The sequence below is a fragment of the Macrotis lagotis genome, chromosome 7 (assembly GCF_037893015.1).
Source record: "Macrotis lagotis isolate mMagLag1 chromosome 7, bilby.v1.9.chrom.fasta, whole genome shotgun sequence".
NCBI classification, from domain to species: domain Eukaryota; kingdom Metazoa; phylum Chordata; class Mammalia; order Peramelemorphia; family Peramelidae; genus Macrotis; species Macrotis lagotis.
The window spans coordinates 73,519,886-73,764,885 of record NC_133664.1 but is presented as its reverse complement, the minus strand read 5'-3'; the positions used below and the strand labels follow the sequence as shown (position 1 = coordinate 73,764,885).

At 35.5% G+C, this 245,000-nt stretch overlaps 1 protein-coding gene across 4 annotated transcripts; it reads left to right on the top strand.

Moving 5' to 3' along the window:
- Positions 1–6,784: 6,784 nt before the first annotated feature.
- CUL2 (cullin 2) lies at positions 6,785–197,197 on the top strand. Of its 4 annotated transcripts, none has more exons than XM_074193162.1 (21): positions 6,785–6,861; positions 106,827–106,967; positions 121,866–121,968; positions 124,789–124,883; positions 132,162–132,267; positions 133,695–133,777; positions 156,484–156,580; positions 156,684–156,794; positions 160,163–160,325; positions 160,582–160,706; positions 166,625–166,732; positions 168,266–168,325; positions 168,732–168,860; positions 168,969–169,055; positions 170,399–170,551; positions 171,636–171,713; positions 184,754–184,820; positions 190,063–190,265; positions 192,730–192,831; positions 195,430–195,546; positions 196,430–197,197. In XM_074193162.1, the coding sequence occupies exons 2-21, from the start codon at positions 106,849–106,851 to the stop codon at positions 196,559–196,561; spliced, it is 2,238 nt and encodes a 745-aa protein (XP_074049263.1). In that variant the 5' UTR covers positions 6,785–6,861; positions 106,827–106,848; the 3' UTR covers positions 196,562–197,197. The 4 variants fall into 4 exon arrangements, with proteins under 4 accessions (XP_074049263.1, XP_074049262.1, XP_074049265.1 ...); XM_074193161.1 differs by lacking the exon at positions 6,785–6,861 and adding an exon at positions 78,480–78,619; XM_074193164.1 differs by lacking the exon at positions 6,785–6,861 and adding an exon at positions 78,635–78,722.
- Positions 197,198–245,000: the final 47,803 nt, after the last annotated feature.

Below are 245,000 nucleotides of genomic sequence, written 5' to 3'. Positions count from 1 at the left end.
AAAGAAGAGTCTATAATGTGAACTTTAGAAACTTTGTGTAAAAAAGTCAGATGATCATAAGGATCATGAATCAGAAAATGAAGAGAGTAAATAGAGAAGATGGATAATGAAATGAAAGAAATCATTTTGGGAAAGAGTACAAAAGGATGAAATAAAAAAACTAATGAACAGGATTAGCAAAAAAAAAGAGGAGGAAGGGGAATCTACTTGATCCTAAAAGAGAAAAAAGAGGATGAAGAATTATATAACCAGATAAAGACAGGAGAAAGGAACAAACAAAACTCCAAAGGAAATACAGCAACAAATGAGAAGAGATGATGGGGGTGGGGGAGGGGGAAGGAGACATTGGGAACAGAGCAACCTTAAAAAAAGATGAAAGTAAAATAATTGAAGGAATATAATCCCATGTTTTCAGCAGGAGAAAAATAAAACTTTTTAAAAAAAAAGTTTCAGGAAACAGAGGAAAATATAAATCTAACTCTAATAACTTTAAATATGATTGTATTAAAAAATCCCACAAAATGAAAAAAGTGACAGATTGAATAAGAAAACAAATCTTATAAAATGTTGTTTTCAGGAAACACATTTGAAAAACAAAAACACAAAATAAAACTGAGAGGATAAAAAAAACTTGTCTCACAAGAATCCCTCCCCAAAATTAGGAGTTGTCTTTCATCATGCCATCAGAGAAAGCAAAAAGCAAATATTCAGAAAATTAAGAAGAGACAAACAAGGAAACTAAAGTATGCTAAAAGGAATGTTATCCAAGTTTTTACTCATCTGTTCCTAATCTGAGCATGCCAAAGTAAACCAGATTTAGAGTGCCAATAGCCAGGTAACATTTTATTAATCACTTAAATAGTAAGGAACCACTATGCACAGTGTGGAATTATTCCATTTCTTGGAACTTGATCTTGCTGTTGTGAAATCAGATATTTTATACCTCTTTATAAATGGGGAAATGGAACATAGAGCAGTCAGATCTGGTGCTTGAGTGATCTTCCCAGGATGAGTCCCACTATTCAGGAAAATTCAACATTGACATTATTTGTGACCATCCCTGTAAGAGTCCTCTGGAAACAGCTGGGTTGATTGCATAGCTTTTGGGGGTTATATTACAGTATTCTATTATATATATATATATAATAAAATATATGACTATATAATTATATTATGCTATTTCAATATTATATTACAAATAATACTTCACTTTACACAGACAAGCACAGTTCAGGGCAGGACCTATCATGATTGACAGTTGACTTCTGCTACTTCCTTTTCACTGTTTTCCCAGATCCAGAATCTCCCTATGAAAAGGATCTCTAGAAACTAAATTATTATTATTAAATTCATTACACATATATTGCTTAATTTTAAAATCATAAATCAATATCAGAAATAAACTTGTATGCTCCAATGCCTTAGTTCATAAAGGAGCTATTTTCAAGAAGACAAATAATACAACACAATAGTGACAGAAGACAATAATAGTGACGGGAAACAATAATGATGTAAAGAAAATGATAATGATGAAACAATGTTTTGTTGCTGTTCTTGAGTTGTGTCCAATTATTCATGACCCCATCTGGGATTTTCTTGGCAAAGATACTGGAGAGATTTGTCATTTCTTACTCCAGCTCATTTTTAAGCAGGAAGAAACTGAGACAAATAGGATTAAAAGACTTGCCCAGAATTGTATAGTTAATAAGTATATAATGTTGAATTTGAACTCAGGTCTCTTCCTGTTTCCAGGTCTGGCAATCTGTGCCAATTTCTAAGATGCAGCTAAAATGGTCCTAGAGTAAAATCATATCTTAATAATCATATTTTAACAAAGTAGAAAAACCAAAAATTATTGAGCTGAATATGTATTTTAAAAAATTAGAAAATTAACAAATAAACCTAAAATAAGCACAAAGGAGGATATATTAAAAATTAGAGGGAAAATAGATAAATTGGGAAAAAAGCCCATAGGAGTAATAAATATGAGCTTTTTTTAAAGACAGTTGATATCTTATTAAAAGAAAATCAAATTAATAAAATAGATAATGATTAAAGTGAATTAATTCACGAGAAAGCCAGAATAAATAAAAAGAATACTAAGAACATATTATGTGGTTATATCAAAACTAAAAATATAAAAGAAAAAAAAGAGAAATACCTTCAAAAATACAAAGTACCTGAACTATCAGATCAAATAGAGATCTTATATAATCTAATCTCAGGAAAGAAAATCTATCCATAAAGGAACTACCATAGGGTGAAAAAACCTCCTGGACCTTTTGGATTCTTAGGAGAATTCTATCAAACTCTTAAAGAATAATCAGTACCCATACTTCACAAATTATTCTAAAAATTTGAGAAAGAAAGGATTCTACCAGAGTCTTCTATGAGTCAAATAAAGTCCTAATACCTAAACCAGGAAAAGATAAAACACAGAAAGAAAATTATAGGCCAGTTACTGTAGATTTAAAATTTTTAAACAAAATCCTATCAAACAATGATTTAATCATTATGATCAAGTGGGAAATAAAAAACATGAAAAACCCCAACAAGCAATATATGCAATGTGGATACACTAGAACTTCTCCTACTCATTATTATTTAACATAATTACAAAAATGCTAATAGCAATAAAACAAGAGGAAATAAAGCAATACTGATAGTTAAAGAGGAACTAAAGCTATCCCTGTTTGCTGATGATATGTTAATTTGCTTAAAACACCATGGAAAATCAGCAATGACATCACCTGACACAATTATTGCTTCAGGATACAAAATAAAATCTCAAAAGTCAACAGTATTTCTATATAATACCAAAAACACAAACAATAATAGAAAAGGAAATCCAAATAATTATAAAATGTGCAAAATATCTGGAAATCAACTTTCTAAAGTACATAAGGGATTTATAGAGATTATTACAAATCACTCATTAAAGAAATAAATGGCTGGAGGAATATTCAGTGCTCATAGCAAGGCTATGTCAATAGAATAAAAATGACAATAGTATAAAAAGTAATTTCATTTTTAATATACTAATCAAATTACTAAGAGGATACTTTGTAGAGTTTGATAAAATAGTAACACAATCCATTTGGCAAAACAAAAGATCTAAAATGTCAAGGGATATAAATAAAAGGGATAAGAGTAAAAGGGTAGTAGCACTTTCAGAACCCAAATTTTATAATAAAGGTGCAGTTATCAAAACCAGATGAATGGAACAAATTAGACAAGGGAGATTTTAGAAATAATAGAACTTAGTAATCTGGTATTTGATAAAATGAAAAACAAGTTATCTAGGAAAAAATTCCCTATTTGATAAAAAAATTTCTAGAAAACTTAAAAGCAATCTGTCAGAAATTAAGCTTATACCAACACCTTTCACTACACATCACAATACATTCTAAATCACTATCCAACCTTTATATTGAAGATCAATAAAATGGAAGAGAAATCATACAAGTCTCATATTTATGGATGTTATGTATTTTTAACTAAACAAAAAATAAACATAATTATGAAACATAAAATAGATCACTTTGACAACTTGAAACCTAAAGGCTTCTGTGCAGACAGCATTAATGCTTCAAGGAGAATGGAAAATGGGGAAAAAATCTTTATATCAAATTTCTCTGATAAAAATTTGGTATTCAAGATATATAAACAATTATACATATGTATGCATGCATGTATGTATGGATACACAGACTAATAGACATATCCTAAAAAGATAAATGGTCAAAAAATATGAACAAGCAATTCTCAAAAGAACTGGAAAATATCCGTCATATGAAAAGATGCTCCAAATCATAATTAATACAAATGCAAATCAAAACCACCCCACAATATTATTTTATAGCTGAATATTGGCCAAAAGACCAAAAAAAGGCAACTGTCAATATTGGAAGGGTCAGAGGAAAATATGTACACTGTTGGTGAAGCTATGAAGTGGTATAACCATTTTGGAAAGCAATTTGGAGTTTTGCAAATAAAGTAGCTAAAATGTCCATATTCTTTGAACCAAAGACTCCATTACTGAACTTAGACCCCAAAAAGTGATCAGTAAGAAAAAAAGTGCCCTTATATTTCAAAATATTTATAGAAATTCTTTTTGTGGGGAATAACTAAACAGATTGTAGTCCATGAATGCAATATTGCAAAAATATTATATTCTTGCAAGAATATAAGAAATGTGCTGTAAGAAATGATGATTGTGAGTAATACAGAGAAGCATGGTGAGATTCATATGAACTGATGCAAAATAAAGTAAGCTAAGTCAAGAAAATAGTATACACAGTAACAACAATGTAAATGGAAAGAACACACCAAAAAAAAAAATCAAAAGTAAATAAATTACAAAGATGAAATTGGACTTGAATAAAGGGTATGAAACAACATCCCCAACCTACCCCTTCTTGGAGGTGAGAGGTCCACAGATTGCACATGTTTTTGAATCTTTTCAATGTATCAATCAGTTGCACTGACTTTTTTTTTTCCTCTCCAAAAAACCCCCAAACCATTTGACATATGTAATAGCTCTCAGGGAAGGAAATGGGGAGATTTATGTGGGACACAATGGTGATGCAATAAGCAGAAAATAACAATAAAGACTTATTTTTTTTTTTAAAAAAAGTTGAGGTTGAGAGAAGTTAAGTAATTTTCCAAGTGTTCAAGGTAAAATCTGAACCAAATTTTTCCTTACTCTAAGATCAGGCAGAAGGTCCACAATACCATATTGGCTTTGGTAGATACAAGAGTATGGTTGCACCTGTAAAAACATTATTTCAGCTAAAGTTCAGTATGAACTGACTCTTGCAATAAATCCTAAACTCATTAAAAGTCTCCTTTTAAAAAGTTGATGATGAGGGACGGCTAGGTGGCACAGTGGATAGAGCACAGGCCCTGGAGTCAGGAGGACCTGAGTTCAAATCCAACTTCAGATACTTAATAATTACTTAGCTGTGTGGCCTTGGGCAAGCCACTTAACCCCATTGCCTTGCAAAAAAACCTAAAAAAAAAGTTGATAACGAGATAAATCAAGAAAAGGGAAGTATACCTTCTTAGTATAAATGGGAAAATAATTACTCACGTTTCATAGCATTTAAAATTTGCACACATGCAAAACTGCCAAGCATGTCTTATAAGTATCATTATTCTCATTTTACAGAAGAGAAAATGGATCTATGAAAGGTGAAATGACTTACAGGTATATATATATGGTGCATCCAAAGGACATATTTGCATACTGCATTTTAAGAGTGAGATTAGGAAACTAAAGCATGTTCAGAAGAGAGTGAACAGGATGACAAGATGGTTAGAGATGAAATTATTAAACGATCATTTTTTAGGATTAGATAAATTTTGTTCTGGAGCAAAGAAGTCAAATCATATCCAAAATCATTTATCAAGTACCTGCTCTGTTCCAAGTACTGTTTTAATCAGTGGTGTTATGAAAACAAAAACAATCCCTGCTCTCAAGGGGAGAAGACATAGGTGAGAAATGAGATTTACCTTTAATATAATGATTCTCTGAAGTTATATTTCTAGAGTAAGAAAGATAACATCTTCCTAAGCATTTAGGGCTGGGGTACCCTCGGAGGATTTCTTTCTCAAACTTTATTGGCTTTAAGCTTCCATTCCACAGGTTTACTCTCACTTCTCAGTGACTAGAGCCCCAATTCTATGCAATCAATTAACATAATTAGCTTGAATAAAGGTGTATTTACTTTTAAAATATAGCAACAATAGAGTTATAAACATTTCTCTCTAACACCTGGGGGCATACTTTGGCCTATACAACCTTAGTTTCTGGGGGAAATGGGCAAAAACAGTCTAATTTCTCCATAGCATACACTCCACCAAGGTCACTTCCAAATGTGGCATAGCTCCATAGCTCTGCTACTACAGGCAGGACAAAACAGGTTCTTTGGGGTTTTACTCATCATTGTTTGATTTAAAACTAATATCAGTTGGGACTCTGACTCACTCTCATGACTATCCCAATATACCATAAAGTAGTATACATCTCCAATCAATTTTGTATAAAAGTAGAAAAGAATGGACATAACAGAAACAGAAGCAGTCATAGGTTCAAGTGACCTCATCAGATGAGAAAGGGCTTAGGTTCTGTCTATGCCCAATTTATCCTTCCCCAATTTCAGACAGTCTAGACAGAGTCCACTCTGAGATAGTGGCCCTGAATGACTAATGCCTTTTAAAATATATTTTAGTTCCAGTTACACAGTCAATCAACAAAACCATAATATGGTTAACAGCCCAGAACCAACTACAGAATATTTACACCTATTCCAAAGTCAGTAAGGGAACTGCATCCTCTGAACATTCAGAGCATACTCTTAAAGACTAAAGTTTGAACTCTTGTCTACTATATAAGAATTTGAAGGGTTATATTCAGTTTTGGACTTGTTCTGCTTGGCCCCAAAGTGTAAAACTAGGAGTAGTGACTAAAAGTTGTAGAGAGATAGATTTCAACTAAAGATAAGGGAAAATTTTCCATAAGTGGAACAGACTACCTCCAGTGAAAGAGTTCCCTAGAGGTCAGATGCTGTAGAGCTGATTCCAATTTGTGCCAGGGTTAGTCTAGACGGCTTTTAAATTCTTTTCCAAATCTGAGATTCTGTAAAGTTTGGGAGTTGGAGTTTGAAACTAGATCATCTAATTCTGAGATTACTAATTGTTCTATGACACAATGGATGATGATGATGATGATGATGATATCATTATGATACTCTCACTCTGTTGTCAGACAAGTCTCGTATTCCCCTAATCAATCTCCAGTAATCCTCTTCACTAGGACATATGAAACATTTTGAGAAATACAAACTTCAGATGAGCTGGGTAAGACAAAATCTGATCTTTAGTTTTTTATCACTGTTCTTTTCCACTAGTATTTCATAGCATAAGGAGGCATTAGGGCTTATGTAATTGCTCCCCTTCCCCTTCCCCAATCTCTCTCAATTTAGGGTTCAGTGCATTATCCTATAAGTATATTGTTTTCTTATCAACATCAGTCCAAAAAGCATTCTTGTTGACTTCTCTAAGTATTCAATGAATATGAATACCAGCTCTTTGGTCAGAGACACAATCTCACCACGATTTTACTTTCTCATTTATTCATCTTAATGCAGTACTCAATAAGAATTACTCTTCTATGATCAGAATTTTAGAATTGGATTGGACAGTGTTACTAGTCCAACCCCAAATTGAAAATCTCTACTATAACACATTTGTTAAGGGGACATCCAACCTCTGCTTGAAAATATGCAGTCAGAGGGATCCTACTTATCTCCCTAGACAGCCCAATTCCATTTTTGGACATCTCTAATTGTTACAGAGGTTTTCCTAACACAAAACCTAAATTTGTCTCCTGATTTTTCCATGTGACAACCATTTAAATACTTGAACCCAACTTTCTCTTCTCCAGAATAAACTTGATCTCCACTGATCCAAATGGACACCTATGTAGCACAGAGGATAGATTGCCAGACCTAAAATCACAAATACTCATTTTCTGTGTTCAAATGTGACCTTGAGCAAGACACATAACTGTTTGCCTCAGTTTCCCCACTTATAAAATAAGCTGTAGGAGGAAATGGCAAATTGCTTTCAGTATCTCCACCAAGAAAATTCCCCAAATCCCAAATCCCAAATGTAGACATGAAGAATTGGATGGAACAGCAAAATTCATCCAACAAGTATTTATCTATGACAGGCAATGGCATGACATTGATACATATGGAAAAAGCTTCCAACCTTAAAAAGTTTGCATCCTCTTGAAAAGAAATTATATGTGTAAAGACTATCTGTTGGGGGGAGGGGAGGGAAGGGAGGGAGGGGAAAAATTGTAAAATTCAAAACCTTGCAAAAAAGATTGGTAGAAAAGAAATTACATGAATATAGAAAAGTAAAAATAGCAATATTCAAAAAGTAATTTCCAGGGGGAGGGCATTAGTAATCAGAAAAGACTTCATGCAGATATAATTCTTGTACTGAACTTCAAAAAAGAGTTGAAATTCTTCGAGGCAAAAATGATACAGAGGCTATAGGAGACAATTTGTACAAGGGTGTAGAGATAGCAAAGAGAATATTGTTTTGGGGAATTAAGAAGGTCAGATCCTCACATAATATGACCTTAAGACTTTTTGCAATCATGGTTATTCTACTTTGAACATTTTCAGGCTTATCAATATCATTTCTAAAATACATCATTTCTAAACTCCATCAATGAGATAGTCAATAAATGTTTATTAATTTAACATTTGTAAATTTAAGTCAATACAGTTCTCCATATGCAGTTTGACCAGGCAGAATACTGATCATTGCCTTCATTTTCCTGGAAGCAATGCCTTTGAATCTAAGATGATATCCTTAAATGATAGATTTAGAACTGAAAGAGTCAGTTTTTATACTGAAACATTCAACAAATGTTTCAACAACTGTGGTCTATTATTATTATGTTTTTGGTATATTTTTTCTGAACTCTTCATCAATTTCTTCTTTTATTCTATGTGGTCAAACTGCTCTGGGAAATCAAATTAAAATGCTATTGGGAAACATTTTACAAATTGAATAAAAATTTAGGAGAACATAGGTATAGTTAATATATGATTTTCTAAGCCATTATGTAATCCTCAGGATTCCTTATATACTTAGGAGTCTTGTTTCAATTTGAGGATTACTCCATTGATCAACAGAATAAGAAAAATAAAACAAAATTATTTAATAGAGAATTAAAACCAAGATACATAGAAGACTGTAAAAATATGACAAAATGTACCCAATGAGTTAAAATCCCAAAGTCTATCTAGAGAACTAAATCTAGAATAACAAAAGATTATTGAACTGTTATCTATGATCTTTGAAAAATCTTGGCAAATGGGAAAGATGTAAAAATTGGTGAGATGGGCAAAGAAACTGATTTTCAAAAAGGAGAAGAATATAAATGTTTCATTGAAATTTATTTTATCTTGACATTCAGGGAATTATTTCTGAATTATCTATATAGACTACCACTTTATTAGAATAAAGTTCAGAAGTGATACCACATTATGAAAAAGAATAAAAATGAGATGTGGAATAAAATTGAGATAATTCCAAACTATTTTATTTAAGCAAGTTGCTAAGAGAGAGACATTGACACTAATAATCACCATGTCCCATAGAAAGCTCATCTATGACCAGTGGACACTTGATATGATTGCCAAGGGCATCAGAAGATTAAAATACAAAATTTAACTGTAAACTCTTATAAAGGAGGATTGTGGAAGATTACAAGTGGTATCACTTCATAAAAACACTGAGGAAAGGTAGAAAAACTATTTACAAGTGTAGAATGACCCACATGTGGTAAGGGATCGTATCCTCCCATACATAGCAGGGGATATCTGTGGTGACACCCTTGAAGGGAAGCAGAATGAACTTTTCTAGATTCTTCTCTTGCTACCATTTTCTAAGGGAGATTTTAACATTTACCTTTGGGGGTAGAAGGGGGAGAAGCAGCAGGAAGTAGGGGACAGAGGCCACCCTCCTGCTTTCTTTATAGAAAGGAATGCCAGACTAGAATTGTATTGCTCTAATTCCTTAAATATTATTAGATGCTAGGGGATATGAGCAATTCAATTTCACATCTGATCTCTGCATCATTATTGGAGGGGGAAGGAGGATTCCAAAATCCAAGGCTTTATCTCTTTCCTATCAAATACCAGATCTACAATGAACGTACATAATAAATCTGAAAGAAATTCATTTATCCAAATTAAAACAAAATGGAAACCAAAGATATATATAGAAAAAATATATACCAGACAATAAAAGAGTAAAGGAGCTTTCTGAGTGAGGAAACTAAGCTCACCCTAGAGACTCACCCTCACCCAAGTGGAAATTCTCTTTAGTTTCTACTGAAACAAGTTAGAAATAGGGACATGATGAAGACTGTCAGTTCCTTGTATGTCTTCCCACTTCCTTGAAGTGGGGTTGGCCTCTTCCATTTTTTTTTAAAATTTGTTTTTATAAGGCAGTGGAGTTAAATGACTTGCCCAAGGTCACACAGCTAGATCATTATTAAGTGTCTGAGGCCACATTTGAACTCAGGGGCTGGTGTTCTATCCATTGTGCCACCTAGTTGCCTCCTCTTCCATTTTCTCTCTTGAAACTGGGCTTGAAATTCGAAGACTGGACAAGAACTGAACTCCTTTCCCTCTTGGCCACCCCTTCATACAGGGCAAGAAGACATCTGCACCAAGAAGACGACCCCAAAACAATGGGCTTTGGGTCAGAGTTTACAGAAGAAATTTGATAAGGCACCTTAGTAAAACAAATCATTGGAGATTATTTTAGGAAATTAGATAAAAGGTAAAAACTGTAAATCCAGACTTCTATATTTTCTCTATCAATGATAGTAATGCTAACACAATTGGACTATAAATCTACCTTCCCCAATGTGATTTATAGTAATTTTTAAATGGCAGGAAAGGAAAAAAATATTGAGAAGAGCAATTCTACTGGGCCAAGTAGACTCAAAGAACTGCTAAGTAAACATAATTTTTAGGACTCTGAAGAAAAAGATCTCAAGCTATCTAAAGGAAGGATGATATCAGACACCTAGAAACATCAAGTTCCTTTTTATTTCTGAAAGGAACAATCAAGAAAATATCAATATATTTCTCCATTTCTATAAAATATTTATTAGGTTAATCTACACACAAATTAAGGATATCTTGGTGAAGTAACAGAATTTAGACAACTAGGGGCACATTTTTTCAAGTCATATGCATTGGGCAGGTGGTATATTGTTGTTCATCATATAGGGTTTTCTTGGCATAGATGTTGTAGTGGTTTGCCATTTCCTTCTCCATCCCACTTTTACAGATGAGGAAACTGAGGCAAATGGGCAAAGAGGCTTGCCCAAGATCACGCAGCTAGTGAGATTGCATTTGAACTCAGGTCTTCCTGATTCTAGATTCAATTTTCTATCCACTGCATCATCTAAAGTTGAGTCCAAAACTGAATAAGAAGAGAGCAAACTGAAATTTATATGACACATTGTACTGTGTTTTTAATCATCTCAAGTTGTTCTGGAACAAAAGCTCATCTTTTTTAAAAATCACTATTATTTCATTGGTGCTAAGTTTTTGAATCCTTGAATACTACAATTGCTCCCAAAATCAAAATCATATTGCCAAAAGGGCAATGAAGAGAGATGCATTGTGGATATAAATAGGCTTCAGCCTATTACCATTGACAAATCTCTCACAAAACTTAAAAGATATAACTGGAGGCAGTTAGGTGGCACAGTGGATAGAGCACAGGCCCTGGAGTCAGGAGGACCTGAGTTCAAATCTGACCTCAGACACTTAATAATTACCTAGCTGTGTGGCCTTGGGCAAATCACTTAATCTCAGTACCTTGCCAAAAAAAAAAAAAAAAAGACACGAGCAGAAAAGAGGTAGAGCCTAAGGTAGAATATTTTATAGTTAGAAGTGAAAAAGATTTACAGAGGCTGAGAAGATGAGGAAAGACTGCCATCTGCACTGGTTGATCTACATAGATGAGCTTTCTGTGGACATGGTGATGGTTAGTATTAATGTCTCTCTTAGCAACTTGTTTAAACAGGATAATTTAGAATCATCTCAATTTTATTCCACATCTCATTTTTAATCTTTCACATAATATGGTATCACTTCTGACCTTTGTTCTAATGATCATTGAAAATATGACTTCAAATATTGGAGAATTGTTACTAGCAGTTTTTATCACATTGTGGCATTAATATATCTTTATTTTCTAGGTTGTAGTGCCACCATGTGGTTATTTGACATTTCACAATTATGTCTGCTATGTAATCTAGGGTCACAAAAAGCACATTTTACAGGGTAAAAGAAGAAACTTTCCCTCTACATCAGAAAGGATGAAGACTTAAGGAATCTCTGAGGCGAATCTATTTTCTTCCCAACTATCAGATGAGCAGAAAAGTATTCAAATTTTTGATAAGAGCAGAATGAAAAATACTCTTCATAGGAGCACATTAATATCAAGGTCAACAGAAATCATTTCATCTTGCTAAGAGAGCAGAATTCCAAAACACAAGCAATCCCAGAGTCTGATAGTTGTATTGAGAATGTAAACTAATTGACATTGCTTGGGATTATATATAAATCTAACTATGACTTTCTCTGGTTAACAAATAATCATTTATAACAAATATTTGTAGGTAAAGCAAGTTTCCTCATTGTTCATGTATAAAAATATATCTCATTCTACATTTTGAGACTATCACCTCTGTCAGGAGATAGGTAATATGCTTCATCTTTGATTCTCTGAATTTTGGCTTGTCATTCAAGAGTTTTAAACTCAGGGCAGCTAGGTGGTGCAGTGGATAAAGCACTGACCCTGGAGTCCAAGAGTACCTGGTTTCAAATCTGGTCTCAGACACTTAATAATTACCTAGCTGTGTGGCCTTGGGCATGCTACTTTACCCAGTTTGCCTTGCAAAAATTTTTAAAAAAAGAGTTTTAAACTCTTTTAGTTTTTTCTTTCTTTTTGTTCTGCTTACTTTATTCTATATCAGTTCATATAAGTTTTTTACTTTCCTCAGAAACTGTCTATTTAGTGATTTCTTTGTGTTACAATATTCCATTTCATTTATATGTCAAAATTTCTTGAGGCATTTCCATACTTCTTTTGTTTTTGTTTCAAAAAGTCTATGCTACAACAAAAAGATCTGGTATAAATATTTTTGTATATGTCTGTCTTTTTCTCTTTACTCTCTTTGGAATATAGGAAACCTTTTAATTCATCTGTAAAATGAGAGAGGTGGCCCCTAAGTTCCTTCCTTCTCTAAATCTATGATCCTTTGATCCCATATATACCTAAAAAGGAATTAATTGAGAAATGTTGGGACTATATTCCAATCCTGTAGAGTATGTGGTAGTGATAGTGGACTTCAGTTATCTAGAACTGGAGTTCCCAACTGAAAACAGCTGTGTTTGACATCATCAAATCCTTTAAATGAGCCAAATAAAGAGTAATTCTACTGATTCTCAACTCCAAGGAGTATCTGGCTGCTGATTTGAAAATAATAGGAATTTTGTGGGAAAGCGATCCTTCCATCTTCGAATTTGTAATAGAGTAAAGAAAAATTGACCATGGTTTGTCATATACTTCATCAGTCAATCAACAAGAATTTATTTAATACCTCTTAGGTGCTAGGCTCTGGGGATATAAAGACAAAACCAAATTAGGTGCTGCCCTCAATGATAAACAAAGGTTGCAACATCTATTCATATAAGTAAATATTAAATCTATGCAAAAAAAGGCATCGGGGTGGAAAGTAAGTTGAGCTTGGAAAGGAGCAAGATCCCCTAAAAGAAGAGAAGAGAATACAACTTAACAAAGTCTAAGCAAAGGCAGAGACATAAGGTAGCATGTTATGTAGGAAGAACAGCACATGCACCAGGCTAGACTGTAGATTGTCTGAAATGGAGTAGATGCAATAAATATGGATAGCTAATGGCTTTATATGTCAAATTTAGACGTTTCTATTTTATTCTAGAGGCACCTGTAACTTTTTTATAAGGGAAGTGTTGTGGTCAGTTCCATACTTAAGATTTAAAAAAAAACAAACACAACCTTTTGCTACTAAGTAGAAGAAAGGATCAAAAAGAGGCAGGGAATGGGAAAGCTAGGTGGCACAATGGATAGAGCACCAGCTGTGGAGTCAGGAGTACCTGAGTTCAAATCTGACCTCAGACACTTAATGATTACCTAGCTGTGTGGCCCTGGGCAAGCCACTTAACTCCATTTGCCTTGCAAAAACCTAAAAAAAAATAATAATAATAAAAAGAGGCAGGGAGACCAGGTGAAAGTTTTTCAAGAGACCAGGTGAAAATGACAAAGACCTAAACTAATTCCGGAGACAGGGATGTTTGGTAAATGTTTGACCACTAGCTTCAAAACAAAGGTACAATAACACTTTTAAATTTAATCTGCAATATTAATATTTTCCCTCTCACTTTCTTAAGTCTGGATAATGAACAAAACAATATATCCAGTCCTGACTTGTGAATTTTCAAAGTATAAATGCTGAGCAGACAAAAGCAGGACTTGAAGAAAAAACTGCTGATATTATGAGAATGATAATTGGTGAGATCTCTTCCCCCCATCCCTTTGCACCTGTTCTATTAATTGCCTGCAGCCTTCTCCCATTCCTCTAGGGTTTCATTTTCCTTATCATCTATTCTATGAGGGAAGATGCCTAAATCAAGAAAAGTCACTTTCTGCTCTAGTTAGCATCACTCAGTACTGGTTTTGTATATTTAAGAACTATATTCCAACTTCCTTGTTCTGTTCTTTCATTATAACTTTTATATAAAGAAAATTTGTGACCACAAATCCTTGTTTCATTTTAACAACCCTCTTAAAATAATTACTTTGTTTTAAGCCTGGGTGATGATATAACAGTCCTTATGATCCATGTGGCTTCCTCTCCACCAGTTTTAGAGAGTTATTTTAGACAAAAAAAATATGAACTCAGGCACAATCACTCCAAGGACTTAATTAGAAAAATTTCTAACATTTAGGCAGAGGTTGGGCACTTTGCCTAAATTAACTTTTATATCTCTCACTAGTTAAAGCCTAGCCTTTGAGATTCTAGAAGAAGAAAATTAGAAATGTTTAGATAACAATAGAATATACTATACTGTCTGTTAATAGGCATCAGGAGAAGTTGGGCGAAAAGACAATATTTCTCTGAATTTCCATCAAAGGCCAGATTTTCTTCAGTGAAATGTCTGGCTAGCTGACAACCTTCTCCAATATTCCCTTCTCTGCTGCAGAGGTAAATAGGGACTCTGATAGTTTCAACTTCTGCTTCCAGACTCTCGGAACCTCTAACTAGTGTTGAGATTGTGCCTTCCTTATATATAAATTCCCCAGGGAATGATCAAGCCTCTCACACAATGATTTTAAATGGGTAAAATAAGCAATGGGTAATACATAGTTCAAAGTTAGCAGTGGAGCTATAAGTTTGGAGGAAGTGGGAATCTGTGCATTGTCATCTTATTTATTTAACTTATATACAGAGTTCATCATGAGAAATGCCAGACTGGACAAATCAGCAGTCAGAATTAAGGTTGCTGGGAGAAATGAAAACAATCTAAAATATGCAGATGATACTATTCTGAGAAGAGAAAGTGAAGAGGATTAAGAAGCTTCTTAATGAGGCTTCTTAAAAAGGAGAGTGTACTGTATGACCTTGGGCAAGCCACTTCACCCCATTGCCTTGCAAAAAACCTTAAAAAATTGTAAAAACTGTCTTGAGGCTTAACATTTAAAAAAAAAAAACCAGCCTAAATCTTGGCACCTGGCCCCATCACTTCCTGGCAAATAAAAGGAGAAAAAAAATAGAAGCTCTGTCAGATTTTATCACTGTGGACAGCAGTTGCAGCCATGAAATTAAAAGATGCTTGTCCCTTGGGAGGAAAGCTATGGCAAATCTGAACAGCTTACTAAAAAGCAGACACTGCCTTGCCAAAAAACTGAAAACTATGTTTTTTAACAGCAGCAATGTATGACTGTGACTTGAACTATAAGAAAAAGTAAGTGTCACAGAATCAATGCTTTCAAATTGTGGTGTTGGAGGAGAAGACTTTTGAGAGTTCCCTCAGCAGCAAGGAGATCAAATTAGTTAATACTTAAAAGAAATTAATTCAGACTATTCACTGGAAGGTCAAATACTGAAACTTAATTACTCTGACCACACATAATGAGAAGATAGGACTCTGGTGGAGGGAAAGATTGAAGGCAAAAGGAGAAGAGGACAGTAGAGGATGAAATGGATAGAAGGTGTCATGGAAACAAACATAAACTTGGACAGACTTTAGGAGATAGTAGAGATTAAAAGGACCTGACATGTCATAGTCCATGGGATCATGAAGGGTCAAATATAACTGAATGAACAACTAGAACTGGATACCATATGTGTGTGTATGTGTGTGTGTGTGTGTCCATATGTATCTAGATATGTAAGCATAGCCCCTGTCCCAAAGCCAAATGGTATGAATGCAGAGGAGTGTCTTGTGGTTACCAAGACCTATCATATGACTCAAGGGAAATCAAGATAGACATCTTTAGTCTCTGCTTCCCGGAGACTTTCATTCCTGCTAGGAGGACAGGCAGAAGGTTGGGGTCAGAGGCCACTATACTTCTCTCTTCAGAGGGAGAAGACATATAAGAGTAGAATTATATCTATTTGTCTCTTTAAATATCGGTCTAGGGAGTATGATCAGATTTATTCTAATTTCTGATTACTTTGTCATTCTTACTATTAGAAGAAAGAAAGATACCAAGCTCTTTTTTTCCCAAGACTTGACCCCTTTCCCACCAAATGTCAATTCTAAAAAGAATAACAAAGATACTCATCTATCCAAATCAGTAGCAAAACAGAAAATCAGAGATTGTTATACATAGATTATATTTTTGTTGAATTTTGTCAGTAGTATTTTTTTTGTGACTCTATTTTGGAGATATCTTGACAAAGACCTGGCCGTAGTTTACCATTTCTTTCTACTGGAGAACATATATGTTGATAAAGTGTGAAGAATCTATCCCATTGGGAATAAAATAACTCAGCTCAACCCTGATAGAGAGTGACAGATCTACCCAAGGGAGAGCATCCTGAATTCTCTTGTGTAGCAAGCTAGAAAGAGGGATATAATGAAGATTGTCAGCTCCTCTAATGTCTTCCCAGAGTCTTTTTGGGGGGAGGGCACTTTATTTTTTTTAATTACATGCAAAGGTAATTTTCAACATTCATCTATTTGCAAGTTTATGAATTTCACATTTTTCTACCACCTTCCCTTCCCCTTCCCCATGGCAATGAATAATCTGGTAAAAGTTGTACATGTACAATCATGTTTAATATATTTCCATGTAAGTCATATTGTGAAAGAGGAATTAGAACTAAGGGGGTAAAATATCATGATGAATAAGGAAAAATATAAAAGAAAATTTAAAAAGTGACAGTATTATGCTTTCCTCTGCATTCAGTTTCCATACTGGTTTTTGTTTTTTTATAGATATGGGTGTCATTTTCCATAACAGGTCTCTCAGAATTGTCTTAGATCACTGAATTGCTGAGAACTGCATTCATCTTAGTAGATCCACCTCACAATATTGCCAATAATCTGTATAATGTCTGTGGGGGTCCAGCCTCCATGGGGTCCTTGGAACCTGACAGGAGGGATAGAGCCGGCGAAATGAGTTGAGTCAACAAGTGGCTAAAGGCAGGAGCAGGTTGACTGACTGTCAGCTGCTTGGATTTATTTTTATAGTTTCAGAATCATGTATATTTCAAGCAAGCAAGCTGAGATCATTTCCTTGGATACAAGAGTATACAATTTTCATCATCAATCATATAGTTCATATAGTTACAAGTTTTAATCATGTGATTACAAGTTTAAGTAATAATCATATAGTTAATTGATTTCTTATCCCTACTCAGACCATGATGACCTTAACCTGTCTGTTACCTTATTTATTACTACACTGTATAATTGTTAATTCATTTAAAGTTATTAATTAAATAATTCTTTTAATGGAAAGTTTTTTATATTTTTTGTGTAAGTAATGTTTTTAGATACACTTCCTTAACAATCTATAGTGAGGGTCTTTATGCTTGTCCACCCATCCGTTAACTCTTACAATAACCAGTTTTTCTTTCGGGCCTTATTGGTAGAAGCCACAGTTTCTGTGACTTTTTTATTCTTTCCCATGAAACTAAGACTGCTGGAGTTCACATATTGGTCACCTGTACTAACTATTTTTTCACCATCTTTTTCATATATTCCTGTGTATGGTAAGGGGGCAAAACTATTAATTTCCCTGGAATTCTATCTGACCCATCTTGTATCTGTTTTCCCTGTATATATATTCTGGCATCTCCTTGGAATTCCAAGTGTTGGGTTTTCCAGAGATTTTATAATGGTGAAGCCTTTTGTATGCCTCAGGGAGAGGCAGTCCTGTTAAATTTGGACAGAGTTTACAATCTTGTTTTATTCAAGGAATTTTTCTGAAATCCTTTCTTATAGTCATTCCAGTATTAGGATGAGTAAATATTGTAATCAATAATAAACCTATAAATATTGGTATGCATGAAATCCCTATATATATATTGAAGAAGGAAATGTTCCATCAGGCAGTGTGATTGCCTTGAGTCTTCTTGCTGCGACTGTGTCAAACAGCTTAGAGACCCTGGCTCCCAACAAATGTCCAGAAACTTTTTCTTCAGCAACCTAAAATAGAGGGTGGCCTTTTCCATCTTTTCTCTTGAAACTATAAGCCAGAAATGCTTATATACATAATATACATAAGCCATTGATCAAAATGGAAGCTAACTCCCTTCTCTAAGCATTCCATACTAAATCTGTTGACTTTTTTAAAGTAGTTTCTCTTCACCAATTTTCAACATTTGAAACTGAGAAGTGGGTTGGTCAGAACATATATATATATAATAGCAAATCATTTAGCACCGATTAAATGTCTTTTCCAATGCAACATGATAATAAAGAATTGTTCCAAGTTCTGTAAGTTTTCATATTTTAAAATTTTATTTATGAACTTGCTCTTTCAGTATATAATTCATAAATGGAGAAGTTTGATGAAAGTATGATTTTTAACAAACTCACTGTGTGTGTGTATGTGTGTGTGTGTGTTGTGTGTGTGTATACACACACATAAAGCACCATCTCTCTGTAAAAAGGAGCCCTCATCTATACTGATCCTTGGGTCAATTCCTTATCATTAGTTACCTCATCATTAGTTACTATTTGGATGAGCAGTCACCAGATAGAATTCTTCTGGGAAGATGGAGAACCACCAGGCCTTACCAACCATTCTCTTCCTCTTCCTCTACTCTCCTCTAGACATTGGCATCTGACTTACCAATATACTTGAAGGACTTCAACATGTGAGCTCTTTGAGAACAGAGACTGGCTCATTTTCTATTTCTGTTCCCATTACTTAGCAGAGAAATGCTTTTCCATTCATTTGTTCACACTCTATATCCATATCTACACTGATATAGATATATATTTTTAAAATATGGAGGAAAAACGATCACAAATTCAAACTCATCCACTCTCCTTTTTTTTGGTTCCATTTCAGAAGTGTTTTTTTGAGTACTTACTATGAAAAATGTTGTCAGAGGAACACATGGGTTACAGAACTGGAAATTGGAGGGAATACCCATCAATTGGGGAATGGACAAATTCTGGAATATGAATGTGATGGAGCTAATATAATTACTGTTCTGTAAGAAATCATTTCCCACAATGTAAAGACTAACAGATTGCCTTCTGTGGGGGGTGGGGGAAGGGAAGTAAGTTCAGGGGGGAAATTGTAAAACTCAAAATAAATAAAATCTTTATAAAAAAAATAAATCATTTCCAGAATAGCCTGGAAAGACTTGCAAGAACTGATGCTGAATGAAATGAGCAGAACCAGAAGAACATTCCCCAATTGATGGGTATTCCCTCCAATTTCCAGTTCTTTGCCACCACAAAAAGAACTACTATGAATATTTTTGTACATGTGATATATTTACTCTTTTTAGTGTTCTCTTTGTGATATAGACCTAAAAGTGGCAAATATTTGTACATTGATCTAAGATGAATGTGATGAGAGAGAAATCATGTCCTTAAGGAAGAAAAATAAAGTATACAAGGTATCAAAATTACATTAAGATTTTTTTTTTCTAAATTGAAGGTAATAGTCTTTGGTCTTTATTCTCCACAATTATTTCTCTGGATACAGATTGTATTCTCCATTTCAGATACCCCAAAATTGTCCCTGATTGTTGCACTGATGGAATGAGCAAGTTCATTAAGATTGCTCATCACTCCCATGTTGCTGTTAGGGTGTACAATGTTTTTCTGGTTCTGCTCTTCTTGCTCAGCATCAGTTCATGCAAATCCTTCCATGCTTCCCTGAATTCCCATACCTCCTGGTTTCTAATAGAACAATAGTGTTCCATGACATACACATACCATAGTTTGTTAAACCATTCCCTAACTGTAGGACATTCATTTAATTTCCAATTCTTTGCTACCACAAACAGGACTGCTATGAATATTTTTGTACAAGTGATATTTTTACCCTTTTTCATAATCTCTTCAGGATATAGACCCAGTAGTGGTATTGCTGGATCAAAGGGTATGCACATTTTTATTGCCCTTTGGGCATATATAATATTGTTTCTGATGTTTAAATCCTGTAACCATTTTGATCTTATTCTTGGTATAGGGTGTGAGGTGTTGGTCTAATCCAAGTTTCTTTCATACTAACTTCCGATTTTCCCAACAGTTTTTATCGAAGAGAGAGTTTTTATCCCAACAACTGGACTCTTTGGGTTTATCAAACAGCAGATTACTATAATCATTTACTGCTATTGCACCTAGTCTATTCCACTGATCCACCACTCTATTTCTTAGCCAATACCAGACAGTTTTGATGACTGATGCTTTACAGTATAATTTTAGATTGGTAAGTCCCCTTCTTTCGCATTTTTTTCATTAAATCCCTGGAAATTCTCATCTTTTTTTTTCTCCATATGAATATTTACTTACAATTTTTCTAACTCATTAAAGTGATTTTTTGGAATTTTGATTGGTAGGGCACTAAACAAGTAGTTTAATTTTGGTAGAATTGTCATTTTTATTATATTAGCTTGACCTATCCATGAGCAGTTTTTTGATATTTGCCCAGTTATTTAAATCTGGTTATATATATATATATATATATATATATATATATATGTAAAATTACCTAGCTGTGTGTGACATTGGGCAAGTCATTTTACCCCACTGCCTTGCAAAAAGAAAAAAAGAAAAAGAAAGAAAGAAACAGGAATGATGGACTTTTGTTTAGGGAAAGAGTATATCTAATGAAGATCAAGACACTCTTCGAGGAGTGTGAGCAAGATAGTAAGGACAACTTGAAATGGGGATCAATTGAAGGGATTAGGGAAAACTTCCTATAGAAGGTGGGATATGGAAGGAGGAGAGCATTCCAGACATGGGGGGGGGGGACAGAGCAGTTATAGAGTTGCACAACTTTTCATGACCCTATTTGGATTTTCTTAGAAGAGATAATGGAATGGTTTGCCATTTCCTTCTTATTTTGCAGAAGAGGAACCTGAGAAGTGTTTTGTAATTGTTTTCAAAAAGTTTCTGAATCTGCCTTGGCAGATAGACTCCCAGGCATTTTATTTTGTCTGAAGCTACTTTGAATGGGATTTCTCTTTCTAGCTCTTTCTGCTACATCTTGCTAGTCATATATAGAAATGTTGAGGATTTATGAAGGGTTCATTTTATATCCTGCAACTTTGCTAAAGTTGCTAATTATTTCTAGTAATTTTTTAAGGTGATTTTTTGGGATTCTCTAGGTATACCATCAGGTCATCTGTAAAGAGTGAGAGTTTTGTCTCTTCCTTCCCAATTCTAATTCCTTCAATTTCTTTTTCTTCTTTTATTGCTGAAGCTAGCATTTTCTTTTAGGTTTTTGCAAGGCAATGGGGTTAAGTGGCTTGCTCAAGGCCACACAGCTAGGTAATTAAGTGTCTGAGGCTGGCTTTGAACTCAGGTACTCCTGACCCCAGGGCTGGTGCTCTATCCGCTGTGCCACCTAGCTGCCCTTGAAGCTAACATTTCTAATACTATATTGAATAGTAGTGAGTGGTGATAATGGGCATCCTGATCTTACTGGGAATGCCTCTAGCCTATCCCCATTGCATATAATGCTTGTTGATGGTTTCAGATAGATACTGCTTATTATTCTAAGGAACAATCCATTTATTCCTCCACTCTCTAGTGTACTAAAAACACTACTAAACACTTCTAAAAAAGAATGGATGCTGTATTTTGTCAAAAACTTTTTCAGCATCTTTTGATATAATCATATGATTTCTGACAGGTTTGTTATTGATATAATTAATTATACTAATAGTTTTCCTAATATTGAACCAACCCTGAATTCCTGGAATAAACCCTACTTGGTCATAATGTATTATCCTAGTGATAACTTGTAATCATTTTGCTAAGATTTTATTTAAGATTTTTTGCATCTATATCCATCAGGGAAATAGGTCTATAATTTTCTTTCTCTGTTTTAACTCTTCCTGATTTAGGTATTGGCACCATATTGGTGTCATAGAAAGAGTTAGGCTGAGTTGCATCTTCACCTATTTTTCCAAAGAGTTTATTTAAAATTGGAATTAATTGTTCCTTAAATGTTTGATAGAATTCATTTGTGAATCCATCTGGCCCTGGAGATTTTTCCTTAGGGAGTTCAATAATGGCTTGTTGAATTTCTTTTTCTGAGATAGAGTTATTTAGGTTTTTAATTTCCTTTTCATTTAACCTGGGCAACTTATATTTTTGTAAATATTCATCTATTTCACTTAGATTATCAAATTTATTGGCATAGAGTTGGGCAAAATAATTCAATAAAATTGAATTTTTTAAAAAAAGAAGAATAGCTGTGGCTGTAAGCAATTATATGCTGCGAGGCAAGGAAATGTATGTTCTTTGGGGGCATTTATTCAAGATGTATTCCTGACACTATTTGGATTTTCTTGGAAGAGATAATGGAATGGTTTGCCATTTTCTTCTTATTTTGCAGAAGAGGAACCTGAGGCAAATAACTTTCCCAGTATCACATAGTTAATAAGTGTCTGAGACCAGATTAGAACTCAGGACGATGAATCTTCCTGACTCTAGGCCCAATAGGTTACATACTGTCCAATCAGAGAAAAACTCTATGGGAAATAAAATGAATATGGTGCATGATAAGTGTCTTGAAATATTGAAAGGACTGTTATGTGGAAAAGGATTGAACTAATTTTGTTCAGACCCAGATGGCAAAAGTAAGACTAATTAATAGAATGTAGATTTCAGCTCAAGATAAGCCCTGAAAAGAAAGCCAAAAAAAGTCCTTGGCAACTTAATCTTAAAGATTTGCCTGAGATATTAATAAGACCCTTGACTTGTCTAGGGTCAAGCAACCAGTGTATATTAAAGGTAGGGACTTGAACCCAGATCATTCTGACTCACAAGTTGGTTCTCTAAGGTCTCAGCCATGCCACCTCTCACACAAAGAATATAATGCAAGGTAATTTGAGGAGGAAGAAAATAACCATTGGAAGAATCAGGGAAGATTTAATGAAGGAGGTGGCAACTGAGATGGCCCTTGAAGGAAGAGAACTATGAAAAGTTGATATGAGAAGGCTGTGTATTCCTGACCCAGTAGTTCACTTCTATAAATTCGCAGAGGTAGTCTAGGGAAACAGAATGCCAAATTTAGGATATTACTCAGTTTATTGTTACATGGAGTCTGTGAAGTCATGTGAAATAAGACTGGAGAGATGAAAGACCCTAAGAGCTAGTTTGAGAAATTTGTGTTTTATATTAGAAATAAGAGGGAACCACTGAAGATTATTGAGCAGGAGAATGACCCTATCAAATATGAAGATAATTTTTTTGTCATTATTTTGCAGAGAGAGGAATGGTTTGGCAGGGAGAGAGACTAGGGAAAGGAGATAAATTAGGAAGATATTATAATAATACAAGAGAAATCTAATGAGAGCTTAAATTGAATTGGTGTGAACATCAAGAAGTAAACAGAAGCAAGAGAAACCGTTAACATATTTCTGTAATTTGGCAACTGCTTGCAAATGGACAATGAAGGGGGAAAAAAAAAATCTGAGTAGACTCCAAAGTTCTGAGTGATAAGAAACATGGTGGTGCAATCAGTAGAAATAGACTTTTTTTTTTAGGTTTTTGCAAGACAAATGGGGTTAAGTGGCTTGCCCACAGCTAGGTAATTATTAAGTGTCATGAGACCAGATTTGAACCCAGGTACTCCTGACTCCAGGGCGGGTGCTTTATCCACTATGCCATCTAGCAGCCTGAAATAGAAATAGAGAAGTCTTGAGGAATAGAAGATTTGGGGTGTGATATGAGTTCCATTTTGTAAATTCCTTAGCATGTTAACAATCATTGAATTACTATGATCAGTCTTCCCGATCTCTTTTAGTCCTATGTTTTTTCCAATAGTATGGGTAATGAAATGATGTTTTTATTTTGAATTTCTGTCCATTTTTCATAGTCTATGATTCTCTTTTTTTTTTGCTACAGAAAGTTATTATATTAGCTTCCTATTATTTGTCACCTCTAGATTTTTTTGCATTTAAAAATTGTTTCTCACATAAATAATATTCTTTCCTCTTATTCCTTTTTCTCCCAAAACTTTTAATTCCTACTTATTTTTATCCTGTGACCTATACTTTCTTAAAGATTTTTTTGGTTTGCTATTTTCTTCTCTTCTATGCCTGTTGCTATAAACAAATCATAAGTTTACAGAAAACCTTGGTGAGGGATTAGGTAAGCTAAATCATCCAGGGGGAAGTTAAATATGAAATTGGAAGGAAAATAGGAAAATATGTGTTGAGTTTTTGATGATAGAATGTTTTCTCTATCATTGATGGGGGAATCTCTTACATTTGGGTTATAATTCAGACCATGGCTCCTGATATGCTCCAGCAAGAAGTCAAAATGATACTAAAGGAAACAAAAGTGAGAAGTTCAACTAGACTTGACCAAGCATATAAGAAGATTTGTTGAGAAATCACACCTCAAGACATTTCAAAAAAGATAAAATACCAAATACTTGGGGAAAACATGAATCTTTTTACTAATTAAAAAAAAAAAGAAAAAATTATTCACAATCAACTCATATCTATTTTCTCACTTCTTAATTGTCTCTTACACATCAAGGTCCTCTTTGATCAAAATATGAGAAAAGAATAGACAGGCTTTTATAAGCAATATTATACAGCAAAACATCTTTACTGTCACAATTGATAGAAAAAAGATGTACAGGTGGTGTATGGATAGTGAGATAATAGAATGGCATTATATATGTGATTTGTCAGTAAGATTTTCTTAAGATCGCTAAATATTGCTGAATTTATTTAAATGTGTAATTTATCCACCTGAAGACTTTTCTTTCCCAAATCCTTTGTTAATAGGACTTAGTTGATTGAGTTGTATGTATTAGTTTCATTATTTGCTCACCTAAAATTGTGGTTTTTATTTTCTTTCTTTCTTTTTTTTTTTTTAAGGTTTTTGCAAGGCAAACGGGGTTAAGTGGCTTGCCCAAGGCCACACAGCTAGGTAATTATTAAGTGTCTGAGACCGGATTTGAACCCAGGTACTCCTGACTCCAAGGCTGGTGCTTTATCCACTACGCCACCTAGCCGCCCTGGTTTTTATTTTCATATATAGTTTTTTAGTCATTTGTCTTATCTTGGATATTTCTATTTGTTTTTGATATGTATAAGGGGTCCTAATAATTAGAACTATTCAAAAATAGAATGAGGGGCGGCTAGGTGGAGTAGTGGATAAAGCACAGGCCCTGGAGTCAGGAGTAGCTGAGTTCAAATCCGGTCTCAGACACTTAATAATTACCTAGCTGTGTGGCCTTGGGCAAGCCACTTAACCCCGTTTGCCTTGCAAAAAACAAAACACAAAAAAACAAATCAAAAATAGAATGAATAACCACCACCCCGTTTGGGGGGGTGGGGTGGGGCTGTCTTTAAGCAGAGGTTGAATGATCATTTGCAAGGCAATTTGGAGTGGGTATATTCATTTTTAGGAATGAGGTGTACTAGATGGGTAATTCCACAATTCTGTGATTTTATTAATTAAAAAGGTGAATTTATCTGCTAAAATAAGGTAAAAGGAGAAGGAAAATAGTCCCAAGTCCTTGATAAGGGAATTATGGTAATTTTGGGAGTGTATGATAATCAATCAGGAAAAAAATTTAAAAAATTTCTGTATAACTGTAAAAATCCTGTAGAAGTTAAATATAGTAGACCATGTGGCAAAGTCAGATGTGTCTTCTTCAACAGCTTTCCATTAGAATTAAAAGAGGGTGAAAACTTCCTTAATAAACTAGAGTAGAATAGGAAACTCTCCATAATTTTTACATGCCTCTCCACCATACAAATACAAATACAAATTTGCACTTAGTGAATACATTAATTATTTGTGGAAGAAATAAAATAATGAAATCTTATAGATAAATAGATTTCTGTACTCTATAACTGCTGGAAATCACAGAAAATGTAGCAGTATGTTAGTATTTTTAGCTATTTCTATTAGAGAATGCCTGTTTACCCTGCTGTTGACTGTACTTGGTGGTAGACCAGCTTTCATCTACTTTTTGTATGAACGATCAGTAATTGAGAGATTCTTGCTAATACTTTTATTGCCTAAATGCATCTCCTCCCATTGACTTTTTTCTTCTTTGCCCTTTCCTTCTTTCAAACATTTGTTTTAGTTTATGAAAAGAAAATAGATTTGAAATACCATAAAATTGACAATTACTTGTGGTATTAAGTGCCTGGATCAGCCATTAAAAAACTATATATTTCATGTATTCAACTATTCCTAGACACCATCTGTGACACTATTTCTTTAGGAAAATGCATTCCATATTCTTTAGAAAATTTTGAACAAATTCCCTCCAATAGTGACATTGGTAATATTGGTCAGGAGTTCTAGGGGGTAAACTGGGGGTGGGGGGGGGAGTGAGGGGGAGAGAAAAGGTTCTACCCTGAATAATTCAGTCAAAGAAGGCCCAATAAGTTAAACTGATTAACTCAAATTCTTTTAATTTGAGAGGCATACTTAGAAGCTGCTAGGTAGTAAACAGATAGAATACCGTGTCTAGAAGTAGGAAGACATCTTCCTTAATTCATATCTGACCTTAGACATTATGTATCTTAACCCTGTTTGCCTCATGTTCCTCATCTATAAAATAAATTGGAGAAGGAAATGGAAAACCATTTGAATTATGCTAAGAAAACCGCAAATGGGCTCAACAATTGAAAAACATCTGGACAACAGCAGTGCTTGCTTAGGTCATTGGAAACAAAGTTCCCCTCAAAGAAACATTTTGTATCTGGCTAAAAGAATAACATACATCTATAAGAAATCACAGAGCAGCTGGACTTTAGAAAAGCCTAGAAGTACTTGCATGACCTGATGCAGAGTGAAATGAGCAGAACCAGAACATTGTACATATCAAGGGCAACATTGTTAGAGGGATCAATACCATGAACCTAACTCCTCCCAACAGTGCAGTGATCAAAGAGAATCCTAAGGGTACTGTTAAGGAAAGTGAATTTGTTTCTAGAAGAAAAATTAACAAACCAAAGCCAACCCCCCCCCAAAAAAAACTATGGAGTCTGAATGTATAACAAAGCATACTATGTTCACTTCTAAAACTTTCTTTTATGCTTTTTCTTTCTCAAGGTCTCCCCCCCCTTAGTTCCAATTCCTCTTTCACAATATGATTAAAGTGGAACTATGTTAAACCCAATTGTAAATTGCAATTTTTATCAAACTGTTCACTGCTGTGGAAAGGGGACAAGAAAGGAAGGGTGGTAGAAAAATGTGGAACTCATAAACTTGCAAAATGAATGAATGAATGTTGAAAACTACCTTTGCATGTAATTGGGAAAAAATTTAAAAAAAAGAATAACATTTATCTCTGGGCCTATGTATAATATGGTAAGTCATTTCAGAATTGTACAGCCCAGCACAAAACTGACAAGATTCAGATATTTGTGTCTAAAACTATCTTGTAGAAGAAATCCTTTTTTCTTGTACCAGAGGTAGGGAGGAGGAAGAGGAAAGAGAGTCCAGAGGGAATGTTATACTCTTCTCCTCCCTCACTGACTGAGGAACCCACTTTGTGAAGTTTGAAACCCTGGAAGAGCTAGGAGCTCCCCCAGGCATTCTCTAGAGTCCTTAACAGTATCTGTCAGTCCCATCTTAGTCATAAGTGTTACCCTTGCCAGTATTAATAGCTCCCATAAGCATCTGGGTGGGAATTGATTGATGTTTGTCCTTTATTCTGGAAGAAGACCATGACAATGATGGAGGTGATGTCATGACAAGCACATGAATTGGATTTGAGTGAGGGAGTGCTGTGCTAAGTCACCAGCCTCACTTCCTCCAGAGCCATCTGGGTCTAGTGACCAGACATGAATCGGGATGACTAGAGATGGTCCTGGATGCAATGGGAGACCCTGGTCTTTTAAAGCTACATCTTTCCTAGGGTACAATTTGACCTTCATGGAGAGAGGAACACTCAGGATGAATTAGACACATTAAGAAAAGGCAGTTTCAGGACCAGAAAAGAGCTATTTCTAAGTGTAATGATTCCATAAAAATATCACCCACCTCTCAAGATTGTCATGAAGATTAAAGGAAATATTTGTAAAAAGCACTTAGCCCACACAGTATGGGCTCTATACATCCTTATTGGTCTTTTCCTCCCTCCTGCTCCACAAAGAGAAAGACTTCCAGTAACTGAGCTGAGACCTTATCCTTTGGTAAAATGTACTCTCAGAGTTTGAGACACTATCCCCAAAGATCTTTGTGTGCAAGTTATGAATTTACCCCTGGTTGAGGGGGTTGGTTTTGTAGCAACTATTTTTGCTTAACAGACACTCTTTTTAAAGAAAAAACTAATTATGACTAATCAATAGGAAAGACAAGGATGGGAGATCATAAGCACAGTATTAGAAATCTCAACCTTTTAGGATTGCCTCTAGGGGAGAAATAGTCTGTTGCGCTCTGGGGACATGAGTTGTCAATATGAGAAGGAATTCGGAAGTAGCTCCAGAAGATGTAGAGGTGAATGTGTCGTGTGTGTGTGTGTGTGTGTGTGTGTGTGTGTGTGTAAGAATAGCTGAAGGTATGTAGGCAAACTCCCCTGATCTTTAAGAGTATAACAAAATACAATTTCCTTTTCATCTGAACCTTAACCTGATCTCTTCTTAGAAGGCCCTTCTTAGAACCTTGGATGATCCCTTCTAAGAAAATGGTCTCTTAGATGGTCCCTTTCTAAGAAAACTCTTGGCTAACTTTTCATTATTATTTCCTCCTTTATCATAAGGAATTCCAACTAGCTCTTTTTAAGGCAATAGATGTTGTGATACACTATTTTTGTAGAACCCAGTTCTTCTCCTCGGTTGTTTTGTTGGCTTTTAGATGATCCAATCTTGAAACAACTTGGTATAGGATGACTTCTTCAACAATCCCCTGTCCTGTGTTTCAGAGTTCTTGATAGAACTCTTGAGTTTCCATAGTAAACTCAAGCATTATTCTATCTTTTTATGAGCCTTTTTGAGTTTTGGCCATAGTTAGGTAATAGTCTTTCTTCAAAGCATCATTCAATTCAAAGACATATGAGTTTTGAGTGTCCATATCTTCTCCATCTTCTGAAATTCCAGAGAACATATCAATAGGCATACATGGTTCACTTCTAAACATTGGAGATATGTAGTAAAAGATGCAACATCTTTCTCAGTAGTATTTTATGCATTATATAGCATATAAATGCTATATATTGTCACCATTGAGTCATCTGTCTAGCACCCCAGGGTCATTGTAACTGTTGAAAAGTGAGTGATTAAAATATTCTGGCTTCAAGTCTCTCTGGTGATTGTAAGGCATAATTTACTGCCTGACCTCTACCAAAGCCAATATCTCCTTGGAAAGTTTTGACAATTTAAGCATATGTCTTCTTAATTTAATACCTAAATATTTGGTAAATTTTGTCACTATTGAAAATGATAATGTTCTTTGTATGAGATTCTCTTGAGTTTTGTTAATATTCTGGATAGAAGAGAAGGGATATATATATATAAACATACATTTATAAACACTCATATGTTGTGTATGTATGTGTGTGCATGGTGTGTATACATACAGAAAATCACTTCTCAACTTTTGCCAGGGTAATGTTCCTAGAAAATGATCTGAACATGAATGTTGATACATTGAACTTATAGTAAAAAATGGTTAGGCTCCCATGACCACTCAAATTATAACCTTTTACTAGAGAAAATATACTTTTCTTCATATAATTCTTTATAATAAAATATTGATTCTGACAATGTGCATTTTCCCAACATAGTAACCATGAAATAATCCATAGAATGCAATAAAAATAAAATTGGTAAGATGCTAAACATTTTTCTCTGTAGTAATTCCCTAAAATTCTGTGAACTTTTGTAAAGAACAAAAACAAAAGCAAAAACCAAAACAGAAAATTGATTTTAGACAATATTCATTTTTCAAGTGGTGGAATTAATTCTTTTTTTTTTTTTAGGGTTTTTTTTTTTTGCAAGGCAAATGGAGTTAAATGGCTTGCCCAAGGCCACACAACTAGGTAATTATTAAGTGTCTTGAGGCCAGATTTGAACTCAGGTACTCCTGACTCCAGGGCCAGTGCTCTATCCACTGCACCACCTAGCCACCCCGGAATTAATTCTTGATCCCATATTTTATATTTGATTTTACTGTATGACTTTATTCACTAACCATATTCCATATTCTATTTAATAAACCTAGTCTTCTTCTCTGATTCTGAGAGAAGTTTAAAGTTCAGAAATAAAGACAAGGATCAAGCTTTACCAAAATGACTTCCAGTTAAAGGAAAAACTCAGTTCTCAATACTCTCATAAAGCATTATCTTAACATTTCCTGCAATATTTGTAGGGTATCCTTAAGAAGCTAGGAATTCCTGACCATGTCCCAATTTTAACAATTAACATGATTTCATCTAGTTTCCCATTTGCCAGTATGTTTGCCATAATCAGTAACTTTCAGGATGTAGCTAGAATCCATAAAATTCACCAAAGCATTTTTTTTTCAAAGCATTTCTTAGATGCAGAGAGAGAGAGAGAGAGAGGTTGTTATGGGGACTATGCCCACTTTCTTTGATGTAACCTATCAAAATCTCTCACCTCTGAATGCTAGACAATTAAATGTCTTCTGTTCTTTTTTATGTTATTAAAATGTATTACACCTTAATTTGGGGTCTTTTGGACAGAAGCAGTATCATTTTACCTATCCTTTATCATCAGGCTGTTAAGTCCTGTTAATAAATGCGATCTTGCTTGGAGAATTGCCACCATTTACCCTTCTGTTCATTTCATTCATGAGATCTACTATGCATAAATACTGTATGACAAATAAAATACTTAAAATTAAAACATCTTTTACACTTCTGTAAATCTTTCTACCTTGGCTGCCTTCTGAAAATGAAGAGAGAGGCTCTTGGGATATTAGGTGCTGCTGTCAGAAGGGGTCTAGTGAGTCTTTGAACCATTAATACCAAATTCCCAACCAACAATTGAAGATATTCTGGCATGAAATTTATTTGCACATTTGGGTTTGGAGTCAAAGGTCTTGCAATATGCATTGTGGGCTTAATTACAACATAAAACTTGAATTTTAAAGGAAAACAATGAAAATATGTATTGCATGCATAAGGAGAAGGTAAGCAAGACCAGTGAAGCACCTAGTAGCATACAAACCACTCCACAAATTTGCTTCCATTGCACCTCTCATTTATTTCTCTCCCGCAAATATAGCTACAGATATGATAGGTTGCCAACACAAAAGTGAAAATGAGATTACTAATAAAATGATGTGAATGCTTGAAGCCACCAAAGTATAAAACACATGAATGCTGAGGACTGAATACATATATATTAAGGAAAATGTAAACATCTAAATAGTTACTTATCTTCCTTCCTATTGCCATACAGTTAAGTGTCATTATCTGTGATATTTTTCTTGATTTATTTTACCCTCATTTTATTTATCCCTTTCTACTTTTGGTGACTTGGGTTAATCTTGGGGAAAAAACCAGACTTGCTAATTTTAACATTCAGTGTGTTGGTCTTCAAAGGCAAGTTTTAGTTTTATTATTTTACTTCTAATAATTTTATTTATTTATTAGCTTAGTCAATTTCTCTTTTTCCCACTCATACCTCTTTTTTTTTTTAAGGTTTTTGCAAGGCAAATGGAGTTAAGTGGCTTGCCCAAGGCCACACAGCTAGGTAATTATTAAGTGTCTGAGGCTGGATTTGAACTCAGGTACTCCTGACTCCAGGGCTGGTGCTCTATCCACTGTGCCAACTAACCCCCCCTTTTCCCATATACTTTTGTTTTATTACTTTGTTCCTTTTAGTCCCTTTTGTTCTCTAAGATTTGTTTGTTTTCTGTAGGACAATTGTAACCCAATAATTGTTTCTTTCTTTTTATACAGAGCTATAAAATTGACCTGATACTCCTTTAGCTGTATCTCAGAACTTTTGCTATTAGGCATCTATATAATTATTATCTATGATGTCATTGAAAATACAATTTCCTTTTCACCCAGGAGTTATTAACTATTGTTTTTTAGTCACATTCATCATCTGCTACTCATTTCATTTCTTCTTTGACTACAAATTTGATTGAAAGCTGATCTGTACATGTAGTATATAAAACTTTTTACCTTCCTATATTTATATCTTTAAGATCTAGCATATGATTATTTTTATGTGGATTTTACATATGCTTGAAAAAAATATGCTTTGCTTTGCTCTTGAGTTCTTATTTATCTCTCAGTGTTTTAGTTTTAATCCCCCAAATGGTCACTGGACCTCTTTAATTCTTCAGACAAACATGTATACTAAATGACAGACAGACTGGAGGTTCCTTGATACCATTCAGGATTTCTATGGCAACAGCTGTGTCAGGGTCTGACTCAGTAGGTCACAGTGGGGCGGCCTCTCTGTTCTGAATGAAATTCCAATGCAAGCATACAGCTGTCTACATGTGATATAGTACCAGGGTCTTCAGGAATGTGTAATGAGTTAGAAGGACCCTGGGAAGGGAAGCTCTCTTTTTTTAACTTGTTTTGAGAAGCATCAGCTTCTGCTCCAGCAGATACAAGAGAAGCAAGGCAAAAGAATGGGATTCAAAAGCTAGACTAGGATCAGTGAAGACTCTCTTTCCAGTGGGGCTTCCTTGTGATCAGGAAAAAAACTCACATTAAGGATTCCACAAAATTCTTTTGGTGATGCCTTATGGTGGTGTGGTAGTGTCCTTTGGCTACTCGAAAGCTACATCAGTAGATGGAAAGAAATCTCTGGCAATATGATCTCAGGGATGCTATCCTAGCTAAGTCCTCAGAGGCAAATCATCAGGATGTCTACTTGGTGATGAGCCACACAACAAAGTAAATATTTTGAAAGACCCTCTGTCCTTATTTGGTCACCTGTTTCTTCAGTAATGGAAAGAGGGGCAGAGGTGCTCTCATTATACAGTTTTGGAGACTGTCTATATACAATGTTTTTTTTTAAGGCAACTAACTGATGAACAGTGGGGTCAAAATAAAAAACAAATGAGACCACTAATCCATATATGAGGATCCATGTAGGCTGCATATTGACTAGTTTTGAAATGTCACATTAGCAGCTTTATTAATTTTTATTTTTCCCAATATAATTGAATCTTGCTTATTGCAGGTCTTATGCAGTCCAAGGCACTATGTGTTTGAAATCTTTGGTTCAGTGGATAGAGTGCTGGACTTGGAGTCATAGAATTTTGTATGATTTCTGCCTCAGTAATCTTCTGGTTCTGTGACCCTAAGCATGTAACCTCTCTCTGCCTCAGTTTACTCATCTGTAAAATAGGGTTAATAATAGTACGTACCACTCAAAGTCATTGTAAGGATCAAATGTGATAATACACATAAAGCTATTTTTGAACTTATGATTCTATATTAATGCTAGCTATTGTCATTTTAAAATTTTAATTATAAATATCCGTCAATAAAAATAAATAAGCAGATAAATATAAAGATAGGCAGTAGAATCATACAAAAATGCTTAATATCTAACAGGGTGGATGAAAATGAATTTACAAACAACAAATAAGCAAACAAATACCTACTCTAAATGTAAATTTAACTTGTTAAAAAGGCAATATAGTATAATTCATTAATTCTAAAATTTTTTATGGGTAGGGTAAAGGTGTGGGCCCACAGCATAATATTAATCATTGCCATGAGAAACCTCCACGCATTGTGGGAGAATGTGGAAGCTCATTCATTCACATACATTTGCACGAGTAAGTTCCATATTATTCCTGGCTCTTGGACAAAACTCCCCACACATTAGCATGCCACGGTATATTCTTTGAGAAACAACGATGTAGTGGAGATAGTGCCAGCCTTCAAGTTTGAGGAACCTGGGCTCAAACCCAGCCTCTCACATGTACCCTGGCATGTCACCTATGAAAAATTGAACATTTTCTAATTCTTATCAAAGCTCTTTTGATCTGAATACAGAGCTAGATTGTACATCTCCTTCAATCAACTTCTTACCAGAGAATTCATTCAGAAGATAAACATGATTTTCTCTCAAACATTATTGGGTATAGGTAACTATATATACATGCACTGGAATCACCATATGCTGAATCCAATAAACCTTCTACTCAGGTCTGACTTTAGGTCATCCTAAGTGTGGACAGGCAGAGGTATCATATTGGTTACATGAGACTCACAATACTCCCAAGTCACATCTAATGTAGGCACAATATGTGACAAAATAAATAAAAAAGCAATAAAGCGTAGATAATATTTATTATATCTAAGACAAAGTCAATATGTCATCTGCATGATCCTTTATGTATATCTTAGTGGCACCTGCTGAAATTTGTGGTGTACTATTCTACTTGCTCATTCCTGTTGAAACGAACTCTTTTTTTTAACAGATTGCTCTCAGAACGTCAACCCTGGACATAATGGATCTTGGCAGAGATTTTTTCTAATATTTTTAATGTGTAAAGTTGGATTTGATATTTACTCAATCATGTCACCTCCACTGCACTTGAAAGGGTGATAAAATGCTCCTCCAGTTAAAATACCTTAAATAAAATGTTAAAAGCCTTTAAAAGCTATTGGATAAAGTAAATGGTGACAGAAAGGAAACCTATTCCAATAGACTGAGTAACTTAGTCGTGCCTTTAGGGATCATCTACACATCATCAAAGGAGTTGAGAAAGGATCGCCTTGTGCTAGGTTTCTTTCTCAGAAGATCCTTCAGGCATTGGAAAATCACCAAAGTTAAACTATTCTGGAGCCAAATTCAAGGTGATGACTTCAGCCCTTCTTTGATGCTTTCTGACTTCAAAAGTCTCTGTTTTCTTCCAAGCTCTGCTACATGTGGCATAATTTGTCAGAGTGTGCTGGTATTAATCATCAGTTCACTTTCTGTAATAAGCTGCCAATACTTTGAATATTCTGGACTTGGTCCCAAGCCACACTGATACTCCAGAATGTTTGCTGGGCTTGTACATAGCAGGGCCATGGTGTCCTCTTTCTTACTGAGGCCAGAATCTTCCCCAGGGGAGCACCAAGCTCACTCCAATATAACCCAAATAAGGGTAGTCCTCATATAGTCCACAGAAGCCTAGCCCCTAAATAGCCTGTAGAGTCATATGCTACAGGTATCCTTCATCAAATGGCATGAATATCATTGTTGCCTAGGATCTACTGCTCAGCAGAATGTGACCCAACACCTCTTGGGTCCACACTCTCACTGCTGTGTGAGGTCTGATGAGTACAAACAGGAAAGGTTGATGGGTCAGGGATTAGGTTTTTTAGGAACTGGGATGGCCCTCGTCCCAGCTCTTGGCTTCATTTCCCACTGTCGGTGCCTTGAAATTTAGTATTTGGCATGCCAATTCCACATTCCTCTCCAAGCGCATTCATTACTCAAGTGTCCACAGTTGCAGCAAAATACAACTCAACCTCTTTTGCTATTCTCTGTTGTTTCTGTTCCCAAGGCAGCCTGCCTTAGACTCTGAATCAGAACTTGAATTTGAAAAAAACAAACAAACCAAAAAACTGAGTATTCTGTTGAACACCAAGAACCTGACCAGAACTCTGAGTTTTTAAACTTGGCCTTTACTTAAGTTTCTATTGAGTTATCACCTGGAATCATTTTTGTTGTCCTGTCCGTATAGTTTTGTTCCATCTGTTGAATCAATTGTATCACTTCTAAGTAACCAGAGCAGGGAAGAGGTGGGGATATGGGGAGAATGTTCCCTATGCTCATCCCCTCAGCAGTCATCTAGTTCAACCTGTTCCTGAAAGGAATTGTCTTTGCATGACAACCTTCAAAGGGAGCAACTAGAACATCTCAAGGTCTCTCATTGCATTTTTAGAGAATTCTACTAGTCAGGAAGTTTATTTTCTGACATCAAACCTAAATATACCACTTTACAGCTTCCATCCATTGCTCCTGGCTGGCCTCTGGCGCCAAGTAGAACATGTTTAATCCCTCTTCTGCACAACAGGTCTTCAAATACTTGAAGCTAGCTATCATGTTCCCCCTTAGCATTCTCTTCTCTAACTAAGCCCTTCCAAATCCTTCAACTGATACTTATATAGTATGGAATTAAGGTTCTTTACCATCTTGGTTGCCCTTCTTTGGAAATTCACCAGTTTATGAACTAAATATAACATTCTACTCTGGTTTACCCAGAATAGAATAGATAGGGAACATTTCCTTATTCCTAAAAAAAAAAAAAAAAAACCCATGCTTTTTTAAAAATTAAAATTTCATTTTCTTTTCAAATGAAAAACTTTTTATCTCCTATACATCTGTCCTTCTTGTCTCTTCCCTCCACTTTTGCCATTTAGAAAGAAGAAACAAAAAACCCTGTTACAAATATGAAGAAGAAAAAAAAATAACTCACATTGTCTGTGTCAAAAAAAAGCCTCAATTTGCGTTTTTCTCCTTTAACAGGAGGTGAGCAGACAGTTTCATCATGAATCTTTTGGAATCATGGTTGGTCATTATGATGATCAAATTTTCCAAGTCTTGCAAAATTCTATCTTTTTTTATTTTATTTTTTTCCAATTACATGTAAAGCTAGTTTTCAACATTCATTTTTTGTAAGATTTTGAGTTTCACATTTTCATCCCTCCCTCCCTTTCCTACCCCCTCCCCAAGAGAGTGAGTAATATGAAATAGATTATATGTGTACATTCATGTACATATTAGTCATGTTATGAAAGAAAAATCAGAACAAAAGGGAAAATATGAGAAGGAAAAAACAAAACAAAATTTAAAAAATTTATTTATTGTTCTAACTATATGCAAAGATCATTTTCAACAATTTTGAGTTCCTTTCTCCCTTCTTTCCTTCCCTCTCCCCTGATCTGATATAAATTATACATGTATAGTTATATAAAACAAATTTTAAAAAGTGAAAATCATAGGCTTTGGTCTGCATTCAGACTTCATACTTTTTTCTCTGAATGAGGATGACATGTCTTATTGAACTGTTGAGAGTGGTCTCTCATAGTTGATCATTACTCAATGTTGTTGTTAACATGTGTACAATGTTCTCCTGGTTCTGCTTGATTCACTCAGCATCAGTTCATACAAGTCTTTCCAGGCTTTTCTGAAGTCTGTTTGCTCAACTTGTTCAGCCATTCCCCAATTGATGGGTATTTTCTCAATTTCCAATTCTTCACCACTATAAAAAGAGAAGCAGCTATAAATATATTTTATACATGTGCGTCTTTCCCCCTTTTTTATAATCTGTTTGGAATACCGACCTAGTAGTTTTATTTCTGGATCAAAGGTTATGCACAGCCCTTTTGCCCTTCCAAATTGCTCTCCAGAATGGCTGGATCTGTTCACAACTCCAACATTAATGTTCCAGTTTTCCCACATCTCCTCCAACCTTCATCATTTTCATTTTTTTACTATTAGCCAATCTGATAGGTGTGTTTAAGGTGTATTTAAATTTGTTTTAATTTGTATTTCTTTAATCAATAATGATTTAGAGCATTTTTCATATAACCCTAGATAATTTTAATTTCTTCATCTGCAAATTGCCTGTTCATATCCTTTGACCATTTATCAAATGAGGAAGGGCTTATATTCTTATAAATTTGACATAGTTCTTGATATAGTTGAAAAATGATGCCTTTATCAGAAACATGGGCTATAAAAATTGTTTCCCAGCTTTCTGTATTCCTTATACTCTTGATTGAATTGATTTTATTTGTGAAAAAACTTTTAATTTAATGTAATCAAAATGATTTATTTTGCATTTTAAAATATTTTCTATATCTTGCTTGGTCAAAAACTTCTCCCCTCTTCCTTAGATATGATAGACAAACTATTCCTTGTTCTCCTAATTGGCTTATGGTATCACCCTTTATATCTAATTCATGTACTCATTATGACCTTCTCTTGATGTAAGGTGTAAGATGTTGGCCTATGCCTAGTTTCTGCCATACTATTTTCCAGTTTTTCCAGCAGTTTTTGTCAAAAAGTGAGTTCTAATCCCAGTAGCTGGAATCTTTGGGTTTATCAAACAGTAGATTATTATAATCATTTGTTTCCTTTGTGCCTAATCTATTCCACTGATTCATCACTCTGTTTCCTAGTCAATACCAAACAGTTTTAATGACTATTGCTTTATAATATAGTTTTAAATCCAATGCACCTAGGTCATCTTTGCATTTTTCATTACTGCTCTTGATATTCTTGACCTTTTGTTCCTCCTGATGAATTTTAATTCTATTATTTCTAGTTCTATAAAATAATTTTTGTTAGTTTGATTGATGGCATTGAATAAGTAATTTAATTTAGGTAGAATTGTCATTTTTACTATATTAACTGAGCCTACCCATGAACAAATGACATTTTTCCTTTTGTTCAGTTCTGATTTTATCTATATGAAAAGTGTTCTGTAATTGTGTTCAGATAGTTTTTGAGTAGACAGACTCCCAGGTATTTTATGTTGTCTACAGTTACTTTAAATGAAATTTCTCTATCACTTGCTACTGGGCTTTGTTATATATATCATGTTTGCTAAAGTTGTTAATTGCTTCAAGTAATATTTTAGTTCATTTTCAAGGATTCTTTAAGTATATCATTTCATCTACAAAGAGTGAGAGTTTTGTTTCCTCATTACTTATTCTAATCCCTTCAATTTCTTTTTCTTTCTCTTTTTACTAAAGTCAACAATTCTAATACAATATTGAATAATAGTGGAGATAATGGGCATTCCTGTTTCACCCAAAAGTCTTTTGTCTTTATAATTTTATTGGTGTTCTATGAATTCATTTCTGGTTCTACTCTCTTCACTCTGCAAAAATTTCTATAATTTTCTAGCTTTCTCATAAACCAACCCTTTCATCATTTCTGAAAGTACAATTGTATTCCTTCTCACTCATATTACATAAGTTTTTAGTCATTCTTCAACTGATTAAATACCCCTTTAATTTTCAATTCTTTGCAAAAAAAAGTTACTATAAATATTTTTTAATTTGAATCATTTTTCGCTTTCTCTTTGATCTCTTTAGCATTTTGGGCATGATTCCTAATTGTTTTCCAGAATGGCTGTACCAAAATTCACAGTTCTTCCAACAGTGCATATTTTATCTTGTTTTCCCACACCTATTCCAGCAATTGGGGATTTTCCATTTTTGTCAACTTTGACAATCTGAAGTGTATAAGATAGAACTTCAGGATTTTTCTAATTCCCATTTCCACAATAACTACTGATTTTTAGTATTTTCCATATAAATTACATTTTATTATTTTATATAAATATGAATTTTAAATTATATTATTTTAGAAATAACACCTTTTTTCAAAGAAATTTTCTGCAAATATGTTTTCCTTGTTCTTTTGCTTTCTTCTAATTTATCTGTATTGGTTTTATTTGTGCAAAAATGTTTAATTTTATATAATTACAATTGCCCATTTTACCTGCTGGAATCCTGTTTTTCTTTTGTTTGGTCACAGACTCTTCCCCTATACATTGTTCTAAACTTGTAATTTCTTCCTTTCTCCTTCATGTATATCTCATATCCCTTTGCAACTTATCTTGGTATATAATGTAAAATGTTGATCTATGCCTGCATTTAGTCCTGTGCTTTTCAGTTTTCCCAACAGTTTTTGTTGATTAGTGAGTTCCTGATCAATAGTTGAGATCTTTGTTTTTTAATCAACACAACTACTTCTGAAGCTAAACTTTTCTTAATGCAGCCAAAGTCTAAATTATTGTTTTTGACTGACATATCATATTGGCATCTCATAGTGAATATTTGACACATCGCAAATCTCCATTCCCCCACCCCAAACCAACTGCTGTTGAAACCATACCTCCCCCCATCCCATAGCTATGAGGTAGATTTTTGAACCAGTGTAAAACTTTTATCTATATTGCATTTAATCCAATTAGATTTGGCTCAGTACTTTAACTTGTCAAGATCTTTCTAAACACTTGAATCATCCTATCATACTTTTGTCATTTTATTGGTTCTAGATCCTTGATTAAAACCCCAGCATGCAACAGTGCCTCTAGTATAAGCAGATCAGAGACTTTCTTTCCCACCTGTCAGGAAGTAGTAATCTACCATAAGTATCATCAGTGTTCCCAGAAATAGCTGTCCAACAGGGTTGATCAGAAGACCTCCCTATCAATTTGCTATATTTCTTCCACCCCAAATAAATTAGTGAGAGTTTACTTCAGATATATTAGGAGCATCTCCCACTGACATCGATTGATCAGATGTCAAGGATTTGGGCTGTCTCCTGATGACTCTTTGGTTGAGACTCAGTTGGGTAGATTCTTGTTGAAAGAACTGCTCCCTCTGTAATCTATAAAAGAGAGACCTCTGGGCATTGAGAACTCCCAAGTAATGAAATAGGGTGAGAAATGAAGAGATGGCTGGACTTGAAACTCCTCTTAAATGGAGGTTCTAGGAGAACCTCTTGTCTTTCCACCCTCTACTCTCCAATTAGAAAGAGGGAAGGGCCCTAGGGGCAGAAATTACAGGTGATTGTTAATCCTAAAACTAATAGAAGAAGTTCCTGAGGTGTATGAAAAAATCCAGAACATCCAGTCTACTCTGTGTGAGCTCACAGTGAAGGGGGTTGAGGGTGGGTATGGAAGTCAGGAACAAATACACTGACTATTCAGCATCTACAAATATTTAGATACTCTAACTTGAATGTTATGGTTTCCAAGTAGGTACAATGTTAACAGCAAGGCTCCTGAGAAACTTTTCAAATAATTGATCCCATCTGTATGAATCATGTGTCTTACCTGTGGTATGGGATTAACAGAACAATATCAAAATTTCCCTAAATGGTGGGCAACAATGCTTTCCCGAGAATGATCATAATTTTCTATGAGTTCCAAATTTCAGTACTGTTCCACTGCATTAGCTCACCCTCTGTAAATCATTGTTGCTATAAGTTCTCTGGTTGCTGAGCAAGTTGTAAATATAGGTCCATTGACTGATGAGATCAGGGCTGCTCCCCTTGGACGATAAGCTGTTAAAATCAGGGCTGCCACATAGTCATTGATCCCTAAAGCATTGGTGGACACCATGTCACTGACTTTTGGGAATGGAGTTGCTTAGATGGGTGTCCAATCCCTACTCCACCTCAGATCCAGTTGACCTATTATATAATCCTCATGTAATCTTTTCACCAAGAAGTATGTAAACTTTTTCAGTTTCCCTTGGTTAACAATGAGGAATTTCATAACTAATCTTCAAACATTCCCATTAAAAGTTATTCTTTAGGGAGGGTGGAAGTCACACTGTTTCAGGCAGTTAATCCAACCAGTACCTCTTCTTCATGCTTCACATTCCTCTCAATGTTTTCACAATAATATGTAAAACTTTCACAGTATCATTAAAATCTTGGATATCTTTACAATCTGTAGTCTTTGATAAGGATCAAGTTCTATTGTTGTGCATTATACCAATTTCCCTTTATTTGTATAACCATAATGCTTATTCAGCCCCAAACTCAAGTATGCAATGTATAATAGTAGTTCAGCAAAACCACTTCAGCAATAAATTACAAACACTTTGGGCAAATTTGACACACAAGAGTTTCTCAGTCAACTGAATTGAGTTGATTACAATAGAGTTGGCATTGAGGTACTAGTCAAATGCCAACCTTGGTAAAAATTTACAGAACAGAAACAGCACGAAAAATACTAATGTACATGAGGAGGGGGTTAGGCTATTGGTATAAGTGCCATATGACTGGAAGTATTAATACCTTGACCTCTTTGCCCAAACTCATTCTATGGATCCCTACATTTTAAAACAATTAGTCTTACTTTGACTCTATTAATCTACAGTAACCATATTTCAAACCATAAACTTGATTCTGGATGAACCCTCCAAAAATATAGCCTGGTCTCTCCCAAAGTATGTGTATCCCTCAGACTTAATTACTTATACAAATCTGTAGAAAGCATGACATGAGTTCCAATTAGATCAAATCATTGCAAAAGACTTTATGGATAAAAATGAGAGAACGAACAAATGAAAAATGAAACAAATGTTCCAAGAAGGTATAAAAAGGGGTGATGTATTGCTTATAAAAAGTGCTTACTTTGTCATGAAGAATGCCTATGGAGATTACAAAGAGAAGATGCACCTGTTGGCAGATATCACTGTGATGTCATTTACCTTAAATCTTAGAATTCTACAAGTTCCCATCCACAAATTTCATGATTCCTAGAAATAGATCAGCATAAAAAAAATCCACAGAAAAAGAACTCCTGGGATAAAGAATGCTTATTATTCAAACTGCCAGAAAATTGGATGAGTACTAAGGTTAGTCCATGAGTATATCTTGGACAAACCTTTCACATTGACAATGAATTGATCTCGGAAATGAAAAGGAGGAAAAGAATAATCTAGACTGCATTTGGAAAATCATGCTGTGATACTAAGGTCAGAAGGAAAGTAAAAAAATGTGTGTGTGTGTGTGTGTGTGTGTGTGTGTGTGTGTGTATGTGCACGTGTGGTGGGGTGGGGGAGATTTACAGAGAATTTCTCAGGTAAAGATCTTTTTATTTCAATTATATAAAGAATATAACAAATCTATAAGAATATGAGTCATTCACCAATGGACAAATCATCAAAGAATATGAGCAGGAAGATTTCTAAGTAAGAAATCAAAACAATTTATAATCAAGTGAAAAAATTATCTAAATCATTATTGGTTAGAGAAATTCAAATTAAAACAACTTTGAGACACCATTTTATATCTATCAGATTGGCTAAAATGATAGAAGGTGAAAGTGACAAATGTTAAGAGGATGTGGAAAAATTGGAGCACTAGTTCACTATTAATAGAACTTTGAACAGATTCAACTATTTTGGAGAGCAATGTGGAATTAGTCACAAAGAACTATTGAATTTCCTTATATTCTTTGACCCAGCAATACCATTATTAGGTCTGTTTCCCAAGATGATTGGGGAAAAAGGAAAAGGACCTACATGTTCTAAATGTTTTTAGCAACTCTCTTTATGGAGACAACTGGAAATTGTGGAAATGTGTGTGTCAATTAGAATTATGGCTAAACAAGTTGTCATATGTGATTGTAATAGATTACTACTATTTTGTAAGAAATGAACTTATTGATTTTAGAAAAACATAGACTAATGAAATAATGGAATGAAATGAGTAAGAATATTGTTTTAAGAACAACTTTGAATAACTAAGTTATTTTGGCTATTATAAATACTTAGATAAATTACCAAGTACTTCTGAAGAAAGATGCTATCTACCTCCAAGGAAAGCACTTATAAATCAAAGTATGAATTTACATTCAAATACATGTACTCGCATGTCTAATGGCAGTCATCTTTAGGGAGGTGGAAGAGGGAGGGAAAAAATATAAAAAGTTCATAGCAAAGAATAAAAGAATATCCAAAAGGAAGCATGGAAAGCAGAGTAGTTTCTAAAATAAATAGTACTTATTATATAGTTTTTCAAAAAAGGAAAAGTATAAAATGTAAATTCATGGTTTTGAAGTGAATCCTCTTTTCAGGTTGTGCTATATACATGGAAATATTCTTTTTTTGTCTTTATGTATTAAAGTTCAAAATGAATAACAAATTTAAAAAAGAAATTGCATAATAAGAAAAAGACAGGTTGGTCATATGGGAAAATAAAGGACAAAAGGGGGCAAGAGTTGAACACTGGCAGTCATAGACAGGTTGTATGATCTGTATCTTTGGTGGGAACTAATTAATTGATGAGATCAGATTCATTTGAACATTTGAGTAATGCCCTATTATATTAATGTTTTCTAGTTTGAATTTATTTTATTTAATATCATCAGTTACTTTTATTTTTTCATGAATTTATAACAAATAACCTGTTAAAACATAGAGGAATGTTTTATTTTGCATCTATTCAAATCTTTTTTGTGTAAGTAGGTTTCCTGTAAGTAACATATTGCTAAATTTTTCTTTTTCTTTTTTCTTTTTTTTTTTAGATTTTTTTTTCAAGGCAATGGGGTTAAGTGGCTCGCCCAAGGCTACATGGCTAGACAATTATTAAGTGTCTGAGGTCAAATTTGAACCCAGGTACTCCTGACTCCAAGGCCGGTGCTCTATTCACTGCACCACCTAGCTGCCTCCTAGACATTTCTTTCTAAATAAAGAACTTTTTTCTTTTTATTGGCAAAAGTAACATTACAATTTTTAATATTTTCTTATATCATTTTGATAACTTTCTTTTGAGTTGTTGGAAGGAAAAAAACTACATTTCTCATGCTTCTAACCCTTATCAACCCAAACTAACAAAATTAAACAAAATTTGTCTGCTACAGATATTAATTGTATAAGTTTAACTCTTGTAATTTCCCCTGTTTAAGAGATAGGAGCTTCCTTTTGGAACTACTTTTCCCTAGTGAACCTTTTACCTGTTTTTAATCTTCTTTATTCTTCTTATCTTTATTTTTGTGAAACATCTTTTGCAAATTTTTTTCAGTTTAGCAATTTAAAAACTCTTGAGGTTTTTATATTTAGCTAGTAACTGGTTTTTATTTATTTGAAAATATGAATTGTTTTAAAAAGACCAAATCTTTTGGTCTTGAGGACTTGATTTTAAGCAAGTTTGAAATTCACATATGCCTTTTCCAATTTATCAGAGTTTAAATGTTTTGGAAATGCCAACTTATTGTCTTCATACAAAATACCATTTTCTGGGGGCAGATGATTCAGGGCTCATTGCCTATGCCTATTAATGTTGCATATCTCTTATTCCAAATTCTCATTCACTGTCTTGTTTGCAAAGTTTGCTATGATCCTTATAAATGTTCAATGGCATTTTTTTCTTTTTTCTTACATAGAACAGCATTTTTGTAATTTTAGTATTCAACTATACTTTTATTCGATATGTTGAATTGAATTTCATTTTCCTTGTCATTGTTATGTTGGAGGTTATAACCATAGTTTATCAAATGGAATTGAATGTAGACTTTTTTTTCTCCAATCTTTTAAAAAATTTAAAATTAATTCTATTAATGATATTTGACTTATTTTCCAAGTATGTCACCTGTATCTACATATTTTCAATCTCTGTAAGAGTTTTTTGTTCTCTTTCATCATCCATAATATATTTGATTTTATTTTCTCCCTCAGTAAATGTTATACTGTAATGTTTTGTTTGTTTTCAGGATTTCTATTATATTCTCCTTAATGATAACTTTTCCCCTATTATTTCTTCCTGGTATTTATAGGATTCAATTCAGATAAATAAATATTTATTAAGCACCTTCTATTTGCCAGGCGTATGCCAAGTCTTGGGGGGGGGGGGATACAAAATAGACAAAAGACAGTTCCTGTCCTCAAGGAGCTTATGATTTAATGCATAAAATAGATTTAAAATTAGGAGGAATTTTAAAGGTTATCTACTCCACTTAATTTTGAAGACTGAGAAACTAAAGTCTAGGTAAATTAAATGAATGATCCAAGGTCACTTAGTAAATAGCAGGTAGAATATTTGAACTCTTTTTAATGTCTCAATTCATCTCAAGACCTTGCCTTTCCAATCATTCTACTGTTTTTTTCTATTTCTATTATGTTAACATTTTAAATTCATTTTTTATTTTACTAAATTCTTATTATCTTGTATAAAGTTTTTTAAAAAGTATTTTTATTCTCTATTTTTTTTTGCTTTGTTTTTAGGGTACATGATGAGGCTAACTCCTCTTGACTATGAATTTCTTTAATGCCCTTATAAAGAAATATTGTGCTTTCTAGGTACAGTGCCCACTGCCACAAAAGCCTTTCTCTGATGCATTATCGTGTGTGGCAGTAGTCTCACTTGATGCTGGATCCCTAGTTGTTCTAGGCAGTCACAATTATGCATATGTTACTGCCTTATCATCTTCCTCTTAGAATCTTTAGTTTCTTTTCTTTCTTTTTTTTTTTCTTTTTGCAAGGCAATGGGGTTAAGTGGCTTGCCCAAGGCCACACAGCTAGGTAATTATTAAGTGTCTGAGTTCAGACTTGAACTCAGGTATTCCTGACTCCAAGGCCAGTGCTCTCTCCACTGTGCCACCTAGCTGCCCCGAATCTTTAGTTTCCTTCAAAACTCAGCTTAAACATTATTTCCTAAATAAAACTTTTCCTGATCTCCCAAGTTAGTGCTTCTCACCTTAAATTACCTTGTATTAATATATTTATATTTATATATGTATGTGTTGTCTCCCTCCCTCTTTTCCTCCCTCCTTCCCTCCTACAGGAGGCAGGAATTATTTCATTTTAACTTTGTTTTCCAACACCTAGCACAAGGCTACTACAAAGTAGAAACTTAAATACTATTGATTGATGGGATTAATTGTTTGAAGTCCCTATCCAGGATTTTTTCTAGTAAGAGACCAGTCAGATACTATTAATAAATAGCAAGGCATTTCATTAGAACAGAACAGCAAAATGAATAATAAAAGAAAAACTTAGTCTTTCAACTTTTACCAGTCATTTTATTTTTATACCAGGATCACCACAGTAACCTTCAAGGTTTGATAGAATTACAGCTTTAAAGCTGGAAGGGACTTCAGAGGCCATGTTGTGATAACATCTTAATTAACAGAAGAGGAAACTGAGCTCCAAGGTGGCTGAGTGACTTACCCAATATCAAACAGTAAACAAAATCATTCCTGATTACTCCTCCTATGGGGAAGTAGAATCTCAAGTCAGTAAACACCTCTTATGACTCTGGCTCCCAGTAGCCTCTCCTGTCTCACTTCTTGTGTCTTAATTGCTGCATTATTCTGCCTCTACATATTAATAGCTAGCATTTATATTTCACTTTCTATATCCTAGGTCCTATACCAATTGCTTTATAATTATCTTTTTTAATTCTATCACCCTGGGAGAAAAGTACTATTATTGAAAGATCAAATGATGGGTCAGAAAGTCCTTATTTTAAGGAGGATAACAATAGAAGCAAATGGAATATAAAGTAGTTTATTGAAGGAATGAATGGTGGACTGAGTCAAAACAGACTCCAGCAGTGGGTAGTGGGGAGAGCATGCCTTTTATAAATTATGGAATATAGGAAGCGGTTTGGTATAGTTTCCATAGGGATTGAGAGTCATTTGGGATCTCCACTGAAGATGTGATTTGTTTGGAGTTGCCAAAATGAGTTGTTTGGAGTTTCTATGAAGGTTAGGATTTGTTTTCTCAGGAACCAGTAACTCAACCAGGCTCAACTGGACAAGAGTGAAACCCAGGCCTGGGATCTAACATTCCAGGTTTTTGTTTTAATTTTTTGGGATTAGGGTCAATTAAGGATTAGGGTTGTTTGGGTGGGAAAGCAGCTAAACTTGTACTGGTTCAAGAGGAAGTTCCTTGCAGGCAAAGATTATAGACTGATTAGACTTTCATCTCTAGACAATGATAGGACAGTGTTGCTAATCACACATCATGCTTGGAAGGTTTCTAGCTACTGTTCTAACAATCCATCATGATGGGGGGGGGGGGCGGGTTCCAACTGCAAAAGAGATAGAGGAGTCATAAAGGATAGGGGTGGAGGGATTGCTTCAGGGGAATTGGGCAGATGGTCCAGTCTTCAGTGGCTGCTTTCTGCTTAAGAAGGTTGATGTAGATGCACAGGAAGGTTAGGGTGGTTTATGAATTAGAAGCTGCAACTTGATCTACAGGAACAGGGTGTGGGATAGCAGTTAGAATTTTGATATGAGATGGTCATTTTGGGGAATATTGTGTGGAATGGTATAGAGAACCTTTGGATAGTAAGGAGTAACTAAGAGGATATGACCAAGGGATAGCCACATGTATCAATAGTTTTGCAGAACAAAGTAGATGACAAACAAGAGGACGAGCAAAACCAGAAGCACCAGGGGGATCTTAGTGGAGGTTATCAATAACGGGCATTTTCTTTTTGAGCAGAAAGCAAAGATCTTCAAATTGTAGTTTTTTCCATGATACACTCAGTCCAAAGTCCAACCTACTGGAAGTTGATAACATGTATACAGCAATAGCAAAAAGGAAGAACAACAATATCAATACAGAGAAATGTGGATTAACAAAATAATATTTCATAACTTTGGTAGTTTGATTCAAAGTATCTAGCATATATCATGTGTTATTTACCCAATCCAGGTAGTATTGTTCTTTTTTTATTAAATAAATATTTTATTTGTTTTCCAATTATATACAATAGTAGTTTCTACCTATCATTTTTTGTAGTTTTGAATTTTACAATTTTCCCCCCACCCTCCCTTCCCTCTTTCCTTCCCCCCACAGAAGGCTATCTGATAATCTTTACATTGTTTCCATGCTATGAATTGATAAAAACTGATTTTGTTGAGAGAAAAAACATATCCTTGAGGAGAAATAAAATATTAGAGATAGAAAAATTATGTAGTACATAAGACAATTTTGTTTTACAAAAAGTGAGGGTAATAATATTTGGTCTTTGTTTAAACATCACAGTTCTTTCTCTGGATACAGATGGTATTCTCCATCACAGATACCCTAAAATTGTCCCTGATTATTGCACAAATGGAATGAACAAGTTCATTAAGGTTGATCATCACCCCATGTTGCTGTCAGGGAGTATAATATTCTTCTGGGTCTGCTCATCTCACTCAGCATCAATTCCTGCAAGTCTTTCCAGGTTTCTCTGAAATCCCTTCCCTCCTGATTTCTAATAGAACTCCATCACATACTATTTCCAATTCTTTGCTACCACAAACAGGGCTGCTATGAACATTTTTGTACAAGTGATATTTTTACCCTTTTTCATGATTTCTTCAGTAGTGTCAGTGCTGGATCAAAAGAAATGCACATTTTTATTGCCCTTTGGGCATAATTCCAAATTGCTCTCCAGAATGGTTGAATCAGTTCACAACTCCACCAACAATGCATTAGTGTCTCAGATTTCCCACATCCCTTCCATTATTTATCATTATCTTTTCTGGTCAAATTGGCCAATCTGAGAAGTGTGAGGTAATACCTCAGAGATGCTTTAATTTGCATTTCTCTAATCAGTATAGATTTAGAGCAATTTTTCATATGAATATAGATAGCTTTGATTTCCTCATCTGAAAATTGCCTTTGCATATTTGTTGACCATTTGTCAATTGGGAAATGAATTTCTTTTTTTATAAATTTGACTTAGTTCTCTATATATTTTAGAAATGAGTCCTTTATCAGAAACGCTAATTGTAAAAATTGTTACCTAATTTACTACATTTCTTTTGATCTTGGTTACAGTGGTTTTATTTGTGCAAAAGCTTTTTAATTTAATGCAATCAAAATTATTTAGTTTGTTTTTTTATGATGTTCTCTATCTCTTCCTTGGTCATAAATTGCTCCCCTTCCATAGATCTGACAAGTAAACAATGCCTTGTTCTCCTGGTTTGTTTATAATATTGTCATTCTGTCTAAATCTTGTACCCATTTTGATTTTATCTTGGTGTAAGGTGTGAGATGTTAGTCTAATCCGTGTTTCTGCCATACTATCTTCTTGTTTTCCCAGAAGTTTCTATCAGAGTGAGTTTCCATCCCAGAAATTGGACTTTCAGGTTTATCAAACAGCAGATTACTATAATTATTTCCTGCTGTCTCTTTTGCACCTAATCTATTCCACTGATCCACCACTCTATTTTTTAGCCAATACCAGGCAGTTTTGATGATTGATGCTTTATAATACAATTTTAGATATGGTAAAGCTAAACCACTTTCTTTTGGACTTTTTTTTATTAAATCCCTTGATATTCTTGACTTTTTTGTTTCTTCATAAGAATTTAGCTATAATTTTTTCTAGCTCATTAAAGTGATTTTTTTGGAAGTTTGATTGATATAGCACTAAAAAAAATAATTTACAGCATTGTTCTTACTAATATGTAGGGAAACACTGTGGGGTCCCAGGGCATATTGTGAGTGAACTAATGTCCTTCATTGACTACTTGCTCTGACTGTGGAAATCTACTAAAGAGAGAAAAAGCTGAGATATTATTAAAACAAAATCAAATTAGTCCTGGATAACTCAACACACAGACCACAGGATCAAACATCCTTAGCTCTGTTTGACTTCAGGTAGGTGTCACAGTTGGACATGCAGTCATGTTCAGGAATAACCAGGTGGAAAATGCTCCTTTTCAAGGAACACAATGGGGAAAGAGTCAGAAGGAATTTGCCTGAGACCAAAGTTTGTCATTTGAGCCTGTTTCCAGATACCTCCACCAGTTTAAGTTCATATGTCCTATGAGCATGCTTGTGACCTTAGCTTGTAGAAGTTCTTCCAAATAGAAGATAACTGACTTACTGATCTATCAGACAATACCTAAAGTCAGACTTAGAATAAATTTTATCATAGTCCCAAAATCCTTTACCCCCAAATAACAAACTCTATCAGTTACAGCCTAAGGTTAGATATAGTTGTTTTCTCCCATGGTTGCTATAAGCAAAAAAAACTTTACCAGTTCAAACATACATAAGAAATTGCACTTAAAATCCATCACTTGTTTTTATTTTCTCCTTCTTGAGTTTTAATTTGTCCTGGAGTAAAAACAAAATTATTAAAAATCATTTCTGCATTAGACAGGAACTTGCAGATCTGCAACAAGCCAGGTTCACTGTTTAGAAATTGCATGACTAAAGACAATTCATTTCCCAGGGCTAATTCAGATAGTTATAAAACAGAGGCTGATAAATAACATGACTGATTTAAAAACACTTCACTGATTTTTCTTTCTTTTTTTTCAGTGACTTTAAACAACAATAAAAACAGCTAACATGGGGCAGCTAGGTGGTGCAATAGTCAGGAGTACCTGAGTTCAAATCCCATCTCCGACACTTAATAATTACCTAGCTGTGTGGCCTTGGGCAATTCACTTAACCCCATTTGCCTTGCAAAAAACTAAAAAAAAAACCCAGCTAACAAGTAAACAAATTTCAAATCCATTTGCCTTACCTGTATCACTATGCCAAATTAGATCTCCAAATTGAAAACTTTTGATGTTCTGTGACTAGATGTTTTTAAAAATTCATTTTTCCTTTCAAGATTTCCTTTGTAATTCAATTAACAATCTTATGATAAATTTTTAAGTTTCTTAGCTTAGGTATTCCTCTTGTTTTCAACAAGATTCTAATTTCCCAATGATCTAGTTTATGAAAAAATTTGTTCTTATCTGTAATCATAACTGTTAAAAACTTTACTTTTTCTAACTATACAGTATGACTATATAGTATATACTATATGGTATAACTATATAGTGACCATATTGTTATACATGACTTTACTCTTAAGGGATTTCTGTTGGCATAATTCCCAGAATGGGGTGGGTCTTATATTTTACAGGAGTTGAGTTGTATTTGATAGCAATTTTTCTCTGAGAAGAACCTTAAGGAAGGATTGAGTATAGAAAAATTCCCCAAATGGCATCTAAACTAGAGTAAGGAATGGAGGATATACTATCCCCTTTCAAGGTGGCAATTTCCAGGTAAACATTACTGTTTGAACCAAGCTACTTTGGTCAAGGATGAGTGATCCTCCTGTTCCCTAATTGTAGAGTCGTGGAAAGGAGGCAGTAAGAAGAAAACTAAAATCCGGGAATTCTCAGAGAGGGGAGATTTTTTCAGAGGGAGGAAGTTTTTGTTTAATTGAAGAATGGCATTTTTGATTTACTTACCTGTTCAAGGTTCATTTCTCCTGATTTTTTTAATTGAATTGGGGCCAGGAGGTATAAAAAGAGGACCATATGTTTCTTCCTCAAATCCTTTCCACAAATTTTTCCCAGTTCTTTAGGAGAAAACCTAGGGAGTTCAGAATGGTGTGGTTCAGCAAAGAATGAGCCAGAGCAAGAGTGCAGTTCAGGTACTGGAAGGTCAGGAGGTGTTGGACTGGTGGGGCAGAGTTGGAAGTAGGAAGATCTGACATAGTTTGGGAATTTAGACTTGAGAGGGTCAGGTTGATGAGGAGGAGAATTTGAAAAATAGAGGAGTCACAATGGGAGGGGATGACACCTTAGTTCAAAAAAACAGTTAGACATATGGGATTTCGTTCTACTTTATTTGCTTCAGATATAAATTATTCATGTCAGTGAAGGTGTTGGGGAATTTTTGGAATTCCAGATCTCCATGAAGAGGAGTATTCTGAGAAGTGAGAATCCACAGGGTAGCACAGTAGCTATGACAAAATCCACTTGAGGGGCATTCCCACCCCCTGTGTCATTTAGTTCAGGTTTAAACAGAGAAATAAAGAAGTATCCCAACAGCTGGGTGGATAGAGCCTTAAAGTCAGAAGTTCAAATCTGACCTCAGACACTTGACTTGCTAGTTTTGTGATTTTGGGCAAGGCACTTAACCCTGATTTCCTCCTCCAGGACCATCTTCAGTGGTCCTGATTCAAATCTGGCCACTGGACCCAGATGACTCTAGAGGAGAAAGTGAGACTGGTGATTTAGCACAGCACGCCCCTCACTCAAATCCATTTTATGTGCTTGTCATGACATCACCTCCCCTGATGGATAAAGCACTGGCCTTGGAGTCAGGAGTACCTGGGTTCAAATCTGGGCTCAGACACTTAATAATTACCTAGCTGTGTGGCCTTGAGCAAGCCACTTAACCCAATTTGCCTTGCAAAAAAACTAAAAAAAAATGAAAGACAAAAACCACCACCAACAACAAAAACAAACAAACCAGGAGCCTGAAAGGTTCAGGTGAGGGTTGCAAGTATTCCTTCTGAAAAGATCAGGGAGTTAGCTGGTGCATACTGCCACAGCTCACTGCTACCCTGGCTATGGGCCTTCAGGAAGCCTTGCTACTCCTCTCCCAGGTTTTGGCACCAAATGAAAGATCAAAAGGTGGGGCCAGAAAACCCATGGATTAAGTATAACAATGGAGGGAAATAGAATGTAGAGCTGTTTATTGAACATCTGGCTGGATCAGAACAGACTCCTGAAGTGAGTAGTGGGGAGACCAAGCCTTTTATGGGGTATGGGATATAGGAAGCAGGGTGGTTGGTATGGTTTCCATAGGAATTGAGAGTCTTTGGGACCTCCATGGAGGATGTGATTTGTTTGAGAGGTATCCCTGGAGATTAAGAGTTATCTTGGTCAATGTACCTGATGGTTAATGAACAATTTTTTTAGCAAGCTAAGCAGAACCCAAGTAAGCGTACCTTGCTCAGTCGTATCTTTTTTTGATTTCACTCACACCCACAACTTCTACTCCCCCAAAAGTTCCCAAGACCCCTGTTTTAGCTAGATTAAGGATGAGTGAATTGATTTCAAATATCATCATACTTTCTCCAGGTAACACTTGAGACATACTAATTGCCTTGAATATAATAAATCTCAAGGAGCACTTAATATTAAAATGGGCAAGTAGATTGTGGAACCATTGATTTAGAACTGGAAGGGACATCAGGGGCAATCTACTCCAACCTAGATGATGAGATCAATGAACTTCATTGAAGTAACTTGCCCCCTGACAATCCCTACCCTAGCCTGAAAAGATTAAGTCTTTGAACTACAGTACCTATTCACATCCCATTGTCTACTTTACAGAAACCACATGAAGACACTAAACTGACCCTTCAGGACATGTGCAATCTGTGTTTCCATAATTTCTCCCCCTAGAATTTACCCTATATAACCCTGGCTTTATCCTTTGCTGGTTGCCTATTCAACCTGGTTTCCCTGCTGGTTGCTACTATTTTCAACTTAGTTGCAAAGCCCTCACAACTGTCCTTAATTTTTCTCTTAACTTTGCTACTTCCTTATGGAACTCTTAAGATTTCCTAATGAAACATAACCCATGTTACTGTTCAATTTCCTTGTTGCTTTAAAAGCTACAGTTATAGTAAATATGTTTCTTTATATTCTTCTAGGTCAAGTCAAACTTTTAAGTGAATTCTTTCACATTTTGTATGAATCTCTGAAACCTTTATCCGAACATATTTTCTGGCAATATGAAGAGGTTAGGTGAATTATCCAAGATCATACTAAAATTGAAGGGAAAATGGGTTTTGGGAAAGGGGACTTAGAGAGATCCATGTGGGGTCATACTTATGAAGAGCTCACCGATCTCTGACTCAGAGAGGTAAAAAAGGCTTAGATTTTAATTCATAGGCTGCATGAAAGTTTACAAGTCACAACAAAGTTCACAGATTACTACAAAATGTTCATAGGTTAAATTCTTTGGAGAAGCAACAAGGTAGTGAATTTCATAGCGGAAAGGTTGATTATTAGAAGTTGAAGTTAAGAAAGGCTTAAGTGCATAAAAAGGAAAGAAAAGAAGCTTAGATCAACATAGATGCAGCCAATCTGAGCTGGGGACATATTGAACCAGTCAAGTTAAAAAGAAAAAGGAAAAAGAAAAGAAACTTAGATCAACATGGATCCAACCTCATGGAACTGGGTGCCATATTGTTCCAACAGCATGGAGCTGTAACATGTGGATCGAGTTTAGAGAAGAGACAAAGGAGTCAAGGAGAAAAAGACTTCCACCTGGACAGATTTTTGCTTAAATGCATTTCTGAGGTGGTTAGGACAAGGGTGGTGCTTAAGAAGTGGTTTAGCACCTGGCTTCAAGTATTCTTCAATGGCATGCCCCCAAGGAGTGGCTAAGACAGCACTCACTACACCAGGAGTAGCTTCTCCTCATTGCAAACTCCCCTGACCCAAAGGGCATGACCAAAAAGCTAGGAAGTTTAGGAAATGCAGATCTTAAAGAACCAACACAGAATGGAGAACAAAAATATTACAGCATCTCTTTGGGTCCAGAGTTCCCCTGCTATAATGCCAATGATTGGCATCAAAGGAGAAAATTGAACCCTGGTACCCAAACCCCACAACTAAGTCTCTGTCTGCTGTACCATGCTTAGCTTTCAACAGTAAAGCTAACCTGTCACTCCATGGTCTAAGTGAGAACTCACTAGACACCACCAGAACTGTGACACTTTCAAGGCTCAGGCTGCTCTCTCACTGAGATAAAGTGACTGACTATGGTTTATCATCAAGAGATGATACCATATTACCAAAAAACCTCAGTGTTATGGGAAAGAGCTGACAAGATCTTTCACTGATCACCAGTGGTTCTGATGTAACTACATTAAAGTCACTAGACCTACATAGTGAAAATGGCCTCTTTGCCACAGCCCCTCACTTTAATCAGTATCATGTGCAAGTCATTGCATCATTTTCCTGATGTTGCAGTCTTCTTCATACGAAAGGACTGCTTCTAGCTAGAGGGTTTGAGTCCCCCGGGAATTGGAGTATGGCACAAGGAAACTAAAATTGAGGAGCAAGGAGGGAAGGAAGGGAAGAGCATGGGAAATAGGAATTTTACCTTGTTCGTCATTTTATATCTGATTTTACAAAAGATCTAGTTGTGTTGTTATTTTTAAAAAAATTTAATCCATTGGGTATTATTGCATATTTGTGCTTTAGTTGTCGGTTCATACATTTGTTTCACATCAAAACTGAGTTTAATATGTCATTAAAATCACTCACATTAAAATATTTGTGCTGCCTTTGATTTTTAAAAATTCCTGCAGAGGGAGCTGCTAGGTGGGGTAGTGGATAGAGCACTGGCCCTGGAGTCAGGAGTACCTGAGTTCAAATTTGACCTCAGATACTTAATAATTACCTAGCTGTGGGGCCTTGGGCAAGCCACTTAACTCCATTTGCCTTGCAAAAACCTAAAAAAAAGTGACTGCAGAGGTTAGTGTATAGTATGTATTGCATTAATGAATGCTATTTTATGTATTTAATATAGAAATGTAAGTTTCTGCACTAAGAAATTTACCTATGCTTTTTTCTCTTTTACTGGATTTGTGCTCAGATATTGCCAAGTAGCTTTCATAATCTAATTTACTTGAAGTAAAGCTCAACAAGTTGCATTAAATAAAAGCATATATTATACCACTAAAGCATGTTTTCTTTCTTCCTTCTTGCATGCAAAAGAAATGGAATAAAATACATAAGCAAGTAAATATATGTTCAGAAGAGAAAGATATTTAAGAGGTGGAAGTAAGGAGAGTGAATTCAATTTAGCCCGGGGGGTGGGGCGGGGGAAGGCATGGCTTGGGGATGGGGAATGTGAAACAAAGTTATATGCAATAAGTCTAGGAAGGCAGTTGTGAAGGACTTTGAATGTTAAGTTGAGAAGTATATATATATTTTTTACCTAGAAACAATAGGGAGTCAATGAAAATTTTTGAGCAGGAGAGTGAAATGATCAGATTGGTTCCTCAGGAAATTTGTTTTGGTAGCTGAAAGGATAATGGGTAGGGGAAAGACTGAAAGCAGAAATAAAATTGGAAGACTGTTTTAATAGTTCAACAGTGCCTAAATTTAATTTGTGACTTGTAGAAATTATTTGGGAAAACTCTCCCAAAGTAGGGAGGTTTTGGCCTTAAGGAAGAGCAAAAGTGGAATTAAGTTAATAACACATTTATTGATAGTTTGCTAAGTCATGATCTCCATATAGCCTGCAAGATAGTTCATAGATAGCTACCCTTTTATTATATAAATATTTTATTTGTTTTCCAATTATATACAATAGTATTTTCCACCAATCAAGTTTTTGCAAGATTTTGAATTTTATAATTTTTCCATTCTCTCTCCTAACAGAAGGCAATCTGCTATAGTTTTTACATTGGTTTCCCTGGTATGCATAGATCAAAATTGAATATGTTGAGAGAAAAAAACATATCTATAAGAAAGAAAGAAAATATTATTGAAAGCAAATTATATAATACATAAGACAACTTTTAAAAATTGAAGATAATAATCTTTGGTCTTCATTTAAACTCCATAGTTCCTTCTCTAGATGGTATTCTCTATCATGAATATCCTAAAATTGTCTTTGATCATTGCACTGATGGAGTGAGCAAATCCATCAAGGTTGGTCATCACTCCATGTTGTTGCAGAATGTTCAGTCATTCCTTAATTGATGGGCATTCCCTCAATTTCCAATTCTCTGACACCACTAATAGGGCTGCTAAGAATATTTTTGTACATGTGGGGTTTTTACCAAAGAGTATGCACATGTTTATTGCCCTTCGGGCATAATTCCAAATTGTTCTTCAGAAAATCAAGAATATCAAGGGATTTAATGAAGAAAATGCAAAAGAAGGTGGTTTAGCCTTACCAGATTTAAAATTATATTATAAAGCATCAGTCATCAAAACTGTCTGGTACTGACTAAGAAATAGAGTGGTCGATCAGTGGAATACATAAGGTGCAAAAGAGACAGCAGGAAATGATTATAGTAATCTTCTGTTTGATAAACCCAGAGTCCAGCTTCTGGCATAAGAACCCACTCTTTGATAAAAACTGCTGGGAAAACTGGAAGATAATATGGCAGAAACTAGGGTTATATCAACATCTCACACCCTATACCAAATAAGATCAAAATGGATGCAGGATTTAGACATAAAAGATAATATTATAAGTGTTGGGTCTCTAAGCTGCTTGACACAGTCATGGCAAGAAGACTCAAGGTGGCCACACTGCCTGATGGAACAACATTTCCTTCTTCAATATACATAGGGATTCCATGTATACCAATATTTATAGGTCTAATATTAATTGCAAAACTTACTCATCCTAATAGTGGAATGACTATAAAGGAAGGATTCCAGAGAAATTCCTTGAATAAAACAGATTGTGAACTCTGTCCAAATTTAACAGGACTGCCTCTCCTTGAGGCATACAAAAGGCTTCAACATTATGAAATCTCTGGAAAACCCAACACTGGGAATTCCAAGGAGACGTCAGAATATATACAGGGAAAACAGATACAAGATGGGTTAGGTAGAATTCCAGCGAAATTAACAGTTTTGCCCCCCTTTCCATAACACAGGAATATATGATAAAGATGGTGAAAGAATAGTTAGCATAGGTGACTGATATGTGAACTTTAACAGCCTTAGTTTATTGGGAAAGAATAAAAAAGTCACAGAAATTGTGGTTTCTACCAACAAGGGCTGAAAGGAAAATTGGTTATTGTAGGAGTTAACGGATGGTTGGACAAACATAACGACCCTCACTATAGGTTGTCAAGGGAGCGTATTGAAAAACATTACATATACAGAAACATAAAAAACATTCCATTAAATGAATTGCTTAATTAATAACTTTAAATGAATTAATAATTTTACAATGCAGCAATAAACTAGGTAGCAGACAGGTTGAGGTCATCACTGTCTAAGCAGGGATAAAAATTAATTAATTACATGATCAAACTTGTAACCACTACATGATCAAACTTGTAACCACTACATGATCAAACTGGTAACCACATGAATTATATGATTGATAATGAAAATTATAAACTTTTGGAACCAAGGAAATGATCTTAGCTTGCTTGTTTGATATGATTCTGAGACTATAAAAATAAATCCGAGCAGCTGACAGTCAGTCAACCTGCTCCTGTCTTTAACCCCTGTGTTGACTCAACTCATTTCGCCAACTCTATCCTTCCTGTCAGGTTCCAAGGACCCCACAGAGGCTGGACCCCGGCAGATAAGCAAATGAGGAGAACAAGGAATAGTTTACCTGTCAGATCTATGGAAAGGGCAACAGTTTATGACCAAGGAAGAGAAAGAGAATACTATAAAAAGCAAAATGGATAATTTTGATTACATTAAATTAAAAAGCTTTTGCACAAACAAAACCACTATAACCACGATAAAAAAAATGTAGTAAATTGGGAAATAATTTTTACAACTAATTTTTCTGACAAAGGATTCTTTTTAAAATATATAGAGAACTGAGTCAATTTTATTAAAAAAAGCTATTCCCCAATTGATAGTCAAATGATATGCAAAGGTAATTTTCAGACAAAGAGATCAAAGTTATCTATAGTCATATGAAAAATTGCTCTAAATCATTACTGATTAAAGAAATGCAAATTAAAGCTTCTCTGAGGCACCACCTCACACCTCCCAGATTGGCCAATATGACCAGAAAAGATAATGATCAATATTGGAAGGGGTGTGGGGAAATCTAGGACACTAATACATTGTTGGTGGAGTTGTGAAATTCTTAACTTAAATGCCCCTATAGCATCACCTGGGCTCATCTAACCATAGAACAATTTGGTCCTTCAGTGTAGGATGGGACTGAGGAAGAGATGGAGGGAAGCCAGGAAGAGGTGATGGAGAGGGAGAAGGGGGTGTGGAGGGAGATTTACCAATAAAAGGGTAAGGACTCACCTCAAATTATCCCTCTAGGCATTACAAACTGAATGTTTGTTTTATTTTTCTCTTTAGGAAGTTGTCTTTAAGTACCTTTTCCAAATCTTATTGAACCTTGCCCCTATGAAATTTGTTTATATGTTTAAAACTTACTATATTTCCCCATGTATAAGATGCACCTTAATTTGGGGGCCTGTAATATGAAATATATATATATATATATATATATTACATAAAGTTATTGAACTTAAGTTTTATTCATCAGAAAATTCATACAATTCATCTCTGTCAAAACTCCCATCCCTTAACTCATCCTCATTTGTGTTTGATGATGAATCCCTAAATTAGGAGAGACTCTTACCACTCTCCTGCTTGTGCTCTGATCTGGGGTTGATCACCAGCACTTCCTGGGCAAGTCTGGGGCAGGGATGCATGCTTAGTCCATTCTGTTTCATGAACCCAAAGCACTCATTGTGTCCTCCTTTGAAATAAGTCATTTTTTTTTATCAGTAATTCTTCTGGCCTCATGCTGAACCATCTTTGTGGACAGAGGAATTCCAATGGCCCTTTGCTCTTCCATCCATGTCTTCAATTCCCTCTCTAGATCAGGCCATCTGGCTGCCTTGCTTCTCATGGCTGCCTTCTGCCAGAGTGTTTTCAAGAGGATTTCTTCTTCCCTGGGCAGAACTTGGCAAAACATAACCTAATATACCTGTAACAGAGGTGATACAATGAGCACAAAGACAAGTGCAAAAAAAAAAAATGGGAAATGCAAGTAAAAGAATTTACAACCACTGCATGACACTCCCAGTCTTTAGACCCCAAATTTTTCAAAAAAAGGGTGCATCCTCAAAAAAGGGTGCATGAGGAAATACAGTATATAAAATCTTTGACAGACCTAATTACTGGAGAGAAGACAGATATGAATGATATAAAAAGCAGGATCAACAAAATTTGCCAAGTCATTGGATATGGGAACAGGTGGTCAGGGAGCGGAAAGAGTCAATGTGACTGTACAGATAGCTCCTGCCCTAAATAGACAGAAGGAAGATATGAGTGGATTTTGAGGTGAATATAATGAGTTTTGATTTTGGCATATTGAGTTTGGGATGTGTTTGGGACATCCAGGTAGAAATGTACAATAGGCAATTAAATGATGATGTAGGCCTGGAGATCAGAATTTGGCTTGTGAGTCTGCCACAGAGAAATGATCGTTGGACCTATGGGAGCCAAAGAGATTGCCAAGAGAGCAAGAGAGGATATATATATATATATATATATATATATATATATATATATATATATATATATATATATGAAATGGTGTAGGATAGAGCCTTGGGGACACATCCATGCATAAGGGGTAGGATATGGCCTTACACTGTTGTTGTTTGTCCTTTGTTCTCAAAGAAAATGTCCAGGCTATTTAATTTGGCATCCTCAGATAGGCTGAAAGTAAATATCCTTGGTTCATAATTCTTTTTTTAAAATTTTATTTATTTAAAACAATGAGATTAAGTGACTTGCCCAAGGTCATGTACCTTGACCCTGAGTTGATAGTCTAACAAAGGAGAACAGAACAAAGGAGATAGAATGCCTATTTTTCTTGCCTATTGGATTCAATCAAGTTTTCTACTTCTTGAAAATGATATGTCCAAGGATGCTTAACTTGGCATCTTCTGTTGGTTTATGTTAAACACCCTTACTTTATAAATCTTATATTCTTTTTTTTTTTTTAGTTTTTGCAGGGCAATGGGGTTAAGTGGCTTGCCCAAGGCCACACAGCTAGACAATTATTAAGTGTCTGAGGCTGAGTTTGAACTCAGGTACTCCTGACTCCAGGGCCAGTGCTCTATCCACTGTGCCACCTAGCCGCCCCATATTCTTTATTTTGAACATTGACTCTAAGTATGCCCTGACAGTCCAGTGCCTGAATATGTAGATAATTTAAAAAATACCAATTAATATTTATTCTAGTAACCAGAAAGTAATTAGACAGAAAGGAGGACCTTGAGAATAGGGCTAAGAAACCTCAGAGAGAAGATAGTGTCCAGCAAGAGAGGTTGTCCATAAATGTCAAATTTTGCAGAAGAGTTAAGAGGTCAGTCTATAATTTTCTTTCCAATTCTGAGAAATCAGAAATATGGAGTAGGAGGAGTTTGATTCAAATGATTATGACCTCAACTTATGGGTCCTGAATATTATCCATTTGCAATAACTAACTTTTGATACATGATATAGGGCAAAGAGTGTTATGCTTGCAGTGAGAGGACTAATATTCCCTTAAGCAACTTAACTTTTCTTTTCTTGACCTTAGTTTCTTCATCCATAAAATAAAGAGGTTACATTAGATGACTTTTGGGGTCCCTTACAAATCTAAGTCCTATTTTCTATGGCCTTACAATGTTGTTGTTTGTCCTTTGTTCTCAAAGAAAATGATGCTATGGGGAGGTGATGCCATGACAAGCACATGAATTGGATATGAGTGTGGGGGGGTGTTGTGTTGAGTCAAAAAACCTTACTTTCTCCTCCAGAGTAATGGCTCTGAATGAGAGTTACTCAGGGTTAAATGACTTGCCCAAAGTCACACAGCTAGTAAGAGTCAAGTGTCTGAGATCTGATTTGAACTCCCATCCTCTGGACTCTAAGATCAGTGCTCTATCCACTGCACCACCTAGTTGCCCTGGTTTTTAGAATATACTTATCATGTATGATTTTCTTTTGTATTGATTTGAAATATATGCTGTATTTCCAAATTAGTTGTAAGTTTTATGAGAATAGGGATATTGTCTTACTTTTAAGCAAGGTCTCTAGTTACTTCTCAATAATCAAATAATCAAATAATAAGGCAAAAATGTTTTCTTTTTCTTATCTATTTGGCTCTTTTTTTTTTTAAGTTCTTGGAAATGATATTGGATTCTATCCAGGCTACTTAACTTGGCATCCTCAGATAGGCTGAAAGTAAATATCCTTGGTTCACAATTCTTTTTTTTTTAAATTTTATTTATTTAAGACAATGAGTTTAAGTGAGTTGCCCAAGGTCACACAGCTAGGCAATTAATTATTACGTATCTGAGGCTGGATTTGAGGTCCTCCTGACTCCAGGGCCAGTGCTTTATCCCCTGTAGCAACCAGCTGCCTAGTTTATAATTCTTATATTCCTTATTTTGCACCTTGCCATTGAGTTGATAGTCTAATGCTTAATTGAGGAGGAAAAATGTTTTGCTGCCTTGTGTATTGATGACTTGTGTAAATAAGATCAAATCCCAACTGATATTTATTCTCAATTGGTCCTGAGACCACATGTATTTGCCCTTTCTGTTGAACAGCTCCTTCAGAGCTTAGGGTGATCAAATTTTATTAGCCCTACCTTCTTACCCCTTTCCACTTTCTTCATTTGAGGATCTTAGAGCTGATATTGGGAAATTAGTTGCCTTGACTTCCTAAACAAAAGTTGCTTGGGCAACAAAAAATTGTAATCTCTTCCTTACTGCATAGATTCTTTTCCTATTAATTAAGAGAAACAGAATCTCCCCTAGGTTACTTTTTTTTTAAATTACATAACCCAAATCCCTTCCAAATTGAATATCCTTTGGCAGAGAAAATTTGTTGAACACATCACACTCTTCAGCTGAATTTTTTTGTATAGTTCTTAAAAACTGATTATTCTTTGACCAACTTTGACCTTATTGAGTTACTTTTACTAACACAACCACAAAAAAAAAACAACATAAAAGACTCATGTGGGTAGATAATCCAGTTTGATTTACAAGTAAATTTTCTGACAACATGGACAAGATTTAGATCAGTTTTAACTAAAAACTTTCTTTCTGGCAGGAAAAGAACAGCATAGTCTATTAATCTGGTTCCAACTTCCTGAACTAAAACTTTGGAGCCCCACCCTCACTTTTCTGAGTCAGCTACACCTCTGACCTTAACTTTTGTTTTTAAAGTGAAACAGCATGTTTTACAAGTACAAATCATGCAGTTCTCAAAGTCCTGCCTTCCTTCCTGGACATGTTGAATAGCATGGTGTCAGAAATAAAGGTAGAGAGGTATTTAATAAGGGAACTAGCTGAGAAATATAAATTTACAGTAAAGATTAAAGAAATGATCTAGAGGAATAAATGCTACAAAGACAGGAACAGATAATATTAGTTTTGGAAAAGTTAGTCCTTGGAAATTACATACATATATATGTCTTATGTGTGTGTGTGTGTGTGTGTATGATTTACATATATAAGTATGCACAGTGAAACTTCTGACAATAGATGAGTAATTAGACAATAAGACAATTAATCTGGCACAGTAGGTAGCATCTGATCTCTAAACCAGTAAGACCTGAATTAAAGTCCTAAGCACTGATGCATATTATCTAGGTGATTCTATGCATGTCTATAAACCTCTTGGCACTTTAAACAACTTTCTGAAACTGCAGGAAGGTGCCAACTTGTATTGGTAGAGTCCTCACTGAGAGTTCCTTCTTGTAGGTTCAGTCCCTTTATCTCTGGTATATATATTTAATGGTTTCTCTAGTGAAATCATGAAATATTTTATTTTATTTTTGTTTTGTTTTTTTAGGTTTTTTGCAAGGCAAATGGGGTTAAGTGACTTGCCCAAGGCCACACAGCTAGGTAATTATTAAGTGTCTGAGACCGGATTTGAACCCAGGTACTCCTGACTCCAAGGCCGGTGCTTTATCTACTACGCCACCTAGCAGCCCCGAAATATTTTAACTGAAACTGATTTTCATTTTTTTTCTGCTAGCTGAATTTTTATAATAAGGCTAATTAACTCAAGGAAGTTTAAAAAAGATTATTGATACTATTAAGAAATATAAATTGTGAGGTGGCTAGGTGGCACAGTGGATAGAGCACCGGCCCTGGAGTCTGGAGTATCTGAGTTCAAATCCGGTCCCAGACACTTAATAATTACCTAGCTGTGTGACCTTGGGCAAGCCACTTAACCCCATTTGTCTTGCAAAAACCTAATATATATATATATATATATATATATATATATATATATATATACACACACATACACATATACCATATATACATATATATATCATGTATGCCATATATACATATATATAGTATGTGTGGTCCAGTAAAGTAGAGAAGGCAGGGTCTCCCCTGACATTATGAAAAGTTAAATAAATAAATGCTAAAATGTTAAATATAATTCTAAAACAAAATAAATATGAACACTTGATCACTAATCTGTGTTACATATGTAGTTTCTGTATGTCTTCAATCATTTTCATTGACAAAAACAGCTGAATTGACATATTTTTAACCTCAAATATGGGGAAAGATGCAAGGTGAGGCAGTGGCAAGTTGTGCCTCACATCAGATTGCATTATCCCTCACACATTTGAGTTGAGTGTGTACAATTAGCATGTGCACATTGCTGTGTATGTCACCAGTGCACCAGTGTAATGTTTGTAGACCCGTTTTATTATATATATGCTCATTTTCCATAGTCTAAATGATGCATTTCATGTATGTGTAAAAAATATTTAGTATTATTGATCTTAATTTTTTTTCCAGGGAGGTAAGAAAGTCATTTTAATTCGAAGATTGCACAAATAGTTTATAAGTTTATCGCAATTTATAGCTCACAGGTTACTACATAAAGTTCACAAGTTAGATTCTTAGGAGAAGCAGCAAGATGATGAGTTTCTTTTTTTTTTTTGAGTAGTATCTTTATTTTTTTTTATCCATTTGCAAATGCATATTTTTAAGTTACAAAATTTCCTTCCACCCTCCCTTCTCACTCCCTTCTCCTCAGCAGCAATCAGGTTAGCATTGGACATACATATTTTTGATAACCATGTTTACAGATTAGTCATTTTTGGTATGAGGAATTAGGATTAAGGGAAAGAGATACCTAGAGATCATTTTTATAAAGTGTTCATCAGATTCTGAAGGGTTGATTTTTTTTTTTGTATTTTTTTTTCTTCCTCTGGATAGAGAGATAACAGTCTACAGCTGGTTTAATTCTCTTAGCTTTCTGAACTGCTGAGAGGAGCTGCTTCCATCAAGGTTGTTCATCTCACAATGTTGTTGTTGATGTGTACATTGTTCTCTTGGTTCTACTCCCTTCACTCAACATCAGATCCTGTATATCATTCCATGTTTCTCTAGAGTTCGACCATTTCTGGTATCTAATAGAACAATAATATTCCATAGTATTCATGTACCATAACTTGTTTGGCCATTCCCCAATTGATGGACATACCCTCAATTTCCAATTCTTTGTCACCACAAAAAGAGCTGTTATGAATATTTTGGCACACGTGGAACTTTGCCCATTTTTATGATTTCTTCTGGATATAGGTCTAGAATTGGAATTGCTGGGTCAAAGAGAATGAACATTTTTATTGCTCTTGGGGCATAATTCCATATTGCTTTCTAAAATGGTTGGATCTGTTCACAATGCATTAATGTCCTAATCCTCCCACAGTCTCTCCCACATTGATCATCTTCCCTTTTTCTCATCTTGGCTAATCTGATAGGTGTGAGGTGGTACTTTATATTTAATTTACGTATCTCTAATCAGTAATGATTTGGAGCATTTTTCATGACGATAATATTAATTTTTTTCATTTGAAAACTGTCTATTCATTTCCTTTGACCATTTATCAAATGGGGAATTATTTATAACCTTATAAATTTGATGCAATTCTCTCTATATATATTTTAGAAATGAGACATGAGACCTTTATCAGAACTTCTAGTTGTGAAGATTGTTTCCTAGCTTTCTGCTTTTCTTCTAATTTTGGCAGCATTGATTTTATTACTGCAAAACTTTTAAATTTCATATAGTCAAAATCATTCATCTTGTAGTTTATAATGTACTCTAATTCTTTTTTGGTCACAAATTTATCCCCTTTCTATAGATCTGATAGATTATGCCTAAATTCTGCACCCAGTTTGACCTCATTTTGGTATAGGGTGTGAGATGTGGGTCTATGCCTAGTTTTTGCCATATTGTTTTCAAGTTTTCCCCAACAATTTTTGTCAAATAGTGAGTTATCATCCCAGAAGCTGATGTCTGGGTTTGTCAAACAGTAGATTTCTGTAGTTATTTACTGTGGGTTTTTTAGAACCTCTCCTAATCCACTGATTCATTACTCTTTTTCTTAACCAGTACCAGGCAGTTTTGATGACTGCCACTTTCTTGTATAGTTTTAGATCTGGTAGAGCTAGGTCATTTTCCTTTACATTTTTTTCACCACTTCCCTTGCTATTCTTGACTTTTTGTTGCACCAGATGAATTTTGCTATTTTTTTCTAGCTCAGTAAAATAGTTATTTGGTAGTTTGATTTGTATGGCATTCAATAAGTAATTTGATTTGGGTAGAATTATCACTCTTGACAAAGAGCTTGATTTTAACCACATGAAAAATCACCAGATGAGGTAATCAGTACATCTGTCTCATTAAGGGGATGTGTGTGTACTACCTCTCTTAGGCTCATGTAGTACAAATCTTGACTGATTCTGTTCATGCTTCCCCAGTCATAGACCCCAACATACATTACTGCTAACTCTGTGACCCTGGCCAAGTCACTTAACCCTGATTGCCTTGGGAAAAAAGAGTTAAAGGACTATTTCTTTCTTTCTTTCTTTCTTTCTTTCTTTCTTTCTTTCTTTCTTTCTTTCTTTCTTTCTTTCTTTCTTTCTTTCTTTCTCTTTCTTTCTTTTTTCTTCCTTCCTTCCTTTCTTCTTCCTTCCTTTCTTCCTTCCTTTCTTTCTTTTTTTGTCCATCCAGTCATCATGGTGGAAGCTTGGCTGTCATTTCTTAATCATATATCTTCCCATAAGATTCTCAGAATGAAGAGGTTCCTTAGCAAGTAGATATAAAATTCCTCATTTGATTCAAATGAAAATAAGATGTTGTTGTTATTGTTCATCTTTCATTTCTAAAATTGTATTTCAGTGAGGCAGAGTGGCACAAAGTTGTCAGCCTCACTCTCTCTTCCAGAGTCAAGAAATTCAGAGGTAAGGCAAAAGTCAAGATAGCTCATGATGTCTCAGGATGCAGTGGATGACTGTGGCATCTTCCAGGTCTGACCAACCTCTAAGTACTCCACAGCACCTTCTTCAGTCACCTTCATGGTCAATGGAACACATTATTCTCATCCACTCATTCTAAGGGCGGAGGTCTTCACATGTTTGGAGTTGATGCCTCACTAACTCACTGAAGGGTTGGTGACCTGGTCAGTTACCCTTAACCTGGTTTAGCATGTCTGCCAAGATGGTTTACTAGGGGGTGACCACTGCACATGCTATAGCTTCTTGGAGACACAGGTGAAAGATAAGTGTTAGGTGGACACCAAAGATGGATGGGCAGCCCTCACACCAGAGGAGCTAGTCCTCTTTGAACATCCATACACTCCCACAAGATAATATACAACTTAAAGAGGAGATACTAGAGAAGAACTGGATTTATAGAAAATGTTTGGGGCAGCTAGGTGGCACAGTGGATAGAGCACCAGCCCTGGAGTCAGGAGGACCTGAGTTCAAATGTGACCTCAGACATTTAAATAATTACCAATTACTTAACTGCATAACCTTGGGCAAGTCACTTAACCCATTACCTTTCAAAAAAACCCAAAACAAAATAAAAAAAGAAAATGAGATACATTCATCCCCTAATAAGAAAAAAATTCTATTATTCTCCCATATTGGAAGCTTTCTGCTAAGGTGCAGATGTATTTTTTTAAAAAAATATTCTTTAAGAGTTTTCATAGATTGAATTACTGAGTTTAGGAATAAATATGTTTGATATTTTAAAAATTATAGCCATCTGTATCCCTTGTTTATGTAGAAACAACTTGCTTGACAATGCCACTGTAAGAGGCTGTGAAACAAGTTATAGTCCTTAAATCAAGAAGAAATGTATTCATATCCTGTCTCAAAAAGGATAGTCACTTATCCTTCCTGAGTTCACTTCCTCCTGTATAAAAATGGAGTTGAAGAGAATGCTTACTTCATAGGGTTGTTGTGGGAATCAAATAAGATATTGCATAACACAATTTGCAAACCTTCAGTGTAAGCCTTCAATGTTACATGATTGGTAGCTTTCTCAGCCAGATTATGTGTGACTGACACTGTGCAAAGAAAGAAACTGTCAGAAGTAACCAATTTACCCATTGCTTGTTGGGAGGTTGTGATTCTTAAATGTTGGCAACTTTAAAGTCGTATGTTCAGGAAAACTAATCTTTGTAGGAAGTAGACTTAGTAAAGGCAAATTCGTTCACAAACTGTTGAAGATGCAATTCTAATAATAAAATTCTTCCTTATTAAAAAAAGGAGTGAAATGAAAAAATTGTGAGCAACTAAGAAAATGCTGGAGAAAGTATATATATATATATATATATATATACGTATATATATATATATATATGTATATCAAACACTGAATAAGTTTATTGACTATTATGTCCATGGCATTGTGCCAAGTCTCTTTGGTTGGTTTCAATAATTTTATAGCATGAGCACACCCATCAAGTAGTTTCCTGTATTAGAGGGAGGCAAGGCAAGACACATGAAACAATTAGAAAGCATGACAAGGCAAGAACTGATTTACATGCCAAATTGAAAATAACTATTTGGCAATGTGGTTTTTAAACAATCAGTACTGTGGAATCAGGAAGAATTCCTGGTGATTATAATGATGATAGCACAGTTTTTGGAGGAGGCAGGACTTAAGAGGGATTCTGAAGATTGTTAAAATTTTGATAAAGATAAAATAGGAAATTTGCCTCTTGGGTCTCATTTGTTAAACACTCATGCATAAACTTTATAGGTACTGTACCAAATTTTATAGATGAAACAGTGATGTACTGTGGGGTCCATAACTGGGGAGGCACAAACAATATCAGAGTCAGAATTTACACTGTGTGGGCCTAACAGAAGTGGTACACACACAGCTTCCCCTCACCTCCTTTCAGGGATTGCTTCACCTTGTGGTTTTTTGGGTGGTTAAAATCAAGATCAGCAATACTAAATATCTTCATACACATATGTGAAATGCATCATCTAGACTATAGAAAATGAGCACATATAATAAAAGAATCTATAAATATCATGCTGTTGACATACAGAGAAATAGCAACAGGCATGTACTTATTTTACATACTCAACCCAGTGATTATATAATCTGAGGTGAGGCTTAACTTGCTACTGCCTTATTCCACATCTTTCTTATATTTAAGGCTCAAATATTCAAATTCAGCTATTTTTGTCTATGAAAATGACCGAATCATATACAAATTACATATGTGGCATTGATCAGTGAGCAAGTATTAATATTTATTTTATTTTATCCTTATTATTTTTACTTTTCATGATATAAGAGTAAGCTCTGCCTCCTCTGCCTCCCCTGACCTCACATTTCTGAAAAAAAAAAGAGGAAAAACATGGTCTTTGACCTCACAGAGATCAAATTCTAATAGAAAGATAAAATTCAAATAAATATAAATATAAAATATATTAAAATAACAGAAGATAATCTCAGAGGAAAGGCACTAGTGGTAAAGGGACCCTGAGAAAGCCTTTTTGTAGGAAGTGAGATTTGAGCTGAATCTTGAAGGAAACCAAGAGTCACAAATGAAGAGGGAGAACATTTTTTTTAAGTTGTGAGGGACACTGAGTAAAAAGTCACAGATTTGAGAAATGTCTTGTTCTAGGAATAGCAAGTATAGTTGGATCATAGACTGTGTGAGAGAGAATAAGGTATAAGAAGATTTGAAAGATAGGAAGGGTCCAGAATCTGATGGACTTTACCATAGCAAGCTGAGAATTTTATCTTTTACCTGGAGATAATAGGGAACCACTCAAGTTTACTTAGTATGAGGGAGGAGTATATTTGACATGGCCAGAGCAGAATTTTAGGTAAATCTCTTTAGCAACTGAATGGAGAAGGCAGGGATTGAAGTGGTTTTAGGCACAAAGATCTATTAGAAAGGTATGGCACTAGTACATGATGAATTAGAATGGTAGTTGTGTGAAGAAAGAAAGGGGGGATATGTGAAAGAGACTTTCTGAAGGTAGAACAAATAAGACTTAAACACAAATTGTGGGGGCGGCTAGGTGGCATAGTGGATAAAGCACCGGCCCTAGAGTCAGGAGTACCTGGGTTCAAATCTAGTCTCAGACACTTAATAACTACCTAGCCGTGTGGCCTTGGGAAAGCCACTTAACCCCATTTGCCTTGCAAAAACCTAAAAAAACCCCAAACAAACAACAAACCCCTCCCCCCAAATTGTGAATATAGGGTAAGGGTAAATAAGGAATAGAGACACACTGATTTTGTGAGACTGGGTAACTGGGAGAATAACAGTATTCTCAACAGTAATAAAAAAAGTTGATAAGATTGGGATACTACTGACTTCTCTTTAGGACATGTTGAGTTTAAAGAGCTTATAGGACACTAATTTCAAGATGTACAAAAAGACAATTAGTGTTGATAGATTGTAGTTTAGGAGAGAGTTTAAGGGCTAGATATGTAGATCTTAGAATCATCTGTATGGAAATGATAATTGAACTTACTTTAGCTGATGAGACCATTAAACAAGACAGACAGAGGGAGACGAGAAGAGGGGTCCAAGAAATAACCTTATGGGAATACTCAGGGTTTATGAACATACCTTGGATGAATATCCAGCAAAAGAGATTGAAAAGAAGCAGTCAGATAGGTAGGAGAAGAACCAGGAGAGAACAGTCATGAAAAATTCAGGAGAGAGGATCTAAGACAAAGGGAAACTGACAATATCAAATCTTGCTACTCATTGGCTTCAGAATTCATTAAATCTGGTACTTGTTGCATTTTGAGGAGAAAAAAAATGGTGCAGCTCTCAGTGCTTGATTGGGACTTGCCACCCTTGCTCAAACTTGTATAAGTCACAATATTGCTTGGCAAGAGAAAATGCTTCATCACTCTTTGTTCTTCACTTGGCACTTCTCTCACTTGGTGCTTCTCTCATGTGATGATACAGAGGTTTGCATGTCAGGCTTGAGAACATAGTAGAATCCTCATCATTGTCTTGGACTTTTGTACATTTTAAGTGCTAACCATGGGTCCCAAAACAATTAAGAGTGATAGCACTAAGCTTAAAAGACAGTTAAAAAGAACCATGATTGAAAAGGAAAAAAGATCATAGTATGCCAGTGGTGTAGGTATGACTGAACACTCTGAGTTCACTTGAACACTTAGTTCAAGATGCCAAGAATGAAGATCTTGATTAAAGCAGCAAATGTTCTAAAAGTATAAAGTCTGTGAGTCAGCATTGTTCACAGACATTGGGAGAAGTTGAGAAATTGTTTTACCATGTGGATTAAAGAAAAACAGGGAGTGATAGCATTTCTGAGGAAATTATTTGTGAAAAAAGCTTAGGCAATTTCACGTTAATCTGTTAAAAGACAAGCATGAAACAAGGGGTGAGAACACTGCAGTGTTAAAAGGACATATTCTCCTTGGGTGTTTCCCCATGGTTATTTCTTATACCCTCTTCTCTTCTCCTTCTATACTACCTTGCTTAGTGATCTCATCAATGCCAGTAAGTTCAATTGACAAAAAAAAAAAAAAGGCCAGCTTTATGTGAAAGAGGGGTCAAAGAGGAAGTAGTTGGGGAAGATTTCTAAGTGATGTGAAGTTAGGAGGAGGAGAGAACAAAGAAGACTCAGTGAATGACCTTGATTTTTTTCAGTTAAGTTTTAGGCAAGGTTGAAAGGGTAAACAGGGGAAGGGAATGTGTAGGGAGATTAAAGAGAGCTGCTTAGACTTTGTGGTAAGTGGGATAGAAATTGTATAAAGATTGCCTTGTTGAAGTGAGGATCCTATGTAACTCAAATTTGTAGTAGACCCAGACAATATGATATTGTAATTTTTCTTAATTCCTTCCAGCTGCATGTGAACAGGAACAAAGGAGTCAGATGGCAAGAGTAATAGTCTAAGGCTGGGGTTTGGCAAGACAAATTTGGTGGTGGGACAAGGAAGCAAGGAGTTCAGTTCTAGAGAACAATGTAGGGTTAAGTTGATTTGTCAAGGATCAAAATAGGGAAAGGAGGACAATATAACCAGTATAGGGATGATGATCTGTGGAAGACATGAAAGGTAAAGAGCTATATTGTGAGAAAGGGGTACACCTCCTATCTTACACCTTTCCTTCAGCTTGAGATGGAGAGAAGGGGAAATGGGATGAGTGGGGGTAGGGAGGGATGGTGGAAATACTTGCCCAGAAGAGAAGTCCAAGGGCCATGGGATTCTGTGAATCAATAGGGGATCAGAGCAATTTGGATTAGAAAATATTAGTCAAACTAGTGTTGCTTCATGAAGCACAAACTATAACACTATGCTAGTTATAGCTCTAGTTATAGCTTTTGAGGTTAAACAAAGTCATGAATTTGAAGACTAAATAAATTATAAATAACTAGCTATGATAATATATTTAGGGGAAATAGAATAAAAAAACCTATAAGCATAATTGTTCTCTTAGGGGCACTAGCAGGAGTCAAGATTAGCGGCAACATTGTACGGTGAAAAGAATATTGACCTTGAAAACAGGAAAGACCTGTATTTGTCTTGACTTTGTTACTTACTAGCTGTGAGACCAGGAGTTGGTTAGTTAGTTAGTTAACCTTATCTCTTACTCAGTGTAGTATCCTTTTGGAGTCTCAGTTTCCATGTCTTTAATGGGGACAATCTGTAGCACCAATATTAGGAAGTTGAAAAGCTGTAGGAAGGGAAAGATATCCTTTGTACAGAGCCACAGTGGATAAAGAAGTGCAGATATGGGGGCAGCTAGGTGGCAAAGTGGATAGAGCATCGGCCCTGGAGTCAGGAGGACCTGAGTTCAAATGCAGCCTCAGATACTTAATCATTACCTAGCTGTGTGACCTTGAGCAAGTCACTTAAACCTATTGCCTTGCAAAAACCCAAAAGAACCACTTTTCATAAAAAAAAGAAGTTCAGATAGGATCAGAGCAAAGAAAAGAAAAATATTATGGACATGGCTGGCTTGGACTCTTCCTCAAAAGGCAGGTTCAGAAATCTGGGGGTTTGTTAAGGGATTAACTCCTTAAAATTAATTCAATTATTCTGGACATTCTTTTTTTATAGGTGGTGAAATATATAGATCATAGGTAAATATGCAACATATAACCTCACTTAGTATGGTTTGTATTGTACTTATTCCTTCCACATCTTGACTTTTCCTATCTCAGTTTAGATATGCTGTGAATTGGCATAAGAAATTAAACTGGAATTTTCTGGGAGTTTTACAAAAACTGCAGATGTGTCAGAAAACCAGCAGATGATACAAAAAAGTTTAGAAACTCAGAAATTCCTAAAATATATGTATAGTATTGTATAATGTCAACTTATTTTAATACTATAATAATTTAGACTTCTTCTCTGATGAAAAGGGAGGGCCAAAATATTTTATGCAGATTTTCCAGATCATGAAATTTATATGTATTGCCTCAGACAACTGCAAAGAAGAAGTTAAGAAAAAAAGATGCTTCCCTGAATTCATGATATGTATTGCTTTTGTTTTTATTCTTTGTTGATTTTGAATGGTTGTGTATCCAGGGACTGTGAGCTTCAAAAGGTTTGAAAAACTTTCAAAAGTCCAGGAATTAAAACTAGAATCTCCTGATAACTGTAGAGCTAAGTTTTTTTTTTTTAAGATATTGGGGTTAAGTGACTTGTCCAGGATCACACAGCTAGTAAGTTTCTGAAGCTGAATTTGGATTCAGGTCCTCCTGACTTTAGTGTCAGTGGTCTATCCATTGTCCATCTAGCTGCCCCAGAACAAAGATCTTTAGGCACCATCCCTGAATAATGACATGAATGAGTCATTCTAGTAGTTAATCAATCCAGTACAGGAGGAGAATCATGTCCTGTAAGCAAGTGACCACCTCCTCCATTTTTATGCAGCACTTAGCTGTGAATTTCATAGGGTCCCCAAATGGAAGAAAAGAACTCTAAGTGCCAGAAACTATCCCTCCTCAGTAAGGTAGTGAGCAAATGTTTTAAATCAACCACTTTAAGTTTCAACTCACTCTTCCCAAGGGTTGTATAGGAGAAAGAGAAGAGAATAAACATTTCTATAACCCTGTAATAAACACATTACAAATATTGTCTCTTTTGATCCTCACACCAACCTTGTGAGATGGAATGTGACTAGCAAGTGTTTGAAACTGGATTTGAATTCAGGTCTTACTGATTCCAGGTTCTAAAAAGCTATCCAATTCACTACAACTGCCTTTAAAAGGTCCAGTGGAGATAGGGAGAGTGTGCTTCCCAGTTCAGGGGAATATTTTTGTATTTTTACCCTTACCTTAGTTTCTTAGTAAAATCCATTTGTAAAAGCTAATTACTTTTAGCTGGTTAAATGAAACTAATGCTTTGTCAACTATTAACTACTTTTGAGAAAGCTGAATAGGGGCTTATGAATGATAGTATAGAATAAACAATTCCTCAAGGGTATCACCCAAATCCCAAGGACAGCAAGAGATTCAACCTTCTACTGTAACTTGGGAGAACCAACTGAGATAGGAACCAAAAATTATAAAAAAAAACAGACCCAGGGAGGCTAGGTAGTTCAGTGGAGAGAGTACTGGCCCTGGAGTCAGGAGTACCTGAGTTCAAATCTCTGCCTCAGACACTAAATAATTGCCTAGCTGTGTGGCCTTGAGCAATCCACTTAACCCCATTGCTTTGCCAAAAAAACCCAACCCCAAAACAGGGGGTGAAGTACACTAGGTGAAGTTCCTAAAAGAATTTTAGTACCATTTATCTCTGAGTTCTTTTGAACTCAATTGTCCCTAAAAAAGGCACTGAGAAAGTATGCTATAAGCACTATAAAGTTTAAAGCCAGTTTTCTTTCAACCTGAGAACTGGCTCTCTGGGCAGTGCAGACAAGCTCAGTCCATGCTGTACTACACAGGATGTTGCATTTCCCTTTTAGGGGTCAAGTCTCATTTTCTCCCCATCAGAGATGAAGTCAAGAATTAGCCCTTCAGAGACGTTTCACCTCTTTTTTAACTGTAGATGGCAATAGAGAGCAAGAACTAAAACTACAGTCAAGTTCAGCTCTCCTCCAATCAGAAGATCCTAGTCTTTATCTTCTGTCAATCTGCAAAGCAGGTTCTTATATGAATCCTAAGAAACTGATTCCCCAAGTGATGTGTATCTCAATATAAATTAAACACAAGAACTAAAAATGTCTAAAAATGAGTATTTTGGTAATAAAGTACAGCAAGAATGGTAGTTACAAAACATTCTTCCACCTCAGTTCCCAAACCTAGGGATATAGTTTCTCATGCACATTCTCTATTGAGAAAGTAAGCTCAAGGGAAATGAGACACAATAGTAATAATGATGATGATGATGATGATGATATTAACAACTTATTCTTAGATAGCACTTACTTTGTTCCAGTTACTGTGAAAAGGCATTGTTATTATTCTCTCCTTTGATCCTCAACAACCTGGGAAGTTGGAGCTATTATAAAGATAAAGAAACTGAGGCAGGTAGAGATGAAATGACTTGCCCGTGGTCACACAGTTCATACAAGTCCTGTAAGCCAGATTTTAACTCGAGTTGTCTTGATTTCAGATTCTGTGCTCTATCCACTGTGCCACCTAGCTGCCAAAATAAATGTAGAGAATATGTAGAGAAATGTGGAGTCTCCTGCCTCCGGAAGTAGTTTTATTTCTTCAGGGGAGTCCTCATGAAGTTACCTTTAGTTAATAGTTTTCTTCTGGGCTCAGTGCATCAATATCTTTCTAAAATGCATAGCCAACATTTCCCTTTGTCATAAGTGGTCATGATCTTTGATGTCACATCCTTGGGGAAAACTCTTTTTCCACCCCTCTGACAGATTCTGCTGTTGACTCCAGTTGCCAATGAGACCCCTCTAATGGTTCTGATGGACATCTCCAATGCATCAGTGACCTGAGGATTCCAATCTCAGAAGATTCATTCAACAAAAATTTAGAAACAGAAATTTATTGTTCTTAGAGGGGTGATAGCCAGTTGTCTTTGTCTTGGTTTTTCCCTACTACCAGTCAGCTCAAAGAAATCCTTAATTAAAAGTTATTAGAGAAAAAAGAAAGATCTACTGCATGCTTCTAGCATACTCACTCAGTTCTGGCTCCTGATTCCTTGTGAGTCTTCCATTCCTTTGTTTTTTCACCCACTGAGACTCTTTGTCATCCTATAGGACTTGCCACCCATGCCTGGAAATAGTTTCTATAAGTTCCCTTTGTTAGAACGGAGTCAGGCAAGTAATGTCTATACATGTTCTACATAATCCACTAGGAAGGGAAAATACAAACCAAGATTTAAGAAAAAGCCCTTATTTTCCAGTTATGTAATACAAATGATTTAGTTATACATACATATACACACATATATATGTAGTTATTTATTAGGTATTTTTTTTTTGCAAGGCAAATGGGGTTAAGTGGCTTGCCCAAGGCCACACAGCTAGGTAGTGTCTGACCCCAGATTTGAACCCAGGTATTCCTGACGCCAGGGCTGGTGCTCTATCTACTATGCCACCTAGCTGCCCTAGTTTAAAGCTAGGTCCACCATATTTTTGACTTGTGGTTTGTGGGGGGTAAATTTGGCATTTTAAATTAAAGTATTCCTGCTAGCCCTGTCTCTCCTGACTGCTTTTCCACCCCTTTCCCAGTGACCTCGTTTTAGAGACTCATTCATCCCTATGACCTCTTCCTTTTATGGATTCTCTTGGGATCCTCCAGTGGGGGGGTGCCTACCCCTGTCAGCAAGGGTTGTCTTTCCCCACTAGAGAACACATTTTATTCATTCATTTAAGTTTGTCTATTGATTTTTTTTTTTTTATTGTATTTGTATTCTCAGGGTTCAGCATAGTTCCTGGTATGGAACAATGCTTTATTTCAATAAGGTACATTTGGACCTTGTTTAAGCAGCAAGTTTTTACAGTCGGATCCACCTGGATCTGTGGATTAGGAAAGATTGAGCGAAAAAGGGGAAAGCAAGAAGAGTCAAACCAGGAGAAGAATTTATATGGTTTGGGGCTCTGTAAAGAAGGGATTATAAAATTTAGATCCAGAAGGCATCTTAACAGACTTCCGAGTCCCTTCATTTTCACAGAGGGGAAAACATGTGAGAACTAAACGACACGCTCAGATTCCTTTGAAGAGAAATTGTATTTTAAGGGTTATAGTCATTAGGTACGTTCTATCACGCATATCGATTATTTTGATTGTTCTTAGAGGGGTGAAGAACTAGTAGTACAGCTGGGGGCATCTGGCTCTACCCGTGTGCCGTTTTCTGGTTAGGCCGGAGCTTGAGGTGATTGTATTGTATTAGGAATGGAGGAAAACACGCAATGATGGCGAGATACTCGGATTTGCGCCGTTTGCAGCTTGGCCTGACGGCAATCCTTCGCGTCCGGCTTCGGACGAGGTCCCCGGGGGGCTGTGTGGGTCCCGGCAGGGTGGCGATCCCCAGCTCCCCGGCCTGGCACGGTGCCCCTCCAGGGAGGCCCCGGATGCTCGGGTTGGCCCGATTGCGCCCAGTTATAAGAACTGCTGTCGGAGTGCTTTTCCAACGCCTTCGGAGACGCCTGTGGGGCGGCGGTGGGCGAGGAGGCCTCCTCGCCGCGGCCCTTTCCCGCCTTATCAGGGAAAATGGCGCCGAGCTCGGCCTCCACCCGCGGCAGGGTCGGCCCGGCCGGGGGACGGCTGGCGCTGGGGTCGGCGGGCACCGGGTCACCGCCTCCCCGACTTCCGGAAGGCGGCGGGCCGGAGTCACGGGCGCGTGGGGGGGGCGCGGGCCGGGGCGCGGCAGGCCCCCCCCCTTCCGGTTCGCCATCGCGCCAAGTTGCGCCCTCGCGGCTCGCCGTAGTCGGGCCGTACCACCGCGCCGGCCGCCGGGGAGGGCGCTCGGAGTCGGGAGAGGCGACGGGGGCGGGGGGGCGAGAGAGGAGGAGGAGGAGGAGGAGGAGGCGGAGGACGAGGACAGCGAGCGGCCGACCCAGCCCGCGCCGCGGCCTCCCCTGCCCCTCCCCCTCTCCGCGCCGGGGCGCCCGCGGACGGCGGAGACCCGCGTCTAGTGCCCGTGCCCGCGCGGGAGGCCTGGTGAGTGGCGGGCGCGCGGGGGGCGCCCGGGCCGCGGAGGCCCCTCCCCTCCCCCGCCGCGCCCGGGCCGGGGCCCGCCGGGAGACGGGGCCCGAGCTGACAGGTAACCCGGGCCGGGCCGGGCCTCCGCGGCCGCCCCGGGCCTCCGGGCCCAGGCCCCGGCCCCGCTTCTCCGGGGTGGGGGGCGGGGAGGCGCGTCTGTGTGCGGGCGTGCACGCGTGTGACATACATGTGCGCGGCGCCCCGCGGCTCGGCCGGACGCCCCCCTGGGGGGACCTTCTCACTTGGCTCCCCGGGGCGCCCCGGCCCCGGAGCCGCCCCCCCTCACCTTGGCATTCACGTGTGCGACCTCGGGCACCCCCACAGCAGACTCACAGGGAGTCACCGGCGTGGATTCCCCGGGGGGACCCCAAGAAAGGCGCTGACGGGAAGCCCGGGCTGATGAATGGGGGACCCCCGGAGTGGGGGGTCGGGGCTGGGCTACCACCCGCCCGTGTCCAGCCCGGCCCCTGGAAGATGAGGCCGGGCGGACTTGCGGGCGTGATGGACAGCTCTTGGCCTGGCCTCCGGCCTGGAGCCGGCCTGTCCGCCGGAGGTCCAGCGCAGCCTGGACCCTGCAAATGCGAGTTAGCGCTCTTACGGAGCCCAGAAGCAGAATGACTTAGGGAGAAAGGACGCTCTGAGTTGTGGTTAGGTGTGTGTGCCACCCCATCACCTGGGGCAGTACTTGGGGTACTTTGTGGCCGCTTTAGAAACTGTTTAATGTCAAATGACCAGAGTCCCCAAATTTTGAAAGAGTAAACCTTTGACTCCCAATAGAATACCTCTGCTAAAGAATGAAGTATAGGTAAAATATCAATAGAATGCTCTATTCCTAAGATAGTAATAGTTCCTTGAGGAATTTATCTTTTTGCAGTATAGGTTTGTGAAAGAACATTTCTACGGTATACAGTCTTTTTGAAAAAAAAATCTTTCACATTTTTAATTTCCATATAGTCTCTGACCCTTCTGATACTTTGAAATGAACTATCTTGCATCTGTACATTATTTGTTTCCAGTCATCAACACATCTTGTATATCTTTATTTCCTTCAGTGTCTTTTACTTGATGCCTATTTGACTACTTAAACTATTATATTTACTAATGCTTTTACCCAGTATTCAACCTTTTTCGTTTTTTTTTTCTGGTGTCTATTTTTTAATACGTGAGTGTAGTCTAGAAGGAAGACCAGGTGGATAAAATAACTTTTAAACTGTATATACTTTTGGTTCAAGGTTAAAGTGTTTTTCAGAGGTTAAAAACATATGGATTTTGAAATATCTATACCAAGACTAAAAAATAACTTTAATGATTTTTAAAGAAATTAACCATTTTTAACAGGTTATTTGGAAGAAATATTTTTTATTATTTCAGATGACTTATTGGTCTCAAGATTAGCCTTCTAAATCTTAAAATAGGCATACTTCTGACTATTGTTAACTCTGAGACAGCAGACATCTAAAATATTTTCAGTAAATCAGCACCATTGTATTTTTTTGAGGCATCAGGGTTAAGTGATTTTCTCAAGGTCACTTAGGTAGTAGTAAAGTATCAAAGTGCCTGAAGCCAGATTTGAATTTAGGTCTTCCTGACTCCAGGGCTACTGCTCCCTGCCCACTTCACCAAAAGCTGTCCTTTCATTAGCACCATTGTTGATTAACAAAAATCAGTATTTGAAATGGATGATTGATATCTTTAACCACAATTAATGATTCACATTTCTGTTTAGAATTTTCTTGCTACATTAGAGAAGAACATTTGTAATTTAACTTAAATACATAAGTTGTTTTTAAAGGTTAGTTTAGGGGCAGCTAGGTGGCACAGTAGCTAGAGCACCAGCCTTGGAGTCAGGAGTACCTGAGTTCAAATCCAGCCTCAGACACTTAATTACCTAGCTGTGTGGCTTTGGGCAAGCCACTTAACTCCATTTGCCTTGCAAAAAACCCTAAAAACCTAAAAAACAAAAACAAAACTAAAGGTTAGTTTAATGCTCACAGTGTTGCTATCTTTCAGAGCTTATTGATTCCTGCTTTTATTACTACTTTAAACTTTTTATAATATTGGAGATATCTATTGTAGAATATTGGACATCATAGATCCTCAGTTTATTAAGTTATAACACACTGACATGGATACCGTAATTATCAACATTTGAAATTTTTTTGGACTGATTGTAAATTAAACCTGTTTCTTAAAAGCTCCTCTTTTGTTCTTTACACAGGGAGGTCCTCAAGCTGAAATAAAATTGAGAATTCAGAGTCATTATTTGTCATATCTGATATAACTTAGATGGAGCTGTTAGTAGTTGTTTGATGCTCTTAATTTTCTATCAGCTGTATAAGATGTGATAGGTTTTTCCAGATCAGTTAACTGTCAGATTTGTAATTTATTTATCAGTGACTTAGTGCAACTATTTGGTTTTTTCAGCTTAATTAGCTGTTAATTTTTCTTGCTTATATTGACTGACTATTCTGTACAACTTGTATCCTTTTTATAGAAATATTGGTCTTTGATAGAAAATAAGTGCTTTTTGAGCTGTAATTTTTGGCATCTTTGCTTACAATGGAGACCCACTATTTAGCAAATTTAGAATAGGCTGAAAGGAATAGATAATGTTCTGTCTTATTCTTCTTACTATTCATTTTATGTATTTTAATATAAAAGATAATGAAGTTCAATGTGGCACAGTAGAAAGTGTAGTTGATTTGGAAAATGAGAATCTGGTTTCAAATCCTTTCTCTGCTCACCCTGTCACCATGGGCAAGTCTTTTGGCCTCAGTTACCTCATCTGCAAAATGAAAGAGGCTACATCGGTAGTTTTCAAACTTTTTACTTTTTTCCCAATAGATATTTTCTTTCATTTTTCCAATTATAAGTTACAAAAGTTTTTCAAAATTCATCCACTTGTGTATTTATGTTTGTTTTCTTCCACTCTTCTTTCCCATTCCCTTCCCCTCAGCAAGTGAAATGTCTAATGAACATTGTACCTGTTCATTTGGGTTTAACATGTTTACATATTAAATCATTTTGTGTATGAGGAATTAGGACAAGTGGAAAAGAAAGAAAACCATGGGATAGGAAGGAAAAACATAAAAGAAATAGTTAAAAAGTGAACAGTCTTCATTCAGATTCCATAGTGTTTTTTTTTTTTCTTGCTTGGATGTGGATGACTTGATCTCCCAGGGTTGTCCCGATCTCTGAACTGCTGAGAAGAGCTGCATCCATCATAGTTGATCAACTCACAGTTAATGTATAAAATGTTCTTTTGATTCTGGTCCCTTCACTGAACATCAGTTCCTGTAATTCTTTCCATTCTTCTCTAGTCAGTATAGGAATAAATGAAGTTTCCCTTAAAATAAAACTAAAAATAAATAAATAAACAAATAAATAAAAGATACATATTTATTAAAAAATATAAATAAAATAAAAAATAAAATCTATCTAAAACCATCAACAAATATTATATGTAATGGGGATAAACTAGGAGCATTTTCAATAAGATTAGAGATGAAGCAAGGATGCCCATTATCACCATTACTATTCTATATAGTATTAGAAATGTTAACTTTAATAATAAGAGAAAAAAAGAAATTGAAGGAATTAGCACTGGCAAAGAGGAAGCAAAACTTGCAGATGACATACATGATGGTGTACTTACAGACCCCTAGATCAAATTATTAAAAAAGCAAAATTCAAGGATGTGAGTTGAATAACATTTAGTTTAGATTGTCTCTGAGGTCTCTACTATCCTTAATTTTATGATCTTTTCTTCCTGATATTATTCAGTTATATTACTGGTTGAACTTCTATGCTTATTACATAACCAACAACAAATGTTCTCCTTCTTTGTAAGTGGAATCTGTATTCTATTTCTTCCTTAGATCTATTTAATTCTCTGAAACAGAAGTAAAACATTTACATTTCTAATAGTAGTCTCTAAAAGTAGTTTTGGAGAAAGTTAGGAATGTTGAATTGGACAACTGAATAGAGGGAAATCGTCTTGTAAATAGATATGTTAGCTAAACATTAGCTTTTAAAAAAAAAAGCATGTTAGACAACCTAGTTCCCTCAAATTTCTTTGTTTCATTTTGCAAGAATATGCCTCTGAGCTTTGGAGCAAGAAAAACTAGGATTCAAGTCCCGATTTTGACACTTGCTGACCCATTTGATTCTTGGGCAAGTCATTTAAATTCTCAAGAGTCTGGGCAACTCTGTATGACTGTACTATAAATTACAGAGAAAAGTGCTGATTTGATTTGGTATACTTGTCTTCCTCTATCTCAATGAAATTTCAGGCCCAGTCTCTATTCCTAAGAAATGATCATAAAAATTAAGAGAAATTGGAAAGATTTGAATGAATTAATTCAGACAAAATAGTCAGATACAAGATGGCAATTAAATGGTTACCACAACAATATAAAGGAAAAACAAGTCTGAAAAACTTCCAAACTGATCAATTCAGAAATGAATCATGATTGGAAAGGACAGTCCTCTAGTTTCTCAGCAGAATGGAGCGTTGACTAGAATTGTGGAATAAGGTATGGATTTTCAGAACCTATGAGAGCTTTTATTTGTTTTGCTAGACTTTATTCATTATGACAGAGCTCTGTTTGGGAAATGATAACCATTTAAGAAATGGAAAAAGTATAAATAAAATATTTTTAAAAGAAAAATATGCTTATGTCAAAGTGACATGAAATTTTCTTATTTTGACTAGTGTTACCATTTAAAAAACATTTCTAGAAAAAGCCAGCACAGAAATTTTAATACCCTTTATATTAGGAAGTGTGTTACTTTCCTTTAGAGGGTAAAACCCCTTGAGGTCAGGAACTGGCTCTCCTTTTGTATTTGCAATGTACAATCTACAATGTACAATATTTAATAAATACTTATTTTTTTCATTCTCATTCTCTGGGACCTAAATTATAAGCACAATTACAACGCACTTTTTACCTGAACTATTACTGAGTTATTTTATTTTGTTTATATTCGTTGTTATCTTGCATATGCATACTTAAAAAAACTTCATTGGATCTGTTTTTGTATATATGGATGTTAGGGGACAAATATCAACCCATCCATCTATGCCTTCTACTCCTATGTTTCTTATGTACATTCTACATATCTTCTTTTTTTTGGTGAGGCAATTGGGGCTTAGTGACCTGCTGAAGGTCAGTTCAGTTATCTAGTAAGTATCAAGTGTCTAAAGCTGAATTTGAACTCAGGTCCTCCTGACTTTAGGGCTGGCGCTGTATCCATTGAGCCACCTAGTTGCTCTCTCACATATCTTCTATAGTGCTTTAGCTACCCACCGAACTAAAGACCTTTTAAAGATATATTTTAGCATTTTTACACACTAGTTTAGAAACAAGCGTTTTCTATAAGCAGACCACATCTTTCCAGTTACACTCTTGGCTGAAAAGTTTAGCAAATACAGAGTACTGTTGTCTTTGTTTATGGAAGAAAGCATTGTAAAGGGTGGGTGTAAGCCTGAGTTAAAGTAATATGATTCTCTCTAAAAGCTAGTAAGAACTCTCTCTTGATTGTTCAGTAGGTGTAAGCCCATTGAGGTGCCACAGTTTATTGAAAATTTATTGAGCTTTGTTGAGAGTTGTTGCCCTCTGGGACCTTTGTAAAACCTTTGAGCTAGTTGGAATCTGCTTGTGGAGAGGAGTGTTCCAGCTGTAGTCCTGAGAAGGAATCACTTGGGGGGAGGAGGGGAAAGTGGGTTAATTCCTTTCTCCCTCCTATGTGTCCTTTGTTTGGAGGATGACCTTGTGATATTTAAAGGGTCTGAAGAATTTTGGATTTACCATCAGTATCCTTGTTAAGGTCTGTGGAATAGCTGGTGGGAATAGCTGCATCATGAGCCAAAGAAAATGGACATTGATTCAAGGACCTACAAAGAGCCCAGCAGAAAAACTACCTCATACCTAAGGGGATTATCCTGAGGCCTAGCAAAAGAATTCCAGGAGTTGTGTCACCCCTTTGTCACATGTGTTTTTTAAACTTTTTTCTTGGCCTCTAGGTAGTGGTGGGAGAGTATGTCATTATTTGTGAAGAGTTTATATGTACCAGCTGATGTTTGTCCTCCATTCTTGAAAAAGACCATAATGTCAGGGAGGTGATGCCATGACAAGCATGTGAAGTGGATTTGAGTGAGAGGGCCTCACTTTCTTCTTCAGAGTCATTTGGATCCAGTAGCCAGATATGAATCAGGAGGACTGGAGATGGTTCTGGATGGGAGGCAATCAGGGTTAAGTGACTTGCCCTAGGTCACCCAACTAAGTAAGTGACAAGTATGTGAGGCTGGATTTGAACTCCCATTCTTCTGACTCCAAGGCCAGGGTAAAGTGCTGGACCTGAAGTTAGGAAGACTCAAATCTCTGAGTTCAAATATGGGCTCAGACACTTCTAGTGTGACCTTGAGCAAGTCACTCAATCCTTTTTGCCTACGTTTCCTTTTCTATAAAATGAGGTGAATACGGAAATGGCAAATCACTGCAGTATCTTTGTGAAGAAAACCCTAGATGGGGTTACCAAGAGTTGGACAGGACTGAACTGACTCTGCAGCAACAAAACCTAATGAAATCTGACTAACTGATTTAACTAATAATCATTAGTAGGAAACCTTGTGAGCTAGAGATTTAGAAAGCCCATCCTCCCCAAGGCTAACCCTAGAACTTTGAAGAGTGGTAAAAAAAATACCCTGAAGATCCAATTCCTCCTAATGAGTTGGGGTGGGAGACCCTAGAGCTCTGGGCCCAGTTTTCCACAAACTCCTGTCACTGGGTTCCTCCTAGTGGCTCTCTCTTCCAAACTTTTGAAACTCAAAGTCACAGCCTAGTTCCTTAGGAATCCAGTACTTCTTCACTTATCACAGGAAGAATTGACTCTAATTACACCCAGGCCATTTGCTTGTGACTTCATGGTGATTTGGGTGCGGAGAATAGGACCCTGGACTGTCTGTTTGGAAGCTTTCAAAGAATCTTGGCTTCCATAGTTGAACATAACCTCCTGGAAAACTGATCTCAGTTGAGTTGTTGGAGTCTTGCATTCCCAGTTCCAGTTCAGATGCCAATTTGAAAAGCCTTTCATCCCATGGCAAGTTGACCCCAGTCATGGCAAACCAGCCCCTGCTCTGAATTTCACATGAAAGAGAGCATCACACCTCCCACCCTGTGCATGCTCAGAAACCTGGGCTTTCACTGGTCATTTTCTTCCATCTAAATTAGACAGGAGGCAAACAGATGAGGAGATTTGCCCTGAGGACTTAATAGGAACTTGGACCAATAGTAAGAATGGATAGAGACTGGACAAAGTCCCATTAGCCTCTGGGCTTGGGTTCCACTTCTGAAAAATTCTACTTTCCCACAGGTTAAGTTTATTACTAGATAGCTCCTCATCATGGAGACTGCTTTAATTTTGAAGTTCCACTTGCCTGGGCTCCTCTCCCCTCTGCCTGGAGAAAGAAGCTCATCAAAGCCTGCCTTTAAGGAATACTCAGAATTAGTGTCTCAGCTGCTCCTTTACTTGATTGTGACTCCCTCCATTCACTGCTCTAGGGCTGGGTGGGATGGGATTTGGAGTCCTTACTCTTCTGTTTGTCTTCCCTCTTTAGACTGCAAACTCCTCCAGGGCAAGGACTTTCTTTTTTTTTTTTTAAATTTGTACCCTAAATTGTGCTTGGCATTATGTAGCATTTAATGTTTATTGACTATGAATGAAGGCATTTTCTAAATGCTTGGCATGCCCAGAGACCCCATTGTTAGAAATAGAGCCCCCCCCCCACTCCCTCTGCAAGTTTGGGAAGTTTCCTGCCTCTGCCTTGCTGTTAATATGAATAAAGTAAGTCTAGAGTAAAAGTTGTTCCTCAGAGTATCCACACCTTTACATAAGCAGGAGCAGATTTATATACTGTTAGTTCAGCTTTACTCCTCCCATCAGAGTCAGGATTGGTCCAGGCTCCTTTAGGTTATGTTCCCCACCCTGATCATGCTTATACATACCCCATGTTATTATAATGAACCTTGGATGGAGAAGTTAATATGTATGAAACTAATCAAGCATGCATATTAGCAAAAAGCCAGTGGTTGATTCTTGAAAACTTAGCCAGTCTAGGCTGGACTAGGCCTGTGTTCCCTTCAAGAGGAGCTTCAAGATTTCTATTAGCCTTTTGATTCTGCCCTTCCTCTGCTTCATCCTGTTCCCATATTCCTACGTGTATTGTGTACTATATGGATCTCTTCAAACACTATTTTTATAGTGTTTTGTTCAAATACAGCTTCTGGAAACCTAACCATCAGCATCTTCTCCTATCAGTAAGGGTTGTGATGGTGTAAAACCATGGGAAATCTTAAGGGCGTGTTTACTTGATTAGAGTTTTCAGTTCAAGAAGTGAAAAGGTAAGTTGACTATACTCAGAAACCTTGGAAATCTCTTCATCTCTAAATTTATAGTGCTATAAAAGAGCTTGATCTGGTTTGGGGACTGCTATAGGTCCGGTGAGGCCTCACTAGCCCAGATAGTTGGTAGGACTTTCAAAGTTCAAGGGATAGAGGCTCTCTCAATTTGAGATCTGTGAACTTGTTTTTTAAAAAAGTGTATTTTAATAGTGTTTCAATATGATTGTTTTCCTTTGTAATCCTATGTATTTTATGCATTTTAAAACATTCTGAGAAGAAATCCTATAGGCTTCATCACATTGTCAAAGTGGTTTGTGACTCAAAAAAGGGAATCTGTACTCCCAGGGCATAGGTCCCTGGAGTTCTGGTGGGAGAAGGAAGCAGATCTGGTGGCAAGTCAGAAAATGGAGAATAACGAGCAGTTCTGAGAATGTTAAAAATTAGCAAAACTATAAAATCTGTCTTTTGAAAAAGGTAAAGTTGTATACAATGTAACAACTAATGCTAAGGTTTCCAAAGCCCCATAAATACATTATCTTATTTGAGATAGCAGCTCAGCGAATGCAAGGCAATTAACAGACAAATTACCAGTTTTCAAGCTATTTATGTACTTTCTCATCAGTTATAATGAATGAATGAAAAGAAAGAGCATCTGTCAAGTGTTTACTAGGTACCAAACCCTGGGCTCCCAATGAGGATAGAAATACAACTAGATCTTGATTGGTACTGAAAACAAACTTTTTTTTTTTTTTTAGATTTTTGCAAAGCAAATAGGGTTAAGTGGCTTGCCCAAGGCCACACAGCTAGGTAATTATTAAGTGTTGTGAGACCAGATTTGAACCCAGGTACTCTTGACTCCAGGGCCGGTGCTTTATCCACTGTGCCACCTAGCTGCCCCTGAAAACAAACTTCTTGAAGGAGTTGCATATATTTGAATTTGCACTGCATATTTTCATTGGGTTTCATAATTACAACTTTAAAGAGTATAAATTAAAATACATGTGACCACTTTGTGGCATTCATTTACACTTATCTTTATATTAGTTGTATACTAGTTTTAAAAGCAAAAACAGCCTCTGCCCTCAAGGATCTTCTCTTCTAATGACAGGGACAATATATGTAGGGGAATGGTGATAACCATTTCATCTGGATGGGTAAGTGGAGCTTCTGGGTTAGATTGAGGTGTCATTTCCAGAAGCAGTGAAACAAAGCATTGATTTGATCATGATTCTAGAATTGAAAGGGTGAAAGAGTGCTAGTCAGGGCAGCTCTTGCAAAGATGGCCAAGGGTCAGGGGTGAAGTGCGGCCTGGCTGAGGATAGTCTGGAAGGTGTCATAGTGGAGCCCAGGGACAGGCGTTCCAGAGATTAAAGGGTTAAAATATATTAGGAAACTTAAGTTTCAGAGTTTTTAAAAGACTTCTGGTTCAGAGAGGTATTAAGTATTGGAGACATTAATTGAACCACTTTAGTCACCATGATATGCTTATGTCATTAAATTTCTTATGTTATTTGGCATTTAGGGACTTAATAAATGCTGAATTTAAATTTAACAGAAAAAAAAAACCAGATTTTTTCTGATTTTTTTTTTCATTCCTATAGAGAAGCACAAACCAGCAAGTTTCAATGAACATTCAATAAACATATACTATATTTAATGTGAGATGTGGGCATTTAGAGAGTCTACTCTGGGTATTTACATGGACTGTTTGTGCCCAACCTGTAACAGAGCTTCCTGAGCTCACATTGTTCTGATCAGCTATAATCAGACACATTGCAACTTGACTCTAATATAATGATGTCATTTTGGTCCTCTTTGAAAAGAAAGGACAGCCACCAGTCAACCAAGAAGGTTTAAGGGACTATATGAGGCACTGTGGATACAAACAAGAAAACAACTTTAATTTAGATCTTCAAGGAACTTAGAGTCAGTTTGAGGAGAGTGTCAGATATAGTATACAAAATAACTGATATGTAGAATGTGATCAGGGGTCAAGGCTAGATCCATACCTTGTAAAGAGATTTGAAGAGGGAAACATTCTTTGAATATAGAAGATGGGGAAAACTCTGGAGGAGTTAGTGCCTGAACTGACACTTAAAAGAATTTTTAGTAGGTAGAGATGCTCTAGAAATGGATTCTACTCTTGGGGGAAAAACCTGCCTAGATGTCAAACTATAACTCATGCAGTAAGTACAGAAAGCTAACTTGGAATCACATAGTGAAGAGTTTTAAATGTCAGGATAGTTCACAGTTATTTTTCAAATTGTGTTCTCTTGTGACCCCATTTGGGGTTTTCTTAGCAAAGATACTGGAGCAGTTTTGTCTTTTTGTTTTTGCAAGGCAGTGGGATTAAGTGACTTGCCCAAGGTCACACAGGAATTATTAAATGTCTGAGGTCACTTTTGAACTGAGGTCCTCCTGACTCCAGGGTCAGTGTTCTGTGCATTGTGCTACCTAAATGCCCCAGTTTTGCCATTTTTAAAGATGAGGAAACTGAGGCAAACGAGGTCAAGTTCCCAGGATCACAGAGCTAGTCAAATCTGAATTTGACTCAGGGAGAGATAGTTTTCCTGACCCCAGGTCTAGTACTCAATCTACTGTATCACCTAGCTGTCCAGTCAAAGCAGATTATATTTTACATTTTAGATCATGTGGAATCATTTAAGGTTTTGAGCAAGGAAATGACATGGTCAGACCTGTGAGATTTTTTTTTTAGCAGTTTTATAAACATTGAAATTGGAAAGGACAAAGACTAAAAGGCAAAGAAATCAGGATATTAATTGAATCTGAGTTGGAAGGGATTTTGTAGGGTCTTCCAGTTCAAACCATCCCTAAATGGGGAATCCTTCTTCTGCATGGTTTCTGGAAATTTCTACTAGGTCATAATGCACTACTTTTTTTTTATTTTGAGCTTTGTAAAACTTTCCACTCTTTCATATTTTCTTCAAGCACCTTGTGGCATTTCTTCCTAATTCTTATTACATTTGATGTTGATTACTTCTCTTAGATTGTAAGATCTTTAAAGATAGTGGTTGTTCTTTATCTTCAGTAACTAACAGAATACCTTAGACTCATTCAGAAATTTAAGACAACTTTATGTCCTGTCAAATCTTTTCAATGCTAACTATCCCTGGTTTACTTTAACTGAATATGACATGCTTTTCTTTCCCCCTCAGCAAAACTCAATTCATCAATGTTAATTCCATTTTGTCATGCTTTGGCTTCTCTGGGTCTGTAAAATGTTCATTGAATTAAATAAAGTTCAGATCTGAAATGTCTAGGAAAGAGTATAGGAGTCATTCTAACCACTAAGCAAGCCTCTCAGGTCCTACCTAAAATTACATTAGCTTTTTTCACTCCTGCATTACACTACTGACTTATGTTAAACTTGCCATCCACCAAAAGCTACCGATTTTTTTCATAATCTCTCTTGTGTTTTTAAACTCAAATATAGGAGTCTATATTTATTTAAAAGTCAGGTTGAGGTGAAATCAGATGAGTTGGGAGGAGAAGGCATATTTGAGAGAGGAAAGGAAAGATGGATAAGACAAGATGTCTGTCTTTGTTCTTTTTTTTTCTTTTTTTTGTTTTTTTTGCAAGGCAATGGGGTTAAGTGGCTTGTCCAAGGCCACACAGATAGGTAATTATTAAGTGTCTGAGGCTGGATTTGAACTCAGGTACTCCTGACTCCAGGGCCGGTGCTCTATCCACTGCGCTACCTAGCTGTCCTAGTTATCCTGCATTCTTGAAGACCATGACATCAGGGAGATGATGCCAATACAAACCAAGTGTAATGGATTTGAGTGAGGGGATTTTTGTGCTAGGTAATCAGCCTCTTTCTCCTCCAGTCAGTGACCAGCTGTGAATTGGATAAGTGGACATGGCCCTGGATATGAAGCAGTCAGAGGAAAGTTACTTGCCCAAAGCCACACAGCTAGTATGTGTCAAATGTCTAAGACTAGATTCGAATTACTGTGTGGAGAGTGATTCAATGTAGAAAGGGAAGGAAAAGGAAGAATGAAAAGTGAAGCTTGGTTGCCTGGGGATGGTGGTCCTATCAGCAGGACCACCCAACATGACAGACCCTCATCACAGAGGGTGCTGCCCTCTGTGAGCAAGGTAGAATTGAAGTAACTCGAAGAAATCATAGGATTCATAATTTTGGAGAATCAACCTCAGGTGTTCCCATGGACTTATTTGTGCCTGAGCTGTGGAAGAGCATTCTGAGCTTGCATTGGTCTTATCAACTACAGTGGAACACTCTGTAACTTGTCTCTAACATAGTGATGTGATGTTGTTTTGGTTTTCTTTGATAAGGAAGGATGAGAACCAGCCAACCAGCCAGTATTATTGTGAGCAGATCTAGAGAAAGACATCCCCTACCCACCTCCCCTGGCATACTGCGTAGACCTTTAGGAGAGAATTTTATAAGAAGTTTTATTTTTACATTACACATGTATACAGGTTATTCTCACTTAATTAAAGCTCTCTTGCAACAAAGTGAAACAGTTGAGTTAAACTAGTAATAAAGTGGCCTTATCTGAAAGTTCATGCAGCATTTTGTTCTATAGTATCTCTACCTCTTTAGTTTTATTAAATTGGCAAAAATCTATTTTCTTTCTTGTCTCATTAGGTAAAAAAGGAAAAGAACACATTTCTTCTAAAATGTAACTTGTTAAGCAAAATTTGTTTTATGTCCTTAATGATTGTACAAAAACATTTGTATATATGTGTATATACATAATTCTATCATGTTTCTCCTAATGGATAACATGTTTCATCAATAGATCTCTGAAATTGTGATTAACTACTTCAGCTTCTAAAGTTTTTGGGCTTTTTTTTTTAGTATTATTAAATTCTTCTGGATCTAACTATTTCATTCTTTGTAAGTTTATAAGTCCCCTCAAATTATTTATTTTATAACATAAAGTATCCCAAAAGTCTTAGTGAAGTTCTTAGCTTTATATTAAGAATTTCGGAACATCTTCTTCAGTCTTTCTTCAATTGTTGGATATTCTCTTAGTTTCCAGTTTTTTGCCACCATAAAAAGGATTGCTATAAATATTTTTGTTCACAAAGGACCTTTTCCTCTTTATTATCTTTTGGCTATATGCCTAACAGTGGTATAACTGGGTAAAAGGGCAGGTTCTGTTTTGTAAATTTTTTTTGTCTAAAATTCTAATTCCAAAATGTTTTTTTTTTCTGTACACAGGTCCACACCAAAACATCATTGTGCCTACTTTCCCACAGCCCTGAAAATATTTATCATTTTCCTTTCTTGTCATTTTGCCATTTTGATGTGTATGAGGTGGAATCTCAGAATTGCTTTAATTTTCATTTTTCTAATTGATTAGGAACATTTTAAATAGGCTATAAATAGATTTAATAGGCTATAAATTTCCTTTGAAAATTCCTTAGCTCATTTATCAATTGATGAATGGATCTTTTTCTAATATATTTGAGGTTATATGTTCCTTATATTTTTATTTATCATTTCATTATATTTTGCAAATAAGACCTTTATTAGAGAAACTTGCTGCAAAGATTTTTGTAGTTATTTCCTCTTTAGTCTTAGCTTCACTTGTTTCTGTAAAAAATCTTTTCAATTTTATGTAATCAATACTGTCCATTTTATGTTATCAATACTATCCATTTTATCTTATATGATTTTCTGTTTCTTTTTTGTTCATTATTTTCTCTCCATAGATCCGATAGGTAATTTTTCCCATATTTCTCCAATTTGTTTATGATACGGCCTTTTCTGTCTAGACCATGTACCCCTGTTAAAGCTTATTTTTATACAAGGTGTGAGACATTGATCTAAATCCAATTTTTCATACTGCTATCTAATATTTGTAACAATTTTTGTCAAAATATTAAGTCTTTTATTCCAATGGCTAGGGGTTGCTTCTGTATGTTGTGTACCTAATCTGTTCCACTGATCAATCTGTTTTTTAACCAGTCTTGAATTGTTTTAGCAATGATTCCTTATAATTTGAGCCCTGGCACTGCTCGGCCCCCTTCATTACCATTTCTTTAATTTATTTCTCTTGAGGTTCTTGACCTTTTTAAAAATAGGAGAATTTTATTATTTTTTTTTTCTAGGACTATAAAGTAATATTTTGGTAGTTTAATGTAGCCCTGAATACGTAAAGTAGTATTGTTACATTTATTATATTGGATCTTTTTACCCATAAGCAATTATGTTTTTCCAGTTATTTAGATCTGACTTTATTAATGTAAATAGTGATTTGTTGATGCTTTTGTATAGTTCTCATGTGTTTCTTAGAAAGTAGAATCCCAAGTATTTTATATTTTCTGTAGTAATTTACAGTGGAATCTATTTTTTCTTGCTAGGTTTTCTTGGAATTATATAAAAATTCTGATGATTTTGTGGATTTAATTACCTTGCAAGTTTGATAATGTTATTGTTTCAATTTTTTCATTGACTCTTTAGGATGACAGTGCTAGAAATGCTTGCTATATAATAAAAGAAAAATAAATTAAGCAAATAACTTTTTCAGATGATGGTGTATACTTGTGAAGGTTTTATGGATATGGACAATAGTTTAACAATTGAGGTAAGCATGGATGGGTTGGTTTGCACTATTAAATACTTGAGTGGAACGCCTGCATGGAGGAGATGCATAAAATATCTAAATATTGAGAAATTGTGATGCTGAGATGGGAAGGGACAAGATTTTTTAAAATTTAATTTTAAAGGAACAAAACTTTCCTTGCTGCATCTCCCCCCCCCCCCTTTTTTTAAGTTTTTGCAAGGCAGTGGGGTTAAGTGGCTTGCCTAAGACCACACAGATAATTTAGTGTCTGAGGGCAGATTTGAACTCAGGTACTCCTGACTCCAGGGCCACTGCTCTATCCACTGTGCCACCTAACTGCCCCCATCCTCCCCTTTTAAAAAACAAACAAAAACCCACTAGCAACAAAGACAACAGCAGACCCAAAACAAAACAATGTTTTGCTTCTCTAATTGATCAAGTCTCCAAAAGTAGTCTCATTTTGTACCTCTCTTTGAGGAGTTGGTAATACTTTTCATCTTTGGTTCTGGGAACTCCAGTTGGTTTGTTTTATTGATCAAAGTTCTTAAGTGTTTTTTTTTTTTAGATTTTTGCAAGGCAATGGGGTTAAGTGGCTTGCCCAAGGCCACATGACTAGGTAATTATTAAGTGTCTGAAGTCTTATTTGAACCCAGGTACTCCTGACTCCAAGGCTGGTGCTCTATCCACTGCACCACCTAGCCACCCTTAAGTCTTTCAAAGTTGTTTTTCTTTATAGTGTTATTATACAGCTTGTTCTCCTAGCTCTTCTCTCTTCACTCTGTATTAGTTCATACAAGTCTTCCCAGGTTTCTCTAAAATCTATCTATTTTATCATTTCTCATATCACAGTAGTATTCTCTCACTATCATAAACTGTAATTTGTTCAGCCATTCCCTAATTGGAAAATATCTGTTGCCATATATTTGCCATTTGAAAAAGAACTGCTACAAATATTTTTGTACATATGCAGTCTTTTCCCTCTTTCCGGGGGGGGGGGGGGGACTATTTTTCTTTGAAATTTAGTAGTGAAATAGAGATACAGAACCTAGAGATATAATGGATCTTAAAGGTTCTTCTAGCCAAATCCCCTCATTTATTGATGAAGGAATATCTTGAAAGAGACAGCAGGGTCAAGAGAAGTTTTTTGAGGCTATAAGGGGGCTTGAGTATGTCTGAAAGCAAAAGGGACAGAATTATCAAAGAGGGAAAAGAGAAGATTAGAAGGATTGGGATGAATAGTAGAACATAATCTTATAAGAAAAAGAAGAGGCCTTAATGTTAGTGATAAGCCTTGGCAAGAGCAAACACCACTTTTTCCTTTGAATTGGGAAGATAGAAAAGATAATGAAGAAACAGATAATTCTTTTATGAATGAATAGAAATGAGGGAGTTCAGGTCAGGTGGACACAGGATTGATGTGATTATAACCTATTGTTGATTTTAGGAATGCTAAGTTGCCCTCCAAAAGTGAATTTGAATTCTAATCTTCAAATGTTGAATAAATGATTCATTTAAAGTAAAAATATTTCTTGAATGGCAGATCTTTTTGTTTTATTATTAAATTGTAGATTATACTCAAATGGATGGGTAATCTTATTGATTTGAGAATTCCTTTCCATGAAGGAGATAACATTCTGTCCATGCTCCATCTTGCATTACTCTTATGTCTTAAAAACATGTCAAAAGGATTCACCACCACATTCTCGAGGCCTTCTTCATTTTATCCTGATGTTAGGGTACCATTGGACCATTTTTAATATCTATTTGTCATTCCTGATTCATGTCATATGACCAATGTATCTTTTCCTAGAGTATGCTTTCTTTTTTTATAGCTATTCAGATTTCCTTGTTGGTTATGTTATAGCTTATTTACACTACCATGTATATCCTCTTTGCTCTCATTGTGATAACAATTTTTAGTTTTTCCAAGATAGTTGTATTCCATGTCTCACTGTCATATAAATGCTAATGAAATCTTGGATTTGAAAAGGTAGACTTTTACTTTCTAAAGAAATTGGGGTCAGTAAAGCAGTCTTGAAATTTCCTGAAGGCAGTTAAACCAACTTTCTTCTTCCTTTTCAACTCTGGGGACAACTCATTATCCATTAATACTCTATCCCAGATAATAAAATTAATACTTCTGTAGGATGTTTAAGTCCTTTCAATTAAAATGAATAATCATTAAAAGTTTTTACTATTAAAGTAATATAGAAATCAATTAAAATCTAGATTGTTTTGGGTTTTATTTTTAAAATTGAGGAGTTGTCTTTATAAATTTATAAAATAAATCTACAAAAAAAATCATTTGTTTCTTTGCATCATAACTGCATTAACTGCTTGTTTTGTGAATTAGCTTTCTATAAATAGAATGTCAAAATATAGAGCACTACCATTCCAATTTAAAATCAATCTTTGGAACTGGATAACATTTTATCTTTTACTTCTTAATTTACTAACCTTAAGATGATCATCTAGAGTTTTAACATTTTAATATTGCATTAAGGGGCAGCTAGGTGGCACAGTGGATAGAGCACCGGCCCTGGAGTCAGGAGGACCTGAGTTCAAATCCAGCCTCAGATGTTTAATTGCCTAGCTGTGTGACCTTGGGCAAGTCACATAATCCCATTGCTTTAAATAAATAAATTTAGAAATATTATTGCATTAACAACATACATGTACTTCTACGAAAGTGATTGTCATGCTGAAGAAATTGTTCAGTTTCAGAAGAATAGGAATAAGGAGGCAGATTATGACTGTTTTTTGTCTTTGTGGATGATGTGATGTTTACATCAAAAATCACTTGGAAGAGATCTGGGCTTGTCTGTACACACTAAAAAAGACAGCTTGTTCTAGGAATGCATCCTTTCATTTCCATAGAAATGATAATTGATTTCATGGTTGAATTTCCTATGGAAGAAAAGAGAATCATGATTGGTACCTGGGTTATCCTATCCTCTAAGAGAAGTAGAAGGAAAAAAGATTGATTACATTGATCAACAGTGTCAAAAGCTAACATTTGCAAACCATTTGTAAATAATTTTACTCCAGAAAAGGTTTCTTTCATTGAAGAATATAAAATGGTTTTGTTTTCTTTTTAATTCAGAAAATTTTTTTATTCATTGAATTCAGTGTTTTTAAAAATCTTTGGAGATTTTTTTCTCCATTTAAACTGGGGAAGGGATTAAGAAGGATTGGATTTCTCTCTTTTTTTAAAAAATTATTGATTAATTTATTTTTGAATTTTACAGTCTTTCCCCTAATCTTGCTTCTCTCATCCCCCCCACCCCCACCCCAGGCAGTCTGTTAGTCTTTACATTGTTTCCATGCTATATATTGATCTAAGTTGAATGTGTTGAGAGAGATATCCTTAAGGAAAAATAAAATAAAATTATAAAAGATAGCAAAATTGCATAATAAGATAATGCTTATAAAATTTTTTTTGTGAATTGCTTGATGAATTTAGAGTTTCTAATTATTATTTTTTTTGAAATGTTCAACAATATCAAGTGGCAACTGGAGTTATGGATAAAAATTGAGCACTATTGTGCTTCTTACCTCAGATTTAATCTTTTTTTTTTTTAAGGTTTTTTTTTTTTGTTTTTTGCTTTTGTTTTGCAAGGCAAATGGGTTTAAGTGGCTTGCCCAAGGCCACACAGCTAGGTAATTATTTAGTGTCTGAGGCCCCATTTGAACTCAGGTACTTCTGATTCCAGGACCAGTGCTCTATCTACTGTGCAGATTTAATCATTTTTGTTAGAAAACAGCCAAACTTAAGATATAGGCATCTAAAAAGGAATTTAAATGATTATTTTTACCATCACACAAAGTAATAATTAAAAAAGTTATATGAGTTATCTAGTAGAGTGAATATTACTTTTCGATTTGACTGTTAATTAAAATATAAATGCAAGTAATTCATCTCTTTACAGTTTGCCACTTAGTCAGTGGGAGACAATACTTGAGTGACATGCTTGATTATGTAAGCTGAGTATTTTCACTTTTTCACCATTTTATAGCTTATTTTCCCAGTCATTAAACACACTTTGAAATTTGACCCAATAAGACAACTGTTTACTGTAGGAACTGACAACAGATGCTTCTCAACTTTAGATAGATTTTTTAAAAACTTTTAATTTATTTTTGAATTTTACAATTTTCCTCCTAATCTCACTTCCTTCCCCCTACCCCCCCCCCCAGAGAAGGAAGTCTGTTAGTTTTTACATTGTTTCCATGCTATACATTGATCTAAGTTGAATGTGTTGAGAAATCATACATAAACCACAGTTTGCTAAGCCATTCCCCAATTGAAGGATATTCACTTAATTTCCAGTTCTTTGCCACCAAAACAGGTCTGCTATGAATATTTTTGTACAAGTGATGTTTTTACCCTTTTTCATAATCTCTTCAGAGTATAGACCCAGTAGTGGTATTGCTGAATCAAAGGGTATGCACATTTTTGTTACCCTTTGGGTAACAAGGTGGTACCTCAGAGATGCTTTAATTTGCATTTCTCTAATGGGCAATTATTTAGAGCAATAGAAAAATAATAATTTTTACTTTTATTTTTTAATACTATTTTACTTTATTTTTCAATTACATGCAAAGATAGTTTTCAACATTCTTTTTTATAAGCTTTTGAGTTCCACATTTTCCTCTTTCCTTCTTTCTCTTCCTCCCTGCAATATCAAGTCACCTGATTATTTAATTTTATTTTTACTCAGATTGTCTTGAATTGGGTTTTTAGTTCTGGTTAAAAGTGTAGGAGTTTAGTCAAATGAACGTTTTTACCAGTGAAGAGTATGTGATATTCATGCTTATTGAAAAGAATGCTTTATCAATCATTAAAGATTTTTTAAAAATTGTTACTTTATTGTGACTAGAATGATAAGAGAAATGTGTATTGGTTGGAATACTGCTTTTATGCCCACCTCCCCCACTTTGTTTTTTTCTGGGTGGTACATGACAGTAGCATATCCTAGTAGTTAAAGAGGCTGGCAGTTTGTGGCAGATGAGTCATTTTAGCCTCTTTGTGAACCCATTTGAAGTTCTTTTGACAGAGATATTGAAGTGATTTGCCATTTTCTTCTCCAGCTTATTGTTTAGATGGGAAAGCAGCAACAAACAGGATAAAGTGACTTGCCCAGGTTGACACTGCTAGTAGTGTCTGAGGCCAGAACTCAGGAAGATTGGTATCTTCCTGACTCTAGGCTAGTGTTCTATTTCCCTGGGCCATCTAGTGTCCAAGAGTCTGTCTAGGAAAGAGGAATTACCTGGATTCAAGTCCTATTTCTGACGCTTATTGGCTCTGTGAGCCTGGGGAAAGTCCCTCTGACTCATCGCTCCTAGGAAGCTCATTTTGGTTGAAGTTTTTTTACTTGGAATTCCCAGTGTCAGTGATTATCGCTTCTAAACCAAAAGCAAAAGAAAAAAAAACTTGAAACCATAGGCTGCTTAATTATTGCTTTTTTAATTTTCTATAATTTTTCCCCTAATCTTGCTTCCTTCCCCCCCACCCCCCCACCAAAGGCAATCTGCTAGTCCCCACATTATTTTCATAATATACATTGATCCAAGTTGAATGTGATGAGAGAGAAATCATATCCTTAAGGAAGAAAAATAAAGTATTGTGCCTGATTGTTGCATTAATGGAATGAGCAAGTCCATCAAGGTTGGTCATCACCCCCATGCTGCTGCTAGGGTGCACAATGTACCTCTGGTTCTGCTCATCTCGCTCAGCATCAGTCCATGCAAATCTTTCCAGGCCTCCCTGAATTCCCATCCCTCCTGACTTCTAATAGAACAATAGTGTTCCATGGCATACATACACCACATTTTGTTAAGTCATGCCCCAATTGAAGGACATTTATTTAATTTCCAATTCTTTGCCACCATAAGCAGCACTGCTATGAATATTTTTGTACAAGTTGATATTTTTATTTATTCATTATTAAATTTTTTTTTTTTTAGGTTTTTGCGAGGTAAATGGGTTTAAGTGGCTTGCCCAAGGCCACATAGCTAGGTAATTTATTAAGTGTCTGAGGCTGGATTTGAACTGAGGTCTCCTGACTCCAGGGCTGGTGCTCTATCCACTGTGTCACCTAGCTGCCCCCTAAAATATTCTTGTTTAAGAGTAAACATAATACTCCCTCTCCCCCCCAAAAATATAGACCCTCATGAGAAATAAAGGAAAGAGAAAAAAATGTGTTTCAGTCTGTGTTCTGATACCATCAGAACCAAGAGCTCTATCTTGGGTGGGACAAGTCCATCATAAAAGTTACTTCCATATTTTTCCATTGTTGCTGTTGCTGATTGTAATTCCCTCTATCCAGTCCTCTGCTTCACCATATATTATATTTTCACTTTCCTTTCACTCTGTCCCTTTTCTAAAATGTGCTGTAGAGTAGCTGAGTGGCACAGTGGACTGATAACACAGGGCCCCGGACAGGCCACCCAATCCCAGCTCCTTGCAAAAGAAAATGTGTTATATCTGACTATTCTTTCCTGTGATCTACCCTCTCATCTATCATTGACACCCCTCTCCTTCCCCCTTTCCCCCTTCTCTCCTTTTTACTCTAGATGTCTATACCCTATTGAGTGTACATGCTGTTTCCTTTCTAAGCCATTTCAGATGAGAGTGAAGGTTCTCTCATTCCCCCTCTTCTTCCCTCCTTCCATATCATTGAAAAAACTCATTTTTTTTTTTTTAGGTTTTTGCAAGGCAATGGGGTTAAGTGGCTTGCCCAAGCCCACACAGCTAGGTAATTATTAAGTGTCTGAGGCTGGATTTGAACTCAGTTCCTCCTGACTCCAGGGCCGGTGCTCTATCTACTGTGTAACCTAGCCGCCCAACAAAAGCTCATTGTCAAAAAAAAAATCTTTTATATGAAATACCTTAGCCTATTCTACCTCTCTTTTCTCTTACTCCCAGTGCATTTCCCTTTTAGCCATTGACTCCATTGTTACAATATTTTATATCTTTAAATTCAGCTCTGTCCTGTGCTTTATCTATAAAAGCTCCTTCTACCCGCTCTATTAAATGAGAAGTTTCATATGAGTATTATCAGTATCATTTTTCCATGCAGGAATACATGCAGTTCATCATCATTAAGTCCCTCATATTTTACCCTTCTCCTCTGCTCTCTATGCTTCACCTGAGTCCTGTATTTGAAGATCAAACCTTCTGCTCAGCTCTGGTTGTTTCAACAGGAACATTTGAAATTCATTGAAAGTCCATCTTTCCCCTGGAAGAGGATGTTCCGTTTTGCTGGGTAGTTGATTCTTGGTGGCATTCTAAGCTCTTTTGTCTTCCGGAATATTATATTTCCAAGCTCTGTGAGCCTTTAATGTGGTTTTTGCTAAGTCCTGTGTAATCCTGATTGCAGCACCACAATATTTGAATTGTGTCCTTCTAGCTGCTTATAATATTTTCTCTTTGACTTGGGAGTTCTGGAAGACACTATAATATTCCTGGGGGTTGTTTCTTTTGGATCTCTTCCAGGGGGAGATCGGTGGATTCTCTCAATTTCTATTTTGTCCTCTGCTTCTAGGATATCAGGGCAGTTTTCCTGTAGGATTCCTTTAAAAATGAGTTCAAGTCTCCTTTTCCTGATCATGACTTTCAGGTATCCCAATAATTTTAAATTATTTTTCTGAATCTGTTTTCCCAGATCAGTTTTTTTTAAGATTTTATTTATTTTGAGTTTTACAATTTTTCCCTTAATCTTGCTCCCCCCCCCACAAAAGGCAGTCTGTTAGTCTTTACATTGTTTCCATAGTGTACATGGATCTAAGTAGAATGTGATGAGAGAGAAATCATATCCTTAAGGAGGAAAAATAAAGTATAAGAGAAAGCAAAATTACACAATAAGATAGTGGTTTTTTTAAATTTCTAAATTAAAGGTAATAATAGTCTTTGCTCTTTGTTTAAACTCCATAATTCTTTCTCTGGATACAACCCTAAATTGTCCCTGATTGTTGCACTGATGGAATGAGCAAGTCCATCAAGGTTGATCATCACCCCCATGCCACCATCAGGGTGTACAACGTTTCTCTGATTCTGCTCATCTCGCTCAGCATCAGTTCATGCAAATCCTTCCATGTTTCCTTAAATTCCCATCTCTCCTGGTTTCTAATAGAACAGTAGTGTTCCATGGTATACATATACCACAGTTTGTTAAGCCATTCCCACTAGTAGAGTTTTACAGTCTATGTCTTCCTGTAGCTCTTTCAATTTCTCCTGTAAGATTTTGGATGCTATACCATTAGGTGCATACATATTTAGTATTGAAATCACTTTATTGTCTATGGTACTTTTTAGGACAATCTAGAGTCCTTCCTTATCTCTTTTAACACTATATATTTGTTTGGGTTTTTTTGTAAGGCAAATGGGGTTAAGTGGCTTGCCCAAGGCCACACGGCTAGGTAATTACCAAGTGTCTGAGGCCAGATTTGAACCCAGGTACTCCTGACTCCAGGGCTGGTGCTCTATTCACTGCGCCACCTAGCTGCCCCAATGCTATTTATTTTTGCAGCAGCTTTGAGATAAGGATTGCAACCCCAGCTTTTTTCGGTTCAGCTAAAGCAAAATATATTTTGCTCCAACCTTTTACTTTTATTCTATATGTATCTCTCTGCTTCAAATGAGTTTCTTGTAAGTAGCATATTGTAGGATTCTGATTTTTAATACACTCTGCTACACTCTTATGCTAAGGGAGAGTTCATCCCATTCACATTCATATTTATAATTACTAACTCTTTATTGCCCTCCATGGTATCTTCCCTCTGTATTTTTCCCCCTTTTTCCCCTTTATCCATATTCCCTAGTATTTTGTTTCTGAATACTTCAGTGTGTTTGCCCTCATATCAACCTCCTCCCCTTTTCCCTTTTCCTCTTCCTCCTTCCCTTCCTGCTGTTAGTTCCCCCTTTTCTCCCCTTCCCATCCCCCCTCCCCTTTTAATACTTGAAAGGTAAGATAAGTTTCTTAACTTATGTTAACTTTAAGCGAAGTCTGATGAGATGAAGATTCTTCAGGTGGGTTTCACCCCCCTCCACTTCCCCTCTATTACAGTGGGTCTTTTGTACCTCTTGATGTAATGAGATTTACTCCATTCAATCTCCTCCATCCTCCCATCTCCTTATTGTCCCCTCTTTTAAGGTGGTATTGTTTTTATTTTATTTTTTAAATAGTTGATGTAGATTTATTATGCTTTAATTGATGTAAAAAAAGCAGGGGGTAGTAATCATAATATCAGACAAAGTGAAAGCTAAAAATAGATTTAATTAAAAGAGATAAGATAAACAAGGAAACTACATTATAATAAAAGATTCCATAGATGGTGAAACAATACCAGTATTAAACCTATATGGATCAAATGTAATTGCATGTAAATTTTTAAAGGAAAACTTAAATGAATTACAGGTTGAAACAGATAGCAATACTATGAGAGGGAGACTTTAAACTTTCACTCACAGAATTAGATTAATTTATCCAAAAAATAAAGAAATCAAGGCGGTGAATAAGATCTTAAATAAACTAGATAGGATTGCTATCTGCAGAGAACTGAATGGACATAAAAAAAGAATACACTTTTCCTCAGGGGATTCTCTTTTATCTGATAGTTCTGGAATTTGGCCACAACATTTCTTGGTGTTTTTATTTTAGGATCTCTTTCCAAAGGGGATCAGTGTATTTTTTCAATAACTATTTTTGCCCTCTGGTTCCATGATATCAGGGCAGTTTTCCATCACTGAATCTTGTAATATTAAGTCCAGGCTCTTTTTCCTCTTCAGTGTTTTCAGGAAGTCCTATAATTCTCAGGTTGTCCCTTATTGATCCCTTCTTGGGTCAGTGGTTTTGCTAATGAGGTGTTTTACATTTTCCTTTATTTTTTCGATGTTTTGGTTTTGTTTAACAGAATCTTGTTGTCTCATGAAGTCATTAGTTTCCACAGATTCCATTCTTTTTTTTTTAGAGAAGAATTTCCTTCATTTATCTTTTGCAACTTCTTTTCCAATTGGTCAATTCTATTTTTGAAGTAGTTTTGCATTTGCCCAATTGATGGTTTGAGTTATTTTTTTTCTGCATTTGCCCAATTGAGGATTTGAATTATTTTCTTTTGTATTTTTCCACTTGTATTTTCCAATGTTTTGTTTTCTTGTTGCAATGTCTAGAGTTTCTTTTCCCAACTTTTCCAATTGATTTTTAAATTCCTTCCTGATTTCTTCAAGGAAGTCTTTCTGGGCTGGAGATCAGTCCATATTCTCAGCAGTGCTAGATCTCTCTGGGTTAGAATCTATTTCTTCTAAGTATTTCTCTCCCCCTCTTTGTTGGTTTTTCTTCATTTTTCTAGATTATTGTGTTGGGAGGACTGGTTCTCAGAGGTTTGCTTTTTTTTTTTTTTTTTTGCTTGGCAGTGGGGGTTAAGTGGCTTGCCCAAGGCCACACAGCTAGGTAATTATTAAGTGTCTGAGGCCAGATTTGAACTCAGGTACTCCTGACTCCAAGGTGGGTGCTCTATCCACTGCACCACTGCCCCTCAGAGGTTTGTTTTTGAAGATCCTAGAGACTTTGTTCACTTGGTTTAGTAATTCCAAGGGTGGACTAGTCGGGGTCACTGGTTGCTTTATCTGGATTGATTGAAGCCCTCTTCCAATCCTGGAGGGAGGGAGGAGGCAATAGGGTGTGAGTTGACCTTGAACAATGGGCTGGAAGCCAATCTCCCTTTTGAGCTGAGTGGACTCCTTAGTTGACAACCTGTGCTTGAGGGGTTGGGATGAGGGGCCAGCTACCATTTGTTCCTGGAAGAATGCTCCAAAAGTATGGAGTTCAGGTCCTGCACTGAACTGGATTTCCAGGCTGTAGACCTCCTTTCCTCTGACTAAAAAGTTGGTCCTCAACCTGTCTCTCACCATAGTCTCTGAGACTAATGCCTCTCTCCAAGGTCTCTGAGGCTGATGCTGGTCCTCTGGCTTACCCCACCCTTGCTGTCCCTGCACTGATTCTCTGGTCTTCTCTCTCAGTTCATCCACAAGTCCCCTGAGACAGACCTTGTTAGTAGGTGTTCTCCTAGCTTCTTTTTTCTGGGTTTTGTTGATCGAGTTTCTATTTAGAGATTTTTTTCATGTTTTTTTTTGAGGAGACACAGGGAGCACTTAACACACTGCCTGTCTTCTCTCCACCATCTTGGCCTGAGATTTTTCTTGGGGATAGGGCGTGCTCCAACCCCCCCCCCCCCCCAGTTGTTTTTTCAATGAGATGTTTTACATTTTCTTCTAATTTTTCATTCTTTTGGTGTTGAAGTATTTTTTCTTACTTCTCATAAAGTCATCAGCTTCCTCCATTCTATATCTGAAGGATTTGTTTTCTTCAGATAGCTTTCTTATCTCCTTTTCCATCTGGCCAATTGTGCTTTTTAAAGCATTCTTCTCAATAACTTTTTGGACTGTTTTAGCCATTTGACTTATGCTGGTTTTTAACATGTTATTTTCTTCAGCATTTTTTTGGATCTCCTTGTCTAAGCTGCTGACTTCTTTTACATATTTTTCCTGCATCTCATTTCTTTTCCCAATTTTTCTTCTATCTTCCTTACTTGATTTTTTTTTTTTTTGTTTTTGCAAGGCAAATGGGGTTAAGTGGCTTGCCCAAGGCCACACAGCTAGGTAATTAGTAAGTGTCTGAGACCGTATTTGAACCCAGGTACTCCTGACTCCAGGGCCCGTGCTTTATCCACTACGCCACCTAGCCGCCCCCTTACTTGATTTTCAAAATCATTTTTGAGCTCTGTCATAGCCTGAGCCCAACTTCTGTTTTTTTTTTTTTTTTTGGAGTCTTTAGATGCAGGAGCTTGTACTTCCTCATCTTCATATCGAGTATTTTGATCCTTCTTGGGATCATAGACAAAGAATTTCTCAATGGTGTTCCTCTTTTTTCTCTGTTTACTTATTTCTCCAGCCTGTGCCTAGTTTTGGGGTGCTTCCTGAGCTTTTGAGTATTATTGGGACACCTGCTTTGGGTTGTTTTTTTTGGGACATCCCACTGGGACGTTTATTCCTCCAAGGTCTTAGGCTCTCTTGCCTGTGCTTTAATATGTCATGCTGTTTAGTTATTGTTTTTTAATCTAGCACAATTTCTTTTTGGATAATTGAAATGAAAAATATTGTTAAGGCATAAAGTTACTATTCTCTCATAACATTTAAGCACTTCTTTTTTTTTTTAGTTTTTATTTATTTAATTTATAGAGTAAAACAAGCATTTCTGTACCGGTACAACAAAAAAGTTTCTTATGAAACTTCAAAGCTACCATGTATAAGTCTTTTCTAATATTCTTTTCAAATATACTACAAAATTATCTTGTAAATTTCTTTTCCCTTCCCCCCTCCTGCCCTAGATATGATTGATTGAACAGGTTTAGTGTGCTTGTGAGGGAATGCTACTATGTTGTGGAAAGTGGTGGGCTTGCGGGGCATGGAGAGACTTCTATGGAATGGTGAAGGATGAAGTGAACAAAGGCAAGAGAATATTGTATGCAGAAACGGCAATATTGTTTTAAGAGGGACTTTGAATAAATTATTTTATCTGTTATAAATACCGCAATTACCTGTAAAGTATATATGAAGAAAGACTCTCTATGCAGAGAAAGAAATGATAGAAATATTTACAGAATAATTTTACATATATATATATATGCCTATGAACTTTTTTTTTTGGAGAGGAAATAAATTTGTTTTCCCCTTTGATATAATTTGTCCTCTGTTGAGCTTTGTGTTTTCTGGAACCTCCCTTAAAATTTTAAAAAATTGTAGATAACAACGAATTTGATAAAATTGGTATGTAAAATATCACTTTCAAAACTGATTATCATTGCCACAGGGAATTCCTATTGAGAAAATTTCTTTAACCAATATATTATACTCTTCATAGTAAATATTTGTACCGAAAGCATAACATTATAAAGGCTCATATTTAAGGAGTGTGAACTTTATGAACTTTATATAGGAAATTCCTTGACCTGAAAATACTTACCAGAAGATAAGTCATTTGAATTGAAGGTGTGAAGTTTAAAATGAAGCTTAAATGACAAGGTGTCCTGAAGGCTAAAAAAATTCATTTAGAAGGATTTGCACAACTACAAAGTTGACTGAGTTTTTTTTTAATACCAAAGCAATGAGGTAGATTCTAACAATGTTATTTATTCTTTTAACAGATTTTAACATTCAGCTCCCACAATGTCCCTGAAACCAAGAGTAGTGGATTTTGATGAAACATGGAACAAACTCTTAACGACAATCAAAGCTGTTGTCATGTTGGATTACGTTGAAAGAGCAACATGGAATGATCGCTTTTCGTATCCTTTAATGAGAAGTTTGACTCCATTCAGAGTATTAAGTGGGCATATGTTATTTAGAGTAGGATCTGAATTTTTTTTTTAAAAGCTCAAATCTGTTTGCTTACTGTTGAGGAAATAACCTTTCTTCATAAGTTTTGTTTTCACTTTATAAATGCCTTTTAGTACGTTTACTTACTCCTTCATCGATTTCCTAAATTTGACACCTGAATGAATGAGTAGGAATTATATTGAGTGCTTACAGTTTGCCAGACTCTCCTAACTACCAGAGACAAATACTTTTGCATTTGCTCTGCTCCTTCTTTCCAAGAGCTGATAATGGCTCCCTGGTGCTTTGGAAGTAATACTTGGGCTGTAAAATTAAACAATACATACATGCATATGTATGTTATCACTTATGGTGAGGTATTTGAATATTTTCATCTGGGAGCAATGATGTCGATTTGATCATAGTTCATGGTTCCAGATTTTTTGGGATGTGTAGAAGGGGTGGTGAAACAGTTAGAAATGATGTCTGGAGAGTGCTTCATAGTTCATTACCATTGATAGAATTGTTGGATTTCTTTCCATCCTCTTGAAATTTTCAAATAGATGTCAGTTTAGAAATTATTGATCATATTAATTATTAATGGATTGAAAAACTCTTATCCTAAAATACATTCCCTTTTCTTAGTAGTTTTTCCCATATATTCAAATAATGAGAAAAATTTAAATGAAAAATTAAAATGTAGTAGCAGTATCCATAACTTTTTTCAGAGCAGTTGAAGACAGTTGAAACTTTCCACCATGAAATTATCCCCACCCCACCCCCCTTTTTAAGAAGACTAATTAATTAAGGTCAAGAGAATGTTGTAGATAGTCTACCAAAACATTTGACAATCTGTTATTCTGATCTGATTGACAAGATAAATACCTGTGGAACAGATGATGGTACAGTTAATTGTATAATGAATGATTGGATGGTCAGCCTAAAAGAGTATTCATTAATAATTTTATGCTGTCTTGGGAAGTTTCTGTTTAACAGATTACCCCAGGGATCTGTTTTTGATCTGGTACTATTTAACATTTTGATGAACTATTTGGTTAAAAGTAGAATGCTTATCAAATTTATAGATAATAAAAAATAAGAGAATAACTAATATGTTTGATAACAGACTAGGGATCCAAAAAGATTTTGACAGAACATTGAGCCATATCTTTGAGAAATGAAATTTAACAAGGATACATAAGCTTGAAGTTTAAAAAAAAATCAGCCATAAAAGTTATCAGATTGTGGAGATTTAATTACATAGCCATACATTTAAAAAGGATTTGAGTGTTTTAGTGAGTTCAGTGAGTCAATTGTGTTTTTGGGAAATTTAAAAACCTTGTGAAATTTTAGGTTGTAGGATGTGGCTAGCACTTCCAGTTCTAGGATAATCCTGAGTATCACATTTTAGCAAGAATGCTGATGTACTGAAAGTGTTTAGAAGAGGGCAACTGGTATATTGAAGGACCTTATAATTATACTTTTTAAGGAGTTACTGGAGGATATTTAAATGGGAGAAGAGAAGACTTGATTGCTATTTTAAAGTGTCTGAAAGACTATCAGGAGAGAATTTAGACTTGTTCTCCTTGATCTCAAAGTGCAGGACTTATATCAAAGTTAGAAATTGCCAAAAAGGCAATTTTGCATGTGATATAAAGGAAAATCTAATAATAGGTAGGGCTATTCCAAGTAGAATAGATTTCTTTGGTAAGTAGTAGATTCCTCCCTCACTTAAGGCCTTTAATAAAAACTGAGTGTTCACTTTTTAGGAATACTATAAAGGCGTATTCTTTGTTAGATGTTGGATGGATCAGCCTTTCAGGCTCCTTTTAGCTGAAATTCTTTGATCTCATTTGAAATAAAGGAAAACAAAAATAAAAGTATATGCAATTATAGTGTGAAGTAAACTGAACATGATTTCAGAAGATCTGACTTTATTAATTCTTGCCCAATAAGTTATTTTACCAATCTGCCTTAATTTCCCTCTTCAGAAAATAAAGATGATGATGATGATGATGATGATGATGATGATGATGATGATGATGATGATGATGATGATGATTCCTGCACTTCCTAACAGTTGTTTGGAGGATCCAACATAATAAAAAAAAACACTTAACAATGATAATAATAGCTCATATCTATGTAGCATTTTAAGGTTTGCAAAGTATTTTACACACCTTATCTCATTTGTTCCTCACCTTGGTGAAGTTAGTGCTTTGATCATCCTCATTTTATAAATGATGAAGTCTTTGAGAGGTTAGGAGACTACACAGAGTCACATAGTTTATATTTATTTGAGGTGACTTTTACACTCAAGTTTTACTAACCCCAAATCAGTGTTCTTTCCTCTATGCCTTACTACCTCTCCTAACTTAAAGTGGTATTGAGAGTTATTTTTCTAGTTTCTAATTGCTTTCACATTTCCTTTCCATTTCCAGGATAATATTTTAGAATCCTTATACTTGTTTTTCTAGAGTATTTAGTCCCCTTCCATAACAGTCTGAGTTCCTCAAGGACAGAGTCTATTTACCTACTCTGTACTTGCCTTTAATATCTAATATAATGACTGCCACAATAAGTGTTTAATTTTAAGTACAATATTTATATTATAGATATATAATAAACCAATCTACTGTGTCACCAACTGCCTCTTAAATAAATATTAATAAATGTTTCCTACTTGTCTCGATTAAGCCCTCAACTCAAAATAATAAAATGACTTTGACCCTAAGAACATTTGATCTTAGTTTCATAAGTCAAATCTGTTCTAAAGGGGCGGCTAGGTGGCACAGTGGATAAAACACCGGCCATGGAGTCAGGAGTACCTGGGTTCAAATCCGGTCTCAAACACTTAATAATTACCTAGCTTGTGGTCTTGGGCAAGCCACTTAACCCCATCTGCCTTGCAAAAACCTAAAAAAAAAGAAATCTGTTCTGAACATTTAGGTTGAATAAAATATATTTACTAAAAATGAAAACTCATCTTTTTACATATAGAACATTTTAAAAGTAAGGGAATCATAATGTCATCAAAACAAATAGAACTAGAGTAAAAAAATAAAAAAAGAAAAGAGAAAGAATGTTACGAAATTAAAATCAATGCAAGATAATTGTACAACAATTAAACTTCAAGAAATTTTTGAAAATAATTTCCCTTAAACTCAGATTTTATTTTATTTATTTTTATTTTTTTCACATCTACTTAAAGATTTTATTTATTTTGAGTTTTACAATTTTTTCCCCTAATCTTACTTCTCTCCTGCCACCCCCCTCACACACAGAAGGCAGTTTGCCAATCTTTATATTGCTTCCATGGTATACATTGATCCAAATTGAATGTGATGAGAGAGAAATCATATCCTTAAGGAAGAAACATGAAGTATAGAAAGATTAGGCTTTTCTTCTAAATTAAAGGTAATAGTCCTTGGTCTTTGTTCAAACTCCTCCACAGTTCTTTCTCTGGATACAGATGTTATTCTCCATTGCAGACAGCCCCAAATTGTCTGATTGTTGCACCGATGGAATGGGCAAGTCCATCAAAGTTGATCATTGCCCCCATGTCGCTGTTAGGGTGTACAGTGTTTTTCTGGTTCTGCTCATCTCACTCAGCATCATTTCATGCAAATCCCTCTAGGCTTTCCTGAATTCCCATCCCTCCTGGTTTCTAATAGAACAATAGTGTTCCTTGACATCATATATCACAGTTTGCTAAGCCATTCCCCAATTGAAGGACATTTACTTGATTTCCAATTCTTTGCCACCACAAACAGGGCTGCTATGAATTTTTTTTTTTTTTTTTTTTTTTAACGTTTTTGCAAGGCAAATGGGGTTAAGTGGCTTGCCCACAGCTAGGTAATTGTTAAGTGTCTGAGGCTGGATTTGAGCTCAGGTACTCCTGGCTCCAGTGCTGGTGCTTTATCCACTGCGCCACCTAGCAGCCCCCGCTATGAATATTTTTGTACAAGTGATGTTAAACTTAGATTTTAAATCAATGGTATTGCAGAAATATCTCTTTAATTCTGTGACTACTTATCTGTGGTTTAGGAAGATTAATTTTGACAACAGAGAGATTGAGGTGTCAAGATAGACCCTCATTGTGAGTCTGGGGACCTTTGGTAGTAATTGGGAAATTTGGACAGGGAAATTATTTTGTATGAAATATGAGTTTAGTTTTGGATATGTTGAGTTAAAGTTGTTTACAGGATATTTTGTTTGAAATCTATATCTAGAGCTCAGGAAAGTATTTAGGTTGGTGTCAGTAGAGCTGAGAATCGTCAGGATAGACATTGTCAAAACTGGGAATGAAATTATATATAGAGGGTGACCTGGATAAAGTTCCAAATGATGAACCTGAGGAGGGGCCTTTAGAGGAGAGGGAAGATAGAGTAGAAGAGAAAAAAAGGTTATCAAGGGGAAGAGGGTGATGTTGGAGGTTGTAGAAGTAAAAAGAAGTAAAAAGGTTGGAAAAACAAGAGTTTAGTAGTTAGGAATTCTCAACCAAACTATGAGGTGTTGCACCTAAATATCCATTTTGCCTAGTGGTTGGTATAAGATTAGGTTGTTGACTTCTTACTCCTCTAGCCAAAACTTCAGAGAGAATGGTTTTTATCCTTTTTTGTAAGTCTGTTCTTAGTAGAAAGCAAAACAAACCTAGAGAGGTGATTAAATTAAAAAAAAGAGTGATCACAGGATGACCTCTAGACAGAGAGAAGATGAGGGTAGATTGAGATCTATACAAACACACGGATATGTATTTTGAACATGACTAATGTAGGAATTTATTTTGCTTTGTATGTAGCCCATTTGGATTTTCTTGATACCTCAATGATAAAGACTAGAAAATAAAATTGAATAAGAAAGGAATAGTCTTTTTTTGCTACTTGATACTATGTGAAGTTGAGGGAAGAAGAAATCATTCCTTTCCCTCTTCAGATGGTTCTATAATTTCTTTTAATTGACCTGGAGCTGCAAAAGGAAGGTTGTTGAATCTCTCCTGTATCTTTGTTAGTCAGTGCCCTTAAGTCTTAGACTTGAAACTGAAAGTAAATGTCTAAAAATGAAAGATCTGCTCTGCATATTGACTGTCTCCTTGACTCTGGCATGTGTACAATCTTTGCCCCAAATGATACTTTTCTGGACACTTCATAAGTTCAAGAATCTAGTGAAGAGAAAAATTTCTAATCTCAGTATACCAGTTCAAATTGAATTTGTCTTAGTTGCTGGGTTACTAGGTGAATCCTTGTCCTTAGTCAAGAGGGGTAAAAAATTCCCAGTATGAATGATTTGCCAAGTATTGTAACCAAGGTACTCTTCTGATTCTTCCCCTACCTGATGTAGAAAATATTCTATGTGAGAGAGAAATTACATGATTAAATACACTACTTCAATGTACTATATGTAAAATAAGTGTGCTTTTTTGACTTATTTTTAATATGCAAATTAGTTATCCTATACTTAATAGTAGTGAGTAGTCTTTTAAATTTTCATTACATTTCATAGTTTACTTTTAGCTTTATTTCTTTTAGGATACCTGCTTATTTTTTGGACTCTGGAACTATAGGTCTAAAATAATTATTATTAGTATATGAGGACATAGAACAAATATAGTTTTTAATTGCTTAAAATGGGAAAAAATGAGCACAATACAATAATCTGTTTCATAGCAAATATGCATATGTGTATAATCTATTTTTATTATTTAATCAAACTATTATTATTTGTGATTGATGCTTGTTCCAATGATATAGTTAATTTTGAATTTGTTATTGCATGTCTGCCAGTTTTTTTCCTACTCGTGTTATTTAATTAGATTGCTCAAAGTGTAATTGACAACCTTCCATCTAGTTGCCTTTTTTTTTTTTGCAAGGCAATGGTGTGACTTGCCCGAGGTCACACAGCTAGGTAATTTTTAGGTCATATTTGAACTCAGGTTGGTCCTGATTCCAGGGCTGGTTCTCTATCCACTGTACCATCTAGCTGCCCCTCATCTAGTTGCTTTTTAAAAGTTTGTCTTAAAGGTACTATTTATGTATTTCAGTATTACTCATTTTTACCATTTGATCAGCCCAGTGTAACTGAGCACAATGAATCTGCCTTTGATGACCTTGAGGGTATCACCATAAACATTCTTGTTAGGGACTTTGGCCTTTTATTGGATGTTAAGGTTGAGAAATTATGAAGACTTTCCTAGTCAAATACTTACAAAGGCACAGTGGCTAAGAATGGGTTTTCTCTTAGCTTTTTGTTCTAGATTTATTTCCTTATGTTGAAGACTATGATCTTTATTTTTGTGGCTCTTCAGTGCTTATACTAGAAATTTAATGAATAGTTGTTGAATGAATGTTTTTCTTTGAATAGATTTTTTTTTTTATTTGGATGAACAGTATTCTTCATTTAAAGAAATCTTTATATAAAGAAATGTCTCTCTAAAAATGGGTGACCATTTGTTTTCCTATAATTTAAAGAAAGTGGTGCAATGGTTATAGTCCTGTACCTGGAGTTTGGAAGACCTGAATTCAAATCTAACCTTAAATATTTACTAGTTGTGTGACCCTGAGAAAAATCACTTAACTATTCATTGTCTGCTAGTTTTCTCGACTGTAAAGTGGTTAGTAATAGTACCAACCTTCCAAAATTGTTTCAAGGATGAAATGAGATGTTAGCCTAGCTGGCTCATAGTAAGTGCTTCATAAATGACTCACAAAATTCATGGTTTTCTATATTAAAATGTGCTATTCATATAGCCTGGATTGAGCCAGGTTGTCCCATGTTTATTACACTGGTCACAGGCTTACCCAACTTTGACTTGTTGAACTCTTTTATAGCAAATTGGGAGGTGGTATAATATAGGAGAAAGAAGGTTGAACTAGGAGCTAAGAGAGGTCTGGAGTGCAATCGTGTATGACTCTGGGCTAACAGCCAGTTTCCTCATCAGTTTCGTCATCTTTAAGATGATAATAATGCTCCTCTAGTGACAAGCTTGCAGGGCTGGAAGTATTACATAAGATAATGTATATGAAATGGGCTGTAGAACTGCATTGCCTTTAAATGAGGAAACTAAGACATAAAATAAAGATTTCCCCTTTTTTTTTGGAAAAAGGCATTAATTTAATCTTGCAAATAACCATTAATATTTAGTGTTTGTTTTCCTATTGGCTTGTTTTTGTAAACATGATAGCCATTTTTGAGGAGACATGTAGATAGAAAATGTAATAGTAATTTTGTATGCACTCAATATCAGTTCATCTTCACCAGAGTTGTGCTCCAGTATTTAATCATGGTGTGGAGGTGACATTTGCTTCTCAAAGATTTGCTAGTAGAGTATAATTGCTGGCATGTCTTCTTAAGCGGGAATGGTCCTAAATCATGAGTAGAAAATTCTTTTTTAAGAATATTTTTAAAAAGAAAAGAAAGCAGAAATAAAAGACTCAGGTAGGGGCCTGGTGCTGTGTCTGTAGGTAGAGGATAAGGCTTCCCACCTTGGCAGAGACATAGCCCTGTTCACTGCTCAAAAAGAGACAATGGGGGGTAGCTAGGTGGCACAGTGAATTCGAACACTAGTTCTGGAGTCAGGAGGTCAGGAGTTCAAATATGGCCTCAGGCACTTACTAATTACGTAACTATGTGACCTTGGGCAAATCACTTAACCCCATTGCCTTGCAAAAAAAAAACTTTAGAAAAAGAGAGACAATGACTCCTTCCCAGTTGTACTGTATTGTTTTTTCAGGCTGGCTTGTTGTGAACAGCCACCCCTGTGAACTACTTTCTTGTCAGTGACTTGTTTGCTCTTTTCCCTTCAGTGATATATCATCTCCTGTCACTGTGCCTTTGCACATTCCTAGCCTGGAATGCCCTTGCTTTCCATTCTTTCACCTGTAAAAATCTCTAGCTTCCTTCAAAGCTTAATTGAAGGGGGGGGGCAGCTAGGTGGCTCAGTGGATAGAGCACGGGCCCTGGAATCAGGAGTACCTGAGTTCAAATTCAGCCTCAGACACTTAATAATTACCTAACCGTGTGGCCTTGGGCAAGCCACTTAACCCCATTTGCCTCACAAAAAACTTAAAAAAAAAAAGCTTAATTGAAGGGACAGGACTTGGAGGAAGCCTGTCCTGAATCTCTCAGGTGATAATGCACTTACATCTTTGTTCTCACATGCACATGCATCAATGGATATTTATCTTATATATCTTTTGTATTTATTTTTCTATGTATAAATTGTTTCTCCCTAAGTTCAAAGTAATGTTTCACTTTTGTCTTTGTGTCCCCTTAGACCAGCATAGAATTCATTATATTAAACTTAGTCAAAACTTGCTGAATGAATGCTGAATTGAAGACTTTATATTAAATTTTAGAAGAGTTGAAATCTTCATAGGTACAGGAAGTCCTTGAATGATAAATATTTGGGGTTATTTATAAGGGTGTTTAATTTAATAGATGCATATCTACTTTAAGAAAATTTGAGATTAAGAACAATTTGATAAATTTGAGATATGAATTTTAAGGTTTTGTAGGAGAGGATAATGAGAATTAGATGTTGCTCTGTTTAAAGCATGAACCAGTTAAAATAAGTTTTTTTTATCTCGAGAACAGCAAGAAATCTAATTTGGTTGAACTAGAAATTATCTGAGGGATTAATGTATAATTGAGAGGGTATGGGGTCGGGAATTGATGTGTAATGAACCTGGAATCTAAATTGTAAAAGGCTTTAAAGACCAAAAGAGGAGTTTGAATATCCGATTGGCAGTAGTTATTGTTAGTTTTTTAGTTTCCTTATTTCTGTTAACTAGTTTTCTTTATGTGTGTTGTGCTAAAGAGAATTGGTTTTGTTGGGGGGGGGTTTGTTTATTTGGCATGGTCATTGGTCACTTTAAGATTTAATGACAATTTCATAGAACAGTGATTATTGGTGGTAACCTGGCTCCCCATTCTACTTCCCTCTGCCAAACCTTGAATGAATAGGAGCTTACTTTTTATATTTATTTTATTGGGTGTGCAGTTCCTTTTTAGCTAAGGTCAGGTAGAAGAGAAATATAAATCTAGATTATTTAGATTTTTTTTTAAAGATTGTAATCCTCTTGCAATTTTTTCTTCTACATAGTCTTCACCAACACAATAGTTTGAATTAGAAGCAGTATGAATATATGAGTGAATTAATGAAAAACAAAAGGATTTAAGCCAGAGAAGCAAGGAAAAAGAGAAGAGAAAAGGTTTAAGGGACAGCCAGTGAAAATGAAGAGTCCAGAGAGATGTTTTGTGAGGATGAGCATTGAGAAAAGGGCAATAGATTTGTAGTTGGAGATCATTGGAAACTGCATAGAATTCAGAACAAGGAAGCTAGTACTGTTAAGTCATAGATAATGTCTTGAGAGAATAAAAGAGAAGACTGAATATGTAGAAAGGACTAGGTAGAAAATCAACCAGAAGATTTTATATTTGATTTTGGAGGTGATTGAAAACCACTATTTATTGAATAGGAGAGTAAGATGGTCAAATTTTAGGAAGTACTTTAGAAAGATCAGTCTGACAGCTGAATGGAGGATGGGCTATAATGGACAGACTTGAAGCAGGGAGGCCAAACAGTAGGGTATTGTAGTAGGAGAGGAGGAAGAGGAAAAGTGCCTGCTTTAAGGTGGTGGCAGAGAGAGAATGGGACACATAAAGGAGGTAATGAAGGCAGCATTTACAGGCCTTTAGAATAGATGAGATATTGTGGGTAGTGGAGAATGAGGAAAATACCTAGGTTATAGAGGATGTTAATTGGGAAATGACATCAGTAGGAAAATTTAGAAGGACTGGGGGTGGGGAAGAGATAAATGAGTTCATTTTTGGACATACTGAATTTAAGATTTCTTTGAGACATCCAGTTCAGGGTGTCCAGTTGCAGATACAAGCCTAGAACTTAATAGAGAAATTAAGGCTAGATAAGTAGATCTGAGAATTATTAGCATAGAGTTGATAAATAAATCCATGATAACTAATGAGATCACCAACAAAATAGAATATAGAGGGAAGAAGGCCAAACACAGAATCCTGAAAAACATTCATGATTAGTGAGTGAGATGTAGATGTAGATTGATAGTCTAAAGGAGACCAAGAAAAAGAAAAAACAAGGAGAACTAGGAGAGAACAGTATCAGTAAAAGTGAATATCAAGAAGAGGCTGATAAGAGGGTCAAAGACTGCATAGAAGTCAGGGATGGGCATTGAGAAATGGCCAATAGATTTGTAGTTAGAGATTATTGGAAACCTTAATGTAATTTTGGTTGAATGATGAAGTCAGAAACCAGACTGCCCAGATTTAAGAAGAAAATGACAAGTAGAGGCATTTTTTTTTAGATGATCTTGATGGAGCGTTCAATTTGTTCTGCTAAACAATTTGGAATTATGTAAGGAAAGAGTCACATGTTACAGAGATTTCACTGTTGGCATATACCCCAGTCAGGTCACTTAGAAAAAGATGGACAACATATACAATAAAATATTTATTAGCAGCACTTGTAAAACCCAAGAACTGGAAGCAGTAGATGCTCCTTGATTATGGAGGAAGTAGAAATGGCAGTAAGGAAGTCAATAAAATTGGCTGGACAAGACCAGTTACAGAGAGAAAATCCCTGCTGGAAGAGATGTTTTCAGTATATTGAGGAATACTTTTGTAATGTATCTCAGAAACAAAAAGATACCCCAAAATGAAAAGGAATGAGAAACAAGGGATCAGGAATTTATTTTAATAGCTGCCTCATATATCTAATTTCTCACTTCTTTAAGATGTTTATGAGAATGTTCTTCCATCTCTCCTGCCTTTATGTCCTTATCCTGTATGACCTCCATTTTCTCAAACTTGTCTCTTTCTCATTGTCCCTTTCTACTCCCATACTTTGGCTACAGTTTATTCCTTTTCCTATCTAACCATTGAATGAACCAGTTCAACTGTACAGTATCTTTTTTTTCTTGAATTCCTTGTCGCTTTTATCACTGATCACATTTTGTCAAACCCCGATCCTTGATTAACTCCTCCTGTTCACATGCTGCTAAACTAAGACAGAGGGACACTGACTCAACTCACTTCAAATTTGTTACCTAATCTCACTCAGTGCAACAAGGCAATCTCTGTACTCATTCCTAATTGGGATTGCTATCTTAATCAGCATAGTGGCTTCAGATTTTCTCATCCCTCTTTTTAAAGCTTTGATAACACACCCTCACCCCCTGACTCCACTCAACCTCATAGTTGAAGACTTGGTCTCATGCAGCCATGAAAAACAGAGGCTATTTGCTGTTATCTGGGCCTTCTTATCTCCTCATCTCACTTTGCTCAAGGATCTTTGCTCAAATATCTCTTTCTCTTTTGCCTTGGATGAGGAGGTGATCCATCTTATTAAGGAAAACCTCTACATGTATTTTTGATTCCATCCATTTCTGTTTTCTCCAACAGATTGCTTCCATTGTCACCCTTGTTCAAACCTTGACATAATTCTGGTGTCCCCATTAGACACTGTCCTATAGCTTTCTCCCCTTCTTGGCTAATTATCTTGATAGTCATTTACACTTAATATTTCTACTTCATTTCCTCTTACTCCTTTCCAATCCCTCTGGTCTGATTTCTAGTCTCAACATTTAACTTAAACTACTCCACATTATCTTTGATTACTTAATTCCGTATCTAATGGCCTTTTCTGAGTCCTTAATTTACTTGACATCTTTGAAGTATTTGACAAGACTGATCACCATTTCCCTCTGGATTCTCTTTCCTTTCTGTCTTGAAAACAGCGCCTTCTTTTGATTTCCTTCCTCTGTCTGACTTGTTTTTCAGTCTCCTTCAATCACTATACCTCAAGGGTCTAACAAAGACTCTATTCTCTTTTAAGTCTTTGTACTATTTCATTTGGCCATCTCAGCAGCTTTTATGGATGCAGTTATCATCTCTATGCAGATGATTTCCATATCTACATTTCCAGCTCGAGTCTCCTGAGCTACCTACCACTTGGCTTTTGAATATCTCAATTGTAAATCCTGTAAATTATAAATCCAAAACAATGCTTCTTTAAGAAAAAATTTTCTTTTTTCAGTTTATCTCCTCTCTTTCCCTCTTGAATTGAGAACAAAAGAAAAACAAAGTCTGTGTTTATTTCCCCCCTCTTTTGACCAGTTCAGATGGGAGTGAAGTGTCAGCTTCTCTATACCCACATCTAATTATGTAAGACAGTTTCTTCCTCTCCCCTCCCTTCCCACCCTGGCCATTATAGTATATTTCTCTTTCCCTCTCTTTCTATTCTAAGGTCATAAGACTTAACCAAAACCATTCCCAGACCTTGTCCAATTAGATTTTTTTATTTCACCATCCTCCCAGTTACCCTGACTCCCAATGCCAGTGTCCATCTTTGTTACTTTTCCCCATTTATCCAATCTGTTTTTAAATTTTGTTTCTACCTTTGCAGTTCCTCTTTTCCACACCTCTCTTAATGCAAATACCACCTCTCACCTCATTCCATAATCTAAATAGCCTTACTGCTTCTGGTCATTCCACATTCTAGGCCAATCTCCACTATGCTCCCAAGGTGATTTTTCTAAAGTAGAGGTCTGATTCCTCTTTTTAATAAACTCTGAATCCTCTTTTTAATAAACTCCAGTAGCTTCCTTTTATCTTCAGGATCTGGAATTAAAAGTTCTTCAAAAGGTGGCCTTCTCCTTTTCCAGTCTCATTACATTCCAGCCACATGGCATCCTTGGTTGCTCCTTGCCCATGATCTTCCATCTCCTGTCCCCTGCCTTTTCACTAACTGCCCCTGTGCTTGGAGGGCTCTGCTTCCTCACTTCTGCCTCAGCTTTCCTGACTTCTCTCAAAACTCAACCCTGATGCCACTTTCTGTAAGAAGCCTCTCCAGTCTTTCTAGTTATTAGTCTTTCCATAATTTGTGATTACTATTGAGAATTGTCTAAAGAGTAAATTAGCATCAGGGCAGCTAGGTGGCGTAGTGGATAAAGCACCGGCCCTGGAGTCAGGAGTACCTGGGTTCAAATCCAGTCTCAGATACTTAGTAATTACCTAGCTGTGTGGCCTTGGGCAAGCCACTTAACCCCATTTGCCTTGCAAAAACCTTAAAAAAAAAGAGTAAATTAGCATCATAAATGAAAAATGGGTAAATGCCATCTTTGAGGGAAGTTTCTTATGGATTACCCTAAGAATCTGCCCTTTGTACTATGCTATTCTCCATTTTTATCACTGACTTGGATAAAGGCATACTGTATATAAGATGTGTTTATCTAGTTTACAGATATATTGGATACATATTGAAAAAAATCCGTATCTATAAAGATCAAGGATCCCTAAGACTAATTGCATAAGTTGATATTTAATAGAGAAAAGTGTGGATTTCTACATTTGGATTTAAAAAATTAACTTCACAAATATAGACCAATGGTGAGAGGTTCAGGCAACAGTTGCTTTGGAAAAGGTCTTGGGATTTTAGTGTACTGCAAGCTCAATGTAAGTAAACTGTGTGACACAGGACTCCCAGAATTAATGTTGTCCTAGGTAGTTACCTTGAGAATGGCTAGAACAAGGGAACTAAAAGTCTTTTTGTGTTCTGTCCTGATTTGATCAGCTTTAGGTTATTGATTTTAGAAAGAGTATCGACAGATGATGCCCAGAAGTGAGCATCTGGGATGGTGAGAGAATTGTAGGTAATGCCATATGAGTGTTGATGGAAAGAATCTAGTTTATGTAACTTGGCAAAAAGAAAACTTAGGGGCATCATGATAGATATCTTCAAGTATCTGAAGCGGGATCAGACAGATGCTTGACTCCAGGAGGCAGAATTTAGATAAGTGGAATAGAAGTTACACATAGTCAGATTAAGCCTTAGTGCTATACAGAAGTGGAATAGTTTGCATGATGAGATAACTCCTCATTAAAAACCTTTACTTACAGTCTGGTGGGCTACCTGCTGAGGAAGTTGTAAAGGTGCATTATTATTATTGTTATTATTTAGGTCCTGGTTGGATTAATTGGCCTCTGAGATACCATCTAAGTCTTGTTATTCTGTGATTTGCTCTAGTTGAATCTGTGTTTCAAAACAGGAAATGGTTGATGACCTTTTAGGGTCCTTTCTAGTCTGAAGGGTGTTTTTTTTCCCCTGACCTGATAGTGGCTGCTACACTTCCAACTTGGGCAAGAAGAGAAGGAGAAAAGAAAAAGATAAAAAAGTAATTGTATATTCACGCCATTAATTTCCTTCTGGTTTTTTTATGCTGATTTATGTAAGATATATTACCTTGGTAATTTTCAATTTAAATTTATTTTATTTTTCCATCATGCATTTGTACACTTTATTCCCATTATTTGTATATAATTCCAATGAAACTAATTGGTTCTAGTTCTCAATGCACTATTGCTTCTCAACAGTGATTATTATTTGACCCTCTAAAGATAAGATGAAATTCTAAGAACATGCTATCTGGACATGATTTCTCCTTTTACCAAATATCCAATAGTTCTCAATTAATGGAACTCTAATAGTATTAATCATTCCCTATCTTGTAATCTAGTTGTCAGTGTGTATATATCCCACCATTTCTGTATTACCAGTTCCTTTAAAGCAGGTTCTTTGGCTTATGAATTTTTGGTGTTTCTTTTTTGCTGGATGAATCTTATAATAGTTTTTTTTAGAGTGAACTTGGCTAATATGTTTTATATTTTTCAGTGAGAATCCTGTATATGATCTTAAGAAGCAAAAATATCAAATTTTTTTTATAAGTGAAAAGGCTAAACATAAAAATGTATTGTTTATTATACTTGTGAATAAAAATCAAATTACCTTTTTAAAAAAGGTATTTTAAAGTGAATATGAAAAACCTTGACAACAGATTTAGAGACATATATGCTTTATGTGTGGCCTATCCTGAACCTCTTGGTGAAAGACTTTACACAGAGACTAAAATTTTTTTGGAAAATCACGTACGACATTTGCACAAGGTAATTAAGTAACATGTTGGTGGTGTATGTTTTGAAACTACTTTCTAGATTAAGGCTTTTCAGTGCAACTTGAATGCCATCTTTTATACTTCTTATTTTACAAACAGGATATTGAGAAGGAAAGTTGTTTGAAGAATAAATTTAGCTTATTAAATGGAAAATTATAATATTAGTAGCTAAAGCTGAAGGTATTTCTAGGACTGTAATATAAAATTAAATTAAAAAAATTTAAATTAAAAAAATACTCAGCATCCACATCCTGTTGAGATAATGTAGAATAGTGGAGAGATTACTGGATTTGAAATCATGATACCTGGGATTATCTCCCTAGTTCTAACAAATAGTAGATGAATGACCCTAGATAGGAACACTTAACTTCATAGAGTCTCCATTTCCTCACCTGTAAAATGATTATAATAATTTGTTCATTTCCTGCCTCATAGGGTTATTGTGGGGAAAATACTTTGTGAATCTTAAAGTGTTATATAAATGTAATTGTTAACCTGCCCTTTTTTAAATTATGAACTTTTTCTTTTTGTTTTGTTTTTGCTATTTTGCAAGGCAATGGGGTTAAGTGACTTGTTCAAAGTCACACAGCTAAGTAATTATTAAGTGTCTGAGGCCAGCTTTGAACTCAGGTCCTCCTGATTCCAGGGTTGCTGCTCTCTTCACTATGCCACCTAGCTTTCCCCTTAAAATTATGAACTTTTGTATTTTTTTTAAATATAGTTCCTTTTCTGGGGCAGCTAGGTGGTGCAGTGGATAGAGCATCGGCCTTGCAGTCAGGAGTACTTGAGTTCAAATCCGGCCTCAGACACTTAATAATTACCTAGCTGTGTGGCCTTGGGCAAGCCACTTAATCCCATTTGCCTTGTAAAAACCTAAATATAGTTCCTTTTCTATTTAGGGTTGCTTTCTAGGGTGATGTGAACTAAAATTTGTTTTGAATATCTTACCCTTTTGACTACTGGTTCTCACCTTTACTTTTTGGTAATTCTTAAGTAGTCAGCCACTGCTTGTCTCATCTAAAGCTTTTTCTGGCTGTCTGATTAGTTCCTTTGATGAGAACATGATTTGCATGCAGCCAGCACCTCTGGTCACTACAAATGAGAAGTTAAACTGTCTTGTAATGAACAGAAATGAAGTCTCTTTTATCTGTAAGAAAAAAATTCATTTTGCTTTTTAATACCATTTATAGATTATAAATGTTTTCTATTATTAAACCTGATCCTCAAGTTGTTTGAATTAAAAATTAGCTTAAAAATTTGGAAATTCTCCAAGGACTTATGGATTGCCCTTGTTATCTAACTCATGAGAAATTTTATGAAGAACAGTAAATCCAAATCGTATCAGTAATAAACTTAGACAAGCAAGTATATTTTATTGCTATTCAGTTTTACAACTTGAAATGAGGAAATTTGACAAAAGATAGTAGTTATTTTTGTTATGAGCAAAGCTCTGTTATATGTTACTTTATAGGTTCTAATCTAGGGATATTTCTCATATATGTAGGAGTATATTATCAACTATAAGAAGATTATAAAAGAAACAAGTTCATCCCTTTTTAAAGGAAAAACAGTATTTTGAATTCATGAGTATGAACAAGCATTCATTAAGCATATATTTTGTTCCAGATATAGTGGTTATTGTGAATACATGAAATATTTTGGATTCTAGAAATTGAATGGTTTTGAACAATTCTGAAAAAGAGTCTGAATTTATTTGATACTATAATGTTTTGAAGTAAACTTTGTTGCTTTGACTGACTCTTCAGTTTTTACTTAAAATGACTTAAGGAAATGAACTTGAGAGAAAAGGGTCAGTCCAGGTAACTAAGGGTTAGTAGAGCTAGGTAACTATATAATTTATTTATTTTCAAATTTTAATATGTATACAAATGTAAAATATTTAAAAGTATGCACTAGTGCTTTAAAGTTTCTGTTAGAGGAATTCTAGTGCCTGACACCTATTCCATTCTTCCCTTGCCATGATTAATCAATTTATTTTAATTTAATTTATCAATATTCCTAAATATCAATAATATTTTATATGAGTACTACAGGTACAATTTACTTTCATGAGGATCTATATATGCAGTTTGATCAAAAATTGATTGATAAGAGTAAGTTTTCACTTTTCATTCTTTTTTTCCAAATTCATTTAATAAAAATTGTAGTTGAAGAACATTGCTTTGTGTTATATTTACTGTTTGGAAATTATTCAATTCAGTTTCTTTAAAGCATTTCCCTAATTTTTGAGACAAGTTAGAGTTTAAATTTTTTCAAGTACTTAGAAAGAAGTCTCAAAAGTAAATGAAGTGATTTAGAGATATTATATTGATAAACTATTTAAAAAAATTCTATTTAAAAGAGAAGTAAGCCATATGGCATAAAGGAAGAAAGCCCGGACTAGGAGTCAGAAGCCAGGGAATTTGGTTCCTGGTCACTTCACCTCTCTAAAAACCAGTTTTCTTTCTTTTTTCTTTTTTTTAACCAGTTTTTTTTTTTTTAGGTTTTTGCAAGGCAAATGGGGTTAAGTGGCTTGCCCATGGCCACACAGCTAGGTAATTAGTAAGTGTCTGAGACTGGATTTGAACTCGGGTACTCCTGACTCCAGGGCCGGTGCTCTATCCACTGCGCCACCTAGATGCCCCTAAACCAGTTTTCTTAATAGCACAATAAGGGTAGTAATATTTTCTTTGCCTCCTCACAGGGTGATTCTGAATATCAAATATGGAATGAACTCTATTCAAAAGTGAACTAGTTGTTCTTAAATGAAAATGATATTTTCCTTTTAAAGTGACTTTTTTTTTCCTTTTAGAGAGTTCTGGAGTCTGAAGAACAAGTATTGGTTATGTATCATAGGTACTGGGAAGAATATAGCAAAGGGGCAGACTATATGGACTGTTTATACAGGTAAATAAATATATTTTTAAACTGTGAACCCAGAAACTGTTGCACAAATTCAAATACTTACATTTACTTGGTTCCTATTTACTATAATGATACAGATAATTTACTATAGAAGAGCATAAGAATTACTTTCCACTCAGTTGGGTCTATCCTGTTTGTCAGCAAATTTTTTTTTTATGGCTTAGACTAGGTAGGTGGTATCAGTGCTTTGTAGTTGGAAACTCATGTATGAGAAGAGAAGAAAGCCTGTATCTGAAAGAAGGGTTTGCTATTTTTCAGTGTTGGGGACTATTGTATCACTCCATCCTGTGATTCTTTATACTTCTTAAAATGAAGCTTCAGATCTGATATGATAAAGTTTGGGAAATTGTCAAGACTAATGTTTCCTTTCATTGCTATTGATAATTAAGAGTTGATTGTAGGGGTGGCTAGGTGGCGTAGTGGATAGAGCACCGGCCCTGGAGTCAGGAGTACCCGGGTTCAAATCCTGTCTCAGACACTTACTAATTACCTAGCTGTGTGGCCTTGGGCAAGCCACTTAACCCCATTTGCCTTGCAAAAACCTAAAAAAAAAAAAGTTGATTCTACTTTCAGTTGAAAATATGAAGGGACGTACTAGACATTGTTTTCTTTAGGCTTTCATAAATATGATCAGTAAAACCACTTTTTCAATAGAATAGAAAGTGTAGCGATTATAATAAGAAAACTTAACTTCTCTCTGTCCATTACTATAACACTTCACAGTCAAAAACATTTCCTCTTTTTTTTCTACTAGTAGCTTTTTTACCTCTTCAATCTTTATTTTTGAGTTTTACAATTTTTTTCTCCCTTCTTCCCTTCCCTCCACCCTGCCCCCAACAGAAGGCAATCTGATATAGTCTTTACCTTTGCATCCATGGTATGCATAAATCAAAATTGAATTTGTTGTGAGAGAAGAATTAACTCCAAAAGGAAGAAAGAAAGCAGTAGAGATAGCAAAATTATGTAATACATAGGACAACTTTTAAAAATTGAAGATAATAAACTTTGGTCTTTGTTTAAATTCTACAGTTTTTCCTCTGGATACAGATGGTATTTCCCATCACAGATCCCCTAAAATTGTCCCTGATTATTGCACTGATGGAGAGAGCAAGTCCATCAAGGTTGATCATCACCCCATATTGTTGTTGGTCTGTACAATATTTTCTTCTGGTTCTGTTCCTCTTACTCAGTATCAATTCATGCAAGTCTTTCCAGGCTTTTCTGAAATCCCATCTCTCATGATTTCTTATAGTGTTCCATCACACACATATACCACAGTTTGTTCAGTCATTTCCCAGTTGATAGGTATCCCCTCAATTTCCAATTTTTTGCCACCACAAACAGAGCTGTATGAATATTTTTGTACATGTGAGATTTTTTTTACTCCTTTTTATGATCTCTTCAAGATACAGGTCCAGCACATTTTTATTGCCTATTGAGCATAATTCTAGATTGCTCTCCAGAAAGGTTGCATCACTTCACAATCCACCAACAATGCATTAGTGTCCCAGATTTCCCACATCTCCAACATTGTTCAATATGATTAGAAAGGACAATAATCAATCTGCAAAATAATTCCTCTTGCAGGTATATCTATATCCCTCTTCCCATTTTCCCTCATATTTTGATAGTCTTCCCACTTTGCTCTGTAGTACTATTAAAGTAAAGTTTACAATGTCAGCGATCTTATAAAACTCTTGATCATTGTCACAAAGAGGCCTGTTGCATGAAAATAATTTAAAATTTGTGAAATTGGAATTAAGTTGCAGAATGTATTAAGAAAATTTAATATTCTTTATTTAGACATCTGTAAAATATAGGTTTCCTTTTATGGTATAATGATCTAGAAGAGCAATATGTCAGAAAGACTTTCATCAATCCTATAAGAGTTACAATTTTGCATCATATCACTCATTCTAATGTGATGGTATTACAGCTAAAAAATTTTTTTCACTTGGTATACTGTTTGATACTTAAGCATTTGATACTTGAGCATTAATTTTCTCTGCTCTTTAGTTTTGACCACATAGACAGGTATCTTTAATATAACAAGAACTACTTAAAACGTTTATATAGTAATTCCTTTGGTAAATAGGATCACTCCCTAATTTATTGTTACTGTAAATGTAGGTTATCTTATTTTGCATTTTATTTTTTTTTTACATAATAAGATAATGTTTGTTTTTTTAAATTAAAGGTAATAGTCTTTGGTCTTTGTTCAAATTGCACAATTCTTTCTCTGGATACAGATAGTATTCTCTACACAGATTTCCCAAAATTATGCCTGATTGATGCACTGATGGAATGAGCAGATTGATCATCACCCTCATTTTGCTGTTAAGGGTGTACAATGTTTTTCTGGTTTTGCTCATCTCACTCAGCATCAGGTCATGCAGATCCTTCCAGGCTTCCCTGAATTTCCATCCCTCCTGGTTTCTAACAGAACAATAATGTTCCATGACATACATATACCACAGTTTGTTAAACCATTTCCCCAGCTGAAGGACATTCACTTAATTTCCACTTCTTTGCCACCACAAACAGGGCTGCTATGAATATTTTTGTACAAGTGATATTTTTATCCTTTTTCATAATCTCTTCAGGGTGTAGACCCAATAGTGGTATTTCTGGATCAAAGGGTATGCACATTTTTCTTGCCCTTTGTGCATAATTCAAAATTGCTCTCCAGAAAGGTTGGATAAGTTCACAGCTCCACCAACAATGTATTAGTGTCCCAGATTTACCACATCTCTTCCAACATTGATCATTGCCCTTTCTGATCATAATGGCCAGTCTGAGAGATGTGAGGTGGTACCTCAGAGATGCTTTAATTTGCATTTCTCTAATAAGTAATGATTTAGAGCAATTTATCATATGACTGTGGATCACTTTGATTTCTTCATCTGTAAATTGCCTTTGCATATCCTTTGACCATCTGTCAATTGGGAAATGACTTGGTTTTTTTTGAAAATTTGGCTTAGTTCTCTGTATATTTTAGAAATGAGTCCTTTGTCAGAAATACTAATTGCAAAAATTGTTTCCCAATTTACTACATTTCTTTTGATCATGGTTGCTGCATTTTCTTAAAAGTAGGGCATACCCCTAATTTCTAGAGTTTTTGTTGTTGTTGTTCAGTTTCATCCAACTCTTTGTGACCCCATTTAAGATTTTCTTGGCAAAGATCTTGGAATGTTTTATAGATGAGAAAACTAAGGCAAGCAGGGTTAAGTCACTTGCCTGGGGCCATACAGCTATTAAGTATTTGAGGCCTAATTTGAACTCAGGGAAATGAGTTTTTCTAGGCCTGATGCTTTATCCTTTGTACCTCTTAGCTACTATCCTCAAAAAAGTCACCATTACCTCTATCTTACCATGCATTTTAAGACCAATGATCAGTCCATAAATAGGCTTAACTTACTATTTGTATTATAGACATTTGAATCTTATGTCAAATGATTTGGGAAAAACAGCAGATCTCTAGACTTCTTTATGCAAGTTGTCATTTTATAACACTTGAAAAGAAAAATTTCTCAAACATGAATTGTTAATTTAAAAATAAATATGTAGACTTAGGTAATAAAGTTTTGCTGTTAACATATACAAAGTACTATGATGAATTAAAATTCAAATTTACCTACTTCTGATCTGATGTGGGGGTAAAGATCTTCCTTAGCAAAGAAAAAAATCAATCAAAATAGTTTTATGAAAGACCCATTGCACATACAGGTGCTCATGGCCATCTAATAATTTTATTAAATTCACCATATTTATCATGTACCTACCATGTGCAAGTCATTGATAAGTCCTAGGAATCTAGTGATGAAAAATGATGCTATCTTTCATGAAGAAGCTTATAGTTTTAAGAGGGGAAATATGCTATGTGCATAATCATGACACATGGTATTATGTTATAAAGGTGAGGAAAGATTCTGGCAAGGTACCCAAAGGCTATTTGAGCTGAGGCTTTAAGGAAGTCTTGATAGAAATGGCATTCTTGAAAACCTTTAAAGGACAAGAAAGGTTTTCAGCAAGTAGAGATGAGCAAGAAGTATTTTTCATCATAAATCATAACTTGGGAATGCTCAGAGACGGAAAATTTTTTGTCTTGATTGGGAAACAGAACTTTAATTTGTCTGGGATGTTGTAGAGTATTATGAAAACAAGGTAGGAAAACAGTGTTATGTAAGCAAAACTGTCAAAAGTCATGAGTTGTGGCAGTATAATCTCTTAAGAATCAAAATTACAAATGACTCAGAACAATTAAGTGCTGTTTGATGGGCATGATGAGATTATAACTTGAACTATCAACGATATACCTGACCATTGATTATTCACCTACCGTCTCCATGTAAATAACTCTCCCCTGCTTCTGCCTAACCAAAAAATACCTATTGACAAGGTAAAATGATAAAGTATTGTAAGAGTCTATATGCAGTCATAAACTTTAATAGCTATTGTTTTGGATATCTGTAGCCAATCTATTAAGTTTGGATTTAATCACACCTTCTATATGGTGGGAAGAAAAATGATTGCTAATGAACTGTAATTTTAGAAAAAAATTAAAGCAAAATATTATGAATCTGCTGAATAAACTACTTTTAAGTAAGAAAACTATTTTGCCAATACAAAAAAATCCTAGTTCACATGAAATATTGACACAAAAAGATTTGTATAATTTCATAAATAATTATATAAGCACAACACTTTTCATATTAGTGATCCTATGTTTATAATTGGTATTATATATATATGTATTACTTTAATCTGAGACTTTCAAGAGACTCGGGAACTTAGATGTGTTTCATTTTTATGATGTAATTTATTTCAAACCAAATCATGTTAACTTTGTGATTGATCACTGTTCATAGTTGGGCCATTATTAGTCATTAAATTACCCCTGCATAAAAGTCAGAAACCTAGAAAAATCACCTTACTAGGTGATAAAGTCACCTAGGATATCCCTTGTTTCTAATGAACTTCTAGAAATTTTTTTAATAGTAAGATTAGAAAAACAAGTATAAAAGGTAATAATCAAGAAAATCCTTTTTGTTCATTTAAAATCACTTTCATCAAGACTTCTTTCACTGACTTCGTTCAAACACAGATTCTTTCCAAATAAGTGCTTTTTGATCTTAATCCTCCCCACCAGTAATTCCATTTAATTTCTTTGGAAACTGGAGAATGAAGTCAGAGAGTACACAAGAACAAAGAATTCTTTCCACACAGTAAGATTTTACTAAACTGTTAGTGATTTCTTATAGAATTTCTTTTGGAGGAAACTGCCTTATATATTTTTATTATATTTATTTTGTTTTTTCCAACGTTCCCCTTAAATTTTGTTTTCTGCACTCTTACTATTAGGAACATAGGTTTAGAGAATCAGAAGAAATATTAGATTATCTAGTCAATACCCTAATTTAGATGATAAAACTGAGGCCCCAAAAAGGTTGGTGTTTTTTTTCTAACGAAATAATTAAATAATTAATTAGTCTTTAATCGAAGTTTTGCTTTATTTTCCCCAATTATATGCAGTGGTAGTTTTTCAACATTCATCCATTTGCAAATTCATGATTTTCACATTTTTCTACCCTTCACCCTTCCTATCTCCTTCACCATGTCAGTGAAGAGTCTGGTAAAAGCTGTAAATGTACATTCATTCATGTTTCACATATTTACATTTTAGTCATATTGTGAAAGGGGAATCAGAACTAAAGGAAAAGAAAAAAACATGAGAAAAAAAGGATCTGAAGTCACAGAAGCAGTAAATAGTAATTCCAAGATTCATAATCAGACCTCCTGATTCCGAATTCAGTGTCCTTGTACAACACAGTAATTTTTCCTATCCCATTAAAAGTTTTGTAATTAATTTAAAAAGATCATTTTTATCATCACATTTTCAATCCATATGTGTATCTACAGCCCATTTAAAATGACTGATTTTTATGTTTTTCAGTCACAAAATTTATGTAAATTTATCCAAATTTTTATCTATGCATCTATGCACCTTAATTAAAATCCTGGTATGACTTTTGACTATCAGACCAAATCCAAAAATACTTAAAAGGAATCGTGATTTCGTTACTGTGAGTATTCCTTCTGTGTAGATGATAATCTGTTTACAACTAAAAAGTTGATTTTCAAGAAATACTGTAATTATCTTCTAACCATTCTGGTGATTTGGCTGAACTAATTAGCTTTAGGCTGATCCTCAGATGAAGTATGTTTAATCATTTATATTCAACTACAATCCCCTTTAAGAACTTAGTCACCCACACCTTAATTGAAACAATGGAGTATAAGTGGAAGTCCATTAATGTAGGAATGTCATTAGATTTAGCCATTTGAATTTCTTGATTTATTATTTATGCACTGTTTTCTTGTCATAAACTGGTGATCTTATCAATACTTGTTAGGTCATATGATTCTTTTATTCTATATTAATCATTGGGAAGGATTTCAATTAGAAATCAATTCTGTTTTCTCAGAAGTTAATAAAATTGTGATATGTTTCTCTTAAAACTATATATAGAGAGAGTCATTTTTCTCTTATGGAAATGGAAGTAGAGGTAAGTTAGTGATTTGACTTAGTTTTCTATTAACCATTGGAAAGATGTACATGTTAGAGGTATTGTTAACAGTTTGTGACCACAGATAAGTCACTTAATCTCTCAACCCTCTTTTCCCCATTGGTATAATGATAATATTTGTACAACCCACCTCACAGCTCTTGTAGAGAAAGCACTCTGTAGAACATAAAAGTCCTATATCACTGTGAGCTTTTATTATTGACTAGTATTCATGCAATTCTCATATCAGTAAAATTAAATTAGGAAATCTGGCTCATATTTTCCTCCATTATCATATTTATTAATGCAAAGTTGGTTTAAGTTTACTTTTAAAGGATATTGATGTGTAAGTGATTAAGTTACTACCCCACTGTAGTAAAACTCATTGATAAAATATTTGCTAGATCTTATTTGACCCAATTTTCTGAGCCTTGATTTTAGTGTTTGGATTGCTTTAGTTTCTTAAAGAGAAAGACTTTGCTGGATTATATAATAGATTTTACTCTACTGAGATTATATGTTGACATTTATTTTGCAGCCAGACAGGGAAAAGTGGGGTGTTTTAAAATTTTCTATGGGCTGTGCTGTTACAAAACTAATTTTAACAATTTGGGTTTAACATTTTCAGTAAATGCTTTGCTTTACCTATGACTTTTCTTTTTTAATTCGATGAGAATGTGTTTTCTTCTTTCAGGTATCTTAACACTCAATTTATTAAGAAGAATAAATTGACAGAAGCTGACCTTCAGTATGGTTATGGTGGTGTAGATATGAATGAACCACTTATGGAAATAGGAGAGGTAGGTAATTTAAGTTACTGTAATATGAATGTGTTTATAAAGATTAGGAAACATTTTTGAATTGAGTAATCCTATTAAATATTGATTCATTATAATCAGTTTTAAAGAAATCAAATTATTTGTGAAATAACACAAAACTAAATAAAACTTGAGATGTGTATTTGTAACATGTTTATTCTTTTATTTACGTGTAATGGAATCATGTCCCAAATTTGTTTCTAATTGAGAAATACAGTTAATCCTCAACTTTCCTGGGAGTGACATTCTTAGAAAGTATAAAAGTAAAAAAACATGAATGTTGATACATTGAACCTCTTGGAAACAGAGGGTTAGGCTCCCATGACCACCAAAAAACTGTCAATTTTTGCTTGAGATTGCTGAAAATGCACTTTTCTGCACAGAGTTCTGATTATATTCTGTAATTCTGATGATTCTGATAATAACATAGTAACCATGAAATAAAATAAAAATGGTGACATGCAAAACATTTTTCTCACTAGTAGTTCTCTAGAATTCCATAACCTTTTGTGCCAACATCTCAATTAAAAAAACACTGATTTCAGAAAGTAGTCTCTTTTCATAACACAAATCTATAGAAACATAAATATGTAAATTCTTAAAACAACCATTTTTTAACCTTCCTTTTCTTCCACTTTATCAGATGATGGTGTGAAGGCATTGTATTATACAACAGTTTGCACTAAACCTCTCTACTTTGGCTGCCCTTTGAAAACCAAGGGAGAGGATGCTGGGACTTTAGTTACTGTCAGAAAATGAGTAGACTGGCAATTATCAATTCATTCACCAAACTTGCTGCTGAAGCCATATCACTGACTTTGCATGCTTGGGCTTAAGCTTTAGGGACATAATTGCAAACAGAACTTGAATTTTTTTTTTCCAAGTCAGTAGGGTTAAGTGACTTGTCAAAGATCACACAGCTAGGTGATTGTTAAGTGTCTGAGGCTGGATTTGAACTTTGGTCCTCCTGACTCCAGGGCCAGTGCTCCATCCACCTAGCTGCCCCCAGAACTTTAAAGGCAAACAATCAATATATGCTGCAAATGCACAGTGAGCTCTTTATTCTATAGTGGTGGAGTGTACACATACCAGTGAAGCACATAGTTAGATACCCCTCATTTTTTCCCTCCATTTTGATAGCTCTAAACATGTGCAGTCACCAACATAAAAGGGAAACTGAAGTTACTAATCACATTATGTACATGCTTGAAAACTCAAAAGCTAAACCTGCAAATGTTGGTCAATTGTGTGTATATATTTATGTATATTTGTTTATTTTTACATATACACATACACATGCACACAATCATACATATGATTTATGTGTTATACACATGTTTATGTTTATTGCATTTGAAAACTAGATTTCCAATGATTTTCATTTATAATGCTTATGTTCTATCTGGCAGCTAGCATTGGATATGTGGAGAAAATTGATGGTTGAGCCACTCCAGGCAATTCTTATACGAATGCTCCTCCGAGAAATAAAAAAGTGAGTGTTTAATTTTTGTGTCTGTGCTATTTCTCTAAGGATATACAGTATTGTTTTGAAGGGCTTAGTTGTAATAGCAAATGAATTTTTATGTAAATTGATTAGTTTTAGATCAGATTTACTTTAAGGAGAACTTTTTCTACATATTAAACATTATTGTGATGTATTTGAAAGCATTTAATATTTTTGTAAGCTTTGACTATATTTATTTTTGAATCTCAGAATTGGAAGTGACCTGCAAGTCCATCAAATTAAACTTAAACAAAGAATCCATTCTACATGGTATCTGACAAATGGTATTTCCCACATCCACTTTGTCCATTCCATTGTGGGCATTTGTAATTGTTAAATGTTTTTTCTTTACATCAAGCTTAAATCTACCTCTGCAACTTATACCTATTACTTATGTCCTAATTTTCCAGGAAAATTAAGTCAGATTAAAAATAACATATTGATGTGACAAACTCTCAAAGTTTACATTTTCCCCCCAAAGTAACGTTGTGAGTTGGTACAAAATCATTATACTGTCTTTCAAGTGAGGAAATTGAGGCTCTGAGAGGGTAAATGACTTGTCAAGGGTTAAGTAAACCTCAGATCAACGACTCCTCCCATATATCCTTACTTGATGTTCCACTGCACTACTTTGCTACTAATTCTTTAGATATGTAAAGGCAGCATTAACATATTGACCAGTGTCATCCTTAGTCATAGGATTTTAAATTTGAGAGTTGAAAGGAGACTTAGGGATTGCTTCATCCAATCCCCTTGCTTTATGGAAGGTGTAACCTTGGTATAGTTAACTTGTTTTAACTGGATAATTGAGGTCCTTGTTGTTCAGTAGTAACCTACTCTTCATGACCCCATGGACCATAGTATGCTAATACTGTCCATGGGGTTTTCTTGGCAAAGGTAATTGAGTGGTTTGCTATGTCTTTCTCCGGTGGATCAAGTCAAGCAGAGGTTAATTGTTCAGGATCATTCCAGTAATGAATGTCTGGGACCATATTTGACCTTCAGTCTTCCATCTCCAGACCCAGCCTTCTATTTCACTGAGCCATTTAGCTGCCTCTAATTGAAGTACTAGGAAAGTAGATTAGGAGAGTTGGTAGTGATGTGAAAATAATTTTGCCACTGTAGAGTTCTGTTTATGTAGTATTTAATTTAAACCTTGGTCAGTCCCTATGATGACTGTATTTGGAATCTGTTTGGGTTCAAATCCTAGCTCTACTTCCTTCTTATTTGTATCTCCTGGGTAAGACACGTTTCCTCTTTGACCTATTTCATCATCTGTAAAAAAGAAGATGTTGAACTAGTTGATTCCTAAAAATCCCGTCACCTCAATTAGTCAGTAAACATTTATTAGGTACCTACTATGTCCAAAAAATGTGTACAGTTCTGGAGATCCAAAAGCAAAATTGAAGCAGTCCCTGCTATCAAGGAGCCTGCCTTCTATTGGGAGTGACAACATAAATGTATGCAAGGTAAATTTAGGAGGAGAGATCAAAAAAGGCTGCATGTAGAATGGGTTACTCAGGAAGAGTTTTTAAGGTAATAAAGATTCTGGGAGTTGAGAAATGTTCTAGGCAGTGGAGACAGCCATTGGAAAGGCATGGAGATAGGATAAGGAATATCAGGTGTGAAAAAGAACAAGAAGGCTTGCTTGAGTTGACCATAAGAGATGAAAAGGGAATAATATGAATAAATCTGTAAAGTTATGTTGGGCCAAGTTGTGAAGAAATTTAAAAGCTAAACAAAGGTCATATTTGATCTTAGGCACAGGAATTTTTGTAGTGAACAACATTCTCTGTAATTTAGGAAAAACTCATTGGCAGTTCAGGATTGATTAGACTAAAGAGTAAATTGAGGGGGTGGCTAGGTGGGGCAGTGGATAAAGCACCGGCCCTGGAGTCAGGAGTACCTGGGTTCAAATTCAGCCTCAGACACTTAATAATTACCTAGCTGTGTGGCTTTGGGCAAGCCACTTAACCCCATTTGCCTTGAAAAATCCTGAGAGAGAGAGAGAGAGAGAGAGAGAGAGAGAGAGAGAGAGAGAGAGTGAGTGAGTGTAAATGGTCAGGGAGACCATTTAGGATGCTGTAAGAATAGTCCAGTCCAGAGGTGAGGAAGGCCTGAACTAGAGTGGTGGTTGTGTATATATAGAGAGAATAGGACTGAGATGAGATATACTGTAGAGACAAATGTGAACTGGCATTGGCACCTAATTAAATATGTGGGATAAAGGAGGGTAAAAAAAAATTATGAGAAGAATGGCAGTTTTTCGGGATAGAATTAGGAGAGTTTCAGAAACAGGTAAGTTTGGGGAAAAGATGAGTCCCTTTTGGACATGTTGTTTAATATACCTATGGAGTTTATAAATTGGAATCAGTTTAATAGTGCACTAGTAAACTTAATAAAGATAGACTGCACTAAACAGTCTGATTTACAATGATGTTAACAAAAAAAAAAATCAGACTGCTCACCTTAATAAACCTAAGAGAAGTAGGGGGCCCTCTATTGACACAGTGAAGAGAAGGGGGTCTTGGTAGACATGGAGAAAAGATGATAGGTTCTATGATTGGGGCAGAAACCTTAGGACTGGCTATACTGAGAGAGACGGGATGGCATTTGGTTGATGTTAACTATTCTCTCTTCTCCCCCCAACAATTAAGGAATGTTAATTGTTTTTATGGAACCCACTTGCAACTTGTCATTTTTGTTAGGGGATCACAACTGACAGTTTTGCTGTCTTCAGAAAAGAGATTAAAAACTCCTTCAATTACAAAAAAAAACAGGAAAAGGACAGATAGATCTTTTGGGAATGATAATTTTGTGGAATTAAAAAACATATCCAGGAAGTTATCCCAGTGATTCTAAAATGAGAAATGACACCTTTTCTTTTAAACTAACTTAGAGGGAAAGCTAAATTCCTAAATTCAGCTCAAAGAAATAGGTTTAGGCAGATACAGACTTAATTATAAAATCAATACTTTATAAAATCATTTATATTGTAAAATCAATACAGTAGAAATCCATGCAATGTAAGTTAAATGTAATATTAATTTTGATCTTTCTATTAAGTATTTGGAGAAGTAAGATTTGAATTCAAGAGAGTAGAAATTGATACAGAATTGGAAGTCATCTTCATAGAGAGCCTAGCTATACCCATGTGAACTGATAAGGTCACCAAATGAGAGTGTGTAGAGACAGAATAAATAGTCCAGGAAAGCACCTTGGTGTATATTCATTTTAGGGGCTGTGATATGGAAAATGAACCAACAGTAAGAATGAGAATGAGTAGCCAGACAAGTTAGGAGAGTAGACCCAGGAGAGAGTAATGCCACAAAAACCTAGAGAAGAGAGTATATCTAGGAGGATCGAAATATGTAGGTCATCAGTGTTAAATACTGTGAGAGGTTAAGAAGAAGGATAATTAAGAAAAAGCAATTAAGAAGCTAAAGTAATTTGGAGAGAGCAGTTTCAGTTAAGAAATGATATTTAAATCCACATTGCAAAAGGATTAAGGAATAAGTGAGAGGAGAAGAAGAGAATGTGATGAGAATAGACAACTTGTTCTAGAAGTTTAGCTGAAAAAGAGAGGAGAGATAGAATGATACTTTGAAGGAATGGGTGGTTTTTTTTTTTTTTTTAAGGCTACAGAAGAACTGCAGCTGGGACAGAACCTGTTGGTGGGAGAGATTGAAGATTAGAGAATAAACAGTTGTGGGAGCAATCTGGCAGGGAAGGAGGAGGGAATGACATCAGGAGTTATATGTCAAATAGACTCCCTTGGGAGAAATACCACATCATCACATTCTAGAGTAAAAGAGAAGAGAATGATGACCAAGGTTAAAGAATTTTGTGATGTAGGGGAAAAAAAAGGGAACTCATGGAGAATTTTTTTTTCCCAGTAAAATATGAAGTTTTAAGCTGGATGGAAAGGCAGGGGAATGCTTTTACAAAGAGAACATTTGGGTTGTCCTCTCCCTGGGGAGTGGAACAAACAATCTAGAGGAGAAGGAAAAGGAATTTTTTCCCCTGAGGTGAGGGCTCAGTTGAGATTAGATAATATAACTTTAATGTGCTGGTTGTTATTTATGAGTCAATCTTTGAGGACGGTAATCAGTTCTCTAGGTTTCTCATTTATAAAGTGAAAGTCTATGTAGAGTAAATACATGATGGGAACAGTCTAGACCTGGGATTAGGCAAAATAGGAGCATTAGTTGGACAGAGAAGCAAGTATTCAGGAATAGAGGATATTGTAGAGTTGAACTGGTTAACTCTAGGGTAAATATTGGGAAGGGAGAAAAATCAGGTAAGACCAGAGTGAGACAGTAAGTATTGAAGAATGGAGAGATTTAAGATCCCAAACACTAGTCTGTCCCTTTAATTTACTGCTGAAGGAAATGATGGTCAAAGTGACTTACCCCCCCCAAAAAAATTTTTTAAAAAGTGACTTACCCAAGGCGAAATCATGAGTAAGTGTAAGGCATGGTTTTGTCAAAGTTCCTCTGATTCTAAAGTAAGAGCTCTTTCCACTGTACTACCCTGGCTCACTTCTCTACTCTGCCTCTGGAATCAGAGGGCTTAGATTAAAATCTAGTCTCTGTTCACTACCTAGACAACATTAGACAAGATATGTGACCTCATGGGCTTCAGCGTTCTCATCTCTAAAATAAGGAGACCGAACTAGTTGTCTTTTGAGCACTTTTCATCTCCAGATTTATTATCCTGTTTTATCTAGCTTCTTAAGGATGAGAATTTAAAATTTTTTTCTCTTATCCATAGCATCTATTATAATAAATCCCATTATTAATTCTTTGTTGAATTGAATGAGTTGCAGACATTCTTAATAAAAATGTTACACTGAAACTTCCATTTCTTATAAAATATGTTTTTATTGTTTGTTTTGTGTAATTAACTGCAATAATAGTATTTTCCAGAATTTTTCATTGCATATTTTTTAACCACATCATAATTAATTCTTGTGGAATACTCTGAGGGGAATTATTCTAATTGGATTATAGAAATAATATAACATTCTCGTGAGAAAAGCATTTAAATTTTCAAACAGGTGATCTTTAAATACACTTATATTTGTTTTTCAAACATGTGATCTATAAATACACATATTTGTTTTCAGAGTTTTTACTCCAGTTTTTAGAGGTACAATGAAATGCTTATAATGCAGGATTGTCTAAAGAGCATGTGCACTATTATGGCCATTTGAATATAATATAATACCATCTCTGTCAGTTTGCTGGTATAGGGTGAAACTGCAGTTCTTTTGCTTTGTATTTCTCTTATAATTAATAATTTAAAACATTTTTTTCAATTGTCGATCAAAAAGACCTCAAAGAGCATCTAATCTAGGTTTTCCCAAGTTCATTTGACCACAAAACATGGTTGGGTTTGGCATACATTGAATAGAACTTGAAATATAGGAAAGGGAAGAGAGGTGGGAGTACTTCTAGAATAAATCAAATTAGATCAGTGTTAGAAAAGCTAGGAAACCAAGTCTGTTTTAAATTGAAAAATTTTATGAGGTATCTTTGACATATAATCTCACTTTTACTATATTAGAAGGAAAAATAATTATGGTCATAAATATTTTCTCACAGAACTACTATTCATGTCACTCAAAAGAAACCCAGGAACAATTTCAGAAATTCTTATCTCGAATGAATGAATGAATGAATGATATAAAACATTTATTAAGTTCTTCTATTTGCAAGGCCTATGATTTCACTTTTCAAATGAGAGAGAAAAAGGAGGCCTGGAGAGGTAAAATGACTGTCATAGTTAGAGATATTAGAACTCTTATAAATAAGGCCAATTCTCTCATGTTGTAGATAGACCAAGGGAGGCCTGCAATTTGTGCCCAGTTGCAAAGCTGCCCAGGACTTCTGTCTCTTATTCAGTACTCTGTTACTTCATCATATTGCTGATCTGAATTATTTATGGTTTTTAAAGCCTTTTGAATATTACTTATTTGGCCCTTACAAACTATGATTTAGAAGATATTACCCAGAGAGACCAAAGGAGTCTCATATAAATGATCATTTCCATGTAAGCCAAAAGAATCTCATTTGTGTCTCCTGCTACTCCAAGAATAGTTCAGAAGGCTTATTGAACTCTATTTCTTATGTGCAGACTATATAAAAGGAAACATGTTCTTAGTAGGACTTCAGTTTAGGGCATACTTGGCTTGCAGGAATAGGCTGATGAAAACTCTTGACAAAAAATGATCTGACAGTTACTTAAAAGAGTAGAAAAACAGTCTTTATATTTTATTATTAAATCTATAATCCTCATGACCATTTTTCTTGGATTGTTAAACTAGCTCATCCCTTTTCCAAACTTCTCTGTTTTTCTTAGGAGCTCCATCAACTTTCTAGTCACTTAGCATTAAAGTCTTGGAGTTAGCCTTGATGCTCCCTCTTCCTTGTCTTCCCTCTTCTTGTCAACTCTTGATTCTATCTTCATAGCATCCATTCTTCCTATTCTTACCACTAATTTTGACCCTCATTACTTCTCATCTGGACTGTTGCATTACATTTTAATTGGTCTTTCCTACTTCTAGTATCCCTCCTGTTTATCCTCCATATAGCTGTCACAATAATCTTTCAAAGAACATAGATTTGACTATGTCGCTCAGAATCTTCAGTGGCACCTTATTTTCTAAAGGAAAGATAGGTATTTTTCACCTATAGATAAATACAGACTAATTTGGTGCTGAAAGCCTTTCTCAACTTGGGTCTCACTTTTCTATCTAATCTTATACTGTACTTCCTGTCTCACATGTTGTGGTCTGTGAACTACTTGGGACAAGCAAGAATTTCAGCATCTCTTCATTTTGTGATAGTATGACCAGAATGTCTGATCCTGACCAGATAAAATTGAATAAAGCTTGATTCTCCACCTTTAGTTAGTTCTTTGTCATTCCAGTACTTTATTCTGTGCAATATAAACATATTTCATTGCTTACTTTTTTTTAATGTGTTTAATTCTCTGATTTCAGAGAATGGGTATTTTAATGTGTTTAATTCTCTGATTTCAGAGAATGGGTATTGCCTCCAAGGTAATATGGAAAAGTTGTAGTTCTTAGAGAGGACACAGCTGTATCAGCTGTGGTGGGGGACTCAAGAATTTCAAGGATCACTGGGGCAGGTATGTGGTATAGAATAGCACCCTGGGTCCCAAGTTAGGAAGGTATGATGAGACTTCCTACCTGTGTGACCCTGAGTGAGTAATTATAATGCTAGCTATAAAGATTATCATTCAAGTCCTTAATCCAACAAGATCAGTCACACCAAAGTGCAAAGGGAAATGGGGTCTAAAAGAAAATGTGGGAAGATGCTGGAAAGATAGTAGAGGAGGTCAGAAAAATGCCAAGCTCTCCAGATCTCCTTCACTAACTTGTCAAAAAAGTACTTCAAGGTCAATGTAGAGTGGCAACAATAAACGAGACAGACCAATGGTCCTCCCAACAGTAGTGCCCCTGGGACAGGAGATCCCAAGAAAGATCCCTGACCTGAGATTGAGTTGAGCCCCAGGGGCAGCCTCTGCCTCAGTCACAGCAATTATTACCTCCTGGACAGGGTGAGGAGTCAGTGTCTAAGGGGGGAAGAGAGGGAGTCTCTGCTGAGAAGGGACACCAGGCCCAGCAGTGCTGCTGAGATGCAGTCCTGGGCAGGAAGGAACCATGGTGCAGGGACACTGCTGGTGTTGGCCACTTACATGGGAACTGAGTTCTCTGTCTTGGTTCCAGGCCAGAGAGAGAGAGCTGTAATTACAGGTTCCTGCCGCTGGAGGTTCTCAGTGGACTAAGATCATTTCCAGCAGAAGGGGCCCCCAGATGTGGCTTGGAGGTGGAAAGAAGTGTAGAGATTGGACCCAAGACAAAACTCCTGAGGCCAGAGGCACCGTTCCCAACACCACAAGACTAGAGGTGACTTATAAGAATAAGCTGCTAAAAAAACTGAAGGAATATCACAGCTCAATTCCAAAACCCCTAGATTAAGGAGAAAATATTAAGAGCAATAAGACTAAAACAATTCAAATATGGTGGAACCACAATTAGAATTACACAGTACCTAGCAGCTACTTTAAAAGACCACAGGTTTTGAAACACTACATATCAAAGAGCAAAAGAACTGGAGTTGCTGCCAAAAATACCATACTCAGTAAAGTTAAGCATAATTCTGAATGGGGAAAAAAAGGATATTTAACGAATTGCTAAACTTTCGGGATTTTCTTGCAAAAAAGATCTAGCTAGGTGGTAGTGTATAGTGTACGGGCCCTGGAGTTAGGAGGACCTGAGTTCAAATGTGGCCTCAGACATTTAATAATTGCCTAGCTGTGTGACCTTGGGCTAGTCACATAACCCCATTGCATTAAATAAATTAAAAAAATTTTTTTAAAGACCTAGACTTAATGAAAAAAATTTGACAAATACAAACCAAGAGAAACATAAGATAAACACCACAGACTAATTACAAGGAACTCAATAAGGACAAATTGTTTGCTATCTAACTGTGGTAATTAAACCTGATGTCCAAGGTTGTTAGTAGAAATTGAGTACTTTGAAGTACAGATTGGGGTAGACCAGGGTAAAATGGAATTCTTAAAAGTAAAATGATCTTGGAAAAGATAAAATAAGAAGTTATCTTAAATAAATTAGGTGTGAAAGGAAGAATTGATACAGAATAATTAGATGGTAAAGGAGAACTGATAATTCTGGAAACCTACTCTCATTGGAATAATATGTATGATATGTGTGTAAATAATGACAAAAGTCTTTTAAATTTAGAAAGAAATAAGAGGATACTGAGAGGGTGAGAAAATAGGATAAGAGAGTACATAGAAGGGTATGTAGACCAATGGAGAAGTGGGATAGAGAAGGGTGAGTAAGGGAGGGATTCTTGGAAGGGCAGTTAGTTTAGGATTAGGAGGTCAAGGTAGCAAATAGAATTCAAAGAGAGGAGCAAGAAAGGGTTGTTGAAGAAATGTTATAAATGAGGTATACATACAAACTGTATATATGTATATGTGTGTGTGGGTTTGAGTGTATATATGCATATATAAATAATCTATATGGGTAGTATATGTATGTGAGTGTAAATATGTATAAATGTGTATATATATTCATATATGTAGATGTATGTTTATTTTATGCTTAATTGTAGCTATAGTGGAAGAGAAAAAAATAAACAGTACACAGCAGAGAACAGAAGAAACCCTACAAGGAAGCAAAGAAAAGGTGGATAGTTTTGAACACAGGGTTTAGGCTTTCTTTAAATGGAAACTTTGTGCTTTGTTATGAATTCTCTTTATGTTTTGCTGCTCACATGACTTTTTTCCCCCCTTGTTTTATATTTTTATATTTAAATTTAAAAGAATACATTTTAAAAGGGGGGGTTAACTAGGTAGCACAGAAGATAGAGCACCAGCCCTGGAGTGAGGAGGACCTAAGTTCAAATGTGGCCTGGACACTATGACCCCTGGGCAAGTCACTTAACCCCATTGCCTCATAAACTGCTCCCTCCCTGCAAAAAAAAAAGGAATGATGCCAAGAACTGGTAAACTATTGCAGCTAAACTACCTAATTATTTACCAGAAAATAAGCAAAGACCTTCAGAAGGATCTAGCAACTAGAGGAATTCTTATTCATTCCTCTTAAGTGCAACATAGCCTTCTTGAAGTTCCAAAGAACAACGCAAAAATTAGTTTAAAAAAAAAAAGAATAGCTGCTGTTTCTATGAAGAATGCTTGTTATGGGCAAACAGTACAAAAACTGGAGTACTGAAGATTGGAAAAAGGTAATTTTTATGGATGAAAGTCATTTTTTCATTTAAGGTTATACCAAAATCGTGTTCAGAAATCCAAGTGAACCTGTATGATTGACATTCTACTTAAATATTTTGGAATATTTTTTTTTACTTCCACTGGACCTAGAAATCTTGTTACTCCATTTAGGAAATGATGAATTATGATAAATATATTAATATACAAAGAAACAGAATTGTTCCATAATATTTTCCCAAATGCTAGTGGATCACTGCAACATGCTATTTTTCTGAGAGATGGAGAAAAACATGATTTATTGATTTGCAAATTCTTTCAATTTAAATCTTATTGAAAACCTGTAGCTCTAATCAGGGATAGATTTAGGAAAATAAACTGCTCGTTAAAAGTTTGCTTAATATCTGGTGTGATAAAAGTGGTTTCAGGATGAAGAACTAAAGAATGTATCAAAATCTTATTAATTCAGTGGTAAATTGTGTAAACCAAGTATTTATCACAAAAGGATATATATATCAAAAAATTTTAAAGATATAGAGTTATACGATTAATTGGATAAATAAAAAAATTTCAGGTAATGGAAAATTTTTTTTTCTTATGGTGATACACTTATCTAATTTTGTGCTTTACACTTGAAGGTCAAATCTTCTATATTCAATATGCAGGATAGTGGCAATTAAACCAATTCATGACAATCAATTAACAAATATTAAGTGCCCATTTTTGCCAGGCATCCTAGCAGATGCTGGGATTAGGGATATGGAAACAAATTAGAAAGACAACAAGCAGATATATAAGCATATCAAAGATAAATATGAGATAATTTTTTTTTGTATGGGGGGGTTCAGAAGCCACCAACAACAGTTGAGATATTGAGTCCTTGTTGAAGGTTGTAACTGATTGTACCTGACGAAACCCTCAATAAAGGTGATCATAAGACATAAAAATGAGTACATGAGCTCTGGAAAGGCACAAAAAATTTTACTTTGTCCTAAATCCAGTTAATTTGCACACCTGTGTCCAGAAGTCAACCTAATCATCTTTCTGTTTCTTATACATACAACTCCTTTCTCCTGTTTTTGTGCTTTTCCAGAGCTCATTACCTGAAATTTTTTCTTCCTTTTCTCTGTTCTAACAAGGCCTCTGCTATTCTGCAGAAAGCCTCTGTTGGGGCAGCTAAGTGTCACAGTGGATAGAGCACCGGCCCCGGAGTCAAGAGTATCTGAGTTCAAATCTGGCCTCAGACACTTAATAATTACCTAACTGTGGGGCCTTGGGCAAGCCACTTAACCCCACTGCCTTGAAAAATCTTTAAAAGAAAGCCTCTGTTAGTTCTTTCACAAGGATAAACTATAGGTCACCTTAAACTTGAAGGAATGAAGACCTTCTAAATGACAAAGTATAGTTTTCATTATCTCCAGATTTCCATAAAGATTATATACCTAATTTTCAGCATATTGCTCCCTCTTTCTCCAAGACTTTGTCTTCCTAACAATCCTTGTTCATTTGGTTAAACCTCTATTAAGACATCTTTAATCAAATACTTTGAACCTTAAAGTCTCAATGACAGGATTTTTTGCTACATTATTCTTGAACAATTTGAAATAATACATGTTTCTAATAACCCACATAGCAGTATTTCATACCAGATCTTTCACTGGAGGACAGTTTTCTAAGGTAACTTTCTGCCAGACTGTGAAACATGCAACAGTTGCCTGGGTCCCTGACCATTTGATTTTAATATTGAATAATAATTTTGATCCATATTAAACTTTTGGTCTAAAGACTGTCCAACTCCTTTTAAAAACTAGTAAACAAAATTAACTTTGTTCTGAGTCAGACTGCTTATTATCAACTATATCAACTAATATAAAATTAAGTCTTTTCTGTCTATGATGAAGCCCCTGATTTGGAGCATTGGCCAAGTAGTAGGAATAGGCAGTGAATTGTGGGCCTGTTGACCTGCTGGCCTATAAATTCGGCTAAAACTGCAGTGTCCCAGCATCAGAGTTTACTGGTAATATTTTGTAAAGATGAGGTCCCAGAACTATATTATATTATTCCTGGATTCATCTTTATTTCTTGAGAAATTCATAGAGAAGACCAGAATTATTCCTAGGTGCATTTGATCTGAAATTTATATCTCTGAAAATAAAATTTCCACCAATCTCCAGAGAAAAGAGGGATATTTTACCTTAATACTCAATTTCTTCTCCAAATAAGTAAGAATAGTGTGTCCATCTGCCTGTCTGACATGTTGAACTCTTTTTTTTCCTTGAATAAGTAGCATCAAGGAAAGAGGAATTGTCATCTTTTTATCTCATTCTTTGTTTGATTCTCCTTAAGTCTCTCTATTTAAATTAATGCAACTCTTTTAAGTTTTAGGGTTTAACATAAAATCCATATTTTAAAAATTTGCTATGGAGGAGATAATTTAAGGCTCTTCAGAATTTTCCTTTTAAAAAAATCATTGAGTTCACCAGTTTTTTTAACTACAGTTATTATTAAAAGATTTTTTTAAAAATATGCATAATTGTATCAACTAGACTGGCTTATAGACATTAGAAATGACTGAATGACTAAAGGGATCAGAATAAGAATCTTATAGTTTAGAATATGTTATTAATATCTAAAAGTGATGTTAAATTTTGGAAAAACAAAAATTCACAACACTGCAAATTTGTACAATTAAAGAGCAGATATCACCAACATTTTCAAATGTGAATGATTCCTAAGATCATTTAATAAGCAAATATTCTGTACCTGCTACTTAGAAAGTTCTGTGCATTGAGCTAACCCCTTCCTTTTGAAATTTGATGGTTTTTTTGTTTTTTGTTTTTGCAAGGCAATGGGGTTAAGTGACTTGGCCAAGGTCACACAGCTAGGTAATTATTAAATTCCTGAGGCCAGATTTGAACTCTGCTCATCTTGATTCCAGAGCTGGTGCTCTATCTACTGTGGCACCTAGCTGCCCCAAAATTTGATGTTTTGACAAATACCCAGTTGAATCTGAAGAAACTGGAAGATGAGTCATAGAAAAAGGAACTATACTCTGTGTTCAGAGTACAAGATTCACTGGCTCCAAGTGTATGGAATATATTGCAGCTAGACCCATAGGAGACATTCAGTAAATGCTTAAATACTTATTGACTAAATGAAAAGTGATATTAGGATGAATATTAAATGAATGCATAAGCTGGGCTATTAGGAAAAGAGAAAATAAGATTGTATGGATGAAAATATTTGTTTTCTTTACTATAAGTTTAAATTATTTGAAGTTATAAGCCCTAAAAGCAGCCCTATAACATCACAGAATTCAGTATGCTTATGAAATGGTACAGCTTAAAAATGCTGTGATCATTGGGAAGCCTTTATAGATGACTTTGGACTTAAATTTTTAAAAAAAATTATATGCGTTTGATTTTGTTTTTATCCCCATTATTGTCACTTTCCTTATGATATTCCATAAGAGAACCCACTCTTGTCCAAAGAAACAGGCAAAGCAAACCAAATTTTTGCATTGACTGGCTGCATAGACTTCATTTAATTTCTTGGATCTGCACGGAGGAGGAAGTATACTTCACCATCAAATCTTACATAGTCAAAGATACTCAATTTAATATAGTTTTCTAATTCAAAAAAATAGATCAAAAGTTCTTTTTTAATATAACTGGAAATATATGAGTAAGTGCTTAAATTGTAGCTTTGCTTCCAGTTTATCTAAAGTAATTTTTCAATGATATGAACCCTAAAATTGACAAGTTACTGATTCATAATCTGTGTGTGATGGGTGAAATCTGAAATAACTGAGGAAGCGAAAGTTCAAGTTTCTGAGCATATCTGTTTATTAAGTAATTGCATAACAAATTGGGACCAGACCTCTCAACTAACATTGGATCCTGAATACAGAAGAGATGGGTTTTTTTTAATGCATTAAAAGAAAACAATTTATAAGATACAGGATACAAAATTAGGTAATCTAATTTCTAATTGGAATAAAGATTAGGGACTTTCCAAATAGGGAGGGGGATGAGTGAACAGGTGCGCTTTCCTGGATGTGAAACAGGATATCATTTAATTCCCAGGATTAGCAGGCAGGTGGGATTTACAGGAAGATGAAACTTAAGTTTCAAAACGGAGGCAGTTTGGTGCATACAATTCTCTTAATTTCCCCCTCCCCCTTCTGTTCAGCCCACTTCCTCCATGAATCACACACACACACATATATGTATATATATGTATATATATATATATATATATATATACCAAACTTAGAAGTTTTTTTTAAAGATTTTACTTATTTTGAGTTTTATAATTTTTCCCCAATCTTCCTCCCCCCCCCACAAAAGGCAGTCTATTAGTCTTTACATTTAAACTCATAAGATTTTTAATGTGATTATGCTCACTATCAATATTACATACCAAGGAAAAAAACCACTAAGTAGCATCTTTTTTACATAGCTTTGTACAATAGCTAATAAAAAGCCTAAAATCAATAATGATACCACCTAAAGAGGCAAGCCTTGTTAAATACATCTGTATGTTAACCTTAAGTCAGATTACAGATCAGACTGTTTGGAGGGTTCACAGTGGACTAATTTTGAGAGGGGGAGATAGATTCACATGGCATCAAGGTAACTGAAAAAATTCAGTAAGCATAAATACCATGAAACAAAAGGCCAGAATCATATGATGACGATTATTTATTATTAAATAATAGATCTCCTTGTATTCTAGTAACCCATTACCAATGTTCATTTAATTAGCACATTTTGTCTTGAGTCCTAGGTGTGGTGTCCCATGTAGTCATCTAACCCTTGAAATATCTTCTTTTGAATTTTCTGGAACAAGCTTCAATCTCAGGACAACTTTGAAGGGGCTCTGCTTCTCTAATTCCCAAGCACTTGTAGAGATTCCTAGATAATTCTGCTGAAGTTTACTTATAATACAATTTAATACAACTTCCTAAAACTGATTTTTTTTCAAACCTGAAACTTTGGAGAAATTCAATTTTTTATCTCATGCTATTTCTTTACCTAATCCTATATTTGACATTAAAATCTTAAAAAAATTCATGAGAGTCTCCTGATTTGTAAATTGAATCCTTCTGCCTTTTAAAATGATCATAGATACTTTAAAATGGGAATATAATTTCATTACAGTTTTTAGAATTGCTATTTTATTTTCCCCAAAATACACATAAAAACAATTTTAACATTCTTTTTCCCCAGATTTTTCATTCCAAATTCTCTTTCTCCCCTTCCCTCCTTATTGAGAAAGCAAGCAATCTGACATAGATTGCATTTGTAGTTATTCTTTACAGTTATCAATGCAATTTTATTTGTAAATTCCTTAATCCAATTTTGAGAATTTCTTACTAAAATATATTCAAAGTCTAAATTTCCTGTGAGAAACATTTGGAAACCAGGTATATTGTCATGATTAATTTTTTTTAAGTTTTTTTTTGCAACGCAATGGGGTTAAGTGTTTGAGGCCGTATTTGAACTCAGGTCCTCCTGACTGCAGGGCCAGTGTTCTATCCACTGCACCACCTAGCTGCCCCCATCATGATTAAATTTTAACAAAAAAGGTAAACTGAGATCATTCTACAATTAATCCAGTATTAATGGTAACATGCTGTTGGTTAATGACTTGCCTGTATTTATGCCAAAGACTCCACATAAAAGGACAATTTCCCTTTTATAGGTTTTAAACATTATAGAACAAAGAACAGGGTAGATGACGTCATGGAATTGAGGGGGAACAAAAGTGATTACAGAGCTAAGGCACAAGGTCCAACATGAGTGGTTGGGAATTTGGTAATGGGGGCTGACAAAGACACCCCCCTTTCTTTCATGAGACTAAGAAGTACTTATTGTTTGAGGCCAGGCTGAAGATAGTGGACTAGACATTTGTACAGCAGACCAGATGTCCTCCTAGGATAGTTTGGTAGTATAAAAATATCTCTTACATTCACATACTTTCCTCAAGGTCAGTTAAATTCCTTGAAACAGGAGGGCTAAATTTGTAAACTTGAACCATAATAGGCCAGCTGAATTCTGAAGCAAGTTCAGAGACAAAGAACCATAACTTAAGAATTGGAGGACAAAGGCAATTATAGGAGAAATCAATTACTTATAAATAGTTCAATAAGAAAATGATATTGGATCTTTTCAGGAAACATCCATGTACTTCTTTTCAGTCTACACCTATATATATTCTGATCTGAGAGAAAACTTTAATCTAATCCTGTTGCTTTCTCAAAATTTGCCAGTCAATTTAATCAGGAAACTTCGTATCCTATTACTTTGTCCTTAGGAGTATATTATTCCCTATATCATAATTTGGCCACAGATAACTCAAATGTTTCAGTATTAACCTGTAGAGTTCTTTTGAACAACAAAATTTTTACAGCTCAGAGTTGTTTAAGAAAATCTGCTACCCCTGATGGATTCACAAGTGAATTCTACCAAACATTTAAGGAAGAATTGGTTCCAATTCTATATAAACTCTACAACAGGTAATCACTAGGATAATACGTTATGACCAAGTAGAATTTATCCCAGAAATGCAGGGTTGGTTCGATATTAGTAAAACTGTTAGTATACTCAATTATATCAACAACAAACCTATCAGAAATCATGATTATATCAGTAGATGACAAAATATAGCACCTATTCCTACTAAAGCACTAGAGAGTAGGAATGAGTGGACTGTTCCTTAGAATAATAAATAATATCTATCTGAAACCATCAACAAGCATTATATTCAATGGGGAGAGGCTAGAGGCATTCTCAGTAAGATCAGGGGTCAAACAAGGGTGCCCATTATCACCGCTACTATTCAGTATGTATTAGAAATGTTAGCTTCAGCAATTAGAGAAGAAGAAGAAATTTAAGGAATTAGAATTGGGAAGAAAGAGACAAAACCCTCACTCTTTGCAAATGACATGATGGTCTACCTAGAGAATCCCAAGAAATCATCCAAAAAACTACTGGAAACAATTGGCAACTTTAGCAGAGTTGCAGGATATAAAATAAACCCTCATAAGTCCTCAACTTTGCTAAATATTATGACTAGCAAGACACAGCAGGAAGAGCTAGAAAGAGAAATCCCATTCAAAGTAGGCTCAGACAATATATAAAATACCTGGGAGTCAACTTGCCAAGACAAACTCAGAAACTTTTTGAAAGCAATTACAAAACATTTCTCACACAAATAAAATCATATTTAAATAACTGGGCAAACATCAACTACTCATGGATAGGTTGAGCTAATATAAGAAAAAGGACAATTCTACCAAAACTAAACTATCTGATTAGTGCCCTACCAGTAAAAATTCCAAAAAATTACTTTAATGAGTTGGAAAAATTGATAAGTGAATACATATAGAGAAGTAAAAAGTCAAGAATTTCCAGGGATTCAATGAAAAAAAAAAGTGCAGAAGAAAGTGGCTTAACCCTACCAGATCTAAAAAAGCATCAGTTGTCAAAACTGTCTGATATTGGGGCAGCTAGGTGGCGCAGTGGATAGAGCACCGGCCCTGGAGTCAAGAGTAACTGAGTTCAAATCCAGCCTCAGACACTTAACAGTTACCTAGCTGTGTGGCCTTGGGCAAGCCACTGAACCCCCATTGCCTTGCAAAAAAACCCCACAAAAACAAAAACTGTCTCATATTGGCTAAGAAATAGAGTGGTAGACCAGTGGAATAGACTAGGTGCAATAACAGGAAATGATTATAGTAATCTGCTGTTTGATAAACCCAAAGAGTCCAGCTATTAGGATAAAAACTCTCTCTTTGATAAAAACTGCTGAGAAAATTGGAAGTTAGTATGGAAGAAACTTAGATTAGACCAAAACCTCACACTCTATACCAAAATAAGATCAAAATGGATACAGAATTTAGACATTAAAAAATTATTATAAGCAAACTAGAAGATCAAGTAGTTTACCTGTCAGATCTATGGAAAGGGAAGCAGTTTATGACTAAGGAAGAGGAGAACATCACTAAAAATGAACTAGATGATTTTGATTACATTAAATTAAAAAGTTTTTGCATAGACAAAACCAATGTAAACAAGATCAAAAGAAATTTAGTAAATTGGGAAATAATTTTTATAACTAGTATTTCTGACAAAGGACTCATTTCTAAAATTTACAGAGAACTGAGTCAAATTAATAAAAAAGCCATTCCCCAGTTGACAAATGGTCAAAGGATACGTAAAGGCAATTTACAGCTGAGGAGATCAAAACAATCTATAGTCATACGAAAAATTGCTCTAAATCATTACTTCTTAGAGAAAGGCAAATTAAAGCATCTCTGAGGTACCACCTTACACCTCTCAGACTGGCCAATATGAACAGAAAGGGGCGGCTAGGTGGTGCAGTGGATAGAGCACCGGCCCTGGAGTCAGGAGTACCTGGGTTCAAATATGGCCTTAGACACTTAATAATTACTTAGCTGTGCGGCCTTGGGCAAGCCACTTAACCCCATTTACCCTGCAAAAAAACCCCTAAAAAAACCAAAACAAACAAAGCAAGCAATATGACCAGAAAGGACAGTGATCATTGTTGGACAGGTTGTGGGAAATTTGGGACACTATAACTTGTTGGTGGAGCTATGAGCTCATCCAACCTTTCTGGAGAGCAGTCTGGAACTGTGCCCAAAGGGCAACAAAAATGTGCATGCCCTTTGATCCAGCAATATCACTACTAAGTCTATACCTTTGAAGATATGATGAAAAAGGGTATAAAAACATCACTTGTACAAAAGTACTCATAGCAACCCTGTTTGTCATGGCAAAGAATTGGAAATTAAGTTAATGTCCTCGAATTGGGGAATGGCTTAGCAAACTATGGTATATGTATGTCATGGAACACTATTGTTCTATTAGAAACCAGGAGAGACTGGATTTCAGGGAAGCCTGAGGGATTTGCATGAACTGATGCTGAGGGAGATGAGCAGAATCAGCAAAATACTGTTCATCCTAACAGCAACATGGGGGTGATGATCAACCTTGATGGACTTGTTCATTCCATCAGTGCAACAATCAGGGACAATTTGGGGCTGTCTGCAATGGAGAATACCATCTGTATCCAGAGAAAGAACCATGGAGTTTGAACAAAGACCAAGGACTATTACCTTTAATTTAGGGGGAAAAAAAACCCCTGATATCTTATTGTCTGATCTTACTATCTTTTTTACTTCATGTTTCTTCCTTAAGGATATGATTTCTCTCATCACATTCTATTTGGATCAGTGTATACCATGGAAACAATGTAAAGACTGGCAAATTGCCTTCTGTGGAGGATGGGGGGAGGGAAGTAAGATTACGGGGAAAATTGTAAAACTCAAAATAAATAAAATCTTTAAAAAGAAAAAAAAATCTCCTGCAACAGGAAAAAGAAGAGACATAGCTCTAAGGGTACAAATGTTCCATCAGGGTCACAGACTGACCTCACATAGACCATGACAGAGGAATGCTCCCTTATCTCTGCTTCCAGGCAGGAGTCATATTGAACAACCAGGCAAGTAACCAAGCTCCACAGCCAGGCTTAGAATTAGCCTGTTCAGAAGGAAATGGACTTTCTCTTAGGCAGATCCAAGGTTGTCCCCTCATCTTTTCTCTGAATCAGTTCTCAGGCGGCAGCACTTTTCATTTTCTTGAATGGTGAACTCTTGTCTGCATGACAATTCATACAAACCATCCCATGTAACAAATTACATGCTCAAGAGTTCTTATCTCAGATAGCACTGTCACTAATCGCAACTTAATGTCATTACTGTTGTTCACATGTCACAGTTACTATTAAAAATAAGCACATATAGGTCTTACTATTTGAAATCATTCCTAGAGTCTTATTTCTTTCACATGATCGTTGTTAACTTTTTTTCTCATGTTTTAATAATAGCAAAGAATGGACACATTTAAGAACAACTTAATTCCAGAGTTCAAACATATATGAATAGTTGACTCATAAACCTTCAGAAAATTGCTGGTTACTGTAAGCTTCCAATCTGTATTATCTATTACAGATATTTCCAGATAAAAACTCACTAATATAGTAAATTAGAAAATCTCACCGCTTCTCCCTCTGCCCCGTTTTTTTAAGAAATGAGAGAGAAGGATCCTTTTTTCTTAGACCTGGTTTCTCAGACTTCAGTACTTTTGAGTTTTACAACATTCAATCAAACTGACTGATAAGCTCTTAGGGTCTATGCAAAAAAGTAAATTAAAGCAAAATATAATTGAATAGCAGTTTTCAAGTTATCTGTTTTAAATCATTTTTAAAAGTTCAATTCATAATCCAATAACATGCAGATTAAAGCACATTATTTATATTAATTGCATTTCTGATAGAATACTGTCTCAAAGGGGTGGCTAGGTGGCGCAGTGGTTGGAGCACTGGCCCTGGATTCAGGAGGATCTGAGTTCAAATGTGGCTTCAGACACTTAATAACTACGTAACCGTGTGACCTTGGGCAGTCAGTTAACCCATTGCCTTGCAAAAAAAAAAGTCAAATTTCACACTATAAGAAGGATTTAAAAAAACAATAATGGACATAGAAACAAAACTTATTACCACTCATATGACACCAACTCAACCAAATGCGTTTCTGAATTATCTTGCCTAGAAAAATCATTCATTTTCATCACTGTTGGCATTTTATATTGATCCTATCTAAAACCCTAATTAGAGGTACGGCTAGGTGGTGCAGTGGATAGATAGAGCACTGGCCCTGGAGTCAGGAGTACCAGAGTTCAAATCCAGCCTCAGACACTTAATAATTACCTAGCTGTGTGGCCTTGGGCAAGTAACTTAACCCCATTTGCCTTGCAAAAATCTAAAAAAAAATAGAACCCAGAATTGGAGTTATACATTATGGAGCAATTGCTTACAATAAAAGAAGTAACTGGTTTATGTTTATATAGTGCTTACCATATGCTTGGCACTGTTGTGCACTTCACAATCATTACATCATTGTGATCCTCAGAACAACTCTTGAGTTAGGTACTGTTTTTATTCTCTTTGCAGAGTAGTAAACTGAACTAGCCAGAACTGAATTAACTTGCTTAAGGTCACACAGCTAATAAATTTCTTAATACCAAATAGCAAATGTAGTGTGTATTAAATTCTGACTTACTACAGTTATTTAGTTTCAGAACAAAATTTCATCCAAATCAAATCAAGAATGGCTTTATTGATAGTGTAGATTATTCTTGTAAAGCTTCTGTAGTGTGGGGAAAGTAGACTTATTAGGTTTAGAAGTTCTTGATATTTTCTTAGTTGGCATTTTTGATAATTAGCATAATTAACTTTTGGAGTGAGAAGAAATCATTGATAATTTTCTCAGTGCGTTACTTTATTTCACAATATATCCTGAGAGTCTAGTAAATAAAAGAATGAAGATTTTGTTTAAATATACCAAAACAAGGCTAAAAAGAACATTAGATGTAGCTAATGATATTTCAAAAGTTTATGAACATTCTATTAAGGAGGGGGGCGGCTAGGTGGTGCAGTGGATAAAGGGCTGGCCCTGGAGTCAGGAGTACTTGGGTTCCAATCCGGTCTCAGACACTTAATAATTACCTAGCTGTGTGGCCTTGGGCAAGCCACTTAACCCCATTTGCCTTGCAAAAACCTAAAAAAAAAGAAAAAACCATTCTATTAAGGAGGGGCAGCTAGGTGGCTCAGTGGATAGAGCACTGGCCCTGGAGTCAGGAGTACCTGAGTTCAAATGCGGTCTCGGACACTTAATAATTACCTAGCTGTGTGGTCTTGTGCAAGCCACTTAACCCTACTGCCTTGTAAAAACTAAAAAAACCCAAAACATTCTATTAAGGAATTAAAGTAATGTGATCTTTAGTCATAAAGTGTAAAGATATGACCATTCCTTCCAAGAAGGAGAAAAATACAAAGTAGCCAAGGCTGGTGTTAAACATTTAAGCAAAGACAAAGTAGATGTCAGCTTCTGATGTTTGACCAGAAAGTGGTCAAACATGGGATCAAGATAGTCCAGCCATGTCCCTGAATTGCTCATGACCCTGAGAGAAGAATCATTTAATACCTCTGCTTCCCATTTCCCTGGAAATAATAGACATATTTTTACTTGAGTGATATACATCATTATATTATAGTTTGCACATGTCAAGAACTATAAACATTTTAATTATAATTCTTACCATTCTGTACAATATAAGAATAAGTGTCTTTGCATTTCTACCTTTATGCCTCTTTAGAAAATGGCAAGATAGCTGAGCAGCTCTTGCAATTGGAAAGAGGAATAGTAACTATTTTGAGACAGTGATGATGGAGAATATAACCATAACCTTGAGGTTATGAAAAATGCTGTGGATTTGGGAAGTCAGATGACCTGAGATTGAATCCCCATCCTTTAATCTGTGTACCTTGGGGAGAAGTCACTTGAATATCCCTGGGCCTTAGTCCTTTTCTATAAAATTAGGGCATTGGATTATATGACTGTTAAGGTTCCTTCCAAATCTGAATCTATGATTTTATGATCTTAAGGGGCAAATACTCAACCTGCTTTATTTGTGTTGACAAATATATTACATGTGACTTTTAAAAATTCTTGACAATTATTGGACTCTTGGCTACTTATAATGTTTAATCACATGAGTTAATCTTGCAACTTGTCATATCAACATTTGTCTTGGTAGTTCCTTTCTCATTTTTAACAAAATTATATGTGTAAACAACTATTAGAGCGTTGTTCTATATGGAAAGGTTTAACTGTAAGCCAAAGACTGACACACAAACACAAACTGATTCTTATTTTCCTAACTGTATTTTAAAAGTGTCATAGTCAGCCACAGAATTTGTTGTATTTTTTAAAAGTTATTTGGATTCTCATGAATATTTTATGTTGTTGCTTATTTTAGTGATCGCTGTGGGGAAGACCCAAATCAAAAAGTAATCCATGGGGTTATTAACTCCTTTGTTCATGTTGAACAGTATAAGAAAAAATTCCCCTTAAAGGTAAAAGACAACTCATTCCTTTTTAAAAGAAATTATGAGAACTTTAATTTTTAAAAAAAACTTGTTCTTTTTTTTGCTAATGTTTTTTCATTATTCTATTTAGTTTTATCAGGAAATTTTTGAGTTGTCTTTTCTGACTGAAACAGGGGAGTATTATAAACAAGAAGCTTCAAATTTGTTACAAGAATCAAACTGTTCACAGTATATGGAAAAGGTAAGAATTAAAAGTATGTTCTGTTGAAGATACATTTATATAATAAAATAAATTATTATAAATGTCACAATTTAAATTATCTTTTTTTTGCTTCTGAGAATAAATGTTCTATTTTGCAGTTGCTCAGAATTTGAACAGCTATCACATAGCACAACTTAACAGTGCTTTTTCACTGAAAATTTTTATGTATTTTTTTACTGTTGATTTTTTGTTATGTTAAATTTTCATGTGATTAATTTATTCTGTTACAAAAATACCAGTCATGTTCTTTATCAAATAGAAAACCATGTGCTCATTTGTAGGAATGAAGACAGTCTAGGAGAGTTTTATTTTAAATAAAAATAGAGAGAAAGAGGAAATGGTATTACTTTCTAGAATACGACCTTATTTTATTTAATTTGTCAAATTCTTAGAGCACTGAAATAAAAGAGACCTATGACTTTTAAATATTAGTCTTAGTTGTTTATACAGTTATTTGACATGTGTCTACTCAGTAAGGGTCCTGTGTAAATTTTCAAAATAGTATAAATTTATACTATATACTATATAAATTTTGTAATATTAGTGGAATGATTATATATAGAGTTTTTAACTAATATCATTCAGCTTCTGTAGAGACATTTCAGGATTGTTAGTTCTTTTTTTCCTTACCAGTCCAGATTTTCTGTGTGTTCATCATTTTAGAGTAGAAGTCTTAACCCTTCTCTGTACTTTTTCTTTTCACTAAATATAGTAAAATCAGAAGAAAATACAGAAAGCATTTTAATTGTCCCATAACATTCCTCACCAGCCTCAGCTCATCAGCTCACTGGTATCTTTAGCACTCCTGATACTATTCTTTCAATATTTTGCCTGCTTTTTTAGAAATACTCTTTAAATTGATCTTGTTTTTAATCTTATGCTTATGTTTTTTCAAAATCTTACACTTGTGTCTTTTCAAAATCTAAATTCATCAGTTGATTCCTTGTCAATTACATTAGATTCTGGTAGATGTATTTTCTTCCCTGAAATTGTTTTTAAATCTCCAGAATATAATATTTTTTTCATTCAATTTTTTTTTCATTTCCAGCTTCCCTCCCTCACTGTTGTCCTCCACCCATTGAGAAGGCAAGAAATACAAAACCCATTACACAAAACAAATATTCTGAAAGAAAAAAATAAATAAGAAAAACAAAGAGAAAAAAATAGACTTCAAACTGCCTTCTGTGTCAACAGATCTCTCCCTGGAAGTGCATAATATTTTTTGTAGCGAGCCCTTTAGAGTTGTTATATGTCTCTGTGTTGATCTGAGTTACCAAGTCTTTTAAAATTGATTTTCTTTCCAGTATCTCTATTACTATATAAATTATCATCCTAGTTTTTCTCATTTCACTTTGTATCAGTTCATGCAATTCTTTTGAAATCATCCCCTTTTACCATTTTTAAAAAAAAAATCATAGTTGTATCCCATCACATTTAGATAGCAGATTTGTTCAGCCATTTCGCAGTTGATAGGTATCTTCTCAGTTTTCAATTCTTTGCCACTACAAATAGAACTGTTAGGAATATTTTTCCCATATGAATCTTTTATTTTTTCCTTTGATTTCTTTGGGAACATAGACCTAGGAGCAGGATTGCTGGATGGAAGACTATACACAGTTTCATAGCCCCTTAGGCATGTTTCCAGATTGCTTTCCAGAATGGATGGGCAAGTTCACAGCTCCACCTACAGTGCATTAGTAAACCTCTTTTCCAGAATTTGTCATTCTTTTTTCCTTTCATCTTAGCCAAAGTAGTAGTTTGGTACCACAGTTGTTTTAATTTGCTTTTCTCTCTGGTTTCTTCCTTAGAATTTCATTCTCAAGACTTTCCATCCTTTCTGTGTGAATTTTCTTGTGGAATTTTAGTCCATGGGAATCTATTTATCTTTTTTCTTGAAATAAATATAGTTTCTCTGTGGCATGAATATATGAATAATCTCTAGATGGTCTAGCCCCAGTCAAATCTCTCATTATTCTTTTTTATAGACTCATACTACACCTCAGCTGAAGAACTTGTCATTTACTAGATATAACTTTTATCCTTCCATGCTTTGCCTTCCATGCTTGTCTCTCCACCTGGAATTCCCTTCCTTTCTCAGTATCTGCCAATTCAGATTTTGCTTATGGTGTAAAAGCTTTCATTTATTCCCTTATTTTCACAATTTTATCTCCTTCCTCTTTGGTCTAAAGGCATTTAGTTTCTTTCCCACCATAATATATCTTAATTAAGCTATTTATGTCCTATCACTCCAGTTAAATTAAAAGCTTCCTATAGGCATATAAGCAGCTAGGTGAGCAGCAAATAAAAGCCTGGCCTGGAGTCAGGAAGATCTGAGTTCAAATGTGACCTCAGCTACAATCTACTTCTGGGATCCTAAACAAGTCACTTAACCCTGTTTGTCTCAGTTTTTGTAGAACGAAGAAGATAGGCAAACCACTCTAGGATTTTTGCCAAGAAAACCCCAAATGGGGGTCATAAAGAGTCAGACATGACTAAACGACAATAACAAGAGATTTGTGCATATTTATATCCCATCTAGAACCTAACAGTGTATTGCACATAGTAAGCATTCAGTAAATGTTTATAGAATTTAATTGACTTTTTGTACATTTTTAGTCTTATTTGAAGTACATCTATTTTGATTTTTAAGGAAATGGAATCTTTAGGGGGCAGGTAGGTGGCGTAGTGGATAAAGCACAGGCCCTGGAGTCAGGAGTAGCTGGGTTCAAATCCGGTCTCAGACACTTAATAATTACCTAGCTGTGTGGCTTTGGGCAAGCCACTTAACCTCGTTTGCCTTACAAAAAACCTTAAAAAAAAAAAAGAAATGGAATCTTTGAGATTTGTAATATGACAGGATGGTTGTGGGGGAGATAAATGGAGATGGTATTCAAATCATTTCATTGTATGTCTTTATAATTGGTCTGTGGAATAGTACAAAAAATGCCAAACCTGAGAATTTGTCCTATGACCATTTGCAAATCTCTTATTCAATCAGAACTTCAGGCTTCTCATCTGTAAAAGGGGAATATTAATAAGTGATCATTTACCTCACAATTTTTTGTAAGTTAAATGTTTTATAGACTTTATAGTCATATAAATTTGAACTATTATTATCCATCTAATATGAAGTTTAGTAGATTCTAATTTTAAGTTGTCAATTTATGAGATGAAAAGTACATTTAAATTGATTTTACTACCCCATATTCTTTCCCATATTTACATGAATAGTTAATGGTTAATAGCTTCCTCACCTTCATTCCATCCCACCACTCTTAATTTATATTTTCCTTTGTAAAGCAAAGGTCAGTTTCTTCAGTTCTTACTATGCAAATATATTTCTCTAGGTCCTAGGTAGGTTAAAAGATGAAGAAATGCGATGTAGAAAATATTTACATCCAAGTTCATATAGTAAAGTGATTCATGAATGTCAGCAACGAATGGTGGCAGACCATTTACAGTTCCTACATGCAGAATGTCACAATATTATCCGACAGGAGAAAAGAAGTGGTAAGTCATATCTAAAAAAGTAAGTAAAAATCAGCAAGCCAAAATTGATTGTTGTTGTTTTTAGAATTTCACTTAACTGTTAAGCTATACATTTGGGAAATGTTCTTCACAGTACTTCATAAATACTTTTGTAGATATTGTAGGAAGTGTAGTTTTAGATTGTGAGATCATTTTCAAAAAGTGAATTCAAAAAACATTTAAAAATACTAAACATAACATAATATTATAATATATAATTTTAAACATTTTTTTACAGACATGGCAAACATGTACACTTTGCTTCGTGCTGTGTCAAGTGGTTTACCTCATATGATTCAAGAACTACAGAATCATATTCATGATGAGGGTCTTAGAGCAACCGGTAATCTTTCTCAGGAAAATGTAAGTTTTGTAAGACCCCTTGGAAAGTTTTGTTTTGATCACATTTGTCATGGAGTCTAATTTCCTTTCACATATACTTTCTTCTTCATCTTGTTGTTTTTCTTAGAATTGTCATATAACAATAATAACAGTATGGTAATATAGCACAACTATAAAATATTGATATATAATAATAAAACATATAGATCAATGATTTTAAATCTCTTATAGGATTTTTTCCTTTTAAAAAATTACATTGGATGATCTGGACTTCTTTTAACTTCTAGTCAGCTTTTGTGGAAGTAGATTAGACAGTAATTGCAATAAAAAAACAGGGTGAAAAAAGAACAAAGAGAATCTCCTTATCACTAGTCACCTGTATTTTATGATCCCTCTTACCAACAACGTGTCCCTTGTTTTTATATAGGCAAATAGTAGTTTTAGAATTGTTGTTTTAATTTGTTTTTAATTTAGATAAAAAAATGATATCCTAACAAATTATATTGAGGTTTAGTACAAATCACATCTACACTCTCTTTTAAGATTTCCTTTTTTTGTGGGATATATGCTATAAGTTGATTAACGGACCCAACTTCTAGAGCCTAGGCTTCCTTGATTGCCAGGTGTTAATACTGTCTAGATAATTCTTTTCTCTTATCTCTCCTGACTCCTAGTCAGGTGTCTTTGCATTGTTTTTATTGAGGTTGATTAGGTGGGCTGCCATCCTCCATTGGGACCCGAGTACTGATCTTCTCCTCTGATGATGAAAACATTGAACTGTTTTTTTTGTTGTTTTTTGTTTTTAGAAATTATAAGTCTGAATCAGATGTTCTCATTTCATTTTGTAAACATTTTCCCATTCACCTTTAAAGCTTACTCTTGATATGCATACTTAACCAAGATGGACTTGTGTAGCTTCTTGTGTTGCTGTGGCTATCCTAACTTTCCAATCATGAACCCACAGCTAGGGTTAGTTGTTAACGATGCCCCAGTTCTGGAACTTTGGGCCTTAGGGAAATGTCAGAATCCATTTCTTAGTTGACCTTAGCTTCAATTGGGTATTGTTTTGGGTTTTTTTTTAGGTTTTTGCAAGGCAAATAGGGTTAAGTGGCTTGCCCAAGGCCACACAGCTAGGTAATTATTAAGTGTCTGAGACTGGATTTGAACCCAGGTACTCCTGACTCCAGGGCCGGTGCTCTATCCACTTAGCTACCTAACTGCCCCTGTGCCACCTAGCCGCCCTATCAATTTGGTATTGTTATTGTATATTCTGACTTCATTTTGGTGAGCACCCTGTTGCCTGTTCCACAGTTCTAGTGCCTAATAATTCTCCCTCTTATTTCCCTGGGTCTCAGTCCCTGCCCTTTTTCATGTTCCCAGTGTCTGGTTCCTCCAGTACCTTTGGTTTAGACCCTGATAGTTGTTGAAAAACTTCTTCCCAGTTACCTTTCTTTCTCTTATTTCCTACTGCCAGATTTCTCTCAAGCTATGAATACTTGATAAAATTTCTTTTTTTTCAATTGATACTTGATTTTGTTTTTCCAATTACATGTTACAAAAGTTTTTCAACATTTATCCACATACATATACATATTTTTAGGTTACATAATTTCCTTCCAACCTCGCTTTCCCATCCCCTCCCCTCATCAGGAAACAGTCAGGTGAATATTGTATATATACATTTGTGTTAAACATGTTTACAAATTAGTCATAAAATTTCTATTTACAAGGGCTTTTGCGTTTTCCCTAAAGGAAGACTCCTAATGCTATTTCTGGCTGCTTTTTTTTTTTAGCTGTCTTGCCATTGCCCAGGGACCAGTCATTGGGGAAACCCTCCCCCTCTTCACAAGGTGATGTAGGGAAGGATGCTTTTGGTGAAAAGATAAAGCCTCAGAGTTCTAGACCCAACTCTGGCTCTTATCCTGCATGATTCACTATACTTCTCAGAACTTCAGTTTCCTCATCTGTAAAATGATGGGGTTGGATGACACGATCTTTGAAAATCCCTTTTGTGCCAACCTTCTGTGATGCTATGGTTCTTTGCTTAACTCATCTTGCTAGGTGTTGGGAATGTCATCATCCCTAGTTTGGCCATCCAATGTATGACAGATTCCTGGTTCCAGCAGTGAGGAGCCTCCATATAAATGGCTATCTGTCTGTATGAGAAGATATGGTCTGACTTGCCCCTTAATGGTCATCTTTTTATTGACCTCTCTTTTCCCTTTCTTCTTGTGCCTTCCTTTTTCCCAAGTTGAATGTCTAGTTCATTTACACAGGAGAATTTCTGAATTTGTTCAAAAACCATCATTTCAGTTGTGGTCGAGCAAGCTTTCAGTTTACTTTTGTTTTCCCTTTTCTTGATTCCAGTTTCCTCCTTGACTGTCAACAAGAACATCAGCAGTAAAAGAAGCCTTTTGGGTGGCTAGGTGGCATAGTGGATAAAGCACCAGCCCTGGAGTCAGGAGTACCTGGGTTCAAATCCAGTCTCAGACACTTAATAATTACCTAGCTGTGTGGTCTTGGGCAACCCCATTTGCCTTACAAAAACCTAAAAAAAAAAAAGAAGAAGAAGCCTTTCCTTGTACTTTTCTTGTTCCCTCAGAGATACTATGCTAAGTAAGTCCTGAGGATATGAAGGCCACCCTAGTTCCAACCCTCACAGATCCCTACTGTTGAGGAGCTCCTTAGTTCCCCTCTATTCACTTAGTAGAGATTTGTGTCAAGCAAGAAACAAATGAGTCAAGAAATTCTCTCCTAGGGTCTTAAGCAGAGGTTCCAAACCAGCCCTTTTATCAATCTGATAAAGGCTTTGGAACCTTTGTCAAGATGTTTTTAAGTGCAGAAAATAAAAGAATTATAAGGAAAATACTTTGTTGAAATAGAATTATCAAAGCACTAAAAATAAAAAAATCATCTCTGAATGTTACTGCTATAATGTTCTTAAATTCCCTAAACTATAAAAACTCTTCTTTTATTGAAGTTAAATTTAATATCACTTCCTGAAGGCTGATACATTTGTCTTCTTGCTTAGGGACTTTAATACTTCTTGACCTGTATCTGTAGGAAATGGAAGTTCAGATCCACATTTAAATTTAAGTTCTGCCTTCTATCCTTCCAATCATCCTTTAGAAGTTAGAACATGATAGGTATTGTAATCCATTCATTCTTGCAGTTGAAGTAAATTGTATACCCTGTTTTTGAAATATTTTTAAGATAGTGAAAGTTATATCACCTTTGTCCTATAAGACATAATTAGTAAGTATAAGATTATACTTAGTTATTCACAATGAGTAAAAGAAAGGGAGAGTATAGAGGCTTCCATTTCTTTCCCCTTATGTTCTAGGTTGATATTGTTTCCTTTTTATCTTTATCATGTAGTAAAGTCATTTATAATAGATTTTAACTCCTTAAGAAATCTTTTTATCCTCCATCAGACTTTGAGTTTATATACACTGTGACTGGTGGGTAGCCTTTCTTAGGACTGTCTTAGAATTGAACATAAAATTATCAAAAATGTCTCTGGGCAAGCTTGACTTCACACAAGAAATAAGACAGTCCATCTCTTTCTCTTTGAAGAAGTTGGAGCTCCACAAATATGGATTGCTGCATGTTTTTCAGATTTTCTTTGATGTATTGGTCAATTTTGCTGATTGTTTTTCTCTTCACTTCATTTTTCTTAAAAAAAAGTTTCTTTTTGATGTTTGTGATGGCTCTCTGGAAAGTAGGGGAAGAATTAGAAATGACATCTCTGTAAAAACAAAAATAGGGTGTGAAGTGGGGAGAAGGGAAAAAGAAATTTACATGACAATTTTGTATATTTGAAAGAAATAACAAGTTGTGCATAGTAATTTTGCAATTTCATATATAGTTATCTTTTTTATTGTACTGTGTTATGGAAATGCTTCCATAAATTAAAAATAAAATAATAAAATTTTAATTAAAAAACATGCATTTTTATAGGGAAAATAGAAGATAGGATCTATAATAGTAAAACAGCTAATTTTGTGCTCTTGAATTTAGGAATTTAATGCTTTACTATATCCTCTTTTTATCACTAATGTTAGGATCATCAAAATCATCATTTTTTGGTTGTTATTGATGAGTGTTTTGGTTTTGGCTTGTTTGTTTTTTTGGTTTTTTTGTGGGGCAATGGACACCAAGGTCGCATAGCTAGTAAGTGTCAAGTGTTAGGGGGCTGAATTTGAATTCAGGACCCCCTGACTCCAGGATCAGTGCTCTATCCACTGCACCACCTAGCTGCCCCCAAATCATATCATTTTAACAATTCATTCAAGCATTTATTAAGTTACTTACTGAATGCTATAGGGGACTACTGGGTACTACCCAGTAAGTGCCTGAGTAAGTTACAGTGCTAAGGAAGGATTTTAGAAGAATCTAGTCCAACTCACATATTTAAATCTATCAAGAAGTATTTGCTAATGCTTGTGGTATAAAAAGTAATATATATATATATATATATATATATATATATATATATATATATATATATATATATATATATATGCAGAACAAGCCCATGTGTTTTGCTTCAAGTCCTGTAACTCATTAATGGCAGAACTGATACAATAACCTTGGTCTACTGGATTATAGTGTAGTGTTTTTGCTTTCACTCTGTTTTTAATTCTTATTATTTTATAGTTTCTATAAGCATTTTTTAAAAGTATGTTTATTTTTCCCAAAAAAACATTAAAATACAGTTTTTAACATTTTTAAAAATTTGCATTTGAAGTTCTCCCTTTATCTCTCCCCCTTCCCTCTCTCTGAGAGAGTAAAGTGATCTGATATAGGTTATTCTTGTTGCAGTTATGTAAAGAATATTTCCATACTGGTAATTTTATGGAAGAAAACAAGAAAGTAAAGAAAAATGGAAAAAAAATTTATTCTATTTTAGACTATCATTTCTTTCTCTGAAGACAGACATCATGAGTATTTTGGGATTGTCTTTGGATCATTTTATTGCTGAGAATGACTCATTGCTATGTGCACTTCTGGTTCTGCTAACTTAATTCTGTTTGATTTCATATAAGTCTTTCTAGATTTATCTTCTTCATTACTTCTTCTATCACAGTAATACTCCATTACAATCATATATCATAACTTGTTCATCTGTTTCCCAATTGATAGGCATTTCTCAATTTCCAGTTCTTAGCCACCACGAAAAGAGCTACTATAAATATCCTTGTATAAATAGATTCTTTGCTTTCTTTTTTATTTTAAAATCTATTTGAGATAAAGATCTAGGAGTACTATTGCTGGATCAAAGGGTATGTATAGTTTTAAAACCCTTTGGACGTAGTTCCAAATTACTATCCAGAATGGTTGGACAGTTTACAATTCCACGAGCAGTGTATGAGTGTCCCAATTTCCCTACATCCTCTCCAAAATTAATTATTTTTGTTTTCTGTTATATTAGCCAACCTGATAGATGGGAGGTGATTCCTTAGAATTATTTTGATGTCCACAAACATTCTTGATTGTCAGTGGTACTTTTCACACCACAGGCACTAGCAAATACTTGTTGATAGATTTAAGTATGTGAGTTGGACTAGAGTCTTCTAAGATCCTTTCTTAGTACTGTAAGTAACTTACTCAGGCACTGACTGGATAATATCCAGTAGTCCCCTATTTAGAATTCAGTAAGTAACTTAATAAATGCTTGGATGAATTTTTGAGCCCCTCCAAAGAGATATTTTGTCAGATACTAATGGCCTGATAAAAATGCTATTTGGAGAAATTTTGAATTACTTCTCAAGTATTTTAATATATTGTTGGCTTTCACATAAAAATTGCTGAGGTAGGTTCTTTGGAAAATTCTAATTGTCTTTACAGTAGCTTGCTTAGAAAAATTTGCTCTTTAAATTAGTTGACAAGGAGTCAGCGTAGTTTAATTTATATTTAAAATTTTTTTTTATTTATAGATGCCAACTCAATTTGTGGAATCAGTCTTGGAGGTGCATGGTAAATTTGCCCAACTTATCAACACTGTTTTGAATGGTGATCAACACTTCATGAGTGCCCTGGATAAGGTAATTTTTATAATATATAAAACTATATATATACATATACATATACATATACATATATATATATAATTTTATCATCTATCATATTGTCCCAGACTTGTGAATTAGTGTTTAAATATGAGATAGCTTGATAGTGGAATTGTTATGATGTTTTGAGTAAAATGACATTGACATATAATACATAGTATTGGGATTACTTGACCTGAACCAGTTATAGAAATTAACAGGTTAAAATGTTAAAAGTCAGGGGCGGCTAGGTGGCACAGTAGATAAAGCTCTGGCCCTGGAGTCAGGAGTACCTGGGTTCAAATCCGTTCTCAGACACTTAATAATAACCTAACTGTGTGGCCTTGGGCAAGCCACTTAACCCCATTTGCCTTGCAAAAAAAAAAACCTAAAAAAATTCATAGTTTTTCTAAATTACTATCCCTCTGCATCTTGATAACATTGATTTTCCTTTGGCAGCTTCCTTAATTTTTCTTTGTATTTTTGGGCTCATTGCTGTCTAGCATTATAAATAAGGTTTTTTTTTTTTGGCCAAATTGTTGGACATATGCCAATGTTCAGCTACTTTCATAATGACCAAATTTGACATTTTTATTTATGTTTATTTTATTTTTACATTTATTTACATTGTTACATTACATATTATATTTACATTATTACATTAAAATATTTATATTTCTGTAGAACTTTGAAATTTTAAAAATCTAAAGATATGACACAAATCATATTATCTACATTCTACAGATAGTGAAGTTGAGGCTTGGATAAGTTAAATGGTATGATCATGGTCAGAAAATATTAAGAGTAAGATCTGAGATTTCAGACTAGACTAGAGTGGGGAGAGACTTGTGGTAGGCAGACCAGTAATCAAGGGGAATGGTGAGGAGGTCCTGGCCTAAGATGTGGTAGGTAGCTCTTTGGGTGAGAGAAGAGGTAATATGAAAGATAAGATACAAAAGATTTGCAATTGGATATATTGGATCAAAGAGAATGAAGTCTAGAAAGAATGCTAAAATGATGAACCTGAGATACCAGAAGAGTGGTGGTTCTTTTGAGAGGAATAGGGAAGTTTGGAAGAGGGGAGGGTTTAGTGGATAAGTGATGAGCTTAGTTTTAGGCTTGTTGAGATAGTGTCTCTGGGACATTTAGTTTGAAATGTCCAATCAGCAATTAGTGACATATGACTGAAACTCTATTAAGAGCTGGTTATCCGCAAAGTGATGATAGTTAAACCTAGAAACTGATGGGGTTACCAAGAAAGAACTCTGTCTAGTGCTCTTTTCTAAAACACCATAGTACCCCTGACTGAAATTATACACTTTTTTTGTTGTTATTTTATATTTTTATTATAATGTTGAAAGCAAATAAATGTATATTTTACATAAATTTTGTGATTTCTCTGATTTTTTGCATATTAATACTTGAGCATAGTGCCACTTATTCAAAAGATTGTCAAAAAGAAAACTTGATTGCAATTGTATTTAAAATTAGCAATAATTTTCTTTATTCTTATTCTGTATTTCCATATAGGCTCTGACATCAGTAGTAAACTACAAAGAACCCAAAGCTATTTGCAAGGCGCCTGAACTGGTAAGTGGGAATATATTTTATTATTCTTAAGGCTAACAATGTAAGAAAATTCAAAACGTCATATTAGAAAATATTGTTTTGTTTTCATCATTTTGGATTTCTGAGGTAAAGAAATCAAGTCATTTATTATTAAGAGGCCAGAGCCTATGACTTTCTTTAACTTGTTGTTCAGAGCAGATAGATTTTGATATCTTATTTCATGTGGACTCTTGTGCTACTATACAAAAGTCACAAAAGGAAACTCAACGTGTTTATTTATTTCATCTTGAAATTTTGAGTTATTTAAAATATGGTAAATAAATTCATTTATTCTTTTATTTGCTTGTTTTTTAAGTGAATTAGATTTGATATATGTGTTAATTTATGTAATGGAATAATAAATAATTTATTTTGAATTTTTTTTGAGCTGGCCAAGTATTGTGACAACTTGCTAAAAAAATCGGCAAAAGGAATGACTGAAAATGAAGTGGAAGACAAGCTCACTAGCTTCATTACTGTTTTCAAATATATTGATGACAAAGATGTTTTTCAGAAGGTGAGCAACAATTTGACAGATAAAAGATTGTTGAGTTTTTTGGTCATTTTTATCATGTACAAGAATTTGAAATGATCATGAAGTAATCACTTCTTTTTTCTCTAATAGTTTTATGCCAGAATGTTGGCCAAACGTTTAATTCATGGCCTATCTATGTCTATGGATTCTGAAGAAGCCATGATCAATAAACTAAAGGTAATGTAAAAAACACTATTTGACCTGCGTAACAGTATTATAATTGCAGTTTTGCATGTTGCCTAAATCCATTTTCAGAAAACATATTCAAGTCTGAAAAACTAAGATTATATGAAATAAATTTTCAATGTATATTCATTTTATGAAAGACCTCTAAAATCTATTTAAAAATTTACCTTAAGATTCTTTGAAATTGCATCCTTTTAGGGTGCCATTCAATTCATGCATTTTTTTCTCCATCCATTGCATAATCATTGAAATTGCTATTAAAAACTAATATCTTAATTATTCACTTATTTTTAATATGTTAAAAATTTAAAAGCAAAATGATGGTTTGCTGTTTTTAATGGAAATATAACAAATGACTTTGAATATAAGGATTGTTTCATTTTTTTGTACCCCCAGCAGCTTACACATAGTAGACACTTAATATGTGCCTGTTGACTGATTCAGTGGTAAATATTTTACATTTAGCTTTAGTCAGAATACTTTAATATGTAGAAAAGAGAAGTAATATTTATGTACCATCTCTAATGTAGAAATACTGTTACTCATCCCATCAACATGATATATATGTATTTGTTTTAGGGAACAATGGAGTTTATTATTCATTCATTCTCATTTCATTCCTTTTTACCCTTGTGGCATCTCTCTTTTAGATTAATGTATGATCTTATAGTAACTTTGAAGTTTATTTGTTTTAAAGCAATTTAAAATAGATTTTCTCTTCAGGAAATATTTATCATGGCAATTCTTAGTAAAAGTTATAAAAATTACCATTCTATGTAACCTAGTAATTCTATTATGTGTTTTCTTCCCTAAGAGTATTTCAAAAACAAAATGAACCCTCAGGTCAAACATTTTTAGTAACATTATTGGTAATTATAAGCCCATAAAATCTAAATTGTATGTTATGGAAATCTTATAATGCAAGTAAGGTTAGCATGTATGAAAAATATTAAGGAACACTGAAAGACATTCATGAAATAGGCAAGGCAAAAAAGTGAAACTAAAACATGAAAGTAGACAGGAACTATGACTATGAACTCAAAAGTAAATGGAAATGGACATGAAGGATTTGATTGAATCAAAGGGGGTGACTTAAAAATTAGAGAGTGTGCATTGAACTTCATTAATTTACATGTAGATTGACATAAACAAATATAGTTATATTAGTTTTTAATATTACTTTAATGTTAATTAATGTAATATTAATTTTTAATATTAATGTCATAATAAATCATTTAAAGAATTAAGATGTTTTGTACTCTTTTAAAATTTTCTTCTTAAACCCATCCAGATCTTTTCATGATGAATAATAGTTTTTAAATTTATCATTATAGCAAGCCTGTGGATATGAGTTTACAAGTAAACTTCATCGAATGTATACGGACATGAATGTCAGTGCTGATCTCAACAACAAATTCAACAATTTTATTAAAAATCAGGACACTGTTATCGATTTGGGAATTAGTTTTCAAATATATGTACTACAGGTATGAATAGATTGTTATACTGTATTAATTTAAAATTTTGTGAGTGATTGCATGAATGAGTGAAAAAATATTTGTTAAGCACTTTCTTTGTGGGAAACAATCTGCTAAGCTCTTGGGATATAAAGTAAAAATGCCAAATATCCACTGATTTCAAGGAGTTCAGACTAATTGGGGCAAGATACATGAAAAGACCTGGTCCTCCTGATGGGAGGGGAAGAGTACAAGGGTAAGAGGAACAGGATTCAGGAAAGGACAGCAAGAGGGTAGAGGGTGAGGGCTAGTGAGTGCTTTCCCCTCCTATCAAAAGGAATGGATTCAGTGACTCATTTCTCATTTAACTGCTATGAGAGGTCTGTGTGTGTGTGTGTCTGGGTCTGTGTGTCTTTGTGTCTGTATCTGTCTGTACACACTTAGGATAGTGTGCACTGAGGATTCAAGTGAATTAGGGGGCTCTCTGGGTTCTCTCCCACAGGTAGAGGGATTTGGGGGTATGGGAACAGTGTCCAGTGGCGAAAAGAGGGCTTTGGGGAGAAAGGCTTCCTGAATTGTCTGCTCTAGCAGACCCTTCTCTACTGATGGAATCTCTCAACAAGTACCTTCAGGTGGGGAATGAGAAAATGAGAATGTCTAATCATTGTCTAGGCTATTTGGCCTCCAGCATCCAAAAGCAAAAGCATTCATGGTGCAGAAGTTTAAATGCATTTTAGTGTAAAATCAATTGTGTATTCTTTTGGGGGGGGGGGGTTTGCAAGGCAATGGGGTTTACTTAAGATCATACAACTAGGTAATTATTAAGTGTATGGGGCTGAATTTGAAGTTCCTCTTGACTCCCATGCTCTATCCACTATGCCACCTAGTTTAAATCCTATGTTATCTTTAATTAGACTATATTATGTTGAGACTAATTTTGGGTTTTTTACATTATTCAGGAAAATTCTTTATGGTATTAAGTAATATTATGAATTATTGTTACTATTATGACTTTGAAATGGAGAAAATTTGTGTTGCGAATTTATCTTTACATTTACTCTAAAGTTAGACTACAAACCATTCAACTTTAAAGATGATTATCTTTTTTCTTTAGGCTGGTGCATGGCCTCTTACTCAGTCTCCTTCTTCTACATTTGCCATTCCTCAGGAACTGGAAAAAAGTGTTCAGATGGTAGGTTACCTGAAACTTGTGGGAAGACTCAGCTTTAATGATTTATATCTTTAGAGTTACTGCTTTTTAAATTTATTAGACATACAAGTGTTTATCTATTATAAAGACAGTTGATGTTTTATGGGGGGGAATAAATCATAATTACTGTTGTTTCAAAGCTGGAATATTCTTATGATTATATTCACACTGGGAAACAACTATCTTTTTTTATAAATAGTTTTTATAAAGAGAATAAAAAATAGCTCAGACAACTTTTTTGGAGTATTGTAAGATCCATATAGCCAATATCAGAAGTTCTTTTTTTTTTAACAAGGCTTTTATTTTATTTTTTCCAATTACATGCAAATTTTTCTTCCACTGTCCCTTCCCTCCTCTGCCATGTCAGTGAGATGTAGCTGTGCATGTGCAATCATGTTTAACATAATTTCCATATTAGTCATGTTGTGAAAGAAAAATAAGAAGGGAGGGAAAAGCCAGATCATAGAAGTTCTAAAAAAAACAAAAAAAATGTAAATTACTGCTCTTCTGTGAAATAATCTGTTTTGTTAGGATATATATTATAATATTTACATTGCATATAAAACATTTAATCTGTTGATAAGAAAATTTCAAAAATTACAACTCATGTTTGCTTTATGTTCTGTGTTTCATTTTGATTATTCATACTATTTTAGTTCATCATTTTCTACTATTTGGAATATTGTATTTCATGTGTTTTAATTTTTGGATGAGAAAGGTAAAAAGTTTTTTTTAATCAGATCTCTTAAAACTAAGTTAAAATTGCCTTTAAATGCATTTTTATAAAAGCATCTTAAGCTTGGTACCTGAAAGACACATCTTTATTCTTTTTTTTTATCTATCATTAAGTGAACCTATTGAACACTCAAAGTATCCCATAGGATCTGGGCACTGGGCAGGTTTTGTTGGGGGATAGGAAAGGGACACTGCAGTGCTGGCTGCTGGATCCTCCAGTGCCCTGTGAATGACTGAGAGTTTCCTTTAGTAGATTTTGATATTTTGGGGAATCTATTCAGGTTAGTGAATAATAATATGCCTTGCTTGGTAATTATGTAAACTCAACATAATTTTGTGCAAAGTTATCTTTGTAGTTGCCTCTCAAATAAATTCATAAAAAATTTAATCTATAAATTTAAGTGCTACCTTGGTGAGGAAAACCTCTTAAGGCTTCATTATAATTTTACTCAGGAAATTTTTTTTCTTTTTTAAATCTGATCCATTAGGCATAGCAGATTTTTTATAATTTTTATATCCTTTAGTTGATTGTGCTACTAAAGTTATGAATTACAATACAAGATCATTTGTAAAATATTGATTTTTCCTTCCTTATGTTTTCATTAAAGATACCATCAATGCATATAGAGACCATTCTTTTAAAAATAATGGAAAAAGGGGCGGCTAGGTGGTACAGTGGATAGAGCACTGGCCTTGGAGTCAGGAGTACCTGAGTTCAAATCCCACCTCAGACACTTGATAATTACCTAGCCATGTGGCCTTGGGCAAGTCACTTAACCCCATTGCCTTGAAAAATCTAAAAAACAAACAAACAAACAAAAATAATGGAAAAAAAGAATCTCATTGAACATCATTGTGAGTCATTAACAGTAACAGTCAGTTTCCTCTGTTCAGATTGAAAGATTAATTTTAAGTGTACACTTTATATGGGAAGGTGATAGAGAATAATAAAATGCACTAGGGGCTTCATCTTCAACCCTAAGTTAGATATCAGTGACACTTTGTCATCCAAAGGCCTAAAAAAATAATTTACTGACCTATTTCAATTTCACATGTGGTAATGATTGTTAAAATAAATACAGAAATAATCTTCAACTTTTAGGCTATGCACATGGCATGGTCTGACCCACTTGTTTCTCTTCCTTCTTCACACTCTCCCTCTGCAACTCTGGGAAAGCATGTTGGATTTGTTGGTGTCGGCAACCTCTACTCTAGGGATAGTCAATCATTTGTTTGGTTATTTTTTTTGGGGGGGGATGTCGTGTGACAGCATAAGGAGAGTCACTAGTAATAACAATTATGTTAGCTGTTATGATCACTGGGGTGTTGGAAGAGACTAGACCATGAAAAGTCTCCACTTATCTGTCTTAACAAAAAAAATTTTTATCCTTTGATGTTTTGTGTTTCAAAGTGAGATTGGCATCTACTTTTTGAATGCTCTTTGACTTAGTGTATTTATATCCCAGCATTTGATACATTGTCTGACACGTAGTAGTTGCTTAATAACTATGTGTTCATTCAGGTAGAGCAGTTCATTGCAAAGGGTTAGATTTCTTTCTTAAGGAACATTGTTGATTTACTTCCTTTATAAAAAATAGAATCTATCCAAGATCATGATAAATTGTATACTTTGCAATGCCTTAGAATTTAGAGTACCATGCATAAAACATGATTCAATTATAATGATTTTGGTGTTAAAAGGGAAAGACTACTCCTAATTTAAAATATTAAGGGAGAAAAACATTCCTAAAGGCATTTGTGAGTGCCTTTAGAGAAGCTTACATAGATGGTAGAAGTATAGCCAGATTCTGTTCTTAGACTTGACAGAGAGGGAGAAATAAAGGCAGGAATCTTAGACCCTCTCAGCTGAATCCAAGACTATAGACATGCCCCTAGGTTTGTGATTCACTTAATTCTGCCATGGAATAGCTCTGAGAGAATGGGCCTAGGATTAGCTGCTTTATGTCATCTGGTCAGATGGTAATGGTGAACAAAAACACACCAACCCACAAACAAGTTATATTTACTTTGGAATTTTATTTTTTGGAAGAATTATCTTAACCAGATAAGAGTATCTATAATAATACTGAAGTTTAGAATGTTTTATTAATTTAAGTCAATGGAGTTAAGTGACAGCTAGGCAATTATTAACTGTCTGAGGTCATATTTGAACTTAGGTCCTCCTGACCCCAGGGCAGGTGCTCTATCTACTGTGCCACTTAGCTGCCCCCAAATTTAGAATGTTTTAAAGCCCAGTTTTATTTTAATCTTAAACATAAGTTTAAATGACTAAGTTCATTTCAGCAAATTTTTATTGGATTTCTTCTGTATGTTAAGTACTAGGAAAAATTTGGGATACAAAGTAAGACACCTCCTCTAAAGAACTTAGCAATCTAGTGTGAGAAAATAAGACATAGACACTCAAAAATGTAGCATAAATACAATACAAAAATGTATGAGTGATAAGTTTTGTAAGCATTCTCAGACTGTAAAATTTATTTCTGTCTTAGAGGATCATTTAACTGTCATGGTAGTGCTTTCATTTTTTTCCTTAATAGTATTTTTTCAGATTGCATGCAAATATAGTTTTAATATTACTTTTTGTAAGATTTTTACTTCCAAATTTTTCTCCCTCCTTTCTTTCCTTGCCCTTGCCAAGAAAGCGAGCACTTTGATATAGGTTATACATGTACAGTCATTATAAAAGAAGAATCAGAAGGAAAGGGAAAAACAAAAAATAAATAAAATAAGTATAAGTAGTGTGCTTCAATCTGCATTCATACTCCCTAGTCTCCATAGTTATTTCTCTAGATGTAGATGGTATTTTCCATTATAAGTCCTTTGGAATTGTCTTATATCACTGTGTTGCTGAGTAGAGCTAAGTCTATCATAGTTGGTTTCTTTTGCTATGTGCAGTGTTCTTCTGGTTCTGCTCACCTCACTTAGCAGCAGTTCATATCAACAGGTTTTTCTGAAATCCACCTGTTCATCATTTCTTAGAGTAGTTGTATTCCATAACATTAATATACTACAACTTGTTTAGCCATTCCCCAATTGAAGAACATTCCCTCAAATTCTAATTCTTTGTCCACACAAAAAGAGTTGCTATAAATATTTTTATGTAAATGGGTCCTTTCCCTTTTTTTATGCTCTCTTTGGGATACAGACGTAGGAGTGGTATTGTTAGATCAAAGAATATGTGGTTTTATAGCCCTTTGAGCATAATTCCTAATTACTCTCTAGAATTGTTGCATCAGTTCACAGCTCTATCAACTGTATATTAGTATCTCAGTTTTCTCACATTCTCTCCAATAGTTATCATTTTCCTTTTCTTTCTTATTAGGCAATGTAATAGGTTTGAGGTAATGCCTTAGAGATGTTTTAATTTGCATTTTTCTAATCAATAGTAATTAGAGCATTTTTTAAAAGTGACTATAGATAACTTTTCTTTCTTCATCCAAAAACTGCCTGTTCACATCCTTCAACATTTATAATTGGAGAATGACTAGTATTCTTATAAATTTGACTCATTTCTCTATATAATGATATTGCTTTCTCAATACAAATCAGCAAACCAGAAGAAATATATCATTCAACAGCCATTCATTATAAGTTCTTTGTCTGTACAAAGCTCTGTGGTAGTACTAAGGAAGACAGATAGTTATAAAAACCATTCTTTGGGGGCGGCTAGGTGGCACAGTGAATTAGAGCACTGGCCTTGGAGTCAGGAGTACCTAGGTTCAAATCCAACCTCAGACACTTAATAATTACCTAGCTGTGTGGCCTTGGGCAAGCCACTTAACCCCATTGCCTTGAAAAATCTAAACAAAACAAAACAAAACCAAAAAAAAAAAACCATTCTTTGCTAATATGAGTGGTTTCAGTTATCTGGGCATCTACTAGAAGTCTCTACTTAAAATAAAATATGACTGCTTCAATATTAGGAGAACTACTGACTTAATTGATCATATCAATAATAAAACCAACAACATATATGATTATCTCAGTAGATGCAGGAAAAGCTTTTGACAAAATACTGCATCTATTTCCTGTTGAAAACACTAGAGAGCATAGGAATTAATGAATCTTTCCTCAAAATGATAAGTATCTAATACCATTAGCAAATTTTATATGTAATAGGGTTAAGCAAGAAGTATTTCCAGTAACATCAGCTATGAAACAAGGATGCCTGTTAAACCCCCCCATTATCTCTACACTTTTTCTAGTGTATTAGAAATATTAACTTTAGCTATAAGAGAAGAAAAAGAAATTGAAGGAATTAGAATAGGCAAATGAGGAAATCAAAGTATTACTCTTTGCAGATGATAGGTAGTATACTTAGATAATCCCAGAGAATCAACTGGAAAAACTACTTGAAATAATTAACTATTTTAACAGGATATATGATAAACCCACATAAATCATCATTTTTATATATTACCAACAAATCCCATCAGCAAAAGATAGAGAAATTCCATTTTAAATGATTTGTAAGCTACAGGTATAGTTGAGCTGAAAGTAAGACTAGTCCTATCTGATTTGATTGAATTCATACCTCCCTCCAGGGTCAAATGCATTATATCTCAAGGTGCTGAAAGCGTTTACAAATGTGATCACTGAGCTACTGCCAATAGTTTTTGAGGGATTATGGAGAATAGCAGAGATCCAAAATGAATGAGGATGGTCTTAATTTAAAAAAAAAAACAAAAGTATGTTTTGAAAACATAACTAATTAGCTCGAAATCAGTCTCCAGCAAAATTGTGGATTAGCTTGGTTAGTGAGCTCTTTAAAAAGAAAGTTATCCAGATATCTTATTGTCTAATCTTGTTACCTCTTAGACTTCTCTTCTCTTTAAGGATATGATTTCTCTCTCATCACACCCAATTTGGATCAAGGTACAACATGGAAACAAAGTAAAGACTAAAAGAGTGCTTTCTGTGTGTGTGGGGGGGAAGCAAGATTGGGGGAAAATTGTAAAACTCAAATAATCTTTAATAAAAATAAATTAAAAAAAAAAGAAAGTTATCACAGATAAATCATGCCAAACTAACCTCTTTTTCTTTTTTTTTTTTTGATGGAGTTATTAAATTCTCTCAAGGGAAGGCTGTAGATATGTACATCTGGATGTCAGGAAGTTATTTAGCAGAGTTTTTCATTATTTTCTTAGGAACAAGATGAAAAAATATGAGCCAGACCATAAATGGCAAAGTGAAATCAAGTCCGAACTTATTGATGAATTTGTGTCACTTAGAGGAAGATCTGTAATGCTAATATTATAAGGGACCTGATTATATTCAATATTTTTATAAAAGATAACATAGAATTCAACACAAAAATGGGAAAGATCCATGATGTGATCATCAGAATGCAAACAGAAGTTCTGACAGCTCAGAATAATGAGCTAAAACAAGGTGAAATGTAAATATAAAGTTTAACAGAAAAATCAACTACACAAATATGGGTTTGGAATTCACTTTGTTAAATTGTAAATCCTATATTAAAAACAACAAAGAAACAAAACCAAGCATCTGTGACATGGACGATAGCCTATTTGGAGTTGGAGTGTTATATTTAAGGAATAGCGAGTAGCTTGATCATAGAGTCAGCAGAGAGGAGAGAGGAGAATAAGAGCCAGCTTATGTCTTCAGTGCCAAATAGAGGAATTGATGTTTGATTTTGGAAGGAGAGAAATAATTTTTTAAACATTGACTATATTTCAAACACTGTGCTAAGCCATTTACAAATATTTGATTTTCATCACAACATTGGGAGGTAGGTGCTGTTATTAGTTCCATTTTATATTTGAGGAAACTGAGGGAGACAGAAGCTAAGTGTCACACTGAGGGTCACATAGCTAATGGGTGACTGAAGCTGAATTTGAACTCAAGTCTTCTAGGCTCTAGGCCCAGTGCTTTATCCATTGTGCTACATGATCAGACCTGTTAGAAAAGAGAGTCCATTTAGAATTGCACATAAAGAGATTGCTACTTTGAGGGACAATATAATACCCCACCACTGAAAGTATTTGAACAAATCCAGCAGAGGTTGTATGGAACATATCTTGGGGATATTGAGAGTTGAACTTAGATTTCCTGTTGTTTTTATTACCATTCTGAATGGTAATTCAACCCCAACTGTCTAATTATAGATATTAGGTTTTTTTTTTTAAGAACATTCATGCCAAAAGTTTGTTACTATTTTAATATAACTCTTTTGGGGAAGGGGGAATATCTTCAGTTCAGTTTTCATTATTTCAGTCTATTGGTTCATAAAATGCAGTTATCTTCATAAAGGGTTCTTTGCTTTCACTAATAAATTACATGACAAAGTGATGTGTTTAGGGAAATGATTTTTCAGTAATAGTTTTATATTGCTATAATTTCTATTTATGTACAATTTACACAAATCATCACCTCTTTGAGCCTTGGTTTCTTCTTCTGTAAAATAAGGGAGATAGTGGTCTCTAATGTGCCTTTCAATTTTAAAAGTTTGCATCTAAATTTGATAAACCCCTTTCATTAAACATCACTAGAGGGAACTTTTCCTTTCAGCCAAGTTAGAATAATAACTCATTTAAATTGAAATGAAATTCTAGCATTTATATGTATTTAATTGCCTCATGAAAATTGATACCTTAGTGCTACTCTTTAATTTTGAAATTTTGATCTTAAATCATAACTGATTGAAATTATATTTATTTTAAAATTATCCTTTCTATTATATATTTTGAGCATAGAATATGTAATTCCTACACCTGAATTTTATAGAAAAGTTTAGCCTACTATTAAATAAATTCAAATAGTATAGATGGATTTTTTTGTAATAACTTTTTCAGATTTTTTGAGTTCCATTTAATATTCATCTGTTAAATTTGCAGGATTTTTTCTATAAGGATTTATTCCACCATTACTAGAATTATAAAATTATTCCGTACATATTACTCTATTTACTTCTAAGACTATTCTTCCCATAATACCATATTAACTGTAACATTTTTTTTTGCAGGGATTCTCAAACTGGTGTTTGTGAACTTAGTAACTGTGTATCAGTATAATTGGTTTCCTTTGGAATTCCTCTATATTTTGATTTATACATTTAAAAGATTATTCTTAGAAGAGTTTCATAGTCTTCAGAAAACTGACAAAGGGGGTCCATGGCACAAAAAAGGTTAAGAACCCCTGCTTGGGAGTTTATCAGTTTTCTTAATTTCTATATCAATGTTTTATTTTTAAACCTGTAAGAAAATTTTAGTTTTAGAAATGTATTTTTCTATACTATCATTAATGAAAATTTGACAAATATTTAATTTATTAAGAAGACTATGGGCGGAGCCAAGATGGAGACAAGAAGGGATCAAGTCTTAGGTGTTCTCTGATAAAACGTGAAACTAAGGACTCTAAGCTTTCGAGAGACAGAACCCACAAAGGGACGCATTGATGCAGTTCTACTCAAGGTAACCTGGAAAAGAGCAGAAAGGCTCTGCTCCCCGGGGTCGGAGGGGCGGCCCGCCAGAGGGAAAGAAATTCAGCCTCCTGGAAGCAGCCCCAGGGCACTGGGAGCCGCGGCTCACAGCAGCGGGGGAGTCTCCTGAGCTGCACCCTAGGGAGCACTGGGCACAAAGTGGAGGAACAGCGGGGACCTCTGCCAGAGGGAGCACGTGGAGCCCAGCCCTCAGAGCACACAGCTAGCAGAGTGGTCTTTCCTCAGCCCTGATCCAGGAAACAGAAACAGGCAGAGCCTGTAAACAGGAGCCTCCAGGGCATGAGCCCATTGAGCTGAGGGAGGGGAGTGAAGAGAGACTGTGAGCTCTGTCCTCTGCCCCTGGAACAGGACTCTGGGGCTCTGACCACATTCAGCTCCAAATAGCAGTCTAGGCCCCCCCAATAGAACAGCAGGGTCCCCCCCCACCTCAGCCCTGTGGCAAAGGGGGGCACTTATGGTCATTCACAAACCAGGAGGGAGGACAGAGCCTCACACACTGAGACCCTTGTGGGAGTGTCCCAAAAGCTCAGGAAGCACCCCCAAAAATCAGGCTTAGGCTGGGAAAATGAGCAAGCAAAGAAATAAGAAGAAGACCATTGAGAAATATTTTGCAAATGAGCCCAAGAAGGATCAAAATACTCAGTCTGAAGATGAGGAAGCACAAGCTCCTGCATCTAAAGACTCCAAGCAAAACAGAAATTGGGTTCAGGCTATGACAGAGCTCAAAAAAGACTTCGAAAATCAAATGAAGCAGTTGGAAGAAAAAGTGGGAAAATAAAGTAGAGAGATGCAGGAAAAACATGGAAATGAAGTCAGCAGCTTAGTCAAAGAAATCCAAAAAAACGCTGAAGAAAATAGCATGCTAAAAACCAGCTTAGGTCAAATGGATAAAACAGTTCAAAAAGTTATTGAGGAGAAGAATGCTTTAAAAAGCAAAACTGGCCAGATGGAAAAAGAGATAAGAAAACTCTGAGGAGAATAAATCCTTCAGACAAAGGATAGAATTCAGTGAGATTGATGAATTTAACAGAAATCAGGAATCAATACTTCAAAACCAAAAAAATGAAAAATTAGAAGAGAATGTGAAATATCTCATTGAAAAAAACAACTGATATGGAAAACAGACTTAGGAAAGATAATTTTAAAATTATTGGAATACCTGAAAGTCATGATCAGGAAAAGAGCCTTGACATCATTTTCAAAGAATTACTACAGGAAAATTGCCCTGATATTCTAGAAGCAGAGGGCAAAATAGAAATGGAGAGAATCCACCGATCCCCCCGAGAAAGAGATCCCAAAAAACCAACCCCTAGGAATATTATAGCCAAGTTCCAGAACTCCCAAGTCAAAGAGAAAATATTACAAGCAGCCAGAAGGACACAGTTCAAATATCACGGAGCTGCAGTCAGGATCACACAGGACTTAGCAGCAACTACATTGGAATCTCGTAGGGCTTGGAATATAATATACCGGAAGGCAAAAGAGCTTAGAATGCAGCCAAGAATGAACTACCCAGCAAGGCTGAATGTCCTCTTCCAGGGAAAAAGATGGACTTGCAATGAACCAGGGGAATTTCAAATGTTCCTTTTGGAATGGCCAGAGCTGAACAGGTTTGATCTTCAAATACAGGATTCAGGTGAAGCACGGAGATTGGAGAGGGGGAAAATATGAGGGACTGCATGTATTCCTGCATAGAAAAATGACACTGATAATACTCATATGAACCTCCTCAGTTAATAGAGCAGGTAGAGGGAGAGCTTTTATAGTTGAAGCACAGGAGAAAGCTGAATTCGAAGATAAAATATGGTGTAAAATTGGAGTCAATAGAAATAAAGGGAAATGTAATGGGAGAAAGAAAAAGGAGAGGTGGAATAGGCCAAGATATTTCACATAATAAGATTTTTTTTTTTATTACAATGAGCTATTGCAGTGATATGGAAGGGGGGAGGCAAGGGGGAATGAGGGAACCTTTGCTCTCATCAGAGACGGCTAGGAGAGGAAACAGCATATATACTCAATGGGGTATAGGCATCTGGAGTAAGAAGGAGGGGGGAGCAGAGGGAAGGGGTGGGGATGTGAGTCAAGGAGGACAGGATGGACCATGGGGGGAGCGTGGTCAGGTATAACACATTTTCTTTTTTACTTCTTGCAAGGGGCTGGGATTGGATGGCCTGTCCAGGACCATAGGGCCAGGTGGATTCTGGGCCTAAGGGGTGGTATGGGGGTTCAGGGCTTCTTGGCCCCAGGACCAGGGATCTGTCTGCTGCGACCCTACAGCAGAGTCAGAGTGAAAGGAGACAATATAGTACATGGTAGTGGAGAAATGAGAAAGGAGGGAGTTGAGATCAACAATGGCAATGTTGGAAAAATATGGAAGTAATTTTGGTGATGGACTTATCATAAAGAATGTGATCCACCCATGACAGAGTTGTTGGTGTTGGAACAAAGACTGAAGGACATTTTTTGTTGTTATTATTTGGGGGAGGGTGCAGGGCAAGTGGGGCTGGGTGGCCTGCCTGGGGCCACATAGCAGGGTGATCTTTGGGTGTTTGAGGCCAGATTTGGATCCGGGTACTCCTGACTCAAGGGCCAATGCTCTGTCTGCCACCCATCCACCCCTACTATTATTACTATTTTATTTTATTTTGGGTCTTTTTTTTCTTCTTTTAGGTTTTTGCAGGGCAGTGGGGATCAGGGGGCTTGCATGTCACATGGCTGGGTGATTGTTGGGTCTACAGGGCTGGATGTGGGCTCGGATGCTCGTGGCTCCAGGGCTGGTGCTTCATCCATTGTGCCACCTGGCCATACCTACAATTATTACTATTATTCTTTTTTTAATTTTAATTTTTTTTCTCTCCCCTTTACTTTATCGCCCAAGCAAGTCTATATTCATGGGGGGAGGGGTATTTTGTTTACTCTTAAACAAGAATATTTTATTAATGTAAAAAAAATTTGTACAAAATGAGAATTAAAAATAAAATTAAGAGATCAATAAAAAAAGACTATGGTAAGTCCAGTGAAACAGGGAAATTATACTGCACTGTGGTTGGCATCAGGAGAGTTACAAAATGCACTTTTAACCCTCCTTTTTTCCATTTGAATAATTTTTGAAGACAGTGTTTTAAAATTGTCTTTGGACTTCTGTTAAAGAATGATTTGTTTTGCTAAGATTCAAAAAATTTGTTAATTTAAGACAACAAAGTTAAAATGTACCTATTCACACTAAATCCTTAGTTGAAGGGCTACAGCTTAAGTTTATCAGGACATCTAGATATTTCTTAATGTGTTATAGTCAGTCTTGGACAATTTTGCCAGTGCATGATCTAGTGATTGAAAACAAATTGTCTTTGTGGCATTTGTTTTCCATTTGTTGTAGTGTGAGTGGGATAGGCTGCTGGTTGTTGACTTAGGGTAGGAGATGGTGAATGCTGCCTCATCCCAGGGTTGAGAAACTGAAGTTCTTTGGACTTCGGTGGAGTCTTTGACTTAAAGCCCAAAGTTAACTGACCCACCTGCTGGTAGTATTTTTCATTGGCAGAAGAAAATAGAGTTCACTAAGCAGCAGCAGCAGTCTGAGGAGAATTTTGTGAAGTTGGGTGTCCTGAATTTTTGGAACAGGCAATTTATTCATGTTACTCTAATGCTTTTTTGAAAGTACAGGTGCTTATTAGTAATCTGTATATAATAGAGAGTCCCAGGTTTACATCTAGACCCTTTCTTGTTGTACTTTGTATATGGAAATGTTCTTTTTTTTTTTTTTTTTTTTGGTATTTTTAAAGTTCAAAATAAATAAATAGTTTTTAAGTGTTGATAAGTGATGTCTGGCTTTGGTTAAAGAATAAGTATAGAACTAGTATATAGAATGCATTTATCACATTCGATTATATCTTTGAATATAATAAAATCATGATTTCATGATTTTCAGTGAAATAGCAAAGATGAAATTTTGTTTTCAGAAGTTATTTACTTTTCTTTTTCATATGGGTTATTAGATGCCATTTCATTAAAAATATATATACTTAAATATTTTAAATTATGACCAAGCTGTTTTTAATAAGAAATATTTTAAATGTAATTTTTAAAATTTAAAATCTATATTCACTGTTAAAAATTGATATTTAACTTTAAGCATCTGTGATTTCATTGGTTTGTGTACTTGGTCCACTGATGAAGATGATTATCTCTCTGTGCCTTAATAGGTGGCTTTTATAAATTGTCCCTAGCTCCTAAAAGGAGTTATGCCAATCCTTCAACAAAAGACATAGAATCTGTTAATCATACTCTTAGTTTTTGTAGCTTGATAAAACATTCCAAAGTTGATGCTACATTGACATAATCTTCAAAAACCCAGTATTACTTCTACACCATGATAAAGTATTGGAATAAGACTTTATTAAAAGCTAAGGTTGTTAATTCAAAATCATTTAAAAATGGGGATTGTAAAAGCCAGTATTATGAAGCATTGATTCCTTTTAATAAAGATTTACTTCAGTGTACATCTGAGAAAAGTTAGATATTACCTTACAAGTGATAACAACTGTAGAAATAAATATATATAATCTAATTGTATTGATCTGTATGTGTTTCTTTTTTAAGCATTTTAAAAGCTGATCAATATATATATGAAGTAATGAGAACTTAATTACACCTTAAATTTTTGTTCAGTTTGTGAAGAATCATTGACTATTAATTCCTGAATTGAAAGAATAAATTTTAAGACACTAATAAACACAATGAGAATAAATTTGTTATTTCTGTAACTTATAGTCCCTAAAATAAATTTGAATTTTATTTTGTTTTACAGTTTGAATTATTTTACAGTCAACATTTCAGTGGAAGGAAGCTTACGTGGTTGCATTATCTTTGTACAGGTAAAATACAAATATTTCTGACATAACAAACTCCAAGAACCCCTGAATTAGAAGAGGCCACAGAGGCCACTTAGTCCAACCTATACCTGAGTATCTGCTCCAACTTCCCCACGTTGTCCTTGATACCTTTGGAGAGAGGGAGCCTCCTGAGGTTCCTTCTGGGTAATTCTGATTGTTAAATTCTTACTTACTACTAGCGTCAATCTGGTTCTTTGAAACTTTTCCCTGTTGTTCTTAGCTCTACTCTCTGGAACCAAACGAATAAGGCTTCTCTTTGTCCACATAATGTCCTTCAGATTCTTAAAGATAGGTTAGATCTCCCCTAAGTCTTCCATCACCATGCTAAAGATCACTGAGCTCTAGCCCTCTCACCCTGAGTCATGCTCCTCTGGACAGACTCAAGCTCTATCAATATCCATTCCTAAATTTTCATTGTAAATTATAATTCATAAAAATGATTTTTATCAAGAATTTTTCCTGTATATTATTTTCAGCCCATGATTTTGATGTTTGTAGAAACTATTCACATCGCTAGTGACATTTTCATATCTAATTATATTATCCATCTTTTCTTCTTTAAATTACCTTTTAAAATTTAATTCCTTTCCATGAGTAGAAATGTATTTTCTCTCTCACTTCTCCTCTCCCACAGAACTTTTTTTTTAAGGTTTTTGCAAGGCAATGGGGTTAAGTGGCTTGCCCAAGGCCACACAGCTAGGTAATTATTAAGTGTCTTGAGGCCAGATTTGAACTCAGATACTCCTGACTCCAGGGCTGGTGCTCTATCCACTGGGCCACCTAGCTGCTCCCCACAGAACTCTTACAACAAATATTTAAAGTTAGTCAAATTAGGTTCCCATATTTATGTCTTCAATCAGTACCTTGCAGTCCTTCAGGATAGATAGAGAGAGAGAGAGAGAGAGAGATGTGTATACATATATTTATATATATGTACTGACATTGGTCAGTAGAGAAGCTGAAGTATCCATGTAGTCAGCCAGCATTTTAAAAATAATAATGGTGTACGAGACCCTGAGCTGACCAACCCCTTGTGATGCAAAGAAAGACCAACAAGAGTCCCTGCCTTCAGGATAAGACCCTCTCTTAGGGTCAGAGGAGAACCTGGAGTAGAAGAGGGACCCTGGCCCACATAAGGATCCCCTGCTGGGGATTTAGAAAGCACCCGGCAGCATGACCTGTGTTCTTCTGGAGTCTTTTGTGTTTTGAAGGATATTTCCTCATTACATTATCAACTAATTCCAACCACATGGCAGGATGTCTGTATGTTATATCTGCCCAGTACACCCCAGCATGGATATGTGGAGGAGGTGCCTGCACCCGGTCTTCCTGGTTCTGAGGCTGCTCTCTGGCCTGCCACACCTCCCTGTGGTTCGTCCTCTGCATCTTAAAGCCTACAAAAAGAGTGCTGCATCTGCAGTAACGTTGATGGCCTCCAGAGCCTACTTCTGTCAAACCTATGTGATCAGAGTTTCAAAGGGGAAGAAATGGGTATTCTTTAGCATATGAGACTAGAGAATACATTATCCCTAGTAGCAGAAATGTAACTTGTCTTCCCTCTCAAGTCATGGTCACCAGTCCCCCAGGTCCTTCCCCCTCTCTGTCACTTACATATCTGATAATGTAGATTATTCAGCAAAGTGAACAGATGGAACCATCCTCTCTGGCCATCTTCCTCTTCCTTGCTGCCCTCTGAGATCTTCAGTTGTGGCCAGAGTAGTTTTTAGAATGGTCTATACCTACACATCTTGGAAAAGCAAGGGGGAGAACTGTTTGTATCCCAGTCCCAGAACATAGTTCACAGGCACTCTTGCAGGAAAATGAGGAGGGATCAGTGAAATGAAGCAGTTTCTGGGTCACTCACCAGCCCTGCCAGGACATCCTGGCATCTATAGATGATGTCACTGGATCAGGACATAGCCCTCGAATGTTGGGTCAGTAAGGTTAAAGGCTGTGCCTTTAATCTCATCTGAAGCAAGCTTTAGCCCCCCCCGCCCCCCCCCCCCCCGTTTACTGTCATTACTCCCTTGCTATATGTTAGGCACAGGTACAGTTTTAGCTCTTTTTTTTTTTTTTAAACTCTAAAAGTGTGTGTGCCATTTCAGCTCTGGATAGTATTGTAATGGCTTGAAAAAGATAGCATCTTTCAAAAGTCCTTGCTTGGCTCTAACTTTGAAAGTAACAGAAAAGTTATACAACCACATACATTTGTATTACCATCTAATGTACAGCATACCTACTATCCCTCCATTCTTCTAGCCACCAGGAGCATGTAGTAATCAACAAATATAATAATAAATTGATATTCATATTAGTTGTGTGTTTCATGTTCTACTTCCCTCTAAAAAGCCTCATTATTACGGATTGTTCTATCTACTTCTTGACTTTTAAGTACAGTTAACAATATTTTAGATAAAATATAAGTATCCAGTAATTTAAATTGAGTTTAGTTTTACAGTACTAAATTATGAAAATCTGACAGAAGCATAATTACCAATGTGAATTTGTTAAAATTTACCTGGACAAGCTTTTGTATTGGACAAAGAATAATATTAACTGTCTTTTTAAGGAATACAGATTTGTATTATATTTTTATTAGATAGAATTATAATCCAATTAATATTGTATTAGATTTTTATCACTAATGTTGAAATGCCTATTTCCTTGCCTTATTTGTATTGAAAATATATAGTTAATCATTCAACAATACATATTTGAGTCCTACTGTTTGATCTTTTATCCAAGAAATTAGGTGTTCCTGTTTGTGTAAAGAATATGATTAACTATTCCTTTTTTATTTGATTCTTTATTGTTTTTTGAATTTTACAATTTTTTCCCCTAATCTCACTTCCCTCCTCCACCCCCACAGAAGGCAGTCTGATAGTCTTTAATTTTTTCCATGCTACACATTCTTAAGTGATCATTTAGTTGCCATTTATTGTCTCTGATTTCATACAAGTTTAATAACCATAAGTATTATCAGTGTTTTATTTTTACTTAATTTTTAACTTCATCATCCAATTTTGAATTCTTCATTTTGCTATTGAGAACTAAGACATAAAAATTCAAGTTCCTGGCCTGAATTTACATTTTTATTTTTATTCTAATTTAAAATTGATTGAATTATAATTATGTACAAGATATACTAAATGTTAATAATCTTAGATATTCTTAAACTGTCTCATTTAACGTGTTAAAAATCCATAAGGAAACACATGAAAGTTGTGAAACATCAAGGCTTAGAGTCAAAGAGCAAAATATTTATATACTTATTTTAAGAAGTAATAAAACTTATTGTGTACAGAAATTCTATAATGATAAAAGCAAAGACAAACCACGGAATAGCAAATACTTTTATTCAAGGATATATCCATTTCAAGGAACCATTTTAGATAATAACCAACTGGAAATAGTTGAATTAATCAGATTTTGTATAGTGTCATTTAATTTTTTGTGTGTGACAGAGTTCTAGTTCAGCAATAAATTAACATTTAATATGTGTTCTGAAAAGCCTTTTCTTATTTCAGTCCAACTTGCTTTTCACACCCTCCAGTGCAGTGTGGTTTGCTCTAACTCACTGTTCTTTTTAGCTTTCAGTGAGAAGAAAAACTACCTCAGTATTCTCATTACTGCTTTTCATTTGCACTAGATTTGCTCTTATTGTGAACTTTATGGCTTCTGGTTTAAACAACTATATTATAAAGGAAAATATAAGAGTGCAGCAAATAGTTTCTACCACAGAGACTGAGAATAAAATTTTGTTGGGTATCATCCATAAATTTAAATGAGAATGAAAGGAAGGAGAATCTAGATTTCTTCTTCTTTTCCTATAATTATATGTTATTGCACCACTTATGCAAAAGCTAGACACATAACCCACACTAAGGTGAGGGGAGAAGGGGAAAAGGTCCAAACTTAGATGCAAACTGCAGATGACATTTGATGACATTTACTTAGAACCCTAAAGTTAGTTCTTTTTTAACCACTTGGGGGCACTGGAACAACTTGTAGACGCTAGTTTTTAAACCTGGTGAGAGTGATTTTTGTGACCTTGGCTCACAAAAAAGCTCCTGAAGCTGAGTTGGTTCTGAGGCCATTCTGGTGTCCAAGGACCCTCTTTTTTTTTTTCTTTGATTCATCTAATCAATTGTAGGCTGTCCATAATGATCCAGTGAGTTATATCAATACAGACACAAAATTATCCTTCCATAGGATCATAGATCTCAAATATTATCTAGTCCCAAAGGCCTGATTTTACAAGTAAGGAAATTGAGGCCATAGATATGGTGACACAATTTGCTAAAGGTCACATAATGGCAGAGTTGGGATATGACTCCAAATCCGATCTTTCTACTTTATCCTCTCTGTCTCAAGAGAGCCCTCTATCTAGATGACTGGAATTTTGAGGACCAGAGTGGTGCTTTGAACTTATTTGAGTTCATAACTAATCACAGGACATCGATAGACCAGAAACCAGTTTGGGTCTGTGTATTATAAGGGGAAACGATTTTGTAATATCCTGACATATTTCTCATTTTTTTTGCATTTGCCAAAATGAAAAATCTTGAGATCAGATTTTATTGTAATTTGTGTGCTTCTTTCTGTCCTTCAGAGTCGTCCTCAAATGTCCCTGAGACCTCTATAATTAGTAGGAGGCTCTCATGACCCCAGGTAACTCTAAAACCATAAGTTGTTGGATAGTTGTTGATCTATATTGGAAGAAGGGATTTCTCTGTCTCTCTATATCTGTGAAATTAGAGGTCTCGATCCTACTTATTTTCCTCAAAGAAATAACAATAAAAAAATCATTGATTTTTAAGAGAGTCCCCTTTTGATACTCCCATATGTAAATTGTAAAAGAATTAATTTTAGGGTTCTCTATCCTAGATAAATGTCATCCAATGAATCCATCTGCAGCTTGCATGTGAGTTTGGATCTTTTCATCCCTCACCTTTGTGTGGGTTATATATCTAGCTTTTGCATAAGGGAGTCTCACAATACTGATTATAGGAAAAGAACAGGAAATATATGTACCATCTAAGTGTGTTTTTTTAACTACTCTCTTGGAATGTTTGATGGTAACTACTGTTTGTTAACCTTGGGGGAAAGAACATTCTGGTGGAAAAACTTAGTCAATTGTTTCCCAATTTCAAGGAAAAATTTTGAAATCATAAATTATCTCTCAGTTGATCCTTATTAATAATCATTTTTATCCTAATTTCAGGTGAAGTTAAAATGAATTATTTGTCCAAACCCTATGTGGCCATGGTGACAACATACCAAATGGCAGTTCTGCTTGCTTTTAACAATAGTGAAACTGTTAGTTTCAAAGAGCTTCATGATATCACACAGATGAATGAAAAGGAATTGGCAAAAACTATCAAATCATTACTTGATGTGAAAATGATTAACCATGATTCAGAAAAGGTATGTAACATTTGCCATTCATCTCTTCCTCTTCTTGTTCTTAAAAAAAAACTGGGAAATTTGAATTCTTCCAAGATATATACTAGTTATTATTTTTTTCATAATGTTTTCACCGGTTTTATAGTATGACTCCCAAAATGTTAATTAGCACTTTTATATTTTGTCAATATATTCATTTTACTTTGTATATTTCTTTATAATGGTATTTTATTGGTACTGAGTTATAAAGCTTATTAATTTGCATGTATTAGGTATAGACTGAGTGTTTTGGCCAAGACAGTCCAAATAAGCTTCCTTTTTTGTAGTTAGTACAATGAAAAGTCAGCGAACCAAAATGTGCAATAATAACAACAACAAAAACATAGTAGTAAGTAGAGTGCTAGACTTGGACTCAAGACATTTATACTAGGGTTGCAAAGCTAGACAAATCACTTAAACAGCCTCAGTTTCCTTATCTGTAAAAATAGGGATAATAGCACCCAACCTCACAAGGTTGTTGTGAGAATCAAATGAGATATTATCTGTAAAGCACATTGTAATCTTTGAGACTCTATATAAGTGCTAGTTATTACATTCTAGTTAATTAAATTTTATAGATAATTTAGAGCATGACCAGAAATCTTACGTACATTTCAAATTTTTTTGTACCTTAACTGAAAACTTATTTTAGTACATCATAATTCATGACTTATTATAATTAAAATGTCAGAGTGAAGTATGCTATTTAAAGAAATCATATTTGCTTTTTAAAAGAAATTTCTTTTATAAAATGAGTAATCTTTCTCTAATTTATCTTTTCTGTTAAAAAAAGTTTCTCCTAAACTTTTGCCTTTATGCTTCATCATGCCACGATGATTCATAAAAACTGTATCATTTGAGCATAAACTTCATGCTGTAATGGTTTTATAATGGACTAAAATGAAAACCAGTCTAGACTTTCTAGCTTTTGGAGAGACTTATCTTGAAAGTTCCCCAACAGAAGATAAATTTGGGGATACAAGTACTTGCAAAAACCTTTTCCTAAAGCATATAGAGGTTGCAATTTATTTGTGAGCTACACATACCCTCCCTGGTATATTTTTTATATATATGTATGTATGTATGTATGTATGTGTATATGTATGTATGTGTATATGTATTATGTGTATATGTATATTTATATGTGTGTGTATGTGCATATGTATATGTATGTATATGTATGTGTGTGTGTTTATATATATTGACTTTACAGGCCAATCTGAATTTGAATTTCTAAGGAAATGGATTATGTTATATGACAAAGAGTTAAACTAGTAGGTTCAAATAACTTATAAGAAATTTAAATTGATCTTTTTTCTTCCCTCCAAAGTTAATTCTAAGTTTAGTATAATTGTGTCTCATAGCTTGGGAGGAAATATAATACAAGTGGTTCATTTTTATAATAAAATTACAAGCTGAAAAATTAACTTTCTGAGGTCCAGAATACTTGTGATGACAATTTGTATCAAATAATTATGCATCTGTATAGTACACATTTTGTGATTAGAATCTTATTTTCCATAATCATTCTGGAAAGTGACACTTCACAACTTTCGCACAGTGTTAAATATTCTACACTACTTGAAGTAAAATTAATTTGAGTTTTTCTTTTAAAATGTTGCATTCTTACTGCAGCCTTAGAATACTTTGTAAATATGGATTTTTGCTTACATATTAAGCACTTAAATATGATTCCATCAGTTGCTTGGCAGCACATCTAGACTCTTAATGAGAAAATATCATCTGCTGATACTTGTTTTCCATTTTGGCAAAAGTTTTGCTATATCAACTCGACTTTGTTGGACTTAAAGGACAATTGGCTTAATGAGTTTCATCTGAAAGAAATAACTTCTGCCCTTAACCTATTGAAAAAAATGTGAGACCTATCATCAGTGAAAGGGAGAGAGTGTAAAGGAAAAATTCACATTGGGAAGAACCAAATTAAAGTAGAATGTGGTATTGATGCTTATGGGAATATGAGTGTGCCCACGGTGGTTATTATTATTTATAAATATTTCCTTATTGTAATTGTTATTCAACATTTTTATGCAGTATTCAGAATTGAATTTAATGATTTATGTGTATCAAGTGTCTGAAAATATCTTTTACCTAAAATCCAAACATTGGTAAAAATTCAGTGAAAATAAAATGAGAGAATCAACTGGGGGTGGGGGGGATTAATTTTAAATTAAGTCTTCAGAAAGGTTGGACTATTTAGTTTTTAGCCTTTTTTCCTGTATTTTTATTTGTCAGCTCCCTTAAATTGACATGTAAGCACAAGAAAGAATAAGTTAAATAATTTTTTAAATGAAATAAGCTACGTAGAATTGATAACTTAAGAGTTAAATAAATTTTAAGTGCTTAGTTCTTATGTTTAATTTTTATAACTTTTTACCATAATTGCTATATGGTGATATTATTTATAAACTTTTTCTTTTAAATACAGGAGGATGTAGATGCAGATTCTACTTTTTCATTAAATATGAACTTCAGTAGTAAAAGAACAAAATTTAAAATTACCACATCAATGCAAAAAGACACACCACAGGCAAGTATTTTTTTAAGTTTTCTTGACTAATCTATCCATGATGGCTTTAGCAAATGAAAACAAACTGTAATGCTTAACTTTTTATTGCACTTTAAAACTGATAATATGTTAAACACATCCTCTCTGTACAATCTTTGATAGCCTTATAATTTAAGCTACAAATAAGATACAGTTGTTTCTTTTGGTAATATAGTTTAAGAAAACATTGTGCGAAATAAATGGCTAGATTTTGTCACATTAAGTTTAAAAATGCTTAGCCTCCCTATACTTTCTCTCAAGAAACTTTTGTACTTTTGGAAGAATAATTTCATTTTCTTTATGTGTAATTTTATGACTCCATTCTTTTTATATGATAAAAATGTGCTTAAGTCTCTAGTAGCTACTTTTCAGCTTTAGATAAAAGCATTTTTTTTGAATTGCCAAATACAAAATCCTGTTGTTTAGACTCTGAAGACATGAAAGATTACATTTCCCCCCCCCCCCCATTTCAGTGATTCATTAGGTGGAGCTCATGAGCAAGATGTGGATGTCTAAACTATTCAGAACACTCATGAGATACCAGGTGGCTTGTCAGACCCACCACTTTTCCTACAATAAGCACATCATCTTACAATATGTACTTACAAGGAAATGGAATTCCATTGTTATAGAGGGAGCACCTCTCAAAACCAAGGTCCTGCTCTTGGATTGTGAGGAAACTGTCCGAGGGTCTTGGAGTCAGAGCCTTTTGACTGCCTGGTCCCTGGAGGTGTCATCAGGAAGATCTGCATTCTAATCCTGCCTCTGACACTTAGCTATGTGAGCTGGGTCTGTTTCCTTACCAGATGGGAATAAGAAGACTATCCACTGACAAGATAAAGGAGAATGACCCATCACACTCCTTGTCTTCCAGAGTTGTTGTGAGGGTAAAATGAGACCACATTTGCCAGCCTTAAAGCATTCTAGACATGCTAGTTATTATGATGATGATCAACAGCCCTGGGAGTCAGGAGTACCTGAGTTCAAATCCAGCCTCAGACACTTAATAATTACCTAGCTGTGTGGCCTTGTACAAGCCACTTAACCCCATTGCCGAGCCCCCCCCCCCCCCCCCCCCCCCGCCAAAATGCTTGCTGACTTAGTCCTTCCCTTTCTTCAGGAGCCATAACAGGCCCTGCCCTGGGAGAGGGCTGAAAAGGGGGTTCAACTGCTTCTTCATTTCAGTGGGGAAAGGGAGAATGGGTATAAGGAGCATTTCTTAGAGCTGCCCATCTCTCCTGTCAGTCTGCCTAAACCCTAGTTCAGGGCCTCTTTCCAGATGCTTTCCTTTCCAAGCTTTCCTTTATAGAGCTTTCAAGTAATTATTCCTAAAATACAGATTGGACAGTGTCCTCCAAGTGTTCTTTATTGCCTCTGAGATAAAAGGCAAACTCCTCAGCCTGGCATTTTAAAACTCTCCACAAGGGCAGCTAGGTGGCGCAGTGGATAGAGCACCAGCCCTGGAGTGAGGAGTTCAAATCCAGCCTCAGACAACTAATAATTACCTGTGTGGCCTTGGGCAAGCCACTTAACCCCATTGCCTTGCAAAAAAAAAACCAAACCCTTAAAAAAAAACCCTCCACAAAGATTGCCACCTGCACCTCCATTCATATTAGCCCCTTTCCCATACTTTCCCTTATGGTCAAGCTACTCTGCTAGCTATTCTTCATATTACATCACTCACTTCTATACCTTTCTACAAGTAATAATCCCTATCCAAAAACACTCCCTTCTCATCTTAATCTTATAGAATCTCTGTATTCATTCAAAGAACAAATTAGGATCCATATGAGTCCTTACCTGATCTCTTAACCTCTCCTTCATGCCCCTACCATTATTATTAATACTTCCTCTTGAAATTATTTTGGATTTACTTGCTTAAATACTTGTGGTATCTCTCCAGTTGAATGTAAGTTTCCTGAGGGACAGCTTCATTTTCATTGCTGTTGTCTCCAACATAGTATCTGTCATATAGTATATACTTAATAAGGTTTATTGAATGGGGCCTCCAGCAGAAAGTTGGAAGGTTTTTTAAGTGATAAAATACAATCAATATCTATAGGCACCATGTGTAAGAATAAGAAAGCATTATTTTAAAGAGAGGAAAAAATTTGAAGTGAGTAGGTAACTGTTCTTGAAGTCAAGAAGACCTGCATTCAGATTCTACTCTCACAAGTGCCCAGAGGCAGGTCAATTAACCTTTCAATGCACAGACATTTATAAGCCTGTAAATTACATGAGTTACAGGTATGCATTGATTGAGAGTATCAGCACTATTAAGTTTTCTGAATTGGTGCTTCCTATCTTCTCTATTTCCCACTCCAAAAGAAAAAAAAATCTTCTCTACTTCCCACTCCAAAAGAAAAAAAATCCCATTAACAGCTCTCAGACTTGAAATCTGGAAATTAACTTTTGAGGCACTATATTTTTTATAACCAGAGAATATGGCACTGGCAATTTTGGGAAGCATGTAATAACTATTCAGTAATTATTAATTTAAATTTTGAGCTTTGAATTACAGTTAAATATATGTTGGCATATTTACTGATCTATTATCAACATTTTTTTCTGATGACATAGGAGATGGAACAGACCAGAAGTGCTGTAGACGAAGATAGAAAAATGTACCTCCAGGCTGCTATAGTCCGTATCATGAAAGCTCGAAAAGTGTTGCGGCATAATGCTCTTATTCAGGAGGTAAAGACAAATGGAGGTGTATAATATAAGACTGTCATAATATGCTAAATTTATTTTCAGCAGTTGCTTGGCTACAGTGTAATATAATTGAATCAATAAGGTTTTCTTTAAAATGCTGTTTGTGTCATGAAATGCTTAGTTATTTAGCATATTAATGAGAATAATCCTTTTTTGTTCACATATATACTCACAAATGTTAATTCTGAATAATTGAAATTAGCTAAATACCAATGACCCTTGATCTCACCAAATTATATTGTATGGTCCTTTTTATCTGATTAATTCTTCAAAGAGGGTTATTCCCTTAAAGCACACTTTAGATCGAGTGCCAGATTTTGTGATGGTCTCTAATAACTTTTAATTTGCAATTTTCTCTTCTATCTAATTCATCTTTTTAGTAGGTCTCTTTATCTCTTAATATCAAAATATTACATTATAATCATTTTGATTTTATTTACATGAAATTTAATTTAGAATAAACTTCACATTTGTTTAAATGTCTGCTTTTATGTTAGCAGTTTTCTTAAATGGAGTTTCAGAATTACTCTGAAACTCATAGCTATTTGTCTAAAATTAACACCCTACCTGTGAAAAAGTAGGAACCATGTAGAAGAATCATATAGAATCCATTCCCATTTTATTGCCTCCTAAACTTAAAACAAGCTCATTGTTTATGTAACAGGATATTTAAAATTGGTTTAATTTTGTGCTATTCATTTCTGAGGTGGATAAAAACAATGATTATTCGAAAATAAAGTGAAAATTTTTTTTATCAGAAACTGAGATTTTCATAAAAGATTTTAAAATTTTGGGACATTGTATATTAATTATATTACTGGCTAATTACTTAACACTAATTTAATATCTCTTTTTCCTTCCATAGGTTATTAGTCAGTCAAGAGCTCGATTTAACCCAAGCATTAGCATGATCAAGAAGTGCATTGAAGTTCTGATAGACAAACAATACATTGAAAGAAGCCAAGCATCAGCAGATGAATATAGCTATGTGGCATGATGATGCCAGCTGCCCCTACAGGTGTGCTTTTAAGAAGATCCTTGCAGTCACTTTCTGGTGTGTTCCTGTGGGAAGAAGCAGGCTTGTGCCTCCATAGTTGGTCACTTGGCAGTCCCTGTTTTTCTGCTGTTTACAACATCACCAGTGCCACGTCATGAGCGTCAATGAAAATGCCTATAGATATTTCAAGCTCATGTCATTATGACATTTCTTAAAACTTTACTAAATGAATGAGTGAAGTATTGCTGAAATGTGGAAATTTGGTTGGGTACCATGCTTTTTTTCCTCCCTCACGTTTGCAGTTGATGTGTTTTTTTTAATGTATCTTAAAGGACATAAAGTAAAAACCTAAATATTGTAATATGACAGATAACCTAATAATTGTATCTACATTAAAATGACAAACATGATATTGCTGCTTGTCGAATAAAAAAAATAAAGAAATGGAATGCCTTTTTAATGTTGATGACTGCCAGGTTGAGTATGGATTATTATATAAATGCCCATGACCCTTCAGAGTGTTTAATGTAGTATCATTATATTTAAATCATTTAGCTCACTTCTACTATCTGTTCAGACTCTATCATAAAATGAAATCCCAGATTTCCACGTCATAGATGTGAAAATAAAGTATATGCTTTGTTTTAATTTATTAGAAAACTTGTGAAAAGCATTTGTTGAAGTTAATTATATTGTTAAATACAAATATATATTTTATATATATATGTACATGCATAGGTAAAATATTTTTAGAATCAAAGCTAGGCAGCTCTCACTTAGGAGACTTGTCATCTCAGGAAGATCTGGTGTTGATGGCTTGAATGGTTTAGGTGCTCACCATGCGTGGCAAAGAAAACCATTTGTTCAAGCACTTTTGTGTTCATAAGGGTCACTACCTATACAAATCCATACCTTCCATTTATCTTGCTTTCCTTTTTATCTTCTACTTTCCTCTACTGCTTCATGTTCTCACAACCTACATTTTCCTTTAACATTTTAGCGGCATGGGTACAAGTCTTCTGTTTCATGGGTGTGTTTAGAAGACGTGACTTACAGAGCCTTTTCATTCTCCAATATGCTGCGTCATGTTTTAATTCCAGATACCACTTCTATGCCAAGACATGAATTTCAGTCTTCCTGCTTGGAGTTTTGACTTATTGCAAGTAGTGACTAACAACTGCATTGGAATTCTGAAGCATTTTAGTCCATACATTTTATTTAAAGGGTTAGTGTCTAAAGATAAAAATAGACTATGTATTAATTTTTTTAGTTAACAGGTGTATTTTCAAATCTATACACCCCTAGTATAGTTACTCTTGTTATTAGTCTGTTCAAAAGACATCTTGGATTATTTTATTATAGTTTTTTAAGCTTATACTTTGAAGTACTCTGCCATAAATTTTAATTTTATATTTTAAAACTATACTAGCTTCCCTCCAGCATAAAAATGGGACTTACAAGGGGCGGCTAGGTGGCACAGTGGATAGAGCACTGGCCCTGGAGTCAGGAGTACCTGAGTTCAAATCCAGCCACAGACACTTAATAATTACCTAGTTGTGTGGCTTTGGGCGAGTCACTTAACGCTATTGCCTTGCAAAAACTAAAATAAAAAAAATGGGACTAACAAACAAATTAACTATTGCTTTATATAATTAGAGACCACCATTGTTTAGTGGTTTTTCTAAACTTATTTCTCCCTAATATAGTTATATTTACTAAAGAAACTTTGCTGATCATCCAATATAACCCACCTATCATTTTACAGAGGAAACTTAGTTTACATTGGGATATTGTAACCCAGGACAGTGAAATGATTTTACTAAAGTTCAACCATGATTAAGTGATAGATTCAGGACTAGAACTCATTTCTCCAGCCCTTTTCCACTATTATATCCAACATATCATGATTCTTGGTTGAATTACATATTTTTTAAAATGTAAAATATTTCACTGGTTCAAACTGTCCCAGGAAAAGTTAATGGAAAACATAAGTCTTCATTTAGAAATTACACAAAAGATAAAAGTTATCCTAATACAGAAAAAAAGTTTGGCAAAATTTTTGTCACCTCTCCTATATTGAGGCAGTTAGGTGACATGTTAGATGAAGTGCTGGAACTGGAATCAAAAAGATGTGAGTTCAAAACCAGTTTCATTTTTTTTTTTTTTTTGGTTTTTGCAAGACAGTAGGGTTAAATAACTTGCCCAAGGTCACACAGCTAGATAATCAAGTTCCTGAGTGCAGATTTGAACTTGGGTCCTCTTGACTCCAGGGCCAATGTTCTATCCACTGTGCCACCTAGTTACCCCAACCAGCCTCATTTTTATAGTTTTGTGACCCTGGGCAAGTCATCCTCTGCCTTGATTTCCTCAGCTATAAAATGAGGATAGCTTGCAGGGCTGTTATCCAGTGAGATAATATTTGTAAAGTACCTCTTCCCTTCCCCCACATTTCTTTACCCAGAATGAGCACCAAACTAATATATCTCGAACGAGAATGTTGCTCATGAAGTTAGGGGGAAGTGAGCTAGATAAGTTAAGAGCAGTGTTTAGAATTAATTTCAGCACACACCCTTCCCCAAGGAAAATAAAGGGAAGAGTTGCAGCTTTGTCAAATTGGGTTAGGCAACTGAAGTCATCATTGGCAGATGGGTATGAAATATAGTTCAGGGCAATAACCTGGCTGCTCCCAAACCTGAATAGGCACTATTGTGCAATCCCAGAAAGTGCTAGTCTAGGGTGAAAAATGCAAAATGGAAGGAAAAGGGATTTGAAATGCTGTGTGTGTGTGTGTATTCAGGACAATCTCCAAAGGTTTTCCATCAATAGCAAGGCCCCTTAGTATGTGTGTTTTATTGCCAGACACTATCTGGCTTTTGCAAGCAAATAATTCTGCATTTTTTATAATGATATTTTCATTGCTCAAAGAGTAGCTATTTTACTTTGGAATTTAGTTCAGTATTTTGTGAAACTGCTTAATATAAACCAAATATAGACATTTTTATTTGATGATAACTTCATATTGACTTAAAGGAATTTTGTTTTGATGCTGTGGAATTCCACTTCAAGAAATACTATATACTTTAAAAACTATTTATCTGCTTTAATGATGTCTTTTGTTGAGAGTTGCAAGTTTAGATTTTTAGCATCTCTATTTCCTCTATAGAATTTTTGTTTCATCCACTACTCTGAAGAATGTTGTCGGACCAATTTTAAATGAGGCAACAATAGAGGGTGTATAGATTTTAGGAAAAATAAGATGTGATTGCTGAATTGTTGGGGATCTTTGAGGAATCACGGGCAACAGAAGTATAAAACCGATGACAGACAAACATCTTCATTTTCAAAAAGGAAAAGAAGGTGGGTACTATAAACTACAATTCACTGAGCCTAATTCTGGATTTTCATTCTTTGTGTAAAAATTGGACCAAATTTCCATGAATCTATGATTCTGATTTACTATTCATAATTCAAATCATGGTCTTTGAAGGAAAATAAGACCTTAATTTTACAGGTAAAAAAACTAATTCATAGAAATGTCAGAAATTCCTGGACCCAGCTCATTCATGGCAATAAGTATTTGTATAATGCCTTATGTTTGTTAAAATAGAGCTTAAACTAAGCTTTTGTGAATATGTGATATTTAACAGTATGCTACTAAAAATGAGCTTGTTTTATTCAAATGCTTTCAATAGATAAAAATATTATAGAGGCTCTTTTATAAGCAACCGAGAACTTGCTGGTTCATTTTTCCTTTTAAAAAATATTTTTGGAGGCAGCCAGGTGATGCAGTGGATAGAGCACTGGCCCTGGAGTCAGGAGGACCTGAGTTCAAATCTGACCTCGGACACTTAATAATTACCTAGCCGTTTGACCTTGGGCAAGTCGCTTAACTCCAATGCCTTAAATAAAAAAAAAATTAAGTACTTATGGAAAATTGTCAGTTGAATCTATAGGAAAGATGAAGAGTGGCTTAAGACAATGTAAAAGTAGAAGCTTAACACAAGTTAATGTATAACTAAATAGGAAAGAACCTATAACAGTGATAACTGCTAATTAATCATTCCATAAATGAATTACAAGAAAATGAAATAGGAAATGACTTTGTGGGATTACTAAGGGTAAAAGTTCATTAAGATATGTTTAGGGGAATTGATAGATTGATCTAAATTTTAGGTGCTAATGTATTTCAGCTGTCCTAGGGAAACTTGGATTAAGTCCTTATGACTTGAAAACTATGAACCTGACTCCAATTCCTACATAACAAAAATAAATTTGAGGTGTAAGTGGGGTGAATATTGAGTTAGCTATATATCTCCCAGATATTTATTTTAGATTTCTGCAAGGCAAACGGGGTTAAGCGGCTTGCCCAAGGCCACACGGCTAGGTAATTATTAAGTGTCCGAGGTCAGATTTGAACTCAGGTCCTCCTGACTCCAGGGCCAGTGCTCTATCCACTGCGCCACCTAGCCAGCCCCTATTTTAGATATTTTATGAAGCATCAATCAAGCATTTGTTTTAGTTGTATTTAAACTTTCTTCCTAGCTGCAAACTATAATGAGCCTACATTCCATCGACAAAGGATGCTACACTTGGTCTACACTGTGTAGATACAGAATTTGAAAAATCAGAACCTTAAAAATCTAAGGACTTTGAAGAATTAGTCTTGTCAAGAATGAATCACAAAACTTCAACCAAAGGTTCTTTTATGTGCTCTCATTTCAATGAATTCTTCCCCAGTCAAGAAGGAACATTTTTCATGTTCCTTGTAATAGGGTTCTATAAAGTCATCTCATACTTCTATTCTGGTCCCTGGAAGCATATTCGGTAATTGTATACTTTGCTCCAAAATCCTTTTGTTCTTAAATTCCCAACCCCTGCCCCCCTGCAAATCGTCAACCTGGGGAAGTAACACAACAGAATTAGAGTAAAATGGTATCTGCCAACATGGCTATTTCTTATATTTATGGAAGTTAAATATATCTGTGGAAGAGTAAGATATATTAGTGTTGTGCGTTCTCATCCTGTCCATGTTTGGCAAAAAAACATAGGAAATAGAGAAGTAAAACAGTCTAGAAAAGAACTTTAATAAGAAGGTGATTCACTCTTCTTGCTGATTGTTATATCTCTACAGTTACTTCGATTGAAGAACCATAGTCCGGACTCAGAAGTTAGCAAGCTGTGAAGTGGTTTTTATGGTAGAACTGGTAGGTCATTAATTTTATTATATATTCCTGGTGTTATTGTCCTTTTGGGGATTGTTAAAACAGAAGAAAAAAGTGAGAACCATCAGCAACCCACCTTAATTGGCTCTACTTGAAGGGGCAGCTAGTTATGTATGTTACCTTAGAAGGAATGAAACATCGGGGTGGCTAGGTGGCATAGTGGATAAAGCACTGGCCCTGGAGTCAGGAGTACCTGGGTTCAAATCCGGTCTCAGACATTTAATAATTACCTAGCCCTGTGGCCTTGGGCAAACCGCTTAACCTGGTTTGCCTTGCAAAAACCTTAAAAAAAAAAAAAAGGAATGAAACAAAAAAAAATCATAAATTTTGGCAGCTTACTGAGTAGGTCCTATAGTATGTCTTGATTTACCTGGCAGAATAAATATATATTAAATTCCAAAGCTTCTTAACTGTATTCCTCTATATTCATCTGCATGATAGCAGTAACTCTGGGGTCTGAGGACCTGGATTCAAATCCAATTTCTATTATTTTCCTATTTTCTGTTATATTTCCTATATCATTTAAAGCTGTTTACTTCAGTATCTTTATCTCTTAATGAGATTTGGACTACATGGTTTCTGAGGTTGGTTACAGTTGAAGATCTATCTGACTAATGGAAATCTATATGACCCATGGAAATGTCTTTCTTTTTTAAATTAACCCTTGATTAATCTTACTATCTTTTCCCTTTCTGACCCTTTTGAGACTTCCCTTCTTGGTTATGGTTTTACAAAATTTACTCAGTTTCAGTGTTCCTTCTTCAGGAGGTAAGATGGTAATTAAATCTAAATACCCTGGATGTCAATATTGTTATCCCCAATATTGCACTTTATGGTCTGAATTTCCTTCCACCTCTATGCCTTTGATTCTTGTTTTTTGTAAGGCAAATGGGGTTAAGTGGCTTGCCCAAGGCCGCACAGCTAGGTAATTATTAAGTGTTTGAGACCATATGCCTTTGGTTCTTAAAAGCATATAAAAGATCTCACAGAGTGATTTCCTGCAACAGGTAAAGTACAATGGGAAAATTCAACTTTCTTGGTTTTTTTCCTAGTCTTCTAGGGAAGAAATGATGGCATCACTAGGAGATAAGCAAAGCACTACTTTGAGGTAAAACAAAACAGGTTTAGCATAAACCATACATAGCATTTAGCCAGAGGGTAAAATGATGCAACAGAAGCACCCTGACCTGAAAGGAGGATAAATAGCAAAATCCTTGCTTTTAGCTGCTTAGAAGTTCTGAATGTTGTAATTGAAAGAAATACAACCTTTTATTAGTTGAGACAAAATGAACTTTCTTCTAAATGATAATTCTTGTCATTTTGGCTGTGGTATTATAATGATAGCTAACATTTATATTGTAGTTCTGTGTGTCAGCACTAGGTTAAACATTTTACATATCATATCTCTTTTGATCCTTACAACCACCCAAAGAGGTAGTTGCTATAGTTTATAGTTGACAGGTGAGGACTCTGAGGCAAATGGCAGTTAAACGACTGCCCAGGGTTACACAGCTAGGAAGTGTCTGAGGCTGGATTTGAACTCAGGTCTAGTCTTACTCCAGTCCTGTGCTCTATCCATGGTTAAGTATGAGCCACTTTCCTAAACTCAACTACTATGAGTGAGTCAATCTAAATTTAGAGCAATGGATAAAGGTAGAAAACTAGGGCACTTCATAGGCAACTCATTCAGAAGTTATGAAAGAGAACATAGGGTTGATCTCATCATCTGTTTTTCTTTATCAAATAGGAGGCAGTTTAATTGAGTACTTTTTTCCCTAGGGTCTGTCCTTCCTACACATCTGACAGTCTTCCCAAGACACGTCCTTCAGTCTGAATCTAGACTGAGGAACTTCTTGGCCTATTAATACTCTTAGGAGGTCCTTCTCAGCTGTAGCCTATCTCTAAAAAAGTTGAAGTCTGATTTGAAATAAACCAAGGGTACTAATAGCTCTGGAAGATCTTGGACCACTTGAAACAAGTATTAATTTTCATAATCATGGAAAGTTTTCTTGATTGTGTTATGCTGGTAAGTTCTTAACAACCAGCTCTCTGAAAAACAGGACACATTTTTAGATGTAATCTGCATTATCAACATTATCAACAGTTTCTCACTTTAAGTATATTCATAAAACAATAAGTCAATCCCACATTTGTAACATTGCTGATTTTTCAAGGAATAAATGGCCACACTGAAAATTTAATAATAAGCTGACTCCAGGTCACTTCTACTTTGGATCTTAATTTGCAATCAGCAGGATTGAGAAGGGTAGGTGTTGAGGACTAGGTAGATGACTACTTAGTTATTTCATTTGTTTCATACAAAGCCATTATTCTTCCAAGGATTTTTTTTATAAAGTGACAATTGCAGGACCAGTTGAGGTATTTAATGAAGGATGCCCACCTACTGACAGACTTATGATCTCTGAAAAATTATTGTTGGGGGAGGGAATGGGAAGGCTAAATGATGGTAAGCTTATATTACTGCCTGAATTGTCTGCATAGTACATGTTACTTTAGGAATCTTTGAAACTATGCCTCTTTTTGTTGCAATAGTATATTTGTTTATTTTTACAAGAATCATCTGATTCTGTGTGGTTATATATTGATTATTATTATTTATTTTTCTTTGTATTGCTATTTAAATGGATAAGTATTATAATTTCTGTGCAGTGGCTTTTTCATTCAACTTTGTCATCTTTTTTTAAATACTGGAAAGTAAATAGGATATAGATAGCTGTATTTAATATCTGATCAAATATTATACTCTTTATTAAATTATGTTATTAGTTTGTTGCAATAGCCCTCTGAGAAAGGTTATCTGTATTGTTCCTATTCTGCAACCACTGATGATCTTAACTTGTCTGTCATAAAGAGGGCCCTTCTACTTACAATGACAGTTGCATACACAGAAATCACAGCTTCCTGTCATTCAATAGGACGGAATGTGTTAAAAATGAGCAGAAGGTCCATGAGGTCACAGAACCCAACAACTTGTTCAGCAACCCTTCCCATGACCTTCATATCATCTGACTCTTGCCCATTGGGACACAGGGGAACACATCCTTGGTGTGAGGCTGTACATAGTCTGTGTGTTGCCCCCACCCCTCAGTTTGACATTTTTGGTAGTGTTTTTATTTTTAATTATTATATCACTTCACTTTTTGACTTCTTTGACTCTCTTTAACTGTATCCTTTCCTCACTATCATCTCTTGGTGATGAATCTGTCTACTCACCTGGTGTCTTTAATGGAGGATTTAATGATGTGACATATGGGACCTAATGCTTTTGAAGTTTGACATTGCTCATGCTTCATGACCCATATATTGGAGTGTCTTTGTGTTGTTCCTTATACTTACTGTACCTTTGTCATTATTCTATACAAGTAGTGCCAAAAAGAGCTGACTTCTATGAAGCATAACCAGACCAAGGACATTCTGTTCCATCTTTATGATGAAATACAGATATGTGACTTTCAGGCAAACCTTTAATTTCAAAAGATTTAATTGTGTGATCTTTAAAAATTAGTTCCCAGCTGTCAAAACCTAAGGGTGTTCAACTAATAATAGTTGCAGAAACTGAGGCAAATAGAGGCTAAGTGACTTGCCACAGGCCATACCTATAATAAGTGGTTGAGGTCATATTTGAACTCAGATCTTCCTGAATCCAGGCCCAGTGCTGTATCTATTAAACCACTAACTGCCTGGAATAAAACACAAAAGGTATTCAAATTTGCATTGCTAAATTAAATACTATACTTCTAAGTTTTATTCTATTCCCCAATAGAAAATCAAACAAGGGGCCAGTTAGGTGGCACAGTGGATAGAGCAGGGGCTCTGGAGTCAGGAGGAACTAAGTACAAATCCAGCCTCAGAAACTTAATAATTGCCTACCTGTGTGACCTTGGGCAAGTTACTTAACTCCATTGCCTTAAATAAAATTTAAAAAGAAGAAAATCAAATAAGGTCAGAGAAAATTAACTACTTGGAAGAAGTGACTTTAAAGATAATGAGTAAATTCATATATTCCTAACCTTTTTAGGTGGAAGTACTATTTTTTTTTTTTAGGTTTTTGCAGGGCAAATGGGGTTAAGTGGCTTTCCCAAGGCCGCACAGCTAAGTAATTAAGTGTCTGAGGCCTGATTTGAACTCAGGTACTCCTGACTCTAGGGCCGGTGCTCTATCCACTGCGCCACCTAGCCACCCAGGAAATAACCATTGAAGTCACCACCATAGTATTCCACAAACATTTCTTGGTGTCCATGTCAGATGCAGAATTCTGGGCTAGATGGACTCTGGTTCTAAGTTTGTGTAACATTTCATATATCCTTGTCTTTGTCTTCATCATTGTTGTTCATCCTTTGATTCTCAGAATAGGACCAGGACTTCTGAGAGGTACTTCCTACAAATTCTACCATTATTCTAGAATCAAAATAGAATACCAAACAAACTCTTAGGGTAGTATTTCAGTCCTAGGCAGACTCCTTCCCTTCCCCTTGTGATGTTAACAGACTCTGCTTTGGGCCAGGGCAAAATGGGAAGTAGAAGATTTTTCTCAAAGGGGTAGGAAACATAGCTGATTCCTTCCTTCTAGAGATGGAAATCTGAGGCCAGTTCAAGCTCTGTCAATCCCTTTTCTCTTTCTATCCCCTTCTAATGGAGATGGAGCATATTTCAGTACATTTGTAGAAGTTGTAGAGTATGATTCATCTCTAAATTTTCACAACTTAGGAGTCTTATTAACCCCAGAAATATGATTCTTGAATGAACACTGAGGTGGACTTTTCTTAGAAGGAATGTGGAAAGAAATAATAATATCTGATATTTATGTGATACCGAAGATTTGCAGAATGTCTTACATGTGCACAGGCATGTGTGTGTGTATGAATCTACTTTGAGCCTTAGAACCATCCTATGAGATAGGTACCACAGAAATTATTATCTCTGTCTGACAGGTCTGGAAATTCAGGCTCCACGACATTCCCCTTGGAAGATAAGTATTAAGTATAACAATTAGAGTTTGGCTGCAGAATTCTAAGAAGGAAATCATCGCTTCTCCGTTCTCCCGACCCACTGACCCCCCGCCCCACACACACACCTTTCTGTTCGCCAGGCTGACTATCTCTTTCACCTGACTTCCAGACCTCTCTTGAATTAATATTAGCAGTAGCACATTCTCACTTAGAATAATGTGCTGGTGTCCTGAGGATGAACTTTTAGGATGTAAGTTTAATGTCAGTCTCATAGTTTGTTGGAATCAGAAGCTGTCTTCGTGATGACTTCAATGCTTTGAATGATGAAAAATTCTTGGCTTAATAGTTTACTTCAAAACCTGAAAATGCCCCTCCTAGTTATTCCTTGGGTTGTAGACATAAGTCTTTCATTAATTTGCAGTTATCTGGCCTGGGAGGAGACACAAAAATCAAATTATTACCATTTTACCCAATCAGGTCTTACCCAGATTAGCCTGCAGATCCGTTGATAATTCCCAGAGAGAATGATACTATGGAGGTGAAATTGTGATTGGGTGAGGTCTGGAGCATAGAGAAGGGAAAGTAGCATAAAGTGGGAGACTTTGAATATGGTGGTAACTGGGATGGGATCCAAAAAAGGAGAGAAGGGAACCTAGGGGCCCGGAGGAAAAAAAAACAACCTTTATTGACCTGATAACTTTTCCAATAGGCAGACCTCACTGGAGAGAATTAGTTCTCTAAATTCTCACAGGTTTTATTTAGAAACAGCTATTCCCCCCCCCCCTTCTCTTATTGTATGATTTCCTCTCATCTTATTTAGAAATGAATGTCTTTGTTGTTGAGGGAACTAGAGCACAGGAATGTTCTTAAGAAAGCTGAAGAGTTGAAGCCACTTATTAGAAGCGTTTAGAGTACTGTTCTCAGATTTATTCACTACCTCCTCCAGATTGAGCTATACATACCTGCCCCAGATAGAAGACAGTGACCTTTCCAAGTTCCACAACTCTGGAATAAGAACTTCTCATACAGTACATTAAAGTTTATAAAACATTGTTGTGAAGTAGATAGTGCAATCATTTTTATTCTTATTTTGCAAATAAGGAGCCTGAGCCAGAGAAGATGATTTTCACAGTTAGTCAGTAGTTACAGAAACCTAGGTCTCCTGATGTCAAGTCCATTGTTCTTTCTGAAATGATGCTTCAAAGGATGAATATTTTTTCCTATGCCTTTATCTTAACAAAAATAAATAATGAGATTATATTAGACTTGACTCATAATACCCATGGGTATTACCAACAAAAGTATTTCCCACTTGCATAGTTCTTTGAATTTCAATATATTCTATTTCTTTTGATCTTTGCAGGAAGCCAATGATACAGGGAAGGCTAGTATTATCACCATTTGAGACACAGAGAAGTGAAAGGACTCCCCAAAGCTAGTTAGGGGCAGAGCCAGAAGTAAGTCATGAGTTTCCCGACTCAGCTGTCACTCTCCTCATACCTTTCTCTGGTTGGTCACTAAGAATGCACAATCAAACTTTTGAGGACAGGCATGATCTCAGATGTTATATGGTCCAACTCATTAATCGAAACAGAATCTCCTCTGCTAGCCATCTAGCTGGCAGGAACAAGAAAGCTTTAAGTTCTCTTGAAATATAAAGAGTCCTACAGGAGAGCCTGCAACAGCTGGAGAAATCCTTTGTGGGGAACATAGAAAAAAATGCAAAGAATGAGAAGCCATAGATGGATTGTAATCTGTAATTCATCCTTTGGAGCATCATTACTGCATTGGTGACACCACATGCTCATCAAAGTGTTGAAAAAATTATATCTTATTAGACTCAGCACATCATTTCTGCCTTTCATAATTTTTTGTACTAAATCGTGTGTTATCTAACATATTAGCTGCCCAATCTCAGCTTTATATCATCCACAAATTTGATCAATGCCATATAAGTTTCACTGATTGAAAGATTGCATAAAGCAAGGCCAAGGATGGAACATGATACCTCCTTGAGAACCCTACCTTTAGTTTTCATTGGGTCTCATTATTCAATTATCCACTTAACTGTTCTTCCAGTTTCACATTTTTCTTAAGGATGTTACCAGAAACCTGCCAATTGTTGCAATCCAGGCAACCTTGTAGTTTCCCTTTTAGTATCCTTGTTGAAAAAAGGAAAGGAGTTTTTATCATGTCTTAATTCTTACATTTAATCTTGGTAAGCCTCAGTTTTCTTATCTGTAAAATGAGAATTGCACTATACGACTGTCTCTCTTACAGCTGTAGATCTTTAATTCTGTGTTCCTCTGAACTCAGTTGATCATAGTAACCACTGCTTTGTTTTTTAAGTTCCCCCAAAACAATTTCTTAATAATGAATCTCCTATTTTGTAGGTGTTAAATTGAAACACTATGGCCTATAGTTTGAGTAAAATTTTCCTTCTTTTTTTTTTTGAAAATTGGAACTATTACCTCTCTAGTCTTATAATGACCCATGTGTCCTTTATGATTTTTTTCAAAAACATCCTAACTCATCAAGAACTGGGTGAAGAGAATGGTATTCTGTTGCTACAATTGTTAATCTTTGCCTTTCTTTCCATTTCCTTTTTACAGCATAGGGTTTATAACTTTAGGTTATACTAGAAGCCTGGGTCAGAGGTTTGTATATCTTTATGCTTTACAAGCAATCCAATTATTCCTTATTCTTCACCCCCTGCCTTATCAGAACATTTCTATTCTTGGTTCCTATCTGTTTCCCCTGGGCTAGCTTCATGCTTTGGAGCTAAATGGAAACTATCAACACACACACATAAACACACACACACACACATACACACACACACACACGCACAATTTCTTCAATTTAATAAAATAACTCAAAATGAGCAAGTTGAAATTCAAGCTACATCTAACAATGTTACCTATTTACCTTCATTAATTTAATTTTAACTTAAATTTTCTGCAAAGCCCAAGATTTTTGAACTGGGAATAAAGAGAAGGAAAAGCAAAACCAATTCTGATGGTGACTAATGTCATCCAGAAACCCTGGTGTTGCTGAATAACATAGCCTATTTTCACGCAGTAAATGTGGTAATCATGTTTCATATTCCCAAACATCACGAGGGTATGGAGTTCTCCCAACTCTTCCTTTCTTTGCTTCTATAAGCTTTTCTATAAGTTGAAAAGACTATATAACTCAGTTCAGACTATTTAAATAATTGGGGCCAAACAACTAAACAAATATGGTACTATGAAGAAGGATATAGTAGGGATAAATGAGAAATGCAAACTGGAGCTGAGGAGGAGGAGAAAAGAGAATCCTTTTTACTATGATGGGATATTAATATGAGACAGATTAAATCTCCCAGCCCAGTATTAGGTATCCCCTCTAAGGTATCCATTTCTTTCACTTCATCCTTATCTAGTTTTTATTTAAAAGAGCAACTAATGCATAAAGAGGGAAAGTAGAGGGGTCTTCTCAGCTGTCAGTTCTTTCCCTTCCCTCTCCCATTTAGGAAATGATAAATACTATAATTATCAGCCTCCTGATAGAAGGGAATTGCTGTAATATGCAAAAAACCCAATAAAACCCAATGTCTTTTTTTTTTTTAACAACTGTGGGCAGAGGGCCAGGTATGCCAACAATGAACTCTTGACATGCCTGGTCTTCTCTTACCCCCATCCCATATTTGAAAATATAGCAAAAATTGAGACTATCATTGTTTAGAGGTAAGACCCATGACTTTTGTCATCACTTTGAACAGATATCCCTAATATCATTTGTTCTAAAACCCTCAATTGGGGGGGGGGGGTACAAGTCAATGGGGTTAAATGACTTGCCCAAGGTCAACACAGCTAGGTAATTATTAAGTGTCTGAGGTTGGATTTGAATTCAGGTATTCCTGACTCCAGGGTCGTGGCTCTATCCACTGCACCACCTAGCTTCCCCCTCAATTTTTCATATTAGGTGAATTCATTTAGTAATTATTTACTGAGCACCTACTGGTTCTGGGCAATATGAGAGATTCAAAAAGAGGAACTCAGGACATTAAAATTCATCATCCTGGGGTGGCTAGGTGGCGCAGTGGATAAAGCACTGGCCCTGGAGTCAGGAGTACCTGGGTTCAAATCCAGCCTCAGACACTTAATAATTACTTAGCCATGTGGCCTTGGGCAAGCCACTTAACCCCATTTGCCCTTGCAAAAAATCTAAAAAAAAAAATTCATCATCCTTCCTGCCTTTGCAGCATTTATCTAAGTTATGTTCCATTGCTAACTAAATGATGATTCAGATTTCTTCCTTTTCCTGTTTCCTGGTAGTTTTGTTTCTCTTGGGATTAGATCACCTTCCAGAGAGTGAACCTGAGGACAAGGAAAAGAAAGAACCAAAACCATACTATGTCTTTCGGGCAATTCTAATAAAAGAGTAAACAGGAGAGAGGGCATAGCTAACTTCTAACAGGAGGTTTTAAAAATGATTTATGGATTTTCCTCCTCCTTGTTGTCTCTTTCCCAACTCTACATTGACCCAAATGACTTTCTCCCTAAACCCCATGCCTTGACTCGTCTTTTTACTCTCTGAAAGATTATCGTTTTCAGTCTAGAAAAACAAAGATAAGACCAAAAATAGGGAAGAATCTGATATACTTCACTTAATTGTTAGAAGGTAAAAATATGGAAAAAGTTCTCCTACTCAGTAGATCTTTGAATGATTCAGGGTATACTCCTACAGGCATCTTAGAGATGTTTGCTTTGCACATTCTGGAAGATTTAGTACATAAGGTAATTTAATCTTAATATTTGACTGCTAGGTAACTCTTCAATGAAGAAGTGAAGACAATGTGGTCCAAAAGTAGGCCAAAATCATGAATTAGATGGATTGCCAAGTGGGTTTGGGAATCCCCAGACTCTTCCTGTTGGGAAATCCAGTATTTTCTAATCCCCATCAAGGCAAGTTTCTTAGCACTGGACAATGCTTCTATTGAATCAAACTATGCTTTTTCTGGCTTGAGGTAGAGTTGTACCCTCTGTCATCTCTCTGTAGTATCTTTGGCATCTAAGAGAAACAAGACTAGACTTGCTTACAAATAGAGTTGGGTCACCAAAGGAACTGTTCTCTGTATCACAATTCAGTGTTGCTCAGGAAAAGAGCCTTCAGTGACTCAAAGTCATTTGTTTCCAGGGAAAAATAACCCAAGTCTGGAGCTATTGCAATGTTCCTCACTAAGACTTTCATTTTTCCTGTTGAGTTTTTTAATGGTATTTTTTCCCCAATTACATGTCAAGATAATTTTTAGCATTCATTTTTACAAGATTTTGAGTTCCAAATTTTTCTCCCTCCTTTTCTCTCCTCCTCCTAAATTGGTCAGCAGTTTGTTATAGGCTATGTATATGCTATCTTGTAAAACATATTTCCATATTAGTCACAGTTATAAAAGAAGAAACTGATCGAAAGGGAAAAAACCCACAAAAAAGAGTAAAGTGAAAAAAGTTTGCTTCCATCTGCATTCAGAGTCCATCAGTTCTTTTTCAGAATGTGGATTGCATTTTCCTTCATGAGTCCTCTACTTGTTTTGGATCATTATGTTGCTGAGAAGAGGCAAGTACTTCATCACACAATGTCACTGATCCTTTGTGCAAATGTTTTCCTGATTCTGCTCATTTCACAATGCATCAGTTCATACAAGTCTTTCCAGGTTTTTCTGAAATCTTATTGCACAGTAGTATTTCATTACATTTCTATTCCACAGCTTGTTTAGCCATCCCCCAATTGATGCCCATCCCTTCAGTTTCCAATATTTGCTATTATGAAAAGGACTGCTATAAATATTTTTTACTTTTTTTTGTCAAGGCAATGGGTTAAGTTCACATAGCTAGTAAGTATCAAGTGTCTGCGTTCAGACAGATGTAGGTCCTTTTCCCTTTTTTGTGATCTCTTTGATAAAAGAACTGGTAGTACTAGTTTGTTGATCAAAGGAAGTATACCAGTTTTATTCCCCTATCGGCAAAGTTCCAAATTGTTCATTAGGATTGGATCAACTGTGCATCATTGTCCCAATTTTCCCATGTTCATATCCTTTTACCATTTATCAACCAAGAAATGGCTTATATTCTTATAAATTTAATTCAGGGGTGGCTAGGTGGCATAATAGATAAAGCACCTGCCCTGGAGTCAGGAGTACCTGGATTCAAATCCAGTCTCAGACACTTAATAATTGTCTAGCTGTGTGGCCTTGGGCAAGCCACTTAACTTCGTTTGCCTTACAAAAACCTAACAAATAAACAAACAAACAAATAAATAAATGAATAAATAAATAAGTTTAATTCAGTTCTCTAAACATTTGAGAAATGAAGCCTTTATCAGAGACACTTGTAGAGATTTTTTCTTAACTTTCTGCTTTCCTTCTAATCTTGGTTGCATTGGTTTTGTTTGTGTAAAAGCTTTTTAATTCAATATAATCAAAATGGTCTATTTAAATTTAGTAATGCTCTCTATCTCCTTTAATCATGAGCTCACTTAACTTCTTTAAGAATTTGAATGCAATGCCACTTACTGCATATATGTTTAGTATTGATAATTCTTCATTGTTTATTGTACCTTTTAACAAGATATAATTTACTTCCCTAGCGCCTTTAATTAGGTCTATTTTTTGCCTTTGCTTTGTCTGAGATCAGGAATACCACCCCTGCTTTTTTTTTTTTAACTTCAGCTAAATTAATAGATTCTGCTCCAGTTCCTCACCTTTACTCTCTGATTCAAGTATTTTTTTTTGTAAATAATATATTGTAGAAGTCTGTTTTTTGATTCATTCTATTATCCATTTCTTTTATATGGGATATTTCATGCTACTAACTTATTTTTCCTTCTCTCTCCTTTTATCCTTTCCCTCCTCAATAGGATTTTGCTCCTGTCTACCAAGTCTGTCCTCTTCTGTCAGTCCCCTCCATCACCCTCCACCTTTACTTAATTTCCTTCCTTCCTACTTTCCTGTCTAGTAAGATAGATTTGATATTCAACTGATTATGTATATTATCCCCTCTTTAAACCAATACTGATGAGAATAAGGTTCAAAGTGATGCCCATTGCCCACCCTTCCATCTTCTTCCAGCTTAAGAATTATTAGTATCATCTTCCCAGGGAGGGATATAAACAGTGCACTCCACTGAGTTCATTATGTTTCTTTTTTTTTTTTTTAAAGTTTTTCAAGGCAATGGGGTTAAGTGATTTGCTGAAGGCCACACAGCTAGGCAATTATTAAGTGTCTGAGGAACTCAGGTCCTCCTGACTCCAGGGCCAGTGCTCTATCCACTGTACCACCTAGCTGCCCCTCCTTTTTTTTCCCTTTTTAGGCTTCTCTTGTGTGTCTTGATATTGGAGATCAGGCTTTTTGTTCAATTCTAGTCTTCTCCTGATGAAAGCTCAAAATTCTTCTATTTCATTGAATGACCATTTCTTTTGCCTTGGATATTAAGCTTAATTTTACTAGGTATGTGGTTGTTGGTTGTAATCTTAGCTCCTTTTTCCTTCCAGAATATCATGTTATATCTCCTATCTTTTAATGTTGTAGCTATTGTCTAGTGTAATCCTGATTTTTGGCTCTCTGATATTTGAATCGTTCCTTTTTGCAATGTTTTTCCTTGACCTGATAGTTTTGTAATTTAACTATAATGTTCTTTGGAGTTTTTATTTGCGGATTTCTTTCTTGGGATGATCAGTGGATTCTTTCAATTCTGATTTTGCCTTTAGTTCTAGGACATCAGGTCAGTTTTCTTTGATAATTTCTTCAAATTGCTGCCCAGGTCTTCCTTTTGATTATGGCTTTTAGATAGTCCAGTGATTCTCACATGGTCTCTTGTCGATCTATTTTCCAGGCCAGTTGTTTTTCCAATGTGGTATTTTATATTTTATTTTTTAATTCTTTTGAATTTGTTTGATTGGCTCTTGATGTCTCATATAGTCATTAGGATCCACTTGCAAATTTTGAACTTTAAAAAAAATTTTTTTTTAGGTTTTTGCAAGGCAAGTGGGGTTTAAGTGGCTTACTCAAAGCCACACAACTAAGTAATTATTAAGTGTTTGAGACCGGATTTGAACCCAGGTACTCCTGACTCCAGGGCCAGTGCTTTATCCACTGTGCCACCTAGATGCCCTGATTTTAAACTTTTAATAAGTTGTTTTCCCTAGTTACCTTTTCTATTTGACCAATTGTACTTTTTTAAGAAGTTATTTTTCAATAGATTTTTTTGTGTCACCTTTTAAATTGACCAATTCTGCTTTTTAAGCAGTTGTTTTCTTTTTCTAAGCAACTGACTTTTTTCATAATTCTCTTGTATCATTCTCATTTCTTTTTTTCTAATTTTTTTCTTTGGCTTATCTTATATCTTAAATCCCTTCTGAGCTCTTCCACAAGTTTTTTCAGGACTACTTCCCATTTTTCTTTAGTGTTTTGTCCATAGGTGTCTTGACACTGTTGTCCTCTTCTGACTTTGTCACCATAGCAATTTTCTGTAGTCAGATTCTTTTTTTTAATTCCTTTTTGCTTATCTTTGGGGGGGTGCCTTTTTCTTTTCTTTTAAATTTGAACTCTGTTTTGGGGGCACTGTCTCAGGCTTCCTGTGCCAGCAACTACAGTCCCTGGCTCTCTACTTGGATCTGCACAGATGTTGCCTGGAGGTCCACAGGGGATCCCATCTGGTGTGTGCTGAGGAGATGAAGTTGGGGGGGGGGGTTGGCTGGTGCTGTTGGGGGCTGGAGGGGTCTGGTAGTTTATCTGGTACTGAGTTGGGGTCCTAGTGTTTCTGGTATGTGCTGAGGTGAGTAGGGTTTGTGCTGAAGCATGGGAGGTCTAGCCAAAGGAGGATCCCTATTTGTTGTCAAAGCTGGAGTCTGCTACTTCCCCTGGCTATGCTGAAGTATGAGGGGGGGTCCTGGTGGTTCCACCACTCTGGGCTCAGGATCTCCCTCTCTCTTGTAGATTTTTTAATTTGTATCCCATGAAGATGCTTTGAAAGTCTTTTTTAAAAAAGCACTAGGAGGGCAGCTAGGTGTGGCACAGTGGATAGAGCACTGGCTCTGGAATCAGGAGGACCTGACTTCAAATCCGAACTCAGACACTTAATAATTGCTTAGCTGTGTGATCTTAGGCAAATCACTTAACCCCATTGACTTAAATAAAATAAAAATAAATAAAAATAAATTTTAAAAAAGCACTAGCAACTCAACACTAGGAACCAATTCCTGTAAAATCAAATTCTGTAGTGACATAACCAACAAAAACGTCAGGGTGTCTAACCCAAGACAATTTAGGAGATTAGGAGAGGTCTGTGGAGATTAGGAGAAGCCTGTGGTACTAGGGTAGGAGCTGACCCAGAACAAACATAATTGATAGCACCAGGGCTGGACCTTAGAGGTTGCTGGGACAGTAGCAGCAGCAGCTTCAGGAACTCTCTGTTCAGTGATGTTCCAGGGAAGAGAGGGGCACTAGTCGTTGTCATAGCTGCAGGCGATGGGGCCCCTCCTCAGTAAAGATCAAAACACAGATCAGGGAAGCAGTACCCTCTCCCTTAGTAGCACTGAAAAGTTACAGACCCTACAGACCCCCCAGACTTACCTCTGAAAGCAACAGCATGAAGCTCAAAGCCAAGAAATAGGCTGGAATGAACAATAAAAACGAGCTGGACCATTAAAAGCTATTATGGTGACAGAGATGATCAAGACCTCAAATCAGATGACAACAAAATAAAAACTATAAGCAAAGCCTTAAAGAAAAAAAAATGTAAATTGAATACAAGCTCAACAAGAATTCCTGGAAGAGATAAAGAATAAGTTAAGAGTGGTAGAGGAAAAATTGGGAAAAGAAAAGACAACAAAGCAAGAAATTATAAAAGAGAATAAACAGTGAACATTTGATTTTAAGAAAGTACTAAAATAATGAACAAAAGAATTCCTTAAAAAGTAGAATTGACTAAGCAGAAAAAATTCACTGAAGAAAAAGAAACTAAAAATTAGAACTGAACAAGTGGAAGCTCATGACTCCATGAGATATGAAGAAGAAACAATAAAACCAAGTAAAAAATGAAAAATAGAAGGAAATGTGAAAATCTCACCAGAAGAATAATTGAAATAACTTAAGATTCTGGACTACATGAAATTCTTTTTTTTTTTTTAGGTTTTTGCAAGGCAAATGGGGTTAAGTGGCTTGCCCAAAGCCACACAGCTAGGTAATTATTAAGTATTTGAGACCAGATTTGAACCCAGGTACACCTGACTCCAGGTGCTTTATCCACTGTGCCACCTAGCCACCCAGTACATGAAATTCTTGTTTAAAAAAAAATGCCTAGACATCATATTTCAAGAAGTTATAAAGGAAAACTGCCCTGATGTCTTAGTATTAGCTCCCATGGTTTCAATTATTATATCCATGTAGATGACTTTTATATCTACTTAACCAGCCCTAACCTCTTTCCCAGTCCTTAATCTTGCAGCTTCAACTGCCTTTTAGACATCTCAAAGTGGTTTCCTGTGGTCATCTTAACCTGACAAGTTCAAAACTGAATTCAGAGGGTTTGGCACAAAAAATACACTATATTTATTCCCTTTCTCCCTTCCCTGTCATTTCTACTCCAAGACCCCCAACTTTCCCTATTACAGTCTAAGGTATTACAATCTTTCCATTCACCTAGATTTAAAAACTATGCAAGTATCATTGTTATCTCCTCACTCTCTCTCATTCCCCATATCCAGTCAATGGTCAAATCCTGTGTTTCTACCTTCACGATATCTCTTCTCTGCCACTCTCTCCTTTATTTTAGTGTCTTTCCTCTGAGACTAATCCTAATTTATCTTGTGTCTATCTTGTTTTTACATAGTTGTTTGCATATTTTCTCCCCTTTAGATTGAGATCCTCAAGAGCAGTGTTTCTTTTTGTTTTTGTTTTTTTTTTTTAGTTTGTTTACCAACATTTAACACAGGGTTTGAACATAATATACTAGTTAACTGACTGACAAGCCCACAGTCACCTAACTCTCTTGTGAGAGGGAAGATTACATTGTGAACTCTTTTCTTTGAAATACAAGATTATTCATCTAGATATTCTGAATTTAGGGCACTACTAGGGATATTTTCATTTATACTATTATAATCATTTTGTATATTATTCTCTTGGTTTAACTTCTTCATTCTTCATCAGCACACACAAATTTTTCTCTGGGTTTTTCAGGTTTATCATTTCTTACTGTATAATAAGTTACATTCCTTTGTCATTTTTAATCATTTCATGATCAATGAGCACCCCTTTTGTTTCCATTTTTGCTGCTATAAAGAATACTGAAATGAATATTTTGCCATATATAAGATTTTTCTGTCACCAATTTTCTTGGGAGTATCCATATCTAGTAGAAAGTACCTGGGTCAATTGTCATTAACAGTTTTTAACTTTTCGTGAGTAATTCCAATTTGTTTTACAGAATGGTTAGACTACCCATTGTATTAATGGAAGGTATACCTTAGATTCTCCTAAGAGGTCAGAGTGCCTTCATAATAATTACCTCATAGCATCCCCTGAGGGAAGTAAGAATGCACTAGTCAGAAAATATTTACTATTAAATATTTGCTATAAATATTTACTTACAGAGAAATAGAATACTATTAAGTGCTTTGGGAAAAGGAGAGAAAAGAAGTGAGAATTAAGCCCGTGTTCTCAAGGAGTGCTTTCTAGATTGGTAAATATAATTGGGAAAAGAAGTCAGACTGAGATTACAGTAAAATCTCTGTGTGACAGGAATGCTCAATTCCAATCAAATACACTGGTGGGGAGTGGAGAGGGGACAGTTGCACAGATAATTCAGTGCACCAACCATGATTAACAAATAACTTTCAACTCAATTTAAATATTATTCCTGTAGTTAATGTTTCATCTTAACTTTCCTATATAGTTCTTCCTTAGATTAAAATTCACTCATGTTTTCCAAGTGTCTTAGGTGATTGGAATAGTTTGTAAAATATTATATACAGTTCCTGCCCTCTAGGAGCTTACAGTCTTGAAGGAAGATTAGGAGACTGAAATATTCCTTTTCATTTTCTATTTTGAATCCAGTAACATATAGATACAGGTTTTTTGAGTTCTCTCTGGGTGAAAAAAAAAAAAGAAAGCCATTTTGGCTGGACTATAGTGTACATAAAAGGGAGCAAGGTGTGACAAATCTGGAAAGGTAAAATGAGATCAGTTTATAAAAGGCTTTAATTATTCCAAAGAGGGGTTTATATTTGATTGCATAAGTAATGGGGCACTACTAGAGTTTTATGAGTGGGAGAGTAACTGCCTTAGGAAAATCCCTTTGGTAGTAGTAGTATGGAAGATGGATAAGAGTGGGAAAGCTAGTTTAGTGACTATTGTAATAATCTAGGCAAGAGGTAATAAAGTCCTGAACCAGTGTTATGTCTATGAGGTTGGAGAAGATCTACAGATGAGAAAAATCTACAGTTGGGAGTGGGATATGGATGATAATTAAACAAAGAAAACTTTTGTACAGTCAGACTTGTAGGAGAAAGCCAAGAGAGATCTATGGCATAAATACCCAAAGAGGGGAGAGAATATAGGAGAAGAATGTGGTGAAAAGTATAAGATTTTTCAGAGAAGGCAGAAGGATGAGGATTAAGAAAGGGTCATTAGATTTATCAGTTAAGAGATCCCTGGTAACTTTGGAGAGAGCAGTTTCAGGTCATGTAAGTCTCAAGTTGAAAATCTACAGTGATGAAGAACCCACTACTTCCCAAGATAATCTATCACATTTTTAGACTTTAGGGGTCAAAGCTCCTTGGTCATACCCTAATTTAATTCACTCCTTGGGGTGAACATAAACTTAATTTTGTGATTTCTTGTAGTTTTGGTGGTTTCTTTAAAATTAATCTTTTCATCCTGGAGCATAGACTTGTTAAGAGTCAGAAAGACTTGGGCATGTATCCCACCTCAGATACATACTAGCTTTTTAACCTGAATAACTTAACCTTCCTAAATCCAAGTATCTTAACTTTGCTCAGTCTTGTCACTTTTATCTATAAAATGGAGAATAAAAAAGTACCCATTCCAGTCTTGAGAGTACCAAATGAGATAATGCATATAAAAAATACCTTGTAAACCCTTAAGTGATACATAAATGTAAGGTATTATCATCATCATCAATAAGCAGGAATTCAGTATGCTCTTTCAGAGACTAGATTACATGTATTTTTTACTGTGAAGGATTTAATGAATAAACTAAAACTCTGGGGAATGTGCTATTCTTCCTTTACCCTCCTTAGGGAGCTAAGCTGCTTCAGTTAGAGCTTGCTCTTTCTGGAATAGTCATGTTTTAGGGCAGTCAGGAGGGAGATATTGGAAGTTTTTGCTGATTGGAAAGGAGACTGCCACCTGGAATTACATCTTTACTGTAAAACTCCAAGTGGATAATCATCAGGGAGATAATTATGAATTGACTGCTGAATGGAAAATTGTGCTTTAAATCTTTAGGAAAGAAAGAGAATGATGAGCATTTCCTATATAGGGACTGAGCCTTGGTCGCTGAAAGACCTTTTCTTGGGGATTCAAAGCTATGCTTAGAGACCAAGGAGATTGCTTATCTAGAAATTCAGGGTCCTTTGCTTCCTGTACTGTTTTTCTTCCCTTAGAATTTGAAAGCAGGCAAAGTATTGGTTGAGATGAATTTAATTTATGGGTAGTACTCCAGTATTGTAAAACTTTGGAAGAAAAAAAAATAGTAAGCATCCAGTAGAGTTTCTGAATGCCTGGGACTAAGACCCCATAGAAGGACAAGTGTCTAATCACTTGTGAAGACCTGTCTGCTCTGGGTTCCCTCTTTTCCATTCCTACTGCCAACAGTTAGTAAAGCTCTCATTACAGTCCTAGACTTTTACAAAGACTCCCTTACAGGGGCGGGTAGGTGGCGCAGTGGATAGAGCACCAGCCCCGGAGTTAGGAGTGAGTACCTGAGTTCAAATCTGCCCTTAGACAATAATTACCTAGCTGTATGACCTTGGGCAAGCCACTTAACCCCATTTGCCTTGCAAAAACCTAAAAAAAGAAAAAAAGACTTCTTTACAGGTCTTTCTATCTCCACTTTCTCCTTACTTCAATAATCCTTCCTACTGTAGTATTAAAAACTAACAATTCTTTTTTTTATTCATTTTTATTAAAGATATTATTTGAGATTTACAATTCCCCCCCCCCAATCTTACTTCCCCCCCCCCCCCCACGGAAAGCAATCTGTCAGTCTTTACTTTGTTTCCATGTTGTCCCTTGATCCAAATTGGGTGTGATGAGAGAGAAATCATATTCTTAAGGAAGAGACAAGAAGTTTAAGAGGTAACAAGATCAGACAATGAGATATCTGTTTTTTTTTCCAAATTAAATGGAATAGTCCTTGAACTTTGTTCAAACTCCACAGCTCCTTATCTGGATACAGCTGGCACTCTCCTTTGCAGACAGCCCAAAATTGTTCCCGATTGTCGCGCTGATTGAATAAGCAAGTCCTTCAAGGTTGATCATCACCCCATGTTGCTGTTAGGGTGTACAGTGTTTTTCTGGTTCTGCTCATCTCACTCAGCATCAGTTCATGCAAATCCCTCCAGGCTTCCCTGAAATCCCATCCCTCCTGGTTTCTAACAGAACAATAGTATTCCACGACATACATACATACATATACCACAGTTTGCTATGCCATTCCCCAATTGAAGGACATTTACTTGATTTCCAATTCTTTGCCACCACAAACAGGGCTGCTGTAAATATTTTTGTACAAGTAATGTTTTTATCCTTTTTCATCATCTCTTCAGGATATAGACCCAGTAGTGGTATTGCTGGGTCAAAGGGTATGCACATTTTTGTTGCCCTTTGGGCATAGTTCCAAATAGCTCTCCAGAAAGGTTGGATGAGTTCACAGCTCCACCAACAGTGAAATAATGTCCCTTCCACAACCCTTCCAACAATGATCATTATCCTTTCTGGTCATATTGGCCAGTCTGAGAGGTGTGAGGCTTTAATTTGCATTTCTCTAATAATTAATGATTTAGAGCATTTTTTCATATGGCTGTGGATTGCTTTGATCTCCTCATCTGTAAATTGCCTTTGCATATCCTTTGACCATTTGTCAATTGGGGAATGGCTTTTTGGAAAACTAACAATTCTTCTATATTTTATAATGAACCTTGGTACTTCCCTATGAAAATTACCCTGTATCAAGGTCCCAGTTCCCTTCAAGGAGTCAGCTCAAATTCTGCCTCTTAGAAGATGCCTTTCCCTATTCCTCCAATGTGTTAGGGCTTCTTTCCCCCTATCCCCACCAAAAACGATTAATCTCTCTATAGTTTGCAATTACTTATCTGTGTACACATTGTTTTCCACCAATAGAATGGAAACTCCTTGACAGTTTTTATTATGGTTTTATTTGTGTCCCTATCACCTAGCATTGTGTCTACAACAAAAAAGACTGAATAAATGTATGCTGATTTAAATTGAACATCCATCTCTGGAGTTGCCTGCTTTGGTTTAATTCACTTGAATAGTTTAGGGAATGAGCCACATTTCTAGGATATAGCTATTTCAAAGCAGCTGTATAGGTGGCTTCTTTTCCTGACCTTTAAGCTTCCTAGCCAGTTCCACATACTAGAATATTTTGGGTCAGCTTTTCCATTTTCAACCATAGAAGAATCCAATTTATTTCATGACCTCTTACTTGTAATTGCTCTGGAGAAAACAGCTTTGGGTCTGCTACCAAACCACATTGTTGGCATCCCTAACTTTACTTTCAACATGGTGTCCTTGAGGTTATAATTATAAAATATAAAATTCTTGAAAGTTACTTGGGTTTTGGTCTAGAGAAGGGAGAGGAGTATGGCTTAGATAGATTTCTTTTTTTTTCTTTCCAATTACATGCAAAGATAGTTTCAACATTTATCCTTTTTTTCAAGCTTCTACCACCCCTCTTTCCCCTCCTCTCTCTCTCCATATAAGCAAGTAATCTGATATAGATTGCAGGTACATTAGTGTTTAATATTGGTTATGTTGTGAAAGAAGAATTAGAATGGGGGGGGGGAGAACGTGAGAAAGAAAGAAAAAACATTCATCCAGAAAAAAACTATAGAGATTGAATGCAGAGCAAAGCATACTATATTCACTTTTTTATAACTTCTTTTATGTTTTTTCTTTCTCATGTTTGTTTGTTTCTCCTAAATATATTTCTAAAGATCTGGCAGTTTATCTTGTCATATTTATCCCCATTCAGAAAACTCCATTTTCCTTGATCAGTTCTGTACTTTTTCTCCTGCTTAGTGTGGATTTGTTGGATTTTAACATGATGCATAACCCTGAAGGAGACACTACCTGTGGTTCACATGAGAGACCCCTTGAAAACCTTGCTCTTTAGTTTGGCAATAGCAAGATCTCCCTGGAGATTCAGTAATGAACAAAAGAGCTTTAAGATAAAGTTGGGTCTTTCATTGACAACAATGAAAAATCCCTGTTTAATAATATGGATCTGACCAAAATTAATTTATATTTGGAATGGGGATAGAATGCCTGTGTTAGTTTAAATTTGAGTCAGAGGTATAATTTCCAGTGCAAACCAAAAAAAATAAAATTCTATAGGATAGAAATCAAGGTCCAGCTAATAGTCATTCAACAAATATTTAAGTCAAGTTCATCCAACAAGCAGTTATTAAAGACCTACTATATACTTGGGCCAAGTGCTAGGATACAAGAGCAAAAAGCACAATCTTGTGCTGCTTTTAAGCACCTCACCTGTGTATTATAGTATGCCAAAGACAGAAATGATAAAGAAAAGATAAGAAGACATGGTCTTTCTTTTTTATTTTTGAAAATATTTTATTTTTCCAACTACTTGCAATGATATTTTTATCAATCTTTTTTTTGCAAGGTTTTGAGTTTTACATTTTCCTCCCTTCCTCTTTTCCCTTCTCCCTCCCCGTGACAGAAAGCAATCTTAAATCTTTCATTTATAACCATGTTAAGCATAGATCCATATTGATCATGTTGTGAAAGAAAAATCAGATCCAAACAGAAGAAAGAACACGCTGGAGAGAAAAAAATGACATAATACATAACACAACTTTTAAAAATTGAAGACAATATGCTTTAGTCTTTGTTTAAATGCCACAGTTCCTTCTCTGTATATAGATGGTATTTTCTATCACAAGTCTTTTAAAATTGTTTTTGAGTATTGAATTACTGAACTGAGCAAGTCCATCAAGGTTGATCATCACTCTGTGTTGTTGTTAGTGTGTACAGTGTTTTTCTGATTCTGCCCATCTCACTCAGCATCACTTCATAAAAGTCTTTCCAGGCTTTTCTGAAATCCCATCCCTCATGATTTCTTACAGAGCAATGTTCCATCACACACACACATATACCACAATTTGTTCAGCCGGTCCCCAAGTGATCAGCATTTCCTCAATTTCCAATTCTTTGCCACCACAAATAAAGCTGCTATGAATATTTTTGTATATTTGAGATTGTTACCCTTTTTCATGATCTCTACAGGATACAGACCCAGTGTTGGTATTGCTGGATCAAAGGGGATGACATTTTCGTTGCCCTTTGGGCATAATTCCAAATTGCTCTCCAGAAAGCTTGGATCAGTTCACAGCATCACCAACAATGAATTAGGGTTCCAGTTTTCCCACATCCCCTCCAACATTGACTATTTTCCTTTCTAGTCATATCGGCCGATCTGAGAGATGTGAGATGGTCCATCAGAGATGTTTTAATTTGCATTTCTTTAATCAATAATGATTTAGAACAATTTTTCATATGACCTTAGATACAGATTTATTCATCTGAGAATTGCCTTTCCATCCTTTGCATGGTCTCCTTTCTGATAATATTTAATAGACAAAAGTAAGTGGAACATTTTTGGACCTTGGTAGCTGGGTTCTCTAAATAAAATTATAAAATTATAATGTTCTTCATTTTCCCCATATATTGACTAGAGAAGTTAGGAATGCAGGGATATGGATTATATATATTGAACTTCATGATCTATTTCCATATCAAAAGCCTCATTGATGAAGCCCTGGTGTCTTAGGTTAAGATGATAACCAAATTTTTGAGTTAATGTACTACCAAAAAAGCATAACATTATTTTATGAAAAGCTCTTTTCAATCCTTAAATAGGTGTCCTGAGGAACAAAAAAATTACCCTTTTTTTCTATGCCTCATGGTGCCCCCATTTTCAAAGACCTAGTAAGGATAATTGGCAGGGGATGGGAGAGAGTGCAAACCATATGTGATTTCATGTTTCCTACTAGACTCTAACTCCCTAAGGTCAGGGCCATGGTTTTAAGTTTTATATTTCCCCTAAACCCTAGTAGACATGTTTGATAGATGAATGAGTTGAAGTAATAAACATGAGTTATCTCTTTATGAAGATAAAAAGCATCTAAAAACTCCTTAAAAGCCCAGATATCCTTCCCTTGCCTTCTCCTCTAGGATCTTGTGGTGGCTCCTTCCCTTAAACATGCATATCTACATAAACCTTTGCATCTGATTATCCTGAATATATTCATGGAAAATCTTGTCTTATCCTGATGCCCAAAAGTCAACCTAGGTCATTCTTCAGGAAGTTTTAAAAGAAAATAGCTGGTGGGAAGAAGAAATTGTATTGCTCATTAACCATATAGTTATCATAGTTGAAATATTTTTTTTCAATTCATCACTCTGGTAATAAAAGAAACTTGGAGTGCTAAGGGGAGTGCATAGTAGGAATTGAAAGTTGGGGTCATTTATCAGAGATAGTTGTAAGCAATGGCTTCAACACAGCAGGGATTAGTGTTGCCTGTGAAAATGGACATAGTCATCATGAACTGGTCACAGGTAGCCTAGAATCCATTCAGCTGCAAAGTCTGACTTTCTTATCATTTGGTCTGCAGACTGAGCACTCAGAAGGAGAGCTCAGAAGTTTTAGGAAGGCAGAAGAAAAAGAAATGAAATGAAATCTGCAGAGCAAGCAGCTTAGAAAAGGATTTTTCAAAGGAGTTTCACATTTAATTAGTTTTTAAAAGCCATACTTTTTAAATAATTCAACAATTGGTGATAAATGAGAGACATCTTACAGTATCAACTTCATAATCTTTTTTTTTGTTGTTGTTGTTTCTTTTAGTGGAGAATATATTTCTCCCTTTCCTCTAGGCTGAATAAATAACTCAACCTAACTCCTTTGAGCTAACAGCTGAAAGTTGCCCCCAAACAAACCCAGGGCCTGACCTCATTCCATTCCTTCTTTTATTCACAATTGGATCCTGGCAGTTTGTCACTGATGTAGATTGTATTTTATCTACTCAAATGTACTTTTTGGAACAGAAGGGAACATCAGTTAAAAGGGCTTCCACATAGAGAGCATCGCTGCAAGCCATCAAAACCTTTTTATGACAGAGTGAAAGGTGGAGGGAGTTAGTCCTGTGACTCAACTGTTGGCAAATAAATGCCGCTTCCAAGTCTAAGAATAAAATGGAATGGCTTTGACTTTGTGTAGAACCCAGATATGAGCTGGCAATTAATTAGAGTATTTAAGCTTCTCTGTCAATCAAGACACCACATGTGCATCCAACAAAAGGGGAGAATTTGGCCTGGAATTCTAAAAATGACATCAGCATATTTAGTTAATTTCCATTACTGTTCAATATTGGTGAAATACTTTAGGACCACGAATACCATAAATGAATACACACAATCACTGTGCTACATCTTACAAAAGAATCTCAGACCTCACAATTAAGACACCAGGTAGGTGGCATTTTGCCATTCAGAGGGAGGAAGAGGAAAATGGAAGAGAGGAAGGGAGCCAGGGGTTGGGGAGGAGAAAAATGACAGTAGCAGAAAAATAGTCATGAATTTCTGGTGCTAGAGATCCAATAAAGAATATCTTTTTTTTTTCACAAAGTGAAATTATGCAAATGGGAGTCAGGAATAAACAATGTTGAATCCATTTCTCTTCCCCCAGGTATCCTTGGGATAGGTACATTTAATCAAATTGGTCAGCTGTGGTTGCTGTGTTGTGCTTCCCTGGGAAGCTGACAATCAATCCTATTTGCTGTGGCCAAAGTACAAATCTGGCCATGGCATCCCCTCTTAGTCAACTCCAGTGGTTCAAAATTGCCTCTGGGATAAAACATAAACTCTTCTGTTTAGCTTTTAAATCTGGTCCCAACCTTTCTCCAACCTCCTTGTATATCGCCCTCCTCCCCTTCCCAAACTCTTCCATTCAGCCAAATTGGCCTTCTCTCCATTTCCCACAGAAGAGGTACCATAACCCTCTCTGTTCCTTTGCTTTCCCATGGCTGGAATGCACTTCACTGAGTCGTAGTCCTTCTTTAGACTGCAGCAAACCTTTCCTGATGGCCCCGGATGCTAGGACCTTCCCTCCCAAACATCCCTGTATTTAATACTTTATATTGCTTCTGTATATACTTGTGTATGTATTTGTTTCCCCTGTTAGATGAAAACTTGTAAGTCAGGAGCATCATTCTTTATATTTGTTTCCCGATACCCAGCACTTTGATTAACTGAACCATATTATATACTGTACTGTTAAGTAAATGCAATTCAGAGAGTGCCTTTGGCATTTTTTCATTATATCCTTCCCACTCTTTAGCAAGTCTGACTCTTTGTTCCCTCCTTTGGGGTTTTCTTTGGCAGAGATACTGGAGTAGTTTGCCACTTTCCTCTCCAGCTCATTTTACAAGTGAAGAAACTGAGGCATACCAGATTAAGTGACCTAGGCTCACACAGCTAGTAAATGTCTGAGGCTGAATTTGAACTCAGGTCTTCCTGATTTGGGGTCCTCTGCTCTATCTACTGCATCAACTTGCTGCCTCTGTGCCCTTCTAGATCATTATGATTGAAGAGGAAAAGAAAACCTCAATCAAACTGACTTTTATAAATGTTAAATAAATCATAATTAAATTCCTCCTCCCTCTTTCCTTCCCTGCCAAAGGATTGTGAGATTATTGTTGCAGTGAAGAACTGTGACACATCTTACCTCATCCATCCCAAAGGAAAAATCGAAAGAAGACATATCTACAACTTACAATTTGTAGATTGTATATTTCAAACTAGATTTTTCTAGTTTTCCTGAATACCAAATCCTATTTACACTATTATTTCCTAGTGGTTGGAGTAATGATTCTGTACTATGGTTTTGGGACACTCCATGTTGTATCTTAATTATCCCAAGATATTCTCATTACAGAAATAAAAGAAATTAACTTCAATTAAAAAATAAACCAATGCCATACATTCAGGAACTCTGTTTCCTGAACCCCAAATCATAACACATTGACAAAAGATATTTCTTTTGTGAGCCCTCATTAAAAGTATTACTTTGTTTTCTTGAAACTGATACTGTTCTGAAAAATCTGTGAAGAATTGCTCTTATAGCATATGACTACTTTAGGGTAGAATGAGGGAAACAGCTAAATCACTCCATCCTAGGATGACCCAGCTTCACCTAGTTTGAAAAGAATACTGCAATAATAATAATAATAATAATTCATTGTATTTATGAGGCTTGATTGATTTTCACAAGTTTTCATAGCCTTTCTAATGACCAGCTTAGAGAATAACAGGAATTCAAGAGAAAAAAGCCTGCTCTAAACTAAATATTGTAGGATCATAGGCCACAAATGTTTCCATGCCAGCCCCTCTTACTCTGGCTTTGACATTAATCCTGTAGTGAGTGAGTGGTTCATCCATGAGTTTTCACTTGGAAAGAAGAGCTTGTAGCTGATGGCCCCAGACCAAAGGCAGGATTGCATGACTTGTATGTGACTTGTCTTGGGGCCAAGCCATTAGGTGATTAAGGACATCCCTTTCCTACTGAAGGGAAAGGAGTAGAAGGCTGCTCAGTACTGGCTTTCCTATTGAGCTGGACTCATTTGGTAAAATGAAACTCCAAAGGGAGTACAATTCACTTTGCCAAATCCCAGGAGGCCTCCCATGCTGCTGTAACAGAGTTGATGCTGCCAATGTAAAGTTGGACTCTTTTTTGCCTTTTGTTTTATGATGGAGAAGGGAAGTCATCAAGCTCTGCGTAATTAAATGTCTCATTCAAAGACTATGACTGCCAGCACTTATTAAACTTGGTCTTTGGGTGAATCTTTTGCTACCCTCTGCCTTCTTTAGTTACTGGAAAGTTTTTTTTTTTTTTACTCAAGAGGTCATTTAATCATGGGATTTAGAACCAAGAGATCATCTAGTTCTATCTCCTCATTTTACAATTGAGGAAACTGAAGTCTTAGAAACAAAAATGATCTACCCAAGGTTACACAGGCAGAAATCTAGATCATTTACTCCAAATTCAGTGTTCTGTTGTCTGAGTCTGTATATTCTATTTGTATATTCTTTTGGGGGCTCATAGCAGACTTGTAGCAGGGCCACATTGTGTGATATAAAAATACACTAAACAAAATCTTCAGGGCCTGGTCTGAGCAAAAGAAAGTTTTATTTGCTTTTCTCGAGAGAAGGGCATACTCCCAAGTCTCACAAAGGTAGTGAAGATCAAGGAGCTGCATCCAAGGTATAGTCAAGCAAGATTATATGGCCTAATGTGATCCCTGTTCCCTAGCCACCTCAATTGGTTGAATTTTCAGAGTTCTTTGCATACCCAGTAACAAAGAGAAGAATAGGATAGTTTCATCTATCTAAATGAAGTAATGTCTGAGTATGCAAGGTCTTCTAAGAAGAGTCTACTATCTTCCTATTCAGTACTTAAATCAAACAAGAGGAGGCTTATGAGTTTCTTTGGAATGCAAGGTTTTTTCCATGAGAATAATCTATTGTTCTCCCAGTTAGTAAAAATAGTTTTATCATAAGATAGGTGCTAACTTAGAATGTAAGGTCTTTCTAAGAGTAGTCTAAGAATAATAGTCTGTTCTTGTCTTAATGTTTCTTAACCCTGAGAGGACTTCACTAGGAATATTAACCTTAAGAAGGTTTTATTGGGAATATTCTACTCAATCCCTCCTCTTTTTTTTTTACTTAAATATATATACATATTTTTTTTGCATCTGAAGTCCTCTCACACTATCCTTGATACCTCTCAGTTTCTATTCTGTCTTCCTGTCCACTTGGGATGCATCTTCTTCTTGGAACCCCTTGAGCAAACAACTCATACACACACACACACACACACACACACACACACACACACACACACACACAAACACAATGGAGGAAGATGAACTCATCCAGTCTCTCTCTTTTCCCCTGGAGACATTCAATATCTTTCTGTATCTGCAATTTGGATGACTTGTTGAGATCTCCTCTTCTGGTGAAGGAACTTCTCAATACAACATCTTATCAGACTTAAAATTAATTTTTTTTTGTAGGGCAGTGGGGTTAAGTGACTTGCCTAGAGTCATACAGTTAGGTAATTATTAAATGTCTGAGGTTGGACCTGAAGTCAGGTCCTCCTGAGCCCAGAGTGGGTGTTCTATCCACTGTGCCACCTAGCTGCCCCCTTATCAGACTTATATTCATGTTTTCATCATTAGACCATAAAATTCTAGAGCTCTTACAATTCACATTTTGACTTACTCACTATCACATTAATATACATACTTCACTTTAACAAAAATAAAACTTCCATAATTGTTCACTTCACAAGTGAATGTGTTGAAAATTACCAAGTTAACTTGAGCTTATAACATTTACATTAGATGATCATTTTAGTACAAAGAGTGTCTAGCAAATGACATAGAAATAGCCTTAATTGGGGTGGCTAGGTGGCATAGTAGATAAGGCACTGGCCCTGGAGTCAGGAATACCTGGGTTCAAATCTGGCTGTGTGGCCTTGGGCAAGCCACTTAACCCCATTTGCCTTGAAAAAAACCTAAAAAAAAAAAAAGAAAGAAATAGCCTTAATCTCTTGCTCTTCATTAAAATAATAACTCAAGCATCCTTAACTAAAAATAAATTATTCTTTCTTCCCAAATTTTTTTGAACTAAACTATAGGTGATGCTTTTTCTGGTATACTCGACTTTCATTCCCTTCTGAAAGTAGAACTTGAAACTACTACTGCACAGAAGTATATCTGGAGATTAAATAAAGCTTTTTTTATTCTTCTTACCTAAATATCCTTTTTCCTTGAATAAAATAAGATAAAGGGATTTTAATTCTTCTCAAAATATGTAGCTAATGGCAGAGGTTAAAACCACATTCTGGGGGCAGCTAAGGTGGCGCAGTAACTTGGGCAAGTCACTGAACTCCATTGCCTTAAATAAATTTTTGAAAAACCACATGCTGGCCTAACTAGTTATTAACTCCAATTGACCTAAAATTTCTATATCAGATTGGCTTTTAGTGATTTACTATAAAATTCCAGGACATCAAAGGAAAATTCCCTTATAGATATAGTTTTGAGTGTCACTTTCCAGGCAGAGGTCATGTGGATAGCCAAATGCCTTAAGCCAAATTTTAGATTTATTTGCTGAGACGTTATTCAAATGTCACATTTGGGGAAGTCAAGTCAAAAGAGTGCAACCTCAGGATGCATTGAATAGTCTCCCCTTCAACTTTTTATACCCCTAAACACCTGTCATCTATGTAGTCTCCAAACCTACTTTGGGCTTCCAGGCTAGAAGAGAGCATTGACTCAACACTTCCTTTGCTGATCGTACCTGATATCTAACATAAAACAAAAGCCAAGTCCCATGATCTAAAACAGTAATTCCATCTAATTAGATCTCCAAGTGAATTCACTTCCCAAGGACTAAATGCTAATTATAATCTGAATGGGGGGGTCACAATCAACCCACTTCCCTACACACATATCACATATATCTATTCTGAGTGTCCCTGTCATCAGAATATATTAAATAGGATTAGTTTCTAAATTTATTCCAAAAGCAATCAAGTTCCCCCAGCATCTGGAGTTTTCCTTGACTTTTTTTACTCCAAAACCAGTGCTCTCTGTTGTCTCAGTCTGTATATTCTGTTTGTATATTCTTTTGGGGGATTGGAAGTGGCAAGTGGCTCATAGCAGGGCCACAAGAAAAAAATACTTAGCTGAACACATTGCCAACTGAGGAACAGTCATAAAGGTAAAGGAAGGGTACTGAAATCTCCTGAGAGGGAAACCTAGCAAGGAATATGAATAATGAAAATAAGGCGAAAGAAAGTTTTGTTCCTATAACCCTGGATAACTTAGTTATGCTTTTCATTGTAGGCATATAGAACAGAAACTGTGGTTGGATGTGGAAGGAATACAAATGTGATAGATGTGACTCTTTGTGTTTAAATGATTCATATGTACTATAACTAGAGTTTAAAACCCAAGGATAAAAACAATTATGCAGACATGGAGAATGATTGTGGTAGTTATAGCTAACTTTAAAAATCATCCAATTTTGCCTCCAGTGTTCTGCTTACCATTTGTTTATCCATATTTTTATAAGTCTCAGGTCATTGCTTTAGCTGAATACATTAAAATTGCTCTTTTGCATATCTGGCATGATGCAGCTATATCACATTCTTTTTGCATCGAGGTACATTGAGAGAGAAACAAGAGGAAACATATATCAGACAAGTCAAACCACTGTCAGCATCTTGATAATCACATCCCCTCTGATCCCAATAAAGACATCTTCAGTCCCTAAACCCAAGAACCCTGGGAATAGCAGCCACATCTTAGGAAGTAGCCCATATATAAAAGGGGTGAGCCATCCCTACTAACTGTCCACCAACTGCCACTTATGATATAGGCAAGGAAGGTGAAATGGTAAGGTACCTTTTCAGAGAGAAAGGAGGTAGCGTATGCCAATTGAGTTCAACCACAACTACTACTTGATCACTATCCCCGTTTCCCCAATGAAGATGACCCAAGACCCATGGAAATCACATTGCTCCCCAGTACACTAGCCCAGCTTCTAGCCTGGGTCCCATATCTATCACTGAGGTGAGCAAACATTGTAAAGAATGGGCTCACCTTTCTCACCCACATCACCATTAACTGATGGGGAAATAAGTGCAAAAAAGGTGGGAGTGGCAGCATGCCCTTAACTACCAGTTCTGTTCATATATAGTTATTTTCATGTTATCTCCCTCTTTAGATTGTGAACTCCTTGAGGGCAGGGATTTGTTTTCCCCTTTTTGATTTCCCCAGTGTCTGTTGCCTTAACTTGATTTTAACCCCTTCCTAATCTAGCCCCTGAAACCATCATACTAGGAGTCAATCCTCATATAAATATGACGGCAATTGGCTCCGTGGCTTCAATTCATATCTCCTCAGCAACCATAGCTATTGAAGAGCCTGAAAAAAATGTTCTCACTACCAAAGTCCTTGGCACTGTCAAATGACTCAGCATTAGAAAAGGATATGATTTTGTAAGTGAAAATTATATCAGAGAACTGCAAGGAGACTTTCCTCCTGACTTCTAGCTAAAATCTCTTATGGTTGTTGTCTCCTACTAGAAAACAAATCCTTTGAGAGCAAGGACTACTGTTTTCAATTTTTCGATCTCTCCACCCAATGTGCTTTATACACACACACACACACACACACACACACACACACACACACACTAAATGATCATTTTTTTTTTTGCTTTCCTTTTAGCTCTGGAAATTATTGGATTTTTAAACCTTCAGAGTAGAAGAATATTTCAAAATATCTTTAATCTCCAAATATTCTACTATTTATTCTATCTGGCTATAGACTTTGGTGTCTTCTAATATTTTCACTATGCTTGGCTAGGTTAAGATGAGAATGAGCTGTCACTCCCCAGGGCATTATACACATTAAATGAAATTACTGTCATTCTGCATGCACACTAAATATCTTCTTACCAAATGACAGGCAATTACAAACCCAGAGCCTGGGTTTTTACTTTGAGGTTTTAATGATATTATCAAATAAAGCAAGAGTTTCTTTTCTTTTAAATAATAGAATATGTTTTCTGGAAAAAAATGAGGTTAGATAATTTAGTGACCATAATATGCTTTCCAATAATCAAGGAATAGCTATACTGGGTAAGGGGAAAAGAACATTAAAATTTAAGTTTGAGCACACAGAATTGAATTCCAGCTCTGTTAGTTTCCCAAAGTCATAGAATTTCAGAATTCAAAGGACCTCAATGGTCAGTTAGTCTGACCTACGAGGAATAGGTCTGCAACATTTACAACAACTAGATTCACAGCTTTTTAGAGATATAAGTTTGGCCAAGTCATTGCCTTTCACAAAATCTCCAGTCTCCTCATGTGGAAATGTACTATGTATTTCACCAGAATGTGAGACTTGAAGGAAACCAGAAAATCGAATAGATGGAGATGAGGAGGGAGAGTTCCAGGAACTGAGGAGAGCCAGTAAAAATTGCCAGATTCAGAAGATAGACTGTATTGTTCAAGGAACAACAAGGAAGCCAATGTCTTGGATCACACAATATGTGGAGAAGAGGATAGTGTAAGAAGACTGGAAAGTTTGGAGAGGGCCAAGAGAATTTATTGAAGTGGGAGGGGGTGACATGATCAGATTCGTGATTTAGGAGATCAGGTTGACAGATGAGTGAGGAATAAACTAGATTAGAATTGAAAAGCTGGAGAATATATTCTAAAGTTCTTCTTCTCATCACAAACAGGACTGTACCCCAAGGATGCCAGATGTTGATCTATTTCATGCTTACATAAGATGTGATTCACATTTTGATTTCCTTTTCCAAGGTTTTCTATTGTCTTTTGGATATATGTTCATAAAAGTCTTTTTTTTTAATTAAAGATTTTATTTATTTTGAGTTTTACAATTTTCCCCTAATCTTACTTCCTTCCCCACCCCACAGAAAGCAATTTGTCAGTCTTTACATTGTTTCCATGTTGTACATTGATCCAAATTGAGTGTGATGAGAGAGAAATCATATCCTTAAAGAAGAAACATAAAGTATAAGAGATAACAAGATCAGACAATAAGATATCAGGGTTTTCCCCCAAAATTAAAGGGAATAGTCCTTGCACTTTGTTCAAACTCCATGGCTCTTTTTCTGGATACAGATGGTATTCTCCATTGCAGACAGCCCAGAATTGTCCCTGATTGTTGCACTGATGAAATGAGCAAGTCCATCAAGGTTGAACATCATTCCCATAGAGCTGTTAGGGTGTACAGTGTTTTTCTGGTTCTGCTCATCTCGCTCAGCATCAGTTCATGCAGATCTTTCCAGGCTTCCCTGAATTCCCATCCCTCCTGGTTTCTAATACAACAATAGTGTTCCATGACATACATATACCACAGTTTGCTAAGCCATTCCCCAATTGAAGGACATTCACTTAATTTCCAATTTTTTGCTGCCACAAACAGGGCTGCTATGAATGTTTTTTGTACAAGTGATGTTTTTACCCTTTTTCATAATCTCTTCAGGTTATAGACCCAGCAGTGGTATTGCTGGATCAAAGGGTATGTACATTTTTGTTGCCCTTTGGGTATAGTTCCAAATTTCTCTCCAGAAAGGTTGGATGAGTTCATAGCTCCACCAACAATGTCCCAGATTTCCCACATCCCTTCCAACAAGGATCGTTATCCTTTCTGGTCATATTGGCCAGCATGAAGGTCTTTTTAAGAGAAACATTGAGGTTTAATAATGTAGGCCTTCATGAGATGGAGTTTATTCATCTTTCTCCTATCAAAGGAACTATATTTTTGGTTTTTTTTGTTTTGTTTTGTTTTTGCAACTCAATGGGTTAAGTGGCTTTCCCAAGGTCACACAGCTAAGTATTTATTAAGTATCTGAGATCAGATTTGAACTCAGATCCTCCTGACTCTAGGGCTAGTACTCTATCCACTGCACTACCTTGTTGCTCCTACCAAAGAAACTATGAACCAAGGGAACACTATTTCACAGCACACATTACTTACCAGAAAACTCATACCAAACATTTCAGGGGGAAAAAAAAATCACCTTTTGACAAAGAATAGTATGATTCCAAACCACATGAAGATTTCCCTCTGAGTCATTTATAAACAGTTGACAACGGAATGAATATTAAATTAATCACCTTACCACCAATCTGAGGCTCAGTGTGGTTTTTTTCAAATCTCCTTCAGAATCCTAATCAGATGAAGTCCTTACCTGCAGGATATATGAAATTGAAACCTTATAAATATGAAAGCTAGTGAGGGCCCACACCTTAAGAACTGTACCATGAAGGGGCAGCTAGGTGGAGCAGTAGATAGAACACCAGCCCTGGAGTCAGAAGGACCCGAGTTCAAATCCAGCCTCAGACACTTAATTACCCAGCTGTGTGACCTTGGGCAAGTTGCTAAAGCCCATTGTCTTGCAAAAACAAAAAATAAACCAAAAAAAACCAAACTGTATCATGAGGCTGTAGAAAGTTAGCTTAGAAAGCTAATGTGGATATTTTACCAGTAATTGAAATATGTAATTTGAAGAACCACCGTATTACTTATGTTTATTTTTCTATTATGTTTAATTGACTTGTAATAAGGATTGTGAGATCATATTGTCAGGGGATGGTAAGGATGCTCCTTTCCATGACTTCTAGTGACATCAGAAACAATATTGTTTACTCAAAATGCAGATGACCAAACCAGTGAAAGGGGAATTAAAATCTGTTTTGCCCATCTGTGCAATTCTGCCAGGGTGCAAACTAGACTGAGTCCTGGTTTGAGAGACACTAAATAGCAAAAGCTTCACACAATAAAATGCCTTCTCTATATTTGTCTTCTCTCTGGGGGCACATCCAACCCAGGAGTTTATATTAAGTCTGACAATAAAGAAACAGTGTTTCTATTGCATCTCTTTACTTTTTGGCCCCAGATGGCCCAATGTAAGTATGTTTGGCTCTGGTTCCTAATTCCTTCATCTCCTTCCCAATCACCACCCCATTGCCCATTAGTTCCCCACCCTCTGTCTGCTCTCTTTTACCTAATCTGTTTCCAACTTGATAGTCTGCTTCAGAGAGGCTCAGAAGGCTCAAAAATACTTGCAGTACACATGAATATAAAAGGGTGAAGCCCCAGCCAGGAAGGGTTTCTCCTTATGCCTAGCTAAGGCTTTTTAGTCTCTTGTTTTTGTGAGGGTAAATTTCCCTTAGAATTTAAAAAAATTCCATTCCTTTATCAAGTGAGGTTATATAATCATGGGGTTGTCATATCCTAATGGGTCAGGGGAAAGATGGGCGTGCATTTATTTGTTCATCATAGGAGACATTTTCCCTTGAAAGTGGGGTAGTGGGGGTGGGGGAAAGCTGGAACAAAGATAATTGTATAATGGGGCTTCCTGAAACCAGAACACCCACCACTGGAGCTAAAGGAAGTTCCCTGACACTGCATGAGGCCCTTTTGTTACCCAGTGGATTTAAAAGCCAATTTAGCATCTATTCAACCAGTAAAGGGGCTATATGCTGTCCTGTAATTAGGAACTGAAATAATTCCAGTAAAAGAGAATTTTCACTTTCATAAGTCCTGGGGGGTTGTTGTTCAAACATTTACTGAAGAAAATACTACATTTGGAGAAGGGTAGTCATTTACAGAACCTGCTGCCCTCAGTTTTGACATCTCCAACCCCTATCTTCTCTATTAGATAGCAATTTCTTTTTGGTCAGGAAATGAAACCAAAATAATGGTAAGGGACACAGAGGGAGTTGGATGTGTTGGATGAAAACATTTTTTCTTCAAAGCAGATGCCTTCTGGATGACTATGCTGAGGTACAGATTAGAATAGTCTTTGTTTGATGCCATTGCTGGTATATGACAGGATGAATAAGCACCATAGACACTTCTGGGCTAATCTGTGTTTTCTCTCTTGGAGATAAGACTGTGCTTATAGGCACTGGGAGGGAGATGTCTGCTCATGGGCACAGGGTAGGAGGAGGGCAAGAGGGCAGGAAATATTCTGGGGAGGGTTTTGAAGGAGAGTATGTGTTAAACCCTGCCTGCTTTTACCTCCATCCTTAGGGTCAGGGACTAGCACCTCCGTTCCATTTAAACCACTTACCACTGATTAGCTTCTACAAAGGTATAATTATTTCAAATCTATAGCAAGAGAAGGAATATAAAAGTTTTCCCCAATATCTAGGGAGCGACCTTTCTCTCATATTGATCTCTGATTTCTATTGGGAGTAAGTTCAAAATCTGGTTCAATTCCTACATAGCACTGGTCCCACTAAAATTCACATTCAAGGGTGCCATCTCTTTAGTTTTTGCCTCTGGGGTCTTGAGGAAGTTGCATCAATTAAGCAAGCTGATTGGGTCTGTGCCTGACAGGTCATTCAATACACAATTTGTGATAAACTCTGAGGATACAAATATAAATTAAAAGAAAAATAGCCCCTGCCTTCAAGAAGTTTATATTCTTTTTAAAAATTTATTTATTTTTATTTTTATCCATATGCATATGTATATTTTTAAGTTACAAAATTTCCTTCCATCCTCCCTTCCTACCCCTCCCCTCAGCTACAGTCAGATTACTTCAGTTTCTTTTGAACCTATCCTAGTCCACTGATCCATTACTCAATTTCTTAACTAGTACCAGGCACATTTGATGACTGTTTCATAGTATAGTTTTAGATCTAGAGCTAGACCACCTTCCTTTATATTTTTTTCATCAATTCCCTTGCTATTCTTGACCATTTGTTGCTCCAAATGAATTTTGTTACTATTTTTTCTAGCTCAGGAAAATAGTTATTTGGTAGATTGGTATGGCATAGATAACTAATTTAATTTGAGGAGAATTGTCATTTTTATTAGATTAGCTCGACCTATCCATGAACAATTGACATTTTTCCAGTTATTTAGATCTGACTTTATTTGGGTGAGAGGGTGCTTTATAATTGTGTTCATATAGTTTCTGGGTTTGTCTTGGGAGGTAGATCCCAAGTATTTAAAATTGTCTATAGTTACTTTAAATGGAATTTCTCTTTCTCCTCTTGCTTTTGGGCTTTGCTGTTCATTTATAGAAATGCTGATGATTTATGTGGGTTTATTTATATACTGCTACTTTGCTGAATTTGTTAATTGTTTCAAGGAGTTTTTAAGATGATTTTCTCAGGAAGGAGTTTATATTCTAATGGAGGAGAATAATACATAAAGAAAACTCAAAGACTCATCCAACCTTTCTGGAGAGAAATTTGGAATTATGCCCAAAGGGCAACAAAAATGTGCATACCCTTTGATCCAGCAATACCACTGCTGGGCCTATAACCTGAAAAGATGATGAAAAACAGGTGAAAACATCAATTGTACAAAAACACTCATAGCAGCCCTGTTTGTCGTTTCAAAGAATTGGAAATCAAGTAAATGTCCATCAATTAGGGAATGGCTTAACAAACTATGGTATATGTATGTGATGGAACACTATTACTCCATTAGAAACCAGGAGGGATGGGAATTCAGGGAAGCCTGGAAGGATTTGCATGAACTCATGCTGAATAAGATGAGCAGAACCAGTGGAACACTGTACACCCTAATAGCAACATGGGGGTGATGATCAACCTTGATGGACTTGATCATATCAACAGGGCAACAACCAGGGACCATTTGGGACTGTCTGCGATGGAGAATATCATCTATATCCAGAGAAAGAACTGTGGAGTTTGAACAAAGACCAAGGACTATTATTACCTTTAATTTAGGGGGAAAAAACCCGTTATCTTATTATTTAATTTTGCTATCTCATATTTTACTTTTCTTCCTTAAGGATATGATTTCTCTCTCATCACGTTCAACTGAGATCAATGTATACCATGGAAACAATGATAAGACTAACAGAATGCCTTCTGTGGGGGGGGAGAAGCAATAATGGAGGAAAATTGTAAAACTCAAAATAAATGAAATCTTTCTAAAAAAAGGAAAAAAGAAAACTCAAAGGCATGTAGGGAAGTACTTAGGGGTATGAATGATCTCTTCTGAGTTTGGATAGTCTGAAACTTTTGCTCAAAATAGAGATTCTAGGGAAAACTCACCATTGAGAGAAAAAACTCACAGGAACAGTGAAGAGGTAGATGAGGCATGGTGGCTAAGTGTAGAATGAGAGATGGCTGGACTGGAGTCCTTCCCCAAAATGGAGATCTGGGCAGAACTCCACAAGGAGAAATAGGATCCTAGAAGCAGAAGCAGGAGGCAACTGAATCATGGCAGCCAGATGCAAGTTATACCAAAATTGTTTAATGTGAAGGATGGCAATTGTTTATATCATAGATCAAAGAGGTAGTTAAAATGACTTCTGATGGGGGTGGCTAGGTGGTGCAGTGGATAGAGCACCGGCCTTGGAGTCAGGAGTACCTGGGTTCAATTCCGACCTCAGACACTTAGTAATTATCTAGCCGTGTGGCCTTGGGCAAGCTACTTAACCCCATTGCCTTGAAAAAAAATCTAAAAAAAATGACCTCTGAGGGGGTCATCTCCATTGTAGAGACATAGTATCTTAGCATTGGATCAGGAATCTCAGAGGTCATCTAGGTCAACCTGACCTTGAACTCACCACCTAACTATTAAAAAGCTCTGATTTTTAGGAAGTTTTGACCTAAACACCTCATTTTAATATTAACCTGTTTCTGTCTACTGGGTCCAAGCTCAACAAGTGTGTTATTTCTCCTACATGACAACCCTTGCAAACACTTGCAGACAGTCATCATCATGTTTAAGTCTTCCTTTTCCCAGCTTCATCCTTGGTTCTACCAACCAATCTTAATATAAAGAAGTCTTAGTGCTCTTGACTGTCCTTGTCTTATTCTGCATATTCTCCATTTCATCAATATCTTTTTCTGGTCTGATTTGGTCCTCTCATTTTACCAATGAGAAGACAGACCCAGAGAGGTTCAGTGACTTGAGCAAGGTCATACAAGTAGCAAGAATGACAGAAATAAGATAAGAAATGTCCTTAGTCTTCTAAATATAAACTTTTACTAACTAGGTCTACAATTATAGTTTGGTTTTTGAAAACATTTTCCTTCTTCAGAACAGACTGGAAAGACTTGTATTAACTGAAGCTAAGTGAAGTGAGCAGAACCAGAAAAACATTATATACTAACAGCAATACTGCATAATGATCAACAATGATGGATTTGTTCACTTCAGCATTACAAGAATCAAAGAAAATTCTAAAAGACTTATGGTAGAAAATATTCATACCAGAGAATAAATGCAAGCCAAAGCTTACTGTCTTCAATTTTTAAAAATTGTCTTATGTAATATGTATTTTTTCTCTCTAATGTTTGTTTTCTGATTTGATTTGATTCTTCTTTACATATATAATCTTTATTAGATTTTTTCTATAAGGGGAAGGGAGGAGGGAAAGGAAGGAGGGAGGAAAATAAAAAACTCAAAATCTTGCAAAAAATGATTGTTGAAAACCACCATTACATGTAGTGGGAAAAAATAATAAACCAAATAGATTTTAAAATAATTTTCCTTTTTTTTATCACTGCTCCCTGATTTTTCCGAACTGGAAAAACCTGCCAATCCTTGAATTACTTCCTGCTACCCAACTAGAATCAAAATATTGGGCAAATACAGTAAAAGGAAATATTTTTTTAAAATGTCAAAAAAAAAAATCAAAGATGGACCAAATATTCTAGGTTTATAATTGACCACAATCCTCCTTTACAACATCCAAGGTGTATTAAAGGGTATCTTCTGTCTAGGTGAAGCTAGGCAACATCTGAAGTCCTTCATAGTCAATCTGTCAGTCAGCATTTATTAAGAGCATTCTACATCTTGGGCACCGTGCTAAATGCTGGGGATACAAAGAAAGGCAAAAGACAGTCTCTATCCTCAAGGAGTTCACAATCTAATGGGTAAGACTATATACAATTATATACAAAAAAAAAGTGTTACATGGGATTAATTAGAAATAATCAACAGAGTGGAGGCAGTCGAATGAAAGGGAGATTGGGAAAGGCTTCCTATAGAAATTGAAATTTTAGTTGGGATTTGAAGGAAGACAATAAATCAATCAAGAAACATTTTTAAACTTCCACTTTTTTTGGCAGACACTGTGTTAAGTGGCTGGGGAAACAAAAAGAGGCAAAACATAGTTTTACCATCAAGGAGCTTACCATCAAATAGGAGAGACAAATATCTACAAGGCAAACAATATACAGGATTAGCAGGAAATAATTAACACAGGAAAGACACTAGAATTAATAAGAGATGGAAAAAGCTTCCAAAGAAAGAAGGGACTTCAATTGGGACTTAAAGGAAGCCAGGGAAGTCAGCAGGTAGTGATGAGGAGGACAGTGTCCAGGCAAGAGGACAGACAGAAAATGTTCAGAGTTCAGAGATGAAGTATCTTCTTCAAGGAACAACAGGGAAGCCAGTCAAAAAATAAAAGAATACATATTGGGGGGGGTATGTAAAGAAGACTGGAAATATAGGAAGGTAATAACTTATGAAGGGTTTCGAATGCCAAAAAAGAACATTTTGTGTTTGTTTTTAGAGTCAGTAGGGAGCTGCTGCAGTTTATTGAGTGTGTGATGTGTGATGTATGGTGTGTGTGTGTGTGTGTGTGTGTGTGAGAGAGAGAGAGAGAGAGAGAGAGAGAGAGAGAGAGAGAGAGAGAGAGAGAGAGAGAGTTGGACCTGGGCTTTAGGAAAATCACCTTAGTGACTAAATGGAGCATGGCTTGCAGTGGGGAAAGTTTTGAACCAGCAAGATACATGATGAGGCTATGACAATAGTCTAGACATGAGGTGATAAGGACCAGGGAAGCCAGCAGGTAGAGATAAGTCAGAGCATTATAGGTCATATTCTGATTTTCCCTAAAAGACTGGTGATCACATAACAGTGGCATTGAAACCATTCTAGGAATGCCCAGTTCACATTTAAAGAAAATCATCTTCATTTTCTTCATTTAACTTTTTCCCCCTATGTTTTGAGTTTTTGTTTTTGTTTTGATATGCAGTTGATCCCATTGGAGTTATTTAGAGGCAGGAAAACTCCCTTTCTTGTAATAGAGATAAAGATTAGCATGCCTATTGGTGTTTGCTATTTGCTGCTGTCTAAAATGCTTATTGCCTGAGATGCCTTGGTGAGAAATTAGAAAAGAAAAGAGCTCTTCCACATACAGTCTACTTTTAGTTATTCAAGGAAATGGGATGCAAGGTCACCTGGATAAGTGAAATAATAACCAGCTAGCATTTATCTAGAGCTTTAAAGTTTTCAAAGTACTCTGCTAGTTGGGTACTATTATTATTTCCATTTTACAAATGGGGAAACTAAGATTGAAAGAATTTTATCTGATTTGCCCGGTCACATAAAGTGTTGGTGTCTGAGGCAAAATTTGAACACAGGTTTTCCCTAAGTCCTTTACTATGTTGACTGCATCACCCTAGTTGCTCATATATAGCCATAGAGAATCTAAATTCTTCTTTTGTCTATTGATTTAGTTTCTTTACAAATTAAATCTTTTTACAAGATTAGAATAACAATCTTGATTTGAATTTCCCCTTCTCTTCTAACCTGGAAGATAAATAGTGAAATGGCTAAATGAGAAATGAGGACCTGAATAATCCACAATTTGGGTGGAGTAGGTGATAGATACTTATTACAAGCCAAGGAAGGTGACTCCTGGATAAACTAAGTGGAATCCTCCACCGAGGATAGGATTTACTGTTTTACAACAAATTTTCCCAGACACTATTCATCCTATAATGGGATTTGAATATAATCCTCATAAGATTAGGGTGTCTCCCTGGTTGCATTTAGAAAGGAACCAATCTAAAATAAAATTAACTTTTAAAACTGACCTTTAAAAAGATAAGAAGGATAATGAAATGATATAGTCACAAACAAGGTACTCAGCTGCATCTTGAAAAAGGAAAATAGGAGACTATCTCCAACACTGTAGGGAGGGCACCCTGCAGAACTGGTCCAGTAGAAATTGTTCTTGGTGGGTATAGCTCTAGGTTAGAGAAGGGTAAAAGAAGTACCTATGAAGGACAATAAATTTCTTTTGTTCTAATTTTGGATTTACCAAACTTCTGATCTTCATTTGACTTTCTAGATGGGTTTTCCTAAAGGGATTAAAGTATGCTAACTGATCAACATGTTTAACTCACAATAATTTAGTGGCCTGGCATTGTGAAATAACTAAATCCTATGGGAGTTTGTGAAATATGAGCCAGATTTCCTAGGGACTATAAAGATTATCCCTGGCTCATCTGAATTTTCTTGGATAAGGGATCAGACTATAGGCGGGATTGGCCTCAACAAAGTGCAATCACTCCATGAAATCCAAAGCAACCTGCCTGTCAACCTCTTATTGATATTAATTCATCAGATAACTAGTTCTAGTTTAAATTGATTGAGAAATCCAAGTGTCATAGAAATAACAATAGATTTGTAATAAGGAGATCTGAATTCTAATCCTGACTCAGACCTAACTTCTCTGGGTCTTGCTCTCACTGATAATAGTAGTAGTAGTGATAATAATAATAGCATATATATGCATGTATATATGTATATATGTGAGAATTTACACACATACAAAGTCCTCAAGAAACTCACATCCTAATAGGGGAGATAACATGAAAAAAGTTTCATATATTCAGTCTAATTTATATAATATATAATAGTTATATAGTCTATGTAATACACTATAACATTTATATATAATAGATGATATTATATAATGTTATATAATTAATTTATTTTATCCTTTGAAAAAGGTATTTATTATTATTATTATTATTATTATTATTAGTAGTAGTAGTAGTAGTAGTAGTAGTAGTAGTAGTAGTAGTCAATGAGGAAACTGAGACTTAGAGAAGCCAGGTGACTTGTTTAGGATCACAAAGATAGTAGAAGTCTGAAATAGAGTTTGAACTAGGTCTTCCTGACTTCAAGTCCAGGGTTCTTCTCCATCACTCTGCCTTTTTAGTAGAATGAAAAGAGGATTAAATGGACTCTGACATCTCTTCCAGTTCTAAAACTGGTACAGGATATTTTTCAGCTTTCATCCTTATACATGTAAGGCATTCTATCCCCTTTTTGTGTGGTGTGTGGGATCAGTGATTGAGCCTTACCTGGAAGGACTTGCTCCCTTTGCTCTCCCCCTTCTTGCCCATCTGTAGGGTCCTTCCTATAAAGTCAGGAGTCATGGAAAAAGTAGGGTGGGCAGAGGGCTCCCACTTTTCTTTCCATGTGCTCTGCATTTTTTCAGTTTCTATTACCTGGTCCTTTGTTCTGCCTCAGCTTAACTTTGAATGCAGCAGGAGGGCACCCTGCCTAGCTAGTGAC

Coding starts and splice junctions, on each gene's coding strand:
- CUL2 (XM_074193162.1), top strand. CDS start 106,849: ATGTCCCTGAAACCAAGAGTAGTGGATTTTGATGAAACATGGAACAAA. Junction 106,968..121,865: donor ACATGGAATGATCGCTTTTC/GTATCCTTTAAT, acceptor CAACAGATTTAG/AGACATATATGCTTTATGTG. Junction 168,861..168,968: donor ACAAAGATGTTTTTCAGAAG/GTGAGCAACAAT, acceptor TTTCTCTAATAG/TTTTATGCCAGAATGTTGGC.